This window comes from Phoca vitulina, unplaced genomic scaffold, assembly GCF_004348235.1.
Source record: "Phoca vitulina isolate PV1807 unplaced genomic scaffold, GSC_HSeal_1.0 scaffold14, whole genome shotgun sequence".
Lineage (NCBI taxonomy): Eukaryota > Metazoa > Chordata > Mammalia > Carnivora > Phocidae > Phoca > Phoca vitulina.
Genome location: NW_022589717.1, coordinates 28,083,375 through 28,363,941, shown reverse-complemented (window position 1 = coordinate 28,363,941; position 280,567 = coordinate 28,083,375). Strand labels below are relative to the sequence as shown.

Genomic DNA, 280,567 nt, shown 5'->3' with positions numbered 1-280,567 from the left:
GCCTGTAGAGGAGAAGTTTACAGCAAAAGTTCAGTGCGAGTCAGAATCCTGGCAGGGAACAGATGACACAATCAAATCAGGTAATTTGAAGAAAGATTAATAAAGAGGAGAATTACAAAGGCATGGATAAGGTGTAGGGAAATCCACAAGGGATGGTATAGCACCCCAAGCCTAGCAACGTAGGGAGTCACTACCACTCTAAGCCTAAAGAGCCAAAGGAAGGGAGTGGTTATTGGAACAAACAGACGGTCACCATATGGAGAGGACCACCTGACAGAATTTGTGGTCTTGTAAAAGGATGCAGCCATTGTATGTCAATGTTCGTAGCAGCATTATTTACAATAGCCAAAATGTGGAAATAATCCAAATGCCCATCAACAGATGAATGGATAAACAAAATATGGTACATACAGTGAAATATTATTCAGCCTTAAAAAAAAAATAAAATTCTGACACATACTACACCGTGGATGAATCTTGAACACATTTTGCTAAGTGACACAAGCCAGGCGCAAAATGACAAATACTGTATGATCCCCTCTCTAAGAAGTACCTGGAATAGGCAAATACATAGACACAGAAAGTAGAGTAGAGGTTGCTAAGGGCTAAGGGGAAGGAGTAATAGTTATTGTTTAATGGGTATGGAATTTCTGTTTGGGATGATGAAACTTTTCCTGAAATGGATTAGTAGTAATGGTTGCACAACATCGTAACTGTGCTTAACACCACTGAATTGTACACCTAAAAATGGTTAAAATGGTAAATGTTATGTTCTGTATATTTTATCACATTTTTTTAAGTGCAGATAGGAAAAAAGAAAAAAAAAAAAAACCACCAGGATGCAGCCAACCCACAGCAATTCTTTAGGGAGCAGGTCCAGCTTCTTTGTTCTTCCATCCCCCCCCCCTTACTGGTTGGACCCAACTTGAATGCACAGAGCAAGGGAACCCATTGATGTAGTTCATGAAGATCAGCCATGCAGGGCACAAAACAGGGTGGAGAAGAGAAGATCTGAAGAGACAAAAGGCAGCTGGGTAGCGTGGGTCCCGTCACTCAATCATCTGCTCTCTAGAGGAAGCATCAAACCTACCACCAGAACAACATCAAAAAAGCGTTAGAATGAGAAAAGCTAGCGGCAGGTGTTTTCCCCTTACCCAGAAACAACCGTACACAACCAGTAAACACAGTGCTGTGTTTTCAAATTAACCCAGAAAATCTTTGTTTAAATGCCGTGATATTCATTCATATCTTTTGATCTAGAAATCCCACTTCCAGGAAACTACCCTAAGGAAACAACCAGAAATGTAGACGAAAAATTACATACAAGGAGAATCCCTGCAACAGTATTTATAAGCACAGTGGAGAAGCAACCGAACGTCTGGCACGCACAGTACATTAAGTGGGGAGGCAAGCAGCAGCGAGAGTGTCCGTGTGAGGTTGTGTTGAGAGGCTGCCGACTACACTAACACCTTGAAGAGCTTAGCTTTGAATGACTGGATTAAGAATGATTCTTTTTCCCCTCTTTCAAGCTTTCTTATTTTTCAGCATTTCTGTGTTGAACATGATTTACTTTGATGACCAAGAAAAAGCAACACATGTTATTTTTTTAAAGCCTCGCGTCTGCCTTGCTGAGAAATATTCCCAGTACAGTGACCTACAGAGTCTTCTTTGCCACCCTCTGGAAAAGGCATTGATTACCTGCTGGTTGCCTATTAATTTGAAGGGAGGCAGCCGGGGGAGGGCAGCCACCCTCCTCCAAAACAGACAGCGTGTGTGGCTGAGGGTGCAGCTTCCTTTGATGAAATATTGCTAAACGATGAAATTCTATCTCCTGCAAGGAATGATTTCTGCTGGCTGCGCAAATGTCAGGCTGGAGCCTGCCCTCAGAGAGGCGGCTGCGTTACTCTGTATTTGTATAAGCAGCAGGGCCTATGCATGAACGGTCACAGTGGGTGATTTTACAAGCTACTCACGACGGGCATCTGCACATAGAAAACCACAGCTCGGAGAAGATTGAACCTATTGTGATTCCTTCTTATTTCACGCTTTGCCGTTTTGAAAGGGTGTCGCTTTACCCAAGAGAAGATGCTCTTTGGTAAAACGACGACAGTATGAAACTGCAATATATGCACGTAGACTTGGTACGATCTGGCCTTCGATACATTGTTTAACCACTTCTCAGCCTTGCCGCGTGTGCTCACACTCCCCAGCCATGACCGGCTTGTCAGCAACACCAGCTGTGTGCAGGAATGTGTGCTTCCAGAAGGAATTGAGTGCTGCTTAGGAATAACAGCTTTGGGAGGCCTGCCCCGTGGATGTTCAGCCCCAGTTCTCCCCAAGACTTCAGGTGTCCTGACATAGGCCAGAGACCCTGCTGGCTCTGCTCAGCCCTGGGCCTCTACACTTCAGACTACCTATTGGTGATAATGGCCAGGTCGGTATTTGGTGTCACCGGGGCACCTGTCTGCGGCTGGCTTGACACCAAGTCATTGCATCAAGTCAGCAGATGGTAAGAGCTTTTAACCCACACCGACTGTGCTTCCTTCAAACTGCGACTTGGTGAAGTCCCCGAATTTTTTATCCTGTCTGCCTTCGCCCAAGTATCATTTGCTGTGAACTTTACCTCGCAAAGCCTTCTGGCATTGCAATGTTTCAACCAGGGAAATTAATTTTGCCATCAGTGAAGCCAATAATAAAACATTACAGAAAGTTGCGAGTGCTTCCAATTTTAAAAATTAGAATACAAAAACTAACCATTGAGAGAAATCGTTCTTACTTAGGGTAGACACAACAAAAAACTTGGGAAGACTTTTCAACATGCTGTTTGGGTCACATCCCCAGAGACTCTAACCTTGAAAATGCTTCACTTAAGAGAGATTGCATTCGAAGAATTACTGGAAGAAATGAGGCAATTCTAATAGCATTTATTGTTAGAGTATTTTCTGAAGGACGGTATATGATTTTCCTTTGTACTTGGTTGCATTCGGTCAAGAAGATGTTTACTCACTGCTTATTCTTGCCCCAGACTACTGACTTCAGATTGACGTGAGACCCGAGGAGACAGCCATCTTAACTGAAAGCAGAAGGATTCTCCTCCTCTGTTAACAACGTCTTTCCTAACTGAGCAGCTCATTTTCCCCACAATTTGCCACATTATGGCTTAGAGCTCCTGATCTCAAGCCAGAGCAAGAAGGAATTTATATTTCTCATGGCATTATTTCTAGAGAGAAATTAAGTGTGAGCATAAATAACTTGGCCGAGGGTATCACGGATGACGGCAGACAAATCTGAAGATGCCCAGAGATGCAGAACATCATAGTGTGGAGGCATTTGACTCTATGCATCTGTTCACAGAGAGGAAGATGGAATTTTTTTTTATCAGTATTGGATGAGAACATAATTCTTTCTTTTCCCCCCTTATATCCTACATAAATATAACACAGTATTGAGGTTATCAAAAACAGTCTCATACAAGGCCAGAAAGGGAGGCAAGGGTGCCTCAGTTTTTCATACATGTGACCAGAGTCCTGAAAAAGTTGTCAAACTATCATGTCAGGTAGTAAACGTTCAGTTAACACAAAGGAAAGTGTTGCAAACAAAAGCTCATTTCTTTATTAGCTTAGACATACAGAGTGGTAATTGTATGTTACTATTACTTCATGGCCAATTATTCCATCTCTCTGGGTTGAGCCCTCAGAGGAGGTCTTGATAGCACCTGCTAGAAAAGAAAGGACCCAGATTCATTTTTAAGCGACAATGCTTTCAAAACGACGACGCTTTGTGGGCTCTCCGTAGATACCAGAGTGATCCATACAGACGAAGTTGGTGACTTATACTCCCAGAAAGAGATATTACCAGCTTGAATGAACGCTTTGAAATTTCTCAGGTGGTTTAGGATTTCTGTCCCCTATCTTATTAGGGATAAGTTAGAAGGACAGACTTCCAAACAATATCTGGGATGAGAGAATAGTAAGAGCTGGACAAGAGCCTCCCTTGAAGATGAGACTAGTGGAGATTGATTCACGAACGGAGCTACCCTGCGGCTCTGATTCTCAGGACTTCCCTCTAAGCATGCCACTGTTATCTGGGAGTTTATGTTCAAAGCTTTGCAGCATCTGTCCTAGATCTTTCCAGAAAAAGGATTGCTAAGCAGGAGCAGAATGATCACATCATTCACACTTGAACTCAATGCGATGAGCACATTTGTTTGTCCTCATTAAGTGCCGAGTCGCAGGCGCTAACCGACATGCAGAGGCAGCGTGCTGGGGCAGGGCCAGGGAGCGGGAGCTGGGCAGGAGAGCTGGGCTCTTTCTGCCTGCAGCCTGGGGAGATTACTGCTTCTCTGAGCTCTCAAGTAACTTGTCAAGAGGAGGCATTTAGGCAGAGGTTTTCCAGAAGCTCCCAGGGCCCAAGACCCCCTCAGGGGTCTGGAGGAAAGCCAAACAGGGTACCTACAGGTACCTTGCCCCCATTTCAAACTTGGAGGCTTTATATATATCGAGTTCTAAGGAAGATTGATTTTAAAGGTGTAAAAAGCCCAAGACAAGCTAACCTTCACGTTCTTTACTTACGAAAAGGCAAAGCGAAGAGCCTGATCATCTTTTCTCGTGGTCAAACACGATGGTGGCTGGAGCACAGATTCTGGAGCCAGCCTGCCCGGGTTCAACCCTCATCTCCTCTGTCTAGAGCTGTGTGACCTTGGGCAAGTTTGTTACCTTCTCTTTGACTCAGTTTCCTCATCTGTAGCATGAGTGTAATAGCAGTGCTTGCTGCATAGGATTCTTGCGAGGATTAGATGAGGTAATCGATATGAAGCCCTCGGAACAGTGCCTGGCACACAACAAATGTTTCCTATTATTATTGGCCCCAGCTAGCAGCGAGCTTCTGGCCAGCATGGTTAATAAAGCCACAAAAGGAAATGCAGAAGAGCTCACTCATTCCACGTAAAGGTGCTTGGGAGCATAATTGGATTTGCTGAAAGTGCCTTTTTAAACGGTACTGTTGGTTTCTGATTCACATTTGGGAAGAAAAGCAGAACAGAAGGTGATAAATTCCTTTATGGGAGAGCTTGGCAGGAAAGGCAGATGCGACTGTAAAGTTAATTGGTGAATGGGAGGTGGGACCCCTGGGCAAAGGCAGACTGATGGCAGGAACACGTTCTCCCTCTCCAGCTCCGGCTTGTGGTGATTAATTCATTAGGGATTCTGAAAGGCCGTTCTTGGGTGGCTGCTGGTCCTGTGTTTGCCCAGACAGGGATGATGTCAGCATAGAGTTTATGGAGTTCTGCAATCCTCCGGAGGACTCCAGGAGCTTATAGAGCATCTCCAGGCTGCTGGCCAGCACTCTGAACACTGAATCCCACTCGAACCTTGTGTATTGCAACTTACTTGTCTCCATCATGATTTCTGTTGTTGTTGTTGTTCTCTGTACAGCAGTGGGGCATGAGAAGTAACCTCAAAATTTCCTGACATGAGACTCGGTTTTCTAGCCCTGCTGGCTTGAATCTCTCTGAGAATTCGGCTCCATTTGTCATGGGATGAGATAACACACCAGGCATACACCAAGCTGAAGATGTAGAATTTAAGATTGTAAAATATATCATTAAGAAAGAAATGCCTGCTAATGAAACTCTAACACAAGCTTTAAAAAAAAAAAAAAGTTTGAAAATAACTCCTTCGGACTTACTTAGACTGATTTTTAAAAATCACACACCACTCTCACATAAATACATACATACATAGAAAGGAAAATATCAGATTAGGGTTTTCCTAAAACTTTTTTGCATGCAGAGTCTGAGTCTTCTGAATCCGTTTTTTTAAACCCTCGGTCAACATACCTGTGTTCCTTCACGTAATATCATTCTCTGTGCCGTCAGGGGCAATGGGTGTATAGAATGTCAATGTCAAATCATAGTGTAAATTTCTGAAGACATTGTGGATGGCCTGGGGACTCGGCACAGGTGGTGACAACCAGGCCACGTCTTAATTGAAATGCCCTATGAACAGCCGTGACAGGTTTGTGGCTGTGTTGGAAATGACAACTCTTTTATAACCGCCACCAGGCCAGATGCAACGACAAGATGCATCCCAAATGAAGGAACATTTAAGTGTGGGGAAAAAAATCTGTATCTTAGAATCCATGAATTGGTAATAAAGGTTTACACTTGTTTTTTCAGAGGATGGGTTTAATTATCAGGCCACTTTGCAAAGATTGTCGAAAAACTGTACCTCGTCCTGTTAGAAGATAACACAGCAAAGTTTTGGCCTTTTCCAAGAACTTGACAGTTCCTCCCATCAGGGTCTGCTGAAGGGCTGGAATATTCCAGAGGCAAGAGCCAGCCTCGGGAGAGGACAGCTGCTCCTGCCTTGGGTTTCACATTTGCCCAAAGTGTCGTCCCCTTAAATGAGTCACTTATTTGTGTGATGGCATTGTTATTCTCTGTTAAGATACAAATACCCTTAAAAAGGTCATTCACTGTCACTGTCTGATTAATGATTTCTCCCTTCCAGACTGGGTTTTGCCAGAGGTTTATTTAAAGGAGCCAACCTTTTAATTTATTTTTTTATGTTTATTTTTTTTATTAACATATAATGTATTATTTGTTTCAGGGGTACAGGTCTGTGATTCAACAGTCTTACACAATTCACAGCGAAGGAGCCAACCTTTTAAACTACAACATTTTTTTTAAAGTAATCTCTTGCCCAAAGTGGGGCTCAAACTCATGACCCCGAGATCAAGAGTCACGTGCTCTACCAACTGAACCAGCCAGGTGCCCCTCTAAAGGAGCCAACCTTTTAAAAAGAAAAATCTCTGAGGGGCGCCTGTGTGGTTCCGTCGGTTAAGTGTCTGCCTTCGGCTGAGATCATGGTCCCGGGGTCCTGGGATGGAGCCCCACATCGGGCTCCCTGCTCGGCGGGGAGCCTGCTTCTTCCTCTCCCTCTGCCTACATCTCCCCCTGCTTGTGCTCTCTCTCTCTGTCAAATAAATAAATAAAATCTAAAAAAAAAAAAAAAGAAAAATCTCTGAATGTTTCAATATCGTAAAGCTTAGATCAGAAAAGACCACATAGGGGTGCCTGGGTGGCTCAGCTGTTAAGCGTCTGCCTTCGGCTCAGGTCATGATCCCAGGGTCCTGGGATCCAGCCCCGCATTGGGCTCCATGCTCAGCCAGGAGCCTGCTTCTCCCTCTCCCACTCCCCCTGCTTGTGTTCCCTCTCTAGCTGTCTCTCTCTTTGTGTCAAATAAATAAAATCTTAAAAAAAAAAGAAAGAAAAGACCACATCCTGTATGATTCCATTTACATAAAATATCCAGAATGGGCAAATATCTAGAGACAGAAAGTAGATTAGTGGTTGCCAGGGGCTGAGGGGAGGGGGATGGGGGTACCTGGTATTGGATCCAGGGTTTCTTTCTGGAGAGGCTAAACTGTTCTAAAATTAGATTGTGGTGATGGTTACACAAGCCTGTGAATACACTAAAATCACTGAGTTATACACTCTTAAATGGGTGAATTGTATAATATGTGAATTATATCTCAACAAGGGAACAAGAGAGTTTTAAAAAAAAAGAAAACACTTGTCAGAATGTGTATGAAATAACCCAACCAGTTCTTTTACACTTATCCCAGTGATATATATTTAATAAAAACTTAGAAATATTTTGTTCAAAGCAACACAAAAGATTCAATAAAGCAAATGCTAGGGGCTGTAGCAAAGAAGAGCTGATCTCTTCTTGGAGGAACCCATAATCAAGGAACAGCAGAAGGGAGATATATACATAAATAACTCTGGGGGCAGGGGAAATATTCTGAGAAGACTTGAGGACATTTCTTGGTGAACTCAGGATCTGACCTGGCCTCGAAGGCATTGGACTTTGATAGGTAGGTATGGGGGGATGGGAGAGGTGGCACAGGTGGAGTAGAGAAATGTCTTAGATCCTCTGCAAGCAGAGAGAGGCTCTTGGCAAGAGGCCCCGGTCCAGGTGAGTTTATGAGTCCAAACCGCTGAGAGCTTCTCTGGGAAGAGCTGAGGAATCGATGAGCCACAGAGAGTGAGGGTAGGTGGAGTAAAGCCAGAGAAGGTTCTGGGACCGAGGGGAGAATGTTGTCAACAATGAGACGGGAGTAGGAGCATTGAGCAGGGTCACTCAGCCGGCTGCTGGTACAGATTCTGTTCTCAAATCCTGCTTTCCTAACTCTCAGGTCTGTCATCTCTCCCCTGGAATGATTGTCATAACACATTCTTTGCCATCCCTGGCACTGGCCTCCGGTGGCCTTGGGAGACTGTGGTCTAGTGGACAAACACCAGCTTTGTTCAACCTCTCATCATAGGATCAGAAGCATTCGTATTCCATTAATATGCATCCCTGCCCCTCCTACCCCTGTTCTCTAAGGGGTCCGCCCACTTTGGAACCTTGACTGCAACTAGTGGGAGAGGGAGAAGCAGGCCTCCCGCCGAGCATGGAGCCCGATGCGGGGCTCGATCCCAGGACCCCGGGGTCATGACCTGAGTCGAAGGCAGACGCTTAACGACTGAGCCACCCACGTGCCCCTTTTAGATTGTTTTTTAATACGGGAATTTATTAAAAATAAATAAATAAGTTGAGATTGATTGAATCCATACTTTGACAACTAACAACATAGACTTAACCAAATAGCTGACCCAATCAAAATTTATATATAAAAATACATGGAACAGTTCTGGTGTTAACTTTTATTCCCTCCTCACTGAGCATCAGATGTGATTCTTAACTAGATTTCACTGAGGTCACTGTATCTGTGTTGGCCTGTCAGGATCTTTTCCTTTTCTTTTTTAAGATTTTATTTATTTATTTGACAGAGAGAGACACAGCGAGAGAGGGAACACAAGCAGGGGGAGTGGGAGAGGGAGAAGCAGGCTTCCCGCTGAGTAGGGAGCCCGATGTGGGGCTCGATCCCAGGACCCTGGGATCGTGACCTGAGCCGAAGGCAGATGCTTAATGACTGAGCCACCCAGGTGCCCCAGGATCTTTTCCTTTTCTTTCCCTGGACATTTTTATTAAGTTATCTCCTACGAGGCTTCATGCTGTTCCTCATCCATGCTTGTTGTCATCAAAATTGTTATTTCCTTGCATGAAGGCTTTTCGTTTTCTTTCTCCATCTGCAGTGGCCCAAAGTGGCCCTTTTAGGAAGAGAAGCTTCATCAAGTGTGCTTCTGTCATGGGCCAGATAGGAACGCACGTGGAGCAGAAGGCAAGTGTCTCTTCCCTCGGCACTGCAAAGGGCTTGCAGCGGCCACCTGTTGTCCGGGAAATTCTGTCACCCCCTGCTCTCTCAGTTGATTCTTTGCTCTGTGTTGGAGCTGTGCCTGTAAGCTCTCAGAGAAGTAAAGAGGATGTTTATAACTTCTTGTTTGAGTATTAACTTAAAAAAAAATCTCTCTCCGGCTCAGAAGTCATTGGCTGATGTAAACACCCTGGTTTTGCTCTTCCCCCCTTCTCTGTGTAGTCTCTGCTCAGCTTTCGTTCTTAGTATGGGCCACTTGGCTCCCTGCGGCGGTGACCTTGCCTGCAGGCCCACACTCGGGCACAAGTGCCACTTCTGCTGGGGGTCACACTATTTAAAGGAAAGGCGGAGAGGTTCTGGGAAGCCTCACTTGGCCTCTCATCCCGGCTCTCCGTAGTCCTGATTGTGCATCTGAACTAATTTCCTTTCTTGATCAATAGATGCATGCTCATAAAATACTAAAACCATAGAAGCCTAATTAATTCAAGCAATAAATATTCCTACCCATCTGTACCATCATAGTGGATAATAAAAAATTTGCACTTATTTTTATTAAATCAAAGAATAGTATAAAATTAGCTCGCTTTCTAATTCCATAATATCACTCACTGCAGATTCCTTTCCCTCAAAATATTTGAATGGATTGGCTAATTCACACTATGGGATATTTTCAACTGTTTACCAAATTGGAAGAAGTCCAAACCAGATGCTTTTTAAAAATGCATTCTTTATAAACCAGGAAAAGATTCTAAACTCTGAGAGAATCCCAGATGTTTGGACGTTTTATCTGAACTGGGATGATAAAACCCTCTTGTCACTCATTTGTCAGATCGAATGATTTCTTTATTGTGACTGATAATTGTGAGAGCGGCCTTGGCTGATGCCATTATGGACATTACCTCTTCCCATAAACACCAGTAGAAGAAAATTCTGAATTACTAAGAATGGTCCTGCTCTATGACTCTTCTATGATTACTTCTATCAATTTCTTCAGTCTTCAGTTTCACATTCCCAACAAATATACAAATACCGTCTTTCTTTGCTTGTAGGCCAGTTCACAGAAAGCACTGTTACTTAAAATTATTTTATTGGCTTATATTTCAAGTGATTATAAACCTGAAGACTTCCAAGCAAAGGAAATACTTAAAAATTTTTTTTTAAGTTTAAATAGTTTACCCCCCTTTTTAAAGGCCAGCTATTTTATGTTCACATTTTGTAAATTATTCATTCAACAAATATTCATATGTTATTAACTAGTGAAAAGATAAGTGGCAGAAGCACTTGGTCAATAAACAAAGAAAAAATGCATGATTAAATATGTGATAAATGTTATAAATGGAAATATGCGGTGGGATATTAATGGTGTGTGTGTGGTGTGTATATGTGTGTAGTTAGGTAGAGAGAGGCTTCTTGGAGGAGGTCACACTGAAACCAAGGCCTGAAAACAAGAGGTAGACAAACAAAAAGAAGGGGCAGCAGCGTCCCAACTAGAAGGAACAGTAAGTACAAGGCCTTGAAGGAGAAAAGATGTTGGTATATTCAGTTGGAGAAAGGATTTCAGTGTGGCCGAGATGTGCAGAGCAAGGAACAGGTAAGACAAGACAGGAAAAGGGGAAGAGACCAGATCATGTGGGTCAGGAAAGAAGTTTAGATTTTATTGGAAGCACAATCTGTTTAAGGTGGTCAAACAATGCTGTATCATGATTCAATTCATATTAAAAAAAAATAACTCTGGTTATCTTTTGGTGGGAACAGGAAGTCAGGCCACTACGGCAGTGATCCGGGCAAGAGTGGAGAGTGGCTTACAGCTGGAGAGAAACTGTTGGAAGATGAAAAATATTCAAGGAAGTAGAAAAGGCAAGATTTATTGAAAGTGAGAGAAAAGAGGGAGGGAGGAACAGAGTATGGCAGGGCCTTTTGGATTTAGCAACTGGATGGAAGATGATACCACTCAATAAGATGGAAGAAAACTAAGGGAGGGAATGTTCTGGGGGTGGGGATTGGGTTGAATCAAGAGTTTTGTTTGGGGGATATTGACTTCGAGGTGCCTGTTAAGAAAATTCTGTATTCTTAAGGATGGTCATGCTCTAAGATGCTTTTGTGATTATTTCCATCAGCATCTTCAAACATCAGTGAAACTGGGGAAATGGCAGAGGCAGATGGATAAGTAGATTGAATATATGATGTATATGAGCTTAGAGGGGAGGCTTGGTTGGGGAAGTATTTAAAACCATGGGTGTAGATTACTGCCCTAGGGAAAGGATATTCGAGAGAAGAAATTAGGCCTCCTGATTGAATCCCCAAAACCCCAACATTTAAAGATGGTGTCGAGGAGGACAAGTCAACAAAGAAGTCCGAGGTGTGGCTAAAGAAGTAGGAGGGGCACCAGGAGAGTGTGGGGTCATGTAGGCAGACAGGAGAGTGTTTTCAAATGGTGGAAGTGGTCCCTCATTTCAGGAGGAAAAATTTCAATAGCATGGCAGGAGTCGAAGCCATATGGAAACTTGGGAGTACCCAAAGGTCATGGTGATTTTAAATGCCTGTTTAATCCAACTGTGTATAAAGTTTAGTTTACAGGGGCGCCTGGGTGGCTCAGTCATTAAGCGTCTGCCTTCGGCTCAGGTCATGATCCCAGGGTCCTGGGATCGAGCCCCGCATCGGGCTCCCTGCTCAGCGGGAAGCCTGCTTCTCCCTCTCCCACTCCCCCTGCTTGTATTCTTTCCCTCGCTGGATCTCTCTCTGTCAAATAAATAAATAAAATCTTTAAAAAAATAATAAAGTTTAGTTTACAAACTAAAATCCCACTGACAAAGCAAGTCCAAAAGTCAAGCAAAATGTCAAATGTCCTGCAGGATCCTTCATTTCTAGAAAGAAAGAGAAATAACAAAACTTATGCAAGAACTTGTCACATAAAAGATCTGGCAATGCATATAGTATATTTCAGTAAACAAATCAAAGGACAGGGTTTTTTGTTGTTGTTGTTGTTCAAGTGGGTGGATTTATTTACTGTTAAATATTCCTGCATAAAATGTATGTACACTATGAGTGCAACTATATTTGAACCATGCATGTGGGATGTAACCTACAAAAGGGAGTTTTGTTAGAGTTATGATAGTTACATGATTTAAGAAAATGTTTATATTGCTACTATATTATCTTTCTCTAAAAGAAGGAAAACGATTGATTTCCCATGACGTGAAATGTAAGGAACTGAGGTTTCTATGGTTTCTGCTCAACAGGTACACACTTTTTTAGCTGATGGGAACTTCCCAGACCAGGCAGGTAAGAAATGACCCCAGACCCCACAGTGAGGCAGTGTGGGAGGAACTCTAACCAGTCTTCCCCATCTGTGTGCATAGTTCTTTTTCCACTGCTCCTTTAGTACCACAAAATGACCAACCCCTGAAACTCTAAAATCTACTTTTCATCTTATTCCCTAACTTCTTCTTTGGGACGAGATTAGAGTTGGCTATCAAAGCAGCATTGTTTATCTGCATGATTTCCCACTTTGATTATGTACACCTAACCATGATTCCGTGGGTTTGTTTCTCCGGATGGTCGGAGGGGCTGGACCACCTTGGCTTCCCTGGCTGCTGTCCAGGCCCCAGCTGGACTGACTGCAGGTGGAAATCAACCATGGGGGCGGCGGGGGGGGGGGGGGGGGGGGGCCGCAAAGCAGTTGCCTTAATGTTATCAGTAAATACTTTGTTACTTAATTACTGGCACCTTTCCACCATGAACCAGCAGAAAGAATCTCAATTTAGTTCCCGAGGTCAAAGGTAGGGTTGGGCAAGAAAAGCAAAGAGCAAAAGCAATGTGGATTGATCTTCATCAGCCTCTCAACCTGGTGCTCACTGAGGTCAATCTTAACATCAGTTTTTACTCACTAAGCATTTATTGAGTGCTTTGGGTGGTCACTGTGTTTGCTGCCAGCCAGATTCTTAAAGCACCTCACTGTGATGATCAATTATGAGAGACAAAACAATATCCGGATATGTGTCCTTTTGAAATGCAAATAATTGAAAAAAAGTAATAAAAAATTGCCACTGCTTTTGTAAAAATCAGAAGACTCAGCCCCTGCTCCCCTGAGCCCCATTTAACACCTTTTGCACACTCTAGCCACTCAATTAGAGGGAACTGGCAAGATGAAAGGCATAGAGCTTGCAGATTAAAATATATCTCAAGAACCTTTCCATGCTCCAAGGTAGAAATTATTCATAGAATTATAGATGAACAAAACTCCCTTTTAAATTTAAAAACTGTTTAGAATACTGTTTTTTTTTTAACTACAAATTACTTCTTCTTCTTCATTTTAGATGTTTTATTTTAGTACCAGCTACTTCTCCTCTCAATCACTGTGATATCCATTTATATTTGAAAGAACATAACCTAAGATCAGGCAGTAGTGATGCTATTTGAAAGACTGATCATTTATTTGCATTGAGAAAAGACACATTTTTTAAATGGCACGTTCAAAACTTGTGTAAACATCTTTAAGGAGCCCCTCCATGATGACATTACACATTCTCTTTCGGAATAACCTGATTTTGAAGCTCATTCCTTTTCCATCCATGACTCTTTTTTTTTTTTTTTTCAGAGTAGAAGAAAGAGTGGGGAGGGAGGGGTAGAGGGAGAGGGAGAGAGAATCTTAAGCTGGCTCCATGCCCACTGGAGCCCGACACGGGGCTCAATCTCATGACCCTGAGATCATGACCTGAGCCAAAATGAAGAGTCAGACACTTAACCGATTAAGTCACCCAGGAGCCCCCTTCCATGACATTTCTTTCTTTTTTTTTTTTTTTAAAGATTTTATTTATTTATTTATTTGAGAGAGAGAGAGAGAGAAACAGCATGAGAGGGGAGAGGGTCAGAGGGAGAAGCAGGCTCCTTGATGAGCAGGGAGCCCGATGTAGGGTTCGATCCCAGGACTCCGGGATCATGATCTGAGCTAAAGGAAGTCACTTAACCAACTGAGCCACCCACGTGCCCCTTCCATGACATTTCTTAATGTTCTCTTTGCACAAAAGATTCTCAGAAGGATGGGGGCACCTGGGTGGCTCAATCAGTTAAGCGTCTGCCTTCAGCTCAGGTCATGATCCCAGGGTCCTGGAATCGAGTCCCATGTCAGGCTCCCTGCTCAGCAGGGAGTCTGCTTCTCTCTCTCCTTCTCCCTCTGTGCTCTCTCCCTCTCTCTGTCTCTCACACACACACACACTCTCTCTCTCTCTCTCAAATAAATAAATAAAATCTTTCAAAAAAATTAAGAAAAAAAGATTTTCAGAAGGATGGAGAGATAAAAAAAACACCACTTTTTAAAAAAGATGACAAGATGCTTCATAAAAGGGTAGAATAAAGACAAAATGGCATGGAATCCAGAGGCCTGGATTAAGCCTTTCTGAGCCTCAATTTCCTCTTCTGTATAATGGGCAATAATACCAGCACCCACCTCCTGGAGTTACGATAAGCTAGGCAAGATGGCAGCTATTATTATGAGGAAGTACATTTGGGGTTGGATTCTCATGTGTTTATTTTGCAGGGGGAGTATAACCCAGTGGGACCCTAAAAATAACTCAAACCTTTAGGGCTGTACATGTATTTTTTGATTCAGTGAAAATTTATACTCAGTATTCTAGTTTATAAGGCATGAGAGAAAGTTCAAAAGCCTTTGTGGAAAAAGAGATCTTACTGAAGTCTTCTTAAAGGACACATTATTTACTCACTCAACAAGTAGTTACTGAAACCTACTACAACCCAAGCATTTGTGCTAGGTGCTGGGGAGTGATCAAAGGAGTTTCTGATCTCACCCAACTTGGATCTAATGGAGAGGAGATCGTGATTGACCAAATAACCACAAATAAATACTACAATCTATAAGAAAAGCTATGAAGAAAAATTCTGACTTCTTTTAAATCTTGGAAAATAGAACAGACATTGAAAAAAATACTTGAGAAGTATAATTTTGCCATTTCTCAATCTCAGTGTCTTTCGTAATTGATAGTTATGTTGTTAGTACTAGGGTTCACTTGTTTGTGTGTGGCGCTCTTTGTGAAGATAAACTGTATCAAATATATCTTGAATTTTCAAGATTGGATTAAAACATGGAATCACTAACACGGCAAACTAATGAATCCCTGAAGCTACCACTTCATATCAAGGTCATGCACACATTTTGAAGGGGCAAGAAACTCTGGACAGGAAGCCGGGGGTGGATGCGGGGAGTGGAAGCCTAAGGAAGGCAAGGACAAGATTCCCAGAGCGGTTGTCAAGTCGCCTGGATGAGGAAACCCTGAGCCAGAGTGACAAAAGGATTGAGGCAGGGCTAGAAAGACTAGTCATGGCACTCAGAAAGCAAGTCTCTGGGGGAGGGGAGCATTTATTAGTTTTTACTTGTATTCAAATAATTTATCCAGAAGGCCTCAGAGAAGTATTTTTCAAAGAGTAAGTTATGACCCATTCTTGGGTCACAAAATAAATTTAGTGGGTACCCACTGGCATTTTTTAATGAAATAATAGAAAATGTCCATGTGCATGGTCCATAGCAGAGATGAGGTTGTCTGTGTTTGGGGGTGTATGTGTGCACCAAGTGGCCTCTGGGGCCCAGAGCCTGTTTAGTGGTGGGAATTCCTTGAGGAATACCCTGTCCCCGACTTTTCTTAGGATATGGTCCTTTAAAGTTAAAACCTTCTCCCAAGCAAGTTGGGCAGGAACATCGGTCACAGAGCAGCGTTCCTATCCAAGCTAAAGTTCAGGGATCCGTCTGCACTAAAGATGGTGTCTGGATGGGGGGCTGGCCTGCAAAGGTTCAATCTAGAAGAGTTGTCCTTGAAAATGAAAGAAACAGAGACCAAGTACAAGGCAAGAGCATTATCTTCCTTCGATGGGAAGGAAATATATAGGTCGGAATCGGTGATATTTGGCCATTTTTTAACTTGCAAAATGGCAACCTCCTTTATTGAAATTAAGTGGTGGGTTGGTCTGGCTGTGGAGAGGTCCCCTGATGACACAGCTTCATTTAGGACTTGACCTGTGAATGGGAAAGGTGCTGGTAACAGAGAAAATTGGGAGTGGGATTAAACCAAGGGCTTACATTCATATTTTCTCTGCTGGGCTGTTTGTCCTTGAGCAACTGCTCTGAGCACCTGTCAGCTGTCTGTAACTGAGGCCATTGTGTCTTAAACAAGGTATGCTTAGAGGGAGCTCCCTTCTCTCCTTAGCACCTTTATGAATAAGACGGCTTTCTAAATACTGTCAATGTTTTGAGTTTTATTCCCCCACTTGATAAGATACTTCTTTTACTGTGGTTAAAAAAATTACTTTATATAAAAACTTTTTGGAAGGATCAAGAGGTTGATAATTTTATTTGCAGATATAATTTCTAACTTCCGATCTTCCCACATTGATTTTAGATGACAGAGAGAATTCTCAAGGAATGAATAGCTGGTCTTCCTTTGAGTCCTCAGAGCATTCCAGAGAGGACTCCTTGATGATAAATGGGGAGGAAAGGTTGACGGGATGGGGGGGTCCGGGGGGGGGTAATGGAGGGTTGTACAGGTTTGGCAAACCATGGGGTCCCTTTCGCTGAGTTAAGTTGGTGGAAAGGGAGTGAGAGAATAGGCACTGAGCTGGGGATCCAGACAGATAAACTGTGGCGGAAGAAAGATTAGTAAAGCAGTAATGGAAGATGCCGGCTTTCATCCCGGTGAGGGGCGGGTGGTTCTCTGCAGAGGCGGAGGAAGAGTGGCAATCCAGGGACCCCAGAATGAGGCATAAGCTGTCAAGAGAGATGGCAGATCTCCAGGATAACCACTGCTTTCTTTCAAGAAAGGGTCCACCCTGTCATTGCAACTTCAGCCGAGGTGTCCGATCAAGGGAATTTGAGTTCTTCCAAAAGCTTTTCTTAGTCGAGGCCAAAGAGCTCTTTATTTCACACGTAGAGAGAAAGAAATGTTTCCTTAAAACTCTTACCTAAAACTTCCATGTTGTGGGAAAAGCATGTGTGTAGAAAGGGGACAGACCTGAGTAGCATTTTTTTAAAATGCTCACCACAGACTCACTGTGAGCCCTTGGGTAAGATAGTTAACAAGTTAGGAATCTCAAAGAACTACAGTCTCTTACCCTGAAAATAGGGAAAATAATGCCTCTTTTGTAGGGTTGTTGTGAGGATTACATAAGACAAAGTTTATAAAGTGGAAGGCCATTGCTGGGTACCCAATAAATGAAGTTAGTATGTATGTTATAATCTTTCTGGTCCAACAAGCAGTTAAAGGACAACCAAAACAGAATATGCAACTCTTTTAGAACACCAGTTTTGATCATAATATAAACATTTGGGGCAGATTTACAGAATTCATAATTCAAGTTGGGGGTCTTTTTAAAGGCTTTTATAAAGTGTTGCATGAAGCAGCTCAGACAGATAAGTGCAAATTCTATGGCAAGATCAAAGGAAATGTATCCAGTTTTAATTCTTGCATGAGGATCAAGTCTAAGAATTATTCAAGCACTTTGGTTTTCTTCCTTTCCACTTTTGCTGATTAACCTCTGTTTTATTTAATGTTGGCTTCTCTGTTATGGGTAATGTGAGTAACATTTGGAACAAAGGCTTAAAAATTATAGACAGTTCAGACTTAGAGCTGAAACATATCTCAGGGATTATATCCAGTCTAGTATATTCTAGATGAGACCCATGCAAAAATAACATGTCACTATTTTGTTATATTCCTGTATCATTTACTTTATATTTTTCTTTAGGTCAACTGTTTAAAAAAAAAAAACATAATACCTACTTTACTTCCAAGCAGTAATATTCATAAACATTACAGGTTTGATAGGCTAGTAAAATAAGTACATACACTAAAGCATTTGTCATCTAAAATTCTCTCATGTACTACTGGTGGCACGGGGCGGGGGTCGCATACTCAGGTAAACACTGATCGCATACACCCCTCTATTTTATAGATGAGGACTTCAGATAAGACTTTGAGTCTCAAAGAATTGAAGTGATTTGCCCAGAGTCTGTGACTGCAACTCCAATAAAAGTCTTGATATAAGAATTTGGTAATTAAAAACTACCTAGGGGGGCACCTGGGTGGCTCAGTCGGTTAAGCATCCGACTCTTGATTTCAGCTCAGGTCATGATCTCAGGGTCATGAGATGGAGCCCTGCGTCAGGCTCTGAGCTCTCCCTCTCTCTCAAATAAATTAATAAATCTTTGGGGGGAAAAAAAAGCCCATCTAGGTATTTCAATAGTACCATTCTTCTTTTTCACATTTCCCATATACTCCCCAGAATCCAAGAGAGTAGGCAAAATAAGGATTGGCCTTAGTGAATGAGAAAACACTACGTATTATATATAGCCCCTTCAAAAAAATATGGAGATGAGTCAAAGGACAAAGAACTAGATTTTGTAGTTTGTTTCTCTCTTAAAACAATTTTAATAATCATCTGAACACAGCCCAAAGCTGAATCATTTACCTCGGCTCATACCCCTTTATGGAGTTTATTTTTACTGACCAGATTAAGGTCAGCAATATAGACCTTCTCCTGACCCTGAATGCCTTATTCGTTGAAACTCGAGTGTTAGTTCCTGTTTGCACCATTGTACCTTGTTAGAGAAGGTATTTCTATTCTCCAGAGAGTGAACAATAAGCTACTGTATGTTTGGTCTCTAGAGTTCATTTCTTCATGTTTTCATTAGTTTTATTCATAAGATTCTATTAGAGTCAATTGTTAAATTGCTGGAAACGTCCCCAACAAAGGACAAAAAGGTTCTTCTATAAAACAAGAACAGCCCATCCCCTGCCCAGACTTGAAGGACCATAAATTGGTGTAATAAATTGCAGAATATAAGCAAGTTAACTTTTCTTCCTACTCTCCTAAGGGGCCTGGGATTTGTGAGCCCACGTCTGAAAGTAGGTCAGCAGCATAGTAAAAAAAATCCTACTAAATACTAGTTGGAGTTCACTGCTTTGAAAAACTGTGGTCCAAACTAGTTAAATCAGAGTCCCTTATGTTCATTTTGATGGATTCAGTTATCATACATAACCTGGAGTAGTTGAAATAATTGTTATAATTAATAATATCTCATTTGAGATATTCTTTTTTAAAAAAAAAATTCTCCTTTTACTTCCAGAATTAATGGTTAGAAAAACATTCCTCAGTTTATCCCAGAGGTTTCATTTGACTCAATTCCATTGTGGAGTCACAGTTCCCCAGTGTCTTAAAGATCCTAGAATCCCTTTCTCTCTATTCTGAACTCATGGGAGCATTTGAATACAAATCTGTTTTGATTCATTACTACAAAAGCACATTATCCAAAAAGGTGCACTATTTGAGAATATGCATGGTCATGTAATTTCTAGTCAAAAACATAAAAGCCAATACATCACTTAATATTTATTAAGAATTAAGGACCCAAAGGGGGTTAGTTACTAACAAAGACAGAAGCACATGTAGTTCTATGTCAAATGAGAAATTTGAGCATATTCATTGGAGCAAGCATTAATCTTTTATGAATTGTACAATTTTAAATAAGGCAACATAGGGGAAATTACAATAGAGTGAAGAAAAGAGGCAATTTTGGGGAATTATAATGTATTGAAAACACATGCCAAATACTTCCCTCAGTCCTGATGAATGGGATCAAGCCATATTCTATCTGAGCTTCACATTGTTTTTCCATCCTACATTCTAGCAAAGTCTGAAAACAGCAACGTAAGGAGGCAGGGATAGAAATGTTGCAAAAATATTTGTTTTACAGTACAATGGATGCTTATCTTATTTTAAATTAAATGTTCCCTAACGGACAGCTGCTTAATGGTGCTCATGCGCTCCCCTCCCCCTCTCTTGTGTAATTTGCCCACAGCACTCCCTCAAAAACTACTAGAGAGAGGCTTTTGCTATTCTTTAATTTAAAAAAACAAAAAAACAATAGCCAACCATCTCTCTAACACACTGGTAGAATGTTCCCAGAACAGTTAAAAGCTCCTCTATTATACATTAGTGCCTTGTTCACGCCATGGACTCCAAGACAATTTCCCAACTATTTATTTGCTTTTAGCACTTTTCTCTGCAAACTCAGAAACCAGCTGCCATTTCCTTTATACCCTTAAAATTAGGTGGGATTATGTCAAACAATGAATGATATAGGAAAGGGCTCCTAACTTTCCCATTGTACCTACGGAAGAACCCTTTTGGGAACAGAGGGATCCTCCAGGGGACACTGCCCCCTGCATCGGCAGAGGGCCACCTTACTGTGGACAAGAACACACTTGCCAGGCTGTGCCAACCCTTGTCACTTGCACTTAAAAATAAGACAAAGGATGAGACTTCTGACTTAGAACCAAGAGCCATGTTCTGACAGCGCCGTTGTGAATGGTACAATTTTAAATAAGCAACATGGGAACATTGCAATAGAATGAAGAAAAAAGGCAATTTGGGGGAATTAGAATATACTGAAAACACATGGTGAATACTTCTCTCAATGCTGATGTATGGAGCCAAACCTCTCTGGTTATCCTTCTGGCCCCTGGAGCTGGACATATTTTTCATCCATGCCTTGGACCCTCTATCTGGACACTTGGGTTCCAAGTTTATCTTGCCTTCTTGCCCACTCAGGACCCTTAGTTTCTGTAGCTAGCTTGCCCTGCTCGGAGGCCACACTTTGTCATTTCTTCTGGGTCAGTGAACTGCCTCCCATCTTACTGGCCGACCTCACTCCCTTCCCTCCTGTGTGTGGCTTTTGCGAATCAGCCAGGACAGTGTTGACCTGGGACATCCTCTGTCCTGGTTCTCTCTAGCTTATCCACTCCCTGCCCCCAACTTCCTGCTGTCCTGAACGGACTCCTGTCCAGTTCCCAAATTCATGAATTAAGGAATCCAAAGATACATTAAAATTCTGGCCTCAACCAAAAAAAGAACAATGTAATTTTGTTTAAAATGTGACAAATGCAAAGTACTCAGGTAGTCAATATCCTTGACAGTGATCATTTACCCCGAGCAATTAATAGCTTAAGTTGTTGGGAATTTCTCAGTACTGTATGCTGGAGGGACATGGTTCAGATCTTCAGACTGAGGGGAGAAAGGAGACAGGGGGTGGCAAGGGCCAGAAAAATGTGAAAAGCACTGGAAAAGGGGACCAACAGGAAAGATGAAAGGATGTGGGGTATTTGTTTGTGAGAAGAATTTAATTTGCAAGTTCATAACTCCCTTTAAGAATGTGATGCTACTCCAGGAGCATTGGATTTTATTGTCCTCTCAAAGCTTCTGTTCAAAAAATACTACTGAAGGGACAAAAGATAAAAAGCAGAAGGAATGTGAAGAGAGTGTGTTCATTATAGTGCTTTCTGAGGGTGGAACCGCAATGACTTAAAAGGCCTATCACGGAGATAAGGAAGTCTCTTGAGAGCTGCCAGACCAGTATTTCCTAACACCCTTATTTCCTCTCCTGTCTCAGCGTGGCCCAGTTCACATTGTCTAAGGATAAGTCATGAACTGTTCCTACTCTGAGACCCACTAATTCCCCCTTGAAGAACATGCTCCAAGGACAAAGAACAAAAGTAACTTCCACAAACTTGTTCGTAGTGGCATTATTCAAGTTGTAGTGACGTCTTTTAGGGGTCAGCCCAGCCCGTGAGCTAGCCTCTCTTCTGTGGGAACTCCTTCCTCCCTCCCTTCCCCAAAGGTGGGGCCCCGACATCCATGTTTGTAGTGGGCAATCCCCCTCATGATCTCCAACTCAATCAGGGTTGGATCTAATGCAAGCCAGGATGTGGAACTGGGATGGAAAATTGCAGGTTAATCTCTGTATGTGGTCAGAGTGATACAATAAACTATGAGGTAACTCTATTCCCCTGCAAGGGCAGACAATCAGAGTAAAGGAAAGAAGAATGAAGCAGATTCACCAAGAAAAACAGAGATAAACAAAGAATGGACTGTCAACTTTCTGGCTCCTTCCAGACGCCCAAACTGCATTTCTACCCTTTGACTCCGTGACACACCCCTCTATCTTTGTAATAAATTACCCTTTCAACTTAAAGTAACTTGAATCACCTTTTGTTGCTTATAACCAAAGCAACTTAACTGGCACACAATAATAAAAAAATCAGAAGCAAAGTACCCAAAATAAGAAAATAAGTCAATTAGTGTATCTTAACATGATTAAATATCTTTTCAAGTGATTATCTACATGGAAAGATGCAGGCCAGAAAGCAGAATGAACATATTGCTTGCAACTTTTAAATTGTAGACTTAGTCAACAAGGACTGGAAGAGTATACAAAGTAATGTAAACAGTTACTAAGGGCATGAGAGTTTCAGAAACATTGTTTATACAATATCTTTGAAATTTAGACATCTGTCATTCTGAAGCAGTGACTTAATATCCCACTTCAAATCTTCCTCAGAAGGTTCATTATTCAGATATTGATAGCCCCCCATCAGTCTTCACCCAAAACTGGGAAGTTTTTCTTGAGTCCGTCTTTTCTCTAAAGGGTCTTTTATTGGGAAATGGTATTTAGGAGTTACAATTCTGGGTATGATATTTATTTATTTATTTATTTTAAAGATTTTATTTATTTTTTTGACAGAGAGACAGAGAGAGAGGGAACACAAGCAGGGGGAGTGGGAGAGGGAGAAGCAGGCCTCCTGCGGAGCAAGGAGCCCGATGTGGGGCTCGATCCCAGGACCCTGGGATCATGACCTGAGCCAAAGGCAGACGCTTAATGACTGAGCCACCCAGGCACCCCTCTGGGTGTGATTTTAAAATCATCCTTACTTTTATTTTTTTTATTTTTTTTTTTAAAGATTTTATTTTATTTATTTGACAGAGAGAGAGAGAGACAGCTAGAGAGGGAACACAAGCAGGGGGAGTGGGAGAGGGAGAAGCAGGCTCCTGGCCGAGCAGAGAGCCCGATGCAGGGCTCGATCCCAGGACCCTGGGATCATGACCTGAGCCGAAGGCAGACACTTAACGACTGAGCCACCCAGGCGCCCCATAAAATCATCCTTACTTTTATATGGAGAACTGAATAAAAGCAAGCTGAATGTAATTTGAGATATGGACTAGAAGATGGTGTGATGGTCCATCTGGACTACCAATAAGAGGAGCTCCTTGAAGAGTAAACTGATTAAAGGTCTGGCTCAAGAAATGTCAAAGACTAGCCTGGAACGTCTTACCATACCAGTGAACAGTGAAGCAATCTCAGACTACTAAGGACATGTCAGAAGGACTCAGGAATCCACCTGCAGAGACTTCCACTGGCCATATGAGATAATTATATATTGATAAAAATAATAATCACAAGAGATTGACACAGATTAAGGCGTTTAGATCCATGAATTCATAATAAAATGAATTCAAATAATTAAACATGCATATGTAAAACCTTTGAAGGATACGAAGTCATTACCTATGTTGAAAATCCCAAAGAATCATTTTTTAAAATCCTAGAACTAATTAGTGATTATAGCAAGATTGCAGGACACAAGTTAATATACAAAAGAAAGCCAGTTGCTTTCTTATATGTCAGCAGTGAATTTGAAATAAAAACACAATGCCAAAGTTGAAAATAGAGCTACCATACGACCCAGCAATTGCACTACTGGGTATTTACCCCAAAGATACAAATGTAGGGATCTGAAGGGGTACGTGCACCCCGATGTTCATAGAAGCAATGTCCACAATAGCCAAACTATGGAAAGAGCCAAGATGTCCATCGACACATGAATGGGTAAAGAAGATGTGGTGTATATATATACAATGGAATATTATGCAGCCATCAAAAGAAATGAAATCTTGCCATTTGCAATGATGTGGTTGGAACTGGAGGGTATTATGCTGAGCGAAATAAGTCAATCAGAGAAAGACATGTATCATATGACCTCACTGATATGAGGAATTCCCAATCTCAGGAAACAAACTGAGGGTTGCTGGAGTGGTGGGGGGTGGGAGGGAGGGGGTGGCTGGGTGATAGACATTGGGGAGGGTATGTGCTATGGTGAGCGCTGTGAATTGTGCAAGACTGTTGAATCATAGACCTGTACCCCTGAAAAAAATAATACATTATATGTTAAAAAAAAAAAAAAGAAGAAGAAGAAGATAGCAGGAAGGGAAAAATGAAGGCGGGGGAATCGGAGGGGGAGACGAACCATGAAAGACTATGGACTCTGAGAAACAAACTGAGGGTTCTAGAGGGGAGGGGTGGGGGAATGGGTTAGCCTGGTGATGGCTATTAAAGACGGCACGTTCTGCATGGAGCACTGGGTGTTACACGCAAACAGTGAATCATGGAACACTACATCAAAAACTAATGATGTAATGTACGGTGACTAACATAATAAAAACAAAGAAATAAACAAAAAAACACAATGCCATTTACATTAACACCGAAAGAAATACTTAGGTATAAATCCAACAAAATATGTTCAAGTTCTATATACGTAAAACTACAAAACTCTGCTGAAAGAAATCAAAGATCTAAATAAATGGAGGGGGACGCCTGAGTGGCTCAGTTGGTTAAGTGTCTGCCTTCGGCTCAGGTCATGATCTCGGGATCCTGGGATCCTCAGGCTCCCTGCTCAGCGGGGAGCCTGCTTCTCCCTCTCCCTCTGCCTGCCACTCTCCCTGCTTGTGCTCTCTCTCTGTCAAATAAATAAATAAAATCTTTTTAAAAAATAAACAAAAAAATAAATAAATGGAGAAATATTTCATCTTCATGGACAGGTAGCCTCAATATTGTCAAGATGTCAGTTTTTCCCCAACCTATTTATAGATTCAACACAATCCCGATCAAAATCTCAATTATTTTATGAATATCAATGTCAACTGTAAAGTTTATATCGTTTTGATACTGAGAAACTTACTCATTATTTTGAAAACCAGTAAATAAAGGGGAAGAATAAAACAAGAATAAAAGTAAATTGGATATGTTATTTCTCAGATTAAAACCTTCCAACTGTTTTAAATTGCATTTTAAATAAAAGCCAACCTATAAGGTCATGCTTGATCTGGCGTCTTCTAAACACATTCATCTTATTTCATGCCTCTTAGCCCCTTGCTTATGATGTTCCAGCCACCGTCACCTTTAAATAAACTTGCTTTTTTCTGCCCCAGGTGGACTCCTCTTCACACTTCAGATCTCAACTTACCTTTCCAGGGGGGCCTTTCCTGACCATCTTAGGAGTAAATCCTAGTTATTTCCTCCCTAAAACCTAACCAATTTTGTATTTTTTTGTTTTTGTTCACTTGTTTTTCCCAGTACATTGTGAATTTTAAGAGGGGAAGAATGCCTTGTTTCCACCCAGGAGCTACCACATAGAGGCACTCCATAACTATTCGTGGGAACAGTGAACGAAGTTATCCATCACGTTGAGACTGGATGGTTGAAAAACAGGTGAGACTCTCAAATAAACCAGCAAGGGTGATTGTGGGATCTCTAGAAGGGCAGAAGCACTAAGGTCCATGTGTACCAAAGAGCCAGAAGAGCACTGGGGATAAAAAGAAATGTGATTTCAGGGATGCCTGGGTGGCTCAGTCAGTTAAACGTCTACCTTCAGCTCAGGTCATGATCCCAGGATCCTGGGATCGAGTCCTGCATCAGGCTCTTTGTTGAACAGGGAGCCTGCGTCTCCCTCTCCCTCTGCTGCTCCCCCTACTTGTGCTCTCTCTCTCTCTCTCTGACAAATAAAGAAAATCTTAAAAAAAAAAAAAAAAGAAATGTGATTTCAAGGAGAAGGTCATTGTGGAGATTGAGAAATAGATGTGATCACCTTAGGCTTTGGGAATACTTTTATGGAGGGTTACAGTTTTAAAAACTGTAAATACCACTTTAAAAATAAAAATTGTAGAGTTCCTAGGCCTTAGCCTATTTATTCTCAATTAACTACTCCCATGTTACAGATAATAAATAAGGGACCCTTTTCATTATGTATGTGGATATGGCATGGGGACAAATAATTCTAACAACTCTTATTATTATATCTGATCTTTGATATGTCTTGATGTGAGCTTAGGTGTATGTATAGAAAACCCATCACGGTTCTATTTTGTGCTTGGCAGCTTTCAAAACGACTCAATGCAAATGTATCTTTTATGATTAGGAGCACTGTCATGTCCAATGCTCCTTTTAATTTCGTTCTCTTTTGAACCGAGAGATTTTTCTGAGGCTAGCTGTTAGCAAAACCTGTCATTATAGTTTCTGAAAATTAAGACTGGGCTAACTGAAATTTTTCATAAAAATGCTAGGAAGCTGGTGGGTTCTGGAGAACATATGGCTTTTTTTCTAGTGTCTTAATCAAACAGCATAAATACATTACAGAAAATTTGGGAAATAAAAAAAAAGATGAAAGAAATCAGACATAATCAATCCCTATGACCCTCATGTTACAAATCTGATATATTTTCTCATATGCTTATTATTTCCTAGTTCAATCTCAGTGTGCATATAAGGTTTTATCCTAAAATTTTCTTTCATTCTAAAACAGAAGGCAAGCAAATTAGGTAATTTAAAATGGACATAGATAAGGGGAAGTAAATAAAGGAGACCGATGTAGAATGAGTAGTCAGGAAAGGTTCACAAAAATGTAATTTGAGATAGAACCTGATCGACAAGAAAGAATCAGCCTTCTGACTGTCTGAGCCAGATCCTTCTCATACCTGATGCAGTGAGGACAAGGAAACTGGACAGGAATGAACTTGGTTTGAGGAACAGAAAAGTGGCCAGTGTGGATGGAGTAAATGAGCAAGAGGAACATGGACGAAGATGAGTTGGGGGAAGGAAAGGAGGGTGTGTGTGTGTGTGTGTGTAAGAGAGAGGGAAAGAGGATCCTCTGGGACCTCAGAAAACATGGTAAAGAGATTATTTCCTGGTCTAAGAGCAAAGTGAAGCTATTATAAGATTTTACACAGAGCAGTAACATATCTGACCTACATTCTTAAGAGTACTCCAGTCACCAAAGATAATATACAAAAATTATTTCTGCATGAGTGAGGACACAAATGCTAAGGACCAAATCCCAACTCAAATCAGCTTAACCATTCCAAACCATTTGTCAGGAATGCTCATGTATAGTGGGAAGTATAGGGAGTTTAGGTAGGGCTATACCCAGGGGTCCAGAGGATGTCCTCAGATCTTTCTGTTCTCTCTCATTAATTCTGCTTCCCACCCTCTCCTCTGCAACTCTTGAACCCTGCCAACCGGGGATACAGCTGCCAGTAGCCCGAGGTCCTCCAAATGGAAGACAGCTTCTGTCTATCTTCAGTTTGGTACAATCTGGGAAAAGACTCAAATTGGTCACGCAAGAAAAATGTATCTTTTCTTTGACCAGTTACCATGTACAGGGAGATGTTACATTGTCACTGGTCCAACCTGCATCATATACTCACCAGTTGGCAGAGATGAAGTTGGGCTACCATGACATACATCCCCACCAGGATCATGCAAGATTGGGAAGGATTCTCCAAAGGAAAGGAATATTGCTACTGGGAGATTCGTAACCATGCTGGGCAGAGTAGGGAGAAAAAAAAAAAAAAAAGAAACAACCAATAAGTGTACTGCATGGTCATTCAATTTACATAATCTTTTTTTTTTGCCAAGTAATATTCCACTATATGTATATTTTATTCATTTAATATTTTTGTTCAAACTACCATTGTCAAGTTCTCTACTTCACTGAAACAATTTGATTGTTTCATAATTCGGTTGTTTCCAATCTTTTATAATCATGAATAATATTCTATGACCGTCCTACGGCAAATGGCTTTTTCTATACCTTTTGTTTTCTTCATCTCCAGAAAAGGGACCCTGGGTAAAAGGGCATGAGATCTTCTTTTCTTGTTGATACATTTTGTCAAATTTATTACTTTCTAAAAGCTTTTGTCCATGTGAAATGTCAGTAGGCATTCATAAAGCATATACATTTTTCTGTCTTTACATTAATGAGTACCATCCCCTTTTCATTTTACCAGTTTAATGGGTGAAAACGACAAATATTTATTTTGTTCTTCGCTTTGTAAAATCACAACTGCTGGGGAAATTTTGTATTTAAGATTAGTTGTAGTAGCTCTTCTGTAAATGTTCTGCACGTGCCCTTTGCTGATTTATCTAGTAGAATCTTGGTAATTTTTATATCTCTTTATCTGAACTCTTTTTTTTTTTTTTTTAAAGATTTCATTTATTTATTTGACAGAGATAGACACAGCAAGAGAAGGAATACAAGCAGGGGGAGTGGGAGAGGGAGAAGCAGGCCTCCCACAGAGCAGGGAGCCCGATGCAGGGCTCAATCCCAGGACCCTGGGATCATGACCTGAGCCGAAGGCAGACACTCAACGACTGAGCCACCCAGGTGCCCCTCTTTATCCGAACTCATTAAAGTTATTAGTCCCTTCCCATAAGTGACAGTGTTTTCAAGTTTGCAGTTTGCCTTTTTATTTTAACTTTCAAAATTATAGTTGCTTTTATGTTGTCAAATTTTTATTTCATCAACTGTTTCCAGGCTTAGAAATTCATATTTTTCCAGCAACTTGAAAAATATTTAATTATATTTTATTTTAGCTCATCTAAAGCTTGATTTTTCTTTTTCATTTCTCTACATATCCCAAATTTTATTTTTTATTTATAATGTGAAATGAAGGTATGAGCTGATTTTTCTCTCAATTGCTAGCTATTCAACCCATTACAATTTATGAAGTGATCTTTCCTTCCCAGTTGATTTGTGATACAACATTTAATATGTATTTTATGCATGCTAGAACCCATTTATAGGCTATTATGTTCCACTGAGGGGTTTGTCAGTTCAATCCTTATACCAGCACCACAAAGTGTTAATTCCTATTGCTTTTATGTTTTAGTATCTGGTAGGACTAGCTCTCCGCTTCATTTCTCTTTAGGATATCCATGTTATTTTCATTTGGTCATTCTTTCAGATAAAGTTTAGGATAACTTCCAAAGTAAAAAAAAAAAAAAAAGTCCTATTGAGCTGTTCATTGGAACTGCATAAATTTTAAGAGAGAAAACTTCTGGAAAGTATCCAAATGCTAAGATCAGGGTTTTCTCTCATCAAATAGATCAGGATTCTGATACCTTGTTCTCCTCTGTCCGGTTTGCTCTTTCTTTTTGGGAACAAAATCATTTGCACAAGGAAGAAATTTCTGATTCATGTGGAGTTTTTATTTAAAATTTGTAATTTAGAAAATACTTCTATTGTGGCTGACCTCAGAATTGAAGGTAGGACTTAAATACCATCAGCGGGTTGAACTAAAATTCCTATACTTTTTGTTGTCTCTTTTTAGTTTTAGTATTTCTACAGATCTTTTAGAACCTAAAAAAAGACTTAAGAGTTTCAGGATGGGGAACCTGACGTGGGGCTGGATTCCACGACCCCTGAGACAATGACTGGAGTGGAAACCAAGAGTCGGTCACCCAACCGACTGAGTCATCCTAGCATCCCAGTTGTCCAACCCTTTAAGAAGTTTATCCAGTGTCTGGAATCTTGGGGGATCATGTGTGTGTGTGTGTGTGTGTGTGCGCGCGCATTCATATCTATCTTGAGTAGGCTATAGTTCCCAAACACTATGTTCAAGTTGGAGCTCTCCTGTGTGGGTTAGGATTTGGGGTAAAGCCTATTGCTTTCTTTTTATCACCCTTTTTTACCACTCGATGCATTGCAATTGGTGTACAGGTAAAGCCAGCTTAAAATCACCAGATTTGAAGAATGAAGGAAGTCACAAAAGCTTAGCCAGAGGATTGGGTATGGAAGCAAGAAGGGGCAGTACTACCTCTCTGTCTTTTTGGTGATGAGAAAGATGTCCTAATTGTATAAGCCTGTGTTTTGCATTGCTTTGTGGAAACATCAAATAAGATACTTCCTTCTCCCCTACCTCACAAAGCTGCGTTCAACTGTCTAGAACCTGGAGATCCTTGGAGAGTACAGCTTGTGTGTGTGTGTCTCTGGGACTATAGCGTATCTCCAATGACTTACAAAACCATACTCAAGCTTTCTGACTGTTCCAGGAGATCATAATTCTCACATCCATTTATAGACAACATGGATTATTTCACCTTCAGTTTTACTGGGATGCTTTTCCTGTCTTCACACATTTCCCTAGTCTTTGAATCTTTGTTTTTGTCTCAGTCAACTGTATTTAAATTCCTACTTAATTGTCACACTCCTTAAAGTTTTTATTTTTTCTCCTTTGGCAGGCAAATCTTTTCTCTCCTGAAGAATCTTGTGGTCAAGAGAATAAAAAGCTCTTCTTTGTAGTTCTCAGAATAAGGAGCAGTTTCTTTTTTTCTACACTGTGCACTGCCTAGCGGTGCTTTGGTTGGCACTCAATAGGAATTTATTTACTCAAAATAGATTCTAAAGAATATCAAATTCATTCAATACCCAATACCACATTTATTCAAGTGCCATGTTCATTCATTCATTCATCTAGTTTCTGGTAGCTTCTTCTATATTGTCCTGGAGTGGAAGTAAAGGGCACAATAAAGCTTCAAAGATTTTTTTAAATTAATAGACTTTATTTTTTACAGCAGTTTTAGATTTACAGAAAATGAGCAGAAAGTACCAAAAATTTCCGCATACTCCCTTCTCTTTCCCCAGTTTCCCCTATTATTAACATCTTGCATTAGTGTGATGCATTTGATACAACTGATGAACCAATATGGATACATTATTTGTAACTATGGTCCATTACATTACATTACATTACATTAGGGTTCAATCTTTGTATTGTACATTCCATGGGTTTTGGCAAATATATAATGACATATATCCACTATTAGAGTACCATGCAGAAGAATTTCACTGCCCTAAAAATTCTGTGTTCCACCTGTTTATCTCTCCCTCCTTCCCAGAACCTCTGGCAACAATTGATCTTTTACAGTCTTTGTGGTTTTCCCTTTTCCAGAATGTCATATAGTTGGAATGATGCAATATGCACCCTTTTCAAACTGGCCTCTTTCACTTAGAAATATGCACTTCAGTGTCCCTTGTGTATTTTCAACCTATAGACTTTAAAAAATTCATCAATAATATGGATTAAACACCTACCGTGGGTAGGCACAGTGACAGGTGCTGAGTATACTGCAGTAAACAAGACAAGCAAGATTGTTGCCCTTGATCTAAGTTTGAGAACTGTCAGATATTCAGTCCCCAACAACAGCTTTTCCAAGGCAACAAGTATTCTACCTGTCGTGTTGAAGGTCTTCTTGTTCTTCCCTGAGGAAATCATTTGCTTATGTCATCAACTTGAGGAGATCAGTGGTATCCACAAGTGATTTACCAGGTTCCTGACTCACCAGTTCCCTCTCTTTAGTGTAACAGGAATGAGCTCTTCTGGCTCACAACGTAGATCCCGATCTAATTTTGACTACAAAATTTGATGAAGCAAGAGGAAAGCAACTGCCCAAAAAGGAGGTCTCTGCCTGTTTTCTTAGCTTGGAGCATATCTAGATCTTCCTTCCTACCTAATGACTAACATAGAGAAATTTAGTTCTGCCTATAGTCAGTAATAAAATCGAAAGTTGTAGTTGAAATTTCAAAAGATAATTTATGGATCACCAGTAATATAGTTGCAAATGAAAATATAAGGCATCCTCTAACTCTTTCATTGGTTTCTTCCCCCCAAACCGGCAAGATGCATCTTGTATGTGCTAGATTTCATTAGATGAACAATATGAGGAATCTAGTCCCAGCCTCAAATCAGGTCTATTTCATTTAAAAATACTTCACATTTTAAGGGGATTTTTTTTTTAGCTTGTTTATTATTCACTCTTAAGATGGAACTAAAGTGATGGATCTCCATTATAGTTAATAGTAGTTTTAAGTTTTCCATGAATGCAGGGTATTATTTATCCTAATTTAAGGTATTTATATTCTGATAAGACCAATGTTAGAAATAGGCTATATTACCAAACAAAGCAGTATTACATATATAATTAGAAACAATACTGCTAAGAACATGAAAATGTACAACAGATCAGTAAGTTACATTAGGGTTTTTTTTTTTTTTCTCTTTAAGCCTTGAGGTTTTCTGTACTATATAGTGTATTTACAGTCATGAGAACCAAACTGGTTTTAACCAGATTAGAAAAGAGACTACATATGATGATATCATAATGCCTGAAGAAATGAATAATTAAATCTGTGATTAATACACGAACACAATGGGAATACTGAGATACCCTACTTGTCAGCAAATACTTTCACAGATTTTATTTTGAAGTCTTAGACCCACAAAAGAGGACTGTCAAAATGGTTATTAAATCACAAAGAATGTGGACACCCACAAACAGACAATTCTTTTCAATACTACTGCAAGAAAGAAATCTACAACTGAATGATAAAGAAAATCTGGAAAGAGGCTTTATTTATTAATTTTATATTAAGAATATGCATCTATGTATGACAAAAAAGTTCTATACTGAAGATAAGAAGGGGGCATGATGATTTCAATTATTCAGGATGATTGTTATTGGTGTAAAAAAAAAGATTTGAAAATGAGAAATACTTAAGGTAATAACTTGTTTTTTCCCTTGCAGTCTGTCTTCACATGCAGGGTGCAGCTGAAGGTCTTCGCCTAGGAGACAATCTATATCCTCTTAGATTACAAAGCTGTTATCATCTCTTTTTCCTTGTTAGTTTTCTATCCTTAGACATCTAATCACAACTGCTGTTTTCTGTCCTTCTTTTATGAGGGAAGTTTTATATAGAAGAAGCAGAAAATTGTGGTCAGGTGAATGGGTATGCACGACCTGCCAGGCCTTAGGATGGGAGCTGCACGGGATACTAAGTCCTTTCATTCAGGCACTGTGGGAATGAGCCAGGGCCACTTGGAGCCATACTGGAGGCTGAGGCTCGGGAAAAATCAGTCATCCTCATCCTGTCTTCATGTAAAATTTTTATATCATCAAGTATCATCATCTATATTTTGCATTAATTTAAATGTTTTTAAAGCTTATATAAGCTATAATATAAACATTATAAAAATGTTTATAATATCACATGAATATATAATACAAATATTATAAAATGTACTAGATATGGTACATTCTGTAAGATACATTTTTTAAAAGGTGGTGAAAATCTTCTAGATTAAAAAAGACTAAAGAGATGACCACCAAATGCAAAGAGTGAAACGTGATGAGGTGCTGATCTGAAAAATGCTTGATTATTGAGTTTTTTGCTGCTCCCTTAAAATTCATATCTCAGGTGGGTGCCTCTCTGGCCTCACCCTGGTCCCAGGGCTGGAAAGGACAACGGGGGCTGGGTAAACTGCAGTGGTCCAAGGCGGAGGAAGACGTGTCTGGTTAGGGTGAGAATCAGCAGTTTCCGTAAGAAGCCTTAAAGGATGAGGCAGGTTTCTGACTGTCAGACAGTTGAAGGAGGAGGAGAGCACCCGGGAAAAGCAGACATCTCAAGCAGAAAGAACAATGTGGCCAAGGGCAACAGCGGGGCAGCATGAGGTCTACAAGTGGCAGCCAAGCCCATCAGTCTGGGGATGGAATATGTATAGGTAGTAATGGGAGCAGAAGCTGAAAAGAGATTTAGATCTTTCTGTGACCTCTGTCTAATTCGGGAGGCAATGGGGGGGGGGGGGGCTACCGAAAATTTGTTCTTCTGTTTTTTTAAATTAAAATGTGTTTTTGATGTTTTCTTAATTTATTTTCAAGCACTTACATGGAAATAGTTTAAAACTTAAGGTGTATTTTTGCTATATGCCTCTTCTAAATCCACTGGAAAGGGATAGGAGTGAAACTAGGATATTGGAGAGAAATTCAGGAGCAGGTAAGATGAAGACTTGGTGATTGATAATAAGCACAATTCCTATAGAGCCTGGATTTTCCAGGACAGTCTCAATTTAAAATATTCTGTCTTATTATTTTCATTTGTACATTCTGCCCCTCCCCAACTTTTTACAGCTTTGTTAAGTTGTAATTGATGTACAATAAATGGCACGTTTAAAATGTACATTTTTATCAGTTTTGATATATGTTGTCAGCTGTGAAACCATCACCATAATCAATAATGCACATACGATCACCCCAAGAGTTTGCTCAGGTCCTTTGCAATTCATCACTCCTTCTCACTTTCTGCCCCTATCCCCAGGTGACCATCAACTGCTTTCTGTCACCATAGATTAGTTTTTGTTTTTCAGGATTTTATATAAATGGAATTACACAATATATCCTGAATATAGTACATTCTACAAGACATGTTTAAAACAATGGAGGGAAGTTCTAGATTTAGAAAGACTAAAGAGACATAACAATCAAATGCAGTAGATGAAACTTGGTTGGATGCTGGTTTGAAAACACTAGAGACCACACTAGGGAAAATTTGAGTAGGACTGGATCCTACATGACAATAGGGAATAACTCTTAATTCTCTTGGATGTGAAAATTGTACTATTTTATGTAAAAGAGTATCCTAACATTGTGTGTTGAAGCATTAGGTGTAAAGTGTCTTGGTTTTAGCTATTTACATTCAAATGGTTCAGAAAGATAATTAAATAAAGCAATATGGAAACACTTTAACAACTACTGAATCTGCATGGTGGGTATAAGGGCATTTATAAAATTTCTTCTCAACTTCTCTGTATGTTTGAACTTTTTTTTTATAATAACAGCTGGGGAGAGGGGAAAGGACAGAAAATGAAAAATCAAGACTCTCCTGGAAAAATCTAGGCTATAGTCAATCACCAAGTCTTTTTTCTATTTCTAAATCTCTCACTGCTATCCTCTCTATATTCAACTTTATCACCCCACACCTGATTTAGAAAAAGCACACATCTTAACTGAGAGCAACAATGAATTTCAACCTTCAACTCAGATCATATATAAAAATTAACTTAAATTTGATCATAGACCTAAATGTAAGAGCTAAAACTATAAACTTTCTACCAAAAAAAAAAAAAAACAGAGGAGAAAATTGTAGTGACCTTGGGTTTGGCACAGATCTCTTAAACACACGCAAAATACATAAACTATAAAAAAAAATCAATAAATTGGATTTCATAAAAATTAAAATTTAAATTAAAACCACAATGAGATACCCTTGTACAGCTGATAGAATGGATACGATTAAAAAGACTAATGGTACCAAGTGTTTGGGAGAATGTGGAGTGACTGGAGTTCTCATGTACTACTAGTGGGAATGCGAAATGATATAATCACTTTGGACAACAGCTGAACCAGTTCTTAAAAGTTCAATGTATACCAATCAAATGACCCACCATTCAACCCTTAGATATTGACCTAAGAGAAATGAAACAGCTCAAGTATCCATCAACAGGTAAATAAATAAATTGCGATATGCCCACACAATGGAACTCAGCAATGAAAAAGAATAAATTATTGATAGAGGAGGGGAAAAAGTCCTCAGAATAATAATACTGGAGAAAACCTACATAACCTTGGCTATGGTGATGACTTTTTAGATATAACACTAAAGGCACAATAGATGAAAAAAATAATTCATAAGCTGGACTTAATCAAAATGAAAAACTGCTTTGTGAAAGACAATGTCGAAAGAATGAGAAGACAAGCCACAAGTTGGGAGAAAATATTTGCAAAAAAGCTCATCCTTCATGGCTCTGCTCAATAAGCCCCTCTTCTGAAACCCCGACCTCCTTCTTCCTAACTTCCTAACCACAGAGGCTGAGTGTTTTCAAGCCATATTGCAAATACTACTTTTTTTATTCATTCACTCAAAAATATTTATTGTGTGCATGCCATGTTTTAGGCACTATTCTAGGCATGGAGCATATAGCAGTGAATAAATCACATGAGGTCTCTGGCTTATACTCTAGTGGATACGTATGTGGTGGAGGGAGACTATAAATAAATATAACAGAATTCCAGGTAGAAATACTACTGTGAATAATTAAAAAAAAAAACAAAAACAATGGAAGAGTAAAGGGTGATGATGTGGTGTGTGTTCTTTTATTTTATTTTTTACTCATTTTGAAGGGCAGTTGATAATAATGTATTAGTTTCAGGTATCAAAATAGTGCTTTGACTCTTATGTACATTATGAAATAATTACCATGATAAATCTAGCTATCATCTCTCACCATACAAAGTTGTTACAATATTATTAATTATATTCTCTATGCTGTACATTCCATCCCCATGACTTTATTTGAAAACTGGAAGTTTGTACCTTTTAATCCCTTGCCCCTATATTGCTCATTCTCCCATCTCCCTCCCCTCTGGCAACCTCCAGATTGTTCTCTGTATCCATGAAACCGTTTCTGTTTTGTTTTGGTTGCTCATTTGTTTTGTTTTTCAGATTCCACATATAAGTGAAATCATATGGTATTTGTCTTTCTCTGACTTACTTCACTCGAGATAATACCCTCTAGGTCCATCCGTGTTGTTGCAAATGGCAAGATTTCATTCTTTTTTATGGCTGAGTGATATTCCATTGGGGGTGTGTGTGTTAGCTCAGAAAGGAAGTCAGAGAAGGTATAGCTGACAGCCATTGGTGCCTCACCCCCATGCCCTAGGTACTCTGGAATGATCCAGTACAAGCCAACCTCACTGGAAGCACTTGTGTTCTCGTCCGTGGCTTCTCTTTATCTGAATGAATGTAGGGCAGGCCCATGATCAGGGAAGAGACCTCAGCCAATGGAATGGGAGGTGAAGGACAAACATCCTAGCTTCCCTGCCTCCTTGGGTGGGACCCCTTTGATGTGTATTCCACATGTTTCCCAGAGATCCCCTATGGGATTGATCTCCAGTTGTCCTCAGTGGTACCTTGCTCATTAAAGTGCTCGGTACAGTTTCCTTCCCTTTCTGTCTTACTTCTCCATTCCTCTGACGGTACTTCCCAATATCACATTTTACCTTTCAAACATGCCACCTCTACTCAGATCCTTAGTTTTGGAGGAACCCAGCCTAAGTCAGTGGGTCCTAGAAGTGATGCAAGGAAGGAGACGATCAGAATAAGGTACTAGAATTGGATCACTTGCTGGTCAGATGACAATGAAGACCCAGTTGCTATTGATAATCTCTGGCATGTTCTCACATCATTATTACTAAGAGTCTTACCTCTGATGAATTGGGATAGTGTACAAGTGTACGAAAATGCACTGGCCTATAGAATAACTCTTGAATGGCAATCTATGGGGGGCGATGGTAATTATTAGAATTTTGAAGTTGGTTTGTTAGCTGTTAGAGGAGCCATGAAGGAAGGAAATAACAGGCTCAGATCAGGTAACCATTAATTTAGAACATGGTTTGAAAGAAGGCCAGAAATCTTCCCTGGCATCTTTTAAAGGTAGTCTCATCTCCTGTGGACAGAGTAGATAGACTAAGCTGAAAAATAAGACCTCACATTTGATCTTCAGTGCCCAGAAGTTTTCTTAGGCTAAAGTCAGGGACTTGAAGGGGAAGAAGAGGAGACTTGCGACCTCTGATGGGAATGGTTGGGTGGATGGGATTAAAGACTTAACTCCCCAGATTCCTCTGGATACTCTGGGCCAGAATTCTCTGGAGCCCTTCCTCTTGCTAGAGGAAACCAGTGTCTGATTGCCTGGAAATTGTGCAAATGCTTTACTTAGGGCAGATGCCTTGCAAGATGATGCTTGTCTGCAAGATCTTTCCTTGTCTCTCTTTATTGCTTCTAGACCAATAATTAGAAGTCTTATTATGAGCCAAGCAGAGAAATACTGCTATGTGAAGAAAGGGATTATTCACCAAAACACTGCAGCACCTGGCAAATATGTACCAGCAGGAACTGGGAGAATTTGCCTAGAAATGGAACTTAAAGGAGCTGGATCAGGGAGGACAGACTATAAGGCTGGATAGGGGAGAGTTTATCACTAAGGGTGCCGTATGCAGTGACTCAAGACTTTATGTCCTAGTAGAATGCCTAGAACTGTACCCAGTATGTTGCAAAACTGGCTCTTTGAAACTTGAAAACAATGATGAGATGGAGACACTGGAATTTATTTTATTTATTTATGTATTTATTTGACAGAGAGAGAGAAAGATCACAAGCAGGGGGAGCGGCAAGCAGAGGGAGAAGCAGGCAGAGGGAGAAACAGGCTCCCTGCTGAGCAAGGAGCCTGATGCAGGGCTCGATCCCAGGACCCTGGGATCATGACTGAAGCTGAAGGCAGACGCTTAACTGTCTGAGCCACCTAGGCGCCCTCTGATACTGGAATTTCTTAGGAGAAAGATGATGAAGGGGTAAAAAAAATTCAGATAGGTTAGAATTAAGAGTATCCCAATGTTTATAGCAGCAATGTCCATAATAGCCAAACTATGGAAAGAGCCTAGATGTCCGTCCACAGATGAATGTATAAAAAAGATGTGGTATATATATGCAATGGAATACTATGCAGCCATCAAAAAACGAAATCTTGCCATTTGCAATGATGTGGTTGGAACTAGAGGGTATTATGCTAAGTGAAATAAGTCAATCAGAGAAAAATAAGTATCATATGATCTCACTGATATGAGGAATTTGAGAAACAAGACAGAGGATCATTGGGGAAGGGAGGGAAAAGTGAAACAAGACAAAACAAGAGAGGGAGACAAACCATAAGAGACTCTTAATCTCAGGAAACAAACTGAGGGTTGCTGGAGTGGAGGGGGGTTGGGAGGGATGGGGTGGCTGGGTGATGGACATTGGGGAGGGTATGTATTATGGTGAGTGCTGTGAATTGTGGAAGACTGATGAATCACAGACCTGTACCCCTGAAACAAATAATACATTATATGTTAATAAAAAAAAAGAATGCATTTATTATGTAATACTAGAGAACCCGTCAGCTAGCAACATTCCCTGGGAGGGCTCAGAGGATACTCCCTTCACTAAAGTGTTAAGTGTAGTATTCTACAAGTACATTCTGAGAAGCTCATAATTGCTTGTCCTCTAGATCAAGACTGATAAGAGATGCCTCAAAGTCGATGGACATAACAGGATTCTTGAGGCCCGATTGGCAGCACTAGGCCATCAGGGGCAATGGGATGTAATTATGGTCACATACATCAACATGAATTAATTTTAGGGACCTAACGTTGATGGGGAGGTAGGTGAGTTCCAGAAGAACCCATGAATTGTTTGGATTTTAAAAATATGCAAAATGAAAACGTAAACGTGTGTGTGTGTGTGTGAGAGAGAGAGAGAGAGACAGACAGACAGGTTAGTAAACACAAAACTAGAATAGGGGCGCCTGGGTGGCTCATCCGTTAAGTGTCTGACTCTTGATTTCCGCTTGGGTCATGATCTCAGGGTTGTAGGATTGACCCCGAGTTGGGCTCCTCGTTCAGTGAGGAGTCTGCTCCAGATTCTCTCTCTCCTCCTTCTGTCCCTCCCCACCACCTAAAAATAATAGACAAAAAAAACTTTAGAAAGAAACTAGAATAATGGTTCTGGAAGGAAGAGAGAAGAGAATAGGGATGGAGGGAGATGTATAACAGGACTTCTATGATATTGGTAATATATTCTATCTCAAGTCAGGTTGTAAGTACACAGGTGTTCATTTTATTGTTATTCTCTATACACATAAATTATACATTTTGAATGTATTCAATATTTAACAAAAATAATTTAAAGAAATAAACATAAAAGCAAATATAATTTTGAAAGTTAAAATAAAAAGGCAAACTGTAAACTTGAAAACACTGTCACTTATGGGAAGGGACTAATAACTTTAAAGAGTTCAGATAAAGAGGGGCACCTGGGTGGCTCAGTCGTTGAGTGTCTGCCTTTGGCTCAGGTCATGATCCCCGGGTCCTGGGATCGAGTCCCATATCGGATTCCTTGCTCAGTGGGGAGGCTGCTTCTCCCTCTTCCTCTGCCCCTCTGCCTGCTGGTGCTCTCTCTCAAATAAATAAATACAATTTTAAAAAAATTAAACAAACAAAAATCAAGGGTCGCCTGCCTTTTGCCTCATCTAGTGTGGCTTCCTTAGAGGCAAATACTTTCAACTCTTCAGGTGCTTTTTCCTCTTAGTATTTGCATCCAAATAACATGCTGATACAGATATGTCATGATTTTTCAAACCAAGATGTCATCTATTAAGTTCCTATTACTAAAGATGAGTCTTTAATTATCTCAACACACACAGACACAGAAATATACCATTATCCCTTGCCCTACGTCTTTAACAAGTTTTATCACAGTCTTTGATACTTTTCTTCTTCTGTGTTATCTCAGTTTCCTCCAGGTTAATTTTCTTTCTTTTCTTTAATTTTCTTTACTTTCATGTTAGACTTTCTTCAAATGTTCGGGTGATCCTTGTCTTTTTATTCATACTTAAGAAAAAGCCTGTTTTCTGCTTTACCCTGCATTTTTGCCTTCAGAGGCAACTAATGATTTCAATTTTGCCATTTTCTAGGGTTCCATATCAGGAATTGGCTGGTTATTGCAGGACACTCTGCTGCAGGAGGTTAGGTTTTAGCTTTCTTTTCTTGAAGTGAGTTGCTCCTGCCTACCTACTATCTTCTAGAATTTCCTGACATCTCTTTTCTCCCATTCTATCTCCTGTTCTCTTTGTACTTTTTATAACTTTTTATTCCTTTACTATTATTTGGGGGGGTTTTGAGAGGAAATAGAGAACAAACATATCTTTTTAAACAGTAGTCTACACTTCCAATGTTGCCTTTTCTTGGATTTTTACTATTAGTCAATAAGTAATGGTTAGTATCAGCTCAATGCAAATGACTACAAATATCTGTGAGTAACTATTTTTCCAGGTGCGTCTGTCAGAACCTCTTTTATATTGAAAACCTCAGCTTGTGTTATGAGTAATAAGAGGAATATGGTATTTCATACTTAAGTATCACTTATTTTTGAAGACGTTTACGCATAAAGCCAGGTGAGGAGGGGAAGCACACAGGGAGAAGGACCAGTGTGGAATCAAATTCTGAGCAGGCCGAGGAGGCCTTCCACATGGTATGTGGTGGCAAGCCTGGGCAGGGGGAACAGAAGATCCATGTGGAGGGTGGCATGCCATGAGAGGATGGGGGCAGATCCCAAGCAAGGTGAAGAGGGCATCCATTCTGTGGGGTGTCCTGTGGTGAGGTGTCAGAGCCCAGGTTTGTTGAAGAGAGTGTCTGACCATGGGGATAGCCTGGCACAGGGGGCCTCGCACAAGCAGCTGAGGAGGACATCTTCATAGGTAAGGGGGCAGTGGCGGTGGTGTGAGTTTGATTATAAACCAAGGGATGGATCAAATAAGTAAGCATATTAAGGATAATGCAAGTCAGGTTTCTCACCCTAGGAGAATGAAGTCATATATATGGAAAAGGAAAAAACTAGAATAAACCCCCAGGTGTTGGATTGGAATTAGATATTATCAGTGTGAACTCATGGATTACGCTGTATCCACATTTATATGGCACCAATATTGATATATAAATACAGATATAAATGTTTGTACGTGTGTGTGTGTGTGTGTGTGTGTGTGTACATGTTCCCTAGCTCAGTCCATCAAGAGAGTCTGAGAGCTGTGAACTCAAACTGCAACCAGCGGACCCACCCAGATTGTGGCTTCTAAATACCATTCACCACTTAAAGGAACCAAGCTCCTCGGTAGGGTGCCAGATTTATCATTTAAAAATATAGCAGATATTTAGCAAATAAGAAATTATTGCATGGGACATACCTAAGCCAAATATTTATTCATTATTTATCTGAAATTCAAATTTAACTGATTAACCTTTATTTTGTTTGGTAACCCCTATTCCTTGGAGAAAGGGCCATGCCCAACACTGGGACAGAAAAAGTACAACATGAGTCTGAAACATTTTGTTGGGCTAGAAAAAAAAATACTAAAAGAATGATGGGACAAAATGACATAGAAGCCAATTTGGAGGGGTTCCCACTGGCCGAATATAGGACAACTTAAGCATCAAAATAAATAATAATAATAACAGATTATAACTCATTAATCAAGAGAGAGAACCATGAGCCTATACTGATATCAATAAAAGAGTAAAATGAAAGTTTGATGAGGAATAAGATATTTATTTAGAGCTAAAGTATCTCCACAAAAGTATCCTCACAAAATTAATAGTTATTAATTCCAAACGGAAAAAATAATAACTTTATTTTGGAGTTACCTAATTGTGGAGAAGCCTGACAGACATTATTTTAATCAAATGATTAAACCAATTGAGCAGCACCCAGTGAAATGCAATAAGAACAGGACTATTTTGGTGATATTCTTGCTAAACAGAAACACATCCAAGTAGAGGGATGGTCTACAAAAGAACTAACTGTAAACTTCAAAAGTATCAAAGTTGTGCAAGCCAAAGGAAGACTGAGGAAACATTTCAGACTTAAGGAGATTAAAGAGATGTGACAATTGAACGCAACACACATTCTGAAGTGTATCCTTTATTTTGCTATCGAGGTTATTACTAGGACAACTTATGAAATTTAATGGGGGGAGGGGTCCCAGGATTAGGTGGTAGGAATCATCAGGGTTAACGTCCTGATTTTGATGGCTGCACTGCGATTTTGTAGGAGAATATCCTGTATATACCCGCTTAAGTATTTGGGGGTGATGGGACATCAAGTTGGCAATTTATTCCCAAACGGCTCAAGACAAAAAAGTTCTCTAAACTGTACTTACCACTTTCCTGTAAGTTTCAGATTGTTTGAAAATAAATAAAAATGGTTATTTTTGGTTTTAATAAGGAAATGAAAATTTAATCGTTCTTAGACATAGGTCTAAAAAAAGAGCTTTAAAATGCCACTGATATGATGTCTTTTGCAATGATGATGTAAGAGACTAAAAGCCAACCATCTGGAGATCACAAATTCATTTATTTTAAAATGCTCTTGAAATTAAATTGCTAGGATTTTTAAGCTGTTACAAGAAGCAAAAAAGAAGATTCTACATATTATTGATATTTGTATGCAAAATATTAAGGAAAATTGCTATTTCAAATAAAAACACATTGTAGCTATTTCTGGGGTTTAGAGAATGGCATTTCATCTCTGAAGTACATGGTCCTTTTAAGAAAAACATCTCTAAGGGTGTTATGGACTCAACATGTTGATATCTTATTACTGCCCCCATCCCCCCCCCCCCATTCCCACGCAGCCATGTGATGGTACTAAGAGGTGAGGCCTTTGGGAGGTAATTAGGAGTAGATGAAGTCATGAGGGTGTAGGCCTCATGAATGGGATTCATACCCTTATATAAGAGTTAGGAGAGTGGTTGATGTTCTCTGTTCTCCATGTGAGGCTACAAAAAGTCGACAGTCTGTGACCTGTAAGAGGGTGCTCACCCAACCATGCTGGCACCCTGGTCTCAGACTTCCAGCCTCCAGAACTGTAAATTCCTGTGGTTTATGAGCCACCCAATCGATGGTTTCTTGTTATAGCAGACAGGACAGACTAAGACAAAGCGTGTCTGACACTGCTAATTTCCTACTCCTTATCTGTTCTTCCCACTTTCCTTATTAATGGAATTCCAACCTCACTTTGGGCCACAATGCCCAGCAAAAAGACTTCTCAGCCTTCTTTAGATCTAGGCATGGGCCCAAGATACCCTTCTATCAGTCAGACCTAAACGGGAATGTGCTGGAAACATTGGGGAAAGAATCAGTGTTTCCTCAAACAGGCACCACCCTTTCCTCTTCCTTCCAGTCTGCAATTTAAATGTGACTCCTGAGGAATGGCTGCCCGCCCATTTGTGACTCATTAGACCACAGGCTTGATGATAAAAGTCAGTGTGGCAAGGATGGCCATGAAAGAAAAGCAGCCTGGGTACCTGATGGTATTATGAGCTGCTATGCCAATCTTGGATTCCCGACCAGAGGATTTCTCACGAAGGGAAACAATGAATCCTCTCAATGTTTATGCCACTTGGGTTTTCTGTTATTTGCATCCGTGTACATTATTAATAATGGGTTTGAAGGGCTTTTTCGTGAGAGGTGGAGACCCAAGAGAGCTGAATGATTTGCTCAATGAAATAAAAGGAATCTTGGATTTAAGGAGATTGTTCTGAAGGGATGTGAGGAGAATGTGGGGGTTAGAGTAGCAAATATAGGGTGATGGGAAGAGACCTAAGGAAAGACATACTCAGTGAAAGAAATCCTTCAGGTTGCAGTTGGCCAACAGTTTTAGGAAAAGTTATATCTGACATTGATTTTGAAGTTGTTTCATGTAGTATAAGTTGGTTCTTATACTATGATAACCACTTGTTACCTCTCAACCTAAAAGTCCACTACATAGAACAGTCTCATGTTGAGGAATTTAAATAGTAGTGTCCAGCGCGGGGCACAGCCTTGAAATAACTTGAACAAGCCAGCTACAGTGGAGAGAGCTGGCTCTGAACTTTTCATAGCATATAAGATGGTAGGCCATGACATTTTATTTGGTTATTAAAAGAAATGTCAACCCTGGAATAAAAGGCTGAAAAAACTGAGGATTTCTTCATCTTTTAAATGGCAGCCCATTTGTTGAAAAGGCAGCCTTAAACAAATACCTGAAGGGTAGTGGTGTTCTGATATGTGGTACTTCTTTCACGGAAGAATCAATCCCTAGAGTTTTTGTTTTCTTTTCTCTAAAAGTTCTTTTATAGTTTGGATTGGAACTCAGAACTCATGTTTCTATAAAAACAGTTGAACAAAGTGGGGGGGGGTTGCATTCTTATGTCAGGTCGCAAAAGCTTATATAACCCAACCTCGCTGGACCAGAATATTAACACAATGACTTGCTATTCTTTATGTTTCTAAATGCAAACTTGGTATTAAACTCAGAAACTTAATACAACTTTACATTCTGCTCAGTTCACTGTCTGATTGAGGTCAGATAGAACTCCTCTACGCGGTAACTAAACAATCTGAACTCCTGTGATACATGTGATCCAGTATCTTAACATCCTTTGCTTTTAAGCGTTGTAGACAAGGGAGAAATCACAAGCTGATTGTCTCACAGGAGACTTTAGAATCAAGCCTGGGAATGACCCACTTTACTTTTGCCCACATCTCCTGGCCAGACCAATTACATGGCCCCAGCCTAATAGCAAGGGAAACTGGGAAACAGAGTCTTCCTATGTGGTAGGGCGAGGAATAAGGAATGTGGGCATCTTGCACCGATGTTGCAGAGTTTTGTGAAGATTGAACAACTGCACATTCTGAGCTCTTGACAAATGTTATGCCCCTTTCTTCCTTTGGAATCAGCTGGGTAATACTCGTGGTGGTGGGTTCTGATGCTAAGGACTCCTAGTGAAAGGGTTTTGGTAAAGGAAATCAGGTGCAGATTCTGGGAGAGCTAAGAAGAGGTTATGGTAGCCTGAAAGGTGGGTAGAGAATAAGAGACGATAAGAACTGTGCAGTTAGATGCTCTGGAAGGGGTTTCTAGAAAGTTAAGACAGATTCAAGGAGAGGGAAAAGGGGTAATAAGGGTTCTGGACGGGAGAAAAATCAGAGCTTTCCAGGAAAAGCATGGTGGGGCAAAGGTGGAAGGAAGCAGTGTCTAAGAAAATGTTATAGGTTATTTTCAGAAAATAGGGGAATGCTCAGTATCTCAGTGAGTTCCCCATTTATTAAAGCTGCACTAAGTGATGTCAAAGGTGAGTGAAAAGCTACTGAATAAAGGGAGACCATCCTCTACTAAAAATATATAATGCTCTTAAACTTAAAATATAACATTGTTAAAGAGAGAAATGACATAATGTAAAACAATTATTTCCAAGTATTATTGGAGAGTCCAGTTTTTAGTTTCTCTAAAAATATTTACATTTAAATATGACTGAAGAATGCAATGTGTGAAACTTGATTGGATCCAGGTTGGGGGAGGGCAGAAGCTATGAAAAATATTATACTTGAAATTTGCTAAGAGAGATCTGAAATGTTTAAGTGTCGTCACACACACACAAAGGTAACTATATGAGGTGATGGATGTGTTAACTAACCTTATTGTGGTAATCATTGCACTATAAGTATGTCCATCAAATCATCACATTGTACACCTTAACCTTATACAGTGTTATTTGTCAAGTATAGTCCAAAAAACTGGAAAAACTATTTGGGACAATTAGGGAAATCTAAATATGAATCATATATTTAGATATAGATTTTTGTTAATTTTCTTAGGTCAGATTAAAGATTGAGGTTAGGTATATCCTTTTGCTTAGGTGATCCCTGCTGAAGTACTTGGAGAGAAGCCACATGATGCCTGCAACTTAGTTTCAAATGGTTCAGGAAAAAGTGCTTAAAGCAAATATAGCAAAATGTTAACAATGACTGAATCTAGGTAAATAAACATGCATTATAGTACTTTTCAGTGTTTATTTTAAAAAAATAGTCATAATGAAATGCTGAAAAATGACAGTAAGATTGAAGGTTCTAGCATATGATCATTTATTTGCTTACCAAGAGAATAAAAGTAGTCACCCATTTACTTATAGACCATCAGATGGTAATATAGATCGAATAGTTTTAGATGGTAGTGACTGGAGTCGAGTATCAAACCCAGCACATACTAGGGAGTAGACTGTGGGCTCTATGAAGCTAGGGATTAGGTCTGTTTCACCATTATATGTTCAGCACTTGGTTAAGTGCTAGGAAGTAGTAGGTGATAAATTTTTGTTCACTGAATTGTGAAGTAAATGTGAAAAGTCTATGCTTATGACAGATGTTCTAACACTTTCATACTTTCTATATATCCCTGCATTTTGGAAGTTATGGTAAAAATAGACAATATTTATGTATCTGGTACCTTTGGCAACTCCCTACTGTTAATTTGGTAACTCAGCTTTGAATTTCAAGCCAGAAAATTTTAAAGCCTTTGCTCTCCAGGGTTAAGTTACAACCAATCCTACCTTGGTAGGATTTTATTAGATAAAAATACTTTGTGACTATTAATGACAAAACAAAAGGAAGGATTTTTCTGAAACTCCGAGGTTAAACTATCAAAGATTACAAGTGATTTATTTTCTATTAAAACTAGTAGTCATCTATAATTCATTTTTACAGTCAATCTTTTTGCAAGTCCAGTTGATGGTAAAGGCAAATACAGGGGTGATCTCATCAAGCAGTTGATAGGTTTTCTAGGCTGATTTTTTCTCGGATTTACAGATGTCATTATATTCTGAGAGTCAACATTTTTAACAGCATTATGAAATTATTAGGGAGCTGAGCACTAAATACAAGAGTCTTTCCTGAATTATTTGACACCACTAACCATTGCTTTCCTTTGCGTAATAATTTTCTCAGATATTAAGGAAGCATGATGGTTCTCTGAAGAGGCGATGCGGGCTTAGTGAAGGAAAGAGTGGAGAAACCTTATTTTTTTAAACCAAGTATCCAGGGGCCCCATTGGTTAAACGTCTCCCTTTGGCTCAGGTCATGATCTCTGGGTTCTGGGATCGAGCCCTGCATTGGGTTCCCTGCTCAGCAGGGCATCTGCTTCTCTCTCCCTCTGCCCCTCCCCACTGCTCATTCTGTCTCTCAAATAAATAAAATCTTTAAAAAAAGGGTATTAAAACAAGTATCCATGTAATCCCTTTTTAGAAATTATAATAATCTTTAAAAATTGTATTTATTTATTTTTATTTCTATCACACTTAATCTGCTCCTAAAGCTGTTAGGCTTAAAATGATAGAATAAGAGGTTTGCCATGTGGTAGTGAACAATATTCTATAGACTACTGGAATTAATTTATTTACTGCTCCAGAAGACTGAGTCAGTGTGATATAATGGCAAGCACACTTATTGGAAGACTTGGGGTGGAGTCCAGGCATCCTCTTTACTTGCTTTTTTTGACCCTACGTAAAATAATTTCTCTGGGTCTCATCTTAAGATGAGAAATCAGAAAATATCACTGATTCTACACAAAGAACTGACAGATATGGAAATGATAAAGACGACCAAAGAGAATATGTTGGGGAAATTTGCCAGGTAGCAACATGTATGGTGTGTATTTGATATTACTGAGTGAAATTAAAAAACAAAGAAACCCCAACAAACCATTATTTTAGCAGGGACTTCAGAAATAAAGAGAAAGTCACTGTGACTTTTATAAAATGAATGAAACTGGGAAATGAAAAAAAACAAACCCTGTGCTGGGGAAATACTTTGTTACATAGTTGCCTATAATATACAAAGTAACAAAGAACAGAAATGAGTTACATAGATTCAAGAGAATAAAAATCTCTTTTACATACCTGAGGGAAACAAAATCAGCACAAAAACCAAAACCGCCATGAGAAACTCCAGCATTGAAAGTTGAAAGCATGGGATTATTTTGGAAGGTAAAAAATAAAATAAAATATAGTCTTGTCCTTTTTTTTCTTAAGGTTTTATTTATTTGTTTGAGAGAGAGAGAGAGTGAGCACAAGCAGGGGGAGCAGCAGAGGGAGATGGAGAAGGGAGCCTGATGTGGGGCTCGATCCCAGGACCCCAGGATCATGACCTGAGCAGAAGGCAGATGCTTAACCAACTGAGCCACCCAGGCGCCCTGAGTCTTGTCCTATATTTAAGAAGTTTAAAATCAAATTCATAGAAGATAATTAAGTAAGCTATATTTTGGAAAGAACTTTTCCCAAATATAATTCATTTGGTAGCATTACCTTACCTAAAATAAATATTTTAAATGTGGACTATAAAAGGATAATGGGAAATCAGGCATGAAAAAGGTAATAACCACTTCACAAGAGGAAATCCGAATGGCTAGTTGATATGTGAAAAGGAATTCAATAACAACATTGCTCAAATCTCAGCAATCAGAGAAATGCAAGTTAAAACCATAATGACATACAACTATACATCCACTAGACTGGCAAAAGGATTGACAATACTGAGAGGGGATGAGGGTGTGGAGCAATGGGGCTCACATACATGGCTGGTGTAAGTATAACCCTCTAGAAACAGCGCCCAGGTATATACCATACAGAAACTGATATAAATGTGATGGAATATACATACGAAGAATATTCACAGCAGTATTTTTAACAGTCCCAAACTGGAAACAATCCAGATGTCCGTCAAAAATAGAACGGTTAAATAAATTATAGCATATTGCTACAATGGAACACTGCAATTAAAATAAACAAATGACAACTATATGAACAACCTGAACAACATACGGATTAAAAACGACGTTGTACGAAAGCAGCAAGCAAACAGATTACACATTATGTTATTCCATTTAATAAAGTTCAACAGAAAGAACAAAACTAAACAACACATTATTTAGGGATGCATGCTTATGAGAAAACAATAGAGAAAAGCAAGGAAATGATTATCACCAAAGTTAGAATAATGGCTAACTCTAAAAGAGAGGGAAAGAGTTGTGCTCAGGAAGGTCACCAGGGGGGCTTCTAGGATGCTGGCAATGTTCTATTTCTTGACCTGGTTGGCCACAGGCAGGTTTCTTTTATAACTACTTATTACACCGAATAACTGCTGTATGCATTTTAATGTATATCTCACAATAAAAATGCTAAAAGTAATTGAAGACTTTTTAGATGGCATTTCTAGAAATTTTACCAGATAATTTAGCTTATGAAATCTTTGACAGTAAAAACCACTGATGTGGGATGATAAAACACTGATTAAATAGTTTCTCATAATAGCTCGCTTTCAAGTGCATGAGAAAAGAACCCTCTACAAATATCCCTTTGTTATATTCTAACATAGCATGCAGATCTTTATCACAAACAAACTGATGAAGCAGGGAAAGAACTGTTACCTGAAATTTCAGATTTTTTGCAATTTTGAACAAACTAGCTGTTTTCTCCTCTGGATTAATAAGAACTAAAGAGACACGCAGACCAAGTTAGAAATGTATGAACTTCCTCCTCTCTAGTTGCCAGTTCCAGCTGTTTCCTCCAGTTTTCGTACGGGGTGGTGATGTGGGTGGATTTTGCCCAGTAAGTTTAGTGCCGCTATTACTTCGTAAGTAGGTGGATGAGGGCTCTCCTGAGTGCTTTCCTCTCAGTACTAAGGTTCTAAGGTGGAGCCACTGACAATGAAAATGGATCAGGCTACTGAAAAACCCCATGTGGTACAGTACACACTTTTCTGGAGGTGTCCTCTGCTGGGTTGCAGAGCTCTGATGTTTGCATTCTTTTTATCCAAAGCACACAGAACTTAAAATCTGAGGTGCTCAGCTTCACAAAATCTCCTAAATCTGGGCATTTTATTCATTCAATTTCCACCAGGAAATTAGGGAGGGGGCAAAACCAAATAGAGATTTTGCTAGCACTTGGGGGCCAGATTCCCTGTGAGTCTTATTTGGAAGTTACATGGTAGGGCATTGATCATGACAAGGCAGTCAAATCCACAGTAGCTTAAGCAGGATAGCTAACCTGGCTCTTGGAACATCGATTCAAGGACACTTCAGCAAGTGCTGCTTTGTGAGTCTCTTCTTGCTTCTGCAACATCCACTTACCACTCCCATCAATTTTTCTGCAGCATTTTAATAAAAATGAGCCCTTGGATTCACCCAGTTAGAAGTTTCCTTAGTCTACTGTTTGCATACGGTGGTGGTAGAAACCCTGAGCTTCCAAAGTCTGCCTATAAAAACTCGCTCCTTATTCCCTGAAGTGGAAAGACTTATAATATCCGTTAATGCTGCTTGGAGAGCAGGTAGGGTGTGCCAGGGTCCAGCGACAAGAACTCTGGAATCTGCTTCCTTTCATCATTGCTGCTGCTTTCATCTCAGTCTCACGCTATTCACCCGGACAGGTTCAAGACAGATTCTGAGGATTCTGATCCTTTCATCTTAAAATTTCTTTTCCTAGAGAACTACACTTTCAACCTCATGAGTTTTTATTTGAATTTACTTTCCAGGATAACATCTGTAGGAAAAGCTGCATAACAGTAATAATATTTATTTTAGAAATGAAATAGTTTTTGAGTCAGGCCTGAAACACAGGCCAACATTTCTTGATGATGGTTATGGACACTTACTACCAACCAAGATCAGCTCTCCAAAGCTTCATACAAGCAAGAATGGTTCCTAAAACTGAGATACTACTAACATCTCCTCCTGAAAAAGTAAAAAAATCTTTCCACAATCTCTGGGAGGATGGCTTCCTTCCCTTGTCGCGGCAATTCGCCCCCACTTTACACTAAAGACCCAGGTTGTGACTCCGTACTCAAACCGCACCCCTATTTCCTTTCGTGAGAGTGGGGGAGAATAAGGGATGTATCACCACTCTCATCTTTACAACACTACGTAGCTTACAAAACGCTTGCACTTCCATCAACTCCTCTGAACTCCGCGAGTGCGTCGGAGGGAGGCATTCATTCATTCATCAAACATTTGCTCGGCCCGACCACACGTTATCGGGTGCTAGGCTCGCCCTACACCACGGGAAGGGTGGGGCGCTCGCTCCTTGGAGCAGGTGCAGCAGATCAGGCTGTAGGACAAGTTCTCGCTCAGTCTGGCTTTTCGAAGGCCCATTCGGGGCTAAATGCCTCACCTTCGGGTGGTGCGCGCCCGACCATGGCCGCGCGGCCTGGGCTTTCCTCCTTGCTCCCAAAGGAGCAGTCACCACCTGCCCTGGAGGAAACCGCTACGGAGCGAGCTCTCCCCGCCACCGTCGGGTCAGGGGTAAGATCAGGCGGCAGCTTAGGCTCCACTCGGCTCCTCCCCTTCCTCTCTTCAATTCTGACGCGGCCGTAGAGGCGGCGGCAACGGCGGCTAGTCCCGCGGCCCGAGGCGCACCCACCCGCTCGCGGAGCCCCGACTTCCTCTTCCCCTCTAGCGTCATCAGAGCGCGCCAGAGTCACCCAGGGCGGGGTGGTTAGAAAGGGAAAAAAGGGCAGCGGAGGAAACGTCCCGGCGGAAAGAAAAGGGAGGGGGTGAGGGGAGCGGTTGCTAGGTGACTTGCGTCATCCGGCGGCGCCGCTTTCCTCCCGCCCCTCTCTGGAGTGAGGCGAGAGCCCCGCACAGAGCGAGCGAGACAGCGAGCTGAGCTCCGGGCGCTACCGCCACCGCAGCGGAGAGCGTGAGAGCGAGGGAGCATCCGAGAGACCCAGCCCCCGTGCACTGGCCACCGCCGAGACCTTCGTCCTGACCTGGACCAGCGGGAGCCGCGGCCACCCCTCTTCTCCCCCCCTCACCTTCCCGGCCGGCAGTGGCGGCTGCACACGCCGGAGCCCGAGCCGGAGCCGGCGGCTGGGGGGCAGGGAGGCGGCTACCTCGGGCCGGGACTAGTCAGCTTCTCCGCGGTGAGAAGACGCTGAGGAGGGGCCGGAGCTTCTGTCTCGTCCCGGAGCGCGGGGCGAGGGACCCCCAACGTGTAGGGAGGGGGTCCCAGCCGCAGCGACACATGCGGGAGCCGGGAGCGGGGGCGGCGCCGAGCGGAGCCGGCCGGGTCCCCCACCACGCCGCTGCCTCGGCCACCCGCCCGGGGCCGTAGCATCTTGCCCCAGAGTGTATGAGCCGGGGACCCAAGCTCAGCAACCACCCCCCGGCCGGGGGGGCGGGGACCCCGATGTGAAGCGGCGGCCCCGGCGGCGGGGAGAGCAGGACCGGCGCCGCCGTCCTTTCCTTACCTTCCCCCCCTCCTCAGCCCCTTCGCGGGGGAGGGGGTCTTCTCCCTTGGCCAGTCGCCGGCCCCCCGGCTCCTCGGCAGAACTCCGGGAGGAGTTCTTAGAGCCCCCTCCCCCGCCCCAGCCCCGAGGGCGGGGGGGACCCGGGGGGCCGGCTGCAGCCTCAGCCCAGAGGAAAACTTTGTAAGAGCAAAATCTGGAGCCTCCCAGACGTGACTGTCCCGGGAGAAGTGGCCCAGGGCGGGCAGAAGACACAGCCTGAAGAGACCCAGGAAGAGGAAAAGAGGAGGTAAGCGGGGCCGCTGCCGCCTCCTCTGCTCCGGCAGCGCGGAAGAGACCCGGGTGACCGCCTGGCTTAGAGACACAAGCACCGCTTCTTCCTCAGTAACGCGCCGGAGCCTTCCGCAGCTGCCGCCTCAGAGCGGAGGAGGAAGGGAACCAACCCACTTTCTCAGCGCCACGGCTCTTCCCTAAAGTGTGAGTGGCCGGGGGAAAGGGAATCGAGGGGTAGAAAGTGGGAGGATACCGGTTCGTCCTCGTGGAGTTCTGCTGATGTTTTGCAGGAGTGTTGGGAGTGTATAGATGAGAGGGTGCATTTTTATTTTTACAGCGGGGAAAAGGTATTGGGTAGTCCTGTGTTTTATAATATTTTAGCTCCTTGTACGTGTAATATGCAAACTTACAGGTTTCTCTTAGAGGAGTTCTGTCTTTATCCAGAGTGGACACTTGCGCCTTTCTGGCCAGTAATTGGCAAAAGGAAATTGAGGAAGCCAAAGCATATGTGCACACAAAGGACATCTCTGTAATACACCTTTTCCTGGTACACCGGGTGTGAAACAGTGCTGTGGTTTTTGTTTCGGGGCAATTCTTATTAGGGTTCTCAAGAGGGAACCTTTTACCCTGTGAACCCCTGAAAGTAAAATTCCTTTCTTATTTTGCAGTTTTCCTTGAGAGATTTTCATTTCAGTACCTGTTGGTACAGGAGTTTTTTACCTTCTTATTTCCTGGGTCCAGTTCCTATGTGCCAGGAGCTATAACAGATTTCAGTTACTCAGGAAATTCTGAGTTCTTACGAATCACGACTTACTTGGGGGAGAGCATCTAGTACTTTAACCAGTTTATAAAAGTTGTTACATTTTTTTCCCTATCCAAATGCTTTTTTTTTTTTTTAATTTTTGAGTAGCATATGTCCTAATTGCTAGCACTTTTTTTATTTGGCAGAATGACTTGAGACTGCTTGTTTGAGTTATCTTTACTTCACTATCAAACGAGGAGAAACTTTTTTGATATTTAATTCTTTGAAGAATGATTTTTAAGGTGAAGTTTATAAAATCTTTGATATGCATTTTAGTTATCCTCTCAAGAGTGCCAAGTTGAGATGCAAGAAAGTAATTACCATTTCATATATTTATATAGACCTTAAGGGTTAAGCATAGAGTGGAATTTTATTTAACAGAACATAGGCAGTACTATACTGAGAATTGTGGCTCCTCCAGGCAACACTGTGGACTCACTCCCTCTGAAGCCACTGCTGAGAGAAGCTTTGTAGTAATGAATGTAAGCCAGGGGTTGTCTGTGCTAACTTCTCCATTCAGGATCGTGATTAAATTTATTTAAAACTTTCTCAAATAGTGTTTTCATCTGTACTTTTTCTCCTTTGAGGTAGTAAGTTCTACAAGTTTATTAGCCCCTGAATTATTTAACATTTTATTTATTTGTCCAAAATCTGTCTCTTTAAAGTTCCAGGACACATCCAGAGTTTTTGTTTTTTGAGAAATGCTAGGACAAGCTGGAGTTCATCTTTTCCTGGTTTTATAGATTTTGATTATTCCTTTTTACCGTCGTCTTTCCTGACTCTCTGTGTCGGTCTTAGAATGATTACTTTGATCCCTTGATCATTTTACCTCCTCTGGAACTTCTCCAGCTGTTTTGTTTCTTTTTATATATTTGTGCTTGTTAATGCTTTTGTAAGGAACCTTAAGTTCTAATTTAAATGGGTAATGACATGAAAATACTGATTAGTAGATGTGATGTTAGATGTCAAATCAAAAGCAAATGTCTCTGGATCTCTTATCTTTTGAGACCTTGAGGAAGTCATGTATCCCATGTTTTATAAAGATGGGAGGAAGAAATCTAGTCTTGGCATAGGCTGTTTTTCAGGGAGGAAGGGAAGACAAACCAGCAAACTATAATTTGAGTGTAGATTTGTACTCTATCAAAGTTGATTACTAACTTTAAGACTTATTTTTATTGCTTTGACTATAAATTGGTTAAAAAGCATGGTAATGTTTTATTGCATGTTTGGGTAGCAAAGAAAGAGCAAAGTATTTGCTGCCCTGCCTTTGAGATGCTTTTACTTACGGCATAGGCAGTGAAACATAAATTGCACAAAATTGTAGGAAAGAGGTATGTATGACACTATATGTCATACTACTATGTTTGGTACCTTATAGATATAAATGTATTTGTATATTTTTTATTAGAGAAGTGTTGGTGTTGGACTGTACAAAACTAATTGGAGTGTCTGAACCAAATCTGGGAAGTAAGGTCTCTTTTGGGAAGAAAGGTATAGGTGGAGGTAAAATGTTTAAGACTTTTGGAATTGGAGGGTGTGAGGGACAAATGTAATTAGGAAGTTAGCTTCATGGGAATATGGATGAAAGTTGTTGAGTAGGCTTGGAGTCAGTTTGGGTTTGTGCAGTTACATGTGTACAGCCCAAAGAAGCAATTGAGAACAATGTTACCGAGAGGGTAGTTTTAGATGATTGAGGAGAAATTGTATTCTAGGTCAGGAGGCATACCTGGAGTAGGATTTTGTTTTTCTAGGGAGCCAACATTTTTACACCATGGTCTTCGAAGAGCTGTTCAACTGGAGGAGTGAAAAAGATGCTCCCCATATTTTAGATTGGTGCTAGTGGTTTCTTATAGAAAGTAATTCAGAAATGAGGCAGTGGACTTTGTTTTTGACATTAAATTTTAGGGTAAAAAGTTGGTGCTGATGCAATCTGAAGACAGAAAAATAGTTAAACTAATGCGTGATATGTTGGAAATGTAGAGTTAGGAGTCATTTTCACAGTATTAAGGTTTCTCGAGAGAGCTGACAAGAGAGTAAAGAGCTGAAAAATGTGTCTTTTTACTTTGGGGGAAGGGACTCTTTTAAAGTTAGCAAAGATATGGTAAGAACAAAAAATGGATGAGACTCTCCCTAACAAAATGTTTTAAAAGTGGATTAAGATTTGAAGTTCACAAGGGAGGAACAGTCTTTAAACAGGGCTACCAGTTCGGTCTTAGGACATGTGAGTCTATATTTTTGAAGGAGCTAACAAGTTTTTTGTAGAGTATATAGGTCTCTTGAGATTAAGGTCAGAAGAATATATAGGATTTCACTGTTAAGGAACTTATACATAAAAGGACAGATTTGTTTTCATAAAAATTCATGTTTTTAAAGTTTGCCCAGCATTATTATCCTAAGTTTGGTCTTTAACGTGACGAAGTAGAGCTAAAAATAGCTGGCAGAGAAGGCTGCTTCCCCTGCTTGCAGTTGATGTGTGTCTTTGTGTCCCATACAATGGAGGGGATATCCCTGTGTTGGCACAGCAGTGCTGAAAATGGTTTTTTTTAAACCTTTTTATTAAAAAACAAACAAACAAAAAACAACGGCATTTAAAAAAATTCAGCTGTCTTTGAAGCATGAGACACTGGAAGACCTTTTTTGTGGTGAAGCCTGCAGCTAATGGGGCTTGCTTTTAGTGTTGACTCTAACAAAGATTAAGGATTGTAAGATAAGGAATATATACATATCCACACTTTTTGTGTTCCTTAGCTCATTCAGTTCACCACCTTCCTAGTAGCTTCTTTGGTCTCTTCTTAAGAATTTAATTCAAATGACAGAACTCTGCGGAAGAGATGTTTAGATAGGGAGCTAGATCTCAGGTGATTCTAGGATGAGAGTACGGGACTGGAATATATGCCATATGGGTGCCTTCTCCACCCTCTACTTTCCACAACATATTTTATGCAGGTGAAACCATGTTTAGATGAACTTAAAGGGCAGCCCTTTTGGGTTGACATGATTTACTAGTAAAGGTAGTGGGAAAGGTGTGACTCTGGTAGGAGGGAGTGGTAACCTCATGTGCTTTGCCTTGGCAACTTTGGGATTGATATGGGATGATTAAAGGGCCTTGGGTGTGCATTTGTGTTTTAGCACCAGATGACCCAAAAGCCTACACCTAGGCTGACAGCAGCTCATGTACTTCAGAGATGGTTCTTGGAGATGTCATGTGTTGCCTCTGACATCTCATTGTGTGGAGGAGGTTTTTTTTTTTTTTTTTTTGGTAAAGGGCCAGTTAGTAAATATTTTAGATTTTGTGGACTACATCTGATGCAACAATTGAATTCTGCTCTTTGTGGTTTGAAAGTAGCCATAGACAGTGTGTAAGCAAATGAATGTGACTGTGTTCCAGTAAAACCTTATACATTTGACCCTCAAACAACGCAGGGGTTAGGGGTACCAACCCCCTGTGCAGTTGAAAATCGGTGTATGACTTTTGAGTCACCCAAAACTGAACTATTGATAGCCTACTATTGACTGGAAGCTTTACCGATAACATAGTCTAATACATATTTTGTAGGTTATATGTATTATATACCACATTCTTAATAATAAAGTAAGCTAGAGAAAAGAAGATCTTATTAAGAAAATACATTGACAATACTGTATTGTTATTTATTGAAAAAAATTCATGTGTAAGTACAGTTCAAACCCTTGTTATTCAAGGGTCAACTATACATAAACTATGTAGTTTATGGAACCCTCATATAGAAAACTGCCAAGTCGACCCACATACAGTATGAGCTTCATTCCATTACAAAACTTGGACTGGCTGTTTTAGGTTTCTCTGTTCCTTGGGTCCTGTCTTAAAGTGATTCTATATAAAGTCTACAGTTCAAAATACTTTTGTCTCTGGAGTGATGAATACTATGGGAACTTGAGGAACAAGGGGCAGTGCTGTCTATAGCAGCTAAAAAGTAGGGACTACTTGCATTTTTTATTCAGAGATAAATAATTTGCATAAAGTAACATACTGGCTACGCATCATAGCCGAAAGTATCTTTGAAGAATCTTAGGGGTGTAATTTTGAATGGTTCTGAAAACAAATTGTAAATAATTGTAAAGCATTTACTTTACATGTAAAATTATAAGTGTTTATAGTTGGTTTGAGTCAGGTGAAAATATTAAGCCAAATTGTAAGAACAATTTAAAAAACAGAGGTTTGGGGGCGCCTGGGTGGCTCAGTCGTTAAGCGTCTGCCTTCGGCTCAGGTTATGGTCCCAGGGTCCTGGGATCGAGCCCCACATCGGGCTCCCTGCTCAGCGGGAAGCCGCTTCTCCCTCTCCCACTCCCCCTGATTGTGTTCCCTCTCTCGCTGTGTCTCTATCAAATAAATAAATAAAATCTTTTAATAAAAAAAAAAAAAATAAAAAAAATAAAAAACAGAGGTTTGGTACCTCTGTTTTTTAAAGTCTTGTACTGTTACAATGACCAATTCAGTGTGTAGAATTATTGGGTGCAAAATTTTTGTTTTGTTAAGTATTCTAAACAAATCCTCTAGATAACTTAAATGTGTACTTTAAAAAATCTTTGCTGTATTCTTAAGGGTAAATGTAGCATGGATTAATTTATTTCTTAGGTGAATCAATCTTAAATGTATTGTTTAGAACAATGCACTGTGCAATTTTACGTTACAGCTACTATCAAAACGTTTGTTTCATAGGTCAGCAGATACCTGCATTGGATGGTGGTGTATTTTTCTTTTTTTTCTTTTTTTTTAAAGATTTTATTTATTTATTTGAGAGAGAGAGCACCCCGTGCATGAGGCGGGTGTGGGGAGCAGTGGGACAAGCAGACTCCCCACTGAGCAGAGAGCCCAACATGGGGAGCAGTCCCAGGACCCCGAGGTCATGACCTAAGCTGAAATCAGACGCTTAACCAACTGAGGCACCCAGGCGCCTGATGAAGGTGTATTTTTACCCTGGCTTCATAAATTTTTTTTATTTCATGATTCCCCTCAGGGGAGGTGGAGACCCTTGCAATAATGATAACTTTTTTTTTTAAAAGATTTTATTTATTTATTTGAGAGAGAGAGAGAGAATGAGAGAGAGAACACGAGAGGGGGGAGGGTCAGAGGGAGAAGCAGACTCCCCCTGAGCAGGGAGCCCGATGTGGGGCTTGATCCTGGGACTCCAGGATCATGACCTGAGCCGAAGGCAGTCGCCTAACCAACTGAGCCACCCAGGCGCCCCAATGATAACTTTCTAGTTAGTTTCAAACCTGTTTTTATTTTTCATAGTATTTCTACACATATAATTCATACTTCATTTCCTTTCTCTTTAAAAAATCTATACAGTATGACAATTTTAGTGTACTTTTTAGAAGGTCATTATAAAGTTGCTTTCCTGTTCATTAGGGGAAGATTCTTGTTCTTCTAAAAATTTTTAAGTTTTTGTCTTTTCAAAGTAATTTTATCATTGTCTTAAGCTTAAGGATAGATGGTGATTTAAAAGACACAAGGTGTTCATCTCATATCTGACAACATTCCAAGTAGAAATATTCTATATTGGTGACACTTTCATTGGACCAGGGAAAAGAGTGGTGTATTAGTACCCCCCCCCTTTTTTTAAAAAGCTTAGCTGAATTGTCATTACAAACAGTAAAGTTGCTTTTAAATAATAAACTATTTTTTAGAATTTTTTAATTGAAGAATAATTGACATACAATATTGTATTAGTTTCAGGTGTACCACATAGTAATTAGATATTTATATTCATAACAAAATGGTCACCACAGTAAGTGTAGTTACCATCTTGTCACCATGTGCAAAGTTGTTAGAATATTATCGACTATATTCCCTGTGCTGTACATTATATGCCCCATATTGTATTTATTTTGTGATTTGAAGATTGTACCTTCTTATTCCCATCACCATCTATTTTATCCATCTCCTCAACCTCCTGCCCCCTACCCCCTTTCTGGCAACCATCAGTTTATTCTTTGTATCTATGAGTCTGTTTCTCTTTTGTTTTGTTTGTTCATTTGTTTTGTTTCTTAAGTTTCCACATATAAGTGAAATCATATGGTATTTGTCTTTCTCTGTCTGACTTATTTTACTTAGCATAATACCCTCTAGTCCATCCATGTTGCAAATGGCCAAGATTTCATTTGTTTTTATGGCTAACTAATATTTCATTGTGTATATATATACCACATCTTTTTTATTCATCTGTTGATGGACATTTAGGTTGTTTCCCTATCTTGGCTATTGTAAGTAACACTATGATGAACATAGGGGTGGTGAAAGTGTTTTTGAATTAGTATTTTCATTTTCTTCAGATATATACCTAGAAGTAGAATTGCTGGCTGATATGATAGTTCTGTTTTTAATTTTTTGAGGAACCTCAACCTCCACAATGTTTTCCACACTGGGTGCACCAGTTTACATTCCCATTAACAGTGTACGGGAGTTCCCTTCCCTTCAGTCCTTGCCAGCACTTGTTATTTCTTTTTTTTTTTTTTTATAATAGCTGTACAGTTATTTCTTTTACACAGAAGTGGTTTTTACATAGCTGTCTCTAAGATAAATAAATTATAGGATCTTTTTCTAAGAGCAAGTTTTTTTTTTTTTTTTTTTTTAAAGATTTATTTATTTGAGAGAGAGAGGGAGAGAGTGCACGCCCACGTGCAGGGGAAGGGGCAGAGGGAGAGAAGCAGACTCCCTGCTGAGCACAGAACCTGATGCTGGGCTCCATCTCATGACCCTGAGATCGTGACCTGAGCCAAAATCAAGAGTTGGACACTTAACTGACTGAGCCACCCAGGTGCCCCTCTAAGAGCAGGTTTTGATCAGGGAATAGGTGGGCCGACTGCAGAGACTGAATTCCTGAAAGGATGCCCTTGAGGAAGAAGTGAGTTAAGGAAGAAGTTAGGAGTGACAAACCAAATTTATTTTACCGTACAATTTGTCTGAAAGCTGCCTTCGTCCAGTTTGGTAGCATATTTTGAGTAAATAATGAACTTTTGGTGTTAAGCCTTTCTACTTGGAGACTTTTTCCACTAAGTGTAAAACCAGTCTGTCTTATGTCTTAATGTACTTTTAGATTTTTGCTACTTTCTCTTTAGACCTCATTGTCACTTTCTCATGATACCTTTCATAGTATGTTTAGAGTTTATTTTCTAAATGTATATGACATTTCCTAGACACTATGGGATATATATTTTCTAATAATTGTACTACTACACACAAGTATATTTAAAATTTCCTCCTATTCCACCTTCAGAATTGTGAAATATTTGAGGGAATGTCTGTACTTGATCTGGATTTTGAATGACTAATATGTAACAATTTCTCTAAAATAATCCTTTAAAATTTTTGAGTAACACTTGATTTCTCTAAAGCAGTTAGCTAGTACAAGATTTGAGAGCCTCTGTATGTTGTATTATCCTGCAGTGCAGGTAGTTGAAAAATAACAAAAATGCACAAGAGACCTCATTGCTTGAGTATCTTTTGCTGTTTCTACATCACCTAAGGGATAGCTAGTGGATCAGTCAGATATTGTGCAGTTTCTGTTGCTATGCTGTGTTGCCTCTGCCCTTTCTTTATCAGATAGTTACCAGAAATCTGGATGGTTTTAGGAAGGAGGTAGCATGTACTGTGTTTTTGTGTGTCTGTGTGTACATGCACCTAGTGTATTGTGGTAGGTGCTCCGTTCTACATGACTGCTCTTGGATTTAGGAAATATTGAAAGATGTAGTGCAAAATATTTTTAGTGGAGAGGATCACCATTGGATAAGATACTGTTTTCTTCTGGCTTTTTCATCCTACAGCATCTTGAGTGAACCCATTAATATATGTTAGTGCCAGTTGTGAAATCTGAAGGCAAATTGCTGGTTTGTTTTTGGAAGAATGTATATATCTTCTCAAACTTTTTAGGGTGGCTCACATATAGTAATGCAGCCCATCCCTGTTAGCTTATTAAGTTAAAGATCTTTTAAGGTATGATGTAGACAGAGGGCTAAAGTCAGGCCTTATATTGTCCAGCATTTAAATTCAGCCCTTGAGTTTGACAAATAATACTGAAGTAATTCTGCAGTGTTTTCAAAAGTATCTGAACTAGTGTATGATTCATTAACGTTTTATTAAAAGAATCTTAAAAACTAGAGAAATGACGGACTGCTGTCCTTATTATTTATATGAAAGAAGGACCGATTTGAACATAGCTAGAATTTGAAATCATCTCTAAAGAACTCAGAAATACTTAGACCAGAAAGAACTCTTTTTTGAATAATTCATTGATTATCTCTGAAAGTGACTGTGGTAAATTGTTCATTTAGAAATATCAGGTTGTAATTCAGTTATCAAGTCTCTTAACTGTCCATCTCTTTAGCGCTTAGGAACAAAAAGCTTTAAACAATTATGAAGAAGTTTAACAAGTTTTATCTGTATCATTACATCTCTTTATTTTTATTTTTTATTTTTATTTTTAAAGATTTTATTCATTTATTTGTCAAAGAGAGAGAGAGAGAATGAGCACAAGCAGGGGGAGCAGCAGGAGAGGGAGAAACAGGCTCCCTGCTGAGCAAGGAGCCTGATACGGGACTCGATCCCAGGACCCTGGGATCATGACCTGAGCCGAAGGCAGATGCTTAACCAATTGAGCCACCCAGGCGTCCCTGTATCATTACATTTCAAATTGATTGAAGGAATTTTATTTATGTGATTCAGTTTTAACTAAATTTTAGTTTTCTCCCTTTCTTAAAATGATTAGTATTTATGTGTTTGATATTCTCCTTTCATGCTTTGTGTTTATTAAGTACAAATCAATTTTCAGAAACAACTTTTCCTTTAAGCTTGGCATAATCCGTGTTCTGTTGGCTAGTATAAGAAACAAATGATTCTTGATTGTTTTTATATTTGGAAAGTATTTCTATTTTGAGAGCAATTTGGCTATGTCTTCATAGTCTGTTTATTTAATAGGATTGTATATTTAAGATAAGTATATGAAAAAAATCCAAAGACAGAAAGAACGTATCGAGATATATTTCTTAGTAATGATTATCTTGCCTCTTGTCCTCGTTCTCTAACTTCTTTTAAGGCAAGTTTGCTTTAGATTTTGATGTAAATGCAGAAGTTAAATTGATTTATATATTAATAGTAAGTTATGTGGTTGATGACTATTCTCATTTAAAAAATCAGTTATTTAAAGTATTTTTCTTTGTTGGTAGCAGTTGGAGTTAGGCTTCTTTCTGTTTCAGAGATTTTTCAAAGAAGGATTTTATGATAATGACTAGGCTACTGGGTAGATGGGAGAAGGACACAGTCTCTATAGTGACTTTAATTTATTCCTGTCCATTTATTTTGCATGTAATACCAGAAGGTTATATGGATTATCAGTTTTCTTTTGCATGATTGGTGGTCTCTTAATTGACAGCTGTGTGAATTTGAGAATATACACTTTGGAATGCTGCCATAACAAGTGGTGAGGAGCCCTTTTCGAGTATTACATAGGTAGATTTATTTTCATTAGAGAAATATAAAAATTTTAATTTATTAGATTAGAAATTTAGAGCAGGAAACAGGAAACTTCAGATTTTTTGTAAAGGCCAGGCGTTTAGTAGGAGAGGTGGGATGTACAGAGGGTGGGAGAGACAGAGCAAAGGAGGGAGGGAAGGGCAGATACCAGGGAGAATGGCACCGGAAGTTTTGAGGTCAGTCTTAGTCAGAGGTCACACCCTGTTATTTCTTTGGGTTGTGGATGTGGGGTGTTATCACATGTTATCTACCATCCTTTGAAATGTTGATTAGATCAGTCCCTAGCTTTTCAACATCTGGATTCTTTAAGCTATTGAAGTTTTAATCTGTCTGGGATAATCAATGTATCCTAGGGTGGGAAAATTTCCGTAGTACCTGCTTGGAGAAGGGTCAGACAAAGGTTTTCAACTGCACTGGGGTTACTTTTTTGTTTTCTTGTTTTTTTTCTTCTTCGACCATATTTCCTAGCTTTGTCTAACAGGGATGCTTGTAATTCTGTATATGTGACCTAGCAGTTGAGAGGTAAGCTTTGGAGATGATAGACACAGGTTCCAGCTGTATCGCTTTGTGACCTTGGGCAAGTTATCTGGTCTGTGTGTGTTCCTTGTAAAACTGGGAATATTAATAGTACCTACCTCTCTCATAGGGTAGTCAAGAGGATTATGTAAATTAATGCATCTCGAGGTCTGGCTCAGAGTTAGTGCCCAGTAATGTTAGTAACTGTTGCAATAGTTAAGTATTGATATTGATACTAAGTTATTGTAGTTTCTGTGAGGTTGGTGGTTTTTAGAATGCCAGGGGCATTTGTGATCTTCTGGATAGGTCCCTATTTTGAATACTGCCCTTTTTTTAGCAGCAGGTATTTACTGAACACCTGCTGTGTCAGGCATTGATCTGAGTGAACAAAACATGAAAATCCTGCCCTCTTGAAACTTATATTCTGTTTGAGGAAACAAAATACACAAAGCAAAATAGATGACCCATCACTCATCTTATGAAATTTGGTGTTTGACTTCATATATCTAAGCCTGTGTTAACCAGTCTAATCAGTCTTCACCATTAGATTTTTTGTTTGTTTGTTTCTCCTCTTGTGCTTAAGAGTGTTTGTGGCAGGAGCACCCTAAAAGCATGGAACTAGTCTCATTGTTTTCAGCCATGGCTCAATCTTAATTGCAAGGCAGTCTTTACACTCTTCATTTCCTTGACTTACTACTTAAATTGGCTATCACGAACTTTCAGTCCCCAAATTTCGGTTTCACATTATTTACAGAAGGGGTGCTCCTCCCCAGCTCATTACCTTTTGCTTATCCATGTCACTTCTTAAGAGAAGGGGTATTAGAAACCTTTTTAAAGAAATATTCCCTGGGGCGCCTGGGTGGCTCAGTCGTTAAGCGTCTGCCTTCAGCTCAGGTCATGATCCCAGGGTCCTGGGATCGAGCCCCGCATCGGGCTCCCTGCTCGGCAGGAAGTCTGCTTCTCCCTTTCCCACTCCCTCTGCTTGTGTTCCCTCTCTCGCTGTGTCTCTCTCTGTCAAATAAATAAATAAAATCTTTAAAAAAAAAAAAAAAGAAAAAAGAAATATTCCCTGACTAATCTAACTGTATACTTTTCCTTCATCTATTTTGTATTTCCCACCTTCTGTGTATTGCTGAGATATTTAGCTAGTTTATTCTCTGTTGTTTTTTTTTTTTAAAGTGTTTTTCTTGTCTGTTCAGTTAGATTGTAAGCCTTTTTAGGTTAGGGACCACTTTTCTATTCCGAGCCTTAGCATCCTCACTTGAAAAAAAGATATTACTTAACTCACAGGGAAGTTGTGAGAACTTTAGAGAGATAATGTGTGAAAAAGGTCCTGAGCTAAATCATTAATAAATGATAATTTCTTTTTTTTTTGAACCACTGTAGTTCCTAAACTCGATACTTGGCGTATAGTCAGTGTTTAAAAAAATACTTAAGTTATTCTGAATTGAGGTTGGGAGTCTTTTAATTTAACTTCCACTTGTATGGATAATTTTAGTTTTTACTTCCAGATGAGAGTCAAAATATTACTTTTCAAATATCAGGTGATAAAGGCTGAGACATTAATATGAGATGGCATAACAGTGATTAGGAGCAGGGACTCAAGCCATCATGTGGGTTCAAATACCGACTACCACACTTACTGGTCATGTGACTTTTGGCAAGTTGTTTAATTCCCTTGGCTTCAGTTTCTTAATTTGTAAGATGGAGAAAATAATAACCAACTCATGGATACTATGTTGTTAGATTAAATGAGATAATAAATGGGAAGCACAGAACAGTGCCTGGTACATAACAAGGGCCCCAGGGAACATTTGGCAATGTCTGGAGGTGTTTTTGATGGTTGCAGCTAGGGAGAGGTTGGTATGTGTGCTACTAGTATCTAGTGGGTAGAGGCCAGGTATAAACAATGTACAGCACAGCACCCCACAACAAAGGATTATTTGGTCCAAAATATCAGTTGTGCCAAGGTTGGGAAACCCTGCTTTATGAAAAGTCCTCTGTTTCTCATTTGGATATTTTCTTCATATAAGGTACTCACTTTGCCAGTTAGATTCTGTATAAATACTGATTATTGATAAGGATGAGTCATAGACATGGACCTCATTTAACATTCATTTTAAAACACTGATGTAGGAACCCCGCATCGGGCTCCCTGCTCTGCAGGAAGACTGCTTCTCCTTCTCCCACTCCCCCTGCTTGTGTTCCCGCTCTCTTTGTGTCTTTCTGTGTCAAATAAAATCTTAAAAAAAATAAATAAAGTTCACATATGATATTAAGTAGGTGAGAGCCTTAACTTTATTTTTTTTTTTAAAGATTTTTTATTTATTTATTTGAGAGAGAGAGAGCATGAGAGGGAGGAGGGTCAGAGGGAGAAGCAGACTCCCTGCTGAGCAGGAAGCCCGATGTGGGACTCGATCCTGGGACTCCAGGATCATGACCTGAGCCGAAGGCATTTGCTTAACCAACTGAGCCACCCAGGCACCCCGAGATTCTTAACTTTAAAAAAAAAACACAGATGTAAAGGAAAATTAATAGATTTCATTTTTTTTCAAGATTATAGGGCAGTTACTCCAAAAGTAATGTAAAAGTGGTTCCATTTATTATTTAGACACTAGGAAAGATTTCCAGGTGGATTTTACTGATTTGTTTTTTTAAAATGGCAAACTATTCACATAAAAGTGTATCAAGAATAGGGGGCTTATGGGCGCCTGGGTGGCTCAGTTGGTTAAGCATCCGACTCTTGGTTTCAGCTCAGGTTGTGATCTCAGGGTCGTGATTTCAGGGTCGTGAGATCAAGCCCCTTGTGGGGGGCTCTGTGCTCAGTGGGGAGTCTCTTTCTCTCTTTCTCTCTCCCTCCCACCCCTGCTCAGGTGTGCACACGTGTTCTCTCTCTCTCTCTCAAATAAATGGATAAGTCTTCAAAAAAAAAAGAGTAGGGGGCTTATGAGATGTGAGTGCCATATTGTGTAAATAGTCATAGAATCAAATATACACTAATGGAAAAAGCAAGTATCAAGGTTAATGGAATGATCTATTGGGAGAAACCTTGGATCACATCTAATTTCCCTCTCTTGTTTTATTACTAAGTTGAGGGCTATTTAACTTAGGACTTCTTTCTCTGTCTTTTTTTTTCCTATCTAAAATTGCATGCTTACCATTCCCTGTCTATTTCAGGAGCTTCTAAATTGATTTCTTTGCTACTGTCCTTTATATTCCTGCCTGAATTGACACTGCTCTAGGGGGAGCCTTTCTAGTCTGGATTCAGTCTACCATTCAGACCTCCTAGCATCATCCGTTTATTTCTGGGAAAGAATTAAGTGCTAATGCCCTAAGGCTGAAATTGGAATGAACTAACTTTTCTCTTATACATGGTTTCAGTTACGTATCATCTTTGGGAGTCATGTCATTTTCTGTATTTTGGAGTTCAAATGACTTCCCTCACTTGTATCTTAACACTGGTTGTATATCCATATATACACATATAAAGTATATATACACTTTAATGCATATTTGTGTGTGTATGTGTACATGTATATACTTTCACATATGTTTGTCTCTGCACCTTGCTGTTTCCTCGGCCTGGAGTATTCTTTTCCTTTCATCTGCAAAACATTTATCTCTTAAGACCCTACTTAAATATCATCTTCTCTAGGAAACCTGTTCTCATTAATGTAAGTGGAGTTAGTTGTTTTTTCTCCTGGTTATACACAGTCTCTATATGGCTTTTATAGCACTTAAAATAGTTGTTTGTATTTTCTCTTCTACTGGTCTGTCGATCTTTGAGGGCAAATGTTATGTCTTATTCATCGTTCAGTTAATATCTCCTCCCTCCCAAGTGCCTAATATTTCCTGCTACTTACTAGGCATGTAGTTTGCTAACTAATGAAAGAGAAAAAATGATTGGAAAGATTTTTTAATAGGCTCTGTAAGAGGAGGACGTTATCATGTCACCTTTGTTTCAAAGTGCTTAGTGTAATACCTGTCCATAGGTGTAGTGTAATACCTGTCCATAGGTGTCCATACCAAACAAATATTTATTGAATGAATTAGAAGCCGGTTCCAATAGTTGATGGAGATTTTGTGTGTACCTTTTTCTTCAGCATTTCTGGAAGCATATCCTAAAAGTAGAACAGCCTAGATATTTGGTACATCTGATGCATTAAGTTGACCTTTCTTTTCCTGACTCAGTAATGAAACTTTTGATTCAACAAATACTTTTCTGAAAGATGCTTTTAGTTGATTTCTTTTTCACCTGTTCGCCCATTCTAGTACTGAGCTTGTTGAAAAGGTGAATATGTAGCATTAGTGCTACATCATGGATGAGCTATCTTTAAGTAAAAGACCTCTGTTCTCCTCTGTACATTTTGGCCCAGAGTGATCATGTATTTTCTGTAGAGTATGGATAATGATTGAGGCATGAGAGAGAAAAAAGGTGATTGGAGGTGAGGAAGTTGCCTACTAGGTCTCTTTTTCTTTTTATGATGATTGGTTTTTACCTCAGAGCTGCCTCCATTTATTTATAAAGAATTAGTTAGAAGGGAGAGGGGTGTGAATCTAGAGGATAAGATATAGATTTGATAATTTGATGAATAAGTAATTTGATAATTATTGTATAGATCATCCTTATTACTACTTATTGAATGTTTACTATATGTTGGGCACTATGCTAAGGATATTTGTGTGCATTAGTTAATTTATTCCTCACAGCAGTCCCTATGAAATAGGTATTAATAAGCTCGCCTTATGACAGAAGATATAGAATCAGAGGTTTTTCCAAAAACATATAGCTAGGAATTTGAACTCAGAACTGGGATTCAAATCCAGATCCATCTGACTCTGTGGTTTATTTTAATCACTATGCATGCATGCTGCCTCTTAAGTTTCAGTGGAGGAGTTTTGTATTGAAAATGGGAAGTCATCAGGTATACTGAGATAGGAGGGGAAAGTAATAGGATTTCATCCTATATGTGTTTGTCAGAAGGAAAGCAACAGACTCATGGAGAAACAGTTCCCAGGTTTATGGCCTTATACAAAATAATTGTGAAATTTAAGCTTGTAATTTGAATTGACTTGCACTAACCTGCATTTTTCATTAAATTTAGTCTTACTCTTGCTACAACCATCAGGACCCAGATACATCTTCAGCCGTAGAAGAAATCAATCTAGGCAAAATCTGTCTAAAAGATTGTGGAGCAAAGTGATTTTTATAATTTTTTCTGTGTTTAAAATGTGTTTTGCAGTTACAGTGAACTGTTTTGAAAGGCATTCTTGTTTAGAGGATGAGCCACAGAAATCTCTTATTTAGGATTTGAAAATCTATAATATGGCATGCTTGGAAGGTATAGCAGAAAATTTGAGAATCAATTGTTAGTCTCTAAGGTATAAATTGTTTAAGTCAATGAGTATCTGTTGCGTGTTTCCCTTATGTGATTTCTTAAACTATTTTTGTTTGTCATTTAAAAAAAATTCTTTTTCCTGCTTTTTCATACTTTGTACAGGATTATTCTTTACCCAATTAGTTTATTTATAGGTGTTTTATATTTAATAAATATAGTGAGAACATATTAGGTTTATTTGTTCACAGGAGATTTAAATAGTTTTCATCATTTTATTTTGTTACCTAAATCTAAAATGTTTCCTAAAAGATTTCTCTCTTCTCTTGATTTTAAATACTGTATTTGTAACTTTAATTATATACATTTGAATTTTGTCCTTTCCAGAATTTTAATTCTATGTTTCTGTAAAATTTTATCAAAAGTTACTTGCAAACAGTAAGAGCAGTGGTTTGAATGGTATTCTATTAAAGATTAAAACTGCCTAAATAAAATTGAATTCTGGTAGATAAGAATTTAGGAGTTGGGGCACAAGGTATTAAATAATCTTATCAAGATTTTAGGGTTCTAACGCTTAGACTCATAAGTGTTTTTTTATGTTATGTACCACAGGTTGCCTTTCTTAGAAATGAATGTTAATATGGCACTATTATAAAAATAATACTGATATCAACATTTGAGTGCTTAACGTGTGCCAGGCACTCTTCTTCATCCTTTGTATTAACTTACTCAATTTTCATCATAACTCTCTAAGGTAAGTGTTATTAATGTCCCTATTTTATAGTTGAAAAGTTGGTGCGGAGAAGTTATACATGCTCAAGACCTCACTTTAGTTAGTAGTGGAATTGGGATTGTATTCAGGCAGTCTGGTTCTAGAGCCTGGACCTTGATCACTATTCTATACTGTATTTATCATCTGTAAATTTATTTCTTACATAGTAGTTACAGAACAGTGCCTGGCACATAATAAGGTCTATAGAAGTACAGGCCCTTTTCAATGGCATTTAATTATATACTCTATAAGGCTGGCAAAGTACGCATTATTATCCATTTAAGTATGTATGCATTTTTTCTTCTATTAATTAGACTCCAGATTTTATTCAGATTTTTTATTCCCTTTTTTAAAAATAACTGAGTTCCCTGAGGTCCTTAGAAACTAGATTATTGCTCAAAATTATATGGCCATGCTGGATCTCAAAATTAGCTTTTCTCACCACACATTCAATTTTACTTTAATTACATTGAAATGGATAAGGACTGAGGTTGGTTTGTTTATTTTTGTATGTCATTGATTTTGAAAGGCAGAAACAAATAGACTAAGTTTATAGTAGTGTGTTCGTGCCCAGTTGATAGAGGAAGTAAATTCTTAGGTGTTATAAAGCTTTATTTTACCTGTAAAGTTTTGAGAGTAGTATTATCTTACCCTTCGGACTTGTGAAATTGAATCTTATCACTCATAATAATGTGAAATATTAGAAATTGTTTTGACAAGAGAATAAAGATTAACAGGCTTTAAGAGAAATAATATAAGCCATATTTCCTCAAATCAAAGGAATCATCTGTATTAGTTTTCCATTGCTGCATTGCAGATTACCACAGTTTTAGCAGCCAATCTCACAGTTTCTGTAGTCCAGGAATCTGGGCATGGTTTAGCTGGGTCCTGTCCTCAGGGTCTTCCAAGGTGAAATCAAGGTGTCAGTCAGGGCTGCAGTTTCATCCGAGGTTCAGAGTCCTCTCCCAGGTGCACTGGTGGTTGGCAGAATTCAATTCCTTGTGTTTGTAGGAATGGCGTTCCTTTTTCTTGCTGGCTCTCAGTCAGGGACCACTCTCCTCAAGGCTCCTATAGGCCATCCTTAGGTTTTTGCCATGGGGTTCTATCTATGGGCAGTTCACAACAAGGTTATTGAAAAAGACAGTGGGAGAATCTTTCTCCCTTGGAATCTCTCTGCCTTTTTAAGAACTTACCTCTTTAGGTCAGGCCTTACCAAGAATCACCCTAATTTAAATCAACTGATTAGGGATTTTAATTATGTATGTAATATCCCTTCATAGCAGCATCCAGATTAATATTTGGTTGAAGATGTGTACACCAAGCTGTTGTAGTCTTGGGGCCATCTTAGAATTCTGCTTACCACGTGATCAATTATAAGATAAGTTGTTATTTTGTGTACCACTAAGGAAGAAAAATGCTGTATTAAAGTATGATACAATGCCTTATTGGTACTGGGATGTTGCCTTCTGGAAAAAAAAAAAATGGAATTGTGGTTATTCTTCCTAGCACAAATATTTGCTTCATGAGTATCAGATTTATTCCCCACTGCTGTGTTGCTATGTTTTTTTGCAAGCATAATTTTTTGTTTCAATGATGAATCATAGTGTAATCTTTTCTTTTCTTTTTTAAGTTTATTTATTTATTTAAGTAATCTCTACACCCAATGTGAGGCTCAAACCCATGACCCTGAGAGATCAAGAGTCATGCTCTTCCGACCAAGCCAGTCAGGCGCCCCCATAGTGTAATCTTTTAGAGGATACCTAAAATGAGAAGTAAACTTGACATGTGTGTACCAAAAGTACACAGCATTCAGTAAAAGTTATGGTGATATAAACTGCCATGACTAAATTCATACACGCAAGCTCTATTTTGACTGCCACAGGACAAATGGATTGCTTTTTTTTTGTTTCCTATTTATTTTTAATTAACTTTATTGAGATATAATATATACAGTAAACGACATCTATTTAAAGTATATGATTTGATGAATTTTGATAAGTGACACCAGTACCACAATCAGGACATTTCTGTCACCCTCAGAAGATTCCTTGTGATCTTGGCAATCAGTCCTTTAGCCCCAGGCAGTCACTGATACAATTTTTGTTAGTATAGATTAGTTAGCATTTTCTGGTATTTTAAGCAGTGGGAAAACAAAAAAAAGGATATAGAGACAGGATACTCTTAATTTTTGTGTTTTCGTCAGATCTTATTCTTGGAGAAATACCCATTTCTTTATTAGGTCTCAGGTTTATTCTTTCACTGTGGGGGGAAAAATGATCCTCCTTGAGGTTTTCTGAACACAATTTTTGGATGTTATTAACATCTACTTTGCCTACATACTTTTTCTCACCCTACTCAGGGTTGGCTCTCCTAAACCGCATTTGTGCTTGCATTGCTTCCCCATCCACTTTTCTACTTAGGCCAAAAACAGAAGAAGTCATTTTCAACTAGAAATTCCAAGCTCCTAAAAAATTTCACATTGTTACCATCTGAGGCTTTTCACCTGTTAAGATAGTCATAGCACCCCAAGAGAATTTCAAAGTGTACTCATTTCCATTCTTTTTTGTTGAGACTCATAGTACAATTTGAATTTTAGGAAATGTAAAAGATTTCTCTCATAGTCACTTCTTACGGTTATTGCTTGTTTCATGTTACTTAGTATGTGCAGTGTTTTCCATTGCAGGAAGCACTCTGGGAAAAGTCTTACTTCCTGGAGCATAAGAAAAAGGGAACTGAGGGAGAACTCAAGTGAGGCTCTCAAAAGCTCATTTAGCTGTCATCTAACACAGCATTGTCTAATGGGAATATAATGCAAGCTAGATATCTAAATGTATTTTTTAAATTTTTTTCTAACTTTATCTAGTAGCTACATTAAAAAACTAAAAAGAAACAGGTGACAATTTTAATGATGTTTTATTTAGCATAATATATCCAACGTATTATTTCACTATGTAATCAATATGAAAACTTATTAATGAGATATTTTAGATTCTTATTTTAGTGCTAACCCTTTGAGACCCGGTGTATGTTTTGTTTTATACTTACAGCACATATTAATGAGGACTTAGCCACATTTCAAGTGCTCACTAGCTAATGGCTACCATATGGGACAATGCAGATGTAGATTATGAAGGTTTTTGTTCTGTTGCTTTTTCTATTTGTGGCAATAGCATGTGGACTCCACAAGAAATTGGCTTTAGTTTAATAAGTTAGGGCTTTAATGTTTCAGGATGGTTTCTATGGTTGAGATACAAAAGTTTTTGTTTATAAAAACATTTTTATACATTTTCCTTATTATACAAGTAATGTCATTATTGAAAATTTGGAGAAGTCTGGATAGGAGACTACAAATTGCCCTTTTCTTCCTCAATCTAAAGATTACAAATGTTAAACTTTTATTTAATTTCCTCTTTGTGACTGCTTCATTTTAAATCAGAGAGAAAATGTATTCCTTTTTTGTCTTAATTCTTTCCTCTTCATATTCAGACAATTATTATTATTGACAATCCTTTTGCCTGTTTGCTTAAATTTATTCATTCTGTTTCCCAGGCCATATCTTATTAGAGGGTCTCTGTGAGTAGTGCTCCCTGGGACACAGTAATCTGAATGGTGTTCCCTGGGTTGGGGTTAACAATAGAAACCCTGATGGCTCTTATGTACTCATTTCTAAACCAGTATAGTTGCTTTCATTTTTCCTGCCTGCAGTCTTTTACACATACCTCCAACTTTTTTTGTTGTTGAAATATAATTCACATACCCAAAAATTTACCCTTTTTAAGAAAGTATACAACTTAGTGGGTTTTAGTATATTCATAAAGCTTTGCATCCATTTTTACTCTCTAATTCTGTAGCATTTTCATCACCCCAAAAAGAAACCTCATGTCCATTAGCAGTAACTTTCCATTTCCCCTTCCCTCAGCTCCCTGGCAACCAGGAATCTACTTTCTGTCTCTATGGATTTGTCTATTTTGGACATATCATAAATAGAATCATACAATTTATGGCCTTCTTTCATTTAGCGTAATGTTTTCAAGGTTCTTCCATGTTGTAGCATGTATCAGTACTTCATTCTGTTTTTATGGCTGAATAGTATTCCATTGTATGGAGCTATAATACATTTTGTTTATCCATTATCAGTTGATGGACATTTGTGTTTCCAGTTTTTGGCTGTTATGAGTAAATCACCCAGTTTTTGAGATCTGGAGAATGAAAGAACATTACTTTCTTCACTTGATCCCTCATTCTGTTCAAACTTTCAGTGGCTCCCTATCGCTTATATAACATAAAATACTTGAATGTCTTAGAAAGTGTGGCCTCAAGCTGCTTTCCTTTACATTCTTCTTTTTCATCGTGGTATTCTTTACTATTTCTAAATATGTATTACATATGATTAGATTATGTAGACAGTATTGATTATGTAGATAGATTATATAGACAGTATTGATAAATCTGTCAATTGAATTCATTTAAAAATTACTTAAATTTTTGGGGACCTGGGTGGCTCAGTCGGTTAAGCATCTGCCTTCGGCTCAGGTCATGATCTCGGAGTCCTGGGATCAAGTCCCAGGTCAGGCTCCCTGCTCAGTGGGAAGTCTGCTTCTCTCTCTCCCTCTGCCCCTCCCCCTGCCTGTGCTTTCTCTTTCTCTCAAATAAATAAATAAAATCTAAAAAAAAAAAAAATTAGTTAAATTTAGGCTATATTATATATAAATATATGTATTATATTTTATATACGTTATATTAAAAATTTAAAAATATATATCCAAACATATATGTTTATATTTGGATATATATTTAAATAAATATATATTTATATATAGAGAGAGAATGGAGAATTCTAGAAAAGCAAGTACTAGAATAGAAAGAAATGTAATAGTAAGGAAATTTTTTTTCTTGGATTTGTCCATAATGTCAAACAGAGATATATTCATTTTCTATAACATGAAAAAAACACCTCATTTGAATTAGCCATTGATATATGGAACTCATTCAAATTAGTCGTTTTCTGGTTAACACTATTAGCAGCTTGTTGTCTGAGGCCTCGGTTTTTTTTTTCCTTATCAAGATAGAGTCCGTTTTTTTCTCCTTTTGACATTTCTGAAATAGTAAAAGTGAGATATTTTTACGTATACTTAAAAAATACTTCCAGAATGTCCTTATGCATGCACACACACAAATATACATAGTGATATTCTTTCCCATTTTACTGAAAGAGAACATAGTGGGATGTCCTTCCACTTGGGAGGAAACATCAGGAGTGGAGAGGAAGCATTCCCCCTTTGTTTCTCTCTCTCTTTCTCTCTCGTTTTCTTTCTTTGTTTCTTTGTTTCTTTCTTTCTTTGTTTCTTTCTTTCTTTCTTTCTCTCTCTCTCTCTCTCTCTTTCTCTCTTTCTTTCAGAGAGTGGGGAGGGGTAAAGGGGCAAGGGAGGGAGAGAATCTTAAGTAGGCTTCCATGCCTAGCACTCATTCCAACTCCATTTCACCACCCTGAGATCATGACCTGAGCCAAAATCGAGAGTCGGATGCTTAACTGACTGAGCCACCCACATGGCTCTTCCACTTTCTTTTTTTATTTCACAGTATATCTTAGAGATCTTTTCATAATAATACATTGAGAACTTTATCATTTTTTTTTTTCTTGCAGAATAATTTCTCCAAAGTGAAATTACTGGGTCAAAAGGTATATCCACTTGAAATTTTGTTACCTGTACTTTTAAGCATAGAAAAAAGATAAGGGAATATAAATGGGAAAAAGGAAACCAGAGTTTTTTTTGAACTTTGTTTATAGATGAAAAAATGTAGGATCAAAATTTTAAGTAATTGGTTATGGTCATGCAACCAATGCAGGGATTGATCAGGATGCTAATCCAGGTGTTTCTGATTTTAAATAAGCTCCTGTCCTTTCTGTTATATCTGTATTGCATTTGATGAGCGAAAGGAGAAAGAAGTCATGCCAGCTTCTTTTTTGGAGAGAAATAATGGAGTTCTAGACTTTATTTTCTGGATCAGTACTTTAAGAAGCCTCTAAGTCTGCTTTGCAATTTTTAAAAGAGCCATTTCTGATATTAAAAAGTATCACAAAATGACAGTAAATAAAAACACTCCAGGATGCATTTGAATAAAGTACTTAGAGATCCCAATATATATAGGTATTTATCAAAGGCAGTATTTCACATTGGTGGGAAAAAGATGGATGATTTGCATTATGTTGCAACAACTTTCTAATCATTTGGAAAATAAATGAACTGTTCATTGCTTTATTTTTTATGCAAAAGATAATTTAAAAATTAAAACAAAAGATGCTATAAAAGGACTCTGTAAGGTTAGCCTTTTTATTAAATGGACTGAACTCGCTGAGTACAGTCATGAAAGTTTTTCCTTTTCCCAGTCATTGTTTTTTGAAGTTTCCTTAATTGCCCCTTAACATCATCTTGGGTCAGTCTCCTAGATTTTCCAGTGTTTCTTTAGTTGCAGAAAGTCTAGTTCTGCCCTTAATAAGGGCTTGACCTGTGGCTGGAGGGATCTATAGTACTCTTTCACACTACTTACCCCTCATTGGGAGTATAAATTTTTGCAGCCTTTTTTAAAAAATTTTTTTTAAATGTAAATTTAATTAATATATAATGTATTACTGGTTTCAGAGATAGAGGTCAGTGATTCATCAGTCTTATATAATACCAGTGCTCATTACACACCTGCCCTCCTTAATGTCCAGCACCCAGTTACCCCATCCTCCCCCCCCCCAGCAACCCTCAGTTTGTTTCCTATATAGTCTCCTATGATTTGTCTCCATCTCTGATTTTGTCTTGTTTTATTTTTTGCAGTTTTGTTTCTTAAATTCCACATATGAGTGAGATCATAGGATAATTGTCTTTCTTTGATTGACTTATTTATTTTGCTTAGCATAATACCCTCTAGTTCCATCCACATTGTTGCAAATGGCAAGATTTCATTTTTTTTTTTTTTTGATGGCTCAGTAGTATTCCATTGTATATATGGACCACATCTTCTTTATCCATTCATCTGTTGATGGACATCTTGGCTCTTTCCATAGTTTGGCTATTGTGTACATTGCCGCTATAAACGTTGGGGTATAGTGCCCCTTCAGATCACTAGATTTGTATCTTTGGGGTAAATACCCAGTAGTGCAATTGCTGGGTTGTAGGGTAGCGCTGTTTTCAACTTTTTGAGGAACCTCCATACTCTTTTCCAGAGTGGCTGCACCAGCTTATATTCCCACCAACAGTGTAAGAGGGTTCCCCTTTTTCCATATCCTCGCCAACATCTGTCATTTCCTGACTTATTAATTTTAGCATTCTGACAGGTGTGAGGAGGTATCTCATTGTGGTTTTGATTTGTATTTCCCTGGTGCCGAGTGATGTTGAACATTTTTTCATGTGTCTGTTGGCCATTTGATGTCTTCTTTGGAGAAATGTCTGTTCATGTCTTCTGCCCATTTCTTGATTGGATTATTTGTTCTTTGGGTGTTGTTAAGTTCTTTATAGATTTTGAATACGAGCCCTTAATCTGATAAGACATTTGCAAATATCTTCTCCCATTCTATTGGTTGTCTTTTGGTTTTGTCGACTGTTTCCTTTGCTGTGCAAAAGCTTTTTATCCTGATGAAGTCCCAATAGTTCATTTTTGCCTTTGTTTCCTTTGCCTTTGGAGACGTGTCTAGCAAGAAGTTGCTGCGGCTGAGGTCGCAGAGGTTGCTGTCTGTGTTCTCCTCTGGGATTTTGAAGGGTTCCTGTTTCACATTTAGGTCTTTCATCCATTTTGAGTCTATTTTTGTGTATGGTGTAAGGAAATGGACCAGTTTCATTCTTCTGCATGTGGCTATCTAATTTTCCCAACACCATTTGTTGAAGAGACTTTTTTCCATTGGATATTCTTTCCTGCTTTATTGACGATTAGTTGGCCATAGAGTTGAGGGTCCATTTCTGGGTTCTCTGTTCTATTCTGTTGATCTCTGTGTCTGTTTTTGTGCCAGTACCATACTGTCTTGATGATTACAGCTTTGTAGCAGAGCCTGAAGTCCGGAATTGTGATGCCTCCAGCTTTGATTTTCTTTTTCAACATTCTTCTGGCTATTCGGGGTCTTTTCTGGTTCCATACAAATTTTAGGATTATTTGTTCCAGCTCTGTGAAAAAAGTTGATGGTATTTTGATAGGGATTGCATTGAATGTGTAGATTGCTCTAGGTAGCATAGACATTTTAACAATATTCTTCCAATCCATGAGCATGGAACGTTTTTCCATTTCTTTGTGTCTTCCTCAATTTCTTTCATGAGTGTTCTGTAGTTTTCTGGGTACAGATTCTTTGCCTCTTTGGTTAGGTTTATGGTTTTGGGTGCAATTGTAAATGGGATCGACTCCTTAACTTCTCTTTCTTCTGTCTCATTGTTAATGTATAGAAATGCAACTGATTTCTGTGCTCTGATTTTATATCCTGCCACTTTACTGAGTTCCTGTATGAGTTCTAGCAATTTTGGAGTGGAGTCTTTTGGGTTTTCCACATAGAGTATCATGTCATCTACAAAGAGTGAGAGTTTGACTTCTTCTTTGCCGATTTGGATGCCTTTTGTTTCTTTACTTGTCTGATTGCTGAGGCTAGGACTTCTAATACTATGTTGAATAGCAGGGGTGATAGTGGACATCCCTGCCGTGTTCCCGACCTTAGGGGAAAAGCTCTCAGTTTTTGTCCATTGAGAGTGATATTCTGTGTGGGCTTTTCGTCTATGGCTTTTATGCTATTGAGGTATGTACCCTCTATCCCTATACTGTGAAGAGTTTTAATCAAGAAAGGATGCTGTACTTTATCAAATGCTTTTTTTTGCATTTATTGAGAGGATCATATGGTTCTTGTCCTTTCTTTTATTAATGTAGTGTATCACATTGATTTGTGGATGTTGAACTACCTTTTTAGCCCTGGAATAAATCCCACTTGGTCATGGTGAATAATCCTTTAAATGTACTGTTGGATCCTATTGGTTAGTATTTTGGTGAGAATTTTTGCATCCATGTTCATCAGGGATATTGGTCTGTAGTTCTTTTTGATGGGGTCTTTGGTTTGGGGATCAAGGTAATGCTGGCTTCATAGAAAGAGTTTGGAAGTTTTCCTTCCATTTCTATTTTTTTAAACAGCTTCAGAAGAATAGGTATTAATTCTTCTTTAAATGTTTGGTACAGTTCCTCTGGGAAGCCATCCGGCCCTGGACTCTTGTTTGTTGGGAGATTTTTAACTACTGCTTCAATTTCCCTGCTGGTTATAGGTCTTTTCAAGTTTTCTGTTTCTTCCTGTTTCAGTTTTGGTAGTTTATATGTCTCTAGGAATGCATCCATTTCTTCCAGATTGCCTAATTTGTTGGCATTTAGTTGCTCATAATCTGTTCTTATAATTGTATTTCTTTGGTGTTGGTTGTGATCTCTCCTCTTTCATTCATTATTTTATTTATTTGGGTCCTTTCTCTTTTCTTTTTGATAAGACTGGCCAGGGGTTTATCAATCTTACTAATTCTTTAAAAGAACCAGCTCTGAGTTTCATTGAACTGTTCTACTGTTCTTTTGATTTCTATTTCATTGGTTTCTGCGCTAATCTTTATTATTTCTCTTCTCCTGCTGGGATTAGGCTTTATTTGCTGTTCTTTCTTCAGCTCCTTTAGGTGTAAGGTTAGGTTGTATATTTGAGACCTTTCTTGTTTCTTGAGAAAGTCTTGTATCGCTGTATACTTCCCTCCTAGGACCACCTTTGCTGCATCCCAAAGGTTTTGAATAGTTATGTTTTCATTTTCATTTCTTTCCATGAATTTTTTGAAATTCTTCTTTAATTTCCTGGTTGACCCATTCATTCTTTAGTAGAAGCTCTTTAGCTTCCGTGTACTTGAGTTCTTTCCAAATTTCCTCTTGTGACTGGGTTCAAGTTTCAAAGCACTGTGGTCCGAAAATATGCAGGGAATGATCCCAGTCTTTTGGTACCAGTTGAGACCTGATTTGTGACCCAGTATGTGATCTATTCTGGAGAATGTTCCATGTACACTCAAGAATGTGTATTCTGTTGCTTTAGGATGGAATGCTCTGAGTATATCTGTGAAGTCCATCTTGTCCAGTGTGTCATTCAAAGCCATTGTTTCCTTGTTGATCTTCTGCTTAGATGATCTCTCCATTGCAGTGAGTGGGGTGTTATAGTCCCCTGTTATTATTGTATTATTATCGATATGTTTCTTTAATTTTGTTATTAATTGGCTTATATAATTGGCTGCTCCCATGTTAGGGGCATAAATATTTACAATTGTTAGATCTTCTTGTTGGATATCCTTAATTATGATATAGTGTCCTTCCTCATCTCTTATTACAGTCTTTGGTTAAAATCTAATTTGTCTGATAGAAGGATTGCCACTCCAGCTTTCTTTTGCTGTCCATTAGCATGATAAATGGTTTTCCATTCCCTCACTTTAAATCTGGAGGTGTCTTTGGGGCTATTATGCGGCCTTTTTGAAGAGCATTTTGACAATATCTATGAAAATAAAGTGCATATGCCCTTTGAATTGGCAGTTATACTTCCAGGAATTTAGTACTTGAACGGTTAGTCCTTTAGAGATGAAAATTCTTTGTTCTGATAGAAATTCAGCAAAGCTTATACTCATTTTAATTTTATTCATTTATTTATTTTTTAAAAAGATTTATTTATTTATTTTAGAGAGAGAGTGTGTGTATGCAGGGGGAGGGGCAGAGGAAAAGAATCTCAAGTGGACTCCCCGCTGAGCTTGGAGCCCCGTGTGTGCTTAATCCCACTACCCATGAGATTATGAGCTGAGCTGAAACCAAAAGTCGACACTCAACCGACTAAGCCACCTAAGTGCCCCAACTTGCACTCTTTTTTTAATTTAGTGTTTATTAAGAAGAGACCTGTAAAACTTATTGCAACTCTTCCAGCAAAATGGTGAGATATGTTATAATTTAACTACTGGACGTTTAAGCTCCTGGTTGTTTTGTAAGTATCAGAAAAAATGCTGCCATGAACATCTTTATGTATGTGCTACCCATTTCATGAGTGTGGAGAATGTTTTTATGGCTCTGTTTTGAAAAGTCTTCTGCTTTTTTTTTCTCCTCTCATACTTAAAGGAGTGCAGGAGACCTCATTTGAAACTACAACTAATTGCCTAAATGGATGTGTGACTTAAAACAGGCCTTTTAACCTTCCTGAACAGGAGGTTCTGTAAATCTGGACCTCACAGGCTGACATTTTATAGCAGTAACAAAATGGAACTCTTCGTTGTTGACCACTATCACATTCTTCAACATCCTGTAAAGGCGTATTTGTCAGTAAGGGGGCTATTGGTATTTTTGGATAAGACAACCCATTGGTGAAGATAGTCCTGTGCTTTCCTGCTCCCCTCCTCCATTGTGATGTCATCGTGACACAATTGTGTATAACTACTGATTCAAAAAGCAATTTCCGACACTTTTTAGGGGTATAGTATGCTCCCAGTTGAAAACTACTATTGTAAAAAATGTTGGCAGATTATTTGTGATTTTTATTGGCTTCTCCTTCTCTTTTAATTCTTTATCAGTGGGGAACAATGTTAATTTAAGTTACTTAAATTACTCTACTCTAGAACATGTCATTTTGTTTATTGTCCCTGTGAAAGTTTAGGTCAAAGCATTAGTTTCTTCACAGATACATTACTAATTTGATATGATATAAAAACAAGACTGTATTTGGACTTATCAGCTTTATTTTATTTAATTTGTAGTTTTACTGTGCTTTTTTTCCCCAAACTCAGAAAAAAGATGTAAAAATAATACAAAGAATTCCCATATACTCTTCGTACAGGTTCCCCAAACGTTAACCTCTTACACAGTGAGCATGCAGTTATGAAAATCAGGAAATTGACATTGATATAATACTATTATCTAATCTCCAGATTTTATTCCAAGTTCACCAGTTGTCTCACTAACGTTCTTACTCTGGTCTAGGAGCCAGTGTGGGATCACATGTTGTATTTTAGTTATCATGGCCTCTTAGTTTTCTTTAATCTGAAACAATTCTATAATCTTTCTTTGTCTTTCATGACTTATGCTTTGAATAGTGCTAGTTACTAATTTTGTAGAATGTCCCAAATTTGGATTTGTGTGCCTTCCTCATGATTCAATTAGTGTTAGGAATTTTTAGTTAAGGATACTGTTGAAGAGATACCATGAATCTTATTAAGAGGCATATGATACTGATTTTTACATACTCTTACCCCAGTGATACTAAGTTTCTTTACTTGGTTAGGGTGGTATTAGTTGGGTTTGTCTGCTGTAGTTGTGCTTTTCCTTTATAATTAGTAAGTATCCTATAGGAAAGATACTTTGTGACCAGGTAATTATCTTATTATCATACTCTTGCTCTCTAATTTTACTTTCATTGATGATTGTTACCTGAAATTATTATTATTATAGTGTTTGCCAAAATGGTGATTCTCTGTCTTCATCATTCCTTCTACATTTATTGGTTGGAATTCTCTCCTATAGGGAAAAGCTTTCCCTTATTATGTATATATTCACTTTATTTATATCAGAATAGACTTGGAGATTTTTATTCTACTTATATCAAATGGACTCATTGATTCTTATTTTATGGATTTAATCTGTCACCATCAGTACTGATTTTTTTTTTTTAAAGATTTTATTTATTTATTTGACAGAGAGAGACACAGTGAGAGAGGGAACACAAGCAGGGGAGTGGGAGTGGGAGAAGCAGGCTTCCTGCCAAGCAGGGCGCCCAGTGCAGGGCTTGATCCCAGGACCCTGGGGTCATGACCTGAGCCGAAGGCAGACACTTAACGACTGAGCCACCCAGGCGCCCCTCCATCATTACTGATCTTGGTGTTCTAATTATCTCAGATTTGGCCCTTGGGAACCCTTTCAAGGAGGCTTCTGGTCCATCATTTTTGAGGACTGACTGATTTTTTAGCACCATAAGATATTTCAGGCTTATCTTGTACTTTTCTTGCCCTAGCCCTGGAATTAGTGATTTCACCAAGGAATATTTCTTTATTTGAGATTGGGATTCTTCCATGCTTTCTTCCCCTGATACTTGTATCTCACCATCTTATCTCACCATCTTTTAAAAATCTTTCTGGCTTAAAATCATCACTTTGGATGATCTGGGCACATAACCTTGCTGTACAGAAATTAATTTATATTCAGTAATTCTCTTTGTAGCAGACTGTCTGTTTAGTTCCCGGGAGACTCATTTTGTCTAATTAAAACCAGAGGATTTCTTCATACATTGTACCAAATTCATGGAAACAGGATTGAAAATTTTCTTTGGTTTTGTTGGGTGTTTGATAGTAACAAAAAACTTTTCTGAGAGCTTCCTTACAATGCTTATGGTACAGAAATGTTTATATCCCTTATTTATTTATTTATTTAGTGTTGTAGTTTCAGAATTTTTTCTTTTCCTTTTTTTTTTTTTTTAAGATTTTATTCGTCAGAAAGCGCGCACAAGCAGGGGGAGCGGCAGGCAGAGGGAGAAGCAGGCTTAAAAACGCTTAACCGAGTGAGCCACCCAGGCACCCCTTCAGAATTTTTTCTTAAGAAAAATCTTGACTTTGCCTTAAGTACTCTGTTGGCTCACTTCCATGTGGGAGGTGGGTTGGCCATCTACCCAGAGAACATTTTTGATTAGGCTTTACAGCATGTACAAAAGATTTTAGTCTTCTCTGCTCATTTAGTTTTTAAACGTGTATTTGCTCTTAATGAATACAATATACATTAGATCCCTATCACAGACTTTAACTTCAAATTTGGTCCCTAGAAGTTTCAAAAAGGGAAAAATTGTGAAGCATTATTTACAAACCATAAGTTCCTACATATTTGAGCTTTTAATTGTGACATTTTAACCCCATGTACTTAGACTGTATTGTTTTATATACTGACCATTCCAAAGAATGACCAAATCCAAATCTTGAATTTGTCTGTAAATTATATTTACAGTGGTTCTCAAAGTGTGGATCCCTACCAGCAGTAGTGTCAATCTTGCCTTGGAACTGGTTAGAAATACAAACTTCTCAGGACCCACCCAGAGGAAGCGGACTGTTTTAACAAGCCCTCTAGGTGATCCTGATGCACTTATTTGAGAAACATTGCTGTATACATTTCCTATAAATTATTTCAAATTGTTGGTGGAGGTAGGGAATAAGAGTGCCATTTTATCTATCTGCTATATTACCTCTTAACCAAGCTCTAGGGATATTGTGATATTTTGAAGAAATGTGTTTGTAAATTAAGCTCTGTAAAAAAATCTACTCTCATATAAAGTATTTTATAGTATCTTAATGGACATAATATTTTAATTAATGTTAGTTGATTTTGAATTTGAAAAAAGTTGACATATTAGGCCATTTGTCAAAACAACTTCTGGTAGCCATATATTAAGTTCATACAATTTGCTGCATTAATTATATTCACAATACTGTACGATCATCACCACTATTTATTTCTAAAATTTTTCCATTCCCAAGCAGAGCTCTGTACCCATTAAGTAATAATGCTCCATTCTGTCCTCCCCCCAGCTGCTAACCTCTAACTTACTTTCTGTCTCTATGAATTAGTTCATTATACATATTTCCTATAAATGAAATCATATTATATTTGTCCTTTTGTTTCTGGCTTATTTCACTTAACATGTTTTCAGGGTCCATCCATGTTGTAGCATGTGTCAGAACTTCATTCCTGTTTATGGCTGAATAATAATCCATTGTATGTATATACCATAGTTTGTTTACCCATTCATTTGTTGATGGCTACCTGAGTTACTTTCACTTTTTAACTGTTGTGAATAAGGTTGCAGTGAACATTGGTATATCAGTATCTGTTTGAGTATCTTTTTTCAACTCTTTGGTTTTATACCTAGGGATGGAATTGCAGGGTCATATGGTAATTTTATGTTTAGCTTTTTGAGGATCTGTCAAAATGTTTTCCACAGTCGTTGGACTATTATACATTCCTACCAACAATGTATGAGGGTTCCAGTTTCTCCACATCCTTGCCAGTGCTTATTATTTTTATTTAAAAAATCTTTTATTTAAATATTAAACAATTATAGCCATTCCAGTAAGTGTGAAGTGGTATCTCATTGTGGTTTTGATTTGCATTTCCCTCAAGATTAATAATGTAGGATACTTCTTCATATGCTCATTGGCCTTTGTATATATTCTTTGGGGAAATGTCCATTCAAGTCCTTGGCCCATTTTTTAATTAGCTTGTTTCTCTTTTTGTCATCTTGTTCTGGATAGTAAACCCTTACCAGATATGTGGTTTACAGCTATTTTCACTCGTATGGTAGGTTACCTTTTTTACTTTGTTGATGGTATATTTTGATGTACAAAAGTTTTTAGTTTTGAAGTCCAATTTATCTATTTTTTCTTTTGTTACTCATACCTTGGTGTCCTATCTAAGACTCCATTGCCATGACCATGGCAGTCCAAGATCATTAACATTTATCCCAGTATTTTTATGTGTTTTGTGATTTGATCATTGGTCCATTTTGAGTTAACTTTTGCTATGAGGCAGGGGTCAACTTCATTCTTCTGCTTGTGGAAATCCAATTGTTCCAGCACTATTTGCTGAGGAGACCCAGCCATTCTTTTTCTACTGAATGGGCTTGGTATTCTTGTTGAAAATCAGTTGGCCATAGATGTATGGTTTAATGCCTGGACTCTAAATTATGTTCCATTGCTGTATATATATTTATTCTTATGTACTACAGTGTTTTGTTTTTTTTTTTTAAGATTTTATTTATTTATTTGACAGAGAGAGACAGCAAGAGAGGGAACACAAGGAGGGGGAGTAGGAGAGGGAGAAGCAGGCTTCCTGTGGAGCAAGGAGCTCGATGTGGGGCTCGATCCCAGGACCCTGGGATAATGACCTGAGTCGAAGGCAGACGCTTAACGACTGAGCCACCCAGGCGCCTCTGTACTACAGTGTTTTGAATATAAATTTCTCATGTTGATTTTTTTACTTCAAAAATAAAAATTCTTTAGGCAACTTAACTGCATTATTTTTTCTAATTAAAAAAACAAATTAGGAGTAACTTTGAACATTTAAAATACTACACTTGGTAAATTCTAAAGAAATACATTTAGTATCATGTGATGGATATTCTCCTGGGCCTCTGTAGAAAGCATGATGGGGCACAAGACTTGTTCTTGTTCTTTACCAACTTAAAATTCAGTTTGCTAACTTAAAAAGTACTATACTTTTGGCTTTGCCATTCTGTTTTTTGTGTGAGCCAAACATTATGATGTCCTCAGAAAGTATGTATAGGAATATCCTATACATACTTCCTGAGGATGCCTATACCTGTTGGCAGCAAAATTGGAATGTTTAGGTATGATAGTGTTCCCTTTCTTGTTTTTATATAGTTTGTATCTTTACTCTTAATAAGCCCCCAATTTTACTATTCTCCTTATCTTTATATAATTTGCTGCTGTTACATTCCATAACTAGTTTCCTAGAGAATGGGTCTCTCCTCTTTTGGTTTTTATAAAAGACGATTTAAGCTGTTATAGCAGTGAAGCTTACCTCCTGTGTATTATCTCCTGCATATTACCCATCCATCTGTAAATGCTGTAAAACAGCATATCACTAAATTTTCTTTGGGCAAATTTATATTCTGATGCTGAGACTTGTTTACTGTGTGTTCTAATAACGTGAACTTTCAGGGTGATATTTTAGGTAGATGAGAGTGATATCCTAGAGAATATTCTTTTCGGGGGGGCACCTGGGTGGCTCAGTCATTAAGTGTCTGCCTTCGGCTCAGGTCATGATCCCGAGGTCCTGGGATCGAGCCCCGCATTGGGCTCCCTGCTCCGCGGGAAGCCTGCTTCTCCCTCTCCCACTCCCACTCCCCTTGCTTGTGTTCTCTCACTGTGTCTCTCTCTGTCAAATAAATAAATAAAATCTTTAAAAAAAAAAAAGAATATTCTTTTTGGGGCACCTGGGGTGGCTCAGTGGGTTAAGTGTCCGACTCTTGGTTTCTGCTCAGGTTGTAATCTCTGGGGGTTGTGAGATCTGACCCCATGTGTGCTCCACGTGGGGTGGGGGGTTAGGGGGGTGGGCTGGAGCTTGCTTAAGGTTCTCTCTCCCTCTCCCCCTTCCCCCCAAAAAGAAAAAATACAGCTTGTCATTATTTAAAAAAAAAAAAAGAATATTCTTTTCTTGCAAGAATGTTTATCTTTAGGGGCGCCTGGGTGGCTCAGTCATTAAGCGTCTGCCTTAGGCTCAGGTCATGATCCCAGCGTCCTGGGATCGAGCCCTGCATCGGGCTCCCTGCTCCGCGGGAAGCCTGCTTCTCCCTCTCCCACTCCCCCTGCTTCTGTTCCCTCTCACTCTGTCTCTCTCTGTCAAATAAATAAAATCTTTAAAAAAAAAAAAAGTTTAAAGAATGTTTATCTTTACTTAATCTTGTCTAGAACGGCACTGTGTAATAGGAATATAATTTGAGTCACATATGTAGTTTGAAAATTTCTGGTAGCCTCATTAAGAAAAGTAAAAAAAAAGGTTAAATTAATTTTACTTAATGTGATATATCTGACATATCATCTTAACATAAAATCAATTTAAAAATATTGAGATATTTTACATTTCTTTTTGTGTACAAATTCTTCAAAACCTGGTAGATATTTTATATCTTAATTTGGCCACTAAATTTTCTTCAGAAATATTTGATCTTCATTTAGATTTCATAAAATTTATGGTTGAAAAAGTAGGTTCACACACTTAAATGGTTTCAAATATACTTAATGTTTTTTAGTGTCTGAATTAAGTGCCAAAAATTAATTTTCTTTTAATATTTGCATTCAAATTGATAAAATTGGTTTATACATTTTTTTAGTAGAATTCGTTAGACTTTGAAGCAAAAGCTTACCTGCTTCAAAACTGTACTACTCAAATTAAGGAAATTCACCTACTCTTGAGTTAAACTCAGTACTATTTTTTTTTTATTAAAGATTTTATTTATTTTTCAGAGAGAAAGAGAACGAGCACAAGCTATTTTCTCTCTTGACTTCTGTCAAAACCATTCTCCAGGGATGCCTGGGTGGCTCATTGGGTTAAGCTACTGCCTTCAGCTCAGGTCATGATCCCACCCAGGCTTCCCTAAACTCAGTACTATTGACATAAAATTCCAAAGGGTATTGTATAAGTTGAAAAGCAATTCTAAATTTAATCAGCATCAACAAAGTGTTCTTCAACTATTTCTTGTCATTTTTACAGCCAGTTTGCATAACATTGTACATTTTAATTAAAATCTTCTGTATATTGATTCATATTTGGGAAAAGTATAAAATCTTTATTATTGATTTGTATTATGAAAACTTTCAATTTTAGCATAATTTTTTTTAACATCTGGGTACCTAAGTCATAAACGTTTCCTTTCTTTGATTCTTCAGATTAAGCTTGTTTATATGTAGTGAGATACCAGTGCATTTTTGTAAAGAATATAGCCATTTTTGTCTTTGATTATTGAATATTGAAAAGCAATCCTTCCTTGAATGAGAGTTAACAGTATGGTAATTCTTTGTGAAATTCTTGAGCAAAGAACACAAGACTATTAAATGTATTATCTTCTGTTTTTTCCAATAGTTTCATAAACTGGCTAGTATACATATCATTTGCATGTGCATACGTAACCATTTTAACAATTTAATCCATGATGCTTTTCAAGTCTGCTTTAGAAAGCTGAGCCGCAGATATGTTCAATGTGTATCGTACAGTGGAACAAAACAATAAAGAGAAACATCAGTTTCTTCTTTTAAAATTCCAGTAAGTATGGATTTTTGACCTAACGTAGCTAGAGCTGTCTATTTTGATAGAAACTAATTTTTAAATATATGCTGAAATTCTTTGAAAGCTATAAAAGATTGAAAAATATGCTGCAATTTTGATTTTTTTTTGAAGCTACATGTTGACATTTCTTCCTAAATTTAGAAGTTTTTTCAAACAAAATATGCCTAAAGTTTTAATTTGGCAGTGTGTTTTGTATCACTTGGGTCATCTAAAGCTAAAATAGTAATTTCTCAGATTTTGAATCTATTGATTTTGATATTGTTAGAAAAGCCTTCCATATGATGGGCAGTTGTTTGGCGGCTCTGTTTAAGAACTTTCACTCTTTGTGGGATGCCTGGGTGGCTCAGTCCCCTAAGCATCTGCCTTCCGCTCAGGTCATGATCTCAGGGTCCTGGGATCGAGTCCTGCAGAGGGCTCCTTGCTCAGTAGGGAGCCTGCTTCTCCTTTTGCCTGCCACTCTCCCTGCTTGTGGTTTCTCTCTCTCTCTGACAAGTAAATAAAATCTTAAAAAGAACTTTCACTCTTTGCAAAATATCATCCTTTTTAGTATTCCTCATAATTTTCTAACAGAATTTCTATAATTGAAATAATGTCTTTACCATCTCTCCATCTAAATATGGTTCCCTTTTTTGATGCAAGAATTCAGGCCTTTTTGTAGCTGGGCAGAGTAATGGGCCATGTTATACCTGGCCAGAGTAATCTATTAAAAATCATTTAAAAACCTTTGATAGACATTTAATTCTGTTATCAGGTGACTAATTTTGTTGCCTCTCTTTTGACTGCAGAGAGGAAACTTTTTATAAAATTCACTATGTATCCTCGTATTGTCTACTTTTTTATTTGAAAAATATTTTTTTTTACATAAGAAACAGCTTTTTTATTTTGCTCTGCCACAGTTGATTATAGTTCATAGTACACTTTGTGGAGTACTTTCTTCCAGTCTCACTTTACTGTTTTGGTGGTAGTATTAGCTTCTATGTCTTCACTTAATTCTGCGTGACTTTGTTTTAACTTAAAAATTTTGTTCATACCCTGCTCTTTCCTTTTTGTCCACTTGTTTTTGAAGTTAAAGAAAATAACTATATTCAAAATACATTAAAATTAAAAAATAAAATTAAGGTAAAAATGAAAATGTATCACTGTTTAGTTACCAATTATGATTTACATGGGCATCACTGCAACTTATGTTATTTGCAAAAATAACTTAAATAAATGCATTACAGTATTATTACATGATATGTGTAAAAAAAAATCATTCCACCTTTTTTAATCATTCCAGTTTAATCGTTAATTGATACTGTCTAGATCAATTTTATTTTTATATGTAATACTAGAAATGACTCATTATAGTGCTTAGTATAATACACTGTGCAGTGGTTACAGTGGAATGTTGGACTATCAAAACAATAACATTTTCTTTAGTAGAAAGACATTTTGCACTGCTTTAGCTTTTGAATTTAGGTAAAATTAATTATAATTAATAAAAACTTAATTCCCCGGTAACGCTAGTCACATTTCAGTGTTCATTAGTTACATGCAACTAATGGCCAATATATTGGAAATTAAACCTTTGATAGTGGTTTTATATTTTAGTTTCAGGTCTGGAAATTAAAATTTTGAGAGTTGGTCATATACTTGCTTAAAGTATTTTGGTGGTTTGAGACTAGGGGTTAAAGTTTTTTTTGAAGGACTTGCATTTTCTTTGTGGCATGCCTCATAGTTCAAGATGGATTAAAAAGAAAACATTTCAAACATTGTTTATAGATAAAAGGATATTTAGAATTCAAAAGAGTATTTGGAAGGTGGGTGAGATAGGAAGGGGATTACAGAGTACATTTACCTTGATGAGCACTCACTGAGTGGTGTATAGAAGTGTTGAATCATTACATTGTACACCTGAAACTAAATATAATACTTTGTTTACTGGACTTAAAGTTAAAAATAAAGTATTTGGATACACATATTTTCTTTGAAATCATGGCTCACTCCCCTTTTGATAGAATGCTTGAAGAGGAAAAATGTCTGAATCCTAAAAACTATTTCATCATTTTGGTGAAAGACCAAATTTTAAAAAAGTAATTTTGTTTGAATGTTCTCTCACAAATGAAAATATAAGAATATTTCATCTATAGAGATTTATAGAAGCCTCATCAGGTTTACAACAGAGCTTTAGATTAGGAAACTTAATTTCAGTTGACATGGATTGTGGGAAGATTACTAATGGAGCTCAAATATTTAATATTCTGAGTTTGGATAAATATGAAAATGTTTTATTAAGTATATTTTAACTCCTTTGTGGTTTTTTTTTTTTTTTTTAAAGGTTTTATTTATTTGACAGAGAGAAAGACAGCCAGAGAGGGAACACAAGCAGGGGGAGTGGGAGAGGGAGAAGCGGGCTTCCCGTGGAGCAGGGAGCCTGATGCGGGGCTCGATCCCAGGGCCCTGGGATCGTGACCTGAGCCGAAGGCAGACGCTTAACGACTGAGCCACCCAGGTGTCCCTCCTTTGTGGTTTTTATTTTTTTAAATTATTTTTAAGGAATTTATTCATTTATTTGAGAGAGAGAATGTGAGAGGCCAAGAGAGCACAAGCAGGGGGAGTGGCAGGCAGAGGAAGAGGGAGAAGCGGACTCCCTGTTGGCAGGGAGCCCGATGTGGGGCTGGATCCCAGGGCCCTGACTTCATGACCTTAGCTGAAGGCAGCTGATGCTTAACCGACTGAGCCACCCAGGCACCCCTCCTTTGTGGTTTTTAAAGCTAGAAGGGTCTGTAGCTCAACTCGTTATAGCACCAGTCTTTAAAAAATAATTTTTTTTCTGTTGTCCTTTGAGCAAGCCAAGCAGTAAGCTAATATTTTGGTTTCCACATAAATGCTGTTGCCAGTCTTTATTCCATTCTCAGTCATGATCTGTGAGAATAGGGAGACATCTAGAGACCTATTTTAAAAATCAGAAGAGTTAGTTTATGAATAAAGAAGGAAGTGAAAACTTGTCTTGAAAAAATTGGTCCACAAGGTTGTTTCTAAAGTGCTTTCTGTAGAAGTAGTCACTAGAGATGGCCCTTGAATAAAGGGTTCTGTGATTAGTAAGTTTGGAGAAACACAATATACCATAATGGTGACCTACTGAAGATTTACAGTACACAGCAATATAGTAGAGACTCTGAGGCATCTTACAAGAAAGAAACTTGCTAAGCCTTGTTTATCCTGCATGTCTTCAACTTTTTGGACAATGAAATTACTTTTTTTTTTTTTTAAGTCAAACCTCTATCCTATGAGAAATGCTGCCCTCTAGAGGCATAAATTCACTTGCTCTTGAATTGGAGTACCATAATGCTGCCTCATCTTAGTTTGTAGAAGTTGTAACAATTAACACTAAATACATAACAGAATAGCCAATTAGAAAAATCATATATTGTTAATTTTAAGAAAATTTTTGAGGTGTAATAGCAATGTAGTAAATACCCTCTCCCCCCGTATTTGGACATATGACATATTTATGGCTGCCAATAATCTTTCAAATAAATTTTCTTTATATGGGGAATTATGGACCCATAGTACTTTAAGTCTCCAAATTTCATGAAGTTTCTCTTGCTGGCAGAAGCCATTTTCCCTTGTCTTCTCTGAGGACCTCTAACAATCTAACTTATGGTTATCATTTAAGGGGAAGTCATTTTCCTCATACCCCTTCCACAATCCTCCTTGTTTTCAGATCTATAACTGGAGTCAGATTGTAGTATTCTGTACCTTTGCATAGTCAAAATGGGAAGAAAAGGATTATATATTAACATTCTAAAAAAAAAAATTGTTGCTAGGGTATCCACAAGAGCTTCAGTACTGTGTGTAGAAATGGGTTCTGATGGTGAGAGGGAAACATTTGCATTTGGCTCAGTGTATTAGCACGGTGCTGCAACTTCCAGAGAGTCTGCATTCAGGATTCTAGCTCAGGCAACTAGAAGATGTTGTAATTGGTTATAATCCTTTCATGGGTCTCAGTATTAGCCTATACTAAATGGAGTTGAGTGCCTACAAATTTATGGTATAATATCGAGGAAGAAGTCAGAAGATTAAAGGGCTTAATATTAATAGGACTGATGGGAGTGGATTTTTCATTGTGACCATTCAGCCATCTCCCTTATTTCCTCTTCACCATTATCCACTAAGATGTCCAGAAGATACTTAAGTCCCGAGGGTAATGAGAAGTACTTTGAGGACAGTGCCAGCATCTATGAAAAGCAGTATAATTGCTGTTGTCTGCAGGTAGGAGGAGATAGTGCCATTGAAATGTCTTTCTGATTTCAGGTGGTGGGATTCTTGTGTGGCTCTAACTTTCATAGATGGGCATCATTTCCATTAGTTAGCCTGATAGGCGTGATGATCAGAGATGCACTGACTTGATTGCTTCTTTTTGTCTGTAGTCAAATGATGATGGGATCCCTAGGTCTAAAATAGATGGGTGGCCCATTAAGGTCTTATTTGATCTATATAACCAAAAATTTTAGGACTCACAAGTGAAGGTTTGACTTGAACTATCATAAGAGTGAATGGTAGTTCTTCACACAGTTCCTAGACTTGAATTAGAATCTGTTACATTTTCTTTCTTTGTTTATGCATTTGAAAAAATATTTTCACTTGTTTTTCCATTCCTACTCCCCTTTGCAGTTTAGTCCATAGGTTATAGAAGAAACCAGAAGGGAAGGAGACATCACCCAGAGATTCTGATATTGGAGTTGTGTGCGACAACTGATAAGACACTAGTTATTATCTCCCTTTGAGGAACAGAAAGGTTTTTTTTTTTTTTTTTAAGGTTTTATTTATTTAGTTTTGTGAGAGAAAGAGAGAGCAAGCATGAATGGGGTGGGGAGGGGCAGAGGGAGAAGCAGACTCCCTACTGAGCAGGGAGCCCGATGCAGGACTCGATCCCAGGACCCTGGACCATGACCTGAGCTGAAGGCAGATGCCTCACTGACTGAGTCACCTAGACGCCTGAGGAACAGAAAGAGTTTTATTCCTACAAGGCTTTGTTATTATAATGTGTCAGGCTTGAGAACTTTGTTTGGAGCTTGAAGTTTGAAATAAATGTGTGTGTGTTTGATAGACTTGGTCTGTATTTGGTCTCATTTCAAATAACTCCTTGATGTTGGAGAAATTTTTATGTTAGGAGCCTGATAGAAGGCAGAACTCAATTTTCTAGCATCCCTTGCAGCTAGGAACAGGCATGTGACCTAGCTTCTATTGATCAGAAGCAACTGTGTAAGACACGAATTCACAAGAGAGACTTGCAAGGTAACAGCTCTTACCTGGAATGGCTTCCTAATGTGGATGTTAGGTATAGTAGCCGTGGCAGACACCCTAGTGAGCCGTATTGTCTGAGGCTCTGCTTTCATGGTACCAGGGCTCAAAGGGTGGGAACATTTTGGTGGGGAGACTTAAGTATTTTTCCTGGCTGCATACCACCAGACTGATTCTTGGGCTTTTTTGGGGGAATTCTTTGAATCACCTGATATATTTTAATAAATTCTTTTTCTGTTGAAACTTCCTGAAATAGGTTCTGTTGTTTGCAATAAGAACCCTGATTGATCTAATTTAAGATTGCTTGTCAGAATATTTTCTTTTCTTTTCTTTTTTTTTTTTAAGATTTATTAGAGAGAGAGTGTGTGTGCAAGAGTGGGGGAGGGACAGTGGGAGAGGGAGAGAAGCAGACTCCCCACTGAGCGTGGAGTCTGCCACAGGGCTCTATCCCATGACCCTGAGATCATGACCTAAGCTGAAATCACGATTCGGATGCTCAATCAACTGAGCCATCCAGGTGCCCCAGAATATTTTATTTTTCTAATTAAGATCCAAAAGTTGCCAAGCGTTTATACTTTATTTTTGTGTCCTCAGAAGTCTACATTTCTTTGCCACTTTTTTTTTCTACCTAGAATGCTAATTTTTATACCATTTGAATTGCTTCCTGTCTTTCATTACTCAACTTTAATTCCACTGCTGTGATGAAGCCTTTCTTGTACATCCCAGCAACCTGATGGATTCTTTTCTTCCTCTGAGTTCTAGTAGCACTTATTTAGGTGTTAAGTGCTAGGTTTTTAAAAAATTTTTCTTTCTGTACACATCTTAGCTCTCACACTAAATGATAAGCAGCAGAATGCCTTGCAACTGTTAGATTCGAAGTTCAGTATAGTCACTTTCATAATGTATAGTGATCAGAGCTGATGAGAATCACAGTGATGCCTGGCCAAGTGAGCTGAGATAATAAACTAATTAAATTTACTTTATCTTGGTCCTACTGAGACAAAATAGTCTGGCCAGGAGGCCCAATTCTGTTTTACTCAGGAAGTCTGAGACTTGTTTCTCATCCCTGTTTTCATCAGCAGGTGCACTATCTTCTGAATTACCATTTTCATAATGCTTTATAACTTTTTACCTTGACGAAAGCCTTCTATTTTCCCCATACTTTCTAGTTACTTCTATTGTACCCTCTAGAATTGCTGTTCATGATTAGCAAGCTTACTATTTTCAGTTTCTTTAAAAAATTGTGTAAATTATGAAATATTTTGAAAAACACAAAAACTTACAGAAGGTAATGCAATAAACACCTATGTACCCAGCCGGAAGGTCAAATAACGTTTTGCTTCTTTTGCTTTTTCTCTTCTTTTAAAATTCTACTCCCCCAACCTTTCCTCCCTCCTTCAGAGGTACTCATTATCCTGAAGTTCTTGTGCATCATGCCTCTGTTCTTTTGTATATATAAAACATTTACATAAAAGATGACTTGAAAATTTTTCATACAACATTGTTTTCTAGATGTGTTCTTACTGACATGTGTAGGTTTAGTTCACTCTTTTTAACTGCTGTTTGGTATTCTATGTTGAATAAAACTCAGTTTTATACTAAGAGATAACGAGGTCCTACCTTTGGCAAATAATATTGTAATGAATAGCCTTGGAAATAAGTGCCTAGTCAACATGTAACTTTAGCTAGCACAGACACACAAGAGTAGAATTGCCAGATCACAAGGTGTAGGTGCTACTACATTTTATCAAGTATGCCAAGTACATTCCAAAGTAGAAGTACTATTTTGTGTCCACCAGCATGCTTCCCCATTTTTTTAATGAAGATTTTGTTTTATCTAGCCACTGATTTTTGCCTCTCTGAAAGATAAACTCTTTGCATTGCTTTGATTTCTAGTAAAGTTGAACATCTTTGCATGGGTCTTGTTCATTCTGGTCTCCTATTATGTGAGTCTTTTCTCTGTCCTTTGCTAATTTTTTTTTTTTTTTTTCTGTCAGGTATTGACTTTTATATTGATTTATGGCAATTCTTTTTATAATCTGGATATTAATGTTTTTGGTATTAGCATTGCAGATATCTTTTCTGTGGGCTTTTTAAATTTAAATTTATTTTTAAAATTTTAATTCCAGTATAGTTAACATACAGTGTTATATTAGTTTCAGGTGTACAATATAGCAGTTCAGCAATTCCACACATCACCCAGTGCTCATCATGACAAGTGCACTCTTTAATTTTCATCTCCCATTTCACCCATCCCCCCACATCTCTCCTCTGATAACCATCAGTTTGTTCTCAATAGTTAAGAGTCTGTTTCTTGGCATGTCTCTCTCTCTTTTTTTTTTTTCCCTTTGCTTATTTGTTTTGTTTCTTAAATTCCACTTATGAGTGAAATCATAGGATATTTGTCTTCCTTTGATTTATTTCACTTAGCATTATACTCTAGCTCTATCCATGTCATTGTAAATGGCAAGATTTTTTTCTTTTTTATGGACCCTTGGGCTGCTTCCATAATTTGGTTGTTGTAAATAATGCTGCTATAAACATAGGGGTGTATGTATCCTTTTGAATTAGTGTTTTTGTATTTTTTGGGTAAATACTCAATAGCACGGTTACTGGGTCATAGGGCAGTTCTGTTTTTAACTTTTTGAAACTCCATACTGTTTTCCACAGTGGCCACACTAGTTTGCATTCCCACCAACAGTGCACCAAGGTTCCTTTTTCTCTACAACCTCATCAACACTTGTTTTGTCTGTCAGTTGTTTTCGATTTTATTTAAAAATTTTAAATTTACTACATGGGTTTATTTCTAGAGTCTATTCTGTAGTCTTACTTGATTTGCTTGCTTTCCTGTCATTATCATACTGTGTTAATTATAATAGGTTCGATATGTCTTGATGTCTGATAAGGTTATATCTTCTCTCTTACTGAATTTTAGGTCAGCTTGTCAGATTTTATCCCCACCTCAAAGAAAATCCAACAAAAACAAACGCTAAACCATGTTGGGATTGTGATTGGAATTTCATTGAATTTACAAGCTACAGTGGGGATAATTGTCTTATTGGATGACTATCGTATATATTTCTGTTTAAGTATTCTTTAATGTTTTTCAATAGTTATATTGTTTTCACAAATCTTTTATTAGATTTATTCTTACATTCTTTATGACTTTTGTTATTGTGAATGATAAATTTTTATACATTCTGTCACCACCAGTAACCAGTTAGTATGGGAAATAAATTGCTATTTGCATATTGTATTTGTATATTGTTCAGCAACCTTTCTGAACTCTCATTCTATAACGATGGATTGTCTTGGATGCCCTATGTAGTTCATCAGATAATCAGGGAGTAATGATTGTTTTTGTTACTTTCCCAGCCTAAGCCTCTTTACTTTTCTTGTCTTATTGAGCTATCTAGGGCTCCTTTACTAAAATATAGCCCTACCTGGGTTTTGGCTTTATATGTGTATTACTATGTGGAGGAGGAAGAGGGATCTCAGTTCTAAAGTCTCTCACTAAGGTCTAAAAGGCTCGTATGAGTTAAATGCAAAGGTATAGCTTAAGACTAGTAACCCATCCTAGGGCAGAAGCAGGGTCAACTTGCAGTCTTAATTAGTTTTTTTCTGTGTTACTGGAATTTAAAGATTTTTCTTTCATGGTAGCTAAAAAGTTCATTTAAAAAATGATTTTGATTTGTTCCTTCTGGATGAACTTTCTGTGGGAAGGCTTTTCAGGTGATCTGATCTGATATATTGTTGGAACTGGAAGCATAGCCTGTACTGTATAAATTTCCTTAATTGAAATTTCACTCCATTTGGGGAGTCTTTGTGTCTTGCCCCCGCTCGTGCTGGTTTTTGATGTCTTTCAGCATCCTATAGCATAGTGGTTTAAGAGAGTAAACTTGGTTAAGTCTCTTAAAACTTCTCTGAGTTTGGTTCTACATTAGTAGTAGCAGCAGCAGCAGTATCATTCTTACATCAGATTATTTGTGAGCATTAAATTCATGCATACGAAGTATCTACAACAGTGTCAGTTATTGTTCTAGTTTCCTTTTAGCTGTTATCTACTGCTTTCCTAGTAGAGTGTACTTATTCTTCATTTTATTTTATTTATTTTTAAAGATTTATGTATTTGACAGAGACACAGTGAGAGAGGGAACACAAGCAGGGGGAGTGGGAGTGGGAGAGGGAGAAGCAGGCTTCCTGCTGAGCAGGGAGCCCAATGCAGGGCTCGATCCCAGGACCCTGGGACCATGACCTGAGCCCAAGGCAGATGCTTAACGACTGAGCCATCCAGGCACCCCTGATTCTACTTATTCTTGTAAGATAATGGCACATTGCTCATAATCTCCTTGTATGTTTTAGGTTCTACAGTGATCTTGGATGATTTCAGCATCCATATGGATGATGCACCAACATACTGAGTCTCATTTCCCTGACCTCTCCAAATCCAGTGACTTTGGCCTCCAGTCTACCCTATTACTCACTCCCATGGGAATTATTAGTTTAATTGTCCCACCTAATAAATTATTAATAAGTACCTTGTGTCCTCCAGGGTTGTTTGATTAATTATATAATTGTTGATTAGCCATTATAACTATACTACCAACTTATTTATACTTCCAGTCTTTTGGCTTCTCATTCTTCCAGTTATCAGCCTTCTCCATTTCTCACATTTCTTGTTAACTGAGAGTTTGTTGTCTACTTCTTGTCCATATCCTAGATTCCTTTTACTTATATATATTTGTCCCAACTGTCTGACAAAATCCCAGTTCTGAATTAATCCAATGATCTTCTTCCATTTCTGTACCACATGAATGCTGCAGTAGAAAATCCCCTGAAAGAACATACTGTTTTTTCATTATAAATTCATGATCATCAAGTGGACCCTGCTACTACTTGGAAATCTATTGCCTTCCTCTTGTCAACTGGTTTCTTCATTTCCACCATAACTGTTTCAGTTAACCACTCTCCTCAGACCTCCAACATGACCCTTCTCTTTCTAGAGAAGGCTTTTCCTATTACTTTCCAATGAAATAGGAGTACCAGATGGTAACCCTTAGTTGCCCACTATCTATACCATTTTTTTCTTCCTCCTTAATGTTAAAGTAGGGGCAATACTGCTTATAAAAAGCAGATAAACTAAATCTCTCTCTCTTGCCTTCTCTCTCTCTACACTGGGTTCTTCTCATCAGTATTTAAACGTACCAATTGTCACTATTTAAAAAAAACCAAAACGAAACAATAAGGCTTTATGAGCCCTACATTACTGATCTTTTGTTCTCTTTCCTAGCCAAATGCTTGAAATCATTATTTATGTTTGTTTCCATTTCTCACCTTTGTCTCATCTCTCAATTTATTCACTCCACCAAACAGTATTTGCTAATGATACCAGTGACCTCTGTTTCAATAAATTACATGGCTATTTTTAGACTTGCTTTTATTTGACCTGTGTATTAGTTTGCTAGGGCTGTCGTAATGAAATACCACAGACTGGGTGGCTTAAGCAACAAAAGTTTATTTTCTCACAGTTCTACAGGCTAGAAGTCATGGTGTCTGCATGTTAGGTTTCTTCTGAGGCATCTCTCCGTGGCTTGCAGATAACCGTCTTCTTGCTGTGTCTACCGTCTTTCCTCTGTGGATGTACATCCCTGGTGTCTGTGTTCACATTTCCTCTTATAAGGACACCAGTCAGATAGGATTAGGGCTTAGATGATAACGTAATCACCCCTACAGGCCCTATTCTCAAATACAGTCAATGTTCTGAGGTGTGCTGAAGATGAGAGCTTCAACATTGGAACTTTAGGGGAACACAATTCAACCTAGAATAACCTCTTAGCAGCTTTTAGCATTGTTGAAAACTCCTTCAAACCTTTTGGTATATTATTCTTCAGCCTCTTTTATAGGCTTCTCTTCTTTTTGGTCATTTAAATGGTAATTTCTTGAGTCTTGGTCCTAGGGTGCTTTCTCTTGCCCCTTTGTTTTTTCTCACCAAGCAGTCTCACCACTTCGATTTCCACTTATGGAGAGAATTACATATCTGTTACTCTAGCCCTTACTTATCTAAGTTCCAGTCCTATTTCATAATTCTACTTAGCTATCCCAGAGGAGTCTAAATGAGTCTAAATCTACATTTAGGATGATCTCCATCCATGTGATTTGACCCTAGTCTACCTATATAGCCTTATCTCATGCACTTTCCTTTTTACTCCTTGCTATATAGCCACACTGGCCTCCAAATATGCTATATCATTTCCTTCAGAGCCTTTGCTCTTGATATTTCTTGTGTCAGTATGCTCCTCACCTTTAAAAAACCACCAATTTTTAATATGTATCAAAGTTATGAACATTGGTTATTAGGAAAATGTGAATTAAAACCATGAGATAACTACTAAAACCAACTATAAGGGCTAAAATTAAAAAGACTGCAATAGCAAATTTTCCACTAAGACTGCTAGAACTCCCATAAATTGCTGGTATGTGTATATACTGGTAGAACCACTTTGAAAAACCATTTGGCATTTTTACATAAATTTAAGCATACCTTTGGATCCAACAGTTCTTCTGGGTATTTTCCCAAGAGAATTGAAAACATATGTCTACAAAAAGCCTTTTTCAAGAATGTTTATAGTAGATTTATTTATAATAATTATTATAATTTATTTATAACAATTGGGAACAACCCAAATGTCAGTCCCTAGGATGGATAATGGATTGAAAAGTTTTGGTATATTCATACAGTAGAATACTACTCAGTAATAAGACGGAAAGAACATATGCAAAATGACATGAAGGAATCTAACAAAAACACTCAGAGGGAGATGCTGGACACACTACAGTGTGATTCCATTTATATTAAGTTCTAGAATAGGCAAAGCTAATCTATGGTGAAAAAATTTAAAATATTGAACAACGGTTGCTTTCTTTTGGTTGTAGGAAGTACTTACTAGTGCTCAGCTGGGAAGGGGCGTAAGTGTTTCCTGAAGTGATGCAAGTGTTCAGTATCTAATAGAGGCTTGGGTTACACAAGTTTATCTATTTGGCAAAGTTGTATAGATAAGTATGTATTTCAGTCTATATAAATTTTACCTAAAAAATACAAAAGTTAACAATTAAGTTGGGTGCCAGGGAGCAGAGGGTATAGATGAAACAAGAATGGCAAAATGTTGATGGTTGCTGAAGTTGGGTAATGGGTACATAGGAGTTTATTATACTATTTTGTTTATTTTGTGTATGTTTAAAATTTTCCACATGAAAATAATTTTTTGTTTTGTTTTGGAAATCCAAAAGTTTATTCTTACCACTGGCTTAATAAATAAAACCATACCAGTATAATTCTTTTCCCTTGTGAACCACACCCTGATTCCACATCCCCTTCCCCCACCAACCACTATCCTGACCCCCTCTTCACTTTTAAACATTCTCCAAATATCGATCTAAAGGTCATTTCCTTGGGGGGTGTGGGGGGAGTCTTTCCTGACTCAAAACACTCACTAGTTTAAGTGCCACTGCTGTATGCTTTCATGGCTTTTATCATAATTGTGATTTATTTGCTTGATTACTTCATATCAATCTCTCCAGTAGACTTAAGTTTTCAGAGGGCAGGGTATTTCTATTCTTGTTGTCTTAGTGCCTAGCGTAATAAATTTATTGAATGGTTGTGTTGGTGTAGTTTTTTCTTTTTTAAATTAAAGATAACATAAAAATTGAAGAGCTTTTCTATTATTCCATACTTTGCTGGATCAGTATGTTAAAAAAAGTTACGAATGTGAGCAAATGCTTGATAGGTGGTAATTCTTTCTCATTTTATTGGCATCTGATAAAAAAAGGAGCAATAATACTGTGTACTTAGATTTCGAGCCATGTCCAAAAGGCCTGCCACTTGGTTCCCCAAATACTCTTGAGCTTTATTTTGTTGTATTTTCTGACTTGGAAGCATGTGAGTAAGTAAGACTCCTTTCCTATTTACAAAGATTATTCTTAAATACCTCTTCTCTAATGTGCTTTCACCTTTGCCTATTAGTTTGGTGTTTATCAGGGATGACAATCTTTAAGGGCTTTTTTTTTAATTTTTTATATTGTAGGTGTGTATTTTAGACTTTGATATGCTTCATTGACAAATGAAGGTATAAACTAATGAATAATAAAGATTGATAAAAATGTTTGGGAATAGTTACGCATTAAATGTAACATGTTATCGTTTTTTAAAAAACATGTTATCTTTAATGCAAATGTACATTAAAAGTATTGAAGGGGAGGGATTGTGTTTTGCTTTTTGCTATTTTGTAGTTCCATGGACTACTTCAGTAGTTTAACAAAATAGCTAAATTTCTGCTCTGATTTTTTTTTTTTTTTTTTTTAACTCTCGCTGCTTCTTGGGAGGCAGCATGTTGTATGGTTTGAGTGTTGACTCTAAATTAGAGTCAGAATACCAGGGTTTGAGTCCTGGTTTCACTATTTCCTAGCTGCATGTCTTTGACCAAGTGACTTAACAGTTCTGTGCCTCAGTTTCCTCATCATTAAAACAGAGATAATAATGGTATCTGACAGCATTGTGAAGATTGTGTGAGTAGTGTGTACAGTGCCTGATACATAGGAAATATTAGATATTTATTACTATTTGGGTTCTCTGGAGCCTAATAAATGCCTTTTTCTCTAAGGTTTTTTCTTTTTAATTGTCACAAAGTGCACATAATATGAAATTTACCATTTTCACCATTTTAAAGTGTACAGTTCAGTGGAATTAAGTACATTCATAGTGTTGTACAGCTGTTACCACTGTCCATTTCTAGAACTCTTCCATCATCCCAAACAGAAACTGCCCATTAAACAATACCTCTTCATCTCCCTCTCCCCACAGTCCCTGGTAACCTCTCTTTCTATCCTGACTATTCAGGGTACCACGTATAAGAGGAATCATAGTATTTGTCCTTTTATGACTGGCTTATTTCAGATGGCATAATGGTTTCAAGTTTCATTCATATTGTAGCATGCATTGTATAGCTATTGATTTTTATCTTCATTCTCTTGTGATTGGAGAAGACACTTCGTATGATATCAGTCTCTCTGAATTTTTTGAGAGTTGTTTTATGGCCTAACATCTGGTCTTCCCGGGAGAATGTTTCAGCAGCACTTGAGAAGAATGTGTATTCTGTTGCTTTTGGGTGGAGTGTTTTATAACTGTTACATCACTTCAGGTTGACGTGAAGAGACACGGGCATCCCAGAGGTTCTCTGAGACCCTTCATTTTCCTTTTTTTTCTTTCTGTTCATCAGACTGGTTAATCTTAGATGAGCTGTCTTCAGATTTGCTGATTATTTCTTTACCTACTCAGTTCTGCTATGGAACCCCTCTAGTGAGTTTTTCATTTCAGCTACTGTGTTTTTCAATTTTAGAATTTCTGTTTTTTTTTTCTTTTTTTTAAATTCTTTCGCTTTATTGATCTTCTCTATTTGGTGAGATACCATTATCAATCATACCTTTAGTTCATTGTCATGGTTTCTTTTTGTTTTTTGAACATATTGAAAATGGCTGATTTAAAGTCTATCTAGTAAGTCCATTGTCTGGGTTTCCTCAAAGATGGCTTTTATTGATTGCTTTTTTTGAACTATACTTTCATAAGAGATAGTGCTTGGAAGAAAGTAAGGGTGTAAGGCAGAGAGTACTGTGGATGTAAGGATTATAGTGAGATAAGTTTTATGATTTATTCTACAAATTCTAAATGTAGTCTCTTGATTTTATCTGAAACTCTTAAAATTGATCAACAATATGATTCTACCGTTCATGAAAACTGATGTTTTTCTGATATTTTGAAGTGGTTAAAATGCCTATTACTGGAACCAGTATTTTACTTATTGATACTTCTCTTTGATTGGCAATTACTTAGACAATGCTAAAAGTTAATTAGGAGCACATAATAGATATATAATTATACCAAGCATGAATAACATTTGAAAATCTAGTATTTAGGTACTCCTGAGGCACATTCTAATGCCCCAAAGCTTGTATTTTCAGTAACTTGATAATATATAAAGCTTTTGGGCATTCAGGGTACCTCAGGAGTGACCTTTCTATTAAAAAAAAAAAAAAGATCTGAATACTGTCTACCTTTTCTTATAACCCTTTAAAGTCTGTCCATTGCATGGAAAAAAGTTCAAATCCAAAAGCGCTTCAAGAACATTTCCTGCTTGGAACTAGAGGGTATTATACTAGGTGAAATAAGTTAATCAGAGAAAGACAATTATCATGATCTCACTGATATGTGGACTTTAATAAACAAAACAGAGGATCATAGGGAAAAGAGGAAAAAATAAAATAAGATGAAACCAGAGAGGGAGATAAACCATAAGAGACTCTTAGTCATAGGAAACAAACAGGGTTGCTGGAGGGGAGGGCGTGGAGGGATGGGGGTAACTGGGTGATGGACATTAAAGAAGGCATCTGATTTAATGAGCACTGGGTATTATATAAGACTGATGAATCACAGACCTTAACTCTGAAACCAATAATACATTATATGTTAATAAAAAAGAATATTTCCTACTAATTCCTTAGATGCATGATACATTCTAGCCTTACTAAGTTAATTAAAATTTTCCGCATTTACTGTGTGTTTTATGTACCTGTTTTTGTATATAAGCTATTCACTAAGCCTAAATATAGTTTCTTTATTTTGCCTCAAAAGTCTCCTCATTGAAGACTTTATCTTGTCTAAGCTCAATTAATTATATCCTTCATGCTGTTACATTTAGTAGTTAATATTATTGTAAGCTGCCTACAGTAATTTTTCTAGATGCTTATTTTATTCCTTAAATTCAGTTGCTTGAGGGCAGGGATTGTATATTAATTTTTGTAGTGTCTTTCATGTGTTGCTTAATGTAGTTGATCAATTAATGCTTATTGGGTAAATGAACATTTTTGTTTTTCATCTTGAGAATATTATAGGGGTTGTTCCTTAAGGTGTTAATATTACAAGATGGCACAGATTTCTACAAGATTGGCTCCATAGGAAAATAGAAAAGAATAATTAAATATAAGTAGTTCATCTAGGAACAGTTTTCTGAAGCTGGAACTAATATGTTATTAAATTACCTAGAGTGGAAAGTCAAATTTCTAGATGATTTTGTTTTAGTTGTTAAAGTAAATGGCATATAAGAGAACTTTTAAGTTAATATGGCAAAAACGGGAAAAATTGCAAAGTTAAGAGTCTCTGAGGTTTCTGATGTTTCATAGACTAACAAAAGGTTGCTTTATTAGCAGCATTAATGAACGAATTGCTTTATTGGCTTAGGCATACTGGTAGCTTTGTCGGTCCAAAGAGCTAAGAGTTCTTATTTCAATTCATGATTATGTTAGAGTAGTGAAGTGAAAGCCATTGACCTTCTCTTAAGCAGAAAATAGAAAGTTTTTACAAATAGATTAAAGCATTATAAGGAATGTGATGAAGAACTAACTTAGCAAGTCACTTAAAAATTTTGAGTTTTAAAAGTTTTTTCTGCATCAATTTTACAACAGTAGATTTTTTAAAATAGACTTAATTGATATTTAAAGTAGTAACTTTAATAGATTTTTTTGTAGAGGTAGGTCAAATGATTGAAAAAACTGTGAATTATTACAGTGGATAAACTTTTCAGGTCTCTAAATGGTGAAACATATTAAGAGCCATATGAGATACAGGTGGTATTAAATTTTATAGAAGGTGTAATGCCACATAGATGGCATACCTTCCAAGATATCTTTTATTTAAGTAAATGAAATTCATTTTGCTTATTAGGATTGTTTGGGAGTGCTGATTTGCTTCTATTAATTTACATCAGAGATTAAAGTAGGAAGAGTCATGGTGGGGGGCTGCTTCTAAATCAAAGTTCTTCAAAACAATAGTTTTAAACACCAGGAATTACAGAACTAAGTATTGTATAGGTGTATAGAACTAAGATTTGTATAACAACAGTTCATTTACAATTTTAAGTTTCTAAATTATGAGGTATTTAAAAATATAGAAAATAGGGGCACCTGAGTGGCTCAGTTGGTTAAGCAGCTGCCTTCGGCTCAGGTCATGATCCCAGAGTCCTGGGATTGAGCCCCGTGTCGGACTCCCTGCTCAGTGGGGATCCTGCTTCTCCCTCTCCCTCTGCCTGCTCTGTGCTGTCAAATAAATAAATAAAATCTTAAAAAAAAAAAAAAAAATATATATATATATATATATATATAGGGGCGCCTGGGTGGCTCAGTTGTTAAGTGTCTGCCTTCGGCTCAGGTCATGATCCCAGGATCCTGGGATCGAGCCCCGCATTGAGCTCCCTGCTCGGCGGGAAGCCTGCTTCTCCCTCTCCCACTCCCCCTGCTTGTATTCCCTCTCTTGCTGTCTCTCTCTCTCTCTCTGTCAAATAAATAAATAAAATCTTTAAAAAAAATAAAAAAATATGTATATAAAATACAAGCAGGAATTTATAATGCTCATGTATTCAAACTGCCAAAATTGACAGATATTCACATTTTGCTATAATTGTTTCAGAACTTTTTAAATAAAAACATAGTTGAAAATTACTAATCTCATTCTTTTGTCTTTCTTGTAAGGTAATTACTACTCTGAAGTTATGCATTGATTATGCATGCATTTGTGTAAAAATATTAGTAGTGTTGATTTAGTTTTAAAATGTCAACATTAACACACTGCTTTTTTTCACAGTGTTCATATCAAGATTATCCATTTTGATGTATGTATGTACTTAAAGTTTGCTTATTTTAACTTCTGTATTATTAGTTTGTTCAATTATTTGTGATGTTAAACTAGATTATTTGGTTTAGCTAGTGCTGCCAGATTTCTCCATTGTAAAGATACCTTTTTCTCTTTGGTAAATAATCCCTGCCTGGAGGCTGAATAAACATTGTTTCTTAACAACCTTTCACCCAATGATTTTAACATTCATTGTTGATTTTTGCTTGCAAAATGATGATTTTTTTAGTTCTGTTCTTCCCACATTTATTAGCTGGCATTCTTCTGTAAGGGTTTCTCCTCTCCTTTTTACATTATCACTGTGGGCTCATGGATTCTTCTTTTATTCAGTGAATTAAAATTCATTATTGTTATATTTCTTTTGAAGGTTCAGATTGTTAAAATTTAGCCATGGGAACTCATTCAGTTTTGTTTTTGTGTGTCTCTGTGACATGTCCCATCATTTTTAGAGCACTTATTTGCTTTCTGGCACAACAAAATGTTCCATTCTTACCTTTATGTTTTCCCTACCACAGACCTGGAAATGACTATTTCTCCTCGGACCGTTGTTCCTCTTAGTGGCTATTTACAAGCTACGTCGTGGGCACTGGATATGTTCTGTATTACTGTGTATGATTGTTTTTAGGGACTCTCTTCATTCGACAGAACAAGTGGGGTTTAAAAAACCACTAATATTTGTAATTCCAATCTAATACCATGGGGTTTTTCTTTTGTTTCATATTTGGATGTCTCTTCTCCCACTGTGAGGATCCTAACAATAACATCAATATACATTTATTCATTTGTTCTGTCCTACAATATATACACGACGTAATATTGAAATTGCCGTAACAATACTACTGCCAACTGTAAGCCCAATAAGTAAAGCTTAAGATTTCTATGCAGGTTTTTGTTCATATAGTATATCCCAGTGAAGTTATATAGTCAGGGTACTATGCTCGTAAGTTATTTTAATTGTTTTTTATGTCATCTTGATAAATACTTGGTTCATTTTTTTTGGTTTGTATTCAGTTTTAGCCCCCATTGTTGATTTAATTTTATTTATTGTTTTGAGTATAGTAAAACAGTAACAAGGTTAAAAGTCCCAACTACATAAAAAGGCTTTCTCAGAGGTCTTTCTTCTCAATCATTTGTTTCCATTTTCACTCATTTTGTAGCTAATCAATTTCATTAGTTTCTGGTTTATCCTTTTGTTTCCTTTTATAAAAATAAGTCTGATTTTTGTGTGTATACATTTATGTTTATATATTATTCATATTCTTTTTTATACAAACAGAAAGATACTATATGTGCATATTCTTTATGAATGAATTTGAGCATTAGCTTATTGAGTTCTAGGAAGACATTTGCTGGGTGTTTTTATTTGAATAATGTTATTACTCATTAACTTGGGGAAATCAACATCTTTATGATAATAAGTCACCTTTGCAAGAGAATAGGGGATGTCTGTTCAAGTTTACTTTTGTATGGTTCAGAAGTGTTTTAAAGTTTTCCTTATAGAGGTTTTATACATTTAAGTTTGTTCCTAAATATTTTTATCTTTTTTGTTGCTTTTGTAAATACTGTTTTCTCTTCAGTCAAATAAGCAATTTGAGTTTTTTTCCTTTTACTGGAGAGTTAAACTTATTTACATATCTTGATATGATGTGTGTTTTTCTAATTGGTGTGCTGTATTTACTGCTGTTTTATTCCTCTCACACTTGGGCTGTTTCTCTATTTGAGAATTATTTTCTTAATCAAGGAAGGTTGGTATTTTTGTTTTAATGGCTCACTAAGCAATGGACTTAGACTGTAGGTAATTGGTTTGTCTATGTTAAATGAATATCCTTTGACATTCACTTATTACCTGTTTAACATCAATGAGCTGATTCTTCTCTGTGTTTTTTTTAATCTCCCTTTATTTCACATTTTAAAAATTACATTATAATTTGTGAGAGAATATAATATTTAAATACCATTCTTCTGTCCTTATCCATACCTTTGTGTTAGTAATATATTTAAATTTTTTTTCTTCCAAGTTTTTATTTAAATTCTAGTTAGTTAACATATAGTGTAGTACTGGTTTCGGGAGTAGAATTTAGTGATTCATCACTTACTTATATAGCACCCAGTGTTAATCACAAGTGCCCTCTTTAATACCCATCACCTATTTAGCCCATCTCCTCCCCCCTCCCCTCCAGCAACCCTGTTTGTTCTCTATAGTTGTCTTTTATGTTTTGCCTCCCTCTCTGTTTTTCTCATAATATATCTAAAATTAAATGTATTCAATATTTATCCCATTGTTTAGTAAAGTTTTTGCCTAAGTTTCCTCTTTTTTGGATGGGATGAAATTCATTTTTTTGTAGATTGCTTATAATGGGCTATGCATAATATATTCCCTGAGTTCTTGCATGTTTAAATCTGTTTCTTTAATAGCCTTGATAAAAAAAGGACCCCTGACTGGATATGAAATCCTTGGTTTACACTTTGCTTCCTTGGATTTCTTTCTGTTCTTTTTTCTTTTTAAGATTTATTTATTTGTTAGAGAGAGAGGGAGCGTGCGCACATGCTAGAGCACGAGTTGGGAGGGAGGAGCAGAGGGAGAGAATCCCAAGCGGACTCCCTGCTGAGCTTGGAGCCCCATGCTGTGCTGGATCTCACCACACTGAGTTCAGGACCTGGGCCAAAATCAAGAGTCAGACCTTCAACCAACTGAGCATCCAGGTGCCCCTGCTTCCTTGGATTTCTTGATAAAGGTGCTACAATGTTGACTCACTTTGAATGTTGTTATTTAGAAATCTGATGCCAAGCTTACTTTCTGTCTTTTCTAAGAGGCTTTTTAGTATTTCTGTCTGAAGGCCCAAAAGATTTTTTTTTTCCTATTTACTAATTAAAGTTTTACTAGGGTGTGTTTTAGAGTTTATTATTCTGGAACAGTTTTTATAAGTATACAGTAGATTTTTCTGGGTCAAAATTCATGTATCTCATACTTCTTCCTGGCCGTGACAACATACATATGTACATTTGTTTTTGTTTTTGGAAATACTTTTTAAATTATAGTTTTAAATATTAGTTCCTTTATTTTGCTTTTGTTCTTCAAAGTTATCAATTATGCATGTTATAGCTTCTTTACAGATCTTGGTTTTTTTTCTTTGATCATTTTTCCCTTTATTGACTGCTTGTTCCTTATTTTCCCTTATGGTTTTATTTGAATCCAGTCTTTGTATTACTTATGTAAAAAATGATTTGACTTTTCTTTCTTTCTTTTTCTTTTTTTTTTTTTTGTATCCTCCCAAATAGGGTCAATTCTTATTTCATATCTTGCTGTGTTTTGTCCATTTCTATTCTGGGTTTTTGAGTTTTGTTTATACACACACACACACACGCACACACACACACTATACACACACAGAGATACACATATATACACATTATAGATAATTACTTTATCTTGGAGTATTAGTTTTTAGTCTTGTGAATTTTTTGTGGTGAGAATTTTCATTAGACGTCTTTGGACTTGGAATTTGTGTTCTTATAGTAGCTTTTTTTTTATTAGTTTGTCTATTAGTTCTGTTCATTTCTTGGCTCAGCATTACCAGTTGTATGTATACAGGGATGAAGGAGTCCGTGGCTGATAATATTTCTTCTTCAAGAGCTCTCCCTTTTGTTGGTATAGTGAAGTGTAATTTCTTTAATTTATAGGTTTGTTTGTTTGTTTTTGGTCTAGAAGGGGGAAGGGGTTGGTAGATTGTATATTTTTTGAGATTCTTTTTTGTAGAGCAGCCCTTCCTTTCTCTTCTTCAGTAGCGAGCGACCTGATCTACCCTGAGACACCTTTTCTTCGTACTTTCCTGTGTACTGTCAGACTTTCACTTTCTGGAGATTATTTTATGAGTTCCACCTACTCCAGGCTCCAGTTTCCTTCTGTTTTCTATGCAGTCTGCTTGATTCTTCAGAATTTGTTTTGCTAAAATTTTATCCCCTTCCACAACTTATGTCTAACTTGGACTCTGTATTCGTCTGCTAGTTAAACTGATGGTGTGGTTGATGGGTGTTTTTATTTGTTCTCTGGGTTGATGCCTTTTTAAAAAATTTTTTTCCGAAGGGTATATGGAGAGATTGGATTTACATGGGGCTGCTGTTGTCCTCTGGGAACCTGGAATATAGTCATTTGACTTTTAACTTTGTTGTACCCCTTTTAATACAGAAATTTAAAGTTTTGATGACAGATATATCAACTTTCTTTTATGGTTATTGTTTCTTAGTTAAAATAACATTTTCTGTCTTCATATCTTGTGAGGTTATTCTTTATTTTTTTAATTTTTTTATTGTTATGTTAATCCCCATACATTACATCATTAGTTTTAGATATAGTGTTCCATGATTCATTGTTTGTGCATAACACCCAGTGCTCCATGCAGAACGTGCCCTCCTCAATACCCATCACCAGGCTAACCCATCCTCCCACCCCCCTCCCCTCTAGAACCCTCAGTTTGTTTTTCAGAGTCCATCGTCTCTCATGGTTCTTCTCCCCCTCCGATTTCCCCCCCTTCATTCTTCCCCTCCTGCTACATTCTTCTTCTTCTTTTTTTCTTTCTTAACATATATTGCATTATTTGTTTCAGAGGTACAGATCTGAGATTCAACAGTCTTGCACAATTCACAGCGCTTACCAGAACACATACCCTCCCCAGTGTCCATCACCCAGTCACCCCATCCCTCCCACCCCACCCTCCACTCCAGCAACCCTCAGTTTGTTTCCTGAGATTAAGAATTCCTCATATCAGTGAGGTCATATGATACATGTCTTTCTCTGTTTGACTTATTTCGCTCAGCATAATACCCTCCAGTTCCATCCACGTCGTTGCAAATGGCAAGATCTCATTCCTTTTGATGGCTGCATAATATTCCATTGTATATATATACCACATCTTCTTTATCCATTCTTGTGAGGTTATTCTGTATGGTCTTTCGAAAGTTTTAGTTTTGATTTTCATGTATTGATAAAACATAACACCTAGAAAGTTTTATCTGGACTAGATTAATTTTACCTTACTTTTTAAGTGGATGATTAATTATCCCTGAATCATTCATTAAATAATCTTTTTTCTCACTTATTGTAATGCTACCTTTGTTATGTATCAAATTTCTATATATACACAGATTTGAATTTGGGCTCTGTGTTCTGTTTCATTGGCCTCTTGACCTTATACTGCAGTTTTCACCAATATAGATATATAGTAAGTCTTCATAACTGGTTGGTAAGCTTCCTTTCTTTTTATCCTAAAATTTTGTGCTAATGTTAGTCCCATATAAACTTTGAGAGAATTATTTGGTCTTGTTTTTAGCTGTGAACCAAAGCAATAGCAACAGTTATTTGTACTTACTAAAACAAGGGATTAACCTTTTATCGCCTACTGTGTGCATGTATTATCTTATTTAATCTTAAGCAGTTCTAACATGTGGGTATTACTCTGTTTTACTTTGAAGAAATTGAAACTTAGAAAAGTTAAATACGGCACCTTGGTGGCTCAGTTGGTTAAGCAACTGCCTTCGGCTTGGGTCATGATCCCGGGGTCCTAGGACTGAGTCCCACATTGGGCTTCCCTTGCTCTGCAGGGAGCCTGCTTCCCCCTCTCCCTCTGCCCGCCAGTTTCCCTGCTTGTGCTCTCTCTCTGTCAAATAAATAAATAAAATCTTAAAAAAAAAAAAAGTTAAATAATTTTATTAAATAAATATTGAGTGCCTACTATATGTACTACTCCCATGTGCTAGAGCTGGAGTGATAAATAAAACTGGTACTAGGGTGCCTTGGTGGCTCAGTTGCTTAAGCAACTGCCTTTGGCTCAGGTTATGATGCCGGGGTCCTGGGATCAAGTCCCGCATCTGCCACTCCCCCTGCTTGTGCTCTCTCTCTCTCTCTCTGTCAAATATATAAATAAAATCTTAAAAAAAAAACAACACTGATACTAATATAAAGATTTTTTTCTAATATAAAGATTTTTAAAAAGATGTAATGATCCTTGATAGTTATAAGATATAGAATTGCTTGGTTATTTTGTTTGTTACATGTGTTTTAAATGGTTAAGAAACATATTAACTAGAATTTGCAAGATAGACAAAAGGTTCAAAATCACCTGCATAATTGATTCTCCCTTCTACAAAAATATTTTAATTCATATCTACTTTCTTTATAGTTTCTTGGCATATAATTTTTGTTACTACAGTTTTCAATCATGAATACGTGACACATGATAGTTCTTTATATACCTAACGAAATCTTATGTAGTTGGGTGTGCCGTATTGTAAAGCAGATCTTTCTAAGATACCACATGACTGCGTTTTAGTAAATAGTTTATTAAAAGTGAACCTTTTTGGATGGGTCTTAGTGATATTGCATGGTGGAAGGCATCTATATTAAGGTAATGTTTATTTATGTAGCCTTGTTTAGAGAAAAATGATCTCTTTCTAACTTTGCTCTGAATTCATATGTGATAGCCTACTGTGGGGCTGGGGAGTTTCCACTGATAACATAATATGTCCTACTTTAGATCTCATCTACTCTAAGGAGAAGAGTTAAAGGAAGATGATGATAAGCTTGGAGTACATATACAGATTTCTCTTTTGTAAAAAAAATTCGTTTATACTTGGAAGCTTGATTATATAATTTGGGTTATTTGCTGTAATAAATGCTTATTTGCAGTGCCTTTTGAAAAGAGGTAGGCAAGACCTGAATGTTAATTGAATATTTTCCACATGGAAGTAATTGAGGATAGGAGATGTGGGAGTGGCGACTCAGAACTCTTTGAATACAGGGATGTCCAGCCGAGTTTTGTTTTTTCTGGCCATATTTTCAAGTATTTACATTTGGAAAACTTTCCAGTCACCTAATAGGGTTATTCAGTTGGAAAGTTTGGAATATGCTATATATTTTCTTAAATACATAAACTTATGCCAAGGTTATGTATATTAGTGTATATTATTTCTTCTCAGTGCTAGATAGTTTGTTAGAATCAGGTTTTGGCACCAGAGAAAATCTATGTTTCCAGATTTTACTCATTTGTAAAGATTATTCTTAAAATAGAAGACAGGGATCTTGATATTTAAAACTTTTGTAAAATGGCTGTTAAAGATGAATTAAATGATAGGTTTAAGAGATCATTGCTACAATTCATTCAGTTATGAACGGAAATTACATAATTGTTTAATAGTTATCACAAATGTCCATTGTGGTCATATTTAATATTTATATTTAAAGGAAGACCAAAGACTACTTTTAGTTCCTAGTTTAAAAGCTATTATTTTGACAAATTTTGTTAAAAGTATTAGAAATACATATATATAACACATCTATATATGTTTGTATATATTTACTTCACGTCATAATGAACTTGTATTTTCTGTCATTATGAACTTAACATTAAAGAAAAAATGCACCTTATGACCTAGTATCATTTGATTTTACTTCTCACCTTACTCTTAATTGTTTCTTTAATTTCAAAAGGAATTTGTGTGGTCCTACTTTTATACCCGATTTAAATAGGAAATTTAGATATTTGGCTGTTCAAAGTATTTGTCCATCAGGGTATATATTACTGTCTATTTTGTTTATATTGCCTTGTTCTTGATTTTGTAAGGTCTTGCTTTTTATGTATACTTCTTTAGTTGGTGGTGTGGTCTAGTCTGGTCTGGCCTATGTGTAGGGAGTGTGGTGTACCCATAGGATAAACACTTTGTCAGAGCATCACTTTTACTTAAAGAGTTGGAGAAGAGAAACATTGAGCTAACTGTACTTATCATGGTGAGCACTGAGTAATGTATAGAATTGTTGGATCACTATGTTGTACTACTGAAGCTAATATAACACTCTATGTCAGCTATACTTCAATAATAAAAATAAAAAAGACTATTCTGAATCCCGAAGGAAAAAAAAAAGAAATGTTAAGCAATTTAACTGTTAGGTAATCAGAAGATTATTTATATAATAGAATGAATTCACAAATAATACAAAGTTGAATGCAAAATGTGTGTTAATTTTTAACGTAAGACAAGCATTCCAAGTATTTTGGCTTTCATGTAGATAGACTATTTCAGTCCGTACTCTGCATTGTCATAGGTTAGATGGAACCGAGGATAGGGTGAGATGAGAGAATTATATGTTGCTTACTTTTTCCTTTGGTGGTATTTTGCTAGGGACACTAAACTGGACTGTTGCGAGAAGTATTGATTTAAGGTATTTACCCTTGACTCTTCAGGTGACTTTGGATGCCTTCTTGGTGTCTAGGATACCTTCCTAGGAAATTAATTTGACAGAATCTGCTTATCATGTACAAGGCCTCTTTATGGGTTGGTAGTTTAATACCTAAAGGCTTCCTGATGATATACCTCATGACAACTTTGTCTTCTTTTCTCTAGATCTATAGAATTTTGATCTTGGGTATTGGTTTCAGTCTTTTTGGTGTTTTGTTGTCATTATTGTTTTATTTGTTAACTATATTCTCATTTTCTTTCTTTACATTTAGTTGGGCTTTATATTTTTCTTTGCATAAATCTGTGTCCTGAGGAAATTTGCATCAGAGCATTTAATAATTAAATTAGCTATTGTGAGTGGATTTATTTTATATAAATAGTGTGCCACAAGTAAATTGTATTGCAGTTGATTTCCTTTTTATGGGTCAAGTAAATGAAGAGACCTACTGTTTTTTAGAATGAAAAGCCCAAAATTGTAAAATACAGACTTTTTCAAAGTTTTATCCATCAAACTAATGCAGTTCCATCAAAATCACAACTTATTTTTTCTCTTTGAAGAGTGGGGGAAACTTGACAACTTGATTCTCAAGTATATAGAGTATATGAATGAGAATATCCAATAGAAGTTTTAAAAATAAAAATCTGACAGGTCTTTTATGATATATATACTATATACAATATATAGTATTGTATTATATACTATAATACTACAGCTGTACTATAAAGCTGTAGTAATGAAAACATTGATAGTGATACAGGAAGAGCCAGAAAGAGTCCAAATAAATGAAAAATAGGAAAATTGTACACACACACACACACACACACAAAGCACAAAGTTGTTTTTTTTTTTTAAAAACATATTGAAATGTGATGAACCATATATTTGAAAAGGAAAACAGATTTGAGTCCATTAAAATGGAACAGACTTCTTTAAGAAAAGATATTATAACAAGATCAGGCCAGTATAGTAGAAAATATTTGCAATTTGTAGCAAAGTTTTAACAAACATAACAAAGAGCTTCTAAATTTAACAAAACCTAGAAAATGAGTTATGAATAAGGGGAAATAATTCAAAGAATATACATGAATAGTTTTATGAAAGTATGCATAAAGATATATATATACACAAATGTGTTAATTACAGTATTATTTGTAGTAGCAAAATGTTAGAAACAGTCTGAATGTCCACCAGTAGGGAAATGGCTATATAAATTCATTTTGAATATTAATAGATTGACTAAAAAGATTAAAATCTGTGTCATGATATAGCAAAATCTCAAAGACATATTATTAATATATAAAATGATTCACATAGTATGATCTTACTTAGTAGAACTATATTGTTTATGGTAATCTTGAAACTGTTCCAAATATCTTATAGGCAAGTCATTTTAGTTGACCTATTAATATTATTAGGAACCATAAATTTAACATTAAGGGAATATAGACAGATATAGTCACTAAAAATCTTTCACTGTCAATTAAACAGAGATATTAATATGAATCCATGATTATACACATATATTGCCCCCTCCTATCAGAAGGGCTTAGAAGCATCAGCAATAGCAGTAGCAATAATTACACTTAACATTGATAACATGGTCAGGGTGCCTGGGTGGCTCAGTTGGTTAAGCAACTGCCTTCGGCTCAGGTCATGATCCTGGAGTCCTGGGATCGAGTTCCGCATCGGGCTCCCTGCTCAGCGGGGAGTCTGCTTCTCCCTCTGACCCTCCCCCCTCTCATGCTCTCTCTATCTCATTCTCTCTCTCAAATAAATAAATAAAATCTTTAAAAAAAAAAAAAAACATTGATAACATGGTCTCTAAATATTGTTCCTACTGAAAAGGATCCAAGGCTTCTGTGAAAAATTGCAGATTCTAGTTCTTGGGTAGAGAAAACACACAGCCAGAAAACAGAAAAGTGCTTTAAAAGCTGTTGGATCACATCAACAGAACCCCAAATCACAGGAGTTCCCTACTGGCCAAATCTGGAACTATCTGAGCATTGGTGAAAGGATGCTTGTAAATAATGATAAAATCTTAAATTGAAAAAATAATTTATGAGTCTAGAGTGATAAGAGGGATAAGGGAAAAGGGAACCCTTCTTTAGAGAAGAAAGAAGTTAACACATTTTTAAGTAGTGTTAGAACTAGAAAATTATCTTACTGAAAACCCCAGTGAAACAATTTAGGACAGACACATTAGTGAGTGCCAAAACATTTGGGGAAGGACTGCTGGAAACAGGATATATACCTAATATCAAGTTGTTATCCCATATATCACTTACTGTTATAAAGGGGAAAATGTGCCTTTATAAACAGGAAGATCTGTAAGTCGCCACTTGAACCAAGTGGTTCAAACAGAGGATATGTTTCTTGCTGTGATCTATAATACTTACAACCTTCGGAGTCTTCTTGCCTAGTATGTTTATTCTGTATCCAGTCAGGTTCCCATATCCCATGAATTGTCACAATCTTTTATTAGTTGTAGGAGCTTTTCTGTAGCCTTTGTCTACGTTTTCTATGTAGATAGTCATGCATACAAATAAAGACCGTTTTCATTTCTTAATTTCCAGTTTGTATGTCTTTATTCTTACTTTTTTCCTAACTGCACTTGCTAGGACTTCCAGTAACGATGCTGAGTAGAACAAACGTCTTTGCCTTGTTCCTGGTCTTTTATTAGTTGTTTATTGTTAAATATAGAATTAGCTGTAGGTTTATTTAAATGGCTTTTAGTTGTTGAAGGAAATTCCCTTTTATTCCTACTCTGCTTTATTTTTTTGTTATTTTTAATGAAAAATGGATGCTGGATTTTGTCTAGTGCCTCTTTAGCTATTGAAATGATCATGTGGTTTTTCTTCATTAATGTAATATAATTCCTTGTTTGATTTTCAAATATTGAACCAGCTTTGTAGTCTTGCCATAAACCCTACTTGCTTATGAGCTTTTATTCATTTTTATATTGCTGGGTTGAGTTTGCTTATTTTGTTGAGGATTTTTGTATCCTCATGAAGGATGTTGTTTCTGCTATTTTGTTGAGGATTTTTGTATCCTTCGTGAAAGATGTTGTTTCTGCTATTTTCTTTTCTTTTTTTTTCTTTTTTTAAAGATTTTATTTATTTATTTGACAGAGAGAGAGCGAGAGAGGGAACACAAGCAGGGGGAGTGGGAGAGGGAGAAGCAGGCTTCCTGCCGAGCAGGGAGCCCGATGTGGGACTCGATCCCAGGACCCTGGGATCATGACCTGAGCCGAAGGCAGACGCTTAACGACTGAGCCACCCAGGCGCCCTCTGCTATTTTCTTAAAATATCTTTGTCTTGCTTTGGTATTTTGAGTTGGGAAGTATTGCCTCCTCTTCTATTTTCTAGAGTAAATTGTGTTTAATTGACATTGTTTTTCCTACATGTTTTGTAGTATTTGTTATGAAACCATCAGAGCATGTGATTTTTGGCAGAATTTTAACTACAAATTTGTTTTCTTTAATATATACTAGAAAATTCAGGTTACTTTAATAAGTTTTGGCAGTTTTTCTCTTTCAGAATGAAATGATCCATTTCATCTTAGTTGCTGAATTTGTAGACATTAATTTGTATTCCTTAGTTATTTTAAGTATTTTGTAATTATTCTTTTTGTGTCTTTTTGTGTCTAAAGTCTATAGTGAGATCCCTGCTTTCAATCCTTGTTTTGGTAATTTATATTATCTTTCTCCTTTTTTCCCTTGATTAGTCTTGATAGAGGTTTATTAATTTTATTGGACTTTTAAAAGAACCAGCTTTTGTATCCATTTTTCTCTATTTTTCTGTTTTCAATTCCATTGATATCCATTCATTTCTGCTCTTTATTATTGCCTTCCTACTGCTTGCTTTGAGTTTATCTTGCTCTTCTATGTCCATTTTCTTAAGGTGGAATCTTATCAATTTAAAACTTTTCTTCTTTTTCATTTCTAATATAGGCATTTAATGCTACAAATTTCCTTCTAAGCACTACACTGATTGCGTCATACTAATTTTGATATGTTGTATTTTTATTTTATTTTGAAGCACAAGCTTCATAAGAAGTACATTGTAAAAATTGGCAATTTAGAGGAACTGTGAGGAATTTAGAAATACTTCTAAGGTTTGTGGGAATGTTGAAGAAAATGGTTGGGGCTTAACTTTATAAAGGTGTATTTGTGTAGTGAAAAGGATTATAAAAATGCAGATAAATTGTATCAAAACTTACTTTTTTTTTTCTTTTTTAAGATTTTATTTATTTATTTGACAGAGAGGGACACAGCGAGAGAGGGAACACGAGCAGGGGGAGCAAGAGAGGGAGAAGCAGGCTTCCCGCTGAGTAGGGAGCCCGATGTGGGGGCTCCATCCCAGGACCCTGGGATCATGACCTGAGCTGAAGGCAGACGCTTAATGACTGAGCCACCCAGGTGCCCCGAAACTTACATTTTGTAGTGTTGTAACAGGTGGGGCAAATGAGATATTTCAAAGGTACCATGAATTTACTTTTAGATTTGTTGGTAGTGTCTATGATAATGTCATCAAAATGTTGAGGGATTCCTTTCAAACTCTGAGGTATTATATAAGTGTTGATTTGCAGTTTTGAAGCAATCAGGCAAGATGCTTGAGAGGATAAATACTGAGTGCTGCGCCTTCTTTGTTCAGGAAATAGAAATGCAACATGAGATTTTTAAAGTACAAATTTACATCTTTCGTAAAAAATGTGATGGTGTGAAGGTTTTTGAAGACATTTAAAGGCTATCTAGGATTCACTTCTGTATAAGATGGAGATAGGACTATTGATTTGCACTGGGCTGATTTGTGAAATATTGTACTTAGGCTAAATAGAATGGATGATGGGTAATTTGAGAAATGATTTCTAATGCTTTGTTCCAGGTAATTCAAGATCTGATATCTAACTGCTTACAACTCTTGACTAGCTGCGATCCTGCTTTTTTTATATTTGATACTAGTCTAGCTCCAGCTTTTCCACCTACAAAATTAAAATAGAAAACAAAAAATAACAGTATACTAGGGAAATATATCATTAGCACTATTTAAAGATGCTAGATTTTCAAATGTGAATATTTACATGGTTATAGTTCATGAGAAATCTTTATTAAATTTATTGCTGAGTGAACAGTGTGCAGTCACTGAATTCATCCTGCATCTTTTATTTTAGGGGAAGACTGTTCTGCTTACATCCTTATCATCCTCTCCGGGATCTTTTGTATTACCAGAAATCATGGAAGTTAGGTAATTTTTCTAATAAACCCATGTCTAGTTTCTGCAGGTTCTTTAGATGTTAGATGGGATCTGTTGGTTCTTAAGTTTCAAGGTGAACCATATCTGTGATCCTCACCCTTCTCCTGGTATTTATCTTGTTTTGCTGAGATGTGTGACCTCTGGAGAGATCTTCCTTATATTCACTAAGTTGATCTTTCTTTTTTTAGGAAGATAAAGCAAACTTCTCTTGAGGGAAGGTTTTTTTCCCCTCTTCTAGTTCTAAGGTGCCTCTCAAATTAACAGTTTTGTTCCTATCAAAAGTTTCTCAAAGTGGGTCTTACATTATTCTTGGTGAGTAACCTGGTGAATACCATTTAGAAAGCTAAATACCTGAATTAGAAGAAGCAGGTGTCTGGCTTGGGGGCCGGGTGAATGGTTAGACTGATTAAAAAAATCAGTTTTGTGAAAGGGTTGCTTGTGCATCTTATGTCTCAGAACTGCACCTGAGTGGCCAGCTACCTTCTTGTAGAAACCTGATGATAATTTCTGGCTGATTGGAGGTTTGGAGGAGTCTACCAGGCCAGGCTCTTAAGGATAGAATAACACAAGACTGAGGAAGGTTATTGTAAGGTTTTGATGAGTTGTGTAAAGTTAAGTTTGTCCAAAGGAAGCTCTGCCTCTGGGAATTGTTCAGGGAACTGAACTTTCGGAGCTTATAGCATTCTGTTCCTCTGAACATTGTCTTAAAGACTCATACAACAAAAAAATCAACTCAAGACAAATAGGTTGTTGTTGTGACTGATAAGGTGGGTTTCCATCAAGATAAAAGTTTTCAAATTTGATCAAATAATGATATTTAAAGAGGAATAGAAGTTGGTTAGATGAAATCATAGTTATTACGTAAATACAGTGGAAAAGTGGATGAGTGATAGGACTGTTTGTATTTTGAATAAGGAAGGTACCATTGTAAATATCAACCTAAAAATTTTTTAGCTCTGTAGGATTACTTATTTGCAAGGCTTTTCTTCAAAACGTTATTGGCTTTAAAATTTTTTAAAGTTATTTATTTATGTATTTATTTATTTATTTATTTATTTTTTTTTAAAGATTTTATTTATTTATTTGAGAGAGAATGAGAGAGAGCACATGAGAGAGGGGAGGGTCAGAGGGAGAAGCAGGCTCCCTGCCGAGCAGGGAGCCCGATGCGGGACTCGATCCAGGGACTCCAGGATCATGACCTGAGCCAAAGGCAGTCGCTTAACCAACTGAGCCACCCAGGCGCCCTAAAAGTTATTTATTAAAAAAATTTAAAAATAACTCCACATTTTATTTTTTATTTTAATTAATTTATTTTCTTTAAGTAAGCTCTATGTCCAACATGGGGCTTGAACTTACAACCCCCAAGATCAAGAGTTGCATGGTCTACCAACTGAGCCAGCTGGTGCCCCCCAAATTTTTTATTTTTAATTGAAGTACAGCTGACATATTAGTTTCAGGTGTACAAGATCGCGATTTGACAATTATATACGTTATGAAGTGTTTGCCATGATAAGTGTAGTTACCATCTTTTACCATACAAAGTCATTACAGTCTTATTGACTATATTCCCTCTGCTGTACTTTTCATCTCTTTGACTTATTTTGTAACTGGAAGTATATACCTCTTAATCCACTTTATCTGTTTCACTTCCCTCCCTCCCATCCCCTGGCAACCACCAGTTTGTTCTCTGTACGTATGAGTCTGTTTGTGTTTTGTTGGTTCATTTGTTTTGTTTTTTAGATTCCACATAAAAGTGGGATCATATGGCATATATCTTTCTCTGTCTGACTTATTTTAGAGAGCATAATACCTTCTAGGTTCATTCATGTTGTTGCAAATAGCAAGGTTTTATTCTTTTTTATGGCTGAGTAATATTCCTGTGTGTGTGTGTGTGTTTGTGTGTGTGTGTGTGTGTGTACCCAATATCTTCTTTATCCATTCATCTTTCCATGGACACTTAGGTTGCTTCCATATCTTGACTATTGTAAGTAATGCTGCAATAAACATAGAGGTGTACGTATCTTTTGAATTAGTGTTTTTTGTTTTTGTTGAGTATATACCCAGAGGTGGAATTGCTGGATCATATGTTAGTTGTATTTTTAACTTTCTGAGGAACCTTCACAATGTTTTCCATAGTGGTTGCATCAGTTTACATTGCCGCCAACAGTGCACCAAGGTTTCCTTTTCTCCATATCCTTGTGAACACTTGTTTTTTCTAGTCTGTTTGATAATTGCTTGCCATTCTCACTGGTGTGAGGTGATATCTCATTGTCACTTTGATTTGCATTTCCCTGAGGATGAATGATACTGAGCACCTTTTCATGTGTGTGTTGGCCATCTGTATGTCGTCTTTGGAAAAATGTCTATTTGGGTCTTCTGCCCAGTTGTTGTTGTTGTTATTATTATTATTATTAGAGGAGAGAGGGCCAGAGGGAGAGGGAAGAAGGATTTTAAACAGGCTCCATACCCAGTGCTTGAGCCTGACGTGGGGCTTGATATCAGAACCCTGAGATCACGACCTGAGCTGAAATCAAGAGTTGGATGCTTAACCCACTGAGCCACCCAGGTGCCCCCTCTGACCATTTTTAAAATTGGATTATTAGTTGTTTGGTATTTAGTTATATGAGTTCTTTGTATATTTTGGGTATTAACCCTGTATCTGATATGTCATCTGCAAATATCTTTTCCCATTCAGTAGGTTGCCTTTTCATTTTGTTTATGGTTTCTTTCACTGCAAAAGCTTTTTAGTTTGATATAGTTCTAATTGTTTATTTTTGCTTTTGTTCCATTGCCTGGGAGACATACACAAAAAAATATTGCTTAGGCCAATGTCTAAGAGTTTACTGCCTATGTTTTCTTTTAGGAATTTTATGGTTTTAGATCTTACATTTAAGTTTTTAATCCATTTTGAATTTATTTTTGTGTATGGTGTAAGAAAGTGGTCCAGTTTTATTCTTTTGCATGTAGCTGTCCAGTTTTCTCAACACCATTTAATGAAGAGACTGTCTTTTCCCCACTGTATATTCTTGCCTCCTTTGTCAAAAGTCTTAAGATTTTCTAAGCAACTGGGCCAAGTAGTTTGCCTTAACATTTTTATGAATGCTTGGCTTGATCATCTGATTGCTTTTGAAATCAATTTCTGAGTTAGCTATTAATACTTTTAATATGTGTACAAAATTACACATTTGTAAACCTAACTTGAGCCTGTGTAGAACAGACATTAGCAAGATTTTATGTAAAATTTTCTCTAGTATTAATAGACAATTATAAGGAATTCTTTGCTGTTAAAATTTATATTTACATTGAAACTATTCTCAAAACTTATTAATACAAAATGGCCAGGCATATTTATCTATATAGAGTCAGTAGAAATAAATTGAAATATACTGTTAGGAAATTCAGATTTTTAAATTAGTACATATCATCAGTATGATGACCTGAAGTTATTTTACTGTGAAGTAATTTTTCATTTGTTTTTTAAAAATAAACTTTTAAGGGGCACCTGGGTGGCTCAGTTGGTTATGTGTCTCACTCTTGGTTTCATCTCAGGTCATGATTTAGGGTTGTGAGATTGAGCCCTGAGTCGGGCTGCACGCTGGGCATGGAACCTGCTTAAGATTCTCTCTCTCCTTCTGCCCCTGCCCCCGACTCATGTGCATGTGCTATCTCTAAATAAATCTTAAAAAAATTAAAAACTTTTAAAATAATTGAAGTATAATTTACATACAGAAAATTATAGATTAACTTTTCTATATTGATAAACTTACAAAGTGAACATACCTTTGTAGTTGCAACATAGATCAGTATATCAACTTATCTGAAGCTGCCCTGTGTCCTGTCCCAATCAAATAACCCCTTCACCCAAAGTTAACTACTATTCTGACTTTGTGATCAGAGATTAGTTTGTCTTGTTTTTGAATTTATTAAATTAAAAAAATATATATATATATACACACACACCCACACCTGGCTTCTTTCAAACAGCATTATGTTTGTGAGATGTATCTTGTTTTGTGTATGACATTTTCACTGAGGTTTAGGATTTCATGAATATGTATATGCTACGTTTATTTCCCCCCTTTGCCAGTGGACGGTTTGGGTTATATAGAGTTTTGGGCTCTTTAGATAAAGCTGCTGTGATAAACTTTGTGTATAGCTTTTTGTGCACATATGTACACATTCTATTGCTTGTGTACCCAGGTATGGTATTACTTAGTCATTGGCTATGGGTATTTTCACCTTTTGTAGATACTTCCAAATAGTTTTCCATACTGGTAATACTAATTTACATATCTCCCGGCAGTCACTCACACTTGGTATTGTCTGGTTTTTAGATAAATCTTACTCATTTTGGTTGGTAATAGTTTCTTATTGCATTATCTATGTTTTTCTGATAGTGATATTGAGTACCTTTTCAATATGCTTATTGGGTTTTAAAATTATTTTTTTGTGAAGTTTTGTTTGGCCTTTAGCCTGTTTTAAAAATTGGGTTGTCTTGTTCTTGGTGACTTATTTTTCTAAAATAATATTTTGTTCATGAGTCCTTTGTTGGATATGGGCATTGTGAATATTTTCTGCTGCTCTGTAGCTTGCATTTTCACTTTTTTAAGAACATAACTTTTAAATTTTAATGAAGTCCCATTTGTTGATCTTCATGTCTTGTTTAAGAAATTTTTGCCTATCTGAAAGTCATGACGATATTTTTCTGTCATCTCATAGAAGAAGCTTTATTGTTTTAACCTTCATTTTTAAGTCTCTAATACACTTTTTCTTCTTCCTTTTTCAATGGCCTATGGATGGATAAATTTGATGGATTTTAACAGTAGTAGTGATAGAAAATCTTTTGGGTGTGGCTTACTATAAGAAAACATTTGTATTTTATTTTGTATGTAGTATTGTAAATTCTGGTATGATACCATTTTCTGTTAGTAAGATACATGATTTGTATTCTGGTAATTCTTTAAAAGGAATTTAAGAACACTTTTCTTTACTCTAAAAGAGACAGTCTAAGTTTATGTTATATATACACATATATTTTAAAGATTTTATTTATTTGAGAGAGAGAGCAAGAACATGAGCATGAGCAGGGGTGTGTGGGAGGGGCAGAGGGAGAGGGGCAATCAGATTCCCCATCAAGCATGGAGCTGACACAAGGCTCGATTTCAGGACCCCCGGATCATGACCTGAGCTGAAGGCAGACGCTTAACCGACTGAGCTAGTTTTATGTAATATTACGTCTTGTTTTTTTTTTTTTTTTTTTTTTTTTAAGTAGGCTCCACACTCAGTGTGGGGCTTGAACTTAAAACTCTGAGATCAAGAGTATATGACATTCTCTACCAACTGAGCCAGCCAAGTGCCCCAGTTTTGTTTCGTTTTTGAAGAGTCATAGTACCATGCCTTAAAGACATTGGATTGTGCAAAGGCAGCTGCTATATCTCTAAGTAGGCAACTTAATTTCTATAAGGCTTGTTTTTTTAATCTGTAAAATGGGGAGTAAATGAGGTAATTAAAAGTGTGTTTCAGTTTTTTCAAGTCCTGAACAATGTGCCTGGCAAACAATAAAAGCTCTATAATATTTAGTGCTTTTTTTCTTGCATTTTGAACTTTGTTTTGAAGGTTATTTTGACTTGACACTTGACTGAAAGGGTATATACTATATTATAAAATTATTTACAACTTACTTTTGTAAATAGTAAAATTAGTTTATACATTTCCTTTTATTATGGGTAAAATATTTTAACTTTTTTCTATTAACATTAGGTTGATTTTATTTTATTTTTTTATTGAGAGAGAGAGAATGAGAGAGAGGCGTCCCAACATTAGGTGGATTTTAAAATGCTCCTTACTTTAATTTAAAAAAATAGAATGAAGGGATCCTGGGTGGCTCAGTCAGTTAAGCATCTGCCTTTGGTTCAGGTCATGATCCCAGGGTCCTGGGATCGAGTCCTGCATTGGCCTTCTTGCTCAGTGAGGAGCCTGCTTCTCCCTTTGCCTGCCGCTCTCTTTCTCTCTCTCTCTGACAAATAAATCTTTAAAAAAAAAATAGAATGAATACTTTGTAAAGAATTTTTCTACCTCAGTGACTAGTACTTTAACTCTATAGTTAGATTGTCTAGGTGCTACTTACAAGGTGGTAACTACAGATACTAGAATGTAGTATATGACATTGTATGTTAATGGTCAGGAAGAATTTAACATATGAGTGCTTCTCTGAGACAGTGTTAGTTTGCTGTTGTCTTGGTCTATAATTTTAAAATCTGATTTGTTATAGAGCTCATTCTTTGTAGTCTAGTAAACTCTGCCAATCTAATAAACTCTGCCAATATCTTGATAATTCATTAGCTTTTCTATATATTACATATAAAATTTAAATTGTTTATAAGATTAAGAAAAAATGTTTTATATTTATCATGTGCCAAAGTTTCAGCATATGATTTGTGTTTAAGTGTTGTAAAAAAACCCAAATTATTCTCATATAAATTGGATTCTTGGGTAGATTTTACAGAGTAGGGGTAACTTCTGAAGTGGAAAAACTATTCCTCGTTCTTCTTCTTTTTCTTCTTCTTCCTCTTCCCCTTGCTTTTCCTCTTCCTCTTCTTTTTTTTCTTATTTAGGGAGTTTCAACCAGCAGGGGGACTTTTAAAAGGCTGTTAAGTATTAGGTAAGTACATATTCTCGGTGTTAAATGTTTTACATGTTACTTAAGTTTGCATGTATGTTACCTGAATGTCGTTTACAATAGCCAGTGTAAATTATAAATATAATTCATATTTCTTTTAATTTTTACCTGGTACTGGAATTTCTTTATATTTATTCTGATCCCCTTCTGAGTCTTTGTACACACTGTATTTAGAAAATTCTTTGAGTGTGCAATCTAAATATTAAAAGACTTCAAATAAAGTAGTAGTCTTACTGAGCAGGAATGCTAATACTTTGGTGAATGAAACAGGATTATCCTCATGTAAGATTTTTGTAGCAGTTTTCTCTTAGCTGTTGATAGTAGTACAGATTTCTTTAGCCATCCATTACTTGACTCCTCCTTAACATTAGGTCCTGTTTACCCCAGTAAGTCAACATGAAGACCAGTACTCTGGTAAGGCCCTAAGCTATTTCCTATTTGTGTTCCTCCAGTTTCTTTGTAATAACAAAATATGAAGAATTTCGTAAACATATGCTTTCACTAGGTAAAGCTTTTACTTTTTTATTTTGACTGAAAGTAGATAGTTAATCCTAGAATGTGTTTTACTTTACATTGCATTTTAGACTCTGGTGACTGTATAGATTAATAGTTAATAGTGATAGATTTCAAAATTATTAAATATACTTCAGCAATGTGAGGCATTGGTTTATCAGGTGTCTTCGTTTAATTGTTTTAATGTAGTTAGTGAAATATTATTAAGAATGAATACATTTATTTGATTAGCTAATGGAAGTTTCCTAGATACATGAAGAAATATTTAATAATAAACATTGATTTCTTTTATTATGCTTTTTGATGTGTTTGAAAGAATAAATATTTAACCAAATGATGTTTCTAAAATTCTGTAATAATCACAGTTGATGCTTAAATATTGAACAGTTATAACTATTCAGCTTACTGTATATTTATAATAAATGTAACATTTTAAGGAGCAAATGATGTTAAAAAATCTCAAACAAATTTTACTACCTAAAAATGTGGTAACTGATTTCTGGAGATATATTAAGTAGAAAAAATTAACATAATATTTTTTTCCCCATTGATGCATATATTTGAGTTAGTTTGAGGGAGGCAGTCATCTTTGCATTGTATATACTTACATCATATATTTCATTTTTGCAAATTAATTTTAGTAACTGCTTTATTGGAATGCACTTTACATATCAGAAAATTCATCCCTAAGTGTACAATTTAATGGTTTTTAGTATATTCAGAGATGTACAACTGTCACTACCATCTAATTTTAGGACACTTCCATCCACCATTTTATCCATTAGCAGTCACTCCCTAATTCCCTTTAAACACCCTTCCCTGCCCCACCGCCTGCTCTGCCTCCAAGCAACCACCAGTATATTTTCAGTTTCTATGGGTTTGCCTATTCTGGGCATTTCATATAAATGGAAGCATATACTGTTTGTCATTTTGTGTCTGGATGCTTTCACGTAATGTAATATTTTCAAGGTTCACCCATGTTGTAGTGTGTGTCATTCATTTTTATGGAAAAAACATGCCATTGTATACCACATTTTGTGTATCCATTCATCAGTTGATGAGTTGTATCTACTTTTTGGCTATTAGGAATGCTTCTGCAGTGAACATTTTTGTATAAGTTTTTGTGTGGATGTGTGTTTTTCTTTTAGATAAATGCTTAGAGAGATGGAATTGCAGGGTAATGTGATACCTCTCTGTTTAACTCTGAGGAACTGTCAAAGTGGCTGCACTATTTTATAATCCCACCAACAGGATATGAGGGTTCCAGATTTTCCACATCTTCACAGACTCTTGTTATTGTTAGGCTTTTCTGTGTTTTAGCTATCCTAATGAGTGTGAAATGGTATTTCATTGTGGTTTTGATTTTCATTTCTATACTGACTGATGATGAGCATTATTTCATGTGCTTATTGACCATTTACATATGTTGTTTGGAGAAATGTCTGTTCAAATCTTTTGCCCATTTCTTAATTGGGTTGTCTTTTTATTGTTGAATTGTAAGCATTCTTTATATATTCTGAAGACTATTCCCTTATGAGATACATGACTTGTAACTACTTTCTCCCATTCTGTGGATTGTCTATTCACTTTATTTCTGGTGTCTTTTGAAGCAAAAAAGTTCTTAATTTTGATGACATTCAGTCATCTGTTTTTTGTTGTTGTTGTTGCTTGTGCTTTTAGTGTCATATTGCAAATGTATTTTTTAAAAAGATTTTAGTTATTAGAGAGAGAGAGAGAGAGCACAAGCAGGGTAAAGGGCAGAGGAAGAAGCAGACTCTGTGCTGAGCAGGGAGCCTGATGTGGGGCTCTATCCCAGGACTCCAGGATCATGACCTGAGCTGAAGGTAGACGCTTAACCTACTGAGCCACCCAGGCACCCCGCAAATGTATTTTTAAATAAATATTCATTGATAGTGCAAATCTGTGACAAAGTTTTAATTATCGTAGGACTGTGAAGTAATGGCATTTCTTGTGTTTGACAGCCAAAGCCCAAAGGAAGCAATTATCTTTGTATTTGTGCTTCAATTCCTTAGCTAATTGTTTTAAACAAAATGTTATATTTTGATCCCATGGGTTACCATGAAAATGTTAGCTGTGTGTGATAAATTCATTGATATTAGTCTTGTGAATTCATGTTTAGTTTTTTGGATTGGGTACTACTTTAGTTTATCATGGCAGTTAATGTGTGTTTGATGTCAGACCTTAATAAACCATTGCCTTTTAGGCTAACACTATTATCCGAGTTCTTTTTATCTTTTCTCTGAAGAGAGAATAGATTTTGAGAATCTTACTGGTTTTAGTCTTGTGCAGGATATTTGTTGGCAGTAATATTTTGATGTATTTGTAAACTTACATGTGGAATATGTATAGTTTACCTCTGCTTTAGTTAGGTATGTATCTTCTTGATTTTTATGGAACAATTTTAGTTTCTTATTTTTTATCATTGTGTGGCTTCTATCAATTGAAGGCATATTTCAGAATGAATTGTTCTATACTGTTGTCTAATGTAGGTTTATAGAGAAATGGCATATGACAATGGGATATCACCATTCTAAGTAACCTTGGTCTTCTGTGTGAGGGCAAGGGATTGTAATATACTATAGTAAATATATTTTTATTAAGGAAATTTACTTTTGTTTGTATCATTCGTATTATCTAATACTATTCTGTATTAACTTCAAATAATCTGAAGTCTATTTTTATGAAATTTTATAGAGCTAAGGTTATTGATACTCATCTTTTTAGTTGATTTTAAATCATGGTATCCATTGGTTAACAATCAAGTGTCCATAGGAAAGGTAATATTGTTCTTCAGTTTGGTATTTTTATAGTTTCTGTTATACCATCCATGGACATTTTGCAATGGAAAAGGAAATAAAAACTGACATATCTCATTCATGATGGTGTTACATTTTCTGTTGTAATAAAAAATGAAAAGATTTAGTTGAGAGTTACTTCCTTCTATGGTATATGTTGCATGTGGTAATTAAGAGGATTTTGATAACCTATTTATGGCTGAGTTAAGGTAAAATGGTTTTTGTGAACTATATTTTCCTTCTCTTGTTCTATATGCTTACTAACATAATAAATATATTCACTGAGTATTTATATTTGAAATGTGGGTTTAATATTAATTGACACCTTTTTCTTACAAGAGTAAGAAGGATTACCCTTTAGTTAAACCACTAATTTGTCACTAAAGTCAGTAGGAGCTGCTTTATACTATAGGTAGCAGATTCTCAGCCCATGTCTTCGAGTTTGCTATTCTGCTGATGTGATTCATAATATACCTTGGCCAGGGTTGCATGGATAGAACAATTAAACTATTCTTTATCAGAAGGGTCTTTCACTACTTACTAATCTTACTGAGGAAAGCTCAGATGGACTTGGATTATTCTAAATGTCACATTATTTTTGTACAAATGTCCGAAAACCATTACACAGTAGTAGTTGACTCCCTTTTCTCCCAGTACAATTTATATAGTAACATTATACAAGGAAGTTTTCCTAAAAGCTTTTTCCTTCAGAACTTACCTCTTTTTTAATGAAAAACTTGATCCAGAGTAACCCACCTTTAATCTAATCGTCGTCTCAATTTTATTCTTATGAATACTCAAGGTTTCCATTCTCCTAATCTTTCTTCACAAATTTCCCAGTCTATTAATTGAAATAATTACAACGGTTCATTTGTTTTGTTCCCTGTTCATGGACTACCTAGATTTGCTAGAGTTCTACCCTATTACTGTCTTTAGAGTTTTCTAGTATAAATCAACACTTTTCCCTTAGCTTTAGCCTCAGTGCTTCCTGGTAATCCTTATCTCATTTTGATCTTCTGTTTCATTTTACATATTAGTTATTTGGAACCTTTCCACTGTCCTCAAAAGACCAGTCCTATTTCTATTTTCCTCATTCTTTTCTCATTTCATATTTTATACTTTCCTTAGTCTGTCTTTACTCAAAGAACACGATGTTTTCATTTATTTCAAAGGCTAACATCTATATTCTTAATCTTATCCCTTCTTCCTTTCACTTGAACCTTGCTGTTTTCTGTTATTCTTATTATGCTCCATGCTGGGTTCTCTGTCTTATCATACTTACTTTTACTCTTTCCCTATCCTTCCCATTATCACTGAGCTTGTTTGATTTATATTGACTCTAGTCCAGTTTATCAATTCTTTTTCAACTACCTTCTGCAGTTTGACTGTTGTTTCTACTAACGTTCTGTTTCCTTGAGTGAAAGTAAACTTCTTTTCTTACCTAACCAGGTAGACAGACATTAGTTAGGCTGATGTTAAAATGCTTTATATTGGAGTGCCTGGGTGGCTCAGTCAGTTAAGCATCTGTCTGCCTTCGGCTCAGGTCATGATCCCAGGGTCCTGGGATAGAGCGCCGAATCATCAAGTTCACTGCTCAGTGGGGAGCCTGCTTCTCCCTCTCCTCTCCACTTGTGCTCTCTGTTGCTATCTCTGTCTCTGTCTCTCTCAAATATATGAATAAATAAAATCTTTAAAAAAAAATGCTTCATATTATCCCCAAGGTAAGACAGTTCCAGTTGCTAAATCTGTGTGTTTTCATTTCTCATCCTGTCCTACTCTTTTTCAGCATTTGGTATTTTCCTTCTTCTTAACATTCACTTCTCCCTTGTCTTCTGTAATACTGTACTTTATGGTTTTTCTGTGATGTCTCCGACTACATGTTTGTTTGTTTGTTTGTTTGTTATTGCTCTTTTCTTTTATATACCTCTTAAGCATAAACTGGGTTGAAGCTTTGCTCCTCCTCATTACATATCCTTGTAGGAGATGGTCTCTGTTTTTATTATATAAATTATCACAGATTTGTGATGCCTCACAAATGCCATGTATTTCTTCATTACCTATTTTACCTCAGTTATTATGTCCTCAGCACCCCAAAATTATTACTTATGCTGAAAAATTTGCCTTGAAAATGTTTGAGGGGCGCCTGGGTGGCTCAGTCATTAAGTGTCTGCCTTTGGCTCAGGTCATGATCCCAGGGCCCTGGGATCGAGCCCCGCTTCGGGCTCCCTGCTCGGCGGGAAGCCTGCTTCTCCCTCTCCCACTCCCCCTGCTGGTGTTCCCTCTCTTGCTGTCTCTCTCTCTGTCAAATAAATAAATAAAATCTTAAAAAAAAAATGTTTGATATCTGGTTGGAACTTAGTAAATGCTTTTTGAATTAGTGAATGAACTCATTATCTGACTGTCCGAGTCTGTTCATTTGTTCTTTTTTATATAATGATTTTAACAATTCACTTATTCTCATGTCACAAAGCCTATAACATCTTTGACCAATTCTTGTCTACACTTGTAAACATTAATTATTATATTTTGGTCCTAAGCTTAACTAATGAGGCAGATGATATTCTGATTTGTAGATGGTAGAAATAGGGATCACAGAGATTGTGATTTACTTATAGTTTCATAGATAGTGGTGGAGTTGAAAATTAAAATTAGGTTTCTGATTACATGTTTCCTGGTTTTCACAGAAAACATTGTTTCTAATGATAAAAGCAGTATGATAGATAAGAAATCACTGTCAGTGTACTATGTGAGTTAAGGGAGAAAACACTAGAAGAAAGTAGGAGTACTTTAAATTCTTATGTGGTGAGATGAAGGTCCTAATTTGGAGGGAGGAAAGAAAATCAAGGATGTTAGAAGTTTTTCACTAAACATTAATAGAATTTTGAGTTTCTGACATCTGGTAATGATGCAGTCAGGCCAGTGAAGTAGTTGAGTGAATCATCCTTCAGATAACAGTTATAAAATCTGGGTAAAATATTGAAAGAAAAACTTCCAGCTGTTTGAAAGCAGCAGAAAATGACCAAAATGAGGCAGAAGCCAGATAAACCTGCAACTGTGATGTGTAGCTTTCTTGGCTTTGGGTGCATCCCAGCCTCCTGCCGTTCAGTGGCATAGGACAGAAATTAGGCCTAGCCAAGCTATATACTGAGAATATACTGAGGGAAATTCTAGAAGCAAGAGAACCATTGAAGAGGTAAACAAAAACTGATGGAATTTTTCACTAGTCCACTGGCATTGCAAGCAGTTCTAAAGGAAGTTCATTAGTCTGAAGGGAAATGGCACCAGATTACAAGTGCCATCTACTGTAAGGAATCAACATTAAAAAAAGGGTAACTATAACAACTATATACACTTTTATTAATTTAAAAAATTACCTAGGATTAAAGCAAAAACTATGTATTGTTCAGTTTTAAATGTATATGAAAATAATAGCACAAAGTTGAGGTATTTCTGGCTTAATTTATATTTCTCTGATGTTAATATTGAGCATCTTTTTGTGTGTTGGCAATTTGAGAGTCTTCTTTGGTGAAGTATCTGATCTCACAATTTTGAGAATAGACCTATCATACAATATTTAGTATAACATGTCATAATAAGACATTATGACAAATTGACATTAATATTTAGTATTCTAGCTTATGAACATGGTTTATCTTTCATTTAGATTATCTTTTAATTGCTCTCAGTAATGTATGGCAGTTTTTTTTTTTTTAAGGTGATAAGAAATACTGAACTCTATACTAAATAAGCAATAATTCCTCATTTTCTCCCTCTCCCAGGTCCTGGTAATATCTAATCAACTTTCTGCCTATATGAATTTGCCTATGATAGACATTTCATATAAGTGGAATCATCCAGTATTTGTCTCATGTCTGGCTTTTCACTTGGCATAAAGTTTTCAAAGTTCATCTATGTTGTAGCATGCATTAGAATTTCATTTCTTTTTATGGCTGGATAATATTCCATTCCATTTTGTTTATTTATTCATCTGCTTGTGGATACTTGGGTTGTTTACCCCTTTTGGCTTTTGTGACTAATGCTGCAGTGGACATTGGTGTACACGTATCTGAGTCCTCTTTTCCGTTCTCTTGGGTATGTACCTAGAAATGGAATAGCTGGGTCATGTGGTATAATTCTATGTTTAGCTTTTTGAGAAACTGCCAGACTTTTCCACAGTTGGCTTCACCATTGTGTTTTACTACCACCAATTTACAGGGGTTTCAGTTTCTCCATATCCTCACCAGTGCTTATTTCCTGTTTATAGTACCTTTTTGGGTTAGATTTCTTAGGATTTTCTACATAAACAATCATATGAACAGAGACAGTTTTACCTCTTTTTTGATCTTTTTGTTTTTCTTTCTCTTACCTTTTTATGTTAGATTTCTGCAGTATAATTATGAGTATAAATAAATGAGAGCAGACATTCTTGCCATGTTCCCAGACTTAGGGAGAATATATTTATTTCACTCTTAAATCTGTTGTTAGCCATAGGACTTTCATAGATACCCTTTATCTGGTTGAAGAAGTTCTTTACTCAGTGGTTTTATTTGTCTGTTTTTAATCATTTATGGTATTTGATTTTGTCCCTGGATGCTCTACATTTACTGCCATGATCATTTAGTTTTTTTCTTTTAAGCTATTACTGTGAATTAACACTAAGTATTTTTCATGTTAACTCTACATTCTTAGGAAAACTCCGCTTTGTTAGGACATATTATTTTTATATATTACTGGATTTGATTTGCTAAACTTTTTGTCAAAGCTGAAAGTGTCCTCTTTTCCTCTGTTTTGTATAATACTGGCCAATGTTTGTATGCCAGACTTAAAGTTTATATAAAACTTGGCATATGGTTTTCTTAAATATTTGATAGAATTCACTAGTGAAAATTTTCTTGAAAGAAGGTTTTGGATTTGCTAATTCAATTTTTTCCTTTGGTAGTATTGTTATTTTGTATTTTTCACAATACTTTTCTATTTCATTAAAAAAAATCCTGTTATTGCCTACTATGAAATTGGATAGCCTGGTTTTTTAAAAGTTTAAATCTTTAAATATATCACTTATTTAAGTCTTTTCTGCATTGGATCATTCTTTTAAGACCTTTAGTAATAGGAAGGCCAATCTAGGTCACCATTCAGTTTTTGAGACAACTGGTATGATTAGAACTTAAATTTTGATGTTGGGCAGGTTCAAATCCTACTTCTGTTACATACTCTTCTCATTGTGAATTTAGGAATATTCTGATTATATTCTCTGTACTTAGAGATCCATTTCTAATATTCTGTTAAGCTTCCTGAAATTTGTTGGTAATGGTCTCCCCCCCCTTAATATTATGTAAGATTTGAATTCCTGGAACACAATTCTATTTGGTAATAGTGGGTAATTCTTTTAATTTTGCCACTTTTTCTCTTATTCATTTATGTGATTATTGCCAGGCAAATGTCTGAAAAGACGTTTTAACACAGATTTGAAGGTTTTGTTAAGTATAATTAGCAGGTAACTTTATTGGTTCTGGCAAAAATAAGCTGAATTGGGAATATATTTCACTTAATTTGGGTGTACTGGTATATATTTAGATAGAGATCAATCGTTACCATGTATAGTTAAATCATTGCTAGCCATCCCACTGTAGGAATGTGTTCTAGTAATGTCTAGTGTCTCTAGGCATCATGACAGGAATGTGTAAGACTAGAGGGAGTATTACACTGTGAATGTGGATGGAAAATTTCCAATATATCTTTTAGAAATTTCTTATTCAACTACTTAATCTTTATGTATCAGGATTTTCTTGATATAGTGTAACCAAAACAATATAGAAATAAGTTGCTGAAACTGATAAAAACTCAATGATTACATGTTTTTATACTTATTAGATAGCCTTTTTTTGCTTTATTAATTTTCTTTATGTAAGTAAATATAACTCAGGAAATCTATAACTCATAAAAATTTTACACTAATAATATTGTTCATATGTTTTAAATATTGTAAGATTTCATTTGGAAAGGGTCCAATTAGGGGAAAATTGCTGAAAATCTCTCTTAAATAGTATAAAGTAATAGTATAAAGTAAACATTTTCTGTTTGTTTAGTATTGTTACTTGCCATGGATGACTGGCTACTTTAACTCAGTAAGTGTAGTACTTCTTTATTTATATAGTAATATATAATTATATATAGTATAACCTCAGACTTTGCTCCTGAGGGTTTCTGACTTCTCTGAACCCATTTGTTATAGAAATCAGCAATTCTAGCTCCAAAGTGATTAAAAACCTTATGATAAAATATAAATTCCATAGAATATGTTTTGGAAAGGAAAACAATTTAAAATGTTTTTTGATATAACTATTTTAATAATATATACTTTCTTTTTAAAAGGTAGCATATTATGACCATAGTTTTATTTTGGGATGATTTAGGGTTTCCAGTTTGAATCTCAGTTATTATTAAGTCATTCCATTAGAGAGAGATTATAGTTTAACTCATCCCTGACTTTTAGAAATAGGTCAGCATCCTAGGCCATTTTCCTCCAAGATTCCCTTCTTTCTCATACCCCATAATACCTGTTAAAACCACTATTATCCTCCATTTTATAAACAGGGAAGAAGGTTCTGCCGTTCTCCACCCATACCTATTATTATCCACAAACAGAAGATATTATTAGGGATGTATAAAGCATTACTTTCTATAGTGTGTAGTATAAAGAAAATTGGTGTATTTATTGTAGTATTGGCTATACGTTTTAAAACTATAGTTCCTGCCCTGCCCCTCCACCTGGTTTGCTTCCAAAGCACTGCTTTATGACTATAAGGGCAGTCTGCTTTTGATATAACTCCCCATTGATCACCAGGGTTGATTGACTAAATTGCTATCTATAAAAAGAATCTTGGGAATGACTATTGGGTTTGCTCTTTGCATGATTTTGGCTACTCTTGTAGTTAATTTGCTAGGATACTGTAGTACTGTACTTGCTCTAAAGAGATGGAGTAATGACACCATCTTGCTTATTAGGCAGAAACTAGTATAAAATTAGGCTTTTTGTTTTACTATAGAGTCAGCTTAATTGGAAAAAGTAGAAGTGCTAATGGTTTTGAAAATAGGTTGATTCTGAAGTGTCCCTCTGGCTTGACTATTTTTCTTACAGCATTAGTGGTAGATTGAATGCTCTTTTTTTTTTTTTTTTAAAGATTTTATTTATTTATTTGACAGAGAGAGAGATAGCGAGAGCAGGAACACAAGCAGGGGGAGTGGGAGAGGGAGAAGCAGGCTTCCTGCTGAGCAGGGAGCCCGATGTGGGACTCGATCCCAGGACCCTGGGATCATGACCTGAGCGGAAGGCAGACGCTTAACAACTGAGCCACCCAGGCGCCTGATTGAATGCTCTTTTACCTAGTGAAGTTATGTTGTAATCTGAACTGGCTTTCCATTTTGGCTAGTAATTTAGGGAGAATACTACTTTTCAAGACAGAATTCCTCACTTCTCTTTTGGGACCATTTCACTGCACCTTGGAGTAAATATGCAGAGAGGAAGTAACTAGACTCTAATTTCTATAAGTTTAGATCACACCAGTTGGGGAATTTTTAATTGTGGTTTTCTAGCTATGTTAAGGCTGTATTGGTTTTGCTTTCAGCTAAGCTACAAAATGGGCAAGATTGAATTGCTCATCTATCTCTCAACACATGCTGAAACATTTTTGTGATACACAGAAGCTGACATCACAAACTGAACATAGCTAGGTGGTCCCCTAATTACCCCTCCCTCCTTTCCTTTCCTTTCCTTTCCTTTGCTTTCCTTTCCTTTCCTTTCCCTCCCCTCCCCTCCCCTCCCCTTCCCTTCCCTCCCCTCCCCTTTCTTTCTTTCTTCCTTCCTTTTTCTTTCTTTCTTTCTTTCTTTCTTTCTTTCTTTCTTTCTTTCTTTCTTTCTTTTTCTTTCTCTCTTTCTCTCTTTCTTTCTTTTCTCCCCCTCTCCCCCTCTTCTTCGTTTTTACATGATGAGTGCTTTTCCTCAGTTATAAGCAAGTTAATTCTTAATGGAGCTGGTTTGCAAAGAGATGGGACTATGGAAGCAAGTCAACGTGAGATTATTATGCTGCCATTTTTAAATGAGCAAATGGATGTTTATGAGATGATGGCTTGCTTAAGATAATATTGCCTACTGAGAATTGTCTGACCTAGAGCCCAGATGTGTTGTTTTCCTAATAGTGTCTCTGTGCTATGTTGGATCATGTACATCTGGATCATTCTTTTTAGTTGACTAAGTTGATACATTTCTTTTACCTTTTGAAAGTTAAAAATGTCCGAAGGCGAGTCAATAATTTATTAGATACTCTTTTAGAAGGTGAAAGTAAATGTGCCTTACCACTAGTAAAGTTTATTTTTGACCATTGTATCACTCTTCTTAGAAAGTTTATTTTAAACATCAAATTTTAAAAGTTTCTTGAGTTTTCTCTGTATCTCTCTCCCTCTCTCCATCTCTCCCTCTCTCCCTCTCTCTCTCTCCCTCTCTCTCTTTTTCAATGGGGTTGGGGGTGACTGGAGTGGTAGAGAAATCCATTGGAAACTGAGTACCACTACCCTTTTCCTTTACCTTCTAACCAGGAAACATCATAGACTATATATACTTATTCTTAAGATACCATGATTACTCAAGTCTTTTTGAAGTTTCCCTTTGAATAAATGGATATGTAAAAGTAATTTGCTGTAAAATCTTTATTTCTGGATTTTCCTTTAAAAAAACTTCTTGAGGGGCACCTGGGTGGCTCAGTCGTTAAGCATCTGCCTTCGGCTCAGGTCGTGATCCCGGGGTCCTGGGATCGAGCCCCGCATCGGGCTCCCTGCTCCGCGGGAAGCCTGCTTCTCCCTCTCTCACCTCCCTTGCTTGTGTTCCCTCTCTCACTGTGTCTCTCTCTGTCAAATAAATAAATAAAATCTTTAAAAAAAAAAAAAAAAACTTCTTGAAAACATATTTTTACACTTATTATTTTGAACTGAAATGGTTATTAAAAACACATATGTTGGTTTTATTTAGATATACTTTTTATTGAAGAAAATTATTTAGAAAGTGGCAGTGCATTGTTAGAATAATTGAATGGGTTGCTTTGGTTAATGGTTATTTATTAGTGTGCTACAACTTAAACATATCTGTGCATTCAGTCTTTATCCTGTTTTTCCACATCTTTTTCTTAGGTTCTAGGACTTTTTGTTTGTTTGTCGGAAAGAGGTTATCTAAAATGGTTATCATTACTATATTTTTAACCATTGTAAACTTGAAAATCAGGGCTTAAAGTTAAAACAAAATTTAGTGCTGCTTAAGTGTAGAATTCTTAATTGTATAGTTCCCTCTTCTGTCTTTTCAGAGCTATTGCACCATATTAAATTTTTCAGATTAATTTCAACAAATGTTCAAAAATTACCAGTAGACTTAAATTGCTGTTTGATTCTCTGGAGTTTGAAGGACTCCTGTGTCTGCTACCTGTATCTCGTATTTATGTTGGGGTTGGAATTTGGAATGGGCATTATGAGAAGTTATTTGTGGGAAGTAGGAGAGATTGGGTTACAAAGTAAGTGACACAGTGAAGAAGCATACAGACAATTTCAGAATACAGGACAGCTAATGTGGTTTCTCCACGTCAGTGGCATGAAAAAGAGGGACATGGGGAGTTACTATCAAGTAAAAGAGATATAAGAAACATAACAGCCACATACAAAGAGTGGTTCTTGTTTGGATTCTTTTTTTTTTTTTTTAAGATTTTTATTTATTTATTTATTTGAAAGAGAGAGAGAGAGAGAGAGAGAGAGAGAATGAGCTGGGGGAGGGGCAGAGGGAGAAACAGACTCCCTGTTGAGTAGGGAGCCCAACGAGGGGCTTGATCCCAGGACCCTGGGATCATGACCTGAGCCAAAGTCAGACACTTAACTGACTGAGCCCACCCAGGCGCCCCTGGGTTCTTTTTAGATCACATTACCTAGAAAAGACATTTTTGAGATGATACTGGAAATTTAAATAATGACTGTTATTAGTTAATACTATGGAAACTGTTAATTTGATGAGTGTGATGTAGTGATTTTGTGATTATATAAAGCAATGGATAAATTATTTAAATATATATGATGTGGGTGGGTGGGAGAGGGAGTGACATTATGTCTAGGATTTACTTTAAAATACCTCAAAGGGGGGCACCTGGGTGGCTCAGTCATTAAGCGTCTGCCTTCGGCTCAGGTCATGATCTCAGGGTCCTGGGATCAAGCCCCGCATCGGGCTCCCTGCTCGGTGGGGAGCCTGCTTCTCCCTCTCCCACTCCCCCTGCTTGTGTTCCCTCTCTCGCTGTGTCTCTCTCTGTCAAATAAATAAAATCTTAAAAAAAAAAAAAACCTCAAAAAAAAGACAAAGACAGCAATATTGGTAATATCTTGAATAATTGTTGCATATGGGTGATGAGTAGATATATAGGAATTCATTAGGCTTTTTTCTCTACTTTTATATATAATTGAAAATTTTCATTAAAACAGTTCAGTTTTTGTGTCCACTGACCACATATTTTTGTTGCCACTATTCCTCTCCCAACATTTAGAAAATATTCTTAAATCCTTAAAAAATTTATATATATATTTTTAAATTTATTTATTTGACAGAGAGATAGCACAAGTAGGCAGAGTGGCAGGCAGAGGGAAAGGGAGAAGCAGGCTCTCTGCTGAGCAGGGAGCCCGATGGGGGGCTCGATCCCAGGACCCTGGGATCATGACCTGAGCCAAAGGCAGCCACCCAACCGACTGAGCCACCCAGGCGCCCCCCAAAATTTGTATTTCTAATAAGAGAATGAGTCTTTCCTTAAACATTTCATCCTCCCTGAGATCATGACCCGAGCTGAAGGCAGACGCCCAACGACTGAGCCACCCAGGTGCCCCTCATCCTTCCTTCTTCTTCCCCTCTTCTTCTTTGCAGTTATTACTGTCTGCTGTGGTATTTTTGCTTGTTGCATGTCTTCTCCACCTGGACTATAAGTTCAAAGAAGGCAGGAAGGATTTTTATCTGTTTTTTGCATTGCTTCATTTTCATTACCCTATACCTGTCTAGCACATAGTAGGTGCTTAGTACATCATTGAATGATTGAGTGAGTGGGAATCAGAGCTCTTGAAGGCTAATAAGGATATGGGGTTTGGCCAAGGACAAAACCAAGGAGAACCTCTTTCAAAATTAACCCTGTGGGATTTACAGGGGCAAATGTGGGCTAGCACACAAAAATTTGGGGGGAGATAAGAGGCCTTCTCTTCCCTGTTTGACTGTAAAGCCTTACTGTATCAAACATTCAACTATTCTCAGCAATAGGAATTACTCTAAAGTAATTAAGTTATTGTACTGTAATTTCTCTGTCTTTCATATAGTTTTGAGAGGTTTTTCCCCCATGATCATCTTTTTATTACTGAATGGCAGTCCCTTCTTGAGATGTATTTTATTTCAAGTTTAGATATTTCTTTTCAGGAAAAAAATTATTTAAAACTAGTGGTTTTATACAGGCATGATGAATTTTAGAAGCTTCTTATGGTTTCTTTTTATATTAAAAATACATAATCTCACATTTCCATTTTCCTAACAACTCATTTTGTCTCTTTTTCAATGTGTATATGTTTACTGGCTAGATTTTAGTATCTTGTTGCATAGACATCATCATTATCAGTTATCTACTACTTAAAAAAATAGTTTTTAACAGTACTATGAAACACAGCCAGTAATAATTACACCCAGTAATTAAGATGACTGAAAGTTAAGTATTAAAAGTGACATTTGTGAAAATTCAAAACATTTTATATTTGCTTTTCTAAAATGAATGTTTTTAGAATCACTGCTTTTAAAATTACTGAAGTCATTTTTATAACCAAAAACTGTAAGCCTTGATATAAGGGAAAAATGTAAGCAAAAACTCTAGTGAGCAAATTCTCATTTTTTTCCTAGTCTTGGTACCCATTTACACTCTTAAAAATCAAGCTCTTAAAGAGCTTTGATTTATTTGGGTTATATATCTCAGCATTTACCCTGTTAGAAAGTAAAACTGAGAAGTTTTGAAACCATTTATTAAATTCACTTAAAAAATAACAGCTAATTACATGTTCACACAATTAACCTATTTTTGGGAAAATCACAATTTTTTGGAAACAAAAAAATTAATGAAAAAGCTGATATTGTTTTACATTTGTATTTCTTTAAATAAAGTCTAGCTGAATGGAAGACAGTTGGATTCTTATATCTGCTTCTGCGTTCAGTCTGTTATGGTACTACATGCCATGTGGTCTGAGGAAAGGTTCAGTGTAAACTCATGAGAGACTGAGAGTGAAAAATAGAAATATCGTTTTAGTATTATGAAAATAATTTTGATCCCACAGACTTCATGTAAAGGCTCAGGGACCCCCAAGGTCCATATTTTGAGAACTGCTGGAATCACTTCTCACTGGGGTGCTATATGTGGCAATACACTTATGTATTAAATGAAGGAGTAGTTTTAAATAATGTAGTAGTGTCAGTTTGGTAAGTTTCTGTCTGATACATTTTACTTTAAGAGAACTATTAAAAAAAAAAAAAAAGGAACTATTGAAGTTAGCTTGTGCTTACTAATATATAACAATTTGAGCAGTAAGGAATGATGCCGTGACCTACAGGGCTGTATTTGTGGAGTTCATATCTTTTGGACTACCATGTAATTAGAATGGTCACCTTATTTCTTAGAGAAGTGGAAATTCAATAGAAAGGTTAAAATCTTTAAAGCTTTTGGTATTTAGAGTTACTTGCAGTTAAGGGGGAAAGCACACTTTAAAATTCAGTTAGTTTGTTAAAAACAATCATGATGCTTAATTGTCATTAGTGAGCAAATATTAATATTTCCACCACCTTTTATACCTATATTTATAGCTAGACAATTAAAGATAGTTTTTATCTAAATACTGTTATGTTTCTGATAGTTTTTAAAGCTTTATATATCTTTGTTGATTTGCTTTCTTCCTCCATCTGTATGCAACCTAGGAATCAATAGTACATTAAATCAGCTGACATGGAAGGAAAAATAATAGATAATGAGAACAGTCCTTATTGCTTACATTCTATTTTAGTTATAACTGATATAAGATCCAGAGGGTGTTGGTGGGGGGATGAAACATTATACCTCAAGTTACTTCATAAGTAAGCTTCATTTTCGGATCTTCTATTTAATGCTTTTTAAGAAAAATAACATTAATGCTAAGTAGCTAGTAAAATAACCTACTCTCATTAATAGCAATATGCATTTGGTAGGAATTTTTATTGATGCTTGTCTGTAAGAATCTTAGCCACAATGATTTACTTATAGGCTTTTGTTAATTATAAAGCTAATAAAAATCTCAAGTTATTTTGGGCATGTTATCCATTTGTTGACAATGTAAATTATATGTCGTTTTAATGCTTGGTACATTGTTTTTATCTTAGGATGATGTTTTAATTTGTTCATACCTCTCTTAGCTTCCCAGTCTCACACATTTGCTAGGAGGAGTACATCAGCGGCAGTAAGACCTTTTTCCCCAACGTGTCTGACATGCATCTGAAAATGTGACAGAGCAGAGCTTTAGCTAGATTTTAGAAGTTCTTTTGTTAAATCATACAAGAAACTTAAACTGATAGTACTTAACGTTTTTCACATAATGTGTTCTTTTGATGAATAGCTGTATAGCAGCAGCACAGGAAAAGCAGAGTTCTTGGCAATACCAGCTCAATTGCATCTGCAGATGAGGATTTAAAATTCTATGCAGCAGATAGTACCTCCAGCAGGCGAGTAAAAGGTTACTGCATTATTCTGCTTGTTTGTTTCCATAGCCTTTATCTACAAAAGATTTTTAAAAAAATTCAATGTGAAATGCATGTCTGTTTTTAGACATTTTGGAAATTGATTTAAGTATAACATGAATATCAAAAGGGCAGTGCAAGGTGAAGGAAGAGGCAATGCAATACTGGCTCTTTTTAGCTTTAAATCAAGAAAGAAATTGAGCATGAGGCATACACAATAAGGAACCTTTCAATGCTACAGAAAACAGGAAGTTTTAAATATACATTTTCATTCAAGGTGTTTCTTATTACATTTAGTTTTTAGACTATCATCCTCAAGAAAGGTGCTAACAGAGATTGATAATCATTGATCTATGAATGTTCATTAAGTTATGTTATTTGAAATATGATTATTTGGGAAGACTATAAAGTATTTGTATTAAGGTGACCCTTTCTTATCCTGGAAATTATAATGTGAATTATAATTACATGGTTTAAATAAATATCTTTACACATTATTGGCAAAAAATAATGCTTAAGTATAAAAGATACTGTAGTATGGCTGACATATCTAATACGATTGCTTATGTTATCAGGGTGGTTTGTGGGTTTTGCATCTATTTAATGAGATGCAAATAACCCAGTGAGAGAAGATTGAATATCAAAACAATCAGGTTTTTGATACCCACCCACCATATTGTCCATACCTATCTGTAGCCACATGCCCTTTTCTTCTCATTAAAACTCTTCTACCATTTATGATAGCAGGGGTCTCCTTGGGTTATCTTGCTTATTTATTCCATCACTACCTACACCCCTATTTTTGCTGTAGAATTTTTTCCCCCACTCTGTATTTCTCAAGTTTAAGTACAATATTCAGAGGGAATTTTTTACTTTGCATATCAACCACCGTCCTGCCCTCCCAGCAATACTGAAAGGTTTTTTTCAGCTACTGTCTAAATTTTGTTTTAAAAAATACATACACTTACGTTTTTGTATTTTAGATTGAATAATAAGGTAAAAAACAATTCTGTAAATCTCTAGCATAGAAGTAAAATCAGTAGATTATTCTTACTGTGAGTGTTTGGCAGGCTTCTTGAATCGAGGAGTCATAAAAGGTCAGCGGTTCTGATTGGTAAGTTAAAGAATCCGTCCAGTAATTTGCTCCCTGTTGTTTCTCAAAGCAATGCAGCAGCCGTTCTTTTCCAGATATTGAGCAGTTCTTGAACAGTGTGTGTGGGGACAGGGAGGGGTGGGGCTCATTCCAGTTGGTTGTTGAAATAGTGTGCATTTACAGAGGGAACAGGTTGGATAGGCTGAGCTGAAGGAGTAGGCAAACAGATCTAAACTGATGGAGGACAGAAAGAGTGGTTAGTATAATTTTGGGGTATAATATCTCGAGTGTGCTCCTTTGTTAAGTACTTGGGCTTTAATATAAAACAGTTTGAAATATTAAAGCACCTTACCTTATTTCTAAAGAGTAGCCAGGAGACTTCTGTTTTTAATATTGACTTTTTCTTGGCGATGAGTTTGTGTCTGGGTATCTTCTGTAGGGAAGCTGATGTTTTATTCTTTTTTAACAGTGTTTCTTTCAGCCAGAGAGCTGCAGAATGAGGCAGTTAGCCAGTTTTGAGTGTATATGGGACATTACCAGTTCTGATTTTTTAAGTTAAGTTCTCATCTAATAAACAAGTCTCAATGTGTGGCTGTGGCTGCAGCATTATTTCTTCTTTAATGAAGAGGTTGAGCCGTTCGACCTGCTGCTCCGATCTGTTCTCTTGTAGCCATACCTCAGACCAGTTGCAGAGATTATCCATCGAATGTCCCAGGCAACCAAAGGTAACTACATAGATTTATTTCAAATAAAAATATACAATTAAAATGGATGCCTTATAACTAGGACCAGATGATTAAAAATAAAAGACCAATTAAAGATGTTCTTAGCAGTTTTCTTGACCTTGCAGTAGCTATCCAATATCATTTTGTCATCATCAGATTGTGTAGCAATGGAAATGCTCTGCAGTAATTGATTTTGTAATAGGATCAGGTGATTTACTAGCTGCACTGACAACCACTTGCTTGCTTGCTCTGAGCTGTGGAGCACTCTAATGGATGTTGTGATTGCAGCCTGGAGTTGATGTGAGGCTGCTAGCCACTTAAAGCAGCAGTGCTTATTTTTAAAATTAGAATAGTAAGTTTTAAAAAAATTTTTCTTTGCTTTAAGTTTTGGGTAGCCTCAGTAATTTTATAGTTAATTCGAGTGCCCCCCATGAAATTTTAGAGATTATACACTATTTCATTCATCAGTTCATAAAAAGTTCATTGGTACTAGTAGCCTTGAGTATAAGGAAATGTAAACTCTCTGCTCCCTATGCCTACCTCAGCATCACCATATGTATCGACATACTCTGGTATTGATCATGAGAGCATCTCTAAAATATAGGATTTGTGTTAACTATCCTGTGTCATCTAAATGAAACAATATTCTTAATGTTTGTAAATGTTCTCAGTTTCAAACTCTAGCTGTAATTACAGTAGTGGTATTATGGTAAATTCTTGTACTAGTGAGTTGTGTTAGAGTTGTTTTGTATCCTTTTTTGGTATTCTGCTCTTTTAGTGGTTTCATAGGTGTAACGACGTTTTCGGAAGTCTGAGTTGAACCAATTTTAAAGGATATTGATGAAAACATATAGTTAGCTATTTTAAAGTAATGTTTAAGAATATAGCAAATGAAAAACTTAACATCCAAGATTATGAACTTTCAGTGATTGCATTTTACTAATTGTTTTCATCTTTCTTCTATACCTTTTAAACAAATACTTCATTACAAATATAGAAGGGTAGGACTAAAGCTTAAAGCAGAATAGAACTGCTATTGCAGAAAGAACAGTGAGACTCAGGTACCCATGACTTTGCCTACTTTAAAGTTTGGCTTGGGGCTTTGCATAGGAAAGAAAATGATCTCCCCTCTCTCCCTTTCTCACCAACTCCTCTACCTCACTATCTAGTACGTAAAGTGTTTTGTACAGAACATAACATATTAAAAACACTGAGTTCTCTGTTCTTCCCTAATTTATGTTCTTTAACCATGTTTATGTTCTTGCCATGATAGAGATACCTTTTCTTTCAGTCACACCCAAAAACATTTACAGTGATTAAATAATGTTAATAATTTGCTATAGAAGGAATAGAGCATAAAGTTGCCATTATATATGGTATTCAAACCATCATGTGAAGAGAGCTTTTCCTTCTCATGTACTTAAAGACTTGCCCTTAGTGTTTCTTGAAAGATGTAAATATTACCAATATCATTCTGCATTTTATTCTGAATTCAGATACTTAAAACATTAACTATGGAAGACTGTAATATAACTTAAAAACTGGTGTTTGTAATCTTTTATTCAATAGGTAATAAGTCAAAAGTTTGTTACACCAGCCCCCCCACCACCCTCCCACCCCCTGGCAAAGAAAAGAAAAACAACCTTCTGTGAACACTGGTAACATGAACATAAGGATGTTCATATCATTTGAGATTTGGTAAAGGATGTGTCTAAATTTCATATATATTGAAATGTTAAATGGTGGATTAACAACAAATTAATCATTGATATAAGTATCACTGGAGTGGTGTACATGAAAGCTTTTTTCAATGTGTTGAGTGAATAGGAGGAAAGGAAGTATCGAAAGTGTTATCAGTGTTTTTTAAGATTTATTTATTTATTTGAGGGAGAGAGAGAGTGTGTTCCAAGCATACTGCACCCTGAGCGTGGAGCCCAATGCAGGGCTCGATCTCACAACCCTGAGATCACAACCTGAGTCGAAACCAAGAGTCAGACGCTTAACTGACTCCACCACCTAGGCGCCCCAGTGGTTTGCTTTTAAGATTATGGCTTAATAAGAATAATATCTACCATGTTTTGATTATCAGCAAATGACAAATATTGGATGGTTTATGTTTGTTATCTCTTTTAATTCTTACCTAAAACCTGTTCATTACGTAAAAGCTTCATTTTAGAATTGAGACCGTATAAGCTTACCTGAAATCATATTAAGTAGCAGGCAGATCTGGGTTTTTACTTAAGTAATTCTTACTTCAAAACCCTTGTTCTTATCTTTGATATTATCCAGGTCCATCTGAAATGTGTATATGTGTTCATAAATGGGAAACAAGGAAAACTGTAGTATAATTCAGACTGTCAAAGAGTGGAGCAAAATAGATAATGAATAATTATTTATTGTTTTTATTCAGTCACTTTTTATCCTCTCATCTGGATAGTACATGTATGATTTCTGACATTTACTGATAGCCTGCTAATAGCTAGTTTCTTGTGCAAATCACTGGAAATCCTAAGAAGGAAAAGCCCAAAATTGCCTTCTGGGAGTTTACAGTCCTAATGGGAAAGGCAGACAACAAGAGTTTAATAAGGTATTTCAGAACATAGATATGGAATAGAAGCTGTTGGAGCATAAAGTTGTTAATTAATTCTGCTTGAGGGTAGTGGTAAGAGGTACTTGGGAACCTACCTTAGAAGAAATGAATGTAGAAGGAGCCACAGATTTTATTCTTGTCATAGGTCCTGGGAATGTGAGTATTAATATTAATAAGCACTCCCCCCCCCCCCCCCCCCCCCCCCCCCCGCCGTAAGTGTTCTTTAATCCCATTGAAGATGGAGAATCATCACTACAGGTGGCAGTTGAAACAATGAGAGTACATATAGTAGCTTGAACAGAGTATGTAGAATGAGAAAGGAGAAGTCAGAAACCTAAAAGCAGTAGCATTTTAGCAAAAAGAGGGTAAGGCCTGAGAGAAGGAGAGTTTCATAGTTACTGAACCGCAATATGAATTAGGCAATGGAAGAGCCCAGAAAAGAAAAGTAGGAATTGCAAAGGGAATGCATCAAAGGAGAAACAGGTTGTAAAAGTGAATTGGGTCAAAAAGGCCATAGATTTTATTCCTGGATTTCCTAGAAATTATCCCCATGTTCTTTGCCAGTTAAAATCATTACTCTGGGCTTTATAGTAAAATTTGTCCTGTCTCTTTAAATCAGAACTACATGTTTATCATGTACAAATTGACATGAGTAGTTATGGTCTGGCACCTATAGGGGTTTATAGAAAGTAGTCTGTAATGGAGCATTGTCAGTGGATCAAGATGCTGTTAGATTAATGTAACAGTTATAATTTACATATAATAAGTGATATCTTTTAGTATCTAGGGATACGATTGGACATGACTTAGATTTTGTGGGAGTAATCAAGAAAATAACAAGTTATTTCAAGCTGGAAGAAGAAAGTGATAGAAAAGGTACATGACATATATATCCTGTTTCTTTCATGCTTCCACATTTATAAGTTTTTTTTTTTTTTTTTTTTTTTTTTAATTTTTTAATTTATATATTTTTTTTTTTTTTTTTTTTTTTAACCAGTATATTTAAGTTATAAACATATACAGTCACAGACTTTGGAGGAAAAGTCTCAGAATTCTGACTGAGATTATAGTATGTAGGAAGAAAATGTTATTCTTTACCCTGAGATTAATAGTAAATAAAAATCATAGTGTTTACCTTTTGAAGATAATGTTTAAGAAACAGATTAGTTTAGCGTTGCCTGGGTGGCTCAGTTGGTTAAGCATAGAACTCTTTATTTTGGCTCAGGTTATGATCTCAGGGTCATGAAATGAAGCCCCTGTTGGGCTCTCTGCTGGGAGTTGAGCCTGCTTAAGATTCTCTCCCTCTCCCTCTGCCGCTCTCCCCTGCCATGTGGGCATGCACTCTCCCTCTCTCAATAAAAAAATGAAACAGATTACTTTAATTTCTAAATGAAAAACTAAACATAGGAAAAGGTTTGCAACATATTATGCCTATGTCTCTATATAGGAAGGAAGTTAATTCCTAAATTTTGGAGTTGACTAGTTGTTGAAAGTCATAGCAGTCCATCTTCTAAAGAGTGCCTTTTTAAAAAAAGATTTATTTATTTGAGAGAGAGAGAGCTGAGAGTGCGTTTGTGCATTTGCGCACCGGGTGGGGAGTGGAGGGTCAAAAGAATCCCAAGCACACTGCCCACTGAGCTTTGGAGTCCTACACAGGGCCTGACCTCACAACCTTGAGACCATGACCTGAACCGAAATCAAGAGTCTGATGCTCAACTAAATGAGCCAGCCAGGTGCCCAAGGAGTGCCTTTTAAAATTCATTTCTTAGAATAATATCTGGGATAGTTTTTAGATACAGTTTGGCATATCAAAGACATCCTAGATTATTGAGAAATAAAGGTGAGAAATCATTACCTTTGCTCATTACATATTTTATGATACTGACTTTTGTTTCCTCTATTTTCATTCTATGACTAGAGCTATTGAAGAGTGAATTGAAAAGAAAACTGAATTTTATTTTTTTTTCAAATCTATATAGTTGAAGTGACTCCCTTCCTATTTATAAGGCTTCACATTGTTTTGCATCCAAAAACTTAATGCATATACTGTGATTGTTCATGGAAGGGGAAGCAAGGATGAGATTAAAGAAATTGAACCTTTAAGCTGGAGGGGGATGAGCAAGTTTCTGGAGGAAGTGTAGGGGTATACAAAATCAGAAGGACTGGTTGTATTAGTCTTGAAAATGATAGTGATCACTTTTTTTTCTTCAGAGTCAGAAGAGAAGAAAGGGGCAAAGGAACAAAACCATTCGGTATGAGATGTTGAAAATTGACAAGAGCACAGCTCTGAAAGCTTCAGTGTTCTCAATAAGCATAGTAAAATGCTCATTTAGCAGTATAAATTCTAGTTGTTTAGTAAACATTTTATGTAGGACAGTTTAGTTTTGATACTTCTTTTTGATCACAGTGGAAAATGTTCTTGTTTTTTTTTTTTTTTTTTTTTTGAGTAGGAAAGATAATTTTGCTACTTATATCTTAAAAACTTTGCATAGAGGAATATGTTCCATAGTGAAAGTTTTTGAAAGCAAATCATCTAAACTTAGAGCAATTATTGACCTTTTGATAATCCCTGAGCCATAATTTGATTCAGAGTGTTACAGCAATAAATATGAAATGGCAGAAAGACTAGAAGGTGGTATGAATGGTCAAGGTCCAACTGACATTTAGTATAAAGTAGATAGGATATGATTTAGGGTGGTGGGGGGGATGCTTAGATTGCATTGGTCTACCAGATTGGTATACTTGTTCTGTTCAAGATACCATTTTCTCCCCCTTTCCACTAACTCTTATACCTTTTCCTCCCATTTTTAAAGTGGTAAGCATGTTCTCCTCTTTCTAACTTAAGTGATTTGATCCTTCAGGATGCATCTATTTCAGAACATCATAAAAAGTACATTGAAATTCCTAATGTACCAAGTGTCTATTGATCAATGAATGGATAAAGAAGATGTGGTATAGGGGCGCCTGGGTGGCTCAGTCGGTTAAACGTCTGCCTTCGGCTCAGGTCATGATCCCAGCGTCCTGGGATAGAGCCCCATATCGGGCTCTGTGCTCAGCAGGGAGCCTGCTTCTCCCTCTCCCTCTGCCTGCCTGTCTGCCTACTTGTGATCTCTCTCTCTGTCTCTCTGTGTCAAATAAATAAATAAAATCTTTAAAAAAAAGTGATATATTTATACAATGGAATATTACTCAGCTGCAAAAAAGAATGCAATCTTGCCATTTGCAACAACATGGTATGATCTAGAGGGTGAAATAAGTCAGAGAAAGACAAATATTATGTGATTTCATTCATATGTAGAATTTAAGAAACAAAACAAATGAACAAAATAAAAGGGACCGACAAAAAACCAGACTCTTTTAACTGTAGAGAACAAACTGGTAGTTACCAGAGGGGAGGTAGGTGGGGGGTTGGGTGAAATAGGTGAAGGGGATTAAGAGTATGCTTATCTTGTTGACCACTGAGCAATCTATGGAATTCTTGAATCACTATATTGTATACCTGAAATTAATATAACACTGTATGTTAACTACACTGGAATTAAAATAAAATTTTAAAAATATTCTTAATGTAAAACAAAACGTCAGTTAAAAAAATTTAAGAGCTTTTGATTTTTAATAACTTATTACCAGAATTAAATTTTGGTTAGGATTTGGCATTCTTAAATTGTTAGAAATGTTTTAGACACATGTTGCAGACAGATATTTAAATGCTAACGTCAGTTTTTGTTGTTCAACTTAGTAAAGAAATGTTCTCTTTGATCAACAAGGTGGGCATATATTGTTTTCTCCTTAATACTTTGACAGTTTCATAAAGAAAATAATTCAAGTGTGTGTGTTGTGCTGTAAACTGAAAAGATCACTCCTAAGGGAGAAACCTGTATTATTATTGTAATGAATGTCATCCTCCTTGTGACATTATTATAAAATTGAAAAAACTGACTCAAAATATTATTTTTAATACATAGTATGGGTGGCGCCTGGGTGGCTCGGTCGTTAAGCGTCTGCCTTCGGCTCAGGTCATGATCCCAGGGTCCTGGGATCGAGCCCCGCATCGGGCTCCCTGCTCCACAGGAAGCCTGCTTCTCCCTCTCCCACTCCCCCCGCTTGTGTTCCCTCTCTCACTGTGTCTCTCTCTGTCAAATAAATAAACAAAATCTTTAAAAAAAAAAAAATACATAGTATGTACTAGAATTTTAATTTAATTTAGCATAATTTTTGAGGTCTTCTACCTTTGAGTATTTTAAAATGTTATTACTAATTTGTATTCATTGCAGATATTTAACTCCAACCCTTTATTAGTGTTATTTAAAGCAGAAATAAAAATGGGCAATATTTTGATCTGACAAAGTAATTCTTAAACTGTTTAGTGGCAATAAAGTGTAACCTGTCAGTGCAAATTGGTTTTATCCCATAACAGCAAATACTGAAGTTAGGCTTGGTCTAAATAAAGCAAGTGGTGAAACTGGGATTCTTTAAATACCATAATACAGGCAGTTCTGTTATAAAGCAATATATGTACCTCTGGAAAAAAACTAGACTTCTGCAAAATTAGACCCTAAAAATAGAGACAAGCCTCTCAGAAACCTATGCAACTTTGTAATCTGTGTACTAACAAAACTGGTAACAATTCTGATAAAAAATAATACAGCTGAAGATTTACCTGATGTCAGTTACTTAATTCTGAGTCCTAGAATTTATGCCTTCGCCTTTGAGATACAGGTCCATGAGAGCATTCAATTTCACTTAAGATAAATGGTCAAAATTAAAATTCTGACCCAGGATGTAGACTTTTTTTTATCAGTCCTCTTTACTGCCCTCCCCTCCCCTTTTTTTTAAGGGAAAAAAGGGGGGGGGGATACTTCCATGGCTTCTGTATCTGTACTCTTAGATTTGTGGGAAGCCTTGCAGTTCTTGAAGCCATTAACCAGCCTCTACTTGCCCTCTTCTACAAGAGTTTTAGTTTTAGGTTTGTTTTTTTTTTTTTCTCTTAAGGTCATCATATATTGCTAAAGCTCTCTCTGTGAGAAAGCTCATCTCTAATGACTCTAAAACATTACTGTGTTGGAGAAAATTCTTTGTGGGCCAATGTGACTTTCCCATTATACTGACCTCATCCCCTAATGATGAACAAATGAATGAATTTCCGCTACAGAAATGCGTTTTGTAGAAAAGTAGACTATAGTCTCTAGTCCCATTGTTTTGTCATTAATGCTTCATGTATTGAATTTGTACTTGTGTACATACATGTTTATATTTTTTTTCCCTGTGCTATTAGTAAGTGCAAAGCATTTCTGCCACGTAGGGAAGGGAGTAATGTGATGGAATGGCTTTATCAATAGAGTACTGTTTGTCCCTTACACTTGTATAGCTTTTTGTTTTAAAATAGGCCATGTAGATTATGTTATCTTTTTGTCAGAATTATTCTATATTCTTTCAGGGATCATTTCTATAGTTTGTTATTCTATATTCTGAATAGTTTAGGTATTAATTTAGGCATTATCATTACCATGTGGTAAAGAAAGGAAACTTTGGAGTGAAGCGGACTTGTGGTTGAATCACATTTAGGGGACTGAGTTTGGGTTATGTGAGACTAATACTAATTACCTGGTAAGATTCTTTTGAAGATTAAGAAATATATATAAAACATCTAGTGCAGTGATTGGCAATAGCTGATACTCAACAAATGTTACTTCCTTTTTTAGTAATGAAACTTGAGACTGCAAGATTAAGTGACTTGCCCAAGGTTACCTCTGTATGTAGCAAAAGTCAGATTCACTGAAAACCGTAATTCCAATCTTTAGTTTTATATGGAGAAAAGCAAAAGCGAAACAAAACCCATTTATAGGTTCAGAAATAGAGCTATAAAGATATATACACATACTCATGGGTACACACACACATGCAGATTCTCCTGATTTAAGGTTTATTCTTACCTTAATTGATGAATATGTTTCACTTGTTCATATTCTTTTCTACTCAGATACTGATATAGTGATGATAAAACATTGGTAGGGAAGCTCTTTGCTCGATAATAAGTTTTTGCTCTAATTAGAGTCGTGCTGCTTTCAAGTGAAGGGTGCTGTGCTTAAGGTTGTGTCAGCAGTTTAATTCTTGCCGGTTTGCACTTTTCTAGCAGACGATAAAACGTTTCCCCAGCTAAGTGATAGTACTTAGGCATTGGCAAATTCATTGTTTATTTTATAAAAAAACATGGCGTCTCCTCCAGTCAAAATAAAATATACCAGGTTGCTTGTCTTATACTACTGCATTACGTTGATGAAATTAGTTTTTCTTTAGCGTAGCTTATAAATGAATATGAAATTAACTTGGTTAATACAAAATTAACCCCTTTCTATTTGTTTTTCAGTAAAATTTCTAATTTTCCAGTGGTTATTATCCACCTACTTATAGATAAAAATATAGCAACAGATTATTTTCTTTTTCCCAGCTTGCTACCTCTTTGTGTAAGAAAGGACTATCTTCAGTATTTCTGTAACTGAGATTTATTTATATTACCTGCTGTTTTTTACCTCACACTAAGTTTTGCAGTAATGTTAGAGACTGTGCATGGGATTTTATGGAAGATGTGTTGTATGAGTTTGTAGTGGTTGTAATTATGTTCTTTTATGTTTTGAAATTTTAAGAATCAGAACTCAGGATTTGACATTGCAAGGTGTCTGGCTTCCATTAAGTTTTTGAACTGTTACTTACAAATATTGAGATTAGATATCCAAATTTGCATGTAGTAAGTGATTACTTTTGGAATCATTTTATATACTAAGACATATTTCTGCTTAGTAGATATGTTTGATCAAATCTGAGAAGCTTGGGGTACATAATTATTTTAACTACTAGAAAAGAAAAAAATACTGCTATTTAAATGATGGCATGCCATCAATTTCTGAGAAGCTAAAATAAGAAGAAAATGTGTGCCTGTTAGAATCTATGAAATATTGTAGGTGCATATTCAGATTTTAGGACTCTTCTTTTGGCAGGGAACAAATTTTGTGTTGCTAGTTGTTGAGGACCCTACTTAAATTCTGCACCAATTCTTTTTGTTCATTCATTTGTTCCTTCCATTAGTATTTATTGTCTTTCATGTGCAGAGCTGTGTTCTGTTTCTGGTTACATAAGACTTCTTCCTTCTTGGAACTTTTATGTATCCAGAGCATAACACAAAATCAAGTAATTTTTTGATAATACGAAGTACTAACTTATATCCAACTAGTCTTCAAGCTTTCTTAAGGGTATGATTGTTGTTTTTGTACATGTCATGTATCTGCTTCATTGCTTAGCATATAGTTGGTAATTCATTGTAATTTCTTGATTAAACTTTGTTTAGAATGGTAGGAAAAAGTAGAGCATATACCTCAAAAGAATGTCTATATAACTATGTTTTAATGTAATCAGGAGTTTCAAATTTCGGAAAAATGTGATTGGACTTTGTAACTCTAAAATGAGACACCAAAAATTTCCTCAAATTACTGATTGAAATTGAGGTGACTTTTTAAGAAATAAGGTGATTATGGCTTAGTATTTTTTCACACACACATACTTAATTTTTAAAGAGAAATTAAAGTCTTATATTTATATAGTAAAAGTGATATCCTAGCACCTTATAGTTTGAATTTTTATGGCCTCTTTGGCATTATAAGAAATCCAGAAAAGCCAAGTGATCTGGCAGCTGTGGCTTGTTCCTCAACTGCACCAGTGAATTACTGTTTTGCACACTGCTTGTGGAATATTGGAGTGAAGAGGTGTCTTAAAGTAAATTAATTGGCTTCAAACTATGTGTTCCAGTCCCAAATTTGTTGAATTTGTGAAATTTGGCAGCTGTTTTGTTGCAGCAGGACCAATGAGTCTGAATATTGTCCCGAATAGTTTCTATTAGAATCATCAAGACAGGCATCAGGCATTTTAAGATACTTTGTCAAATTCTGTATCTCCTTCTGCTTTATTTTGAGATCATACTTACTGTGACAGTTTGGAATGAAAATGGTTGTTGGAAATAACCCAGGTGACACCGGCCCATTCCTGATTATTCTGTAGGGGAGTTCTTATTAGATTTAGCAAATTTTATCTATAATCTCAACTTTTAACATTGTAAAATATAGATATAGAAAACTCTATAAAATAAACATAAACTTTAGTGTATTAAGATAATACATTTTTGTAACTACCACACAGCTCTCAACGCATAGAAGTTTGCCAGCTATGCCAGATGCTTCTCTTTGTGCCCTGAGGCAGTCATATTCCCTTCTTTAAGGAACTCCCTTCCTCTAAATTACTCTTATCAGTAATCATTTCCTTGTGTTTGTAATTCGGTCACCCAAATGTGTCTCCCTAGATACTATTGTTTAGTCTTGACCATTTTAAAAACAGTTGCTATTTCTTTTAAGTCCTTTATCTACAGATTTATTTTCCATACCTTTCTTTCTCTTAAAATTTATGTTTGACCTGTTTTCATAGTCTAGATTTGACTGATTATATACATATAGTGCAGTTCAGCACATTAATCTGTCCTTTTTATTTCCTCAAGCTGGCAGCTGGATCTAGAGGCTTTATTAGACTTGGTTTGACCCCTCTGTCTAGTGGGTAGTATGTTATTTCATTAGAAGTCACCTAGTGTCTGGCATCCCTCCTCTTGTGATGTTAGCAGCTACTGATATTTGGTGCTTCCATCCATTCATTTACTGACAGTTGCAAAATGATGGTGTTCTGATTTTCTTGTTTCTTTTTCATTACTAACAAATAGTTTTATAAAGAAATGCTTCCCCTTGTTATTTGATTTCTTAGTGCTATAGTTCATTTAGGAAAGGGAGTAATGCTCTATTACTCCAGTATACTCTAATCGAACTTTCAGAACTGTATTTGAAAGCTGAAACTCTATAAATTGTCAGTGGTAATTAAGCAATGGTAATTTTTGAAATATGAGATTGGAAAAACAAAAACTTGCCAAATATATCAAGAGTACAGATCCTTCCTTCCTTCTTTCCTTCCTTCCTTCTTTCTTTTTTCAGATTTTATTAGAGAGAGAGCGAGCCCGGGTGGGGAGGAGGGGCAGAGGGAGAGGGAGAAGCAGACTCCCCGCTGAGCAAGGAGCCCGATGTGGGGCTTGATCCCAGGACCCCAGGATCCTGACCTGAGCTGAAAGCATACGTTTAACCAACTGAGCCACCCAGGTGCCCCGATTTTTCTAACTAATGTATAATAGCATTATGGTTCACATACAAATGTGGTGGTATACAAATGTCCATCAGAGGTAGAGCATATAAATGGTATTTTTACTCTTGGTATTTCTTTTTTTTTTTTTTTAAGATTTTATTTATTTATTTGAGAGAGAGAGAATGAGAGACAGAGAGCATGAGAGGGAGGAGGGTCAGAGGGAGAAGCAGACTCCCTGCCGAGCAGGGAGCCCGATGCGGGACTCGATCCCGGGACTCCAGGATCATGACCTGAGCCGAAGGCAGTCGCTTAACCAACTGAGCCACCCAGGTGCCCTACTCTTGGTATTTTTATACAATAGAAACTATACAGGAATGAGAATGAAAATGAATCAATTACAGATAAACAATGTAAACAAATTTTAAAGACACAATGCTGAGCAAACAAACCTCCAAACAGATTCAGAGTATAAACTCATTATTTCATTTATATAGAGTTCAAAAGCAGGCAAAATTGATCCATGATGTTAAAAGTTATGGTGGTTACCTTTGTGGGTGAAGAGCTAGGTTCTAGAAGTAGTCACTATAGGGGGTTCTCGGGTATCAGAATGTGTTTTTTTTTTTTTAAAGATTTCAGCTTTATTAAGGTGTAATCGACATATAAAATTGTAGGATATTTAAAGTGTACATTGTGGTGATTTTATATATGTATACATTGTGAAAGATAATTAACACATCCATAACCCCACATACTTCTTTTGTATGTGTCTGAGAGAGAACATTTAAGTTCTACTCTTTTAGCAAATTTCAATTATATAATAATGTTATCAGCTATAGTCATCATGTTCTACATTGAGTCCTCAGACATTATTAATCTAATAGCTGAAAGCTTATACCAACTTCTCCCTATTTCTCCCACCCCTAGCCGCTGGCAACCACTTTTCTGCTCTGTTTCTATGAATTTGACTTTTTTTTTTTCTTTTTAAGTTTTCACATATAAGAGATACCATGCAGTATTTGTCTTTCTCTGGCTTATTTCAGTTAGCATAATGCCCTCAAGATCCATCCATGTTGTTTGCAAATGGCAGGATTTCCTCTTTTTCTCGTGGCTGAATAATATTCCATTGTGCGTGTGTGTGTGTGTGTGTGTGCGTGCTTACATATACGTGTGCCTGCACACGCAAGTGTGTGTTCATCCATTGATGGACACTAAGTTGTTTTTATATCTTGGCTATTGTGAATAATGCTGCAGTGAATATGGGAGTGCACATATCTTTTTGATATCCTGTTTTCATTTCCTTTGGTTATATACCCATAAGTGGGATTGCTGAGTCATAGAGTAATTCTGTTTTTAATATTTTGAGGAACCTCCATACTGTTTTCCATAGTGGCTGTGCCAGTTTGCATTTCTACCAACAGTGCACAATGGTTCCCTTTTTCCACATCCTCCCCAATACTTGTTGTCACTTGTCTTTTGATGATAGCCATTCTAACAGGTGTGAGGTGATATCTCATTGTGGTTGTGATTTGCATTGCCCTGATGATCATGAATAGAGCACCTTTTCACGTACTTGTTGGCCATTTGTCTTCTTTTGAAGTTCCATTACTCTTCCCATATTCTAACCAGATTATTTTTTTTGCTATTGCGTTGTAGGACTTCTTTATATATTTTAGATATTATAACTCCTTATCAGATTTATATAATTTGCAAATATTTTCTCTCATAAGTTGCCTTTTCCTTTGTTGATGATTTCCTTTCCTGTGCAGAAACTTTTCAGTTTGTTGCTGTCCCACTTGTTTTTTATTTTGTTGCCTTTGCTTTTGGTGTCAAATCCAAAAAAATCATTGTCAAGACCTGTATCAGGGAGCTTACCCTCTATGTTTTCTTCTAGGAGATTTATGGTTTCAGATTTACATTTAAGTCTTTAATCCATTTTGAATTGATTTTTGTGTATGATGTAAGATAGGGTTCTAGTTTCATTCTTTTTCATATGGCTGTTCAGTTTTCCCAGCACCATTTAAGTGAAGAGAGTGTCCTTTCCCCATTGTATATTCTAATTTCTAGAATAGAGGGCTAGTTTCTAGAGTCACTAGAAGGGTTCGAGGGTTATCAGAATGTTCTATTTTTTGATCTGGTGCTGGCACTTTTTAGTATAAGTTTTCTATTCAAATAAAAGGTCAATAAATGAAGGAAAAAAAACAACTTGTATGCTCACAGAATTACTTGGAAGCTGCTTATTAAAAATGCAGATTGGGATTCAGTGGATCTAGACGAGGTCTCAAGTTTCTTCATTTAAGGCCCCCCGCCCCAACCCAGTGATTTTGATGCAACTTACTTTGAGAATAAGACTTTTTAAAAACATTCTTCTAAAATTTTAACTAGTATAATATTTATTAAATTTAATAAAATGGTTCAAATATATTATGTACTTGACATTAAATAGGAATGTAGCTAGAGACGTTAAACATCCAAAATGCAGAATAGCTTTATAGCTTAGAACTCTCTCCATTTCTTATGATAATTTTTAATTAAAAGCATCAGGTTCTTAGACCTTTTTATTTCTGTCACTAAACAGAAGGGTTCTCCCAACCCCTCTACTTTTTTTTTTTAATCCTCCTAGAGAGTTACCACGTGTGTAACAATGAGTGGAAAAATAAAAAGCTACTTTGATTCTGAATAGTCTACTGCTGTTCGCTAAATGTTTTGTTCTTAGACAGCAACATGTTAATGGGTTCAAATTTATGTCACAACTAAATAACTAATCACTACATATCGTAAGTCTGTAGTGTCAAAACCTCAAATGTAAACCTAACAAATTTAAACCTATTAAGGATCTATGATATTAATAGCTTGTTATTAGGCAAATAAAGCAACATTGAACATCAAATGAATGTCATGTACTTCGGAATAATTAAGACTTTTTTCTTGAAATTTAAAATAAAGCTAATGTTCACTGGCTTTGCAGATCATTGTTTTGACATCAGTTGACTTTCCAGATGTATCGCTAGGGTTCTTGTTAAAAATGTAGATTCTAATTAGGTAGATCTGGAGTGGGGCATGAGATTTTGTATTTCTAACAAGCTCACAGGTGATGACAGTACATTGCTGGTGGAAGACCAGATTTTGAATAGCAAGGCTCTGCTTTGTCTCTTCCAATTGCTCTCTTTCATTTCTGTCAGAATAATCTTTTTGATGCATAGATATGACAGTATCAGCTCTCTGCTTATAGCCCTTTGGTGACTGCCAGTCTCACATTCATCTCCCTTATCATGGCATACAGAGATTCTCAAGAGTTGGATCCTGTGTGTCTTGAGCCTCATCTTCTAGTCCATCGCTTTCATTTCTAGTAATTTTGTACCTTACAATTCAGTTTTAAGCCCAGCAAAACCACACATCTCACACGTGTTTATTTCTTTAATTAGCTACTTTTAGAGTGCCACCTAATAGTACTTTAGTACTCACTTTAAATATTATATTCTTTGTAAAATCATGCAAGGTCTCCCTGCAAGGAATTAATTATGACTTTTGTTCCTGGCAGTAATGTGGAATACCAAATACGTACTGTGAAAACTGTCTCAAATGAAGCAACCAAAATGCCAGAGAAAATAAAGATATAGATAGGTAGTTAAATTTACTGATTCAGCCATAGTGCTTACATGACAAGAAAGAAATCCACAGTGGCTAAAACAAGAGACCCTGTGAGCTAAGAATGGGATAAAGCCAGTTTTTGCTCTGGGTGTTTTTCAAAAGGTAGAGGCCTTGGGCTTCTAATTTAAGGGCTGCCTTAAGTGCTGGAGACAAAGAGGCAAATTAGAAGACCACATAAGATGGGTATCTAATATGAGACACACATATAAAGTAGGAGCCCAAAAGGTTCTGTAAGGTTGAACAGAAAATAAACCTACCACACAAAAATGTACAGTGAGGGACCTTTCAGTCTCAGTTTTAGTTTTGGGTAAAGGAGAGGCAGAATCCTCCCCCCACCTCCTGAATTTGTAACCATAAGTAGCTTGTCACATAGGGCTCTATGTAGCTCTGAAATCCTCAAGCAGTGAACTTCAAGTGGTAATCAGAGGTGGTGGTGTTTCAACTAGCTGAAAAGACCTGAGTTTTCTCTGGAGCAATGTAAATTTAACCCGAGGCTCAGAGAATTCTACAGATAAAGTTCCAAGGAAGAATGCAGCTTGAGAGGCAAGTAGATGAATAAAAAAAAAGAAAGGTTGAGATATGGAAAACAGAATGTAAAAGCCTAGCACATTTAATTGGAGTTTCAAAAAAAGATGATAAAAAGAATGGAGAATAAATATTTCAAGAGATAATGGCTATGAATTTTCTAGAACCATTGAAGCTCATCCAGGGAATTTAATGAATCTCAAACAGGAGAAATTAAAATGAATTCACATCTAGACGCATCATAGTGTAGAACACATAGAACAGTCAGGATAAAGAAAATATTTTAAAAACAAGTACAGAGAAAAGACAGTTTCCTTAAAAAAAGGAACAGCAGTTTGGCATTTGGCTGAATTTTGATAGCAACAGTGGCAGCCAAAAGACAGTGGAATAATATCTTCAGTTTGCTGAAAGAAAACTGTCAGTCATATATCCATACCCAGTGAAGCAGTCTTTCAAGAAAGAGGGAAAAGCAGAAACCTTTTCAGGAAAAAAAAAATTGTGATAGTAATATATTATTCCCAGGATGATTTCTATTTGCTTTTAATTTAACATTCTGGACCACTGGCAGTCCCTTTAAGTAATTACTCCCTTTCATAGCAGAGGAAAGGATCTAACCTTCATGCTGGGTTACCAGGGCCAAATAATGATAATACCTGCATAATTAACAGAAATTTTCTCTTTGGGGGCGCCTGGGTGGCTCAGTTGGTTAAGCGACTGCCTTCGGCTCAGGTCATGATCCTGGAGTCCCGGGATCGAGTCCCGCATCAGACTCCCTGCTCAGTAGGGAGTTTGCTTCTCCCTCTGATCCTCTCCCCTCTCATGCTCTCTCTCTCTGTCTCATTCTCTCTCTCAAATAAAGAAATAAAATCTTTAAAAAAAAAAAAATTTTTTTTCTTTGGAAAGCACTACCCTTTATATTGTTAAATTTGCTGTTAACAGTAGACTTAGATTTTCAATATTTGACATTCAGAAAGTTTAAAAAGTATCTTTGTATGCATAAAGAACTCTAGTTTCCTTTATCAAAAATTATCTCTGTGTAATAGTAACATTGTTATATTATTCAAAACTTTTAAATATTACTTCCTGTTTTATGAGATAGCTGCTTAAAACGTTAGCTTAAAACTTTAAGTTAATTTAAAACAGAAAAATCTGGGAAGAAGACAGCAATCCAGTTTTTATGTCTTTCTGAGTTTATGTATAAGTAGATAAAGTACCAAACAAAACAAAGAACCTGTGGGCAACATTTACCCATGACATTGTATTTCCTGAACCCTGAAATACAACTGGGTAAGGGCAAAACACCAATAGCTACAAGACCTGAATATATCAATCAGTGTATTAGTAGGAAAAAGCAAAAGGGAAACAACGGGGATCAGACTTGGCAACGGGAGACCCCCTCAAATAGTTAACTGGAAAAGCCAGCTGGCCAGTTAACAGATGAAACTAGTAGGTCTTTTGCCTACTCCAACAATGAACGAGTGCTGAGTGCCGTGGGCTCTCAGGACTATAAGGGCAAGGGTAGTTTAACCCCTGTGAACTCTCAAAACTGACCTACCAGGCTGTCAGGGCTGTCTTTCAAAGTAGGGCCTCCTCACCCTTAAGGAGAAACTGTGGGAATGGAATCAAAATTGCATGGAATAGGGACAAAGGAAAGAGAAGTGCCAAATGAAAGTTGGGGAGAATAGAGCCAAGACATCTCAGAAAGCAAGTTGCATGTTTTTTTTAACACTATATACAATAGAACAGGGAGCTCCGTAAAACTAGAAAGACCATTTACATTAATAGACCAACGGTATCCGGAGGAAGGAAAACCAGAGACCTAAATTGTGCTGAGACCACATGTGGAAGACTGTTCAGTTTTGAGTGTTAAACTTTGAGAGGAGTAGTCAGTTGGAGCTCTTAGGATGGTGAGGGAGTTCAAGTCATGCCGTATCAGGAATGATTTAATGAAATCGGGGTGGTTATGCTTGAAAAAATAAGCTACATAGCATTAGGATTAAATTTCATTTGGGTAGCAACCAGAGAGGCCATACTGGGTAGAAATTCAAGGAGGGAGAATTTCAACTTCAGTAAGGGAAGAAGTAAATTTAAAATGGTCAAGGGCGCCTGGGTGGCTCAGTTGGTTAAGTGACTGCCTTCGGCTCAGGTCATGATCCTGGACTCCCAGGATCGAGTCCCGCATCAGGCTCCCTGCTCGGCAGGGAGTCTGCTTCTCCCTCTGACCCTCCCCCCTCTCATGCTCTCTCTCTCTCATTCTCTCTCTCAAATAAATAAATAAAAATCTTTAAAAAAAAATAAAAATAAAAAAATAAAATGGTCAAAAAGTACAACATGTTGTCCAGGTGGTAGAGGCTGCCGATCTCTAAAGGTATTTAAGCAGAGGTTTGGTCCTCTGTCATCAGTACTACTACTATTTATTGAACACCTGCTGGGTGTCAGGTGCTAATATAAGCACTTGACCAGTGTTAATTAATATTTACAGTACCCTTTGTGGCACATTTTTCATATGCCATGTTTATGACCTATTAAAGAGAATCTAGGAGTCTTAATATCTCGCTTCTAATTCAGCTCTTCCCTTCCTTAGCTGTTGTGATGTTGGGCAGGGTACCTAAATTTCTAGAATCAGTTTCTGAAGCTCTAAAATAAGGGGATTAGAAAAGAATACCTCTAAAGCTTTCTGGTTGAATCTATTCGTCTTTGCGTGGCTCATAACTTTTCTGACCACCTAGAGCAGCAGTTTTCAGATTTTGGTCTTAGAACCCCTTTACACTCTTGAAAATTATTGAGGACCCCAAATAGTTTTTGTTATATAAATTCTATTTATTGATATTTATTGCATTAGAAATTAAAACTGAGGGGCGCCTGGGTGGCTCGGTCGATTAAGTGTCTGCCTTCGGCTCAGGTCATGATCTCAGAGTCCTGGGATCAAGCCTTGTGTCGGGCTCCCTGCTCAAAGGGGTGTCTGCTTCTCCCTCTCCCTCTGCCCCTTCCCCTGCTTGTGTGCACTCTCTCTCTCTCTCCTCTCTCTCCCTCTCTCTCAAATAAATAAAATCTTAAAAAAAGACAGTATTTAAAAAAAAGAAATTAAAACTGAGAAATTTTAAAAGCATAAACAGTTGTATCAGCTATTAAAATAATGTCATCATCACAAGTTATGGTCAGAAGTTATATACATTTGGAAGAGAATGAGTACAAAAGCCAATAACCTCTTGGTATTATGAGAGTAGATTTGACTTCAAAGATCTGGAAAGTCTCAGCAACTCTCAGGGGTCCGCCTGCCACACTTTAAATACTACTGACCCTGTTCCTGTCCTTTGAGAGGTTAGAGAATGGTTTTCTTGGCACTGAAAAAGAGGTGGAAATGCATCCTTCTCCATGTAACCAAACTTTGGTATGTTTTGGTTTGGAAGATAGTTTAACCTGTGAGTACTCTAACTCAAATTGTAAAGATTTGAATTTGAGTATCTTTAATGATTGCTGATCTCCTTTCTTCTGTTATACTTAACTCATGATGAAGTTAGCCTATTTAAGCCTTCTTAAAAATGATAACAAAGGTGTTTAATAGCTAATAAGAATAACATATTAAGTACTCAAAGATGTCAGACACATCTTTAAACATTTAACATGCATTATCTCTGTAATCCTTACATAATCCTGTAAAATAGAGGTACCATTTAAAGTTCCCTTTTGCAGATGAGGTAACTGAGATTTAAAGACATTAAGTAAATTTGCTCAAGGTCACATAGCTAGATAGTGGTAGATTTAGAATTTGTGTAGTCTAACTACTGAACCTGGGCTGTTACGTTAACCCACTAGATTTTATTCAAATTCATGCAGCTGTTTCACTGTTAAGTTGGCTTTGACATTGTGCTGAAATGATCTATTTCTTAATGTTCCTCATTGATATTAGTATTATTCCTTCTGCTTACCTCAAAGGAAAAACTGCTGGAGCCAGGAATGGTTTATCTTTGATCACAGGACTGTGTGATTTCCACTGCCCTGGGAATGTGATTCTGACCTCATTTCTTCATCTTTAAAATAGAATCTACATCATAAGTTTGTTTTGACAATGAAATCAGGTTTCATATGTAAAACATTTAGCAAGGCCCGGCACAAAGCAAGATTCAATAATAGGTAATACTTATTTTGCAGTTGTTGAGAATTGATAAAGAAATGAGATTACAAAGTTGGATAGCGACTTTGGGTTATAGTCTAGAATTTGATTTCATTGTTATACTTAAAATCTTTTCAATTTAAACTGTCAAAATACTTGTAATCGTATGTAACTATAGAGCTACATTTATAGATTCAAATATAGCTTTAAGAGTACTTTGTAACTAGTGGGCAAAAGCAATTAGAGTGTGTGCATGAGTTTTGGGGTGTGGGAGATATGGGGTGCCCCTTTTTTCCTAAACGGGGCCTGGGAAAAATCTCATATGATTTCTTTTACTTTGCTGGGGGCAGCCTAAAAGCCTTTTTTGTTTTGTTTTGTTTTGTTTGACAGGGCCTAGACCCATGGTCCATGACCCTGATTAGAAGACAGGTGGTGTTTAGGGGTCTGAGGAAGAAGAGTGGGCTCTATCTTAGGAAGGTGCTTTTATATCAAAGAGATAGTTGTAATGGTGTCCTGTTACTGTCACTTGTGCCATTTGTTTCTCTTGCTGCTGTAAGATCCTTAATTATGCCTTGTTGGGAGACAAGTTGGCCCGGTGGAATGAACATAAGCCTTGTTCAGGCATTGGTTCACAGTTTTAAACATGTTTGCTAAGTCTTGCTAACTGTAAATCTTTGGGCAAGTGACCTTAGTCTGAGCTTGTTTCCTATTTTGTAAAATGGGAATTATGATCTCAGTGTTCTCGATTAGATGAATAAGCTGTACCTAACATAGTGTTAGTTCATAGTGGGCTCTCTGTGAATGTTTGCTGATTACATGAATGCCGTGGAAGCATCTTTACTAATCTGAATATAATACAGACTTCTTAACTTATAAGATTTCTTCCTAATATTTTTGTTTCTCTATTTGGAGTAGGTGAATTGCTGCAGTAGGAAAAAGGCATATTTTTATGGCTTTCATTTATTATTATTCTTTTGGTTAGTGATCTAATTTTTTCTAGGTGGGAAGAATAACTTCAGAGTGAAGGAATCCTATTAGAAACTTGAAGTTCGGGGTGCCTGGGTGGCTCAGTCCTTAAGTGTCTGCCTCCGGCTTGGCTCAGGTATGATCCCAGGGTCCTGGGTCGAGCCCCTCATTGGGCTCCCTGCTCAGCGGGAAGCCTGCCTCTCCCTCTCCCACTTGCCCTGCTTGTGTTCCCTCTCTCACTGTCTCTGTCAAATAAATAAATAAAATCTTAAAAAAAAAAAAAAAAGAAACTTGAAGTTCTAAGAAATATTCTTCCTAACAAATCTGAAAATCACTAGTTTTGGAGAGCAGTGACCACTCTTACTGTCTTCCTAGTTATTTGAATGGCTGAGTTTAGTGATAAAATCCTTAGGCAGTCCTCATTGTGATAAGGAATTTGAGTTGTGACCAACCCACAATGCTTCCTCTTAGTTTTAGATTGAGTGTACAACACAGCATTGTACTGAGATTGAGGGTGTTTGGAAGTTTGAGAGTGTTTTACAACCACTGCCTTGTTAGGTTTGTCCAGAGATACTGTTCTATAACCTGAAAAATTTTAAAAATTTCTTGTCTGAAAATTACAGATCATTACATAAGGGATCTAGTTTACTAATTTAATCATTATGACAGTATTGCTTTATTTCTACATAAATAGAGAACATCTTTGTAAGAAAATAATGATACTTCTTACCATTTAGAAAATAATAGCTCTCAGTCTTTACTAAAAAGGAAGGAAAAAAGAATAATTTTAAGTGGATTATAAATGTTTCTTGTTATTAGAGTTAATGTTTTAGATGTTTTAGATTTTTTATTTTCTTGGTGGTGGTGATAGTTTTTACTTTTTTTGCTTTTTCAGTCACTATAGTATTGCCAGATAAGGACAGTGGTGGGCAGTGATGGAGTCAGGCTAGAATGAAGTTTATTTTATTTGGTTTCACTATAATTACATAACTTTTAGAAATTTTTCTTGTTCGTATGTCTTACAAATGTCTACCTCGGGTAGATTTTTTTTCATAATTTTTTAAAAACTATTTTTATAGCCATTACACTTTTTTTTTTTTGATTCAGAGCTTATGTCTTTGATCAACATTTTATCACCAGTACCTAGCTCATGTTAGAGTTTAAATATTTCTGTTTTCCGATTCAAATACGCATTTTCTAAAACCACACTGTGTTCAGTGTGGTCAGGCAGTGTTTTCCCCCAATACGCCTACTCAGCCTTCCAAACAAGAATTGGAAGAGGAAGATGGAATGATGTTTCTTAGAGTCTGTCTGTGAATAGTGATTCTCTGATGTATTCATCTAAATGAGGTAATTGTTTTTCCTCAGTGAGCAAGAAAAGAAACCCAGGCAGCAGTTACCTGAGTTCTGACATGCCTGCTAAAACCCCCCAAAAACCCAGGCAAAGGGGCATCAAGCAGTAGCAAATGAAAATAGAATTTCTAAATTTAAAAAGCAGATAAGAAGAAGATATTTTTTCCCCTTTGTGGTCCACATTAGTCGCCATGCTAAAACTATGCTGAGATGGGAACTCTATTAAAAAAAACAGACTCATTAGTTTTCTATAGACAGTAAATTTTCTATATTATACTGGTGTGCTTTTTCTGAAGTTCAAAACCTTATTGTAAAATGATAGTGAGGCAGAATAGAGGCCACAGCTAAAAGGAGTTGAGTCAGTGCTCATTGTGGTAGTGTTGTTTTCCTTAAAGATGCTGAGTTAGTTCTGAAATTTAGCAGATTCTTGTTTTTCTTTGTTTTGTGGTCATCAGCTCCTTAGGGTAGTGGCTTCAGGATTGGTTTTCCTTCTAGTACAATTGCTATTTTAGCTCTTTCACATTCTTCATTCAAAGTTTTCTCTACCTGCTATAGAATCTAGCTTCACAGTGAATGATTGCTGATTCCTCAATGCTAGGTATTGTGGACACTGGGAAAACTGCCACCTTTCCTGTTGAAGTGGAAAAATCAGTATTCTGGGCTTTTATCCTCGCTCTCTGATGTGATCATATCTGGTGTTAGTGTAGAGAAGACCCAACTAATGGGCCCAGAGCAAAGAAGTAAAGTCTTATAGAAGACTTAGAGAAAACATTTCCTTACTCAGTGATATGATCATGCTCAAATGTAGGCCTACCAGCTAAAAAAGTACTTCCTTCACTAGGCTTATCTATGCATAAAAGTGTGATTTTTGAATCTAAAATATTATTTTGACTTCTTTACTGTGAACTTACCTCTTTAATGTAATAATTATATTTACTTCGTGTGCTTGTTTTATGCTCCACAAATACCAATTCAGGGTCAAACAGGAGATAAGCTGGCACGTACAGATTTCCTTTTCATCTGAAATGAGACTGTTTCTTAGCTTACTCTTGATGTTCATTGAGTAAGAAAAAGATTGTTTGAATGTGTGAGAAGTTGAAAACTGAAGCATAATGTTCACTGGTTTCTTATGAATAACAGGATATTCTTTTCTCCACAGAAACCCAGAACTTGTCTGGGGCAGATCAGTAAAACTCATCCTGTGTAAGACTGCAGCTCTTCCTTTTTCTCAAGGCAAATTCTCATAATCAGAAGATTCAGAAAAAGAGTTCTTCCCAGTGATCATTTGTGTTGAAAGGGAAGAAAATCAGCTCACATTTGTTCTGTAGCTTCTCAGGTTGTTTCCAATAAGACTTGAGAATTGATGATACCCTTTAATTAAGCCCAAGCAGCAGTGGAAACATTTCACAATCTCCTTTTTGTAATGTGATGTTTTCCAAAAGTGCATTTTCCTTTTAAATCCAAGAATCTTGTCTCCTGAAGTCAAAGCTTTTCTTCATGTCTTACAGAGACTGAGGAGTAAGTGCTACATTGGCTAGTTTCTGCAGCCGTTCTTCATCTTCAAAGTATTCCACAAAAGCTAGCCTTCTCTTGTCTTAAAAGGACCCCTTTTAGCTCAAATACCCTGTTGAGAATTTTCCTCTGCTGAGCCACTGGATTTCTTTATGTAGTAGAAAATGTTCTTCAACATCCTGGAGTGAAATGACCTTTGTTTAATGAAGTTAGCCATTTTGTAGTGTCTTGCACACATTTTAATTTTGTCTCAAGAGTTTTTGACACCAGTATATAGATGCCTTCTGTGTTAATGCAGATCCCCAGAGAAGTAGATATCAAGACAAGATATGATGGGCAGGTAGCCCCCCACCAGAATTGGCTGTTGGAGCATTCCCACCATGCTCAGTCATTTGCTGGGAGAAGCATAGAGGCATTATGCCAGGTGTAAATGTTGCAGTGGATTCCAAGATGAGGGAGCAAGTTCTGTTGAAGGGGTATCTGAGCAGGGCACCGTTGTGGCCACTATACCCTCCTTAACCTATTTGGGCTTTGACACCGTCCTGCCACATGGACACCTTTCTTACCCTGCTCACGTTTGATACCCTCACCCAGACAGATGTTCTCATTTCTGCTCTGCCTTTGACCTGCTGGTGTTTTCCACTATTGGATCACTCCTCACCCTTCTTATTCAGGCTTTGACACCAGTGCTGGTCCACTTTCTTTTCTCCTACCCTCCTCCACATACAAGGGGGCCCTCCTCACTCTGTTTAAATTGATCCCCCCCCTGCTGTACTGCCACCCTGCCTCCCACACATATACCTTACTGGCTTGGCTCCACCAGATGGCTTTAGGACTAAATTGTTGAGGGAAGTGATAGTAGAAGGAAGAGGAAGAGCCACCAGGTTTCTTAAATATGCAGTTGGCTAGAATATGGTTCCATTCACTGAGATAGAGAAAATAGTAGGAGCATCTAATTTGGGCCTCAAGTCTCTGTGTGTGTGTGTGTGTGTGTGTGTGTGTGTGTGTGTATGTGCGTGTGTGTGTGTGTGTGTGTGTGTATGTGCGTGTGTGTGTAAACAGGAGTTTGGATTTTAAGATAATGGATTTGGGGTGATTGTGAGACTATTTGGTAAAACTAGTAGGCTCAATAGAGGAGTTTGGCTGGAGATAACAGAATTGGTTGTCATTAGCTTCTATGTGATAGTTAAAACCCTAGGTTTCAAAGAAGCTGCAGAGAAGGAAGGAGCTAGCAACAGAGAACAACAGGTTCTGAGGAGTGATACCAAGAAAAGGATGATACCAAGGGAAATTGAGGGACAAGAGAGTTTAAAGAAGAGGGAGTGCTTGTTCAGTAAAGTAAAAAGCTATAGAAATGGTAAAAGATCCAGTGGGATTTAACAACCAGTTTTGGGTGGTTTTTTTTTTGTTTGTTTGTTTTTGTTTTTAAGATTTATTTATTTATTTATTTATTTATTTATTTATTTGAGAGAGAGCGAGCAAGAGTGGGGGAGGGCAGAGGGAGAAGGAAAAGCAGAAGCAGACTCCTTGCCTAGCAGGGAGCCCGATGTGGGGCTCCATCCCAGAACCCTGGGATCATGACTTGAGCCGAAGGCAGGCGCTTAACCAACTGAGCCACCCGGGTGCCCCTAGCAGCTAGTTTAAAGTTTAGTTTTAATGGAGTAAACACAGATTGCAGAGGTAGTAGAGTTAAATGGGAATGAGGAATTAAATTTGGCCAAAACAAAAATAATCAGTTAAAAAACATAAAAAATATGTATTGTCATGTGAACTGAGAAATAGTGTTCAATATCATTTCTAGTAAAGATATATATGATTGATGAACCACGTGGATTTAAAATGTTCAAAACCATAAACCTTAATGAATATTTGCTGCTTACATGAATACTTGCATCATGCTCCCCATATTGTTCATTTTGTGTTGCTTTTGTAAATCTCCATTATTAAGGACCTATTCAGTCAATTTTGTAGTCCTTGGAAGATTTCCACCTTAAGTTACATCTATGGTTTCCCAGTTAACCACAGTATAAGCGATGGGGAAGTAGAATTACTCAACAAACTATGTGCTTTTGAAGTATCAATCTTTTTAGTCACATACTTGTTTTTTTATAGCTTGTGTTAAAATAACAAGAAATTTGATAAAAGGAAAAAAATGATAAGTATTAAGGCTAGATTTCTACTCAGTTTTAAAAATACTACACAGAACGTGTTCAGTACAATGTTTAAAAATGTGTTTAAAGTTATCGATATTGTGTTTGTGACGTGGCTTGAAGTTCTTTGGTAAAGAAAGTGCATAATTGGCTTTAAAAAGATTTAATAAATATTTACTCACTAAAAAAATGTTTTGAGGAATAAGCTGAGCATTTTTGGCTTTGGGTAGGTACTGAGGATAACCGTGGTGAAAAAGGGAAGTCTTTTTCGTTAGGGAGCTTAAATTCTAGTGGGAAGATAACACAGATAACAAATGAGTGGACAGATAGATAGGCATTTACTGTATTGCAGACACTAGTCTAGTGTTTTTATACATTGTTATGGAGAAGAGTAAAACAGGGCAAGGGTGAAAGGGAATATGATGCAAGGGAGTTATTATTTTAAATAAGATGATTAGGGAAAGTGTCATTGCTTAGGGGACATTTGAACTGAGTCCTGAAGAAAGTAATGGGAAGAACCATGTGGATATATGAGGAGAGCATTCAGGCAGAGGGAATGGCCAGGGCAAAGGCTCCGAGATAGCAGCATATTTTCTTCTTCAAGAAGGAACAGCGTTAGAAAGAGTGAAGCAAAGTGAAAAAGAGAGAATAGAATATAAACTCAGAGTGGTGGGGGTATGTGTAGATTATTATACAGAGACCAACAGGCAACCATAAAAATTCTTTTATTCTGAGTGGATTTTTATTCTGAGTGAAATGGGAAGCCCTTGGTGGATTTTGAGTCACTGAATGATATGATGTGACTTACTTTATCGTAAATTCTAGATACTGTTAATCAGTTTGGCCATAGTAATTAATAAATAAATAACTTGGAGTGTAGAAATATGAACTTGGAGTGCTAGTAAGTGGTGGGGCCACAAGAGGGCTCCTGATGATCAGGGAGCTTCCTTTAGGATTCAGGGAAGATCCTAAGCTGCTTGCAGAAGGTGATTCTAAGCTTTGAGTTATCCTTCCCAGTGATCAGTACAATTTGGTTTATTTTCCTGCCATCTACATCTTAAAGCTTCTTAAATGACTTTGTTGCTCATGTCCAGTGGATTGTACCCTGCCACGTAATGCTAAAAATGTCTAAAAATTGCACAGTCTTTTGGAGGCTTTGGCTGTTTGCTTAAGTCACCCCTTGTTTTATTAGTGTAACTAGTGTTCCCCTGTTACTTAGATTTCAAGGTAATTTCAAGGTTAGTGTTTGCCATGGAAACAGCTCTAGTTCACTCTGAGACAGGCTTTCAGAGCTCAATTTGTTTAACATGTGTACTTGCCCACATTGATTCCTTTAAGCATCCTAAAATAAGTTCAAGTGGTTTTAAGTAATCAAAGATCTTTTGAAAAGCAAGGTTCATGAGAAACTAGTTAAAAAGTTTCTGAGAAACTAGTTTTTAAAAAGCACTGGAATTCAGTCTGAGGTGTCAATAAATCAACAAGGTATAATGACTAAACGTTACCCAGTATTTTCTAGGACTTGGGTAAAGTCCTGGAGTAATTCTCTTATATCACAGTAACCTTATTTCTGAATTTTTTTGAAGAGCAAAATTATTATAATACTTCTTCATCCTAGGATGGAGGTGACTGTAGGAATCTCTTCTTTTAGGCATCCTTAGGTTCAGAACTGTCACTATAATGAAAAACGCTGCCAGAAGAACACTGTTCTGCCCCCTTACAAAGGGAAAAATGATGTCTTTCTCACCCTTTTTCTTTCAAGCAGTTACTTTATACAAAGTATAACTTTATTTAATATGAGCTATCTAAACTTCTGATTTATTTCTAAAGAAGTTAGTGATGAATGTCTATTAGAGCTTCCAATTTCTTTGATCATTTATCCTTTGTTATATTTCCAGAAGCAGCCAATAGGTAATGCTGTGGCTTCTTTGTTGGTATCTCAAAATACTATGTGAATCTTGCATTGCAAGTAGTGCCCTGTCTAGAGGACTTAGATAAAGTAGGTACCATTCACCCTCATTATTTGTAGATTCTGTATTTGCAAATTTGCCTACTCACTACAGTTTATTTGTGACACCAAAAATCAATATTCATGATGCTTTCACAGTCATTTGTGGACATGAGGATGCACAGAGTGGCAAAAAATCACTTGGCATGCACATTCCCATCTGAGGTCAAACAAAGTGACACTCTGCCTTCTTGTTTCAGCTCTCATACTGTAAAAAAGTGTCCTTTTCATGGTCAATTTAGTGAAATATTTGGCTGTTGAAAATGGCCCCCAAGCATAGTGGCGAGGTACTGTCTAGTGTCGAAATGTGCCTTATGGAGAGCATATAGGTGTTAGATAAGCTTTGTTCAGGCATGGGTTTATAGTGCTGTTGGCTGTGAGTTCAGTGTTAATGAATCAACAATATATATTAAGTACATGTCTTTAAATAGAAATATACACATGAAAAGATTCTATATTGATCAGTTGGCCAAAATGTTGTGACCAAAGCTTGCAGGAAGTTAACCCTGTGTTTCCCCTAGGGGCAGTGGTTCAGTATTTGTGATAACTTTATGGAACACAATTACTACAAATAATGAGAATGGACATGTTTAGGTAAGGTGGTGATTTATAGAGACTTTAGGTATCTGAAATATTTCATAATTCCCTCTCTCTAAACCATTGTTTTAGGTTTGTTTAAATACATACATCCAGAGTTATTTATAATGTAAAATCTGATTTTACCATGGGTTCTGGTCAGGTTAAAAGTCATTGATTAACTTGTAAAGAAACTTTTCTAAACATTATCCTCTAGAAAATTAAAATGTACCTAAAACATATAGTGTTCAGTAAATATTTGTTTTATAGTAATAATCTTTGAGCATTGTAGTGATTCTGGTTTTGGAAAAGAAGCCAGTATTTGCCCCTCACCCTGCTCACGCGCACTCACACACGCTTTCTCTCTCAAATAAATAAAATCTAAAAGAAGGAAGTGTGCATTTTTGGGGTTAATATTTTATTAACTTTTGCTGCATGACAGTTTCAAGTTTTAGATCAATTGTTTTTTAACGTGGGGCTTTATAAACTATTTTTAAAAAGGTTCTCCCCCCCTTATAAGAATACTTAGTTGATTCTGATTTCCTATTACTAATTGGATAAATGCTTATTATTTTAATTAGGTCATTAGCTTACTTAATAGATCATTATTAGAAAAAACTAATTTCCTCAAAATACTGGTTTTTTTTGGTTTAAATTTGAGTTTATGAATACCAACAAAATGAAATTTTCATTTCTTTTTTCCATTCCCAAAATGGGTCAGAGAGCTCCAATCCAACATATATACTACTTGGACAAATTTTTATGTAAGTCTGTCACATATTTTCAGCCTCTTCAAATATTCTGGGATTCCTAGAATCTGACTTTTAGCTTTGTCATTGTATATTTTATATTGGCTATGCTTTAAATCTGATTCTTCTACTTGGATTTACTATTTTTGATCAGGTCTATCTGTAAGAATCTGTATTATTTTGAAAGCTCTTTATATGCCATGGTTGTAAATATGAGTCAGTTAACTTTATTGGCTTAAATTAAAGACGCTTTCTTCTCTGTTCCTCTCAATATAACACTAAAGTTACACAATGGTAGTGATTTGACTTTTTATTATTCCTGATTAGTAACAGAAGTGTTCACTGATGATCAGTACTAGTACTATTTTAGAAATGCCAGTCATAAACTTTCTGTTTGTTGATAGGCTACTTACTAACAGTCTCCTCCCTCTTTTGCACATATTCTTTATGATTAGTTTTATGACCTTTGTTCTTTCATTTTTTTCACCTTGTAAGTTGCTCTTAATATGCCATTTAACCCGTTTCTATCTCTTTAAAATATGCTTGTTTGGTTGGCACACAAAGGGCAATTTGCTTGGGGGGCTGCATTATTCCAGGCAATGACCCTGATTTCATGCTGTTCTATGCATAAACATCCAAGTGAAAAATGTCCTTATTAGTGTTAGGAGAACTAGACTTTAGATGCAATTACTAAACCAAGTTTTTAATTCTTTGATGGAAACCTATGAATAGTAGATTTACCTTTATATACATTGGGATAGTATATATATTCATTTGTGTAGGTCAGTGTTTTTCAACATGTTATTTTTAACATGCTTTTCTGTGATGTTTTCATAGTTTGTCTTTTACATATATGAGTCATAAGATTTTGATGACCTTTATTTTCTATAGTTTATTATTTTATTTTTTGTAGAAAACAACAGATATATTTAATGTGCTTTTTTTAAAACCCTACTTCCTACCTCAGATAGAAATTTTGTTACTGTGCTTATGAGTTGTAAAGAATCACTTGACTTTTAAAAGCCACATTTAATATATATTACATCATGATTTATTGATTATATTTGATCATCAAAATCTCATGCACCTAGTAAAGTTTCTCTCCTCTCTCCCTAGAGGACTATTTCAAACCCCTTTCTTCAAATTTCTAGCACCTCCTCTCCCAAGATCACTGATGATAATGGCGACATTGCTTCCTACTTTAAAAAGAAAAGGAAAATAATTGAAGGAATGAGTAGGGAATTTCTAGACTTCCACCACTTACAAAAATCCACCTGTTTCCAACTGTTTCCACATTGAGAAATACGGTAAAAAGAAATAAATATGAAGTACCTATAATACCACTCTTCTTTCCCATCTTTTACTATAAATGAAGTATCCATTTTTTAAACTAAAACTAGTCCTTCCAATTTTGAACTCATTCTCATCATCCCCTTTTAATTACTTACGAATATCACTTCACCATTTCTTCTCTTTCTCGATTACATTATCAACTTTTTGTTTTGTGCTGGGTCATCCTTGTTAGTATACCGATATACTGCTAGTTCTCCAATCTTAAAGAATAAAAAATTTTCTCTTGACTCTGTTTTCCCTACCAATTACCACTCCCTTTAGTTTGTTCCTTTTTTGTAGCAAATTCCTAACTTGCTCGTACCCATCATCCCTATTCTCTCTTCCTAGTCTCTTAAATCTACTTTAATCAGATTTCAACTAATAAAATTCCTGTTACTGGTGACTTCCATGTTACTGAATCCAATGGTCAGTTCTTTCTTTTCATCCTACTTGATCTATCATCAATAGTTGGAATTTTATACTTTCTCCTCCTGGGTATGCTTTCTTAAGGGCCTTGAGGATGTCACTCATTCCCAGTTCTCCTTGTTAGTCATCTTTGTTGGTTATTCTTTCTCTCAGAATGTTGGAGTGTCTCACAGCTCAGTCATTGGAACTCTTCTCTTTCTATACTTAACTTCTAGTTGTAATTAGAATTAAAAAATTTCCCCCCCACACTACAGCTTTTTTCTTAGAAAGTGTAGATGAGAGAAAATAAAATGAAATACTGCTATTTTAAAACTACCTTCCAGACTTTCAGACCCCATTTCAAAACTTGGAATGAGAACTATGGCCCTTTGGGAGATTCACCTCTGGTGGCAAGGGTTTGAAAAGGAAATAAGGCTGTTTTATCTGAAGACCATTGTGATATAATATAATGTACTTATTCTTAGGACATGATAGAATATGGATATTGTATTTCTTATATCTCATAAACCTTAAAGATATTTTTAAAAGGAATTTTATATGAGCTTGGGCAGTGTGTTGGCATGATTTTATGTAACCTCAAACATGTCCATATAGATATCTGCAAAGGATGAAATTTAAGAATGAGCATTATGAAAAGATTCTTTATCAGATCAAATTTTAGAGTCTATAAAACATAAAAGCAAATGTGTTTGATACGTAACATTTGAGAAATATGGTTAAAATTAAGTTTAAGGCACTTATAATACCACTGCCTAATTGTAGTTTATATTTTGAAATATTGTCTTCTAGTCTTTATGCAGTTTAAAAATCGTGCTGTGATCATATAAGTACCTGTAATTTGCCCTTAGCATAATACAAACATCCATGTTCTCACAATTTTTTAAAATGCACATCGTGTTTAGGGATTGCACTATATATATCCCATCTCATGGATTCCTTTGTCTTGAACATTTGGGTTTTGATTATTTTTATTTACATTTATTTTTATTTTTTGCTTTTGTGGATAAAGCTGCAGTGAGCATCCTTTGCATAATTTTTTTTTCTGTTTTAGGATTACTTCCTTAGGATAGATTGCCAGAAGTGGAGTTACTGGGTCAGAGGGTATGAACTTACGAACTTTTTTCCTTTTTTTAAAGAAAATAAAAATAATTTTTTTTTTGTTTATTTGCGCTCCAGTTGATTTATATTCATTGTGAAAAATGAAAAACATAACAATTATACTTGGTACCTGTCAGAAAACCATGTCTTAAGGCAAGGTTCTATGATCAGAGAAGTTTGGGAAATTCCTACAGTAAAAAAGCCTCTTTATCTTGGTTTACCTCAGTATTTCCTGAACTTAACTGATCATTGAATAGTTTTTTATGATATACTTCATAACATTTTCTGGAAGTTTTATAAATGATAAAGTTTATGAACTGATCTAAAATTGAAAATCATTTTATTGGTTAAATTATGTTTTATTGGTGAAAGCAACTAAATTTATAAAGTTTCATTCTAAAATTATTTTTTAAAATATTAAAGCTGTTTACTATTTGATTTTTGTGTATGTCTTTATAAAGTCTCAATTTTTACATTTTAAACTTTCTATTGATTCCTAAAGAACATCTCAATAGCATCAAATACTTTTTACAGTCTTTAGTGAAATTTGGAATATAGACATAGAACATAAAAGTGGAAGATAATGTAGATTGTACAAACCTTCTTTTCCCCCCCATTTTTCCCTACAGAATGTGAAATCCTTTGCATCTTCTGATAGTCTAGCTAAGGTCCAAGAAGTAGCAAGCTGGCTTTTGGAAATGAATCAGGAACTGCTCTCTGTGGGCAGCAAAAGACGACGAACTGGAGGTTCTCTGAGAGGTAACCCTTCCTCAAGCCAGGCAGATGAGGAACAGATGAATCGTGTGGTTGAGGAGGAACAGCAGCAGCAACAGCAACAGCTAAGACAACAAGAGGAGGGGCACACTGCCAGGAATGGTGAGGTCGTCGGAGCAGAACCTAGACCTGGAGACCAAAATGATTCCCAGCAAGGACAATTGGAAGAAAACAATAATCGATTCATTTCGGTAGATGAGGACTCCTTGGGAAACCAAGAAGAGCAAGAAGAAGATGAAGAACATGCTGGTGAACAAGATGAGGAGGATGAAGAGGAAGAGGAAATGGACCAGGAGAGTGATGATTTTGATCAATCTGATGACAGTAGCAGGGAAGATGAACATACACATAGTAACAGTGTCACAAACTCCACTAGTATCGTGGACCTGCCTATTCACCAGCTCTCCTCCCCATTCTATACAAAGACAACAAAAGTGAGTATATTTAGTCTGCTGTTCCTGAGACATTTACCTGTCCATATTCATTGTAATGAAACTTTCCTCACAGTCTTTGTTATTGCCGCAAAATTAATCTTCAGATGTGTAATAATAAAATGAACTAAGTTTTGTTTTACGGAAGGTATTAGAAATAGAAGTACTGATAATGGGATAATGTTACTACAAATAGAGGGAAAGTGATTGATCCTATTACTATGAAAAATCATTAATATCAAATTTTATTATTTATTATTTATCCCTGTGACAGGGGTTAGTAGTTTGTGTGCAGTAGAGAGGGTTGGAGTGAAATATGTTTTATGTAAATCAAGTAGTAAAGAATCTTGTCTTATTTACAAAATGCAGGTGGTTGGGGTGGGCTATGTATTCGCAGGTGTTACTCCAAGGTAAAAGTTACTGTCCGGTTTCTGCCACTACTTCCCTTATTTGCAGTTTTTGTTTTCCTTCCCATTCCTAGGAGTCAGCTCTGTTGTATGTGCCTCCTTACCTCATTCGGCTAGTGGTAGCCCATGGAGTTAGCCATAGACATGTTTTTTGTTTTTGTTTTTAGAGAGAGAGAGAGTGTGCATGTGTGTGCAGCTGGGTGTTGGGGGGAGGGGCCGAGAGAGGGGAAAGAGAATCAAGCAGGTTCCATGCCCAGCGTGGAGCCCAACACCGGGAATTGATCTCATGACCCTGAGATCATGACCTGAGCTCAGTCAAGAGTTGGATGCTTAACTGACTGAGCCACCCAGGCACCTCTTAGCCATAGGCCTATTTTAAAAGGTGGGTAGTTAGACTCCTGTCTAAACCAGAGACATCTTATCAACTCCAGGACTTGGTGATTAATCTAGTGCTGAGAAAACCAATGCTGTTGGATATAGTCCTTTGAGGCTATACCAGAGAATAAGGACTGGAATATACTATCACTGCTTCCCAGTATTGTCTTTGTTACTAGATAGGCAGGAAGGTCCTGAAACGTTGAAGTCTGTCTGAAATGGAAGGAGGAAGTGATTGGGCAACTGCAGTAAAGTTGAAATTGCCAGGGCTTGTTTTTTGGGATGGCATGTGGGCTTCTTTCCTCAAAATATTCTTGGGTGTCATACCTCTTAAAATTATGGTTATGACAAGAGGTGGGGATTGTAGAGAAAAAGAAGTAGCATTATTTCTCTCACTCCCCAGTCTTTCTATTGTATTCTTCTCTGCACCCACCCACATCCCCCCATCAAATTATAGTCAAAATGAAATGATATAGTGCCTGGGCTTTGCTTCGAAATAATCCTGAAGGGGAGAAAAGGAAAGAGGGTATAGATTTGCCATGAGTTGCTGATTGTTGAAGCTGGGTTGCAGAATGGGGGTGGTTCATGGGTATTTTTCTGTGTGGTTTTTAAAGTATGTTTAAAATATTCCATAATTGAAACATTTTTAAGTTGTAAAGAATGTGAATACACACAGACCCCAGAAAATGATAATAAAGGTTGGAAATAGGAGTTTTCTTTACATAGCTTGGTCTTGTTGACTAGCTCCTAATTAAGTCAAGTAAGTGCTGACTTCTCTACATTGAATTTTATTTTCTCTGTATTTTGGTGCTATTGAAATTACAGGAAATTCAATAAAACATCATGTACTTTTCGCTGGAGTTAGAATTTATTTTAATCAATATTTTAGGCAGTCTATTTTAAGAGGAGAAAAAGTAAAAAGAATTATACTCAGAATGAATGAGGTATGTAGCACAACTTCTATCCTTTTTTTCCCCCTCAGGCTTCTATGCACATAGATCTTTATGTTTGCATGCTTTTTGGTTCTTTATTTATCATTTTAAAATTAAATAAAAATCGTGAATATCCTTGTAGAGTAGACTTATAAGTTAAGCAGTTCTTTGGAATGGAACATTTTATTTCAAATAATAGCTTATTTTATAGACATTAAAATAATGTCCATAGTAGTTTGTCCTCTTACACTTATTTGCTTATTTTTAAATTTTACAGTGAATCATCAGTTTAGCCCATAAACAATATACAAACAGATGTAACATCATCTCCTTTAATGTAACCTGACCTGGAATAAAAAAATCTCAGATGCTAGGTTTAATACTTGAATTGCTTTTATCATTTTTGCTTAAGGTTGTGAAACTTAAAACCCTTTCTAAAACATGTTTATCCCTAATTTCCCTAGCCTGTCTGCAAGTTTAGATTTTATTTAGTTGGTATGATCTAAGAAGAAGCTGGCTTCAGTAGTGGTTTATATCCATTCTACCATCTCTGTTTCAAGGTGTTGAAGCAGTGCTTTGAATCTCAGCCAGATGGCTCTACCAGTAATAGCTACAGGCCTGCTTTGTTGGTAAGGCTAAGACCTTTTATAATGCAATCCACCCAGCTTTTATCCCCCAGTCTCTTGATCTCTCTCCCTCAAGGTTACTACATGAAAAGAGGGGGTTTATGTCTTTTTTTTTCTGAGGGTTCAGGTTGGGGAATGGGGTTTAGTATTTTATTGCATTATCTTATTTAAGAAAGAAGTTTAATCTAAACTAAACCTTGTTGAACAATGCAAAGCTATCAGTGAGTTCTGCTATATTTTAAATTAAAAACAAGAAAGCCATCTAGACAAAACATCTTTTTCCAAAAGGAGAAGTCATCAGGTTGTTCTGTAGGAGAACTACCAGTACAGAGGTTTGACAGATGCTCTATTGTTTTTTTTTTTTCCCCTTCAAGATGAAACTGTAAACAGAACTTTTAGATATGTCTTATAGAGTTATCTGGTTACGTCCTTAAAAACAAAGTAACAATTTTAAGTCAGTTTTTTCTAGTGTATTTTGAGTCATGAATGCAAATTATTGTGCTGTACATACAAGGCCACAGAAGTAGACTGAGTACTAGTGACAGCATGGAGAGATGTATAGATGTGCATAAGTGTTTATGTGTGTATGTATATGTATGTATGCTTGTGCACACACTTGATATATTGTTTATCGTGAGGTCATTTTCCTGCACAAAAATGGCAAGAAGAATATAAACTATTTGACGGCCAAGGCAACAATGCCCTTCTACGAAGTAGTATTTCAGGTTGAAATTGGCCCATTTTCCTTTTTCTCTATTCCTGGATCTCTTCTTTAGGATTATTCCCAGAGTACTTTATTTTTTCAACAACACTTTAAAGATGTCACCTCTTACTTCATTGCTTACAAAGAAAATGTCAGTCACCCATATATATAAATCTTTTTAATATAGTAAATAAGGAAGAGCTCTCATTATTTCAAAGACTTTATTTTGGAGCAGCTTTAAATTCTTGATCATTATAAACATAAAACACTTCTCCAGACATTACTCTAGGCCACAATTTCTTTTTTTTTTTAAAGATTTTATTTATTTATTTGAGAGAGAGAAAGAGAGAGAGAGAGAAACAGCATGAGAGGGGAGAGGGTCAGAGGGAGAAGCAGGCTCCCCGCCGAGCCAGGAGCCCGATGCGGGACTCGATCCCAGGACTCCGGGATCATGACCTGAGCCGAAGGCAGTCACCCAACCAACTGAGCCACCCAGGCGCCCCCACAATTTCTTTTAAGTCTTCTTAAACTGTGAGTTTTGAGAAAAGTAGAGGTATAAGAATCATTTAAAAATATCCCTTTTTTTCATGTTAATATGGGATTAGCCATAGTTTTACCCAACATAGCTTTCAAGTGTTATTTTATTTTATTTATTGGCAGTTTCTTAAACATTCCCTGTGGACAGCTATACTTATTTATTGGTCATTCCTGAACATGCTGTTTCTTCAAATATGATATTGAGAAAAAAGATTTTTTGATCCTTCCTTGCATTGGTCTTTTCTTTGAAAACATATTGAAACTATCAAAACTCTTTGGACAATCTTTTTCCCTCTAGTCACCAAAGATTTGTTCATATGGGAGGCTATGCAATAATATGCATTAGAAATTTCAGACCATCTTAATGTTAAAAGTCAAGGGTACTGGCAGTCAGGAATTGGTATTTATTAAGCCCATACTGTTTGCAAGTCCCTATGATAGGTAAGTAAGTAGAAGTTACAGAGAGGCCAAATAATTCATCCCAAAATCACGCTGTAAGTGACCAGAAATTTTAATCCAGATCTGCCTAATTTCAAATAAACACCCTTTCTTTCCATGTGCTATGCTGCCCCCTATGGTAGAATTTGGCAAACATTACTACATAAGATTTTCAGCTGAACTGTGGGTCTGCCTGGGTTCTAGACTGTGGAGTGTGATGGCTTTCTAATACTGTGTCACATTTTAAATCATCAGAGCTACCCTTTAGAAAGGGTATAGGGGGCTCCGTTAAGGGCTTTTCTGTGTGGTAGCTAACAAGGATTAATTGAAGATATGAAGGCTCAAGGCTAAAATTGTAACAAGAAGAAATGACAGTGAAATTTGAGATCAGAGAACAGATACCACCTTTTTGAGAGTACATCAAACGTGCTTCTTAACCAGGAGTTGTGTGCTGGCTATTTCTGTGTATTTGACTAGTCTGCCTACAAATTATGAAGTCCACTTGCTTCCTCTAATAGGAATTCCCATCTTTTCAGTCTTAATTCCCTCTCTACAAGCCTTATCATATTAAAAAAAGTTCTTGTTTTCTAGAGAGATGCCCAGCCCATACATAAGACTCCTTTTATGTTTAATGCGAGTGGCAACTCACTTTCTGCTAAAATGAAAAGCAGATAAGATTACTATTAGGCCAAGTCTTATATCCTTCTGATCTTTTCATGAAGAGAACTATGTTTGAGCACCAATTTCTGCTTTTTCCATGTCTCTCTTGTTGCCTTCCATCTTTCTCATGTAGTTTCATTCCTTACATCAAATCAGTCGTTTTTTTTTTTCCCATCCCGATTGTTAGATTTCTCCTGGCAACTCAGCAGCTTTTTTATCCTTTTTTTGAGTCAAATAAGAAATAAATGTCTATTAAAATAGACAAAAGTCGGAGGCTTTTTCTTGTTTCTAGGTTCTAAACAATAGAGAAATTAGGCACAAGGATCACTAGCTAATCAGGGGATCAGAATAACAGTTGTGTGTCTAGTCCAGCACCCTCCAACACTCCCTTGAACCAGAGCACCTGGGAAACTTTGTAGGACAATGTGGCTAACATCTGAAATCTAACAGGCTCTAAATTCTACTCTGTTGTAGGTAGAGTTCTAGAGAGTGGTGGCTGCTTCAGCAGTCTCTCACCTTGTCTTGTTCTTGTTAAGACAGACAACTTAAATTCAGATTCTGTTAGGTGAAAACACATCCAGAGAGAGCAAGTGCTATGTAAGGCAGGTATCTTGAATAACATCCACTAGAAAAGATAACCCAGTGAATAGAGCCATGCTTCCCATCTTTGTGAAGGAGGGCACACTAGAAATATTCACTCAGTCTAGCTTAACCTAATTTTAAACCTGTGGATTCACTCATATGTGGAATTTAAGAAACAAATGAGCAAAGGGGAAAAGAGAGAGAGGGGGGCAAACCAAGAAACAGACTCTTAACTATAGAGAACAAACTGATGGTTACCAGAGGGGAGGTGGGTGGGTGGATGGGTGAAATAGGTAGTAGGGATTAAGGAGGGCACTTGTGATGAGTACCAGATGTTGTATGGAAGTGTTGAATCATTATATTGTACACCTGAAACTAATATTACACTCTATGTTAACTAACTGGAATTTAAATAAAAACTTAAATATGTGGGGAGGATAGTGGAGATGGAGGGAAGGGAACATACTGGAGGAGATGGGTTTTCCCCAAACATGATAGAGTGATAAGAGCTTTTCACATTTGAACTTGCATTCACATTCTGATCTTGCCACTTATTATATGACAGTAAGCATGTAATCTCATTGGACTGTTTCCTTATCTGTAAAATAAGACTATAATACTTCTCAGGGTTTTTGTAAGGATTAAGTAAAATAATATATGTAAAGCAAGTACTGTAGTGCCTGGGCCACTCAGGTAGTTTACAGATGTAGGCCTGTGACCTTATTTAGTTCTCCTCTTCCCACCCCTAATCTCACAGAATACACTTCATTCCCCACAGCAGATACCAATCTGTGTATTTTTTAATGACCTTTAGAGTCCAGTCATCATATCACCCTCTAGTGGAAAAAAATATAAATAGAGAAATAGATAAATACTTTAAAGAGTACACTTGAGGATTGGGAACATAATATAATAAGTTGAGCCCATCTCTAATAAAACTAAAACTAAAAATATGACATAGATTTCCAAGGGGATGCTATTCACAGATCTTCCCAGTTGATAGGTATGTACCATTTCCTTAAGTAGAATTTGCCAAGTTTCTCTAAACTTTGTTCTTTTAAAACATCTGTATATCTAAATGCTTTGTGAATCTTACAATTGGATGCTAAAATGAATTTTAGTTTATTATCAATTTCTAATTAATTCCTGCTAGTGCAGTTTTAAAAATATTTGTTGACATTATTTTAAGCCATAATAGGTCTAAATGTTAGTCATGTTTTAATCTGTATCTGCACTGCCAAGTAATTAAAGATTATTTTAATTATGGATTTTCCTTCTACACCAAAAAAACAGTCATCCCATAGAATGGAGAATTAAAAAATTTTTAATAGTATTCCATTGTTTTTTGCCTTATGCAGATGACATACTTCTCTGAAGTGTCCACAAATAGTTATCCTCAAAATGTTCCTGATGTAAATTGTTTCATATGTGTATAATTATGATGACCTGATCTATGTTAACATTGTGTTTGTTAGTGATGGGGAAGATGGTATGAAGAGGGTAAAAGAGTATAATGGGTTCTGTTTTCACTTTGGTAGATAACTCCAGAATGATGTCTCGAGCTCTCATCCTTCACCCAAGCCTCAGTCCTGCATTTCCAGCTGTCTCTTGGGCATTGTAGTCTTGGAGCTAGGATTTGAACCCAGATCTCTTCTGGGTCCAGGTTGCACTTTTGTTAAAATTTTGAAGTTCAGTGAAATAGTAGTTTTGGGAGGGGGTGGGCTATTGAATAACCCATAAAGCTACTACTTTAACATCTGTTTTCATGCTACCAAAAGTTAACCCAACCCAAGTTAGCCGAACTGCCTTTCAGAGTGGCTGTACTTTTGCACTTTCACCAGCAGTAAGTGAGAGCTCCTGTTGCCAGCTTTTGTTGTCAGTGTTTTGGATTGTGGCCATTCTAATAGGTGTGTAGTGATATCTCATTGGAGTTTTAATTTGAAATTTTGTAATGACATATGATGTTCAGTATCTTTTCATATGGTTTTTGCCATCTTCTTTGAGGTGTCTGTTTTAGATCTTTTTTGCCCGTCTTTTAATTGGGCTGTCCATTTATTTATTGTTGAAAGAGTTCTTCATATATTTTGGTTAACAGGCCTCTATCATATTGTTTCTTGCAAGTATTTTCTCCCAGTCAGTGGCTTGTGTTCTCATTCTCTTGACATTATCTTTCACAGAACAGAAGTTTTTAACTTTAATGAAGTCCAGGTTATCAATGATTTCTTTCATAGATTGTGCATTTATTCGGTGGTGTATCTAACAAGTCCTCTCCATACCCACCAAGGCCCCATCTCCATTTTCTTCTATGTTATCTTCTAGGAGTTTTCTAGTTTGTGTTTTACCTTTAGGTCTATGATCTATTTTCAGTTAATTTTTGCATGTGTATGTCCAGTTGTTACAGCACCATTTGTTGAACAGATGATCTTTGCCCCATTGTATTGCCTTTGCTTCTGTGTCAGAGATTGAGTATATTTATGTATGTCTGTTTCTGGGCTCTCTATTATGTTCCTTTTTTGTTTGTTTGTTTCTTGTATTGACAACATTTTTCCTGGGTGACTTGTGGAAGTCATCTTTGGATAGCTCTTCTCTGTTGAATCACAACCCTAGTGTATAGTTTGAGTAGGTAATATTAAGCAGAGTTGTGTGCTGAAAAGAACAGGAGGTAAGAAAAGCTGTCTCTCTGCTCTTCTCTCACTAGGCATAGTCCTTGGACTCATCCACTAACCTCCTTGAGCCTCAGTTTCTTCATCATTAAACAGGAATAGATAGCTGTCTTTATGGCATAGTGTTGTATGGAAGTTTAAATGAGGTGATAAAAGTGATATGCTTTACAGATTTTAAAAAGCTATGCAAACATATATGATCATTTTTATTGTCCTTATTATCTTCATGTTAGGTGACATGACGATAATCAAGGTGGAGATTTATCCAGTGTTGTTCTTTGTATATTTTTTCTTATTCATTTACTGTTAGGGTTTCTTTTTTTCCAGTCAAGACATGCGTCTTTGTCCTTGTGATCAGTGAGGGATTCCTTCCAACATGATAAGAGGTGAAACTAAGTGGGTTAAGTTCATTATTGCAAGTGTCAAGACCTACTTATCTTGCAGCAATCCTTAAGAAAGCAAGTTTGGAAAGGAAAATGAGGGTATTTTGTTCCTTTGTTTTCTTACCAGTACCGCACTGTCTTGATTACTGTAGCTTTTTAGTAATCTTCAAGTTGGGTGTTACCAATCTTCTTACTTTGTTCTTCTTTTATTGAGTTGGCCCTTTGGGTCTTTTGCCTCTCCATATAAATTTTAGAATCAGCTTGTCAATATCCACAAAATAACTTGCTGGGATTTTGATTGGGATTGTATTGAATCTATAGATCAGTTTGGGAAGAACTGACATCTGGACTATATTAAGTCTTCCTATCCAAGAACATGGACTGTCTCTTTATGTAGTTGGCTCTTCTTTGATATCTCTTATTAGAATTTTGTAGTTTCCCTCATACAGATCTTGTACATATTTTGTTTAAAAGTATTTCATTTTGGGGGGTTCTAAGGTAAAAGGTAAAGTATTTTTAATTTCAAATTTGCTGGTTCATTGCTGGTATATAGGAAAGTGATTGAGTTTTGTAAATTAACTTTGTATCCTACATCCTTGCTGTAATTGCTTATTAGTTCCAAGAGTTTCTTTCTTGATTCTTTCTGATTTTCAACATAGATGATCCTGTTATATATGAATAAAGGCAGTTTTATTTCTTCCCTCACAATTTGCATACACTTTATTTCCTTTTCTTGTTTTACTGCAGTAACTAGGACTTCCAGTATGATGTTGAAAAGTAGTAGTGAGAAAGAACAACCTTGCCTTGTTCCTAATCTTAGTAGGAAAGTTTCTTACCATTAAGTGTGGTATTAGCTGTCGGGTTTTTGTAGATGTTTGTCAAGTCGGGGAATTTTCCCTCAATTCCTAGTTTGGTGAGAGCCCTTCTTTTATTCTTTTAAAGATAATTATTATATGTATAATATATACAAAATTCAAAAACTTTATTTCCTTCATCTTGTTTTGACCTTACTCTATCTCAGCAACAGAGGTTTATTTGATATTTCTGAGCATAGGGGAATTTAGGTTACTTTGATACCTTTGCTTAAGCTTTTACTTCATTTTTTATTTTTATTTAAATTCAGTTAATTAACATACAGTGTAGTATTAGTTTCAGAGGTAGAGTTCTGTGATTCATCAGTCTTATATAATATCCAGTGGTCATTACATTATGCGCCCTACTTAATGTCCATCACCCAGTTACCCCATTCCCCCTACCCCCCTCCTCTCCAGCAACCTTCAGTTTTTTCCTGTGATTAAGAGTCTCTTATTTTCCTCATCTTTTATTTTTTTTAATTAAAAAAAAATTTTTTTTAAATTTTATTCTTATTTATTTGACAGAGAGAGAGCGAGAGAGCACAAGTCGGGGAGTAGCAGAGGGAGAGGGAGAAGCAGGCTCCCTGTTGAGCAGGGAGCCCGATTCGGGACTCCATCCCAGGACCCTGAGATCATGACCTGAACTGAAGGCAGTCGCTTAACCTACTGAGCCACCCAGGCACCCCTTTCCTCATCTTTTAAATGTCTTTTTCACCCTGTAGCCTCTTGCAAATTTCTGTCCTCTTGAAGATCCATTTCAAAGTTCACCTGCTTTAAGAATATTTCACAGAACTCTGAGCAAAATCTGTATCTCCGTTAGCTCTTTGTTTTTAACTTATAATTATAGTCAGCTTTTTTTCTAAAATTTATATATATTTAGATTGTTGATAGACATGATTCTCTAAGTTAGTCTTCTGTCTTACAGGACTGTGTACTTTGCATATAGAAAATACTTAAAAAATTGAATTGAACTTTCAGAAAACAAAATCTTTTTGTATTTTTACAGACACTGTCTGGTTTAATCCTCTTCCACTTACTGTGAACATTTATAGGTTTTCGAACCTAAGTATAAAACTTTAAATTTGTCCCTTTTAGATTTTCTAGTTTGCTATTTTCCATTGTACCTCCATTCTCACCTGGTTTCCATTTTGGCTCCTTCTTTATGAGGTTCCTCCTTACCAAGATTATTTTGTTTTAAGGTTCTCTCTCCTAGCGTTTTCATCGTCCCTCCCAGGTTTGTAGTTCTCACTGCTTTTGTATCTACATCCAAATAATTAAATCAGTGATATCTTCAGTGAGGAAATGAAGGCTAGGTTAAGACCTAAGGGGTAGGTAGGAATTAGACAGTGTTGTGGAAGGCTGTAAAGAAATGAAAATGAGGGGGCACCTGGGTGGCTCAGTCGTTAAGCATCTGCCTTCGGCTCAGGTCATGATCCCAGGGTCCTGGGATCGAGCTCCGCATTGGGCTCCCCGCTCAGCAGGAAGCCTGCTTTTCCCTCTCCCACTCCCCCTGCTTGTGTTCCCTCTCTCACTGTGTCTCTCTCTGTCAAATAAATAAATAAATAAAATCTTTAAAAAAAAAAATGAAAATGAGGAGTCATAACTTTGAATAGTGGCAGAATTTCTTTTCTTTCAAAATTTTATTTAAATTCAAGTTAGTTCACATATAGTATAGTGATAGTTTCAGAGGTAGAATTTAGTGATTCATCAATTGAATATAACACCCAGTGCTCATTAATAGTGGCAGAATTTTTAGAAATAAGTATAGAGACTTTCTAGGTGACTATTTGAATATATTGCAGATATCTATGTAGGTTTATATTGAGCAAATTTATTTAAATTTTCTTTGTTTATATTGTTTCTTAATGGTTTACCAGTAGCTGATTGGTACTTTAGAGGGTTATTTTCAGAGTTTCCATGCCATCGGCAACTTAACTTTTCCTTGCCAGTTAGAGGATTGATCTTGATGCCAAGTACAGGAACTTCACAATATCTTCCTATATTTTGTGAAGTTTTAACTTGGAAATATTATTTGCTTAATGTTACATGAAGTGAATGACAGAGCAGGGAGTTTAATTTAGATTTTGCTCATATACCAGTCGTCTCCCCCCATCAATTCCTCCCCCAAACTCCAGTATCTAAGATGATATAAATTTAAAAAATATTTTAAAAAATCTATAATAAACTTGGGTCCATTTTGAAATTAGTGTTTCACCAACTTTAATTTAGACAGTAATATCAATTTTAAAATCTTTTCATCAGTGATTACAATCTTAAGAATCTTATTAACAAGATTCTTTTCTGCTTATAAGTCTACTTTTTACTTTGACTGTTATCCTAAAATTCAGTCCCATCTTTGACATCTCTTATGGGCAACAGAGTTTTCATGTTATTTCTTTGCTTTGGTTGCTATAATGAATCTCTTATCTATAAATTATGATGAAGAGAAAAGCCAAGTTGGATGAATTATGGAAGTAGAACACAGGGAAAAGAAATTATGATTAGAGAATATAAATTAGGTGTGTTTTAAATACCTAATTTGTAGTCATGACACTATTATTTTTGTTTCTTTGAAAATTGCCTTAAATTCAATACTGTTTAGTTTTAATTGAGAAATGCTAGGGTTTTTGTTTTATTTTTTTCTGCTTAGTGTTGGAATTTTTTTTTTTTTTTTTGAGAAAACATTCAAAAGCATTTCAGAATTCTTTCAGTGAATACTCTAAATGTGGGTAGTCATTCAAAAGAAGGCACAGAGAAGTAAAGCCACAAGAGATACAACTTTTTTAGGTTTTTGTAGAAGTCATACATGAGTATGTTTAGCATATTTAGTAAATCAAAGAAAGTATTATTTTTTTACTATGAAATACATGTAAGAATTAATTAAGAATTCATCTGTTTCTTCACTGAACACTAGAGGGCCTTATAGTACCTTATTACTATTGATAGAGCTGCTTTTAACATATTTAAATATATTTAGTAATTGCTTGTCTCTCTTCTACTTTGTGTTCTGGTATACTGTTTCTTGCTCAGAATTTGAAACTAATATTTAGAATGGTTATGTGCGTTGATATGTGAGATACCTAAAGTTGTCCTTTTTTTTTAACCAGCAACTACTATACATACTTACAAGATACATTTTTCTTTATTTTGCTATTGTAAAACAATAGCACTAAAAAGTGAAGAAAGTGTGAGCATTAGGATAAATGTATACATGTGCACAAACTTACTGTGCTTTGAGAATATAAGAATGCTTTTAGGAAATTTCTCAAGTATCTGCATATAAATACAGTAAAAACCAAAAGTCTTGTCATTGTTAATTAACTGCTCTGGGCTTCCTCAGCATATACGTGAGAAAAGAATGATCCCTCCAAGCTGTTTTGTCCAAATTTCCTCTTGTGTGAGCATTGAAGGTAATTTTGCATGGTGTAACCACCTCAGCATCCTGAACTAAAAGAATATTTGAACAGATGATTGTTCTTCCTCAATTTCTTTTGGTTGCTTAGAGTGAGGAAATGAAAACTGTAGTCTACAGGGTCCAGATAGATAGGGTGAATGAGCGTGAAGAAAGTCACAGTTGAGCCGGTAGGGTTGCTTAGGCTCTTATGAACTGCAGGATGTATGTGTATGTGTGTGTGTGTGTGTGTGCATGTACGCATGTGCATCTTCCCCAAAAAGTGTTAATATTCAGTTAAAGAAGGAGAAACATTGTGCAGGCTCCAAAAAAAAACTGGCTTTGAGCTACATTTAACCTATAGACTACTACTGATCTTTTTTGTCTTTCTTTTTTTATTCAGGTATAATTGACATATTGATTTTTGATGCCTTATAAAGAAATTCAATGTCTTAAGTAGAACCTTGGTTAAATTTTTATTTCTCCCCTAGATACACTTTAGAGAGTACTTGTCATTAATAATTTTTACTTTATGTTTCAGGGAGGAAAATAAGGACGTTTTCTCTTTACTATTTTTACTTTTTGTGAAGAAAGATTAGGTTGAACTCAGGGGAACATTGTTTATACAGAGGAGAACCTGTAAGAAGATCATGTGACAGGCCAATACTACATTTAAAGACTCAAAAGAACCTTATCTTTTGAGTCTTTCTTCCTTAGATTTGCTAATTGTAATATCTTAAATCATTGCCTCAAATTAGTACTATAATGAAGTGATAGAACTGTGGTTCTAACTTTTACTGAAGAGGTAGTCCTGTTGAATAGTGATAACCTTCTTTTCAGATGAAAATCATTGCTATGTAAATGGTATTCTTTAACTGTGATAAAATTATATTTTCTTTGTGTTTGCTGTCTTTTGTATCTATCTAGTTTTCTCAAAACATTTATTGCTGTATTTTGACAGATTGACATGAGCTTAGTGATTAAACACTGAGCTTGAATTCTGATCTTTTTGTTCAGGTAATGAAATTAGCTATTCATAGCATAATCTACTTGGCAAATGTTATGTGGTCAAGAGTGTAAAACAAGTAAAAAAAGAAATCAGTATCTGGTTATGGTGAGAGATGCCTGAACTGCTTCTTCCTTGAGAAGGAGAAATATTAGATGCTATTGATGAAGACATTAAAGTATTGTCTTTTTTACATGTATCTGGAGAAAACATTGCCTTACTACTTAAAATTTGGTTCAGTTTAGCAGTTATGATTGCACCAAAAGAATTGCCATTTTCCTTCTAAGATGTACCAAATTTAATACTAACTTTTATGGGAGTGGGAGGGAGGAAGTTGTTGCATTTAACATTGCTATGCTAGATACCTACATCCACTGTAAGGGCATTTCATTTCTAAAAGGTTAATGCAGGAGGGGCAAGTACAGAATTGAGTGTATGTGGTATTTTACAAAGGTAAAAGATCACTTTGATTCCCTCAAAAGTCAGAAGGTTTGGGAAAATCAGGTTAGTATGAGTACTAGAAACATTTCTAGAATATCATTCACCTGTATTAAAACAAGTTTCCATCAGTGACTCCTTGACCATACTGAAATGATTTTCAACCAGAAAACTTTCTTAAGCTCACTTCCCCATATCATAGTTTATAGGAGACACAAATTTGAGAGATAATAAGAGTATAAAAGTAATTTAAATGAACTTAATTGACTAAACATAAGACCCAGGGATCCAGAGCATCTCTAAAGGGGGTTACTTTGGAAATTGCAATCTTGATACTGCCATGTTTTCCAATTTCTGAAAAGTCACTGGAATTCTGGAATTTTTCAATTTTTTGTATGTTGGTGTCCAAGTTTTTCAGAAGCATTTCTGTAGGCTGGTTTGACGTATGAACCAGCCATTTTCATTAGACATGATATGAAGAAGAGTGTGCTGTTCATCACTCATTGCATAAGTAAAATAGTTTGTATCCAGTGCAGATGGGCATGGAGTTGTTTGGAGTAAAAGTGTAACATTTACATAGTACATTAATGCCTTAATCAGTGACCAAAGGACTTTTTTCTTTATGAATTTAATATACTGGTTTTAGGTGTTAAACTGCCAAATGAATTGGCCTCATTTCAAAGAAATGTGTATCCTAACTTCCACAAGGAATTTGAGGTGGCCTATATATAGGAGAAACACATAGAATAAAATGATCAAATGTACATGAAAATTAGTACCAGGGAAAATACTGGAGTAGACTATGAAGACAAAGCCAGGAGAAAAGATAGGAATGAATTATGATGAGATGGAGTAAGCTGTTGACAGGTTGACCACTCATAGGGGCCTATACCAGTATTCTTCAAAGTGTGACCCTAGACTAGATGTGTCAGAAACATCTGGAGTGCTTATTAACAATGTAAGTTGCTGGGTTACTTTTCAGAACTACTTAACCAAAGCAGTAGGGTTGGAATGTGCATTTTTAATAAAATCCCACATGATTCTAATGTAGATTAAAGTTTGCAAAACATTGGCCAATTACTTTGTCTCTCTGTTTCCTTGTGGTAAAATTAAGAGGAGAATATTCTGAGTCCTCAGGAAGAGAAAACATGTCACACACACACACACACACACACACACACACACACACACACACACACCCTTTTCCTAATATTAAATAAAGGGAATTTCTCACATGGGGCTTCACGAGTGACTGAATAGACTGTGCCCTCAGTAACATATCTGTAACAAATGCAAATACTTATGAACAGCAGTAAGTAGAGACTGTGATCTCTCTAGTCAGACTGAAGTTTTCAAATATTAGCTCTGTTACTTCATGGCAACTTGACCTTGGGCAAACTGTTAACGTCTCTTGATGTTAAGGATGGTATTAGTATCATCAATAAAAAGTGTTATTGAGAGGATTCAATGAGAATATCTGTAAAGTACTTAGAAAAGTGACTGATAGTCCTTAATAAGATTTGTTATTTTTTTATAAGATTTATTATCGTGATGTTATAAGATTATACTAAAACTAGCTTAACTAACTGTTCCAGGATACATAATATGCTATGCAAAAATATCTTTAGATCCAGAGGTACCTACTCTCTTAGATAGGTTGAAACTATTCCACTGATTTTTGTCTAAAACACTGTGACTTTTAACGTAGAGTCCAGCTGTTTGATAGCGTAAATTTTGCCGCTGCTAACCATGCAGCACTTTCGCATTCTGACAGTTGTTTTTTTCCTTCAAATTGTTATTAATGCTAAACCTAGAAGGAATTTGAAAGAGAACCTAAAGTAAATTTTGGTAGTGTTGGGGCCTCATCTGAAAATGTTCAGGAGAGAGGGAAATGCTAGTTCTATAATAATACATGGGTGCTCTTGGACTGAATAGCTGGAACTAGAATAAATACAAGGGAAGATTCTCTTTACTGCTTCTATAGCAGTCCTAGAATTACTGCTTAATACTACAGGAATACTTAAATTTCTCACAGTTAAGAGATGATTATAAACAAATGGAAGCAGTCATTATGAATGGAAGAAGAGTCAGGTTGAAATTATCTCTATTTAGGATGCATTTTAGGGAACACATTTTGTAAAATGTTGGTTTCCCTACTAGCTGTATCTGATACAGAATGCTAACTTGATTCCTCCTAGTAGTAAGAATCGTTGTCAGGGTAGCATCTTGCATGTAAACTTTAACTTCTAATTATGTAAAATGTAAATAGAAGAATGATAATTGTTTTCATAGATCACCAGCGCTAAAAATAATGTGTAGGACTTTTTTTGTGTGTTTTTTTCATAAAAGGATTTACTTAGGTCAAATGTACCATGTCCTTCTGTTCATTTGGTCTTTGCTGATGCTCTTACTAAAAGTAGCTTCTCTGCTTTAGAAATAACTATTGCTTTTAGAGGCTGCTTTACTTCCAAAGTGAAAATGCTTTAATTTTCTGGTTTTGGTTGGTCTTAACTGGAAATTTGTGGTTATGGAAATCAGATGCAAATGAGGAATGAAGTACAAAGGAAGTACTTGGGAATTTGGGAAGTAAGTGCCAAGAGTTATTCATTTGCTTAGCTACTATATGTCTACATTATAAATTTAGTTTTCAAGAATGAATTCTTTGTACTTTACCAATAGCTGCCATCTGTCTTAGGGTCTAATGAGTGAAAAATTTAAATATGCTGAGGTACATCTGTAATGTTTATCACTTAACAGTTTCAGTTCTCAGGTTTATTTCTTATTACTCTTTCACTCTGTTAACTGGTATGAAAAGAAGATTAAAATTTTAAGAGAGAGTCATTATTGTATATCATTTAGATATCAGTAATCTTATATTTAATTTTTATGCTTTTTCACTCTATAACAGAAATTGCAAACTGGTATCTTATATGGTATTTTTGTAACACATTTGAGTTTGTTGCCAGTATTTAAAAATCTGGAGAGTTCCCATAAAAATACTGACTTTTTTCTTTTGCAAATGTGTACTATCTGGCTTTACTTGTCTCATGTGCTTACAAAATAACAATCATTTGTACCTTTTAAATGGGCTTTCCAGGTCTTAAACCTGACCTGTTACCTTCATTATCCCTGCCTCCTTCTCTGGTCATTTGAGTTTGCTTGGTAAGACAAGCATGATTGTAGGAAATCCAAAAATAAGTTGAGTTTTCCTTTATTAGTCGCATATCAAACTAGTTTAGATATAAATTCACATCAGCATCATATGTAACAGTTTATCAAGTTTATTATTTAAACAGCCAGAGACTTAACACCTCATTTCAAATGGATATCATCAAGGTGAGAATTTGTCTCCAAAACTTTTGCCACCCCAAAAACCCAAATTTTCATACTGGATCTCCTGTTATCTTTTCCATTCTTACTAAGTTTTGAAGTTTACGCTCTACTTAGGATGACCATTTATCATATCACAGAAGTAAACCAGTGTTCTTAGAGCTTCTTGTCTTGTAAGATGTTTCAAGATGTTTCAGTTATCTAACCAGTCACTGCAAAGCTTTATAGATTATAACAAATAAGTATTTTATTATTTTTCATTGTTATTGTAGGTTATGAATTTAGAAAGGGGCTCACTAGGGCATTGCTAATTCAGGGTTTCAGTCAGATGGTGGCAATAGAGGTGAAATAGCAGGGCTTTAGGACAGCTGGGGGCTGGCCAAGAATCTTTCTCTCTTCATGTAGTCTCAGGATTTCTACATACATGGTCTTTTTACCTGGGCTAGTTTGAGTTTCTTCACAGCATGATGGCCTCAGGCCAATCAGACTACTTAAAACAGGGCTGCCATGTCAGTATTTCAGTAAGTAAGGTAAAAGCTGAATCTCCTTTTTATGACCTATCCTAGGAAGTCACATAATATAACTTACACATTCTTTTTTGTTTGAAACGGATTCCACTTGTCAATGGAAGGAGTATCAGAGTACATTGTAAGAAGAGCATATAAGATGGGGGATAGTGCTGTGACCATTTTTGAAAAACACAGAAGGTCATAATGTCTTTGCTCTTACAACTCTTCCTTTTTTTCTTTTTATTTGGACTTCATAAAATTCAGGCTCATTAAAATCGATTCCATATATAATATACGGGTCTTACAGAATACTGTATTTCTGTTATCTAGAACTCAGTTATCTGGCAAACTTACATACTTGAAACATATATAATAAAATGTAAATCTCCAAACAACTAGATTAGAAAGTAACACAACTAAGTTAGGCTTAACTTATAGAATAGAACTTATAGAATAGAATATATGTTCTAATACAAAGCATGAGTTTAGGAATTAGACATCCTAGGGTAAAAATCTCAACTTCACTGCCTCACAGCTCTGTTGCCTGGAGCAATTTTTAAAACCCTTTGGAACCTCAATTTCCTTGTCTGTAAAATGTAGGATAATGATACCTCCCAGTCTTTTCATGATATTTCAGTAAAATAAAACATGATCTACTAGAAACTGTGTCAGTGTTTAATCCTTCTCCCATATCACTGTACCAGTCTGAAGTCATGCATCGGTTTTTCTAAGTCCTAGAGCTGCAAACTTCTTTTACATCTCCTATTGGTCTCTGATAGTTAGTCTCCTAGCATCCCTGGACTTCCTGCTTCCATCCTGAGATCTTTCTGTTTCAGACATACTCAAGAATTCAGGGAATGAGTTTTATTTTTAATCTTTCTTAATAACCAGTTAGTTTCTTGTTTACTGGGAAGGATGAAAACTTGAACTATCAGTTTAATTTAAACTTCAGCTATAAAATTAATGTTGATGTTTACTAGTGTATTTTTTTGAATGTGTAATTTTGATCATGTAAAAGGCCAGGGGTATCAACTGTCAGCCCATGCAAGAATGAAACCCTATATGCCTTTTCTAGAGCTTTAATTCTAAAAGTATTTGCTATGCTTAATGAATAATTCTCTGCTTAAATTTGATGCTGAAGTAAATATTGATAAATGAGTATCAGTGAATAATTTATCAATATTCAGTGAATATTGATAAATCTCACATGTTCTCATAGCATGTTACTGAGAATTATGTAAGTGAAGTTGTGGAACGATGTTCATTTCACTCAAAATAATTGTTTTTTATTTATAATTGTGTCAAAACTCAACAGTGTAGGAAACATAAGTATCTTCCCCCCATTTTACTTTTTGTCAACATTGTCAAATGTCTTACATTTCCATAGGTTCAGCTTTTTATTTTTCATAGGATAAGTTCCTGTAATGTGTTAAACCATCAATTTGGTGAACTTCCTGCATTGTAGCTCAGTTTAATTTTTTTTAAACTGTATTGAAAAACCACCTGCATGACATTATTATCATCATTATTATTAGAAGACTTTTTAGTATTATGTCCTTATTTATAACTCCCTAGCTCACATTTAGAATTTTTATAGGAGAAATAAATGATCGATAAGTAATACTGACTTTAACTGAAAGTTTAATGAGCCTTTAATGCTTAAGCTTGTTTATAAAAGTAACTTAAATGATGGACCTTAAAAAACTAATATAAAGCAAGTTTTTGTCTTTCTTCCACCTAATTTTATTTTGAGGATTGTGGAAAATTAAGTTGCTTTAAATCCTTACTCTTTCATCACATGAGGCTTTTGCATGATTGAAATACCTGTAATACTGGGTAATTTTTGTCATAGTTGACTTCAAGGTATAACTATAATAATCACCAACTAAATTCTTGGTGAGCAGCTGTGTGAGACCAGTTTAACAGCTGGGGTTAACTCAACACAGATTGTAAGAGTTAAACTTAATCATGAGGCAAGGTATGTTAAAGTCATTAAGGACTTCATACTGGGCATTTCTGAAATACTTAAAAAATTCAATCCAATAGTTGGATTTTTGTTTTATCTCAAATATTTCTTTAAATATTTAATGAAAGAATGAGCAGTATCATTTTAATATAACAGAGTTCTAAGACACAAATATGGGAGTAAAATCCAAAGTTTACTCGTTAAAAAAAAAATCAAATATATTCTGATGTCACTGTTTAGGCCACTGTGGTAAGTAGGAAAGAAAAAATATATACAAATTATTATGGCATAATATGGAATCAGAAAAATCCCGAGATTATTTTTCTTGAATTTCTTCTTGAATCATTTAAAAAAATAATTTATGCCTGAAACTTTTTTCCAATGAAAATATTTTCTTATTGTTATAAAACACTAATATATATTTACAGCAAAGGGATACATGTCTGTTTTTAGAAGGTATACACAAGTGAATTAAAGTAGTGAATTTTTTTAAGATATATTTTATAAAACTGTAATTAATACTATTCACCAAAGTATAATAAAGGAAGGCTCACCAAATTGACAGTCCAACACTATTGCAAGAAGGCTCTATACTTGGTACTATTGGAACTGGAATATACTCTTAAAGCTGCAAGGGACTTCATTCTCAGTCATCTATCTAGTCCAGTCTCCTCATTCTAGAAATCTGAAATCTGAGACAAGAGACTTATTTAGGGACACTGGTTAGTGGTGGAGCTGAAACTAGAACTTAAAATTCACCCAGTATTTTTCGTATGCTGATAAATTTACCTGGAGTACGAACTCCAGGTAATTTGCTGAGAGTGGATTGAGGCCACAGTTTAGTCAAGACTAATTTAGTTGTAAATAAATTTAGTTGTAAATAAGTTAATTAATAGTTGGGATTTTTGGGTCATGAAATTTCTAGTGTACCATGGGGTAGTTTTGTCATCATTTTGAAGGACTGGTTTGGTTGGTTTTTCTGTATCTTAGTTTTTATAACTTTATTTTTAGCCAATTATTTAGAAATAACTGGAAGTAGAATTCAGAAACAACCTGAATGTCCAGCAGTTAGACCATGGCTGTATAAATCAAAGCAGTTACAGTACTTTATGTAACCTGCTATGGTAGCATTTTTACTTTGACAGTGTAAAAATATATACATTGACATTTATACATAATGCTTTTATTTTGCAAATGTCCGATCACCAGGTCACATTTTATAACACTTGTATAAACTGTATGTGCTATTTCAGAACCCAAGCTAATTTCTCTTAAGTACTAAAGGGCTGCCCCTGGTGCCCAGATAAAAAAATTAGCAGTCTCCCTTTATCCATGGAGGAGGTACGTTCCGATCCAAGACCCCCCGTGGATGCCTGACACCCTGGAGAGTACTGAACCCTATCAATACTATGTTTTTTCCTTATATATACATCCTTTGATAAAGTTTAATTCATAAGTTAGGCGCAGTAAGAGATTACCAACAATAATAATAAAATAGAACAATTATAACAGTATACTGTAATCAAAGTTATGTGAATATGGTGTCTGAAAATATCTTATTGTACTTTACTCACCCTTCTTGTGATGATGTGTGAAGATAAAAAAGCCTGCACGGTGAGATGAAGTGAGGTGAATGACGTAGGCACTGTGATGGAGCATTAGGTACTATTGACCTGGCGATACGTCAGGGTCATCTGCTTCATCAGTTGACCATGCTTAACTGAAATGGTGGATAAAGAAGGGACTACTTACTGTACAATAATATGTTGTGACTTGTTAAATGTATATATGAATATAATACCTCATGTACATTATAGTTGGAAGCTGTAATCTTTCTTAGTGAACACTTTGAGTATTTAAATGTCTTTTAGAGGGGTGTCTGGGTGGCTCAGTTGGTTAAACGTCCAACTTGATTTTGGGTCAGGTGGTGGTTTCAGGGTTGTGAGGTCAGCCCAGCGTGGAGCCTGCTTAAGATTCTCTCTCTCCTTTTCCCTGTGCCCCTACCCCCCCCCCCCAAATAAATATCTTTTAGAACTTTTTAAAGAATCATTTTTAATCATTTTGAATGTTTTTAATAAAATGTTTCTATTCATTTGATCTACACCTTTTATGAATAATAACATTTTAAAAGCAATGCCATATATTTATATTTTTCTTTCTTACTAAGTCTGATGGTATTTTTGTTTCTACAGTTGAAGTAACAATCTTGTTTGGAATTTTTTTTTTTTTTTTTACAGTTTTAAGTAATACAAGCTTGACCATTCATTTATCATTAAGCCAAGAAACTTAATTTCTTGATTTATCATTCTTTTCCTCTGTTTAAATTGCTCCATCTTTGTACATGGATTGCTTAGACTGGGAAGATCTTTAATACTCTGGTATCTAAGGTGTTAGGAAAGATGGAAAAGAATGAGAAACAGAGAATAATCTATTTTTTTTTCTTTTCTTGAGCTTATTTTATTGTATGAATGCAGTAGATAATACATATAACATGCAAAATATGTGTTAATCGACTGCTGATGTTCTCAGTAAGGCTTCCAGTTAAGAGTGGGCTAGCAGTAGTTAAGATTTGGGGGAGTCAAAAGTTATACGTGGATTTTCAACTGCAAGGGAAGGGCATCGGCACTCCTAACCCCCACATTATTTAAGGGTCAGCTGTGGTTTGCTAGGGCTCCTGCAGCAAAAGACCACAGACTGGGTGGTTTAGAACAATAGAAATGTATTCTCTCCCAGTTCTGGAGATGAAAAGTGAGAAATCAGGTGTGGCCAAGCCGGCTCGGAAACCTATAGGGGGGGAATCCTTCCCTGCCTTTTCTATTTTTACTATGCATCCCTGAATAAAAATATACTTTATAATATCGAATTCTTGTCTCAAAAGGATATTGATTCTGATTTATTTCACTTTAGTAGTGGTATAATTTTAAGCATCTGGAATTTTTTTTGTTACTACCGAAGAAAAGTCAAGTCACTTGTTTGCTTAAATTCATAGAAGTAGTGAATAATACTGTGTTTAAAATGACATAGGCTGATATTCTCCCTGTCAGAAGTGTTTGGTATGAGACTTTGAAAACTTTGGTATAAAATCATTCATACTTGTAGGTAAACTTATCTTCCAAGTGAGTTATTTCGAATCAAGAGTAGGTTTATGAAAATGGAAAATCTTTATGCTACTTATATGCTGTGGCCTTTGGCCGAGAGCAGTTAAATTCTAGCCTTCTCTATAATAATGAATGAAAGAAAAGGTAGAAATCCAGAATATACAGCTGTAAATCTTTTTGTCATCATAAGAGAATTGGAATGTATGGGACTATAATATGTTTTAGAGATACCAAATTGGAGATATTTGGTGCATTAGCATTTATCTATAATCATCTTTGACTAGTACAAACTTTTAGAAGAAAGAAAATCAGAAAGTGGTTAGTGGGCAAAATACCTTATAGAGATCTTCTCTTTACCACAAGTTTCCGAATGTTGAATTGTTGGATGGATAGTCAATGACACCTGGAATCTTAAAAGACACTACAGTTAAGATATTACTAATTAATTTTTAGGTAAAATTTTGACAGAATTATGGGAGCCTTTATAAAACTTATAGATGATTGTATCTTAAAATATTTTAAAGTTATTACAGACGGATTTTAGAATCTCTGCTCGCTTTCCCAGTGACTTTTAAAATTCATATATATCACAAAGCTGTATGTGATTTTTGATCCTAACGTAACAGCAGCAGCAACAGTAGTCGTGGTGGTGGTGGTGCTGGTGGTGGTGTTGGTGGTGGTGCTGGTGGTGATGGTGGTGGTGCTGGTGGTGGTGGTGGTGGTGGTGGTGCTGGTGGTGGTGTTGGTGGTGGTGGTGGTGCTGGTGGTGGTGTTGGTGGTGGTGCTGGTGGTGGTGCTGGTGGTGGTGATGGTGGTAGTAGTAGTAGTAGTAAGGGCAGCTAAGACTTTTGAACACTTACTAGATGTGAAGCATTATTCTGTGTGCTTCACTTGTATTAACTAATTTAATACTCATAAAAACCCTGTGAGAAGGTTTTGTATAGATGAAATTGAGGCATAGAGGCATTAATTTAGGTCATACTACAAATAAGTAGTAGAACCACGTTTTGGACTAAGGCAGTTTGGTTCTAGCATTGATGCTCCTACCTACTTAAATTACACTTCATTAATATTTGTTGGCGTCATCTTAAAAGGAGCTTATCTGTTTTACAGAGTTGCAGCTTGGGAAAGGGGGTTAATAATTAAGAGTATCTTAAATGTTTTTAAAAATATGATTGAGTCTGGGGTGCCTGGGTGGCTCAGTTGGTTAAGCGACTGCCTTCAGCTCAGGTCATGATCCTGGAGTCCCAGAATCGAGTCCCACATCGGGCTCCCTGGTCAGTGGGGGGTCTGCTTCTCCCTCTGCCCCTACCCCCTCTCATGTGCTCTCTCTCTCTCTCTCTCTCATTCTCTCTCTTTCAAATAAATAAATAAAAAATCTTTAAAAAAATATGATTGAGTCTAAGACTTTATTTTTTCTTGAGCACATGGAACTAGGTGCGTTTTAAAGTTAACAATTAGGGTTCTTCTATGCATTGTCTATGATTTCCCTCATTGACTGGGGTTTTCTTCTGTATTTGAAATTTGGTGTTTTGATTGTTTTCATGCTCATTGAGAACATTGCTTTAGAAGTACTGTTAACTTAAATCCTCCAAAATGATGAAACTGGGTAGTACAGACTTTTGGAAATTAGTAGTCACTTTGCTCGACCACTAGTAATGTCTCTTTTTTATAGAAATACAGTGTTGTAGACACATAATCAGATTTAGTGTTTGGTTTGCAAGAGTTGCAATGCTCTGTACTATCCAGTTGAGGGCAGCTATTTACTGATTAAAAAAAAAAAATGAGTTGAATTAGAATGTCACTATGTGTTCACCAGCAGTTGGTTATCTACAAATAAGCCCTAGTTTTTTACTCCTATTATTATCATAAATAATTTATTGAAAATGAAAAACTAATTCTACTTCATAATATTTTATGCTCTCTTATAAGCAGGGGAAAGGACATTTTAGTTTTAATTTTCTCAGTCCAAATTTTGTTTTAGTCCCAAATCTTTTTTTTTTTCCCTCCTTAGGATCAGACTCCAGGTTGATTGGAGAGCTTCATATCTTACTCATCTTTAAACTATCTGCATGTAAATACATGTAACTATAAAGCTCTCTGAGGGCTTTAAAATATAAAATTATAATTTTCAGTATGTTATCTCTATTACTGGATTAAGTGAAAGTTAAGTTTGGAGTTGATCTGTTTCATTTATTTTTCTGTGCAGAATGAATATGTTAAACTTGTGGAATGTAGTATGTTCTTCTAATTTTTCTGCATTGAAATAACACATAGTTTATATCTTCTTTGTGGTTTAGAGGAAGGAATTTTGAAGGTTTAATTAACTGATTTCAAAGATATCACTGAGAATTTTTTTGAGAATAAAGAATGTCAGTCTACATAAAACTATATGTAATATTAACGAAGTAGATACTAATAGTTACTTGGAGGGGGGCATTCCATGTGAGCTACTGCAACAAAGGGATTTTTCTAATAAGGAGTAAAGATACAATATGATTTGAGATTATGTTATACTGAAAAAAAAGTGTTAAGAAATAAAGTGAGCATCAGAAGAGATGCTGAGACTGGAATGAGGCAGGAGACGTTCACCTTCCCCCCCCTTTAGTGGGGCTGTATACATGGTTATCTTAGATAACAGTCTCACCTTTTATTTTTTTATAAATATCAAATTAAAGATTTCCAGTAAACTCTCTTCTTTCCCTAGATCTTTGTTGTGTGTTTGTTTTGTTTTTTGGTGTTTATGGTTCCTAATTGTTTACTCTTTTATTAAAATAATTTTTTATTGTGGTTAAATATCCATAGCATAAAATTTATCATTTTAACTGTATCTAAGTGTACAGTTCAGTGGCTTTAAATACATTCACGATGTTGTGCAACCATCACCACTATCCATCTTTAGAACATTTTCATCTTTTCCAACTAGACTCTTATATCCATTAAACACTAACTTTCTAGTCCTTTCTCCCAGTTGCTGCTGGCACCCACCATTCTAGTTTCTGTCTTCATGAATTTAACTACGCTAGGTACCTCATGTAAGTGGGATCATACAGCATTCGTCCTTTTTTGACTGACTTATTTTACTTAACCATTGTGTCTTCAAGGTTCATCCATGTTGTAGCAAGTGTCAGAATTTCCTTCCTTTTTAAGGCTAAATAGTATTCTATTGTATGTATATGCCACATTTTGTTTGCCCATTCATCTGTCAGTGGTTGCTTCCACTCTTGGCTATTGTGAGTATGTTGCTATGAGCATGGATGTATGAATATCTGTTTGAATCCCTGCTTTCAGTTTTTTGGGGGAATTGTATGCCCCAAAGTGGAATTGCTGGATCATGTGGTAATTTTTTGAGGAACCGCCATACTGTTTTCCATAGTAGCTACCTACATTTTACGTTCCCACCAGCGATGCACAAGTGTTCCAATTTTTCCACATCCTTGCTAACACTTGTTATTGTGTGTGTGTATTTGTGTGTGTGTGTTTTATTTTTATTTTATTTTTTTGTTTTGTTTTTAAATAATAGCCATCCTAATGGGTGTGCATTGGTGTTTCATTCTGGTTTTGATTTGTAGTTCCTTAATGATTAGTGATATTGAGCATCTTGACATGAGCTTATTGGTCATTTATATATTTTCTTTAGAGAAATTTGGTTGTTTACTTTTGTGTAATTAAAAATGTCACCTCTGATAATGATTTTGCTCTTTTTTTTTTTTAAGTGGCTTGAACTCACAACCTTGAGATCAAGACTTAAGCTGAGACACTTAACCGACTGAGCCACCCAGGCACCCCAATGATTTTGCATTTTTAACTACATTTTAAATTATGGTATAAAAGGAAAGTGTACTTTAATAAAGTAGCATCTTGGTGGGACTGGGAGTATTTCTAGTATATGAATTGGCTTCCCAGTAGCCCACTTTATATTTAGTAAGACATCTTTCCAAAGTCAAAAAAGAAATCACTCATTTCTGACATTCTCCTTTCTCATTCTCTCCATATCACATTCTAAGTTCCCCTTATAGAGATCAATAAAAGCTATTGGAAGGAGAGATAAGTGAGATGACTGGCTTTCGGAAGAGGACAATAGAATGGAAGGAGAGAAGAAACTAGTTAACCAAGCATTGTGAACAGACGGTTCACATCCATTACCATCTATCAAAACTACTCTCCGTTAATTCTTACACTGAGCTTTTTTTCTTATCATCTTCATAACAGTCTAGTTTATGGGCTTGAATATGAAGTGTAGTATTAATTAACATTGGCATAAGTGCTTAATTTAGGAAAATATTTGAGGTAATGCTGGAAAGATTAGTTTGGAGCCACTCTGAGGAGAGTCTTATCTCCATATTTTATCTTAGGCATTCGGGAACCATTGAAAGTTTTTGAGGAGTGGATTGTACACCATATTCTCTCTATGCGTTTTAGGAAGATATTTCTGACCATGGTATGTTGGAGAAATTAGGCACTAAGGATTTACGATGAACTGGTTAGTAATTATTTTACTATAATTGTTTCCCATCACAGGCTACATTTATAAATACTTGGGCTTTTAAAAAAATATATCTTTAATCACATGACTTATACTTTCAAGTGGCATCACTGAGTTTTTGAGAATTATAGAGATTGAACTGACATTTGCAAACAACTAAAATGTCTACTGATAAGATTAATGTGAAGTACATATTAGTAGCTTTAGAGAGATAGAGTCAACTAAATGGCTTAGTATGATATAAAGAATGGTATGTATGGAAAAGGAAAAGAGAGCATGCTTAAGACAAACAGTTGAAAATATAGTGCTCATTCTGAATATATCTAAGAACAAACGTGTGTCTATATTTTTTGAGCATGCATAAATACTGTCCTTAAATTTGAAGCACATTTCAAAACATTCCTAAAATATTAATGCTGATACTCGGGTAAGGAAGATTCAAGATATTCAAGAGAAAATACAATGTTTATTTTTTTGGATTTTTGTAAAGAAAACATTGCTTTCCCTTTCTAGGGAATACCTGGGCTAGTTGTTGGAGAAGTTTCAAAGAGACCCTACAGCATTGCCCTGCGTTGGCTGTATTCACATTACTGACTTTGTACGGGAGGTTCACCAGCTGTTTGACTGGCAGGAGCAGGAGCTTTCACTTCAGTAGTTTGTAATTCCTGGCTATTCTAGGATAGTTTGCACTTCACCAAGCCTCAGACAGGTCAGGACATTTGGTAGGAGAAGGTTGAAAGACAAAAGCAGCAGGCCTTGGGTTCTCAGCCTTTTTTTGTTTTATTAATTAGAAAGTTATATTTTAATTTGGTGGTTGGAATTTTTAGTAATGTGCCTGTATTACATGTAGAAAGTATTCATCAACCAAGAGGAGTTTTAAAATGTCAAAACCAGGAAAAGCTACTTTAAACCATGGCTTGGTTCCTGTTGATCTTAAAAGTGCAAAAGAGCCTCTGCCACATCAAACTGTGATGAAGATATTTAGCATTAGCATCATTGCCCAAGGCCTCCCCTTTTGTCGAAGACGGGTAAGTCTTGCATTTGAAAAATAGGAATATTTTTTTAAATGAAGTACTTCTGTTTCCTTTAGTAAAGAAATGCTTTGGATTTCAATTGATATTTAGAAACAAAATTATCAGCGCGTTATGTAGCCAGATAAAACTTACATAAGTGGTAGTTCTAATAGTATGATAAGCCTAGAGGGCAAGCTTACCCAATCCGCCTTTTTTCCCTCTCTCATTTACTTTTCATGATATTAGAATCCTTTAAATTTGTTTAAAATTGGTAAATGTAAAAACCGTGTTTTAAAATATGTTGGCAAATACTACAACCCCAAATTTGTAGTTTTTTATTTTGTGGGAAAGGCAGGAAGCTGGTGGTATTCTTCCTATGTACGTGGGAATTACAACATTTAGCTCTTTTAAAGAATATTCCAAGTTCCCTAGATTTATCTGGCCCTTAGAGCTGTATTATTTTAAATTACTATTTCTTTAATTCAAACTTAATGTAATAGGGACTTGACTTTTTGCTGTTATATAAAATAAAAATAGCATGCTATTGTGTGGCAGTTACGATAGAGTTTATATATAGACAATCCTGAACTAACAAACATTTTGTAGAACTTGAGCTAACGTATAATCAAGTTATGATCTGTTGGATGTTTTTCAGGATGACATTCTCCTCTCACCAAATTCTGACCCTGTTAATATTAGCAGTTTTATTGTATTTTTTTTAGTTAACTTGGTATTGCTAGTCTGAGTCATTAACTAGAGTGATATGTTTTTAGGTCTAAAATATGTTTATGATCTTGAACACATTAAACCAAAAATCTCCACAAAAACCTGAGATTAAATGGGTATTTGCATGTAACAGTGCTATTAATGTTTTAGTTCCCTTAAAAAAAAAAAAACTAAAGGGGAAATATTCTACTAACCAAGTAGATCAACACACAACACCTGAAAAGTATTTTTTCTCCTTAGTGAAAAGAATCTTTTATTTGCTGGGACTTAACCTTTGTAGAAATATGTTTTCTAATTATCTTAGTTCCTTTTGAGTAGTTTCCACTTCTACTCCAAACAAGTGGTAGCCATGTTGAAAAACATTTGAGTGAGGTTTAAATAAAACAGTTTCAACATTGAACATGGAATACAAATATCTCCATCAGCCTTATTTTCTTCTTTACTATGTTGTCAGAAAGTGTTTATTTTGTCCTCTTTCACTTTGTCACTTTTGTAATTTCTTTTTTTTTTTTTTTTTTTTGGTTACTTTTGTAATTTCTGAATGAAGTCACTGTTCTGATTTAAGCATTTACACAGAAACCTCTAATGGCTTTAAAGTCATTAATAAACTAATTTATTATTTTAACACCTCTATAAAAGAAAATACCAACACAAGTAAATTTTTAAACTGAGGAAAAGAAGTGTGGGTTTTTTAAATCAAAGGATTTAAGATATTAACAATCAAGATAATCTTGTTCTTTGTTGAATATTTCTAATAAATTCTTAGGGACAATATATGGTAGTTTACTTCATTATGTCACAATGTATGTTTTCTACCTTTATTTTCTAACATGTACATGAAATTTAAAGGCTCAGGAGCAGATCCTATAAGAAAAATTAATAGAGAACTTCAAGGCTTTCCCTGAGGCCTTCCTAGGGTCACTATGCAGCTTGACTTTTGTAGGTTACTATGTTATGTTAATTTATAGCCTTGCATTTGTAATAACAGAAGAGAACTAAATTCGAAAAATAAAATTCATACAAGAAATTTTTTGGGAAGATAGCTAAAAAACACATTCAGTTTTAGACTGCCTGCCTGCCAGTAACTTACTATTGCATAACTCATTGACTCTGAGTACTAGAATTATTAGAGGGATTGCATAATTATATCCCCTCCTTTCATGACCGGTTAATTTAGGTAGTTTTTAATTGGTTTGCATGTTCTTTGTTATTTAATTTATTAACTTTCCTTTGGTAATTGATAATAAACATTTTTAAAATACTATTTTTCTTTATCAAAGATTTAAGGAAGACTTTTGGTATGATATGTAATTAATCATATTTTGTGTGTAACATCCAGTATATCTCTTACACTGGGTATATTTTGCTTTCAAAGAGATTGTTCTACACTGACAAAGTACACAAAGCAGATAGAGTTCTGTATTTTGTAGGCCATTTTTTTTCTTTTAAGTAGTGAGCTAATGTGCACAGTGACCTCTTATAAGACTGTAGCAGTCTTGACCTATTAAAACTTGAAAAACATGATATTGTCCCTCCATCCCTCATAGATGTTGATCCATTTAATGTTTGCACAATAAAATAACTTCAAAAATTGTGAAAGATCCTTTAGTTGCTACAACTACAACTTCAATTTATATTTCTTGAAATGTTTTCAGAAAATTTATTTACCTACTATTAATATTAATTATAATATTAATATTATTAATATTACAATATTGGTACAATTTTTGGTACAATTGGTACCAGTTGGTACAATATTACAATTATTGGTACAATAATTCATTATTATATAAATTATTCTGGTCTCTCATCAGAGGTACTTTGGACTTAATAATAACAACAGTAAAGAAATAGCAGTCTAGCTTTTAACCAGTTACTGTAAATCAAAATATTTTTAGTATTAAGGTCCTCATTATTTATTTACATTGTCAAAAATGTAGAATCATGGGGCGCCTAGGTGACTCAGTCGGTTAAGCATCCAACTCTTGATTTCGGCTCAGATCATGATCTCGGTTGTGGGATTGAGGCCCTGTCGGGCTCCACACTCTGGGATTTTCTTTCTCCCTCTGCCCTTCCCCTGGTTGCTCACACTCACTATGCACTCACTCACTCAGTAAATAAATAAATAAAATCTTAAAAAATGTAGAATCCTGGGTTCCCCTCTTTTGGATAGTCTTATGTTAGAGATCTGGATTAAGGTTCAGGGATCTATCTATATTTTTAAAAGTCCTATAGGTAATTGAATTAGGAAAATTTGAGAGTACTAGTTGAGTATGTAACTTTTTATTCTAAAAGAACTGATTATCCTTTAGAGGAAGAGAAATTTTACAGGAAAAACTTATTTAATCTATAAAATCACTGGAAATTTTCAATTTTCTTTGAAATTGGAATGCCCAGTTATGGTAATACTATATTTCTTAAATCCTAAGGTACATTATTTTTTCACATTTTAAACATATTTAAGAAAAACTTAAAATGTGAAAAAATGCACCTTAGATACATTTTGATGAAATTTTATAGCTTATCTGGCAGCATTTTTTTCTTTTTAGTGATAAGAGAAATAACATCTTACAACTAATAGTAGTAAGAAAATGTACTTCAGTGCTTAAATCTCATTTCTTACCTCATTTTGTTTGGGAGATTTTTAAGCATTTATAATATCCTTGTAAAGTTACTCTTCATTGTTATTATTTTGGTAGAAACTTCCAAGTGACATGCAAATGACAACGGTTTATATAAGGCTTTTAAAATATTTGACTGTGCTGGCTTATAGACAACATACTGTTTTGAGAGTGCCGTATACATTCCTGGGCTTGAACCATGTGCTGATGGTGTCGCATAAGCATTGGCAACACAGCTAGGAGAGTGGTGGAGAACTGCTGGGTGGATAGTGGGGGTGGTGAGGTGGGGTCAGTATGGGACAAGGACTTGTTCTCCTGAGAAACAAGAGCTCAAGCAATAATGAAATATATGACTGGGATTTCTGATAGTTGAAAACAGTTTTGTAGGAATTATGTTCCATATCAAGTTCTATTCAAAATACCACATTTAAAATAATTTTTCTTTAAAGTGAAAGTAGAAATAAAATTAAAATAGAGTATTTGTGTCATTTGAGAAAATGTTAATATCACTCCTGTGTATTGTTATCATTGCAGGTTACCTTAAGTCAAACTCTTCCTGCAAAGGGCCAGTAAATACGTTAGGCTTGGTGGACCCTATAGTCGCTGTTAGAACTATTCATCTCTGCCACTGGAGCACCAAGGCAGCTTAGACAATACTTAAATGGATGGGTGAATGGACAGGACTGTGTTTTAATAAATCTTTACTTACAAAAGAGTGAAATCTAGGTTTGTATGATTATAATGATACTATAGTAATTCTTGTGCATGTATCTCTTTGCTTATATATAAGTTTCAGCTCATGGGTAAATTTTTAGAATGAGATTGTTAGTTAAAGCCATAAGTCTTACATTTCCTTTAAAACCATCATCCTCTCTTCTTAATTCTTTTGTAGTTATGTAGAAAAGAGTCTTTGTGTGGCTAACTGCTAGAATTTTAGCATACTGCTTATTCTCTTGTTAATATACAGTATTAGTATAATAAAGCTATTAATAATTGCTATCTTTCTAAAAGAACCCACTGTGTATTCTAGGCACTGTTTTAGCTGTTTTGTATATTTTAACCCACATAATGCTTGAATGACTTAAGTGTTTGTTAAGTACTTTAAGTTAGGTATTCTCTCCATTCAGTAGACTAGAAGATGGAGGCTCAAACCAGCGACGCTTCCCGTTTTCTTGGTAAATAGTAAAGCTGACATTTAGCTGCAGAGTTCACTAATGCTGCAGCTAACAGCAGTAGCCATTCTCTTTATACAGTTTGTTCTCATGTGAACTAACACTTTTCAACGACTGTTAATATTTTGGAGGGAAGCCTGGGAGCCTATCATTGTTGACATTGTTTCTGTGAGAAAATAGATTCAAAGATTAAAACAAGTAACTTACAAATAACTTTTGATAGCATAGAGCATTTATAAATGCAGGGTTTTTGCTGTAATCTCTTTGAAGATGTTTCACTTATAAAGTTATCCTACAGATTATGCAATAATTATAGTAATAAAAAATTGGAAATATTTGAACAGTATGCATGTTTGTCTGTTGTCTTTGTAAGCTGAGGGATGGTACCTGTTAAAGAAAAAATTATTCATGACACTTGTTAAAACAGCAAGATAGACTTTATTCAGGGGTACTGTGGTGATATAGGGATAGGGACTACTACAAAGGGGTTTTGTAGTAGGGCAGGGAGATTGGGCTCAACTCCAAATACGGTAAAGAAAAGTGAGAATTTATAGCCAAGGAACAGTTGGGAGGGGGTCAGTGGGTAGAAAATTACTAAGAGGAAACATCGGTAGGGGGGATTCTGGCTAAACCAGTTTAACCAAAGTGGTCAGACATCACGTGGAGGATGATAGAGGATGAGAAACCCAGTAGTTATGGAAGGTGGTCAGATACCAAGATCGGAGGATTGTGCTTAAACTGAGTAGGATTCTTGCTCTTGACAACATGCCCAAGGACAGGGCCTAGTTGAAAAAGAGCTCAGCAGAGCCTATCTAGAGTTTGGTCAAGAAGAGAATCTTTGTTATACCTCAGGGTCTGTATTTGGCAGGCAACAACTGAGAGCAGCTTGTCTGGACAGATTAACCATCCTCAAACTGCAGTGCAGTATCATTCTCATCAGTTTGCTCAACTAGCACTTTTGACAATGAGGACAAAAATTTAAAACAGCATTGTACCTCTCTTAGCTTCAGTGCTGTTTTGAGTTTCAGTTTTTTCTTCATTGTTGAGTTATCAATGATACTAGACAAACCTATATTCTAAATTTTAACCACATTCAGGCATAATCTAATTAGCTGTTTTTATATGTATAATACTCAGTTAATTTAAGCAGTATATAATTTTAATCTGTTATGCTCCTTTCATAGACTATTGACCAGTCTGTTAGGCCCTTTTCAGCAAAGGTCTGCCAGTTTTGCCAAATAGTTGTATTACCTTTGTTTAAAAAAAAACAACATGTCTAATTATTTACCCTACAGTAAGTTTCATTTGTGGAAAGATTTTGTATGTACCCCCAAAGTAGGCCATCATAAACTCTTTTGCTAAAGCCAACTTGTGAATTATTACCCTTCTGAATTTAATAATCTCCCAAATTCTCCAAATTGAATGGTGATATAAGGAATTTTAATTTTCTTTCAGTAATTAATATCTTTTACTTCACTTTACAGAAATAAGACATACTCAATATGTAAAATTTAGAAAAATATTTTCCTTGGCAATTTCCTAAAGTATCAGTAATTCCACTGCTCAAAAATAACCACAGTAACAACTTTAAATAATTTTTTAGCAATATTGGTACTTTAATTCATTGTTAATATATTGTTAGTGGTTTCCCATAATTGTAGTTACTTAAAAATATATAATCTGCTAAATGAATGTTCCATAGTTTTCCTACTATTGTTCATTTAGACAGTGACCTGCTTTGAACTTTTTTATACATGAATCTTAAACATCTCTATACACAGATTTCTAGAAGTAGAATTATTGGGTCAAGGAGTATGAACTTCTTTAGATTCTTGAAAAATACTGTTAAATTGTTTTCCAGAAAGTTTATACCAATTAAAAACCAGCATGAGGGATTTCTATTGTTGTTTAAAGAGAAAGAAATCATATTCTAAGAAAATTTATTCCTATGTGATAAAGTTTTGTGGATTTTACTTAGTTAATACTATGTCATTGTATTTCTAATTATTCTAGGTTTTTTATCATAGGGAATTTTTTTCCTTTTGAAAAAATAATGAGATAGGTTTATACTTATAGCTTCAGGAGAAAAATATGTAAATAGATCAAGAAATTAGTTGTTGCTCATGTGATTCTATTTTTTATTCTTTCTGGAAAATATTTGTCATAGACCTGTCACCTATATTATCTTCAACTATAATTTTCTTCTCCTCCCATAGTTTTAAAACTATAATCTGTGTTTTTATCTAAACAGATGACCCACATGTATAGTTTTATGATTTATTACATTATTTTTACTGCAAGTCTTAGGGTTATTTCAGTTTTTGCATCACCTTAGTTTATCCTTTTATATTTCTGAATTTTAGTGTGATATTTGCACAGTATAAGTGACAGCCCCTTCCAAAGTATATTGCTATTAATAATATCTACGACAAGAGTACTTCTCATACTAACAAGAGCAGCTGCCAGAAATACTTGCCTATTTCTTAGAGCACTACTACTTAGTTTTACATTTCTGACATAGCTTTGCCCTTTGCCCCAATCCAGGTTTACCTTTTTTTTTTTTTTTTTGATCTAGTCCAGCCGTGATTAATTCTTATTGAAAATAGTTGTAGCAAGTCTGCTCTTTTAAAATGTCTTGATGCCTGAAAGGCATGTCATGAAACTCAATATCCGTTTCATGGAACTCTTAGCCAATTAGAAGTAGATGGATGTTTCCCCAACATACAGAAATTTGAAACCTTTAAAAAGCCAGCATCCTCCATCTCTCCCCCAGACTGGTCTGTTCCAAGTGTCCACCAGTTACATTTGTGCCTCTTTCTTTCTAGGTCCTTCCCATGACCTCACAGTCTAGCTTCCTTCTCTGGTTGTCCTGGCACTGATTGCATCCACCGTTGTCCTCATCCATTAGTAGAACATATTGTAATTGTTGCCATTACCTTTGGCCCTTAGGCAAATATCTACTGCCCGGTGATGTTATTCCATATAGTTATCTTGTCTCCTCAATTAGGCTATAAACTCTTAGAGTTCAGAAATTATCTTTAATGTCTTTTTTATGCTCCTAGTGATATGCAGAAGAAAGTTAGTATAAATATTCTTATGACTAATTCATTGAAGTATGTGTTAAACTTGGAAGATTCTGAAGGAGTTTTTGTACTGTTAAGAATATGGCATGTTTTTTGTTTACTAAATATTTTTAAATGACTGTGCAGCTGTGATTTTGAATATTTCATTTTCTAAATTTAAATAAACTCAGATACAGTTTGACACTTAATTTTAAAAGTAATTACTACTTACCAATTTTGAAAACGAAGGAGAAACAAACATAGGGTAAAGTCATTTTGATGATACTTTTGAGATTCTACAGTAGCCAAAAAATGTCAGAAAAGCTGAAATAAAGGAAAAAAAAATTACAATACTTTGGAGAGAAGAAAGAACAGGGTGGTGATATGAGCAAGTTTGGAGGGAGATTTTAATAGGGTACCTGATTTTTTTTTTTTTTTGAGTAAACTAAAATGTGACTTCCTTCAGTTATTTTCCTTACACACGTATTCCATTGGAACTGGGGAACAATTGGCATTTTCAACTGATCTGATATGGTTTATTGTCACTACTTATTTTATCAGTAAAGGGATTAGTTACCACATATCAGACCATTCTATTTTAAATCCTATCAGTCCTTTTCTTCTTAAGAATGTTTCATGTGTCATGCATAAACTTGAGTAAACAAAGTATAAATTACAAATTTTCTTGCGGTCTTATTCTCTGTACTGTGCAGGATACTAGCTATAAATAAAAAGGTGATGATTTTTCATCCCCTGTACCTGTGGATATACAAAAGTGAAAAATCACGATCCTTTATGCATCGTAGATAGTCTAGTGGTAAAAACCATAAACAAACCTTTATAGTACGAAGGTATAATTTTGCTTAAATGCGCTCATGTATAAAGTACTGTGGGAGCATGAGAGGGTCACCCAAGTCTCAAAGCAAATGACTCAGGAAAGGCTTCACAGTAACTTTGAATTAAAACATGAAGGATATTTGCTAAGCAGAGGATCAGAGAAGTGATGGACAGAAGGAACTTGTATTATTGCTTGCGCTCACATCTCGGCTTTTCATGTTATTTATACTGCTGCAAATTACTTGCTTATATCTTGACATGACATTTATCAGTAATAATATCAGCCAAAAAATATGTATTGAGCACTTAGAACAGAGTTGGAAAATTTTCTAGAACCTATGGCTGTTAACAGTGAACTAGATAGAGTCCATGCCCTCATGGAGCTTAGGTTATACTTTATGGAAACAGAAAAGTAGTTACTAATGTTAGTGTTTTGATGACAACAAAATAGGGTCATAGTATAGAGTCTAACTTGGGATGCAGAGGAAGCACTATACTTTCCACATATGAATTCATATAATCCTTAAGATAACCTTGTGAAGTAGGTGTTGTATTATATTATCCCTATTTTACAGATGAGAGGCATAGCAAGGTTAAATAACTTGCCCTAGAGCTAGTGATGGAGCTGAGATTCTGCCTCAGGTGTCTAGACCTAGCATCACAAACACTGTGGTAAACTGACCTTGGTAAGGTTTGTTGAGTGAACAGATCCTTAATTTCCAGATGTTGGAAGGGTTAACTTTTGCTGTGTAATCCTGGGTTTTTAAATACTTTTAAATTCTTACTTTGTTCTCACAATTCGTGATGGCTTCAGTGTCTAATTACTGATAACATTGCTTTCTGGATGTTTTTGTGTTTGTCATCAAGTGATGTGTTAGTATTAGGTTGTGCCTCAGTTGTCAGATATGAATGTAAAACAAATTATAATGATGTGTAAGTCTACAACTACATTGTAGAAATAACTGCCATGAATTGTTATCCCTGTTGTTGATAGATAACAATCTGTTCAAATAGTTTAGTAACTTTAACATCACAGGGCAAGGCTATTAAGATGCAGTATGGGAGACAGATGAAAAATATGCTAAAAAATAAACTTGTTGTTAAGTCCTGGCAAGGTAAACAAATATGAAATAAACCCACTGTCCCTTGTCTGCAGACAGATGTCCAGCAAGCCTGAGAGCTAAGAATGTTTTTAAAGTTAGCCAAACCTAACTCTAAGTAACTTAAAATAGTCAGTTTTATTATTTATCTGAATAGTCATGAACTTTGCTGCAAAAATATTAATGTATAATACTGGAAGTGTTCAGTAATATGTATGTACCATATTATTTTTCTAAATTCCCAAAAAGTTCTGAAGTCAGCAACACAGCTTTCTCTAAAATTGTGGAACTAACTCCACAGACCTTTGAGTTTACAGCTATCACCCACATACAAAAAATGGAATACACTTTGAAATGTCAAAGTAGTCAAAGCCTTAAGTCTCTGAGTACGTGCATATTTAAATGCTTTAAAACATACATTATATAAATGAATACCTAAATTTTACTAACCTAGTTATAGGCAGCTCCATATAATATGGTAGTTCAGAGCTTATATATTATTTTTCTTCAGTGAGTAAATGCAACTCTTGTTAGCAGACATATATGTTAAATGAGGAATGAGAACCTCTACCACTTTTTTACTTCATGGAAAATTAATACCACTAAATTAATTTTTATTTTGCTAATACGTATTAGGCATACTCCCTGTATGTGTTGCTAGTATAATGAAGATGAGTAAGGCAGAGACCTTCCTTCCCTTAGGGAGGCTATAGATGCTTCTCTGTCTCTGAGAGACTTATCTCATTGTTCCCATTTTATAGTCACATATCAAAATCAGAGGAACATGGGTTAATTAATTTATTCAACAAATAAACATTAATTGCCAGGCACAGTTCTGGGCAGTTCAGATACATTAGTGAACAAAGCAGAAAAGGTCCAACCTTTTATATAATTTAACATTGTAGTGACCCTGAGAATTCTGCCTAGGAGTGGACAGCATGTTTGGTCTGTTCCGATATACAGTGTGTCACCAGACTCCTTTATTCAGTGGTACATTTTTCTAAATCAACTGGTGGTAATTTGTCTTTTAGTTTCTCCATATGTATATATGGGTACCTACATACATGTGCATGCATATATATGACACACTCTCTGACTTGGTAGGATTATGTTGGTGACTTTATTGATATGTATAATCTACTGGTTTTCAAATGCTGTTAGATAGTATCTAGTGTGGAATAGTATTTTGAAGTTCTGAAAGATTAAATATGATTCTTCTATTTTATTTCATTTTTTTCATATTCTTGGAAACTTTAATATCCTACCGGGCTTACCTAGTGATCTCTTTCTGGATTGTTCCTGGGTCAGATTAGAGTTCTTGGCCCTCTCTCTGACTTGTGGGAAGTTGCATAAATTAATGTGTGTTTCACAAATAAACCAGCTAAATAATGGTAGATATAATTTATAGTAGATAGGTTTATGGTAGGTATAAATAATACAGATATAATTTAAAGATTTTATTTATTTATTTGACAAAGAGAGAACACAAGCAGGGGGAGCGGCAGGCAGAGGGAGAAGCAGGCTTCCCGCTGAGCAGGGATCCCAGTGCGGGGCTCGATCCCAGGACCCTGGGATCATGACCTGAGCTGAAGGCAGACGCTTAACGACTAAGCCACCCAGGCGCCCCTAATCATATTTTTTTAATATGATAGAAATTTCACCATAGAAGTAATAGCAGAAAGGACTACCACTTGTGGTAAAGTCAACAACATTCTAAATGTTAGGAGTTATAATTCAGTATTTCCAAGTATCTATTGATGCAGCCCATCTCTTTATTTGCATATATAGTGTTTTATTCCTAAATTGTGAGAAAATAAAAAAGTAAATCTGAGATTAATAAGGTTTTCTCTTGTGACTTTGGTCTCTATATTTATCAACTTTATTGACATTTATTTAGGTGTCAAGGAAAAGCAAGTAGGAGCAAGTATTTCTCAAACGTTAATACATTAATACTGACTCTAAAATCACATGGCTATTTGTTTATCGTTATTTTATGATATTTTCACACAATAATAGGGAAATCTGTTTTGAGAGAAAAAATATAATGTTGGATGAAATTCTCTTACATTTTTTCTCCTTGCTAGTATTGAAAATGAAAATTGAAACTTGTCGGTTATTCCTATATTTAATTACATTTTTATGTGTGCGTGATTTCATATAGTTCACTTGGGAACAATTTAAGCTTAAACAGCTTTTCAATAATCCACAGAAATCTCTGCATTATCACTTTGGATTTTAAAATGTCATTGTTGCTACTAGTTTGAACATGTAGGGGCAGTATAGTACTGTTTTTGTAAATCTTGTCTGAATTTGTGGGATTTTTGAATCAGTAAGTGGTGTTAAAAGTTCATTCTTCTTTGCAGAAATGTAGCTGTATGTCTTACATTTTAAAGGATGAATGGGACTATTTCTTTAAGTTGGAACTATTCTTTCAATTCAGGTTTTTATATATGTTATACAAAAGCTTTTATATTATGGAAGCTCATGGCCTTGATTTATATTTGAAGTCAAGGAATATGTTAAGCTTGTTAACAAGAAAAAATGTACTTTTATTGTTAGACAGTAAAAATGAGGACAGGTAAGTGGATTTGCAAAAAATAGGCGAAATACTAAAATCAGTACAATTTTGCTCCTTTTTTTAAAAAAAAAAATACGGAATGCTTCACGAATTTGTGTGTCATCCTTGTGCAGGAGCCATGCTGATTTTCTCGGTATTGTTCCAATTTTAGTATATGTGCTGCCGAAGCGAGCACTAAAATTAGTGCAATTTTGCTGTTACTCATTCTGTACCAACGTTTTCAAAAATGGATGTTTAACTATGAGAATTTTTTTAATAAAGTCTTAATTTTTCAATCTGACAAGTGAACAAAACTTAGATTACTAAACAATCTTATTTTAAGATTCTTCAAGTGGTTTTTTTTTTCCATTTAAATGGATTTATACTTAAAAACAACTGAGTAGTTTTCTTTTCTGTTTATTCATTCAATAACTTCTGTGAGTCCAGGACTGCTTTAGGCATTTGGAGTACAACAGTGAATGAAACAATCTTAACTCCTCACCCTTATGGAGTTTATAGCAGAATAGCGGAGTGCTTAACAGCATAGATGGTAGAGTCATTTAGACTTGGGATTACGTTCTTAGCTTCACCACTTACTAAGCCTCATCTGTAAAATGGAGATAGAAGTACCTACTTCATAGGATTATTGTAAGAATAAAATGAAATAACCTATAAAAAAAAGAAGTATGGTTCTGTAATAAGAACTTAAAATCTGTTATGAAGTTCACAAGACTTTTTTTAGAAATGTTGGTAAAAATTATAATTAATTCTCCTGACATGATTATTTCTTTTACTTATGGTTAGTGTTTTGAATATTTTTTCATTTTTAGTTTCTTCAAATTGTGAAAGAAAATGCATAGCACCAATTTTGAATAGTCATTTTTCTTAAATAGTTTCCTGAATGACTGTTAATCTCTAAATGGATAGCTACTGCACATAAAAAGTTAATGTGATTTGGTTCTACTTACATTATGTAGATTCATTCAGTGTGACTATCACATGTGTAAAAATTAACCCCATTATGTCTTACTAAATTAAGGTAACGTGCTATCTTAGTATTTTGTTTGGAGTCTCTCAGATGTTTAGAATAAATTTGTTGGCTTCAAATACCATTAAATTAAAACAATTTAAATTGCTATGTAAGAATTAAAAACAGAATTTATTGATTGACGCTAAAATGTCTAGCGAAGAGTTTCCATTATGATTTTAAGCTCTGACTCCATTTCTTTCCCTAGAGGCCCCAAAATAAGTTAATTAGGAAATGGAACATACTTGTTAACATCTTTGAAAACTAGCTTGTCAAAATGGCCCCTGGAATATCATTACTGTATAAGAATTGAGACTTAAAACATTTAAAGAATTGATTCACAAGTCTTAACAAAAGTGCTTAGAAATTTAGATCTTTCTTTGGTACCCTGTGCTGCTTTTAGTTCTCTTTATTTTTTAATTACTTGGAAACCCCATATTTAACACACACACACACACACACACACGTGTACACGCGCATGCCCACGCGCATACACACGCACTCCCCGGCCCCCCATACACACAAATGAAATTCTCACCCACCCCACCTCTGTATAGTAGCTTATCTGCAGTGTGCATGCTGCAACTGCTGCATTGAGGGGAAGTGGTGTTCTGCCGTTTTCATATTAGCTTTGTTATCATGCGGTATTTTCAGCTGCTCATACTCATTACCATACAGCTGGTATGTAGAGAAGGAAGCAAGCAGAAGTTGTACCGTCTACAAGAATAAGAAGCTCTCTTGCAGATGGGGTGCTGGCAGATGGGGCATGTGTTTGAACAGGTTTTACTAATAACAGAGTGCATTAAAAATCATTCTGAGAAAGTCCTAAGGTCAGTGCCATGAATTCAAAGCTCGAGAGGTTGTTCAGCTTTTTGTAGACCTTTTTAGAATATTAATTAACTCTAATACAAAAAAGTAATAAATGGCCAACCACAACCTCTTCCAAAACATTTTTTATAGTTTTTCCTTTTTCATTTTAGGATATTTTCTCTTTAATGTAATTTAAAAAGCATTGATATTGTTTGCTAGTGTCTGATATCATCCTACACTGTATTTTGTACTCTTCATTATATTTACTTAAAATTCCCAGACTGTGGTTATATACAAAAGTATATATACTTCGAGCAACGTAATAACATTCTTTAGCTTTAATATATAAATGTTAAAGTATTTCTTGGAAGTTGAAAACCAAAGAGGATTTAGAAATGCCTCTTTTTATATTGTTGACTACATTGAAGTTTAAGATGAATTGTGTTCTATTTCCATTCAAAGTTAGAAGTGAATGGTATGCCCCAAAATGAATCTTTTGTTAAAATTATTACTTACATGCTTTTCATATTCACAAAACCAAATGAAGTAGTAATGAAATAACTATCAGTAACTTAAAAAGAAAAAGGGTATTTCAGTGGGATCTTATTCCTTTTGACCTTTTTCATTAAGTGTAGTGTTTCTTGCTAGATCCTGTCTCGATGGGAGATCATGATAAAAAGCAGGGAAAGCAAAATAAAGGTAGCCAATTATATGTAAAATATGCAGTATTCAATTTAATTTTAATGGAAATGGCACTTAGCCTGTTATTTTGTCCATAGAGATTAAAATATATATTGCCAAAGGGTTTTTCTTTTTTTAGCAAGTATTATAGTGCTTTTGGTAACTCTCAAAAACTTTCATGCTTCAGATTTCTTGTCAGTAAAATGGAGATACAAAAATGCTATCTGTTGGGTTAATACCAATGAATAAATAAAATACTTTGAGACTTGTGTGAGATTTAACAACACTAAGTGTTGTTAAAAGTGTGTATATCCCTTTTAATAGTAAAAGTTTATATTCTGTTGGCATTTTTAAAGGTACAGGAAGTCCTAAGCCAGGTTGGCTTTTAATAACAAAGATAATTGCATTTTTGTTGCATATCAAACTGTATTTTCTTCCAGTTTAGTTTATGCTTTAATTGGTAACGGATAAATACCTAGAAAATTTTATTACTTTTCCCTGAAGGGGAAATATATGTATATAGATACATAAGATATTATAAATAATATTATATATAACATAGTACAAAATAATAAATTTATAAGATGTGTTGTTCACCTATATCACCTTTCCTTATACTGAAAATTGAGTTTTTCAAATTATGCTGAAAATTAATAATTTCTAGTTATTATTTCTCTAATTCTGTCATTATTGATTAAAGTGTGTGTTACATTGTTCATTATCTCATGTAAATATTATTTATTGATACCCTGATAAGTATAAGGACTATGTGAGGAGCTGAGGTAAAAGAATCAAAATAGAAGTGGTCACTGCTTTCATGGAGCTTAGGGTTTAATGGGGAAGATGGACAAATAATTAATGTGTCTACACTGTGACAAGGCACTGTGATTAACAGCTTTAGAAAGGAAATTCGAGATGGCCTGTACACAGATGATTCGCATGTTTTTATCTCCAATATAGACCTTTGTTCTGAGCTCCAGAGCTATTTGGAGCATGATAACTTCACCTGGATATCTCAAAGACACCTCAAACCAAATATGACCAGACATGGACTTTGTGATCCTCCCTACCCCAGGAAAGAAAAACAAGCAAACACTGACTCTTGTCTAGTATCCTCTCTCATGTCCCATCCAGTTGCATAAGAAACCTAGGTGTCATCCCTGATAACTCCTCCTCCTTTATTCTTCACGACTAATCAGTCTGTCACCAAATCCTATTAGTTTTATGTCCTACGTATCTCTTAAATGTTCACTTCTATCCATCTTTGTTGCACCTGGCTCGTCTAAGCCACTATTATCTCTCGCCTGGCCTGGTGGAATAACTTCCTCACATAGTCTCTCCGCATTCACTCTCACTTCCATTCTGGTTTTAATATTAGAATGATTTTTCAAGAGGCATATCTGACTATTTCCTTCCCCTGACCAACATCCAGCATAAGCTTTTCATTGCTCCTAGGGTGAAGACCAAAATCCTTTATGAGGTCTTGCATAATCTAGCCCTTGTCTACTCCTCTAGCTTCATTTTGCACTTACCATAGAACCTCTGCTGTTCTGTGCACTGCAGCCATGGGGTGCCCTTCCCCCCCCCACAACACACTTTAATCATTCCTTCAGAGAAGAGAAGTCTTCTCTGAACCCCCAGACTAGGTCAAAACCTTAACATTATGCATTTTCCTAACATTCTGCAGCATTTACCACAGTTTTACTTTTGCTTTGTTTTGTTTCATTGTCTTCCTCTCCTACCACACTGTAAAAGCTCCTACCACAGCCATGAAGCTGAGACCATCCTTAATTTATGTATAATAGGCACCCAAATAAATACTGTTGAATGAGTGTCTGCAGGAAATTAAAATAACCATTTAAATCTACATTTGTTGTAATTATGTATCCCAGGTAGAATACAAATAGTTGAAACAGCATAGGATAGAATCACAGAGGTGTGCACGTATCAACAATGATGTTTACACCTAGGAAGTGATCACCACACATGGATCAAATTGACATTTTTTAAAGATGGATTGGCCCTTACAAAAAGATCTATGTGATGAAATTAAGAAACAGGACCAAAGTGATAACCACATATTGAAGCATATATTGTATATATACTCCGAAAAGTGACCCCCCCACTACTACTTGTTAATAAGTCAAGTATTTTTAGGCTGTCTATTAAACTAAAAAATTCAAAATCAGGTGGAAGTCATAATTCCCTATTAAGTGTTTTGGGGTTGTAATAACCAATAAAGAGCATTAAAACAGTTCCTTTAGTATTGGGATACATAACTTTTGCCAGTTTTCTACGGTGTTCAGATCATTTGAGTAAGGGAGAAAGACCTAGTAGCCCTTTCAAAAGGACTTTCCAGGAGATACTTTGGTGTATTCTGTTCTCAGCTTTTTTTCATTATTTCATGTTTTAGAGATAGAAAGTATAGGGCATGAGGGAGTGAGGGTAGATAGAGTTCTTAGCGGGGGTGGGGGGCGGTTTAGAAAAGGAAGCAAAACCCATGTATTATTGTAAGCATCTTTCATCAGATAGGTTTTTTTTTTCACTCTGCCTACTGATGGCTGCCTACCGTCAATATAATGTCAAAGATAATGGGAGCAAGCCTTTACCAAGGAGGCATTGGCACTAGCGTATTAATTGTCAAGCTACTCTTGGTAAATTCCCAGGGGTAAAGTGTATCAAAGTGCACAATTAGCTATCTAGTTTGTCTCTTCTTTGTCTGTGTCTGCTGTGACTCTAACATAGATTTCATCTGCACATCACACATTTGCATACTGAAATCTCTGGGGAAACATCCTAGAGATTTCTTAACTACCAATACTTCTTGCTATGTAGGTAGAAAACCCTGTTTTCATTTTCTATAAACTGGAGACCAAGATTTGCCTGTGTTCAAATCCCAGGTACCCTACTTAATAGTTGTATGCCCTTGGGGAAGTTACTTAAACTCTCTGTGCCTGTTTCCTCATCTGTAAAATGGGACAATAATACTACCTACTTCATGGGGTCATTAGCTTCAATGAATTTATATAAGTACCTAGAAGAGTGCCTGTAAGTTCTCTTCTCTGTATACTTCATTTTCTTAAGAGAACTTTCTCTTTTTTTAAACAGTTGCTTATTCAAGATTGAATAGTTTATGATATTTTTGATGGTGGGCAATAAAGGAGCACTCAGATCAGATTAAGTGTAGCATTTGTTTTCCCTTTTTTCTTTAGGTTTAAAATACTGCCTTGTGTTTCTTGGAAATATCTCTTTCTCTTTCTAGCTCTATGCATTGTCATATAACTTGAGCAATTTCATTTACCAATTATATTGATTTGTCATTTTTTTATTGACTTGTCTGTCCTTCCCCCCCGAATTTGGGAGTTCTTCCAGGATAGAGATTACATCTTGCTCAGTTTTGCCTACTTTTTGCTTAGTGTCTGGCTTTTAAGAACCCTGGCTAAATATTTATTGAATGTAGCAGATGTAGATCTATCAAAATAAAATGTTTGAATCACTGTTTAGTTTTTTTCTCCCATCTTGTTTCATTGTTTAGAAAACAAGGAACCATTATATGAGGCAGGATTCATTTGGATGAGACTAATAATATTACAGTGGAATTTGGGGCTAGAGGCTCACCATAAATTTTTCTCACAGTAATTTTCTTTTTCTACACTACCTATATGGAAAAACAAGTATAGTACATTTCACAAAGTTAAAGTCTTTGAAATAAATGAATTGGTGGGGAGTAAATTACATCTTAGTCTAACAAAATCTGTTTTTTGCAATTGTTTAATAAAAGCTAGTTGAATAAAAATATCTTTAAAATACCATTTAATTTTAAGCTGCTATTTACATTGTGATCATGATGATTAACATGTCTTCATTTAACATCTCTTGAAAAATATGTTCATAATACGCTGTTTTGTCTCTTGATAGAATGACTTTAAAAGAAGGACTGAAAATGAAGAGGGGTTTGTGTGTATGTCTGTATGTATCTTTATCCCAAGGGCTAACAAAATATTGCAACTTTAAAAATATTCCATAGTTCAATATCTTTTTGCTAGCTTTGACTTTATGTGCTTTAGTAGATTTAAGCTATTCCTCATAGGATATTTTTTCATGCTGTAAAAGTTTGAACGTGCATTGACTCAATTAAAAAGAATTTAAGATTCAGTTTTTCAAGAGTGTTCTCAAATCACCATGTAACAGTTCTCAACGGACCAGCTGTATGCACAGGGCAGTTCTTAAATTGTAATGCACATTTGTTTAGTAGTCATTGGGCCATCATTACATACCATGAGTTCACACAGCTGGAAAGAAACTCATGGTATCCATCCTACAGAAAGAACTTTTTAGAATCATGTATCAAGTGTGGCAGACTTTTCAAGTTAATTTTTAAACATTTGGAGGCTTTGAGTATTTATAGATAAATACGTTCTTAAATATGAAAGAATTTTTTAATAAAGAAAATGAACTTATAAATAAAATATTTCTATTATAGTAGTTTTTCCAAGATGTCAGAGTGCTCCTGACCATTGATCTTACATTTCACTGCGAATAAAAAACTACTATAGATCATGTACATTTTCAGATGAATAGTTATTTTGAAAATATTTCCATAATCCAAAAATATTTCCAAAATTATGTCAAACCCTGCTCATGACCCATCTATTTCTAGCAGTCTTTATTTTGTACTCTGCTTTTGTGTACTGAATCTTTACAGTCTGTTGGAATTTCCTAAAAAGGTAGGGGATCATGTAGGCATTATGCTAGTCAGATAATTCTTGATTCTTTCAAAGCGAATGCAGTTTGTTAAATTATATATACAATAATTGCTTTAAAATGTAAATTGATGTTTCTAAAATGAATCTTTAGAATCCTCCTTTTTAAATGTAGTAGGGGCATGATTACTAGGTTTCTTCCTTCCTTACTTGACAGCTGTATCAAACACAGATACTTAAAGAGTAGGCAAGCTATTCTAACGTAAGTAAAGAATTGATTAAAGATCACCATGATGCACACTTTCTAGAGCAAGAACCTGGGGTGATTTATGTTTCTTATTGGCCTAACACCAATATGGAATTATTAAATGTTCTTGAATAAGTGAAATAAGTTCTAGTCCACAGACTTTGATTCATAACTAGAGTTTTAAAAGATTGGTTAAAGTTATCCCTACTCATTTTAAATTCCTCTGGAAATTTTATAAGATGACTGAGATGAGAAGAAATGCTATATTTTAAAAAGTATAATAAGTTTGAATCTGGACTTTATGTATCTGCTAGTCAAATTTTATAATTGGACATAATTATCAGAATTGGAAAGTGAACCAATAGAAGAATACTGAGTTGAGAATAACATGTATTTTAGATTAAGCAGATCTTGGATGACTACATGCTAATGAGAGTGTACCTAAGTAGGGTTGTACGTGAGGCTGTACTAAGCTTTAGTTGAAGGCTTTTTCCAATTTTGAGATTCTATGATTATGTTCTGGAATTTTTTATGATCACAAAGAAGTAAAAGGTATACCTTGGGTAAAATCCTTTTGTCTATAATAACGAAAGGTAACCATGTCTTTTATCCTTGTAGACATTTGCTAAAAGAAGGCTGGCACATCCATCTACAGAGATCTGAGCCCAACATCTCTGTCTTTCTCAAAAAGAGTAAATTATCAAATGTAAAGATAAAATCAGAACATAGAAAGTAGAAGAGCAAGGAAATAGAGATATGATACAGTAGTTACTCCTCCATTCTTATAGAATTGAGTTACTAGATATAAAGATTTAGGATAGTGCTTGGCACATGGTGCAGACTAAGTATTACCTTCTATTCCAATTCTCTTTCCTAAGTTTAGGAATCTTTTGGGATAGGTGTTGAGTTTGAGAGTAAGTATGAGGGAAATGGAAGAGTAATTGCTGCATGAAAGAGTTGAAGAGTTCAAATACAGTTATATATTCTTTTCTCTGTATCTCTGATTTCAGCAAGTGAGAATTACTTTGTGAGCAATCTTTAATTTTATATACATTTTTGAAAATATAAAAAATAGTATAGGCAAAAATATATACAGAAGTCGGTTGTGTTTCCTCTCATTCTAGAAGTCCTCTAATGACTTCACATTGCACTTAGAATTAAATCCAAACTCTTGAGCAGGACCTACAAGATATTACATGATCTGGCCCTTGGTTACCTGTCTGACATCATCATGTACCAGTCACATTATCCTAGTCAGACTGGCCTTATTCTTACTGATCCTAGACACTATCATTTTGACTTAAAATTGTTGTTTCCTGGGTGATGCCATTCAAAATTAGCTACACTTCTCTACTACCCTTAGTACCTACTTCTACCTGTTTTATTTCTGTCTTAAAACTAAGCATTATATGAAATTATCTTACTCATGTATTGTTTACTTATTATGTGTCTTCCCCCCTCCCAGAATATAAACTGTATGAGAGTAGAAAGCTCATCTGCATTGTTTGCCACCTTATACCTAGAGCCTAGAACAGTTGTTAGCACATAGTAGGTGCTCAAAAGGTTATGCAAGTAAATTTGTTTATTGACAGGTAAGAAAAAAGAGGGAAAAGCTCTTATTAAGCCACTTAGATGACCACTGTGAATATTTTTATGTATTTACATAGGCTTTTCTCTATGCATACACACACATACAAACACACACTTAAATATTTGTGTATATATTCTGCAAAGGACCATACTTTATATCATGTGTTTGATTCTTATGTACCTTCTACTTTAAAGTAGCCCTTCCCCTAGTTCTGGACATGATGAACAGTTTCTATGACTTTAAAATTTTCTACAATGAAGTATTTTCCTTAAAAGGAGGCTTTGAGTCTGGGGGCTTGAGGGGCAGGGAATGGGAAGAAAGGGCTGGATGTAGAACAAGACAAACTGTTTAATTTTCCAAGCAAGTCATGTGTTTTTTAATATCAGAGGTCCTTTTCCCACATATTGGTGAAAGTCAATGAATCTTATACCCTACTGCCCCAAATTACATTTTTTATTGTCTTTTCATCAAGTTTGGGAGAGATTATAAGGTTTGAATGAATATTTATTTAAGAAATCTCTTCTTTTTGCACTGTTCCCCCCCTTGAGTACAGGCTGCTTGTATGTATGATCTGGTATAAATGCCTATTGAAACAGAAGGACCCCTTATTAGTCAGTGTTTATAACTAAATAAAAAGTCAACAGTCTTTACACCCACACAGTAAAGTTCTCCTTGTACAGAAAGACACATATTATCCCTAAAATGGGAGAATGAGTCATGGCAGAAAGTACTTTTGAAGAAGCCATTACTAGTATGTTAAAGAATATTTTAACTGTAATATTAAATGTTTGGATAAGGAGATGTATTGCTAAATAGGTTACACCCTAATGAACCTTGTAAGACCAGTGACTACTAGAAGACTTACAGATGATGTTAATTCTTCAAGCTAATGACAGTGGTAGTCCCACATACATCTTTGGCCCACAGATGATGATTTCCTTTTTTCTCCTAAACGTCTACCAAACTTCTGTCTTTTAAGCTTAGAAACAAGACCACTTTATATGAAATCTTCTCAGACTATTTGAATGATTTCTTCATTTTCTGACCTCCTACACTACCCAGTTTGGCACTTGATAGATATTGTTCTCTATTAGTTTCTTGTCTTGCCAGCGGATTTTAAGTATCTTGGGGGGAGAAAGATTATTATTGTAATGTTTTTATTTGTCCTCAGTAGCATTTTGTAGATATTGGGATATAGGTGATTGTTTCTTAATTGACTTCTTTTAACCTAAATCTTTCAGTTTCTGTCACATTTTCCCCAGTTGCTACCATGTCTTTGCCTCAGATTTCCCACATGTAGCAGAAGCATAGTCATCTGGACCCAGATAATTATTCCATGAACTGAATAATCAAGATTTAGTTATAGTTTGCATGTGTAATTGCTATTTGCAAAATAAAATACTTTTTTTCCTTCTTTAGCAATGTCTGATTTTTTAGCTTAACTTGAGCCATCACATATGTAATAGAAGTAGAAATCAGTTAAAAGTAGTGAACTTGGGACCAGAGTCTAAGGTTCTAATATAGCTGTATAACCCTGAGCAAGACTCTTAATTCTCTACCTCACTTTTCTCTCCTGTTAATAACAGTTATTATTTTATAGGATATCTGTTATACCCTGGGCATCTACTAGGTCCTCACAATGACTCTGTGGGTTAGGATGGTAAAGTAGATGGTAATTACCATTACAAAAACCAGAACTCATAAAGGTCAAATAACCCCTACCAAGGTTGCACTCTAATAATGGCAGAGCTGGTGTTTAAATTCAGTTTTCTCGGGGCGCCTGGGTGGCTCAGTCGTTAAGCGTCTGCCTTCGGCTCAGGTCATGGTCCCAGGGTCCTGGGATCGAGCCCCGCATCGGGCTCCCTGCTTGGCGGGAAACCTGCTTCTCCCTCTCCCACTCCCCCTGCTTGTGTTCCCTATCTCACTGTGTCTCTGTCAAATAAGTAAATAAAATCTTTAAAAAAAAAAATAATAAAATAAATTCAGTTTTCTCCAATTCCAACTCTTACGTTCATTTCAAAAATGAAGGGGATTTGGATTAGATGACTTCCAAGTTCCCTTCTAGTTCTAAACGTATGGCTTCCTGCTATTAATGTTTTTGTTATTGTTACCGATTCAGTATATACGACTTTTTTACTTCTTAGCCTTTAGCCCTTTTTTCAAAACTTTTTGGTCATGACTAAATTTAGGTCATGACTAATGTAAGAAATTAATTCTGGGATTTTAAACAAACCTTAAAATGAAAGGATATTTTAGTACTAAAATATAAGATTGATATACCACACCTATAGAAAATTTTTCTCAAATCAGATAAATATATTTGAACATCACAACCAGCAGCAATAAATATGGAACTGGATAAAGAAAGTAGAAGAGTAAATAGGGTTCTAGGTCTTATATTGATGGAAAATTGATTTCATTCTTTCTTCATGTTAAATTCTTCCCTGGGTCATATTTGCTGCTTCATTTTTCTTGAAGTCTACCTTATATTTATATTTTCCTTACTTTATTGAAGGGTGACTATAAAAGATTTATAACAAATTTTGAGAGGAAATTTTTGCATATAAATTTGAGATGCTTACTGATAGTTTATTTTGGATCTGAAGCATGAGATGTAAAGATTAATTGATTTCTAAATAAATCAGGATGAACTCTGGAGTGACTTACTTTGTCAAATTATTGCAGGTATTGCTTGTCTGGATAGAGGTATTGTAAGGAATGTTTTGGTACATGTATTAAGTCTGATAGCTCTATAACAATATGAATTTCAGAAGAGCAAACAAGCAAAATTCCCATCTTCGTTGTTTTCTTCTGTGGCTGGGATAAATAAAACTCAACTTGCATTATTGTGTCAAACTCTGTATGTTTGTATATTTATATATTGGTAGATATATACATATGCACATATGTTTATCTAATTGGCCCAATTAGAAGGGATGAAAAAAACTTTTACTGCTTGAATTAATGTTGCATTTTATTTGTGTCAAATCTTGATGGGCTTCATTTTTATAAGTACAGTTATAAATACCTTAAACTTCAAGAAAAAGAAAAATGTATGAAAGTATCACTCCTACAATTATAATTACCTTAAAAATTCTTTAAAGCATTCTGAGCTATGTTGTGATTTGCATTTTGATTTACTGAGGTTAGAATTGAGTATATAATTATTATAAGCAATACTCCCCTCCCCAAACAAGTTTATTTTAAAGTTGCATATAGTGTGTGTAGTTTTTTTCTAATGCAGTAATATTTCAATATTTGTTTACTTGGATGGTAATTTCAAACTAAATCTGGCTCACCTTGTCTTATTTTACATATTCTCAAAAAAATAATTTAGAACTAATTTCAGTGTGAGTTCTAGAAGTCAGATATATATATATTACCCTATTTTGTGTCATAAATTCAATGGAGAAAGAAAAAGTTTTCTTAATTGTATACTGTCCTGTGCCTGACAAATACTAGATGCTAAATAAATGCTTAATTAATGAATAAGAGTGGGAAATAGCCTATTGATCAATACTGCCACCTGCTTGCACTAGGGAAAATGTAGATGGTGGGCATACATACTATTTTAATTCATAATACCTCTGATAGGACAGGCTATTAACTTGCCAATTTCAGTTGTGAACCTTTTAAAGGTACTCATATCCCAGGGGTGCATGGGTGGCTCAGTTAGTTAAGCATCTGCCTTCAGCTCAGGTCATGATCCCAGGGTCCTGGGATTGAGCCCTGCACTGGGCTCTCTGCTCAGCTGGGAGTCTGCTTCTCTCTCTCACTCTCCCTCTGTGCTCTCCCTCTCAAATAAATAAATAAAATCTTAAAAAAAAAGAACTCACATCCCAGAAAGTTAATGACAGTGGGTTAGTGCGATTTCAGAAAGTTTGTTTCAGCCTCAGCATGCTTGACATTCCCTTCTTTGATGTTGAAGTTTTGAACTGTCTCTAATCTAAATTCTGTGCTGGGGCAAAACAGCTAATTGTGGTAGGTAGTTTTTCTAGTGTAATATCAGAGTAAAGAATGTTGTCGTAATAATAATAAAGAAAATCACTGACATAAGAATATAAACATATTCTTCTACTATAAAATGGAAATAAATCTTTAAATGTTAGCAAGATGGGGTGCCTGGGTGACTCAGTCAATTAAGCGTCTGACTCTTGATCTCAGCTCAGGTCTTAGTCTCAGGGTTGTGAGTTCAAGCCCCATGTTGGGCTCCATGCTGGGCGTGGAGCCTACTTAAAAGAAAATGTTAGGGGCGCCTAGGTGGCTCAGTTGGTTAAGCATCTGCCTTCAGCTCAGGTCATGATCCCAGGGTCCTGGGATCGAGCCCCACATCGGGCTCCCTGCTCTGCGGGAAGCCTGCTTCTCGAGAACCTCTTCCGCTCCCCCTGCTTATGTTCCCTCTCTCGCTGTCTCTCTCTCTCTGTCAAATAAATAAATAAATTCTTAAAAAAAAATGTTAGGAAGATAATAAAAAGAACCAATAATATTATACTATCAATTCTAATACAGTAGATAGACTTTTTAGTACTAAGTGTAACGTATTTATGCTTTAGAAAAATGATGCCATGGTTGCTGCTATTTGCTTATATGGCCAGTTATTCAGAAACATTATTTGTTGGGACGCCTGGGTGGCTCAGTCAGTTAAGCATCTGCCTTCGGCTCAAGTCATGCTCCCAGGGTCCTGGGATCGAGTCCCACATCAGGGTCCTTGCTCAGCAGGGAGCCTGCTTCTCCCTCTGCCTGCCGCTCCCCCTGCTTGTGCTCTCTCTCTCTCTGACAAGTAAATAAATAAAATCGTAAAAAAATAAAACATTATTTGTTATGTATCATTTTTCTACTGTGTCTTAGAGTAAGATGGGAACCTTCAAGGAGTAGATAGTAGTGGAGAAAGATGTATTAAAATAATGACAATGAAATATGATAAGTACAATAATAAAATAATATATTTAAAATGGAAATAATGAACTCTGAGAGTCAAGGTGGGGAAAAGTTATTGGATTACTCCTTCACCTGTTGACACTATGTATAAAGATACATACTTCTCTGAAGATACATGATTCAGTGAAGACTGCTTTATTGTTTATATTTTTCTTAGTTTTGGTTTATGCCCATAACTACAACTTGCCCTTCTAAAAACTTAGTTATCCCAATTAGTTTTTCAGAAGGAGTCATTTCTCTTGTGCTAGTTCACAGGTTAATCATTCTACTGCCTTATTTCCCAGAGGCTTAGACTCTGGGGCAGTACATCTTCGTATCTTTCTTTCTTAAGTAGCTCCTTTCATCCATTCTTCTCCTACATCTAGTTCAATGGAGTTGTGATGAGATGAGCATTGGGTCTGAATTAGCAGTCACTCCCCTTGCTAATAGATTTCCACAGTAAGGCTTATAAGTTGTCAATCAGCACAAGAAATAATTTTTTTGTAGAATGGGAAATTAGCTGAAATTACATGAAGATGTACTTTATTGTATTGAAAATATGATTCTAAAAATTTGGGTGACAAACACAAGTGTTACCTAGCTGTTAATAGTTGACTAGCTAGTCTTTTTTTCGGTGAACTTACTAGCTAACATTCTAGCATAGAACATAAAATACTTTTTTTCCTAAACTTATTTGACATAGATTATGGACTGATCTCAGTTTTGAAATGTTTCTGTATACCATAAGGATAAAAAAAAGATATAGATAACATACATAAAGGCCTTTTCAGTCTTACTACTAAAAAACTTAAATCTTTGAATAAAGTTTTAAACATCTGTATTTTAGGCAAGACTCTCAGAAATAGGAATGGAGAATGGTTTCATTTGCTTTGTTCATATAGAGATCATGATGAAATTAATAGATCACAGCTTTCATTAATAGTACTTCAGAGAATATTGAAAATTATTTTTATTCAATTTTTCAAAATCTGGTTAGAGGTTTGGTTGACTAGTTTTGCTTGCCAAATTCTTTCTTCACAGATCAGATTAACATTGTAAACAAGATAGGGAGAATTGTTGAAATATTTGGGAAAATAAAGTCTTCATGAGTACTTATAAACATATACATTCTCACTTAAAGGACAAACTAATAAAAATAATTATGAAATGGACCCATGGAAGATGGGGATGTCAGGTGGTGGAAAGTTTTTTCAATATATACTTTTTGATTATCATTTTGAGTTTTGAATCATGTAAATATTTTGCCTATTCAAAAATAAAACATGAATATACATAACCTACATATAAATATACATTTGTCAGCATCAGGTTTTCCCATAACTTCATACCATACAAAGGAGCTATATAACCGTAAGATTATTCCTTTGAATATACAAAATTATTTTCTTCTTTTAAATATCCTAGATGTTGGGAGTGGCCCTGGTTTATTAAAGTTGGTCTGTGTCCTCAATTGAGGAGTAGACTTAATTTGAAAAAGTTACTTCATTTAGAGAGAGGACATGATTTCAATTGAAGTCAAGGTGTATACTGTTATATGACTGATGGGTAGTCCATTTGTCCTCTAATAAGCTAGTTAGCACTGACAAATTTTAGAGAAAATTTCAGGTGTTCACTTTATAATTAGTTTCTTTACATAGCCCAGAATTGAGGCAGGTGGTGGAGGGGAAATTACCCTTTTTTTTTTTTTACTTTGTATTTTTTAAAAAATCTTGAGTGCTCTGAATCTTCTTACAAAAGGGTTTATAGGTCCATTCCTAACAGTTGGGTTTTTTTTTTTTTTTTGCTAAGAGATTTCTTTTTAAAAAGAACTTTCCTTTGAAGTAAGCTAATTGTTTATTTAGAAAACTAACGATTTGCTGGGTACATGTACATACTGTTTCTGAGGGTAATTTCCAGAAGACCCAAGATGTATGTCTTTATAAAATTTTAGATTATCTTATTTCATTTATGTTTTAAAGTAAAAGACATTACAGTGACTTAATGTCTTAGTTATAAAGGTAAACATATTTATTTTTAAAATTATGATTACTTTATGCAGCATTTAGAATCATTTACCTAATGAAAGTCATTCATTAACCGTAGCGGAGAGTATTAAAATGTAGTTAAGTCCAAATAGTATTTCTTTTTTTCTGAGGAAACTTTTTAAGTTACATAAATAACTATAGGCACACAGTTTACTTGTAATAAAGAATGTTAATGGGGAGGGTAGGATTTAATTAACTAGACCCTTAATAATGGGCCTTTCTAGTCCAAGGAATCTTATAATTGCCTCTGAAGCTAGTCGTGTAGCAAGTTGGGAGATAAAATATCTAGATTTGTGAAGTAGTTGTTCTGAGCAAAAGGTTGCCTTCAGGCACGCTTTGGTATTTTTTTTTATTATTATGTAAAATGCCCTTTTAAAGATAAACAATATACACTGTCAAAATAATTTTGGAGGTAGAAGTCCAGTACTTCCTGTTTACTCAAGATTAAATTACAAATAAGGTTCAGACTCTCCAATGAGCCCAGTTTTTGCTTTCTTTGGAGAAATAGAACCTTTTGGCCAAACTTTATACACTTAATACCAATCTGATAGTCTTAAAAATAAATTGTCATGATTACTAAGAATTGATGAAGTGTGTGGTAATTTTCTTGATATGTTTTAAATGAGTGAAATGGAAACACATAGGGAATATTTTCATTAAATGTTAATATAAGAAATATGCAGGTTGAAATACAACTTATTACATAATTTCTGCAAATGTTATATGCTCCAAACTGGTTTACTTTATTGTAAATCCCCCCAAAGAATATTTAATTTCTCCCTTTGGGATTGCTCATTTTGTATCATCTAAGCTACTTGAAAAATGTGATCAGTCTGTGCCAGGACTGCAATAGGGTAACAGTTAGTGGAAATAGCCTGCTTTGCTTCTGTTGGGAGGACTGTATGGAAAATATATTCCATTTTCAAAATGTTTCTGAAAGCACTTATTTGTGGAAAGGATGCTTACCATTTAAAACTCTTCAGAAATGCAGGCTTTACAAAATACAAAATAATCTGAAAGTTTGAAAGGGGAAGGGGGCTGTCGTGTGGGGGCGGTCTCATTTGCTGCCCACATCCTCCCTCTGTTCGGTGCGTTGTGTGCTTACGGGTTCCCTGGAGCGGATCACCATATAATTGATGTGCAGTCTGCATTGCTGAATCCTGGACTGCACCATTCTGTGTTCAAGGGAAGATGTAATCTGATCCCTCTGCTGCTGAGGGAGGAATCTGTTCAGTCAAGGCTTTGACAGGGCATAGTCTCCTCCAATAATCTTCTCGGTTCTCTCTCATTATTCCCTCGAGTTCTCCTCAGTCAAGCTGCATGTATGTATGTGTGTCCCGAGAAGCGGTTTGATACTGAGCTGCATTTGCCTTTACTGTGGAGTTTTGTTGCCGGTTCTGCTCCCTAATCTTCCCTTTCTGACGTGCCTGAGCATGTCCACATTAGAATCTGTGACATACCTACCTGAAAAAGGTTTATATTGTCAGAGACTGCCAAGCAGCCGGACACACGGGGGCACAGAATCACTGAAGGGGAAAAATACAGAAAATATGGGTTTCTACGGCACACTAAAAATGATTTTTTACAAAGTAAGTAATCTGTTTTCTTCCTGTGTTGTATGACTGTGTGTGTGTGTGCCTGCCTGAGAAGGAAAATCTGTATCATCAGAGATGGCTGCAGTATCCTCTAAATTTGGTGGGTGGCTGGATGGCTGGTATTCTGTTTTATAACGTGAATGTAAGCAAATAATGCAAAGACAGCGTAAGCTGTAAACAGCTTTAAATTTGAAATAAAATGTGTATTTTAATCTGGGAATTTTCACTGAAAATGTATTTAGACTTTGGAAATGTGGCTCCGTTAAATGCTGACCTGGAAATACTCTACCCTTAGTTGGCTTTTAGTGAATCTTTTGCCTTTAATTTTCTATACCTTATGTATATTTCTTTTCTTCTTTCTTTAGTTGACTCTTTTAAAGTCTAGAATCACTACAATATTTAGGACTTATGTTTTAAAAGATCGTATTTACTTTCTGTGCCCCTTAAAAAATTGCAGAATTAATTTTTGGGTCTAAAGTCAGGATTTTCAGTAAACAATATAATATTTAAAAGACACAGAAAGTGCTTTATTTGGTAAAATATTCTGAAGATAAAAAAATCCTTTCCAAATGGTTCCCTCGATATGTCTTTTGGGCATTTTTATTCATTGAAGGATTTCTAAGATGAAAATAAAGTTTGCTTTTGGTGGCAAATGGCATTTGCACCAATGTGTATTTACAAGATACCCAGGGAAGTTCTGAAAGCCAGTATTACAACTTAATTAGAATGAATATCAAAGTTTCTCATGTTAATTTTGAAAATGAGAATCTGTGGAAGTTATGAAAAAAACCTAGATTTTTAAGGTAATCTGTACTGACTGACCTTCCTGATAGATACATTTGCGTGTATGTGTACGTGTCTATAATTTATATACATGGAAGCACGTGGCTGTCTATATGTTAAGGCTTATATGTTTATTTTTGCTTTTTATTAAAATTATTTGGAGAAAGAAAATAATGGTTTTTGAGAGGAATCACTTTAAAACGATATAATGAGTACAGAAACTTCTGAAGGGTTGAAATAAGACCAATTCCATTTCTTTCCAGTAGGTATTTCTTGAACTAAGGTATAAATCCTGGATGAGCTTGTTGTACCCTCACTCTAGTCCCTGATATCATAAGATCGTCCCTGTATTTTGGAAGACTTTTTCATGATGATAAAAACATAGTCTTTATTATCCATAGTGTGGTTCAAAAATTTTTAGAGTCTTGTTGGTTCTCCTTAGTATTTATAATGTAGCATGCTGTGTTATGATGTTCTCATGTGAGGCAGTAGGTAAGGAAAGAAGTCTGCTGCAAAGCAAGGGTTTTCACCTTATTATAAAAAAATGAGTATAGCTCTCTATTACTCTGGGTCTCCCCCTCCCCCATAATTTTCAGTAGTACGGTAATTAATTAGAAGACACAAATCTTGAGGGGGTTGTTGAAATAGAAAAAGTTGAATCTTAACAGATCTTATTTTCTAGTTTTATGACAGATCTATAGTTAGATGACCTCCGTTAACGGATGGTGAAATATAAAAAATAAATATTTCAATTTTGATGTTGACAAAATGCAATTCTGAATGTATTTACAGTATTACACATACATAGCATAAGGAAATACTTGAAAACTATAGATGTTGGATATACCTTACAAAGATATTTAACTCATTCTTTTAAAATCTTTTTGATGTTGCTTTTCAAGTTAGAATCTTTTGTCCTGAGTGAGCATCTGTCAGTGAAGTTATATTCTGTGTAAATATCAACTGATGGCTTTTTTTCCACCTTTATTATTACCATCTCCAGACTTCTCTCCTGTTACAGATTTACTTTTGTACTCCCCTCATTGCCCATATTCATTGCTTTTGCCTTATTATAATTACTTTTCAAGATCATTTTATTTACATTGTTCTCTTTATACTTTTGTAATAATCTGTGTGTTTTAAATTCAGTTACTGTTACTTCCATTCAGGTTTTGAAATTTTGAATTTTGTCTATTTTATCTTGAAATATGTTTTTAAAGGAAAATGATGATCACTAAGAGAGACATGTTAAATATGGTTCTGTAATATGTGTATTAACATGAAAATTTCCCCTATATTGGTTCTTAAACTGGAAAATGTGAAAGGTATATCACTCTCAAGGAATATGTATGATGAATATCAATTTTTAAATCACCATATGCTATTCTTCTGGACAAAATATTGGAGGGGGGAATTCACCTTTCTAGTCTTTAAAGAGTAAAACAAAGTAGAACTAGCAAAAGAAACCATGAAGCATTTATTTTCTACGTACATTAACTATGCCTAACTAATGAAAATTTAGGCATATGAAAATTTAAGAATTTTTTTCACTATTGCCAGTGCTAATGTTAAGATTTGCTAGTTGGGACAAGTGATTTTTTTCTTAAATCTATCTTATTTGCTTTACCTTATAGATGAAAAGAAAATTAGACCATGGTTCTGAGGTCCGCTCTTTTTCTTTGGGAAAGAAACCATGCAAAGTCTCAGAATATACAAGGTAATATTAAGTATAATAATTGATTCACTCATGATTTTTATGTTTCTTTAAAGAGGTGATGATTCCAAAAGCTTTTCTTCCAGTTTATTCTCATAGAATCATAATGTCACTAGTACTGTTGACTCTGTAACACATTTTGAGATCACTAAAAATTGAGAAATAACATAATTTTAAGAAGAATGACTACCATTATAGCCTGTGTTTTCTTACTAATACTTTGAAATAAGACACAAGCAGAATTTTTCTTACGAACAAAATTTTTAAATCACAAATTTTAAGGAATTCTAAAAAGTAAATTCTAAAACATGAATATGAGCAAATATATCTTGTTACTATAGCAACAGCTATTCTAGGGTAGATATTTATATATGCAAAATTGAAGATACATTTATTAGCAGTGAATTAAACCTCACAGTTACTAAATAAATCTTACTGTGTTAGAAATCCCCTTTTATTTGCTTGGTAGATCTTATGTTTTTAACACATACATTTCCACACCAGTAAAATAGTTTCCATAACAACTAAATACAATTGTAGTCTTGTTCTGTGCACCATTCCATCTTTTTTGGATTTTGCATCAATATAAAACTTTTCCCACTCTCATGCTAATTAGGTTAACTTAAGCACAATATCTATTACCCAGCCAATTAAAAATGGTTTTGGATGTCATTTGGAATTTGGTATTTTAAAATTTAAAAGACAAAAGTATCTTCAGAGCTTTTTTTGGTCTTCTTTGCATAATTGTCACTTCTTCAAATTACTGATTAAAAGTTAGCTCTAGAAGCCATAAGAACTTCATGATGGTGGTATTTCTTTTTTTTCCTAAATATTTTGATTTAAAGTTATGCTTATTATATAAGATGCAATAAAATTAACATTCCTCAGACTTAAGTTTCTGTGATTGAGCATTGTTAGAGATTGCATCTCTTTTTTTCCCCAAAGAGTTTATATTTTTATTTCATTCAGTTGTAGAAAAAATTTTTTTCAAATGCTCTTCCATGAAATTTAGAAATCATAATAATTAGTTTTATATGCAAAAAATGTAGAGATGATACAGAAGAGAAAAATAAAACTATCTCCTATTTATTCAAGAAATGCTTTCTGTGTGATTTCCCCATGTTGATTGTCCCGTCCCCTTCTCTCTTCCCCTTTGCCTTTTGACAATTTCACTGTTTGGGCACCTCCACCAGAGGGTGTGGAGTGATAGAGAGACAAGTGAAACTCTTCATTTTTGCTTTTTTCTTCTAGTCTTGATAAAGTATTTCTTAGATGAGAAAGTTGAGTTTAATGTTAAAAATGTTCTATTTTTAATGTGTAGATTCCAGTCAGCCATGTCATTTTGGTCTTCTAATAATATGGCTGATACCAGGACAAAGGTATTAAATGGTTCAGTTGTTTTTAAGGCCGCTTATAAACAAATGCTAAATTTTTACTACAGGACACATTTTAATAGAATTTTGCCTTTAGTTGCTTACTTTTTATATTGAGAAAACACCTGAAAAGGTGCACGTTCTGTTTTCAGCCTTTTAACATAATCTTACCAAAGCAAACCAAACAGCAGATTGATTTCCATGTCTTTTTGGAGACTTTGTCAGTATATATTTGGTGTTTTTTAATTTTTTTGACAGATTTTCTAATAATAACAATGAAACTGATTTTCCATCTTAACATCTTCTTTATTAGAAAATTTAAGTTATGATCACATTCTGTTTCATTTTGGAGAAGAAAATGAGCTTACTTTTGAAATTTGATAGACAGATTTAATTGTATGTTAGAGATTATCATAGATGTATAATGTTAAAAGATTTAAAGATGGTAGATATGTAGATTTTTCTGTAAAATATGGTGACTAAGATACATTTTTTAACAAAATAATGAGATACGTTGGATAGTAAAGAATTGGGGAATTGTTTTCATTAGTAATTTATCAGAGCAGATATTGAGCTGTTAGGATACAATTTATATGTTCTTTGGATTTAAAACACTTTATTATCATAGCTCAATAAGCTGAAGATTATTTTACAAATGTAATTATGAGTCTTCCTGCATTTTTTTCCCAAATGTCTCTAAAATAGAGATATTCAGTATTTACCTCAAGAATAAACAGTTTAATTATTATTGAAATTAGAAAGTAAAGCTTAAAATATTAATAACTTGGTTATAACTATACTTTTTCTGTTATTAGTCATTTTTAGGAAAGTTGGACAGTTCTAGAGATAGACCATCTAGTCTTAACTCTTTCATTTTACTAGTGGCAGAATTGAATTTCAGGTTTGTTTTCTTTAATGTCTCAGTTTAAATTATTGTATAAAAGTATTTAGATCATCTCATTTTATTTAGTTTTATATATAACATAGTAAGTTTTCAATATTTAACTGTTTTGAGTAAATATATGTCTAATCAAGGCTTGTTCCTGTCAAATGTCATCTAGGCTAAGCTTTATAAACAACAGTGGAAAGTTGAAAAGAAATAAATATTACAAATAATTTAGAATGTATCTAGTGAAATGTCCAAAATATTTGAGCATACTGCTTCTACATATGAATTTTTTAAAGCATTAGTAAGTTTTACAACTCTTTTTATTAAGGAAATTTGAACTTTTATTTAATTAAGTCACTGAAGAGTGGTCATAAGAGAGGTGGGACCTGTATCTTCTAAGAATATATTTTAACATCACTTACATGTATCAACAAGTTGCAGTTTTGCCATAGAGATTCTGTCATTTGGTTGCAATTAGCATTGCTGGGATAATAACAGGTGCCTATGTAGGAGGCAGGAAACCTACTCTAAGAATAGCAGACTAGATTTTGTGTATCCTTGCTCTCTGGGAATAAGCAAATAAAAGTAATAATTCTATTGATGTTTGAAATATGCCAGATCATATTCTTATTAAATTAAAGCCCATTATTCTTAATAAATGCCTATCTTTGTTTCCACTCTTGTGGGGTTTTTTGTTTGTTTTTTGTTGTTGTTGTTTTTTCTAGTACCACTGGGCTTGTACCATGTTCAGCAACACCAACAACTTTTGGAGACCTGAGAGCAGCCAATGGCCAAGGGCAACAACGACGCCGAATTACATCTGTACAACCACCTACAGGCCTCCAGGAATGGCTGAAAATGTTTCAGGTGACATGTCTAACAGTACTTGAAATGCTTCACTTAATTGCTGTAAAAAATAAGGGAGTATTCAGCCATGAGAAGGAACTGTTACATGCTACACCATGGATGAACCTTGAAAGCATTATGTTAAGTGAAAGAAGCGAGACACAAAAGGCCACATATTGCATGATTATATTTACGTGAACTATCCAGAACAGGCAAATCCATAGAGACAGAATGTAGTTTAGTGATTGCAATGTGATTGGTGAGGGGATATTGGGACTAACTGCTAATAGATACGGGATCTCTTTTTGGGGTGATGGAAATGTTCTGGAGTCGTTAGTGATGATGGTTGCATAGCAAGATAGGTGTGCTGGGAACCATTTAAGTGTACATTTTAAATGGTGAGTTTTATGTTATGTGAAGTATATGTCAATAAAAAATGCTTTTGAAAATAAGGAAGCTCATTTTAATTTTTAAGTGTATCAATCGAGAGAATCCAGTGCTTATTTTGTATTAGTGTGCATTTGCATTTTTTATTGCCTTTTAGATAATAAGACCTTTCTTCCTTTTCTCCTTTATGTTTGGGTTTCTGGGGTTGCTGAATGTACTTGCTCTCTAAAATTTATTGCTTAGGGGTTGCCTAGGTGGCTCAGTTGGTTAAGCAGCTGATCCTTGGTTTCAGGCTCAGGTCATGATCTCAGGGGCCTGGGATTGAGCTCCTTGTCGGGCTCCATGCTCAGCGGGGAGTCTGCTTAAGGATTCTCTGTCTCCCTCTTCCTCTGCCCCTCCCCTCACTGGTGTGCACACGCATGCACTCTCCCAAATAAATCTTTTAAAAAATAAATAAAATATAGTGCTTGGAAGTTAAGCATTTAGGAGTAATGTGGGAACTCTGCTAATTAGTCACTGGTGGTGACTTACCCATCACTGTTACCCTAGTAGTCTTCAAGAGTTGATACAGCTTCTTTTCATCTGTGCCATGCTTGTGTATGGCTTATTATGTTCAAATTCTGATTACTGTATTTTACTGGGATTTAAATTCTTTGGAAGTTTACCAGGAAGATTGGCTACAACCAAACCTCTGTTAGGAATTTTATAACTCCTGATAGTGATAGTAAATTGATTTATTTCTTCTTCCAATGAGATAATGCATATAAATCAAGTATTTAGCAAAATGGTTGACCTAGATTTAACACTTGCTTAATTGTTCTTTGTAAATACTAAATAATATAAATTATGTAAAGTGAAGCTATCTCTGATATTAGCCATGGCATTAATGTAAAATGAATATATTTCCTTACCTCCGACTGCTCGATTGGTAGTTATTTTATGAATGCATAAGGGAATAAAAATGCATAAAGGAAAAAGAAGATACTTTACTTGACTTTATTTGATATTTCAGATTTTTAAGACATCCATTATGTAAATCCTTATATATTAAATTCCTGGGCAAAAACTAAATAAATGTCCTATTCTTTTTCTTCTATCGCTAGAAAACTTACTTGAATCAGTGTTGCTTTTAAATGGATTTTTAGAATTGTTTTCTGCCCTTCAGGTGATTTCAGAGAAACTAGGGTAACCTTTTTTTTCAGTTGGTAACTGAAAGGTTAGAGCAGTGGTTCTCAACAGGGGGCAGATTTTTCCCTCTGTTGAAACATTTTTGGTTTTTACAACTGATGGGGTGGAGGGCAGGACACTGCTGGCGTCTAGTGGGTAGGGGCAATGTAAAGGACAGCCTCCTATAGCAAACTGTTCTCGGGCCCAAAATGTCACCAGTGTGAGACTGAGCATCTGTGGGTTAGAGGAATTAAAGTTGTATATTATTCTTATTGTAACGTTATGAACAACTAAAATTACAAAGAATTTTTTTTGTTTGCATCGTCACAAATTGATTAAACTTACCTTTCCCCAAGGATTGTTCTCTCTCCTCCTCCCAGTTCTTTTACCTCAGGTTCCTGATTTTTTAAGTTTTAATTTTTTCCTATGCATCCACTCAGAATTTTAATTTTTTTTTACCATATCCTTTTTTTTTTTTTTTAAGATTTTATTTATTTATTTGACAGAGAGAGGGAACACAAGCAGGGGGAGTGGGAGAGGAAGAAGCAGACTCCCCGTTGAGCAGGGAGCCTGACGTGGGGCTCCATCCCAGGACCCTGGGATCATGACCTGAGCCGAAGGCCGATGCTTAACCAACTGAGCCACCCAGGCACCCCTACCATATCCTTTTGATAAGAAGTTTATCCATCAGTAAGGTGAAAATAGGACTCAGACATTCACACTTTTAAAGAAATACTTTAAAGATTTTTATCATCTTTGATTAAGCCAAGATGGGAATATAGGTATGTGTTGTCATGCTTGCACACGCATACAATGCGAGCAGCACAGCACTTGAGAGTAATGCAGAAGCTGATTTCATAGCATTTTTAAAGATTATTTATTTATTTATTTATTTATTTATTTATTTATTGAAAGAGCATGAGCAGGGGAGGGGCAGAGGGAGAGTCAGGCCCCCTGCTGAGCCTGTTCCTAGGACTCTTTGTGCTTTATTTTGCAGGGAGGATGTTTTAGGGAGTTCTTTGTACAATGCTTGCCTATTTCGCTAGCTCATGCTTTTTTTCTTTCAAGATTTTGTTTATTTATTTATTTATTTGAGAGGGAGCACAAGCAGCGGCAGTGGCAGAGGGAGAAGGAGAAGCAGGCTCCCCATTAAGCAGGGAGCCTGATGCAGGACTTGATCCCAGGACCTCAGGATCATGACCTGAGCTGAAGGCAGATGCTTAACCTACTGAGCCACCCAGGCGCCCCTCGCTCATGGTTTTCTTACTGAAATGTCCACGTTACCACATATTGTATGTATCAAGTCTGAGATACCATAGGTTATTAGAAGCATTCCATCTTCGAAAATGTTGTTTAAAAAATCATTTCTTAGAATTAATGAGGTTCAATAAACTAAAGAATATTAGGTTAGCTTTTGTTCTGTAAAAAGAAGCCCATTTGATTGCTTTTCATGTGACACGTAAATGCAGTGAAGAAAACTTGTTCTTAGCTAATAGGAATAATAGATAGAATTATCCCTGCAGGTATAGTACTATGTGTATTTTTTTCAGATAAATATTCTGCAGCAAAGAAATCTACTAGCAACAAAAGGCCAACTAGACAGGTATATCAGGACCTTAATCCTTTGAGTACCATATCCATCTCTGACACACCCAGGGCCTCATTGTTGGGCATTGCCCTTTATTTTCAGGGCTGGCACCAAAGGAACTAGAGATGAATCACTTGCCTAAAAGCTTACAATGCTTTCATGCTTAACATGTGGAGAGATATAATTTCATAGTAAAGTGGGGGAGTCATGAGTTGACCTATGTGCTATAGTTGAGGGATAATTAAACTGGCATGATTTCTACAGATGTGCTGTGGGGGTATTTAATGAGGACTTTTCCGTTGCATAACAAGCAAAATGGGAGAGCTTGTCCCCTTACTGTTCTGCTATTGCTCCTAAGGCAATGATACAGCATTGTTTTGGTCCAGCTCCATCTATTCTGACAAAGTACTCTGTACTCAATTTATAAATTGAATGAGAACAAATGATACACCATTTTGGATAAAGGGAAATTGAAACAAAATGCCACTGCAATATAGAAGTGGAAATTCAAAACAAAACAACAAACCAGAAATTTTGTACTGTTTAAATTTTTAGTAGCCATTGATTCTGCTTTTTTTGGCAGCCAGGTTGATGCTTCAGGTTGTTAATTTTGGGACAGAGGATTGGTCATTTTGTTTGCTTGTGCATTTGTGTGTTAATATATGGGTTTAATAAAGGCACCAATAACATTATAACATTATCTTATGTTGAAATTTATATTTAGAGGTATCCTGATATAATGAGGAACACATATAACTTAGAAGAAAAAGATCTTAGTACAAATTTTGGCTTTGCCTCCTAATACTATGGAATTTTGTTGGTATTATGTAACCACTCTGCCTTATTTTCATCCTCTGTAAAACAGATATAACACTAAAAAGTTGTCAAACAGGAGACAATATAGTAATGTGCTTAAAGCTATATTTGGAAACATAGTGGAGATTCAATAAATGTTAGTTTCCTCTCTTGGTCAAGAAATAGCCTTTGTGAGCCCTTGTTTTCTCCGGTCTAAAAAAGGGCTAGTAAAAACAGCTTCCTACAAATGTTATTAGCTTAACATTATTAGCATTATTTTAATCAAAACAAATTTGCATTGCATTAAAACTGTGAATGTACTTTGAAAATACTTATACTCAAAATATTTTTTTTAAATGATAAAGTAGAAAATACTTACGTGTTTTGAAATTAAAAGTGGAATAAAAATACTCTCTTGAAGGATTTAATTAAGTTCCATGTTAACACTTAGAAATTGTACATGTTCTCTTAACTCATTTTATTTAGGTCTTCTTTATTTGTTAGTCAACAAAATATTAAAACAGGATGATGCCAAAAGAAAATGAATTTAGTATTACTTTGCAATTGTATTTGAAGCAGTATGAGCAAGAAACCTTGTGTGAGGAAGAGTTTAAGAAAGTCAGGAGAGCTGAGTTCTTGACCACGTGAAATTCAGGCATAGTACTGCCCAAAGTCATAAAAGGTTTGTCTGAATGGGCTATAGGGATCATCCAGACTAGTAACCACTACTATTTATGAATCACTTGCATCAATACTGGATGAGTTTTTTATTTAAAACATAAAATATCCTCAGCCCCACCTTGACCACTGAATCAGACTCTTTGATGGTGAGTCGTAGGACTCTGATCCTTACACTCCTCAACCAGCATTTGGGTGACACTGGTCTTCACCAAGCACCTTATTATACAGGTGGGGTCTCTGAGACTCAGATTAATTAAGGCACTTTCATATAGTTCCACGGTGAATTTACTGGTGAAACCCAAGCTCATGATTACAGTTCAGTGCTCCTTATATTCTTTTCTCCTACTTGCATGCTCTAATTATCTGAAATAAAATACCACTTCCATGGGGAATTTTCAAGTTTGCATTTGCAATTTTGTCCACAAAATAAGTTTTGTTTCTCTTGATCCTCTCTGAATTTGGAATGTTTTTCCTAGCCCCTTAAATACATTCTCACATAACTTTACCATGAAAGACCAAAGGATGATACTTTTATCCAGGACAACTGTTTTTCAGAACAGAAATAAAATAATTATCAGAATTACGCAGCACTTTTGTAGATAAAGAAACTAAGGCCCACAGAGGTTAAACTGTAATCTAATTAGTGGCAGTATCTTCTCCAAAAGTTGGCTTTTCTGATCCCCAATTCAGTGCTCTTTCCACTATTCCTCATTAAAGGTTGGTGTGGGTTGTTGTTACTTTGTTTTAATATAGTCATTAACTGCTAGTTTTTCAAGTTAATACGTACTTCCCTTGGTGGTAAATCATGTATGTGTACAAAATTTGGAACCAGCCCTGGAACCAGACTAAAAATAAGTCCTAGTGATACCGTCAAATATAAATACTAGAAATACTCTCTGGAGAGAATTTTGAGATCGTGGTGGTGCGCTATTTCCTGACTCTTTGGGGATTCATTTATTTATTCAACAAATAGTTACTGAGCACCTGTCAGGTGCTAGGTTCTACTTTGGATTTGGGATACAGTAGTGAACAAAACAAACCAAAATCCCTTTTTCACAGAACTTGCGTTATAGTCAGGAGGGGGATGGAATGGGGGGGGCGGTGGTTGGAACTGGTTTGCAATTTTAGAAAGGTTGCCCAGAGTAGGTCTCAGAAGGAAATAGGGAAGCAAGCCATGTGGATATCAAGGGCAAGAATGTTCCAGGAACAGCAAGTGAAAAGGCTCTGAAGCAGAGCATGCTTGATGTGTTTGTGGCTAAAGCGAGAAAACAAGAGGGATAGGAGTAGGAAATTAGAACCTTGTAGGCCAACCCTAAAGACTTCGGTTTTTGCTTTGAAGTGGGAAGCCACTAGAGGGTTTTAAGCAGAAGAGTTGAGTATCACTGACTGTTTTGTGGAGAACAGAACGATGAGAGCAAAGGTGGGAAGCTGAGAGACTAGGTAAGAGGTTATAGGAATAATCCAGGTGAGAGATGATAGTAGCTAGACCAATGTAGTTAATGGTCAGATTCTGGATATATTTTGAGGTTTAAAACTTTTAAATTTGTTGATGGACCAGAACCATCTGACAGTGGTGAGAATGGGACAGTCAGGGATGATTCCAGAGTTTTTGGCCTGAGCAACTAATAGAATGGAGTTACATTTTACGGAAATAGGGAGGATTGTGAACGTGCATATTTGAAGAGAAAGATCATGGAAATGTTAAGTTTCTATTACATATCTAAGAATACATATTGAGTAAGCAATTTTATATAGTGGTCTGGAGTCCAGGGAAGAAATCCAGGCTGGAGAGAGGAATGTGTCTATATGGCTCATACCTTTGTTGGAACCATCTAAGAGATGTGATTTCAGTGAGTAATGAGACTGTTGAAATATGTGTGCTTGTGGAAACAGTCTCATTTACGATCTAGTTTACAGACTGTGATGCTAATCCTTGTCAGTGGTGTACTTTTCAATAAAATGTCACAAAGTACCATCTGCTGAATATATGTATAATTTAAATCAAGGTATACTTTTTATTTGACTTGTTAAATAGTGTTTAAAACAAAAATGTTGTTGGGGTGCCTGGGTGGCTCAGTCGGTTAAGAATCTGCCTTTGGCTCAGGTCATGATTTCAGGGTTCTGGGATCAAGCTCCACATCAGCCTCCCTGCTCAGCGGGGAGCCTATTTCTCCTAATCCCCCTGCTACTCCCCCTGCTTGTGCTCTCTCACTCTCTATGTCAAATAAATAAATAAAATCTTAAAAACAAAACAAAACATTGTTTAAAGTCCTAGAAACATTGTGCTATTCAGGCATAGTTTTTGTCATGGACTTTTCCTTAAGTATATAGACACTTTTGACACAGTTTTTAGCGTTTAAGGTCTGAATCAGTTATTTGTCTTCTGTTCTGGCTTTTTTCATTCTACATCCCTTGATAAAAGACACAGTTATGTATCATGTATTGATAATGCTTTTCTATTCCTTTCTTAAGAAAACAGTAACAATACATTTACTCAAAAAAAAAACATCAAACATATATATTACCTTCAAGTAGAAATATTCATCGTAGCTATTAATGTCATTAATCTATGTAAAGTATATAGAGTAGTAATATGTTGAAAGGTTTTTTACTCTTTTCATTGTAAAAGATTACATACGATATCCTTATTTTTATATCAAAATTTAACCATAAACACTTCCATAAACTATTTCTAGGGCAGGCATTCATATATGCAAAGGGGTTTAAGAAGTTTGCATTAAGGGGCGCCTGGGTGGCTCAGTTAAGCATCTGCCTTTGGCTCAGGTCATGATCCCAGAGTTCCCGGATCAAGTCCCTCATCCAGCTTCCTGCTCAGCTGGAAGTCTGCCTCTCCCTCTGACCCTCCTCCCTCTCCTGCTTTCTCTCTCTCTTGCTCTCTCTCAAATAAATAAATAAAATCTTTAAAAAATTATTATGCTATCAAGTTACTTAATTAAAGCTGCATTTTTATCTAGTCAGCATAAATTGTCCATCACCCAAATTGGCATGTCCTTATACTAGTGTCCATGAATCCTTATAATATAGTTGCAGAGGAACAACATGTTATGAAAACCCATCTTCAGTCCTATGTGGAATGTAAATCAAATCAGAGTTTTTATAGTATTGACACTAAATGATCAGAGATGAGTGGAGATTGATCAGTGTTAAGTTTTGTCAAAGAGTAAGTTTTGAACCAGGATTTGAAGCTGTGTGAGGAAAACTGAATAAAACAATCTAACTTCAAATTAACTGCTTTTAATTGGTCATGTGTATGCAGATACATGTATATGAGTATTTTTTATTTCTATGTATCAATCCTCACCCTAACTAAAAAGGATACAAGATGAGTGCTCCAGGAGAATGTTCTAGGTGTGTGTGTATATATAGAAATAAAAAGATTTATTAGAGCCTGTGTTTCCTCCTATTTGGGGGTAAAATGGGAATGTTTCCAGGGTTTTTATGATTAAATAAGATAATGTTTGTGATAAGTGCTATGGGAGGAGTACTACTGAAATATTTGATAGTATTAACATAATCTACACTTTACGATAGAAAAGAAGAAAGGAAATTCATTGTAGATTCTAAAGGGGTAAAAAAATTTTTAAGTACTTTAAAAAGCATTCTAAATAAGGCTTCCTGTATCCTCAGTATATCTCAGTTTTCAGTTATTATCTATTTCACATGTTACAAAATCCAGGTTCCTGGTTTGAGCAAGAAATGGAATGTCAAAATCCAGATCTTTCTAGCTCCAAACCCCACCTATTGTTCTCTCTTCACCTGCTTCCAAAATGGACATCATAATTCACAAATGTACTTAAATCATCCTGCTCAAGGATGTTCTTTCACTTAAATATCACAAGGTTATTTAAATGTTTTATGTGATTATTGTGAGGGGAAATTCTAACATTTTAAATTATTCACATGGCTTTTTAATTTTTCCTTTTAGGAATCATGGTATTCTGTGCAGATGTTCCTCACTGGCAAAAAAAAAAAAAAAAGATGTTTTTAAATAATCCTCCAGTCTAGTTTAAAATGGCTCATATTTTTTAAAGTATTATGATGTATTTTTGTTTTTGTAGTACTTTGTTTCTGACCCTTTTGTTCATATGCTAATTTTATTACTAAGTTACTGTTTTATATTTTTGCTGTTTTTTATCTGAAATTATTTTTGCATAATAAATCAAAGCTCTTTTATTTTGTGGATCACAGGCGTTTGTCAGATGTGCAGTATATCCAATTATTAATTTCTCTCTAAGTGATGCTGCCAGTTTCTTAACTCTCAGATCAGTGCCTTATTAACGCCATCAAATTTTATGGTGCCCACTAGAAAGAATATAGAGGAAGGAAAATCATCTTTCAAAATATCCTATTTACTCAGTAGCCAAGTTGATGTTTCCAAATAAAACTTTGGTTTCTCAGCCGGTATTTTGATGGTAGATGAACATATAACATTTATAATAAATAATGCAGTGCAAAAATATTTGTCAAAACCATGGCTGCTTTTTATTTTACAAAATAAAGGTAGCTAGTAAATTTGATGAGACTGATTATCACATCAGTGACTTTTGGAGAAAATTTCACTATAAGTAGCCACCTTTTATGTTATGTATAAATGTGGATTTTCCTTTATGAGCTTATAATTTGAGACATCTATAAAAATAATAAAAATTTCTACTTCCTTTTTGATAGAGCTGGAGTGGACCAGAGAAATTGCTTGCTTTAGACGAGCTTATTGATAGTTGTGAACCAACCCAAGTAAAACATATGATGCAAGTGATAGAACCCCAGTTTCAACGAGACTTCATTTCCTTGCTCCCTAAAGAGGTAAGGGCTATCAATTATATTCTTCATTGGGTGCTATTTGAAAATATAACTCAACAGCAACCACCTTTAAACATGGTCATGCTAATTATGGTATTCAGTATTGTCAGTTTAACACTCTTAATTAGTGTTAAAGAGAGCTGTAAATGATAAGCTGCTATGACTTAATATTTTCAGAGTAAAGTATATTTATGGACTGATTAAGTGACTTCTTTCCACCACTGCAATAAGTCATATATGAGAGTAAGCTATTGAGTTCCATTAATTTGATTATTTCTTTATCATGATTTTTTTCCCAGGTTATTTAACGTCCAACCTTTAGTTGTCATGGTACATTTATTATATATAGTAATAGATTTTTTAGAAATTCTGATTTTATTAAAACAGCAATTTTTTTCTTATTTTATTGTTTATTTATCCAAAGTCCCTAATAGTCCCTAATAGTTTTGTGATTCTATGAGTTGTAGTTCTCTGTTAACTTACATTGTGTAATTGTTTTGAAATATATGGAATTTCACATGTATATCTTTTTCTACTAATCATCCCTCTTCTTGCCCCATCTCCCCACCCCCCCACACACACACGTACACACGCACGCGCAATTACCGATTTCCTTCATTGATTACATTCTTATTTGGAGATACACTTTGCCCATTTGGAATTACTTATGCCCATTTGCTTTTATATCTTCATGTGAACTGACACTATTTTTTATCATAGATTGATTATGATCATATGGGCATTCTTGGCAGTATAAACGAGGCATAGCTTAGATGTAGTTCTTTTATTGATGTTATAGGCTTCACGGTTTCATTTCTATCAGCAAATAATGTAAGATTAAATAATCAATGTCACCATGGTTTATAGTTTCACAAATTATATATGTGCCACTAATTATATGTCAGCTAAGAAGACAATATATAAAATGATAATATATCACTGCAAATGATCTTGAAACTTCAAATATGAAAAGGAGTGAATAACCATTCTAAATATCCTGTGGGCAGTAAACATAGTCTCAATAATAATTTCACATTGGGTATGAATAAAATAGTTTTATATTCAATGTATGAAACTAAGCATTACTCCAGGAAAAAGCAAACTGAAATGTTTCTGCTTTGGAATGATTTTTTAAAATGGTTAAAAAAAAAAATTGCATTGTCCCAGAAAAAATTTTTTTATTCTTGCTGGCTCATTCTAAAACTGAACACTTTGAATAGAATTGGCTTAGGAAATGACATAAGCTCTCTTTGCTTCCAGAAGGACATTCATAGTAGGTAGCACTTTTCTAAGTATGTGACTGAAAGTAAAGTTAGTCACCTCTAATATATTCTTCATGGTTTCCTTGGATATCCTCCTTATTTTAGAAGGTAGTATTTTTATTAAAATATAGACTTTCGCTTAGTCTCGTTTGTCCCCTTATATCTAAGAATGGTGAGTGTTTTGTTTCGTTTTACTTTATTTGTATTTCCATAGTAACTTTTGGACACATAAAATGTGATTTAAAGTTAGGAGAATATGAAATATTTTTAAGAGTCTAAGAATTAAGCACAAATTATCGATAACTGGTCTAAGTGCAATAAAGATTTTCTTGGATTAACTGTTCTTTTAAAGATTGCCTGAGGAAAAAGAAGGGAGGCTAGACAGGAGAATGAGAGAGGACCCTGACTTAGCAGATCATCTGTGTTTCCTTTTTTTTCAACTACTAGGAAACATTTCCTATTTTGAAAAAAAATGCCTTATTTTATATGTGGAGAAATAATGGTATAGATCTAAATCCTTAAGGAAACTATTATCAGAGACTACATACTATTATTATTTAAAACATCATTACCTTCATGTCAGGAAATGGACTTAAAATAATTTTCTTATAATTCCTTTCAACAAATCTCAGAGCTCTTTACCCACACATATTAATCTCAAAACCTTGATAAAAATCTCACTAGTCTCACATGGGAGGCTTGTGATAAACAGCCTTATCCTTATTTTGTAAGTAAATACCAAGAAAAGCATAATGATATAGTAGATGACCTAGAGTAAAACCTAAATTTTTAACATAGGATCAGCCAACATTTTCTTTATTCTTTTCCCCCCTCTTTCACTAGTTAAGTCCATGGAAATACAGCAATTCTGGGAAAGTGTTAGCTACCTCTCAGATATAATATTGTGGTCTCTTATATAGGTTACATAAGAGAAAAACAAAAAATAGCAACTGTTACTGAAATTTCAAGTTTGGTCAAGGAAAAGTTAATTATATGAAAGAGATTTTCAATTTAAGAGCTTCTGTCTAGTGGAAGTCCTTAGGAGGAATTACTAATCCAGATTTTACCTTTAAGACAAATGAACACAACGCGGCATTAGCCAGACCATTTTACTTGTCTGCAAGAAACCCGTAAGCCCCTGCTTTGGTGATCTAGAGATGTAGTTCAGGACAATGCCCACTCTCTGTCCCATATAAGGAACCCCACATGACAAAACCTTGCTTCCTTTGAGGAACTGGTGTACTTCCCCCATAATAAACACTAAGAATTGTGAAACTAATTGCCATTCCCTTTTTGGTTGGCAGTTTAATTAAAAAACCATGTAAATATACTGTCGCCAGTATATTTGTGTTCTACTTTCCCCTGGTTTAAACCTTTTCTGATTTATATTTTTACTGGTTCTGATTTTCTTATTCATATTTTTTATTTTGCTGTGTGTATTTTCTGAAATACTTTGATGTTTTGAATAGAACTGATTAGATTTAAATAGAATAAGTTGAAGTTCATGGTTGAGTTAGGGTCTTTGCTATTTTAAAGGAAAGTGTGCCAGTTACCTGTGGAGTTAACACTTCAACGTTCTTTAGCACCTAAATGTTTCTTTCCTCTTTAATGCATGCAGACACTGGACTAGGTGATCTCACAATCACCAGTAATGAAGGATATTATAACTGATGATTTGGGATGTACCTTTGAAATCTGAGGTGCTCTGGATTTGTTTTCTAGCCTTTAAGATCCATTGACTGTTTCTGTGAATTACCTAATTTCTACTTCAGCTGGATAACTTAAGCAAAGAATAGACTTTTTTATATGACCATATTAAATATCTTGGGCACTAAATAGCATCTCTTTTCCACCAGTATAACTTTGTCCCTGATAATTTCTATGTTAAATATCAATTTCACATAGAAGAAGAAGAATATGGTGTTATCCCATTACTGTTATACTGACACTGAGCAAATTTACCCAGGCTTTGACTGATTGATAATTTCAAAGTTAAGTGACTTATGGAGTATCCGTTAAAAAAGTACAATGTTGAGATATATATATGTTTGCGTACTTATATATGTGTATGTATATATACACATATACGTAGATTGTTGAATATAGTTATGCCTTTTTATTTAAAATGACTCAGACTGAATGGGCTTCTCTGATAGACCAAAATAATTATTCCACAAAAAGCCTTTCACTGTCAGTTATTAGTAGTAGTATTAAATTGAATACTGACTGGAGTATTTTCTATATGAAATGTACTCAAAAAATATGTGATTAATGATGATCTCTCTATATACAAAGTTCTTGGGTAAGCATAATTTATGTCATGTAATTACTGTTTAGCATCAGAAAATAATTCAAATTGTGCTTTTACTTCCCATTTGGCCTTTGGCCCTTTGAATGATCGTTTGTTTTAATTCTTGTAATTTAATTTCTGTAAAAACTAAACTTTATTGCTGTGTTTAGCTCATTTTGATTCTAATATCATAACTTAAATTTTTATGTGATTAGTGAGGCTAATTGGATAAGCATACTCAGAAGCTACCATTCCCCCCTTTCTTCTTTCCTCTTCCCTTATTTACCTGAATTGAGTAAACATGCTGAAAAAAAATTGTTTGCAAGTATTGGAAACAAAATTTTAAAATCAGTGATATACTAAAGAGCTAGTTCAAAAATCTATCTGGCTGATCAAGAAAATCCCCATAAGCAATGTAAAGTAATTAGAACCTAATTACTTTTATATGTCTGTGGAGCAGTTTAGTAATTGTCCCCTATTGTCATTTACACTAAAGGGTATAAATGTTTGAAAAGTTCATCATTGTGATAATAAACACTTTGACGTGATAAAGAACTATTAATTATATCTGTCAGAAGTGATCTGAAATCATAACACACAGAATATCTAGAAATCTCATTTCTTAATTTAAGTCCTGTCTTCAGTGAATTTACATGGTCGTGGGGAGAGAAAAGTAGAGAATCTAAGCAACTAATAAAGTATACCTGTAGACATAAATGGTAGAATTCTCGAGTTGAGGCTCACAGAACAAAGGCAAGAGCAGAGGCAGAGAAGCTTAATAAGTATTCCTTGAAGAGGTGAAGTTGGTGGAGTGAAGTTCATAAAAACCAATAGAGTAAGTTTTTTAAGTCTGGTATATTTTTAAGACTGACTATTAGTATTGCCTTTCATAATTTTAAAAATTAGAATGTAGAATTATGTTTACCTAGGAGTACTTCATTCTACTGAAAATAGTTGTATATAAGTTAATTATATGTTATAAATATATACACACACACACACACACACACACACATATATTTAAAACATGGGTATTCTATGCTTTTTCCTTTCCATAGCTGGCACTTTATGTGCTTTCATTCCTGGAACCCAAAGACCTGCTACAAGCGGCTCAGACCTGTCGCTACTGGAGAATTTTGGCTGAAGACAACCTTCTCTGGAGAGAGAAATGCAAAGAAGAGGGTAAGGTTCAAAACCACAAGAGAAAATCTTTATACTTTGAAAAAGTAAAGTGATTCTGAAAACAAATAGAAAAAGTACAAATTAGAAGTTTTAGGTGCAGGTAGAATAAAGTAGTGGATAACTGAGAAAAGAGAACTTCGGCAGCCTATCGAAGAATCAAGAATGAGTCTTCATTTACATTCATCTACTTATATAAAATCCACAGGTTATTCCACACATTCAAATGAGCCAAATCTTGGAGCTAACCCCTTTAATGAGCACTAATAACTAATAGCAAATATATCTGATTTGCTTCCCAGTCTCTAGTACAATTAACAAACAATGAAAAGATCAAGATGAGGATGATTTAAAGGAAACCCAAAAAACAAAACACGGACCCATAGATACAGAGAGCAGATTGGTGGTTACCAGAGGGGAGGGGGCTTGGGGGGGGGTTGCAAAATGGTGTAAAGGGGATTAAGAACTACAAACTTACAATTATGAAATAAGTAAGTCATGGAGATGTGATGAAAGCATGGGGAATATAGTCAGTAATATTGTAGTAACTTTGTGAGTTGGCAGAGGATAACGATTTATTGTGGTGACCATTTTGCAATGTATATAAGTATCAAATCACTGTGCTGTACACCTGTTACTAATATTGTATGTCAGTTATACCTCAATTTAAAAAAAGACAAACAAAATATAAACTTTTGCTTAAAATAAGATATATATGAATTTCTACCAGTGATTTTATGGAAGAGAAAGGTATCCTGCCTCTCCAATACTTACAATTAGAGATAAGGTATAATTACAACTGTCCTTGGGAGAGAAACTCGCTGACTGGAATTCACACTAAATAAATGACTACTCACTCACTCACTCACTCACTCATTCACTCATTAAATAAATAAAATAAAATAGAATACAGAAAACCCCCAAATTATATTAACAGTACTCAAATATTCCGTATTCTATTCTTTCCTTCCACAAATATTTATTGAACACCTCCTGTGGGCTAGACATTCTTACATGTTGGGGATATAGTAGTGAACTCCCATTTTCTTCCCATCATGGAGCTTATGTTCTTGAAAACTGTAAAAAAAACAAAAACAAAAACAAAACTCCTTTCTTAGTAGAGGAGAAGGTATCCTCCATATTAATTAAAGAAAGGACTTTTTTCCCAGCAGGCATATAGAAAAATAATATTTTTGAAAAAAATGTAAAAATATGATTTGTTTCTGATAATCAGAAATTTTTAGAAACAATCACAGAGCATGAGACAGATACTCTATAAGTTATTCTCCCCTTCAAGGAGGTTACAGGTGAGTGAAAGGTGAAGATACAAGATACTTAGTTTCTGATCCTGCCTCTGCCCTGTCTGTAGCTTGGACTAATTAGTGAAACCTTCTCTTCTCAAAAATCTGTATTATATGAAGTGGGATTAATCATCCCTGCCTTACCTTCTCTCATAGAATCATTATTTTAATGACTTTTTAAAAAAATTATGGTAACATATACCTACGATAATTCATCATTGTAACCATTTTTAAGTTTACAGTTCAGTGGCATTAAGTACATTCATGTTGTTACACAGTCCATCTCCAGAACTTTTTCATCTTTCTCGGCTGAAAGTCCATACCTATTTAATGGTGATGCCCTAGTCCTCCTCCCTGCAGCCCCTGGCAACCACCGTTCTATTTTCTGTCTCTATGAGTTTGACTTCTCTGGGTGCCTCATATAAGTAGAATCATATGGTATTTGATTTTTTGTGACTGGCTTATTTCACTTTGCATACTGTCTTCAAGGTTTATTCCTGTGGTGGCATGTGTCAGAATTCCCCTCTTTTTTAAGTCTGAATAAATATTCCATTGTGTGTGTGTGTGTGTGTGTGTGTGTGTGTGTGTGTGTGTATGTTTACATACATACATACATACATACATGACATTTTGCTTATTCATCCATCGATGGACACTTGGGTTGCTTCCACCTTTCAGCAATTATGAATGATTACAGCTCTGAACATGTGTGTACAGATACCTGTTCAAGTTTCTGCTTTTAATTCTTTTGGGTGTATGTCTAGAATTGGAATTGCTGGATCATATGGTAATTCTACGGTTAATTTTTTTGATGAACGACCGTACTGTTTTCCATAGCTGCTATACCATTTTATATTATCACAAGTATTGCATAAGGGCTCAAATTTCTGCACATCCTCACCCAACATTTCATAGAATTATTTAGAGAAAGAAATGAAAAAAATACGAAAACATGCCATAAGGAATGCAAACTTTACATTATTGTTTTATACTAACAGTGTTAGAAATTGGACAGCATCCTGCATTTCAGTGGTTTTGAGCATAGGAGGAAATGAGATGTATTATAAAATGTGGAGTTTTTATTATTGGTGACAGCAGTTACACTCTAAGTCTTTAAAACTTTAGGTATTGATGAACCATTGCACATCAAGAGAAGAAAAGTCATAAAACCAGGTTTCATACACAGTCCGTGGAAAAGCGCATACATCAGGCAGCACAGAATTGATACTAACTGGAGGCGAGGGGAACTCAAGTCTCCTAAGGTAATTGAACTCTGGCACATCGTAACAGCAACCACAGATTAGTGTTGGTACCTAGTGTGCTCTTCTTGGCCAGGAGCATAACTTGACATCTATCTCCTGTAGAAAGAAAACAGTATATATATATATTTTTTTTAAGATTTTTTTTATTTATTTATTTGAGAGAGAGAGAATGAGAGACAGAGAGCATGAGAGGGAGGAGTGTCAGAGGGAGAAGCAGACTCCCTGCTGAGCAGGGAGCCCGATGCGGGACTCGATCCCAGGACTCCAGGATCATGACCTGAGCCGAAGGCAGTCGCTTAACCAACTGAGCCACCCAGGCGCCCGAAAACAGTATATTTTTAAATAACTGAAAATGTAATGAACAATAGTCCCCTATTGCTAATTTCTCCAGTCTGACAACTGATGGTAAAAGATGCTAAAAGATGAGTTGAATTGCATGTCATTCTACCTTAGGTAAATGAAAATTTCTGAATATCCTGTTGAATTTTGTGTTATATACGTTTTACCTAAGAATTTGCTTGCTCTCTGACCATGTAGTTAGAACATGATTTTTTGAGGAGTATGCATTTGTGTTTTTGGCATCTCTTGTAAATAGTTTGTGTTTTGGGTGTTTCTTGTGAGTTTTATTTTTATAAATTTAAGTGTAATACTGATTTTCTGTCTTACTGCAAGTATATAAATAGTGGCAAAATGCTTGAAATTCTTAGATGTATTTATATAACTGGAAAAAAGCAATTAGGGGAGATACTGTTATATTAATATGTATAGATTATAACAGGCCTTTTTTTTTTTTTTTTTTTTTGAGAGAATGAGTGGGTGCGAGCAGGGTTGGGGGAGAGGGGCAGAGGGAGAAGAGAGAGAGAGAGAATCTCAAGCAGACTCCACACCCAACATGGAGCCCTACCTGGGGTTCGATCTCATGACCCTGAGATCATGACCTGAACCGAAATCAAGAGTCAGATGCTTAACCGACTGAGCCATCCAGGCGCCCGCAGGCCTTTCTTGTTTTAAGTTGAGAAAGTTGATAATTATTGTTACTCTTGTCTTTCTAGTTTGTAGGTGCTTTTGTTTTTGTGTGTGAAATTGCAAAACATAGATGTATATTTTTTTGGTTTGAACAAATAATTATAAAATACATTTGTATTTGAACCATCTTTATGAAGTTTTAACATAAAAGTCTTGAATTACTCAATTTTAATAGTTGATATCTCACATATAAATCATAGAATATGGAAAAAATAAAATGTTTAATACTTGATTCATCATTCAGGAAGGATGATACTTTGTGTTTTATGTAAATTGTAATTTTGGAAATAGCTGTAGGTTGCTGCTCCTATTTATGGCTTTATTTTTCTTTTCACCATTATTCTAAAAAACGTAATTTAATAACGTATTTCTAATCTGTACATTTATCTTGTAGGTTCTGAAAGGACATGATGATCATGTGATCACATGCTTGCAGTTTTGTGGTAACCGAATAGTTAGTGGTTCTGATGACAACACTTTAAAAGTTTGGTCAGCAGTCACAGGCAAAGTAAGCTTACTTCTTTCTACACTTCACTTTTTGTATATGTCTTTGCAAGGATCAAAAAGGGAAAACATGGGTTCATTTTTGACCACAGCTTATTTCGATAACAAATATCAGAGCTTCTAATTTAGTTTTTCCCCTGGCACAAAGAGAATGTTTCTCAGGATAAGGGATGTCATTAGTTTCTTCCTGTAAATAGTTTGTCTATCTTTGTGACTTAGCTATTGTATGATTTTTACAGATGTGCTTTATCTTTTTTTTTTTCCTTTTTCTTGGCTTAATATTTCCCACTTTTATTAACCATCTCAGTTATATTGTCCTTTTTAATCTTTTTCAAAACTATGATTGAGGGATATTTGTTTTTCTTTGTAAACTGCTTTGTTGATAACTTACCTGTAGTTTAGAAGTTAAGTAGATCATGTTAATTTAGGCTTATCTCAAGCCCTGTGAGATGAAAGTAAAGCAGATACAGTATTTAAATAGGAGTTTGAAGAAAAAAGCAGTCCAAGCAATCAGTTTCACTGCATGCAGTATTATACTTTAATGGTTCTGTGGTGAATACTTTATCTTTATCTATCCACTGGAGAATGTTTGCATAAATTAAGTAATTGACCAGCTAAAAAAACACAGAGGAAAATGTGAGGGAAAAAAACCTGTCTTTTAAAATGTCTTACAGCATGCTGATTCTTGGGCAAGAATCTTCTAAATAGTCCGAATCGGATGTTAAAATTTTTTAAAGCAGCTTCATATTTCCATAGTGTAATATTAGTTTTGGATTTATTTCAGAGTTTTAATATCTGTCTTTACTTGTCTAGAAGTACCTTGCCTGGCTCCTAACTACTGCCTTGGGGCAGATTCAGATGAAATGTGGTATGTAGCCACACCTAACACGGTTGGCATTCTTTCATTGAATCCATTCCTATGGAAGAAACCAAGTTGCAGTTTTAGCATTATTTCATCAGAGACCAGGCTGGAGCTGTCATACTTTAATGAGAAGTGTTTTACTTTCTACAAACTTGTTCCTCAGTTGTATCTGTGTGTTTAATATGTAATGCTACTGAATAAGCAAAGCAATAAATAGTGATGGTATCATGTTATATTGATGTGAAAAATTATTTTCTGATGTGCCAAACAATAAAATTTTATAAATAACTTTACCCCAAATTTTAATGAGCTACTGAAATGTTATGTAAATCATTTTTCTTTCTACCCAAAAGTAACCATCTTAAGTGTTTTTCCAGTGTCTGAGAACATTAGTGGGACACACAGGTGGAGTATGGTCATCACAGATGAGAGACAATATCATCATTAGTGGATCTACAGATCGGACTCTAAAAGTGTGGAATGCAGAGACTGGAGAATGTATACATACCTTATATGGGCATACTTCCACTGTCCGCTGTATGCATCTCCATGAAAAAAGGTAAGGGAAAATCCTGTAGTGGTTGGGAATTCTTCCTCTGTTATTTGTGAATTTGAGGCTTTCTGTGTAGAGTTCAGTTGTATAGTACAGTGTTTATTAGAGAGAGGGTGATAGTATCCTCTTAAATTAGACTTTAATTAGTAGACTTCAGATGTTTCTATACTAGCAAAGCAGTAGTGTATTGGCTTAAAATTGGGAGATTGTCTTTAAATTTACTTCTTCATTTAATGGCGTTGTTGGCTTCCTCCTTGAAACTCTATTCTCTAATCTTGGGTGGCACTTTATTGTTCTGTATCTTTGATGACTCATCATCTCCAAAACAATCTTTTTCTTTCTCTCTCTCTCTTTTTTTTACATTTTTATCTCTGCTCCTGGGACAAATTCAGTTATTCAGGCTTCCCGCTTCTGAGTCTTTTTAATTACCCACCCACCCTACCCGCAGTCCATCATATCCCCTTATATCTAGACAAAAACTGAGGTCTGCGGGTTTTTGTTGAGTCTCTCGTTACCGATCACCTGAACTAGTGACATAGCTTTCACACTTGGTTTTCTCACCTGTTACACAGCTGACAGAGAATCCTTTTCTAATTATGATGGTATCACTGCCCTTTGAGAGCCTTCTGTTGTCTATCGAATCAAGGAAGAAATCCTCAATCCAGTTTTCAAAATAGTTTCAGCCAAACCAGACTGGCTTGCCTTTTTTTCTTCTCAGTGCCTTTACTGTTGCTTTGATCTCCTCCTCAAAGCCCTTCTGTTAAAGTCCTTTCGATCTTCTATTGGCATGTCTTCACAGTACCTCGTTAAACAAATGCGATTTCAACTTCATTTGTCATAAAAGGTCTCTCTGGCGGTCCTTACCATGAATCCGCTCCCGTCCTTACCTTTAATTCTATCCACAACATCTTCTTTGTGAAAACCATTACATTAAGCAGATTTCACGCTAGATTTGTAATATGTGAAGAAAAGTACTATTTCATTTGTAATTTGAATCTACTTTGAACAGTGTGCTCTATTAAAATTTGGGGGGGTTGACATTAAGAAACCTTGTATTTCAGTTTCCATTATATTCTGACTTAAATCTCTCAATGCTCCTTTCTACTCTTCCAAATGTAGAAACTGTGGCCTATCTTTATCTCTTAAGACTAACATGAAGATACCTGAATTTTCAACTCTCCTTCGTAATCCAAAGGTGCTTGCGATATTTGTATCACTCCGGTCTTCAGAAGAGCATAGCTTTAATAATGTTGGGCCAATTTTTTAAGGGATTTCTGTTGCCTCCCCATGTGTATCTTCCAAAATCTGCATATCTTAATACCTCCATAGCCTACTGACTATAATTATAAGCATAAGCAGCCTTTGTTTGAAGATATTCTAAAACTGGTTAATTTTACCAGAATTATAATGGTATAAGGCCCACAATCTTTAACTGTTTAAATTCCAAATTCAGATTTGTTTTGTTGAATAACATTTATTAAATGTTTTCCCTAGTCACAAAGAGAATGTATGTTCATAATTACAATTTTGGGAAATGGCACAAAGAATAAAGAAGAAATACAAATTTTTTTAAAATACTACCACCAGAGTTCTCCCATTAACATTTTATACATGTTGCCCACATTAGCATTTTATTTCTAAAATCAAAATCTTATTGTCTATATTTGGAGCTGGCCACTGCTGCTTCTGCTTCGAATACAATACAGCAGTTTTCAGGCCATCCCACAGAACCCCGGGTGCTGCACAGCCACTTATAAATGTGGGAAATGTGGGAACCAAGCAGGTACAATTCTAGACTTCCCAACTTCCCATCCCAACCAGAGTAACTTGACTTTTGTATGTTTATATCTCAAGGTTTTACATAGGATTTCTTTGAAAACAGGTGTTCCTGCTTAAGAAAAGAAAAAATTCAATAACCACTGACTTTATATATCATGTTTTCTCATGCTATTAAAAATTCTAATACTTTTTTTTTTTTTTTTCCCCCCCCCCCCCCCCCCCCCCCCCCCACAGAGTTGTTAGCGGTTCTCGAGATGCCACTCTTAGGGTTTGGGATATTGAGACAGGCCAGTGTTTACATGTTCTGATGGGTCATGTAGCAGCAGTCCGCTGTGTTCAATATGATGGCAGGAGGGTTGTTAGTGGAGCATATGACTTTATGGTGAAGGTGTGGGATCCAGAGACGGAGACCTGTCTACACACGTTGCAGGGGCATACTAATAGAGTCTATTCATTACAGGTAAGAGATCATATCTCTCCTATCCCTTAGATGCTTTACTGATGAATCATGAGATTGTTTTACTCAGATAATCGCTGTCAAATTGCTGATTCAATACAATCCAAAAAAGACAAATCAGGTTATCCTGTTGTTTACATATGCTTTAAAATTGGCATGAAGAAAGCATAAATTTTTAACTGATTTAAATAATTTGTTTCAGTTTTTCTGTGATCTGTTGTTCCTCTAAAATACAAATATTTGTCTTGGAACCTGAAACTTTGGAGCCCCAAGTTTTACTATATTAATTAATGGGTAGATAGTCTCATAGGAAAATAACCTGGATTTTAATAAACTCCTTAGCAGAGGATTAATTTGGCCAAAAACTGCCCCTTTGCCTTGATAGCTGAAAGTTGATGGACCATGTAATTGTGATCCATTCCCATTCAAAGTGGAAGCAGAGCCTTTCTCCATCAGACTGCTCTACCATCAAAGGGCTACTGATTTGTAGTCGAAGTAAATTTGACTAACCTGATTTTTTTTGTTTACATTTGAACATGATATTCTTGAGTGAGTTGTCATATTTTTGAAATTGATAGCTAGATTAATAGCAAATTTAGAAAATGGGTCTTGTTTTATTTTCTGAAAGCATTTTCAAGTTGAAAATTTTTCCATTACTTATACAGTTTATTTACCAGTTACGGCCCATTAGTGATCCGCAGATTAGTACATAGTCCCAGGTGCTGACAGTTCTCTATTCTTGGAATATTTGGCTCTTAATTTGTGGAATACCGTCTATGTCACAAAATATTGATATATAATAAAGATATATTAACTTAGAAAAGGTTATGAATTTGGAGGAGAGGGAATTGGCTGAAGTTGTTTTTATGTTTTGTGATATGTTCAGAACCTTAACGAATATAATATTCTCATTTAAGTAAACCATTAGATTGAGAAAAGAGGTAGCAATACTATTCTAGATCTTCTAGGAATTGATATCTATTGACTTTTAGTATAGCTGGGAAGCTGGAGAAGAGGTGCTATATAGCTTGCTTTTGTTATCAAAATGCCACTTCTTGTAATTCCAGATGTAATTATCTATTGGTGCATTTCCTAATTAGCATTTGGTTCTTGTAAATGAAATTTTTATTTTATGTACAGTTTTTAATGGAAATTTTATTTTATTTTATTTTTTAAGATTTTATTTATTTATTTGACAGAGAGAGAGAGATCACAAGTAGGCAGGCAGGCAGAGGGAGAGAGAGAAGCAGCCTCCCTGCTGAGCACGGAGCCCGATGCAGGGCTCGATCCCAGGACGCTTTGATCATGACATGAGCCGAAGGCAGCCACTTAACAAACTGAGCCACCCAGGTGCCCCTGGAACTTACTTTTAAACATCTCATGAGAGTTATCTCTAGTCTTTTCATGCCTTAGGTGTGTTAATAAACACACAGGCTATGTCAGTAGTTTCAACTTTCTGTTGGGAAGTAAGATTCAAATGGCAATCCTTATTGAATGACCCATGATATTTAGCTGATCATCTTTGGCCAGATGATCTGAAACTGTGTTCATTTTAGGTGTTTTGTTTTCTTTTAATTGTTTCTGCATCTAGTTTGAAGCCACTGGCCATAAAAAATTAGCAATTCTGGGGGTACCTGGGTGGCTCAGTTGGTTGAGCATCCGACTCTTGGTTTCTGCTTGGGTCATGATCTCAGGGTTGTGGAATCGAGCCCTGCGTTGGGCTCCATGCTCGGCAGGGAGTCAGCTTGGGATTCTCTCCCTCCTCTCCCTCTGCCCTTCCATCCCGCTCTAAAATAAATAAATAAATATTTTTTTAAAATTTTAAAATTAGCAATTCTGATAGAAGCTTCTGAGAATATACACTGTAGATTTGCTTGATTACCTGCACTTTATCCTGTTACCTCATTTTATTCCTGGCATTACCTCTTTCCCATGCTTTATTTTTCTCCCCTGTAGGATTAAGGTCAATAAATAATATCAAGAATATCTGCACTTCTAGTCTAATAAGCTGTGTCTGTTGTAGTTTGATGGCATCCATGTGGTGAGTGGATCTCTTGATACATCAATCCGAGTGTGGGATGTGGAGACGGGGAATTGCATTCACACGTTAACAGGACACCAATCGTTAACAAGTGGAATGGAACTCAAAGACAATATTCTTGTCTCTGGGAATGCAGATTCTACAGTTAAAATCTGGGATATCAAAACAGGACAGTGTTTACAAACATTGCAAGGTAAGTCTTGGCTACTCAGCTTTAGTTGTGTTCATTAAAAATGGGATTGTTAGTCAAAAGAGAAATACAGAGCTTTTATGTCACAAAAAGAATTAACCTCATACAAAATGAAAATGCTTATTTTGGATAAGTTTCTGATCGTTTTCACTCTGACTTGACAGAACTAGGCTACCCTTGAGAAATTGTTTCAAATTGTGTTTTTAATATAAAATTGTTTAATCACTTCCTACATGTACAGGTAATTCGACCTAATCTTAAAGAACAATGTGAAGAAAGATCTCGGCCATATCATAGAAGCAACAGACTCTTTTTTTTTTTTTTTGAATGTTTTTTTTTTTTTTATTTTGAATTTGTAGTCCAATTCTAAATTAAAGAGCTACCTTACTGGGGTAAAAAGAACATCTCTAATCTGATAGAAAATTGATTTGGCCTCAACTTAGACCCTTTAACCATCTGCTTAACTAGGATGGAAGGAATAATAGCACCCAGTAAAATGAAGAAAAAAACATGTGAAAGCCACTAATATTAAATGAGGCACAACAGTGTTAACATCTTATGTCATGATTAACTTCTTTTTATTGGTCATAGCCCTAAAAAGTGTTTTTTCATTGAGGCCATTTGGTGGGCTGTACTGCAACTTTTTACTCATTGGTTGTATCTGTTCCTCAGAGTTTTGGAATTGTGGTCATTTCAGCCTTCGCCTTTGAGTGGTCAGTTCCAAGTAGTAAGGGTGGTAGATTTCGTGCCCATTCGTCCATCAGCAGAATACATGAAGCTGAGCTATCTACACCACCACTAAGAAAGCTCTTATTTGCACAGCTGGAAAACAAAACGTGTGCCTGGTAGCTAACCAAGCTTCGTGGAAGACAGAACTCTTGAAAGTTAATGTTTCAGTTACAAATAACTACCAGATTTTCTTGCAACCCTGCTGATCCTAAAATACTCATAGATTCTAAATATGCAGCATTTTAAATATTTCATTTATTGTATGTTCTAATGTAGAAGGGTACAATTACAGTGTAACTTACCCATACCCATGATTTCTAACCAGTAATTTAATTCCTTTGGTTTTGCCTAGGTCCTAACAAGCATCAGAGTGCTGTGACCTGTTTACAGTTCAACAAGAACTTTGTAATTACCAGCTCAGATGATGGAACTGTAAAACTATGGGACTTGAAAACGGGTGAATTTATTCGAAACCTAGTCACATTGGAGAGTGGGGGGAGTGGGGGAGTCGTGTGGCGGATCAGAGCCTCAAACACAAAGCTGGTGTGTGCAGTTGGGAGTCGGAATGGGACTGAGGAAACCAAGCTGCTGGTGCTGGACTTTGATGTGGACATGAAGTGAAGAGCAGAAAAGAAATTTGTCCAAATGTGTAGACGATATACTCCCTGCCCTTCCCCCTGAAAAACAAACAAACAAAAAACAAAAACAACAGAAGAAAAAAGCAAAAAAAAAAAAAAAAAAAAGGAAAAAAGAAAAGAAAAAAAAAATCCCTTGTTCTCAGTGGTGCAGGATGTTGGCTTGGGGCAACAGAGTGAAAAGATCTACAGACAAGAAGGAAAAGAGGAAGACATGACAAACCGTAACTGACAAGAGAGGCGTCTGCTGTCTCATCACATAAAAGGCTTCACTTTTGACTGAGGGCAGCTTTGCAAAATGAGACTTTCTAAATCAAACCAGGTGCAATTATTTCTTTATTTTCTTCTCCAGTGGTCACTGGGCAGTGTTAACGATGAAGCTTCGTTACAGATTCTGTTAGCCTGGCCTTTTACCACTGAGACCTAGGAAGGGGCTGCAATAACACCCAAACAAGGACTGGCTGACTTTCTCAGTAGAGAGCATCTGCAACAAAAAGTCATTTTTCTGGAGTGGAAAAGCTAAAAAAGAAAAAAAAAAATTACTGTGAATTGTTTTTGTACAGTTATCATGAAAAGCTTTTTTTTTTTTTTTTTTTTTGCCAACCATTGCCAATGTCAATCAATCACAGTATTAGCCTCTGTTAATCTATTTACTGTCGCTTCCACATACACTCTTCAATGCATATGTTGCTCAAAGGTGGCAAGTTGTCCTGGGTTCCGTGAGTCCTGAGATGGATTTAATTCTTGATGCTGGTGCTAGAAGTAGGTCTTCAAATATGGGATTGTTGTCCCACCCCTGTACTGTACTCCCAGTGGCCAAACTTATTTATGCTGCTAAATGAAAGAAAGAAAAAAGCAAATTATTTTTTTTTATTTTTTTTCTGCTGTGACGTTTTAGTCCCAGACTGAATTCCAAATTTGCTCTAGTTTGGTTACAGAAAAAAGACTTTTTGCCACTGAAACTTGAACCATCTGTGCCTCTAAGAGGCTGAGAATGGGAGAGTTTCAGATAATAAAGAGTGAAGTTTGCCTGCAAGTAAAGAATTGAGAGTGTGTGCAAAGCTTATTTTCTTTTATCTGGGCAAAAATTAAAACACATTCCTTGGAACAGAGAGGTATTGCCGTCTGTTCTGTGGAGAAACTTTTCTTTTTGAGGGCTGTGGTGAATGGATGAACGTACATAATAAAACTGACAAAATATTTTAAAAATATATAAAACAAAATAAAGTTGCTGGTCAGTCTTAGTGTTTTACAGTATTTGGGAAAACAACTGTTACAGTTTTATTGCTCTGAGAAACTGACAAAGCAGAAACTACTCAGTTTTTGTAGTAAAGGCGTCACATGCAAACAAACGAAATGAATGAAAAAGTCAAATGGTTTGCCTCATTCTCCAAGAGCCACAACTCAAGCTGAACTGTGAAAGTGGTTTAACACTGTATCCTAGGTGATCTTTTTTTCCTCCTCCTGTTTATTTTTTTTTGTTTTATTTATAGTCTGATTTAAAACAATCAGATTCAAGTTGGTTAATTTTAGTTATGTAACAACCTGACATGATGGAGGAAAACAACCTTTAAAGGGATTGTGTCTATGGTTTGATTCACTTAGAAATTTTATTTTCTTATAACTTAAGTGCAATAAAATGTGTTTTTTCATGTTAGTATGCCTGTTTCTTCCACTGAAGTAAATAATACTTCATTATAAATATTTAGGGTTTGTCTCTAATATTTAAGATATCAAAGTCTTGGTTGGTTTCTTTGCATTCCTTGTAGTGTGACATAGAGATAAATACTTCCTGTTTCATACAGCTGAAGTTTCAAACAGCAGGCCTGTTTCATGCAGCTAAAGTAAGAATAATGTGCCTAGAATGTAAATTTGGTTTATTGCCTTAGACTATAAAGGAGGACACTCCACTGTGCCTATCTCTATATAACATTGGATGTATAAATATGAAAGCTGGGCCCCTCAAAGAGTCACAAAACTTTTGTGATGGCTACAACTGGAATTCCTATTTTTTAAAAAAAAGTTCATTTTTAAAATTTGACTACATATTGAGTACTTACCAGGAACGTTCTGTGCGTTATCTCTGAAGCCCCACCCTCCCTGAAAGGAGCTACTGTTCTCTCCTTTAAAGGTGAGGGTGGAACTGGCTCAGACTGGTTAGGTGGTTTGTCAGAAGTCAGATAACTAACTAGCAGAGAGCCAGCATTCACACCCATGCTCTTCAAGAAGAAAGAGACCTAGAATTTTGACAGACTTTCCAAAAGCGGAGTTTTGGAAAAAGTAAGTCATTCTGGTGGTACTTTCAGGCTCTTCTGTTGCTCTTTTAGTCAATAAATCTGATATTTTATAATATGAGTGAAAATAGCAGGTTCGGTCTCCCACTCACCTCGTCTATATAACATTTTATTTAATCCCTACATTTAGTCACCAGGCCATAGATGAAAATCTAAAACTTAATAAAAACAGATGCTGCTTAGAGAATACATTTCTCACAATCATAAAGTGTGTGTTCTTTATTCCTAGAGCAGCAATTCTTGGGCCTCAAGTTCCAAGAGCTACTAAAGCTGAACATCAGGGAGTGGGGCCCAAGAATCTGCATTTAAACTAGCTCACCTGGCGAGTCATGTTCACAACTTAGAACCACTGCCTTAGATCCCTACCATTGCCCATTTGGTTTATTATTCCCCAGCACATTACAGGCACAGAACCATCAGGGAGAAGTGACAGGTTAAAGGAAAAGACAGAAAAACCACATGGCTAAACACAGGCAAAAATCACTTTAGGTCTTGAGTGCAGGGACGAGCAGCCCTGCCTGCTTTAGGATAAACCAGGGCATAGCCCAGAGCCATTACTACTGTTCATCGACAGCCCTGAATGATCAAGAAGTTGTAATTCTATTTGGTAATCTTGAAACTGCTTGATTTTTCATAATACAAATGTGGCTTACCTGTAATATAATTAAAGAAAAACATCATCTTTAAAAAAATGTACATTATAGAATAAAATTGAGCTCACAGGATTTGCAGACAAATAGGTGGGAATTCAAATCCCAGTTTTGTAGTACTGTCTAGTTATGGGAATTTCATCAGATTTCTTGACCTCCTGTTTCCTCATCTTTTAGTATGTAGACAATACCCACCTGCTAAGGTTATTGGAGGGATGAAGAGAATTGTTACAAAGCATGTAACACACCAGTGGCACTTCAATCTCAATAAATGGTAGCTACTGTTAAAACTTTAGGAAAAGAGACCCAGATAATTGTAACTTTCTATATTTGGGGACAATTGAATGTGTTTGTGACTCATTCAGGTACATAATAAAAATAGCATTTCTCTACATAGAGCAATTTACGTTTTTTTAAGTGGAGTCACCTAGATTTCTCATTGGAGTCCTACCAAAACCCTGTGAGGTAGACTGGTATGGAGCACCTCAGTGATTTTGTACACACTCCGGTGTTCATTAAATATCATTTTATGAGTAAATGAATAATCTTTCTTGCAGTGGACCTGTTCCTGCAAGGGAATATGCTAACCTCGTTCTATAGGAATTAAATTGTCAGCGTGGTAAGAAAGGTTGCAAAGGGAACCCTGCTTTATGGCCTCCTCAGTGAAGAAGTTCACCACCTCCTTGTAACTGAATTTTTAAATCTTCACACCAGAATACAGGCAGTTCCCACATTTAGGTGTTACACGTTCCTAAAGATCAAACACTGCCTGAAACTAAAGCTAAAATTAGGACACAGAAGTAAACCCATAAAGGCCCATAAGAGGTGCTCAGTAAGTACTTGTTGAATTGAGCAAAGGGAGCTTACTGTCTTTTATTATTATTGGAATTGTTTATAATTTTGATGTTTTAAAACTCCCTTGCTGAGATTTCAGTAACCACAGCTATTTCATGAATCGGCAACAGCCAATGCATACCACATGGTTAAGTACATGTTCCAGCCTACTGTTTTGTTTAATTTTTAAAAAGTAATTGACATTCAATTATATGTACTGTTTTTAAGCCACTTTTTCTATAGCCTTTGAGCTAATCTATTAGAAAGTCTCCTTTCTATTTATCCGAATCCATCAGAAGCTACAATCAAACACCAAAAACGACTGCTTTTCTCTCTCCGGAGTGAAACAGGCAATCAAGGGCAGCCTCCCCAGCCCCAGGCTGTGCCTTGCTTTTGGTACTCTTCTCCCTCACACACTCACTGCACTTGGCCAAACAAAGATGCAGAGGTAGAGGAGAGCAGACACCTGGAAGGAGCCTCCAGACTCCATCCTGGCTTCTGTAACTCCTCCCATTCCAGACTGCAATCTGGTAGCAGTAGGTCTGCGTGGCGGGAGTGGCTCATGTTAACATTTTTTCCTGAATCCTTCTCTCAGACACAGCTTTATTCATTTTCCTTCTATTAGCCGTCCTCCGCCCCCGATAAAAATCAGTTAGGATTATGACCTGTACTCCGTCAGATTCATCAGCCAGTAAAGGATTCAGCCTTGTGCCTTACAGCAGCTCTAGGAGAACCTCCTGTTTGTAGAGCCAGTCTACTGATAGAAAACGGGGTTTAGTGTTGCTGATGAATTAATTTGAATAAATGCTTCTGGCGCAAGTGGTTTTATGTTCCCTGCCTTACTGCGTTTTGAAGATTACACACACACACACACACATACACACACACACACACACGAATATATTGGAACCTCCGAATAATCATGTTCTCATTCGTAACATCATTTCCCATAAGCCTTTTCCCTCTTCGTCCATGAAAAAAAAGAATGGGCCATATAAAGGGAAGGTGTTGGTAGCTAAGAGATTTCCTAAGTCTTTTCCAGGATAGATCAGTGGCTGAAGAGGATGTGTGTGTGTTCACACAATGTTCCTGGAGTCCTGCATTAAGCAACCGTATGGTAATTTGAAAAGTTGATGCCTAATTTTTGATGTTGGCATTTTCTCCTGCCCCGGGACATGGATTTTGAGTTAGACTCAAAGTGGTTGCACCCAGTTCCCTTTTATTGGGAGTGCCTAGTCATTGATTTGAATTACAAACAAAAATAACATGGCATCATTCACTAGCCAATGTGTTTCATTATCCATTCGGTTAATACTAGTGGTGCCCAATGAGTGAGGGTCTCACCAGCTTCGTCTTTCTGCCACCTTCTCTTTCTAGGTGGAGGAGACCAAAAAATATAAAAAGTAATTTCAAAGGTTCTTCAGGGAAAGGGAACACCAAAAACTGAAAGGACTCAAAATGTACCTTTCCCAAAGTGTAAAGTATAAATAAATTCTTGATCCAGTTCCTAGGAAGACTCATTGCTGAGACGAAAGCCTGGCAACGTCCTGATTTGCAATTGGGTATAAAAATAGCAGAGTTTCTATTTCAGATGATCTGATTCTCCCCAGGATTTTTAAGGACAAGGAACCACTGAGTGGACGTTTCGACATTTCATTCCTTGCTTTGAAAAATCTAGCATGGCAAAAACCTATGAAAGCTATTTATCTTTGGGTTTTGTTTTGCTTTAGCAGTTATGGTCTGCAAAAGAAAAATTATGTTGAAATTACACTTGCAAATCAAAGGTTCAAATATAATAGACCACAAAAATATATTGCCAATTTACCCTTTTTCTAGGAGATTCAGGGATTATGAAAGAGACGTCAAACCACTACTCACCATAAAAGGAAGGTTACTTGCAAGACTTCTAAAACTTATATTGATGAAATCTATTAAGACTTTACCGAATCCTTATGCCTTGCTAAATGCAATCAGCAAGACAGTATAATCCCCTGCTACCACGGGGCCTTTCACTTTGAGGATGCTTTCTATCTCTGTAAAGTGAGTTTGACTAGCTTAAATAAATCCAGCAAGGACACAGTAAAGTTTAGAGGTTAAAAGTAAAACCGTATGCACTTCTTCTGGTAAGAGACAGTTGTGGGTTAAACTTAAGGACCCTCATAAAGAAAAGACCCCACATAATTAGATCCCAAAGTGAGCATTTAGAATAATAAAGATTATAACAAATTACTGGAGCCTTGATACTGCAGATCCCTCTTTTCTGAGATCTCTTTAGGCAATTGCCAGAATTACTTAAAAGAAGTGCTTCTAATTGCAGCCAGCCTTCTCTTTCCCACCTGGAACACTCTACGACTCCCAGCCACCCCTAGCTCTCACAGGGATCTGTTAAATGGGGGACCCTGAAGCTTAGCGTCATCAGTTTCAAGGAAAATCCGCCTCTGCCTCTCAATTTCAATTCCCCTCATCTGTAAATGGGGTAACATGTTATGGGGATTACATGAGATGTTGTATGTCAAGCACTCACCAGAGTGGTATGTAGTGAGTATTCATTTAAGGTTTGTAGTTATTCACGGTAATGAACTGTGGTAGCTAGCTGCCATTGTACACTTAGGTGCACTTTCTAAAACTCAGCATGGTTTTAAGCATTTTATTTTTATTTATTTACTTAATACAGGGCTTGAACTCATGACCCTGAGATCAAGACCTGAGCCAAGATCAAGAATTGGAGGCTCAACTGACTGAGCCACCCAGGTGTCCCTATGGTTATAAAGTATTTTAAAATCATTTATTATTCACTTAATTTCAACTGTCTCATGATGTATTATTATTAATCCCATTTTACAGATGTGGAAATAGATACAGAGATATCAAGTAACTTACTCAAGGCCACACAGTTAAGGGGAAAAAAACCTTGGACAAATGGGGATTTGGGCCTAGGCATTATGACTCCAGAGCCCAGGCTCTTAACTATTATATGACATTATTGATTCACAGCTGCCTTGCAAGTATGGGAACATGTAGTGTGTCTTGGGTCATAGCAGGCAGTGATGCAGCCCTCAGTCCCAACCTGTCAACCTGGGAACTGCCATGAAGCCATAAAGGAGGCCAGGTCCTGGGTTTCAGCTATGGATGCCTGAAGAACATGTGCGTAGCAATTCCTGGCATGGCTTAGCTGCCATGAGCCCCCTCTCACTTTTTCCAATTGCAGAGTGAAAAGAGAGTGAGTTACCTATGTAGAGAGGACTTATTGTAAGAGGTTCACATAGCAATGAGAATACAGGCACGGTGGGTAAAATAATGTATCATTAAAAGAAAGGTTGTTTCCAGATAATTCAGGAGTAAAAATATGCTATTTCTACAAAAAGCAAAAAACAAAAAGATATTTTAGTTATGTAAGAAAAAAATTTTTTTTCTTTAAGATTTTATTTATCCGTTTAGAGAGAGAGCATACGTGGGAGCGGGGCAAGGAGCAGAGGGAGAGGGAGAGAGAGAATCTCAAGTAGACTCCGCACTGAGCACAGAGCCCAACTTGATCCCATGACCCTGAGATCATGACCTGAGCCGAAATCAAGAGTCAGATGCTTAGCCAACTGAGCCACCCAGGTGCCCCCCTCAATTGTTTTCTTTTTAAATCACCGTTGATGCTCCTGTGTCTCAGACAACTAGGCTAATAAGGAGCAAGATTTGCACTCTATTACAGCCATGAGGAGAAGCAGGGCCTGTAGAAGTTAGACTGATAGATGGTAAATCCTCAGTAAGTGTTAGCACCTGGTAGCAGCAGCAATGAGTCAAATTCTCTCAGCTATTTGTGTGACTGGGGCAGAGTTTAAAAATCTTTCTCAACCTCTTTCATCATCTGTAAAAGAGAAAGTAACTTGGGAATGCCACATGAAATAACATGAAGCACCTGGTACGGTGCTGATCACCTACTCAATGAATGGTAGCCATCTTTAGTACTGTTGCTACCGCCAACAATAGTATTGGTGACCACTTCTTAGGCCATCATTTCAAACTTAATCTGGGGGAGGAGATCTGTAAGATTCAGAGCACAATGCCCAAACTACCTTCCAAAATGTGCCAGGAACCTGAGAACAGTCTCCCCTGTTAGAAAGTCAGACGCAATCCAGTTTGAAATGACAAATTACCTCTTCCTCTCCAAAGACCTACTTAAATAATAGTAGGGAAATTAAAAAGGCATAACCCCAAGCGAGGAAAAGGACAGGGAAATCAAGTAGACAAAAGATTTCAACAACTTTGGATGAAGGGAAGCAGATGAAGAAGTTGTCTTTAGACTAGTAGATTAGAGAAACTACAATCTCAAGTGTCCATGAAGAGGAGGATAACAATGAGAAGTGAGCTAATTCTTTTTTTTGCAGAAGGCAAGGACACGACATGGGGCTGAGAACTAGGAAACTGGATGAAGTAAGAGCACATAGAAGGATGAAGTCTACCTCCCTTTCTCATCTTCTTGCATACAGCAGACTACCTTGTGAGCCCCCCCAACCTCTCCCCACACACGCCATTTACAAGAACTATGAAGGGGATGTGATCCAAATTGAGTATATAGCCATAGAAGGGAGCAGGGGTGAGGCTCAGAAATGATGATGGAGATTAAATTACAGGCTGCAGTTCCCCCTACAGGCTACCCTCTCCCAGAATGCCAACAGTCTGGCATCTACCAGAGGATTCTTCCCCAATGAAGTGAACAACCCGAGGAAAAAAGTCTCCATATACTGGCTTTGGGCAGAGAGGCAAACAAAACTTGGCTGCCCACCCAATCAAAGGAGAAAATTTCCAACCACAAACAGAGAGCTTTCTATCCACTTTTCAGTGTCTATTTCTTAAATATGAATAGTCAAGAATCACCAAGTATCTAAGACCTCCAATTTGAATGACTAAGCCAAAAAAAAAAAAAAAAAATCTATGAAATAAACTTTGAAAAAGAACGATAATGACAATCTCAGAAAGATAAATACTGCCTTTTATAATACAGGAATGAGATACAATTTTTAAAAGGCCTCATAGAAATTAAAATGTGGTGGAAATTTTAAAAGGAAAAGAAAAACCTTCAATAGAAAATAAAAATTGAGGAAATCAGACAAAAGTTAAAAGAGATGGAAATTAGTAGAGAAAATATAGAGGAAAAAAAATAGAGGATTAGTCTGGGACATGTAACCTCTACGTAACAGCAGTTTCAAACAGGAAAATAGAGAATAAATTATTCAAAAATAAATACAAGAAAAATTAACAGAATTGAAAGAGAAAACCCCTGGATTGAAAGGGCCCACTGAGTGTCCTATGAATAAATGAGTGGGGAAAAAAAAAAAATAATGATTCACCATTACAAAATTTTGGAATACTTGGGCTAAAAAGAAGCCCCTCAAAACCTGTGGAGAGAAAAATCAGGGGGAAGAAATAAGAATTGCAATTTTAGACTTCTCAGTAGCAACATCTGCTGCTAGAAGACAAAGGTCTGCAAAACTCTACAGGCAAATTATCTCAAATTAGCATTGCACACCCAGCCAAATTATTGATCAAGTGACAGGAAGAATAGAGATATTTCCAGACATATAAGGACAGCAAACACTACCTCTCACAAACTCTGTTTTAAGAAGCTTTTGGAAAATACAGTCCAACAAAACAATGAAATAAGCCATGAAAGAGGAAAACATGGCAGAAGATAAGGGCTTCAGTAGAGGAGAGGGTTTCTAGGATAATAATAAGCATTGGGACTCGGGAACTACCAGCTGAAGTGTGAGCAGGGAGGGGCCTTATGAGGAAGTCCCCCACAAATACAAAGGAGAGTGGTAAACACCATCTCATTATCATGATAGATCATTTAAAGGAAAAAAAAAAACTTCTCAGTATTCAGGACATCTGATGATAAAGTTAGAAAATTTTTTTAAAGTTTCAGTATATTAAAAGCAATGCAACAGATAAGAATGAAACAATTATTAATTCAAAATAGTATGTGAAAACACGTAAGCATAGTGCCCTATTTAGCCCTGTAGTAAACCATGTTTATCTAGCTATAAAAATGTAAATACTGATGAAGGATTTTGCTAAAATGTATGCAGTGGGGAAGGGAGGGAAGTGGGGTGGAGGGAAAGAGATTTAAACCCTCATCTACCATAATTAGAAGTTATCAATGTCTAAAATGAAAAAAAAAGTCAAAATAGAGGATAAGCACATTTTATAGAAAGATAGGAGATACACAGAAGAATTAGCTAGTTACAAATGTTTGCCTCTGTGGCCGGGTGAAGGAGAGGATGCAGCATTTTGATATGCTTTCCTTTTTTGCATTCCTTTGCTAAAACTTTATTTTTAAGGCAAGATCAAAAAAGTCGTGTGGGAGATTTCAGAAATAATGACATTTCTTTGCCCAGGCCAGTCAGTGTCCTTCTTGACAAGGCCCTGTTCTAGCTAGTCACCAGAAGTTACTGAGTCTTACGGCACAAGGAGGGGCTTAGGGGCAGTCCTTCTGGAAGGGTTCCAGCAAAGTGGAGGCGCAGATGACAGCTGCGTGGGGGCAACTTACCAGGTTCTCCTTGTGTTTGTTTTTCCTTCATCTGTAAAAGGGGCCCGATAACAATTCCTCCTTATTAGGCCATTGGAGGCCTGAATAGATGAGCCATGTAATGGGCTTAGCACCGTCTCTGGCTAATGAGTTCTTAATAAAGGGTACTTTATTTTTACCACCATCCCTCAGTCCCAGACTGAAAACTAACTTAAGATCTGGAACTAGCAGGATCCAGAGCTCTTGACTTCAGGTATGATTGGAGCATGTAGAGACGGATAGACCGAGTTGTAGCCCTGTGTATGCGGGATCCTCTGGAGCCCCAAGGATAAAGCCCCCTCTCCCCTCTCCAACCTGTCTTTCCATCATCTCTTTCTAACCGGCACTGGGTTTTACTTCCGATTTCTCCCACCAGGTACTTGAAGCGTTTTCCTTACTTAGAAATACTTCTCAGCAAATGAAAATGACTCAAGTTTCCATAAAGTGAAGTTCAGGATATCTCTTCTGGAAACAGTTTTTCCCCTGAAATTCTAGACCAAAATCTCAAAAAGGCCAGAGCGGGGCAAGTGGATGAACAGAAACAATGAGTCGGAAGAATGTCCTTTGTGCCTGAGTGAGGTCCTGCTAAATGGAATGCCGAGGGTACGTGCATAATTCCCTTGATGCCAAAGGATTTGTCATACCTGGGAAGCTTGTAGTGCCTATTGGTACCCGGAGCAGCCGTGACGAGATGTGCTGTCACTGTGAGTTACTCCTGACCTTCCAAGCCTACCTAGAACCGACATCACCATGTGCCCTGGCTGCTCTCTCTAAAGGCTCTAGAACCAGGGGGAGCCTCAGAGGCCCACAGGCTCAGGAGGACCGGGTGGGTGGAGGGGGCTTGCTGCAGCCAGCTCAGTCGTCCAGGCTGATGCCTAAGGTCTAAATGACAGACCGACTGTAGCCACCTGATCCTTTCGAACACATCCTAGATTGCCAGAAAGCCCCCAGATATCAGACATTCCGTGTCTGCACTTGGCGGTTTGTGGTGTTTGGGTACGGAGGCTACTCATTTCACTGTGGCTTTGGTTGGTCGTCTAGACTCTTACCCAGTGAGATTCCTGAAGGTTTCAAAGCAACTGGGGAGACTGTTAGCAAGTGTTTCTTTTTTTGAGAGCTATTTAACCATCACCTTATCAAATAAAATCAGCTATCTGTTAAAGTGGGTAGCTTCTTAATTTTCCAGCCCTCAGTGACTCTTCATGAGATGTAGCCTCAAGTTTTAAGTTGGTGTGAACAGATCAGGCCTAGTATCACCACCCTCAGTGCTTTTTCTTTTTTTTTTTTCCTTTTCATTAAAGCAGCCATCAGAGGCTCAGGGTCTAATTTAATTAAACTATTCTGCTTCATAACCAGGGCTCCAATGGAAGAATCTCTTACGTATTGATTTGTTGCTTCTGGAAATCGGCTGAGTTCCCACCCAGGTGTGCCATGTTGGAAGGAGGGAAATGCTGGGACATTTCCTCTTCTCTCAGAACGCAACTCTCCAGCTTTGGGGAGTAGAGTTCTTTAAGACTCCTAGGAGAAGGACTCCGGTACTTGCTCTCCAGGGCCTTCCTGCCCCTGACCACACAGCCCCCTCCATCTGCAGGGCCTTAGCCTACACCCACTGAGGGTTTCTGTTCATTTCCCCTCAGCTAAGGAGTCATTGCAATGGGGGAAATAAATTAGAACTAAATTAGACTGAGATTCACAGTCCCGGAA

The 280,567-nt window shown here is 36.1% G+C and overlaps 1 protein-coding gene and 1 non-coding gene across 12 annotated transcripts; one reads left to right on the top strand and one right to left on the bottom strand.

Annotated features, from left to right (window-relative positions):
- The first annotated feature begins 52,076 nt into the window (after positions 1 to 52,076).
- Positions 52,077 to 269,972, top strand: FBXW7 (F-box and WD repeat domain containing 7). 11 transcript variants are annotated; one of them, XM_032412996.1, is made up of 13 exons: positions 52,077 to 53,212; positions 178,076 to 178,125; positions 178,752 to 179,330; positions 239,833 to 239,915; positions 242,900 to 243,041; positions 252,328 to 252,462; positions 257,070 to 257,193; positions 259,617 to 259,753; positions 261,174 to 261,287; positions 262,523 to 262,704; positions 264,712 to 264,937; positions 266,958 to 267,168; positions 268,247 to 269,972. In XM_032412996.1, the coding sequence occupies exons 3-13, from the start codon at positions 178,821 to 178,823 to the stop codon at positions 268,513 to 268,515; spliced, it is 2,133 nt and encodes a 710-aa protein (XP_032268887.1). In that variant the 5' UTR covers positions 52,077 to 53,212; positions 178,076 to 178,125; positions 178,752 to 178,820; the 3' UTR covers positions 268,516 to 269,972. The 11 variants fall into 11 exon arrangements, 10 of the variants coding, with proteins under 10 accessions (XP_032268887.1, XP_032268888.1, XP_032268890.1 ...); XM_032412994.1 differs by lacking the exon at positions 52,077 to 53,212 and adding an exon at positions 126,710 to 126,950; XM_032412995.1 differs by lacking the exon at positions 52,077 to 53,212 and adding an exon at positions 166,956 to 167,057.
- LOC116637654 lies at positions 219,889 to 219,995 on the bottom strand. The gene has a single exon (XR_004300516.1). It is a non-coding gene; the product is annotated as a U6 spliceosomal RNA (small nuclear RNA).
- Positions 269,973 to 280,567: the final 10,595 nt, after the last annotated feature.

Bases quoted from the DNA above. Each gene is read 5' to 3' on its own strand.
- FBXW7 (XM_032412997.1), top strand. From the start codon at position 178,821: ATGAATCAGGAACTGCTCTCTGTGGGCAGCAAAAGACGACGAACTGGA. The intron at 239,916-242,899 runs GTAATATTAAGT...TGTTTTTTCTAG, and splicing joins AAAGTCTCAGAATATACAAG to TACCACTGGGCTTGTACCAT. The intron at 243,042-252,327 runs GTGACATGTCTA...CCTTTTTGATAG, and splicing joins AATGGCTGAAAATGTTTCAG to AGCTGGAGTGGACCAGAGAA.